At 35.2% G+C, this 288358-nt stretch overlaps 1 protein-coding gene across 2 annotated transcripts; it reads right to left on the reverse strand.

Annotated features, from left to right (window-relative positions):
* Nucleotides 1–4842: 4842 nt before the first annotated feature.
* Nucleotides 4843–240193, reverse strand: LOC150097510 (uncharacterized). Of its 2 annotated transcripts, XM_090407295.1 has the most exons (12): nucleotides 240111–240177; nucleotides 205080–205136; nucleotides 190375–190434; nucleotides 170596–171702; nucleotides 142670–142787; nucleotides 107166–107261; nucleotides 94639–94692; nucleotides 85046–85143; nucleotides 74223–74324; nucleotides 45110–45188; nucleotides 25101–25346; nucleotides 4843–5094 (listed from the first exon to the last, which is right to left on the reverse strand). In XM_090407295.1, the coding sequence occupies exons 4-12, from the start codon at nucleotides 171670–171672 to the stop codon at nucleotides 5030–5032; spliced, it is 1935 nt and encodes a 644-aa protein (XP_090263421.1). In that variant the 5' UTR covers nucleotides 171673–171702; nucleotides 190375–190434; nucleotides 205080–205136; nucleotides 240111–240177; the 3' UTR covers nucleotides 4843–5029. The 2 variants fall into 2 exon arrangements, with proteins under 2 accessions (XP_090263421.1, XP_090263420.1); XM_090407294.1 differs by lacking the exon at nucleotides 190375–190434 and having other exon boundaries at nucleotides 240111–240193.
* Nucleotides 240194–288358: the final 48165 nt, after the last annotated feature.

Raw genomic sequence — 288358 nt, forward strand, 5'->3', positions numbered from 1 at the left:
AAATATCAATTCTATGTTAATACCTTAAAATATGATACTAATCAAACAACATTAACATGCTGAAAAAGCTGGTCAGGCCAGTTCATCAACTTCAGTGATATGTAATGCTGTAAATACAGATGCAGACAGAAAGCATATATATTAACCAATAACAAGATGCATCAATAAGTTGATGGTAATTCAAGATAACCCAAAGTGAGTGGCAAATCATCTACAATTGACAGATGATCAACTGTGATATGGTAGTCAAAAAACAATCAACTAAACAAAGGAAACTTATGAACAGAAGCTGCTGAATAAGCTAAAAAAGAGGTAACGGCACAATAACATTCATCCCAAGCACTGTGTAAAAAACTGGTGTTATAGAGTTTCTTTTTAATATGTCCCTTTCTCATTACAATGACGTGTGGTTCAGAAAGTGTTATGGTGTGTGTATGGCTGCTGGTAGAACTGTATAAATCCTATGTGTGATACTAGACTCAGCTACAAAGCAGCTCACAAGCTTGAGAGCCGCTTGTTTTTTTTAGCATTCTGTCTACAAGTATCATAGACAGAATGCTAAAAAATATGAAATATAGATGGAACAAGTTAGAATATCATACAAAGAAACAGTCAATAAAGTCCTCTTTGACTGTGAAGCTAAATACTACTTTGAAAGAAAAAGACAAGAGCACAATGCCAGTGCTGTATATTACCATAAAGCGATAGCAAATCGTCTCAGCAGGTGGAATAACATGTTATTAATTCTAAATGTTCTGTTCAGGAGTGCTAATGTGGACATTTATTTTTGAGAGTGAAATGCATAATTAGTAGAGAAAAGGAGGATCAGTGACAGATTTAATTTTTCATAATCAATTAGTCAACTAAACTTGATATATATTTTTTCAAAGCTATAAACAAAATCAATTGTCTCATGACTTGGTAGTATAGTGTATATCTAAATTTCATAATAAATAAAAAGACTTTTTTTATTATCCCCCCCATTTTATTCCATTCAATCTTTTCACAACTTAAGGTCATTACATCAAGATGATCTAAATGCCAATATTAATATGATGTAACTATGAAAAGTACTCACAATGAGCCACTGTCATATGTATATGTATTATTTTAATACATACATAATTATATATACATATATTCAGAGTCCTTTAATTAAGAATAATAAAAGGCAGGCAGGCAGGCATGCACACACACACACAATGGCCACTTCACTAAGTACATCCGCCTAACTGTTGTGTAGCATCTTCTTCAGTTTTCCAAACTGTGATGATCTGCTAGGTACTGAATGCACAAGAATACAATAATAGTGGAAAAAGATAAATCAATGTGCCTTTTTGTTATCTTATAACCATTAACTGAAGTTCAGATCAAATAAAGTTAATATGCTAATGAAGCAGAGATAAATCACTCAATCCTGAGACCATCCAAACAAAATGTCAATCCTACTGATGAAAAGAGCCATCATAAAATGAGAACACATGTAGCACAGAAGGATGGACTATGTCAAAGATGCATCTGAGTGCAGCATCAATCATATGTAATATTTACACATGATGTTAGTCATAGGTAAACAACGGACAGTGGCCCCCTAATACCAGTTCAACTGTTATTAGGATGGGAGTTCAAATATATTTCAGACCACATAACCAGTATGGATATATGGACTCATGCTACATTCTCCATATTTTAATTCTTTTATTAGCATAGATTCACTGAGGATGCTTCCCCCCCCCCCCCCCCCCCAAGCTTCAAATGATCAAGTTTGGTAATCTTTGCTTCTCTGGGCAGAGTTGACTGTTTTTCAGTTGAGAGAAGTGCAGCAGATTGTTTGCTTTTATAAGCTGAAAAAGCATGAGTATTCTTCATACTAAAATCTGATATGTTGTGCTGTTGTCCAGTCACACAGAGACATTTTTGAGTCACTGTGATATGTATGAGTACAAATTTTGTTCATTTGCTTTTAAATGTTACTGTGATATTAAATGTTATTATTATTATATTTTTTTTTTGACAATGTGCATTTCACTTTCACTTGTTTTTTTTTTTTTAGTTATTCATTAACCATACTAAGTAAAATTCACGACAATGTAATATCCAACAAAAACGTTTACTCAGAAGTCACCTATAATCATACTGCATTCAAAATTTGTTAAATAGCAATTTTTAGCTAGTTAAATCAAAATATATTGCAAACCACTGCTCATTGTTTGCACTGATTATTTTATATTGTAATATATAAATGATAATTACAGCTGTTAAAAGCTGCATGAATACAGGATGACATTCTAAAGAAAGCATATAATGTATATACTTAAAAATTTCAGTTTATAATTAGGTATGTGCAATGCTACATCCTTCATTTTAGAGAGGAGAGATAATCATCATAAGTTAAAAACTGGCTGCTATCCTCATCTAAAAATAAAGATTTTTTTTTTGCTTGATTCCCAGCCCCCACCCACATACACTAATGAAATGAGCAGTCAAATTTCATGATATTTTAACAGGATTTAATGCACTACTTTTTATGCAATGTACCGAGTCCTGAAAGATAAGCAGCATGGCCCAGTTCAATAATGAGCCAGGTTTTTAAAATAGTATTGTTTTTGCTTTCATTCTGAATGTATGCAGAAGGCTTTCTGCTTGTCAAATATCTATATTTGAAATAATTCATAAAGTGAGGGATTTCATAAACATTATTATTCTATTAAAAAAATAAATAAAATTAATTTTTAATGGGGATTTTAATGGATATTATACATTCATATATATATTTGTCATATTTTTACACGAACAGTTTTACTACTATCTCTAATTAGTAATATACATACAGTTTCAACATTCATTATTATGCAGTGATTAAATAAATAATGATAAAAAAGATGTTTGGATAAAACTGAAAGTTTTATCCAAACATCATTCCGAATTTATGAATCATTATTTTCTAGTACTTTTTATCACTTGAAGTTAAGGATTACTTTGACTGTTAAGTCAAATGAAATAATGCAAATCATATAACTATCATCTCTCATTCGTAAAAAGTTTACCTCTACAAAATTCCAAACAGCTAAAAAAAAAAAAAAAGACTAATAATGATTTACAGCCTCATAACATTAAACTTCACTGAAGGACTAGATACTCTAACTACAAATGTCAAAACGAATATTTATTTTTTTTTTGAAACCTTGGTAAAGTTATTTAAAATAAAATAATGAATTACCAACTTACTTTCTCAAAAGTATTACTTTTTCATAGTATTTGTTACTGCATAAATTGCTATAGGATATACATGAAACAAACTGTAAATGAAGGTAAATAATATCTGTAACCAGACAAAGAAACAATCAATGATATTCTTTAACAAAAACTTTACAAAAGAACTTACCGAGGTTTTAGATAAATTTTATTAGTGGAATAATTGAATTACAACCAAGGATTTTCCTTTTTAATAATTCCAAATACAATAACTTGGCATGTTTGGAATCTAAATATGATAACACCAATAGAGCAGTGAAATGGGAATAAAGAAGAAATGTATCAATATTTAACTGAATTATATGTAGTTATAATTTTAAGGAAATGCATACAAAAAAGTATTTTGAAAAGAGAGAGAGAGAAAATGAAGAGAAAGAAAGGTGAGTGATAAATTCAAACTGTGTATGGATGGTAGGCTGGACCTGCATGCAGAATTTAACAAGCTTAGAAACATTGAATCCTAATCTGAAACAATGATTGTAAATATTGAGAAGAATACTGCAGTATACTGTTTTTAATCAATATTAAAATATCATTTACTAAATTTAAAATAAAACTCTCATCCTTTTTTTTTAAGCTGCTAAATCTGGTAGCCTGACTAGAGTTGAATTCTCATAAACCAAAGATATATATATCTACCAGGATTGGATAAACAACTTAAAAAAAGTAATTTTAGGTGTTATTACTATTATCCAATAATGATTAGTACAAAAAAAAAAAAAAAATGTATGTGTGTATATATATATATATACACATTTTTTTTTAAAGTCTACTTAAATTTCTTTATGTAAATAAAGAGTTTGGGATGGGACCATAAAACGTGATGAAATATCTTACTAGTAGAAAGAAGCAAACTTAATAAACTCAATTCTTTTCTATTGTGATAAAATAGCACAATTTTGAAGTATTTTAAATTAATTTGATTTGCTAATTTGCATATTCTGAAAATACTACATAACTTTTTTTTCTCTCCTCCATTTAGTGTGCACTAAGTTATTTAACGTTATATGAAAAGTAATTTTAATAACATTGGCACTGGAATTTATATTTTATGAAAAATCCGACCTTATGAATTCACCCAGCCAATCCATATCACAATGTTACATCACTTCATGATACAGCATTGTGACATCAAACGAGATGTCATTCTATCTGGCTGCTCATCTCAGAATCAAAAGAATATTCATACTAGCAACTCATGCATCACCTACAAAAATTCAATTATTATTCTCGTACATGAAAGATCCTAAGGAGTAATAAAAATAGTTAATAAGGATATGTATTACTATTCTCTTTCATGACAACTGTAACATAAATATATTACAATGTTAGTTCCCATTTAATTTCCTATATGCATTACACATGACATTAACAATGAAAAGAGAATATGACTTGGCTTGGGAAATGGCTCTTGTAATCAAGAAATATGACTAATGTTTATCACAGGTTTAAAGTATATGATACAATTTCAGCTATGTTAACATTGATTATTTATCAATACACAGATATAAACTGCACAGTGGATTTAAATAGTGCATCAAGCAGAAAACTGAGTTATGAGTGTTAAAATATTTCATGACAAACATGTTTAAATCCAGATGAACACGTTTTCCATACTTTACTTAAAAGTAATATACATACAACTGTCACAAAATATAACATTGTGACTTTAATTGTTACAGGCTTTTAAATAACTTTCATTTGTAATTTACAAAACTTTATTTCATTTGTAGAAGCTATTTAAGGCCTCTTATTCTTAAACAAATAGACTAATCTACCGTCTAAAATGCTGCTTCATGAACTTCAGTGTTTTCTGCATCAGTGGTGCTACTTTAGGTTCTGAAATATAAAATTGATAATTAGCTCAAGTAAAATAATACAGTATGACCAATCTATATTTGACAAAATTCTGTTAAGACCTATGAATGGTTAAAAAGTAATATTTTAAGTTTTCATCTGCAAATACTGACAGTGAAATCTGTAGATTGGACAGATTCTCCTGCCCAAATTACTGCAGCCCTATCAGATTCTGAGTAATGTTTCCAAATTTTTAAGAATACTGCTTCTATAATACAGTAAATTTTTAGCACACTGAAGAAGTGTGCTAAAAATGAAATCTCAAGAATTTTTTTTATGTTGCTCCCCACGAAAGGTCATTTGCAACTTATAGTACATTTTGTACCGCGGATGAGCTAAGGATATCTTTTTTTTTTTTTTTTTTTTTTTTTTTTTTTTTTTTATCAAGCAGGACAGTGGTCTCACAATGGGCAATGAAATTCATTTTCCATCTAAAGACAATTCCTTTCTACAAAAAATCAATACTCTGCATCCAAATATTAAGTTCACACTAGAAAAGGCATCATCAACAGGTATTTCCTTTCTTGATGTCCACATCCAGTGCAAACAAGGTAGATCACAATTTCTACTTTCGTCTACTGAAAACCAACTTTTTTGTTATATGCATAATACATCAGCTTACCAACCATCTTAAAAATATGGCATCATAAAATCTGTAGTATCTAGAGCACACAAGATTTGTTCTTCTGAAGAATTCCTAAAACAATAATTGGAAATTATCAAAGAAACAGCCTTACTAAATGGATATAATCCAATAACATCCCAAAAAATAATTAACCACTCTCTTACAAATCAACCCAGACAAGAAGAAGCCCAAAGGACTCCCATTCCATATACTAAAGAATTTCTGAACGTGTGGCAAAAATTATGAGAAAAATAACAACTCACTGCTACCTACAAACCCATCAACCAAATTCACAACTTGCTACCTTCTCCAAAAGACAAACTCTCACCAATGATGTTACCTGGCATATCCCAAGTACCATGTTCGTGTAACTTGTCTTACTACTTAAGACCACATCCACCTTACCAAACCTCAGAAATCTGGCTTTGCACAACATGGAATCGAAAATGCTAATCACAGGATCCAATGGCAATATGCCAAGTTACTACATAGATCCAAATATAAACATGAACGGTTATATAAAGTTATAAAGAAAGTGCTAAAGCCTTACTTCATAGACCTAATCTTCATCAAAATGACTGTCTCACTATTCCAAAAGTTCGGGAAATTGTTATCCTCAATTGTATTCAATAATTTATCTGCTATATTTTAATTTAAGTAATTTTAATTTCAGTAGTCATTAATCATTAATGACTACTGAAATTAACATGAACACACAAATGTATAGGTAGAGGGATTCCAATTTAAACATGCACACTACTGTTTTTGTTTTTTGAATTCACAATTCCTATTGTTGTTCATTAGTTGTACTGATGATGTCTTATGATATATAAGATGAAATATTTACATAATAAAAAATTTACTGGGGCATACCTGTTATTCTATATTCATAGTGAAGAATTTATGGAGACACATGTGGTAGAATAATTACTTTACTTAACATTAGGCAAGTAACAATTGACGTTTCGACCTTTGGTATTGAGGTCAATCATCAGGAAAACATATATGAACAAGATACATGACACTGCACTATACAAAAGTAAGATGAATCTAAATGTTTGTTAATCATTTATCCTAGCCTGACCTCTGGTGAGAGGGGAAAAAAAGGGAACTACATTAAACAATTTCTAAAGTCCTTTTGCATTGAGATTTTCTTCTGTCTAGGGTTGTTCTGGTTGCTATATAGCTTGAAGATGGGTCCTCCACATTCTTGGAATAATTAATCCATTATTTTCGTTCAGATTTAGATGATGTTTCAGCATCATCCAAATCTGAATTCAGTTTGAATTTTCTTTCAAACCAGGTTTTGGCACGATGCAGGAACTCAGTGCCTTTCCAGTCAATTCTGTGGAGCGAATTGTTTGGAGCGAATAGGCCTGTTTACCAAAGTGGAGGTATTTAATGTGATGTTTGAGTTCATCTTTTCTGATTGGGATGGTGCATCCTGTTTCTCCTATGTAAGGTAGGTTACAGGTACACTGAAATTTGTAAACCCCTGGGTGGGCAAGGTATGGAAGAGGATCTTTGGAGGAGCTAAGTAAATTTCTCAACTTTGCCTTAATTTACTTAGCTCCTCCAAAGATCCTCTTTCATACTTTGCCCACCCAGGAGTTTACAAAATTCAATGTACCTATAGGGGAAAACAGGACGTATCATCCCAATCAGAAAAGATGAACACAAATGCCACATTAAATACCTCCACTTTGGTAGTGCATGGTCTGATAGGCCTGTTTTACCAAAGTGGAGGTATTTAATATGGCATTTATCTGCCACAAAACTGACTGGAAAGGCACTAAGTCCTTGCACTGTACCAAAACCTGGTTTGAAAGAAAATTCAAAGAAGCTTGTGAAATGATGAAACATCATCCAAATCTGAACAAGAATGACAGATTAATTATTCCAGGAATGTAGAGAACCCATCTTCAACCTATATATAGCAACCAGAACAACCCCAGAGAGAAGAAAATCTCAATATGAAAGGAATTTAGAAATTGTTTAATGTAGTTCTGTTTTTTTCCTCTCTCTCACCAGAGGTCAGGCTAGGATAAATGATTAACAAACATTTATATTCATCTTACTTTTGTATAATGCAGTGTCATGTAGTTTGTATCTTGTTCATATATACAAGGTACGCCCATTAAATAATGAGACTGGTTGCAAAAATCGTGGTTTATTATTACAATTTTACAACTTAATTGTTATCCCCTTCAACATACTCCCCTCCTCTATGATTACACCGTTGCATACAAATTTTCCATTGTTGGAAGCAGTGCTGCAAGTCATTAGGTGTTATCTGATTCAGTAGTGCTGCCATTTTCTCCTTTACCTCATCCACTGACTGAAAATGGGTCCCCTTCAATGCAGATTTCAACTTTGGGAAAAGGTAACAGTCACATGGAGCTAAGTCCGGTGAGTAAGGCAGATGGTTCAACACTGGGATCGTCTTATCAGCCAGATACTGCTTTACAGACAGTGCACTGTGGGCTGAAGTGTTGGCCTGATGGAGAATCCAAGCATTGTTGTTCTTCTTCCATAGATCTTCCATAGGTCTCTTCTTCCTCGCTCGTTCTCTCAGCTTGGCCAAAAACTCAAGGTAATAATGTCGGTTAATTGTCTGACCCTCTGGTACCCATTCAACCATTACCACACCATTAATATATATATATATATATATGTGTGTGTGTGTGTGTGTGTGTGTGTGTGTGATCATAGGCTTTTACTTGGTTGTTGTGATACATTGTGTTTTTTGAATCTTTTAACAGTAAACTGATAGATCGATTATCTGTGCTCATAGCTCTCATAAAGAGGAACACAAAGATGGCGTCCAGGTCGCCATACTTGTCTGAAAATCTCGATTTAAAAGACTTGATTCAGTGTTCGGTTGCGAAATGTATGCATCGAGGAGAGCGGTTGGAGTCTGGTTAAACAATGATTGTGGAGTAAATGTGTGCAAAAAGTGTAAAGAATGTGATGATTTAAAGAATGTTTCAGGTTGTGTGAGTAATATCATTGTCGAAAGTGAGGAACTAGATAACAGCAATATTCGAGGTATGAACGAGGAACTTGTGAGGTAGTATCTGATAGCTGTGAGAGTGGTGTTGATAGAGTGAATGAAGTTAAGCATACAGGATGATTGAATGAATCATCGGAAAATAAAAATGATGACACAGATGCAATGAGTGAAATAGCTTTATTATGCGGAGCGATACATAGTGTAAACCAGCAACTGGAACGTTGGCAACATTCGTTAACAAGCGTACCGACTAATAATCAAAAGTATGATAGAAAAAATAAGGGTATGATAGTGAGTGTAAATAAAATGAAAGAGTGTGTATTGTATGGAGATTCCCTAGTAAGAGGTGTGTTAGTTGAGAGTTTAACAAAATTGTACCAACCTGGTGTGACCGTAAAGAATGTAAGCGAGTTGATTAGGATGCAAAAACAACGGATGAAGGAATTGATAGTGGTGGTGGGTACAAATGATTTGAAAGGAAATAAAAAGGCTATGAGTGAGAATGAGAAGGAATTGCTTGAGGTGGCAAAAGAAAAGAGTGAGAGAGTTAGGATGGTGAGTCTGTTGCCACAGCATGACAGTGAAGAGTATAGAAGGAGGGCCATAATTGCTAATGACTTTATGCGTGAATTATGTTTGACGAGTGGTGTGGAATTTGTGGATGTGTGGAATGAGTTCGATGGGCGAAAGAATTTGTACAAAATGGATGGATTACATTTGAATGGATTAGGTGTGCGGAGACTTGAAAAGGTGTTGTCGAATGTGGGAAGTGAAGTTACAGAACCAGGGAAACTACAGTTATTAAGGGGGGAGGTTGTAGATTTGCAGATTTTAGGGAGACAGTTCAGTGTGTGAATGTGTGTAATATGGCCAAGCAAGTGGGAATAACCACGAATCAGAATGGGATAGTTAGTATAAGGCATCAAAATAGGGATGGGACAAATCGGCTTCTTCAATTCATGTATACAAATGCCAGAAGTATTAGGAACAAGAGGGAAGAATTTTTGGCCTTGGTTGGCACTTCCAGACCACAGATTATTGGCATTAATGAAACATGGTTGACAGAAGATGACTCAGCTAGTGGGATTGAATGTGAGGGGTATGGTGTGTTCGGGAGTGACAGGGAGAATAAAATGGGGGGGGGAGTGTTATATTGATGATAGCTGATGAGCTACAGCCAAGAAGAATAGAGGTGGAACTGCAGGATAGAGAAAATAGCACATTTGAGGCTAATTGGTGTGAGATTGAAATTAACAGAACTAAATATACAGTTGGGTTCTGCGATAGACCAGGTCATGGAATAGATGGTGGAGATAGTATGCATAAGCAAATAGAAGAAATGAGTGGAAGGAGGAGAGAACACATGGGAGGAAGGAATTGGATTTTATGGTTATTATGGGATAACTATCTGCGACAGCATGTAATTGAAAATACTAGGGGTCAGAGAGTGCTTGACCTGGTAATTGCATCTGAGAATTAGACTGTAATGAATATGACCACGTTGCCCAGAATAGGTGAGAGTGATCATATGGTCTTGACTTTGGAGGTGGCTACAGGTGTAGATTTTACAACTAAGACAGGGAACATGTGGAATTATCGGGCTGGTAAGTATGACAAGCTTAGGAGATTGATTGGTTCAGTGCCATGGCATGTACAACTGCAAAAGCTAGAAATTGATAGTGCATGGGAGGCAGTAAAGAAGTGTTTGCATGAAGCAATGGCTGACTGTATACCTAGAGTCCGAATAATAAATCAAGTAGGGGTTAAATGGATGAATAACACCATTAAGCTTGAGCTGCAAAAAAAGAAACAATTATGGACAGAATTTAAGGAGAAAGGTGACCTGCAGGCACATGAACAGTACAAGGCGCAGGCCAGAAGGGTAACGAGTGTGGTAAGAAAACCAAAACAGGATTATGAAAGAACATTGGCCATGCAGGCTAAGGAGAATCCTAAACAGTTTTTTCGATATGTTGCAAGTAAAAGAAAAAATGTATATAGTAGAATGATTTTAAAGAATGCCGATGGTAGGGAGGTAACCAACTCAGCTGATATAGTTGAATTACTGAGTGAGCATTTTGCAAGAACATATCTTCCAGGTGGTGGCATTGCAGAAATGAATGAACCAATAGAATATACGGAATTGTGGTAAATGAAGCAGAGGTGAGTAGTCTATTGCAAAACCTCAATGTCAATACATCTGTGGGATTGGATGGTATACCAGCTCGTGTTGTACATGAAGCGGCTAAAGAATTGTCAGTACCCTTGACCATTTTGTTTAATTTGAGTCTCTCGTCTGAGTTAGTCCTAAGGGGGTGGAAAGAGGGGAAAATAGTTCCACTACATAAAGGAGGTTCCAAGACTGCTGTTGTAAATTACCGACCGATTAGCATATCAGGCATCGTTGTCAAGGTCTTGGAGAAATTAGTCAAGAGAAGAATACAGGACTGGATAGATGAAAATGGGATACTGTATGGGGGACAACATGGTTTTGATCATGCCTTAGTAACTTGCTCATGTTTTATAACACAGTGACAGCTGAACTGGATAAGGGTAATGGGTTTACAGTGATTCTACTTGACCTTGCCAAAGCCTTTGACAGGATACCACATGTTACTCTAATCAGTAAACTGGAGCAGATGGGGATGGATATAGGGTTGGTGAGATGGATAGGAGGGTGGTTGATGGAGAGATACCAGAGAGTGGTTTATTCAGGAGTGGAGTCCAAAAGACAGCTTGTGACTAGTGGTGTGCCGCAGAGTTCTGTTCTTGGACCACTACTTTTCAAGGTGTTCATTAACGATATAGGAAAGGATCTGAGAGGAAGTTTTCACTTGTTTGCTGATGATGCAAAGCTGGGTAGAGAAATTGTGAGTGCACAGGATGTCAAAATTTTGCAAGATGGTTTGGATAGTTTGGAGGACTGGACTAGGGAAAATGGATGTCAATTTAATGTGACAAAGTGGAAGGTTATGCATTTTGGAGTGAAAAGATTAGCAGCAGTATATCACATTGGTGGAACCATACTCCAGGAGATTGATGAGGCCAGGGATTTGGGAGAGTTGGTGGATAGGGAATTGAAGTTTAGGGGGCACATTGCAAAAGTGGCCAAAACAGCTCATCAAATCACTTGGTTGCTGAAAAATACTTTAACAAGCAGAGACAAACAAGTTATTGTTCCTGTATATCGAGCCTTGATAAGACTCCATCTAGACTACTGTGCCCAGATATGGGCGCCAGGGTTTCTTCTTGATGGGAAGGAGGTGGAGAGGATCCAGAGACGAGTGACCAAGATGATAGCAGGTCTATGGAATGAACCTTATGAGAACAGGTTGAAGATTTGTGGGTTACAAAAATTGGTTGATTGGCAGAAAAGGGGTAATATGGTTGAGACATTCAAATTACTGAAGGGTTTCTCTAAGATTAATCCAGAAGATATTTTTGAGAATAGGACTGGTGATGGTGCGAGGACTAGGGGGCCATACATGGAAGCTGGGCAAGAGTGTGGTTAGCAGGGGTGTTAGAACTAGGTTTTTTACTTGGAGAATGGTGAATGAGCGGAATAAGTTGCCAGAGTCTGTTGTGGGTGCTATGACTGTGAATGAGTTCAAGGCGAGGTATGATAGATACTGTGTGAATGTCGAATAGTTGCTCTTGACATGATGTTAGGGCCTCCCTCGATGAGTCTGTCGACTCCTTGGAGTTGCCCGAGATAATAATAATAATAATTTTAAAACATAAAAAACATCCCTCTTTGCCCAATTGTGGAAGGAATTGACTCACCTACATATAAACTTGCCAAATATCTAGCAAAGTACCTCAAGTGTTTCTCCAATAAATCTTCATCTTTCATCAAAAACACCACAGATTTTGTTTCTCATATAAAAGATATTCCCATCAATGAAAATGGCATTCTAGCAAGTTTTGATATTATATCTTTATTTACTAACGTTCCTACAGACGAGGTACTTACATTACTAAAGAACAAATTATCTAAAACAATGTTTGCTTTATTAAAACATTGCATTCATTCTGGTTACTTCAGATATCAGGACTCCGTTTACCAAACAAGGCCTGGCAATGGGCAATCCTTTGTCCCCAGTTCTAGCTAACATCTTCTTTGAAGATTGTGAAACGAAAGACATATCTTCCTTCTCATTTAAACCAAAAGTTTGGAAACGATATGTTGATGATATTTTTATTATTTGGAATCAAGGGCACACATCTCTCATAGATTTTTCTTCATCATCTAAACATCCAACACCCTAATATAAAATTTACTGCTGATTTAGAAAATAATAACTCCTTACCTTTTCTGGATGTCATGCTTACACGATGCTCTGATAGATTAAAAATCTCTATATACAGAAAACCTACTCATACCAATAGATATCTGCATAATCTTTCTCATCATTTTCCACCACAAAAACTTGGAACTATATCTACCTTAGGACAGAGAGCACGCTCTCTCTCTTGAATGAACCAGATGAACTACAAAAAGAAATAAATCACCTCACTCTTATCTTTAAACAAAATGGATACTCTAAAAAAACGATTAAGAAATTTCTTCTGGATCCTCCTAGGCAGTGCACAACAGAAACTATTAATTTTAAAGGTAGCTCTCCATTCCATACATTAGCACAGTCTCTAAAAAATTAGCTAACGTCCTTAAAAAATATAATATCAGGACGTTCTTTGCCACACTTCCTAAAATCCGTTCTTTAATCAGCCATCCAAGGCCAACTCATCACTACTTAAAATATCCTGGTGTCATTTTTGGCTTGGTGTCGCACTGATTTGATCGTCGGCTTGAGAGCTCCTGAGAAGATTAGTAGTATTTTGTGTTAACATTGGCAATTTTACTAGAATTTTAAGTAGTATTGTTTGCTTTTTGTTTCTTGGTGTGTCTGTGCAATTTTTGTGTGTTTTCTGTTATTTTAAGTATTATTTTTAATATAAGATAGCGTACATATGGCACCGATAAAGAAAAAAATGGCGGCCAGGTCGCCATGTTTGTTTAAGAGTTTTGATGTAAACGAATTTATGCAATGTGCTGTCTGTGAGATGTATGCTTTGCGAAGAGTGGTGGGAGTCTGGTTAGAGGATGATAGTGGAGTTAATATGTGCAGAAAGTGTAAGGAGAATGAGGATCTCAAGCGTGTTTTGGGTGGCGAGAGTGATATCGTTAACGATGGTCAGAATGTAGAAAATGGCGGTGTGATAGAGAATTGAGTGGTAGTGCCAGATAGGTGTGAGAGCGTCGTTGAAAGTGTAAATGAAGGTAGAAATACAGAACGAATGGATGATTTGATTGATAATGAAAATGGTGAGATAAATGAGAGTAGTGAAATCGCGCGTTTGAACAGTGCGATACACAGAGCGAAAAGGCAACTGGAGCGTATGGAAAAATGTGTGCTGAACGTACCAACTAATAACTAGCATAAGTCTGTGATGACAAATAATAGAATGTTTGTAAACGTCAGTAAAATGAAGGAGCGAGTGCTGTATGGGGATTCGCTATTAAGAGGTGTGATAGTTGAGAGTTTGACGAAGTCGTACCAGCCGGGTGCGAACATAAAGGACGTCAGCGAATCTATTCGAGTGCAAAAACAGAGGGTGAAAGAGATGATAATCGTGGCAGGAACAAATGATTTGAAAGAGGACAAAATGGAAATGATAGAGGATGTGAGGGAATTACTTGAGGTAGCAAAAGAGAAGAGTGAGAGAGTTAGGATGGTGAGTATTTTACCACGGTATGACAGTGAAGTGTTTAGAAGGAGGGCCATAATTGCCAATGACTTTATGCGTGGGTTATGCATGGAGAGTGGTGTGGGATTTGTGGATGTGTGGAATGAGTTCGATGGGCGAAAGGACTTATATAGATGGATAGGTTACATTTGAATGGAGTTGGTGTACGGAGGCTTGAAAAAGTGTTGATGAATGATGTGGAAGTGGATGTACAGACTCAGGGAAACTAGATTTATTAAGGGGGCGGGGGAGTAGATATACAGACTTTAGGGAGGCAGTTGAGTGTATGAATGAGTATATTATGCCCGAGCGAATACGAAGGACAAACAAATCAGAATGGGATAGTTAGTATAAGGCATCAAAGTAGGGATGGGACAAATGGGCTTTGACAATTCATGTACACTAATGCCAGGAGTATTAGGAACAAGAAGGAAGAGTTTTTGGCCTTGGTTGGCACTTCCAGGCCACAGGTTGTTGGTATTAGTGAAACATGGCTGATAGAAGATGATAAAGCTAGTGGGATTGAATGCGACGGGTATAGCGTGTTCAGGAGTGACAGGGTGAATAAAAAAAAGGGGAGGGGAGTGTTATTGATGATAGCTGATGAGTTGTAGCCAAGGAGTATAGAAGATGAACTGCAGGATAGAGAAAAGAACACATTTGAGGCTGTTTGGTGTGAGATAGAATCTAGCAGAACAAAATATACAATTGGGTGCTGCTATAGACCAGGTGATGAAATCGATGGCGGGGATAGTATGCATAGGCAAATAGAAGAAATGAGTGGAAGTAGGGTAATTATTATGGGTGATTTCAATTATGGTAACATTGACTGGAAAGAGGAGAGGGCACATGGGAGGAAGGAATTGGATTTTATGCGGTTATTAAGGGACAACTATCTGTGGCAGCATGTAGTGGAAAATACCAGGGGGCAGAGAGTGCTTGCCCTAGTAACTGCAACTGAGAATGTGGCTGTAATGAACAGCCACCAATTGGTGAGAGTGACCATAAGGTCATGACTTGGGAGGTAGCTAAAGGAGTGGAATTTACAATTAAGACAGGGTACATGTGGAATTACAAGGCTGGTAAGTATGACAAGCTTAGGAGATTGGTTGGTTCAGTGCCATGGCATGTAAAACTGCAAGGGCTGGATGTTGATAGTGCATGGGAGGTGGTTAAGAAGTGTTTGTAGCAATGGTTGACTGTATACCAAGAGTCAGAATAATAAATCAAGTAGGGGTTAAATGGATGAATAACACTAAGCTTGAGCTGCAAAAAAAGAAACAATTGTGGAGAGAATTTAAGGAGAAAGGTGACCAGGGCGCAGGAACAGTATAAAGCTCAGGCCAGGATGGTAACAAGGGTGGTAAGAAAAGCAAAAGCAGATTACGAAAGAAAATTGGCCATGCAGGCTAAAGAGAATCCCAAACAGTTTTTTCAATATGTTGCAAGTAAAAGGAAAAATGTTCATGGTAGAATGATCTTAAAAAATGCTGAGGGTAGGGAGGTAACAGAATCAGTCGATATAGTGGAATTACTGAGTGAGCACTTTGCAAGAGTATATCATCCAGGTGGTGACATTGCAGGAATGGAAGAACCAACAGCTTATACTGGAATTGTGATGAATGAAGTAGAGGTAACTAGTCTATTACAGAACCTCAATGTCAATACATCTGTGGGATTGGATGGTATACCAGCTCGTGTCGTACGTGAAGCGGCTAAAGAATTGTCAGTGCCCTTGACCATTTTGTTTAATTTGAGCCTCGGGTCTGGGTCAGTCCCAAGGGGGTGGAAAGAGGGGATAATAGTTCCGCTGAATAAAAGTGGTTCCAAGACTGCTGTTGAAAATTACCGGCCAATCAGCATAACAGGAATCATTATCAAGGTCTTGGAGAAAATAGTCAAGAGGAAAATACAAGACTGGATAGAAGAAAATGGGATACTGTATTGGGGACAGCATGGTTTTGTGAAGGGTAGATCATGCCTCAGTAACTTGCTCATGTATTATAACACAGTGACAGCTGGACTGGATAAGGGTAATGGGTTTACAGTGATTCTACTGGACCTTGCTAAGGCCTTTGACAGGATACCACATGTAATTCTAATGAGTAAATTGCTGCATATGGGGATGAATATAGGGTTGGTGAGATGGATAGGAGGGTGGTTGACAGAGAGATATCAGAGAGTGGTTTATTCGGGAGTAGAGTCCACAAGACGGCCTGTGACTAGTGGTGTGCCACAAGGATCTGTTCTTGGACCACTGCCGTTTAATTTGTTCATTAATGATATAGGAAAGGATCTGAAACAGTTTATTTGTTTGTGGATGATGCAAAGTTGGGTAGGGCAATAGTGAATGCAGATGATGTCAAAATTTTCCTCAAGATGATTTGGATAGATTGGAGGTCTGGGCTAAGGAGAATGGATGTCAATTTAATGTGGCAAAATGTAAGGTTATACATTTTGGGGTGAAAAGATTAGCAGCAGATTACTACATTGGTGGAACTGTACTCCAGGAAATTGATGAGGCACGAGATTTAGGAGTGTTGGAGGATAAGGAGTTGAAGTTTAGGGGGCACACTGCAAAAGTGGCCAAATCAGCTCATCAAATCACTTGGTTTCTGAAGAATACGTTGACAAGCAGAGACAAGCAGGTTATTGTTCCTCTGTATCGAGCCTTGATAAGACCCCATCTCGACTACTGTGCCCAGATTTGGTCACCTAGGTTTCTTCTTGATGAGGAGGAGGTGGAGAGGATCCAGAGGCAAGTGACCAAGATGATAGCAGGTGTGTGGAATAAACCTTATGAGAACAGGTTGAGGATTTGTGAGTTGCAAAAATTGGTTGATAGGCAGAGGAGGGGAGATATGATTGAGACATTCAAATTACTGAAGGGTTTCTATAAAATTAATTCAGAAGATATTTTTGAGAACAGAGCTGGTTGTGGGAGGACTAGGGGACATCCATGGAAACTGGGCAAAAGTGTGGTTAGTAAAGGTGTTAGAGCTGGGTTCTTTACTTTTAGAGTGGTGAATGAGTGGAATTCGCCCCCAGAGTCTGTGGTGGATGCTGTGACAGTGAATGAGTTTAAGGCGAGGAATGATAGATACTGTATGAATGTCGAATAGTTGTGATGAATATGATTTGGGGCCTCCCTCAATGAGTCTAATGACTCCCTGGAGTGGCCTGTAATAATAATAATAATAATAATATAAATTATGGTGCGATTGCAATATCCCTTATTTTGGACAAACTAACAAATCTATTGAACAATGTATAGAAGAGCATAAGAGAGACATCTCTTACAAAAATCTCATGCAACTGCGTTATCCAGTCATGTTCTTTTTTCAAATAATCCTAATGATGATCCGTTTGCTGGGATAGATCAGAAAATATTTTTCGCTGTGATGATGAGTTTGAGAGAAAAATTGTAGAATCAAGGGAAATCCTGCTGAACCCTGTCCACTTAAACAACAATTTGAGTTATAACATCCCAGATAGCTATGCTGCAGTTATTCAATATTGGCATTCACGTGAGCCTGCATGCACACTTGCAATAAATAATGGCACGCCTGTTAGAACAACTTGAAAAAATACGTTTTTTATGTATCAATTATGTATGGCAATTTTTACCTGTAATTTCCAGTTGTTTTAGATACTTCAATGTTTATTACTATTCTTTTCCTTTATAAATACCTGAGGAAGGCTGTTATAAGCCGAAACTAGTTGTATTATTCTCATTAAAATCTTTATAAGTTATCTCGGTTTTTTAAGTCATTAAATCTATGTTTTAAAATATATATAAACCACAACAATCAGCACTGCCTTCAGTTTTGACGTGCTCATTCTTGCTTTTTTCATTCTCGGTGATGTGGGAGTTTTCCAGCATTAATTGTCTCTTTGTTTTTGGATCATACTGGAAATTCCACGTCTCATTTCCAAAGTTGAAATCCACATTGTAGGGCACCCATTTTCAGTCAGTGGATGAGATAAAAGAGAAAACAGCAGCACTACTGAAGCAGATAACACCTGATAACTTGCAGTACAGCTTCCAAAAATGGAAAATTCGTATGAAAAAACGGTATAGATATAGGAGGGGAGTATGTTGAAGGGGGTAACAATTAAATTGTACAATTGTAATAAAAAACCACATTTTTGCAACCAATCTCGTTATTTAATAGCCACACCTCATATGTTTTCCTGATGATTGACCTCAATACAGAGGTAAAACATCGATTGTTACTTGCCTAATGTTAAGTAAAGTAATTATTCTAGAATGTGTGTTGTCTCCATAAATTCTTCACTATGAATAAAGAAGAATAACATGTATGCCCCAGTAAATAACTTTTTTAGTATATAAATATTTCATCTTATGTATCATAAAACATCATCAGTATTGTGTCTCCATAAATTCTTCACTATCAATGCTGACCACCATGTAACCTTAAAAGAAAGAAGTGTTATTCTATAGTTATAAAGATGAGAAATGCCAGTTAAAGTTTAATGATAAAGGCTATCTCCTCCCCCCCCCCCGAAATCTGATTTATACACATTTTGAACCAGAGCCCAATATGTTCAAAGTAATGGTAACTTGTGCTTTAATTCTTTCACTGTGCTTATTAGATGACTTTGTTCCTTTATTTTAATAAATTTAGATGTTGTTGCAAAAGCCACCACTAATGATAGGATTTGAATTTTAATGTGATCATGATTAGAAATGCTTTCTCTGGACATGGTAACATATAGCTTTGGAGTTGAAAGAACTACACTCAAAAATTTAAAGTATAAATTTAAAATTTAAAGTTTAAATTTTTTACCAATACCCAAGGACTTCACTAACTTTACCCACTTCACTAAACGAATTTTGGAGTATTAATTTCATGCATTCTCAGACAAGGTTGGGCTGCTTTACAGTGGAAGAGTGACGAAGCATGAGATTTTGAACTGAGATCTTTTCCAACCACAAATTCATGCTAACGGCATTGTTCTAAATGCAAAAGTCCAAAAAAACAACCTTTTAACATTTCCTACAAAACATAAATTAGCGTCAAATAACAATTATATGAAATAACTAGGGTCTCTACTCTACTCCACCAGTGTGTGTGTCCTTCAGCTGCAAACCATACTGCAAATGAGTGCAGGTGCCATGAAGATGTGCATTATATGTAGAAGTCTTTGCATGTCTTCATGATGAAACTAACATGAGATTTGAATTCCGGTCTTTTTCAACCAAAGGTTCATGCTGTATCGTTCCTTTAATTGCCTATAGAATTGCAAAAACAGCCTTCTGATGTTCTGTGAAATTGGTGTCACATGATAATTCATCATCATCATATTCCTGCCATGTACCCTCAAGGAGTGTACAGGATATGATAGTACTACATGAAAAATTTACACAATATCTACAATTTTCCTCCAAATCAGTCTGTTACTTGTCAAGACTCCAACATTATCAGATCTTATATTTCTATCATCTAAACCACTTTGTACCATATCAATCCACCTATATCTTGGTCTCCCTTTGGGTCATTTTGCTGCCAATCTGGCAGAGAACACTTGTTTTGCTAATCTTTCTTCGCCCATTCTGTTTAAGTGACCATACCACCTGAGATTAGCTCTGCTAACGTATTCCTAGATGCTGACAATGTCAAGTTCTTTCCTAATATCCTCGTTTTTAATATGATATCCATTGATGCCATCTGTTCACGCCTATAAACTTTCTCAGCACTCTCATATCTGCGGTCATTAGTCTTTGTTCAAGTGTTTTACTTCTCACCCAACTCTCACATCCATAAGTTAAAACTGGATCGAACACTGTTTTGAATACAGTTAATTTAGTGTTCCGACTAATTTTTCTCTTATTCCATATGAATTTATTCATTTGACTTCCTACCATACCAGCTTTGTTGATTCTGTTGTCTATTTCCATATTTAATTTACCATCTTCACTAAAAATAGTGCCTAAGTAGCTGAAATGTTTTACTTGTTCAACACGTTCTCCATTCACAACGCAGAATCATTTTCAATGATTCTGCCTATTTTCATTGTCTTTGTCTTTTTATTGCTGACCTTCATACCATATCTATTACAACAGCTATTCAATTTAGTCAGAGAATCTTGCAGACTTGTAGCGGATTTATTTAGAAGTATAACATCATCCGCATAAAGCAAAGAGCTGACATTAACATCTCCAATTTTGATATCAGGTTTAATACCACATTCCTTCATAATGTGATCCATATAGATAATGAATAACAGAGGGGATAATGTACATCCTTGTCTCACACCAGATTTAACATTAAACCGTCTTCCTGTACTTCCTTCAATTCTAACTGCTGACTCACAACTCAAATAAAGACTAAGTATTGCTTGATATAATGCCCCATTGACACCATATAACTGCAGCGTATTGAATAGCTTCTCTCTTGGCACCTTGTCATATGCCTTTTCCAAATTGACAAAACTTAAATACAGATCTTTGTTATATTCCCATGATTTTTCAACTATTTGTCTTAAAGTGAAGATATGATCCTGATAACCTCTATTTGGCCTGAATCCAGCTTGTTCTTCACCAAGCTTTTCTTCCACAATTCCTCTCATCTGTTTCTCAAGTATACTTGCATAAATCTTACCAGGAACACTCAGTAGGGAAATACCTCTCTAATTCTCACATTCAGTTTTATTTCCCTTTTTATATATGGGTACTATGAGAGCTATACTCCAATCATCATGTACTTCATGTACTTCCTTCAATTTTAACTGCTGAACTTACAACTCAAATAAAGACTAAGTATTGCTTGATATAATGCCCCACTGACACCATATAACTGTAGCGTATTGAATAGCTTCTCTCTTGGCACCTTGTCATATGCCTTTTCCAGATCGACAAAACTTAAATACAGATCTTTGTTATATATAATAGCATGCTTTCTCAAATATTTGTCGTAAAGTGAAGATCTGATCCTGACAGCCTCTATTTGGCCTGAATCCAGCTTGTTCTTCACCAAGCTTTTCTTCCACAATTCTTCTCAACTGTTTCTCAAGTATACTTGCATAAATCTTACCAGGAACACTCAGTAATGAAATACCACTGTAATTCTCACATTCAGTTTTATTTCCCTTTTTGAGTACTATGAGAGCTATACTCCAATCATTTGGAATTCATCCCTCTGTCAAGGACTTCTGAACTATGCAGTGCAGCCATTGTAACACATTTATACCACCATACTTCAGCATCTCTGGTAGAATATCATCTACTCCTGCTGCCTGTCCACATTTCAAGCCTCTGATTGCTTTATCTAATTCAAGTATGGATATGTATTCCTGACTGTATGCCTGTTGATGTGTTTTATCACTGTGCTATCACTGCTTGTTTCGTTTAGCAATTTTTCGAAGTAATTACTCCATACTTCAAGGATATCTTTTTCTCCAGTTTTCGTGTCACCTTTATAATCTATATTTCCTTTAACAGCACTCTTTTCTCCATTTCTGAGCTTTTTTTACAGTCTCTAGAATATCTTGCCACCTTCTTAATATAGGGCTTCCCAAAATTCACGCAAGATTTAAATTTAGCGCCATTTGTGCTGTAAAGTGTTGCCAACGAGAAAAAGAAGACAGCGTGACAGCTGATAGTTCAGGGTTATTAAAAATGGAGCGCCACACAAAAGAACAATGCCTTTTCATTGTTGAGCAATATTTTAAAAATAATGAAGGTTTGGCAGCTACAGTTCACAATTTTCGTACAAAATATGGTCGGAATAGTGATTTAACTTCATCAATTGTGAAAAGATTAATTAAAAAATTCAAGGAAACTGGATCAATTAGTGATCTTATACACTCTGGCCGTCCTTCAACAAGTCGTTCAACAGAAAACATCGAAGCAGTTCGTGAAAGTGTTGCTGCGAGTCCAGGAACATCAATTCGGCACCGTGGTCTTGAATTGGGCATTTCGAGAAGCGCTCTACAGCATATTCTCACGAAAGATTTGCATCTTTATGCTTACAAAGTTCAACTGACTCAAGAACTGAAGCCTACTGACTACACACAGCGAAGAGAGTTCGTTGAATGGATTATGGAACAACAACAAGTGGATGCTTATTTTTCGAACAAAATCATCTTCAGCGATGAGCTCATTTTCATCTTGATGGCTTCGTTAATCAGCAAAATTGTCACATTTGGGGTTCAGAAAATCCACGAGTGATTGTTGAGAAACAAATGCATCCACAACGTGTCACTGTTTGGTGCGAATTTTGGGCTGGAGGCATCGTCGGTCCATTCTTCTTCGAAAATGCGGCTGGTAAGGCAATAACAGTTAATGGTGCTCGCTATCACGACATGATAATCCAGTTTTTTGTGCCTAAATTGCAAGATATGGATGTGGACGACATGTGGTTTCAACAAGACGGTGCCACATGCCATACAGCCCGAGAAACAATTCAATTACTGCATGAGTCATTTCCTGGTTGGGTAATTTCCTGTTTTGGTGATCAGAATTGGCCGCCCAGATCATGTGACAACGCTTGGACTTTTTTCTTTGGGGTTTTTTGAAGTCTAAGGTTTATGCCAACAAGCCCACGACCACCCATGCCTTGAAGGAGGAAATTGAGCGCTGTATCAACAAAATTCAGCCACATTTATGCAAAACGGTCATGGAAAATTTCGACAAAAGAGTGCGTACGCGCCAGCAAAGCCGTGGAAGCCATTTACCCGATATGCTATTCCATGCATAACCCTATACTGTATATTTTATGAATCAATAAGAAATTACAATTTTTAATTAAAAACCTGTGTTTTCTATCAAAATTACTTCTTGCATGAATTTTGGGACACCCTGTATTTATTTTCTATGTTCTTGCCAAAGTCTTCCTATGACTTTTGTTTTGATAGTTTTGCACATTGTTTAGCTTTCTTACATTTGTCTCTGTACAGTATTCTCTAAATGCACAAGCTGACTTATTTGCGAGCAACTTTCAATATGCTTTCTTCTTTTCATTCATTGCTTCTTTAACTTCTTGTGTCCACCATGGCGTTCTGATTTTTCTATCCTTACAGACAACCTCACCACATACCTCTCTGGCTGAATCAATCAGGATTTTCTTCAAGGCTTTCCACTGAATCTCTAAGGTTTCGTTCCTGTTCTCAAACTCTTTCATTTTTTCTTCAATAATCTTTGTGTATTTTAGTATACAGTTCACATCTGAGAGCTGCTCAACTTTTATTCACTTTAAAACTTTCTTACATATTATTCTTTTCAATACGAAATTCAATTTTATCCTGCTCAAGACTAAATAGTGATCACTTCCAATTTCAAATCCTCTGTATACTCTGGTGTCCTGCACCAGGGAGAAAACATCACTATCAACAATAACATAGTCAATGAGACTTTTCTCATTCCTTGCATCTTCTCTCCATGCGAATTTGTGCACATTTTTATGTTGGAACATAGTGATAGTAATAACCAGTCCATGTCCTGAGCAGAAATCCAACAAGTATTTGCCATTATTATTAGCTTTGCTCTTTTCTCCAAATTTTCCCAAAATATTTTTGTATGTCCAACAACCATTTCCTACTCTGCTATTTAGATCCCCAACAAGGACCAACTTTTCCTAATTCATTGTGTCAGTTGCTTTCTCTAAAGCCTCAAAAAATTCCTCCACTTCTACCTTAGTAGAACATACTGTGGGACCAAGGGCACAAATAAGTCTCATTGCCCAGTTCCCCATTCTGATATCTGCCCACATCACTCTTCTTGAGACTGCCTGCCATTCAAGAAGATTAGTCTCGTGTTTAGTATTGAATACTATGGCTGCTCCTTCTTTTCCTTGATTGGCATTGCTTGAATATAACATTTTGTATTTATTGCTAAGAAAGATCTCACCAGTTTTTGTCTTTTTTGTTTCAGTCACCTCTATTATGTTGATCTGGTACTTCTCTAATTCCTCAGCAAGCTCCATTTCTTTGCCATTCAGGCTTCTCATGTTGATAGTACCAATCTTTAACTCTGGTGATGTTGAGTTGAGGTGTGTTTTCAGATTTGATCCAGTAGATGACTTTTCGCTGTTTGCCCTGGTTCCCTGGCAAAAACAACGGGGGCCTTGTTTAACCGGGCGACGCCCCAGCTGGCATGAAATTTTGTTGTACCATCATTTTTTGTTTTGGTTTAAGCCAATAAGAATACAATTTGGTCAGCTAAATCCCAAACTGGCAGCCCATCCTCGTCCATTCAGTATCCAGGTAGATACCCAACAGGGTGCACCATGAGAAGGTGAGGATTGGACATTAGGTCAGAAGCCGTGGTCAGGTCTCCGCATTCCTTTAAAGGCTATGTGGGGGGTCTCCTCTCAGTTATACAGCTTTGACCCCTGACCCTAATGATAATTATATGAAATAACTAGGGCTCTACTCCTGTAACTTTCAGCTGCCAATCCTGCTGCAAATGGGTGCATATGCCATCTTTATCTGCATATGTATCAGAAGCATATTCATAACTAATGCATTTAAACTTGAATTTTTTGGTGAAGGAAGGCTAAGAAGTCAGGTATCCTGAAGAACAGCACACAGTAATTCAAACTGAAAAATAAATGAATTATGCTTAAATTTTATACTTACTTTTAGGTGGAATGGGAATAACTGAAGAGGCAGAAGAAGATAATGATGAAGATAATGACGAACAAGGTGATGGTGATGACCTTCCGGATGAGCTAGAATTATGTACAATAGGCTTGACAGTTTTATTTGAGGCAGTTTTGTGGGAATGAGCAACTTGTGATGCTGTACCATGCTTTGCTTGTCGGCGTGCAACATCACGTGGAGGTTTTACTACAGAATCCACATAAGCCAATTGTGTTACCCTACCTGAAAAACAAAATACTATCTAAGAAAATAGTTAAAATCTATCTATAATATTTTTTACATTTTTATACCAATCTTTAATATAACTGATTAAATAAACATAACAATAATGACAAAACAATACTACTGCACAGTTCTAAGATTCTTCTGTTGAATTATTTACAATATAAGGAATTAAGTGCTGAAAAATAGAAGAGGAACTTTTTCCCTTGATGAAGTTGGAAATTTGGGTGAGAAATATTTCACTGATCAGTTTTGTCCTGGAACTGGTTCAACCATAAAGATTATTCACTGCAGCATAGATACAATACAGTTCCAAACTATTCAGAGCTGAATTTTCAATTGCTGATATTCCCATTGTTTTTGTTAGAATTATCATGATGTTCATAGCATTATTTTTATGAAAATACTGGGCAGACATTCATAAAAATATCACCAGTGTCAAAAGTTGTAACATGCTTATGGGACATAATTTTATTTTGCCTAACTTTGTCATTATAAATGGTGCGATTGAAGCAAACTGAAATTTTTTTTCAAATATGAATCCTAAATACCAAATTTCATTCAATTCCATCCAGCCAGTGCAAAATTATTAATATCAATTTGAGCCATTTTATTCAATTTTACCAATAAAAATGATCAGATTAAAACCAAAACTGAAGCACAGTGACATCTTATTGTCATTCAATTTGAGCCATTTTATTCAATTTTACCAATAAAAATTATCAGATTAAAACCAAAACTGAAGCACAGTGACATCTTATTGTCATTCTAAATCCCAAATTTATAAAATTCCATCTAATCAGAGATATGCCTGCACCACTTGGCAGTCAAAGATTTTATGACAAATAGTTGAGAAATCATAGGAATAAAACAAGGATCTGTACTTCAGTTTTGTAGATCTGGAAAAGGTACACGAATTAGAACAAATAATGAACTTAGCAACTAACTAATGGTGAAGATATAGTAAGATGTATAAAGTCACAAAGAATCGAGTGGTTGGGACATATAGAAAGAATGCAAAAATATAAAGGAGTTAAAAAATATTTGAATGGAAAAGGACAAAGGAAGAAAGGCAGACCAAGAAAAAGATGGACTGATGATGTACAAAAAGATCTTACAACTCTAAAAGTTAAGAATTGGAAGAATATTGCATAGAAAAGAAAAGAATGCCTAAAAATTGTTTTGCAAGCTAAAACTCATAAAGAGTTGTAAAGTTAGAGGAAGAAAAAAAGGCATACAACAAGGTGTCCAGAGAAAAGCTTTTCAAAACACTACAATTATATGCGGTGAATGGAACATTATACAGGGCAATACACAGTCTATATTTAAGTTGTCAGTCAGCAGTTAGAATTGAAGGAAATACAGAAAGATTATTTAATGTAAAATCAGGTGTAAGAAAAGGATGTACGTTATCTCCGCTCTTATTTACCATCTATATGGATCACATTATGATGGAAAGTGGTATTAAATCTGATATCAAAATTGGCGATGTCTATACGAGGGTAGTCTGAAAAGTTCTCGGCCTTTCAGACCACCCTCATATGGAGCATAAAGTGTGAAGAAGGCCTCCAAAAACTTTAAAAACAAAAAGAATCTCTGATTACTTTACAATGAACACTGGTATAACTGCTTTTGAATTCACAATCAATATAACAGAATTAGGAAGATTTTTACATTTCAGTGATGAGCCTACTTTAAAAGTATTGCATTTAAACATAAGAAATATAAGAGATAAAATGTAACACTAAGAACTAATATTAAATGATTACATTATAATATAGATATTCTAATACTAACAGAAATATGGATAAAGGAATCAGAAGCTGACCTGTACTATTTAGGTTTTAAAAATACTGTCACTGTAGGGATTATAACAAATCTGGGGGAGTTAATGGTCTTTGCTTGAAGATATTTAACAATTAATCATATTAGCAGTACAATAATGAAAAGAGCTGAGAATTTTAACATTTACTTAGAGAACTATTACTGCATAACGGCTATTTATAGATCTCACTCTTACACATCCTTCAACTTTACAAAGAACTGGACAGCATTCTGCATAACATTGATTACGATAATGTTATCATAATTGGTGATATAAATATTGATTTGCTAAGCAACAGTCATTCTCTCAATTACACGGATTTATTAATCATATATGGTTTGAACAATATGTAAATATTCTAATGAGGGATTTCAAAGACTGTGCGTCATGTTTGAATCATGCATTTGTAAGAACACAAAGTACAAATAAAATCCAGACAGCAGTGTTAAAACAGCCATCACAGATCACTTTCTGATAGCTGTTAAAATCCACGTAGAGTGAGCATCTACAGACATAATAAATGTCAGCATCCTTTATCTACCCTAGAACAGCATGCTAAAACATAAATTAAGTACTATATCCTGGGAGCAGACAAAATCTGAAATCAATGTTGATGATGCATACTAAAATTCATTAACATATTAAATACTGAAATAGAAAATGCAAGGAGACAAGTGCAAACCAACAAAGCCACGGATAACACGGGACATAATTAGTGTACAAAACTCAGAGATAAGATATATAAAAGGCACAAAAAAAAGCCTCACAATGAACCATGAGAATAGCTCTAGGCATAAGAGGAACTAAGTAAGTATAAATCGAAAGAAAAACATGAGCATTACCATAACGAATTTATGATAATGTACATGGGGGTGGTCTGAAAAGTTCTCGGCCTAACAATGAAAAAATGGATTTATAATTTCAAAATTATTTTTATTTTTCAACATAATCTCCCTTAAAAAAATCACTGGAATACATTTATTCCAGCGATTCTCCAGCGCCATTATCCTGTCCCTGTAGTGGTTTTCAGTAAGATCTGCAAAATACCCATCTACGGCTGCAAACCCCTCTTGATTTGAAGAAAAACATTGACCAGCGAGGAAGAGTTTTAGTTTTGGGAAGCGATAGAAGTCAGAGGGAGCCAAATCTGGGGAATAGGATGGATGTTCCAACAATTCATTGTGGATAGGCTTATGTGTTCGTCAGACATGTTGTAATAGATTTCATGGTATGATATGAACACAGATGGATAAGAAAATAACTATTTATTAACTTAGAAGCTGATATTTCGCTGGTATTATATCCAGCATCTTCAGAGCACACAACACAAAGCTTGTTACAAAAGCAGGACAACCACAATCCGGTGTAACAGTGGGACTAGTATAAGTAATTGCAGTGTGCAATACAAGACTGAAGTCCTAATATGGTGCCATCTAGGTTAAAAAAAATAAAATAAAATAAATAAATAAATAAAATATTCAACGGAAGCCACGTTCAACTCCTAAAGATGTGCCTAAATTCAAAATAATGGCTTCTGTTGAATGCGGGATTTACCACTTGCCTCCAGCTATAGCCAATAATATTAGGTTAGACGTGGTCTAACCTAATAATTGCAGCGTGCAACTTATACTAGCCCCACTGTTACACCGGATTGTGGTTGTCTTGCTTTTGTAACAAACTTTGTGTTGTGTGTGCTGAAGATGCTGGATATAATACCAGCGAAATATTAGCTTCTAAGTTAATAAATAGTTATTTTCTTATCCATCTGTGTTCATATCATACCGTGAAATCTATTATTACAACAATTCATTGTGGAGATCCCTTAATTTTCCCATTGCCACACCTTTGTGCGTAGGTGCATTGATGATTTTTTTCTTCTGCAAACCTGGTCTTTTCTCATGAATTTTTTCATCTGGTTAAAAGATTGGAATAATATTCCCCAAAGTATTTACTAAAATAAAGAGCCAAAAGGCTTCATTTCGGAGATGCAAAATTATATAAATTAAGTGGATATTAAATCCAACATTATTTCAAAGCCAAATACAGAAACTATAAAAGTTCTGTGCCGAATATAATTAGAAACTATAAAAGTTTCGGCGAAGTTTGACCATTAAGCTTAACGGGAATACACTCGCCGCCATACTAAGAGTTGCCCAGCCAAACGATAGCTCTGGTCTGGAAGTTTGATTAGAGCCTTCACTCTGGTCAAACTTTGCCGAAACTTTTATAGTTTTTAACTATATTCGGCACAAAACTTTCATAGTTTCTGTATTTGGCTTTGAAATAATGTTGGATTTAATATCCACTTAATTTATATAATTTTGCATCGCCGAAGTGAAGCCTTTTGGCTTTTTATTTTAGTAAATACTTTAGTGAATAGGTTATGCACCGACCGAGAGTTCGCTTAGGGAAAATACATCTCTCCCCACTCTTCGAGTTCCTTAGTACTGAGAGTTCTTGCTCTCTTAGGTTTCTGCAAAATCTTGCCCTGCTGAGAGGGAAGGGGGGCTTAAGATTTCAGAAGAATTTTGCCTGAGAGAGCAGTTTGAGTCTCCGGGGTGAGTGCTTTCTGGTGTGGTCCGTGTCGGTGGGTGCTTTTCCCTGGAAGGGATGAGCCTGTCACTGAGTAGAATCAACGCTGAGTTGGATGATCTTTTCGGTCACTCGTAGGGAGTGGTCTGGAGGATCGCCTAATTTTTAGAGCGACCTTTACTTAAACAGTGTCTCTGACGAAAATAATGAGTTTGAAACAGCTGTCAGGCTGGTGAAACCTTATCAAACAAACAATATATGGATGCTTACTAGCAATCGTGCTTCCTATCGTTTGGCTGGGGCAACTCGTAGTATGGCGGCGAGTGTATTTCTGTTAAGCTCTCTAGTCAAACTTTGCCAAAAACGTTTACAGTTTCTAACTATATTCGGCATGAAACTTTTATAGTTTCTGTATTCAGCTTTGAAATAATGTTGGATATAATATCCACTTAATTTATATAATATTCCCCGGTTATTGTTTTATCCTTTTCAAGATAATTAATAAACAAAATACCTTTAGCATCCCAAAACACCGATGCCATGACCTTTACTGCCGATGGAACCTACTTTGTCTTCTTTGGCACTGAATAACTGGCTTCCGTCCACTGTTTTGACTGATGTTTGGATTCTGGTGTGTAATGGTGAATCCAAGTCTCATCCATAGTAATAAATTGATGCACAAAATCAGTTTTATTCTTGTTAAAACACTCCAAACACTGTTCAGAGATTTTCATGCGAGTGCATTTTTGATCTGCTATGAACAAGCGTGGCACCCATCTTACGCAAAACTTTTTCATTTGCAATTCTTCATGCAAAATATATCCTACACGTTCTTTTGATATGCCTATAGTCTCAGCAATTTCATGCACTTTGACTCGCCAGTCATCCAATACCATATCGTGCACTTGATCAATGATTTCTGGTGTTGTTACACTTTTTGGACATCCTTCACGTGGATCATCTTCAAGGCTGGTATGGCCATGTTTAAACTCGGAAGCCCATTTCTTAATTGTCAAAAATGAAGAAGAGTGCCCATAAACTTTTATGAACTTCAAATGAATTTTGTTTGGCATTAAACCTTCTTTTACATAAAATTTTATAACTGCACGATATTCAATTTTATCCATTTCAAGGGATATAGATAATGCTTTTGCTTCAGACAGCTGTATAAAACAAACTACTTGATAGAATGACTTACAATTTCACATGGATGCCTATGACAGATGTACCAACATAGAAAAAAATTCGTGCTGATAGTGTTGCCATCTATGATCGAGGCCATAGATGGCAACTTTTCAGACCACCCTCGTATATATGTGTGTGCGTGCGTGCGTGTGCACGCGCGCACATGCTTGGGTAGCACCCGTGTCTTTTTAGTAGTGTAAGCTAAGGCAACTTGGGGATGCTGAGGATTGTATTCTCGTAAGCTCTCAGGTAACTTACAAAACTTTAATAATTTCTACAAACATTCAGCTTTGAAATAATGTTGGATCTAGTATCTACTTTGCCTATATAATATATATATATATATATATATATATATAATAAAGAAACTTTATATATTATAATGTTACACCTGATATCTTAAGAATGTAGAATTCTCAGCTATCATGGTGTAACATGAAGAATAAATAAAATAAATTAAAAACCCTGCATAAAAGATAATAGTTAAATTAACTGAAAGAAATGGAAAAATTCTTGCATCCAATAAAATATATAAAAAAATAAAGGTTTTTGTTAAACTAACTAACAAAAGAAAGAATATATTAATATTGTGATATGATTTAAATGAGAAAAGTTAAATAAATAAGACAGAAAAGGATTAGTCATAAGAGATGGTATGTGAGAGGCTAGAGATTAAGTTATTAAGTAAATTCATAGAAAATTTTGGAAAGGGGATTAAATTAGAGGCTAGCAAAAGAAAAACAACAGACTATCACTCAGGGCCGATTCCCGGATTGAGACATCGTTTGGCTCGCCGACCAAAGGACGTTTGGCAGAAAAACGCCACCCTAATTGGTCGGTGAAGTAAAATCAAGAAGGGGGAGGAGAAAAGAAGTTAAAAAAGGTGCCGTTAGGAGAGCAGGTATAAAAGGGTTGGAACCCCCCCCCCCCCCCACGAGGCTTTTTGGTTTTTGTTTTGGTTTTGTTCCCAAGGAGTTCCTTACGAGCTACGTGGCATAGGTTTCACGCGGTTTTCCTGAGTGGAGACTGGGGTTATATCTCTGTCGTCACAACATGGAAACAAAAGTGAGCAGGATTTTGATTCCGGATTTCCTATGTAAGAAGCGAAGAATGCCATAGAGTCAAAGAAAAGGAAACATATTCTTTGTGTTTCAACTTCAGTGACAACCACGAGAAAGGGAAAGCTGTAAAGATATCGATATCCACGTCGCGAGTTGTACAGCCGTTATATAGATGATTCAAAGTGTGTCCTAAGTTACGAGAGGTTAAGACTGCATAAGCAAAATTCAATTCCAAAAGGAACGTAGGAGAAACAGATTATCGGAGAGGTTATACCAAGCTAGTTCAATCAGAAAAAGGTAAAGGCCCATATGAAAAACTCAAGAAAGAAAGGTACTATAAAATATATCTAATGTTAACTAAAATTTGTCTGTAATAGGTATCATTATTCTAATACAGAACTGTTGAAGTGACCAAGGAAAATTTATACTAGGACTTTAGTATCTGACAGAATATATTAAAAGTAAGCTGGCTAGTGTTAATGTTATATGAATAATTAAGTGTCCTGAGAATTTTGCATGTCTATTGTAATGTATAGGAAAGTTAAAATGTCATAGTTGTGTGTTAGTGCAGTAAAAGGTTTGGTTAATCTACTTAAGTTTGAATAGTTAAATAGTGTGAATTAATCTTATACGTCCATGTCATATGAAGTTATGTGTTGAGTTGTTATGGCAGCATGATCGTAATACCCATTATAGGATCATAGCCTAATTACTTGTAATAAGTTAATGTTAGTTTGTAAGTATTTAGTTTAGCATTGAATTGAGTAATAACAAAAATTGAATTGTACCATATTAAAGTTTTTAATAAACCTTTGTTCAATGATAAGAAAAGTTGTCTGAAATTGTTGTCCAATGCACCACTTGAAAATTTACGAACCTAATCATGTGGGAAATTAATGTGTTAAGAAACGAGATAAAGTGTCACGACTGCAACATAGTTACACTTTCAGACATATTTGAGTTCTTTCTCCTTGTTTTTGTATATAATATCTCAAACTAAATATCCCAAAAGGCGCAGTATAAATACAAATATTAGGGGTACTAAGGGGAGAAATAACTTAAGTATTAGTAAAAATTTTGGTAATATCTCGAGCATGGATAATAGAAGAACATAGATAAGAGGAAATTATTAGATAGAATAAAAATCGTAAATTGGGACACAACAATAATAATGTTATATTACAGCATTACTGATGACAAAATTAACTCTCAATTCTGAGTTCAGCTGTTGTGGTACAATGAATATGTGTGTGTGTGTATGAACATGCACACTATTTTACATTTTGGATAATGTTAATTTCATAGTCTGCAGACTGTGCATGCACAGACATGCTATGCAGCAATATTCACTATGTATTATGCACGTCTATCCCTTTACTGATATTATCAGCAAACCAGTTATGCAAAGTGCTTTTATAATTCCAAAGAGAAATCTGTTAAACTTCAGGGTTTCATTCCTTTGTGATTTTAAGGAGGCAAAAGAGTTTCCATCAACATGTGTTTTCTGACTTCGAACTAGTATGAGGATATAGCAATTGAAAGGGAAAAAAAAACATGTTAAACTTCTATTTTAGAATTATAAGTTACAGAATGGCTTATACTCATCTTAAAACTTAAAACAAATAAAGTTTGCAATCAATTATTCTAAAAAATGAACATCAATAGAGTTCTTATTAGCAGTTTCAAAATGTTTTTTTTTTCAAAAGCAGTTTCTACTGAGGAACATAATTCTATGTATCTTACTAACACTTGCATCATTCTCTTTGTTTTTCTGATTTTTCATCCTACAAAACAGGATGGCTGGCTGGCCAGCCAGAAGAATGCATGCATAATACAATAATTGCTTTTGCAGGCTGTAGTCGGTTTTGGTTGCAATTCCAAAAAAAAACATAATCCAATTCTATTGCTAGTAAATTATTTTGAGTGTATTCTGCAGAATCCAAAATTCCAAGATATAGTACATCCCCATAGTTAAATTAATCTTTTACACATACATGCCTTCATGTATGTGTAACCATCATGATGGTCTAAAATGTTCAAGTTGAGATTATGATGGGTCATATAATTGGAAACTTATTGGATGAGATAGAGCCTCATCATGATAAGAATACATATACCATTGCTTTATGTCAATAAAGGAATTGTATATGCTTGCAGTTGTTTACTGTGAGTATTATTCACTAGATCTCAACTAAACTTTGCTAACTAGAGATTAAAGCACCTATAGACATCACCATCTCCAGCACTCAACAGTAAAATGTATGTAATCTGCCTTTCAAAGGTGCTGTGCTTCTTGTATATAATGCAAATATAAATGTTCTTCTTAGCACCCTCAAAACAATCACTTTAGAAACTTCAAAGTAGGTGAATATTTATTAAGTATCTTTAAGGACTATATTTCTTTCTCAATGCACATTATTTTGAATATTACAATTAATGACACATTCAAATACAGCACCAAAGGACCAATTGTTGATTAGGGATAATAGTAGGTAAATTACTTATTATTTCCCAACAGCAGTTCTTGTAATGCTATTACAAAAATGTAATGCAAATGAAATTATTACATGAAGTAGATGCTGACATACCTATTTTTTTGAAAACTAAGCCAGGCACTTTTACATTAAAGCACACTCATAAACCTCAACCAAATAATACAGAATGGAAAACACTGTTTACAAGCACCAATATTTACATAATGAGTCCATGATATGCATATAGTCAAGCAGGGTCATAGTTATTAATGGCTAAATCATGAAATGATCTTCCTGACACTCATCTGGAATTTGACTATGTTGATACAAACTTTTCTTTGCTTAAAATTACTGAAAAAAATAAAAATAAACCCCTGAAGTTTGGCAGATTTCTCCTGATGAACACATTTACTGTTGTGGGTGAGGGAGAGACATCTATTCAAAAATGTATTCATGATATATTTATCCAAATATATTTGGATGAATATATTTTGATATCAACCATGCAATGATTATTATGACAGTACAGGTTTACATAAGGTCAAGACACAGTCCATTATTATTATTACTATGGGCGACTCCAAGGAGTCCTTAGGCTCATCGAGGGAGGCCCTAAACATCATGTCCACACAACTATTCGACATTCTCACAGTATCTATTATCATACCTTGTCTTGAACTCATTCACTGTCATAGCACCCACAACAGACTCTGGCAACTTATTTCACTCATTTACCACCCTAAAAGTAAAGAACCCAGCTCAAACACCCTTACTAACCACACCCTTGCCCAGCTTCCATAGATATCCCCTAGTCCTCCCACCACCAGTTCTGATCTCAAAAATATCCACTGAATTAATCCTATAGAAACCCTTCAGCAATTTGAATGTCTCAATCATATCTCCTCTTTTCCACCAATTTCTGCAACCCACAAATCTTCATGCTGTTCTCATAAGGTTTATTCCAGACCTGCTATCATCTTGGTCACTCGCCTCTGAATCCTCTCAACCTCCTCCCCATAAAGAAGAAACCTAGGTGACCAAATTTGGGCACAGTAGTCGAGATGAGGTCTTATCAAGGCTCGGTACAGAGGAACAATAACTTGCTTATCTCTGCTCGTCAAAGTATTCTTCAGCAACCAAGTGATTTGATAAGCTGATTTAGCCACTTTTGCAATATGCCCCCTAAACTTCATCTGCCTATCCACCAACACTCCCAAGTCCCTGGCCTCATCAATCTCCTGGAGTACAGTTCCACCAATGTGGTATACTGCTGCTAATCTTTTCATCCCAAAATGCATAACCTTACATTTTGTCACATTAAATTGACATCCATTCTCCTTAGCCCAAAATCCAATCTATCCAAATCATCCTGCAAGATTTTGACATCTTCTGCATTCACTATTGTCCTACCCAACTTTGCATCATCAGTGAACAAATGAACCGTTCTTCGTAGATCCTTCCCTATATTGTTAATGAACAAATTAAACAGCAGTGGTCCAAGAACAGAACCCTGCAGCACACCACTAGTCACAGGCCGTCTTTTGGACTCTACTCCTGAATAAATTACTCTCTGATATCTCTCCATCAATCACTCTCCTATCCATCTCACCAACACTTTATACATTCTCATATGTTGCAGTTTACAGATTAGAATTCCATGTGGTATCCTGTCAAAGGCCTTGGCCAGGTCCAGCAGTATCACTGTAAACCCATTACTCTTATCCAGTTCAGCCATCACTGTGTTATAAAACTTGAGCAAGTTACTGAGGCATGATCTACCCTTCACAAAGCCATGCTGTCCCCCATACAGTATCTCATTTTCATCAATCCATTCCTGTATTTTTCCCTTGACTACTTTCTCCAAGACCTTGACAATGACTCCTGATATGCTGATCGGTTGGTAATTTGCAACAGTAGTCTTGGATTCTCCTTTATGCAGTGGAACTATTTTCCCCTCTTTCCACACCTTCGGGACTAAAGCAGACCCGAGACTCAGATTAAACAACATGGTCAAGAGAACTGATAATTCTTTAGCTGCTTCACGTAAGACCCGTGCCAGAATACCATCCAATCCCATAGATGTATTCACATTAAGGTACTGTAATAGGCAATTCACCTCCACTTCATTCACCACAATTCCCATATAAATTAATGGTTCCTTCATTCTTTCAATGTCATCACCTGGATGATATACACTTACAAAGTGCTCACTCAGTAATTCCACTATATCGACTGATTCAGTGGCCTTCTTGCCATCGGCATTCCTTAAAATCATTCTGCCATGTACAGTTTATCTTTTACTTGCAGCATATTGAAAGAACTGTTTGGGATTCTCTTTAGCTTGCATAGCTAGTTTCCTTTCATAATCCGCTTTTGCTTTTCTTACCACAATCGTTACCCTTCTGGCCTGTGCTTTACCGTTTGTGTGCATGCAGGTCACCTTTCTCTTTAAATTCCCTCCACAGTTGTTTCTTTTTTTGCAGCTGAAGCTTAATGGTGTTATTCATCCATTTAACCCCTACTTGTTTTACTATTCGGATCCTAGGTATACAATCAGCCATAACCTCCCAAATGCTCCTTGACCACTTCCCATGCTCTACCGACATCCAGCCCTTGCAGTTTTACATGCCATGGCACTGAACCAAGTAATCTAATAAGCTTGTCATACTTACCATCCCGGTAATTTCCCATGTACCCTGTCTTAATTGAAAATTCCACATATTTTGGAATTTTTGGGCCTTTTGTCCTGTGTTTTGTTTCAGGACAATTTCTGATGTCAAAAATATGAGAATGTATTCATATTTAATTTTACTTTAAAACAGCTACTAATTTCCTGAAAACATTTGGAGGTGTATTCTGAAACATACAAATCTTTGAATGGTTCCACTGATTTACAAAGAAAAGAACTGCAATCAGAAATGATTGCAAAAAACTATTTAAAACAGCAAAGTGAGTAAAAAAAATAAAAAATAAACTTCAGTAAAGGAGATCTAATGGTTCTCTCCCATATACTCTGGATGCCCATTAATTGAAGAAATAACAAAACTGACATGTTACAGGAATTAAACATAACAATTATGAAATTTAAATAATTTTTAATTAATTAAATTACACATCCAATGTTTTGATATCTGTATTAACATCATGAAGGATACTTACTTATCACTGGTACAAAAGACTCATACATTACAGTCTGTCCTCAACTTAAGACATATGCAACTTACAACTACTCATACTTACGATGGCCATCCCATTAGCACATCCCAAAATACCACCTCAATCCTGTAACTTAAAGACTAGGGTGTTATTGCTTCCTTTAAGGGATATTATTCAAGCAATTATTTTCATCAAGCTATTGCTGCTACTGAGGGTGAGGAAACCTCAGAAACTTTTGGAAGAATATAATATCTTGCATTGTACAAACACCAGAGTGCATGAATGGCATGAAGGAAGCTGCCAAAAATTTAAGTTCATACATTCACAGGTTTCAACAAAGCCATACAAGAGACTGGTGACAAGATAGTGCTGTTAGCTAAAGAGAGAATAGTTCTTACACAAAGACATGCAAGTGCTAGAGCACAGAAAGTTACAGAAGAAGAGAGAAAAAAAGAAGAAGAAAAAAACAGCAGACGACCACAAGAAGCAGCTTCCAAAAAAGTTTACACTGAAAAAAACTGGCAGACAGAGAGATATTTGTATCTGTTAATGTCATCTCATTGATCTAAACTGTGGACTCAAAAAGGAAATAAATAGAGGAGTTCAACTTGCCTAGAGTGCATTCAGAAAATTGAAAAGCATTTTTCAAAAACAATGATGTTCCCATGTTTAAAAAGGAAGACATTTAACCAATACTTCCAGTCATCACATATGGTTGTGAAACTTGGTCTCTAACAAAAGCACTGACAAATAAACTAGCAACAACTCAAAGAAAAATGGAAAGGTTGATGCTAGGCATCACATTAAAAGATAAGAAGTAAAATACCTGGATAAGAAGCCAGACTCATATCACTAACATCATTCTTCATCACAAGCGACTAAAATGGAAATGGGCCAGACATCTATCAGAAGAGAAGATGAGTGATGGACCACCATACTAACAAACTGGATTCCAAAAGAAGGAAAACGAGGGCGAGGATTTCCTAAAAGAAGGTGGAGTGATGAATTGCTAAATTTTGTTGGGAAAAATTGGTCAACTATTGCCAAGAACAGAGAAAGGTGGAAGGAACTGGAGGAGGCATTCATCCAGAAGTGGACAGAAAATGGCTGAAAAGAAGAAGGCAATTCAGTTGTTTGAAGAAACAGATCCCCAACATGGAGATATTTATCAAATCAGATAGAATGATGCAAGCTGAAACTGCTTGCTATAGAGAAAAGAAAAGGCAAACTGTTCAGGCTAAGTTGGATGTAATGTATAAATTTTAAAAGAAACCTACTCCTGCTGTCATCTCACTTCCTGAATGTGAGCTTAGACCTTCCAAAAGTTATGCATCTGGTGAACCACTCTCAGAATGCTTTGTTGTTGAACTAGCCTCCACTGACTACTCTGATGAAGAATCACCTTTATTAATAAAGCAACAGCTTGCTCTGTGTTTCCAGCTGATTATTTTATTGATAAATGCACAAAGCAATGTATATTGATGTTACATTATTTATTACAATACAAAACCAGTAATTTTATGTTATACCTAGTCTAGCCTAGCCACAAATACTGTTATAACTTGAACAGTACATAAACCTTTAATCTATCAGTAAATCATTTACAGCTTTCAGCATATACAAACCACATGTATAACGTGCATATAGCAGCACTCGATGTTTGAAATGCCCTATTCCTTTCTGCCTTTATGCACGCCTGAAGTCTGTAATGCTACATATCGACGGCAGCACACACACACACAACATCCAACAGAAATGCTGCCACTGCATGCTCCAAATCCATCTTCAGGCTGGTGACGTTGGGATTTTGTTTCAGGCAAGCTACTTTCTCAAGTTCTGACCACAATTTGAAGTCCAACAGATTCAGATTGGGACTTCCAGACAGCAAATCAGATAGTGATATATATATATATATATATATGTGTGTGGTTGGGAACATTCACCTCCAACCAATTTATGTGCAGGGACTGAGTCCTGTTGGAAGGTCCACTGCCTACCATGAAACAAGATGTTGTTCAGGGGCCATACCACAGGTTCTAGCACAGTGTGTTGATACATTTTGGCAGAGGTTTTGACCCCTTTTTTGGTGTGGGGGAACATATCCCCCATGATGTGCCCCCCCACACACACACCAAACCATCACTGATGCGGGATGATGACCTCTCTGAATTCTGAGCTGTGGCACATACTCGATCGTAAACCTGAGCATGAACAAGTCTTCAATGGTGAAAGGATATTATGTCTGCATTCCAATAAGTGCTATTACAGCTACACAGTTCTCATAATCTCCCCACTGCATGTTAACCTGTATAGTTAGACAACTCTCTACTGATAAACATGCGAATGTTGGTTGCACCAACCACTAACTGAACTGGGCTTGTGCAGTTCTGTGGTCAGCATGAGGTGGGTATGCAGAAGTTGTAACAGTATTTACGGAAAGACTGTGTAATTTGTCCATTGTATTATTTCATTATAAACAACAGTAAAAATATAACAAAAGACCTACACATTTTAAGATCAGCCCAGCCAAAGTGCATTCCTTATGCATAAACTGCTGAGGTTGGATAGGACACTGTCATGGGAGTATCTTTTGTTGAGGAGATAAGGATAGTTAATTTTTGGCATGATTTAAGGAAGTGTGTATGTTGTATCATTTAAGAGTGCATGATATATTTTTGGGGGGGGGGATTGAGTTAGGGGATGAATGGAGAGATCTGTTATTTTGTAAAGGAGGAAGCCATTGGCTAATAATTTGTGCTACTGAAAGATCCTCTCCATCATCTATATCGACCTGGTGCCTACATAATTCTTTGCTATAGCAAACTGACATACTTTAGAAAAACAAGAACAGTTAACATCTAACTGAATGAACATAGGAATTATGTTTATTATGTAAACCACAGATATGAAAATATGCTGGAGTGGTAGACAACCATGCCATTGACAAAGATCACCAGGTCCAATGGGAAAAAACTCTTTATTATACGAAAGTAGGTATAAATCTGAGAGACTGTTCCAGAAAATTCCCAGCACTACATTTTCTGAACTTACACGGCTGCCCCACCTTATGTAAAATCTGGGAGATTATTATCTCGAGACCTTCGACAGAACAAGCAAAATCCCCTTAGAGCACACACAGAGGGAACTAGCTAGAACTCTGGGATCCCACCTTTTTTTTTTTTTTTTTTTTACATGGTCTTTGTTTATCTTCCTAGTGGTGTGCCAGTGTATATGTGGAGGTATATACAGTTAGTCCTCAACTTACAATGGGGTTCCATTTTGATACTACCATCATAAGTCGAAAAGGTTGTAAATCAGAAATAATTACATTAACCTTAAGGATATGTTAACAATTAACATTTCTGAATGCTAAAATATGTAGGACTGTTTGTAATATTTTATCATGTTTATAGTAAAATAATACAATGGACAAATTATAACATAAAATGACTACAGGTACTGAATAAATAATGAAACAAATGTATAGTGCTTCATGCACTTATCGGTAAAATAAGCTGGAAACACATGGAGCAATCTGCTGCTTTATTAATTGGGCAATTCGTCAGAGGCAGGGAAGGCTAGTTCATTAACAACAAATTCTTCAAATTCAGGAATTACAACAAGATGTTCTGAGAATAGTTTCACCAGATGAATAACTAGTGGACAGTCTAGGGAATAAGGTGACAGTAGAAGTAGGTTTCTTTAAAAATTTGTACATTACCTCCCACTTAGTCTGAACAATTTGCCTTTTCTTTTCTCCATAAATTTCTCTGTAGCAACCAGTTGCAGCTTGCATCATTCTGTCTGATATGATAATGATCTCGAGGGGTTATTTCTTCAAATGACTTAATCGCATATTTGCCAATTTTTTTCGGCGTAAATTTTTTGGGGACTACTTCTTGGTCTTCAGCTATATTTTTCTCTCTTCTGCCAAAGCCTCCACTAATTGTTCTACAACTTCATCGTCAGTCTCCAACTCCATAACTAGCTACCAAAATTATCAGCAATAGCCTGAGAATTTCTACAATAACATACCTTGAGAGCAGCAATAACACCCTCAGGGCTGCACCAACCTGAGGGTGCAAAGGGTGCACCGCACCCGGGCGGCAACACTGATAGAGCGGCAAGAAACAAACATCAAATATTTATTTTATGTAGCTAATATCTAATTTGGATTATACAATGCAGTATAATCATTAATAGTAATAATATTCATTTCTTGGTATATCCTACATCGTAAAATTTAACTAATATAATATTAATAACCCTTACTTTTAGCTCTCAGATGGAAGAAAAAGATTTTCTGGAGCAGAATATAGAAAACAAAGAGCACAGAAAGAAGAAAATGTAAAAAAAATTTACGACTCCTATTTCCAATTATTTTGCATCTACATCTTCATCTACAGACAAATCTTCAGTTGCTCGAGAAAATTTTGAAGATTCTTCTTCTTCTGCCATACATTTAACTGAAGATTCCATAGCTGCTAAAAAATGCTTAGAAAATTCATCTTTCACTTCTGAAACTCTCAACAGCTCACTCAGTTTACTGGAAGAAACAGGTGACAAAAGCGTGTGCAATACAAGTATAACAACTGAAAACTCTCCTATGAATTCTATCCTTGAGCATGATTTTGATGATCCAGGAAAGTGGCCATTAAAAACAACATATAATCTCAAAATGATTCTAATAGATGTTGGACCAAAACAAATATATGATATTGATTTTCCAAATCAATATCATATATTTGATATGAAAAAAAAAAAAAAAAACCAGATCATTTTCAGCAGATTATTACTATAAACGATTAAGTAATAATGAAAAGATACACAGAAATTGGTTATTGTATTCTAAATGCAAAAATTCAGTATATTGTTTTCCTTGTAAACTTTTTAACGATAAAATTAATGTGTTCAATGCAATTGGTTATTAATTGGCAACATTTATCGAGAACATTAGAACGACATGAAAAAAGTGAAGCACATATCAAATGTTACAAATCATGGATCGATTTAAAAAAGTCATTTATAAATAATAATACAATAGATGCAGAAAATGAACAATTAATAAAATTAGAAAAAAATAGTTGGAAATCGGTAATAGAAAGAATTATTTATACAGTTCAATTTTTAGCAGGACAAAATTTAGCTTTCAGAGGTAACAGTAATAAACTTTTTGAAGATAGCAACGGTAATTTTTTTAATAGAAACTGTAGCAAAATTCGATAATGTAATGGCAGATCATATAATTCAAATACAAACCGATAAGAACAAAATGCCACATTATTTAGGAGAAAAAATGCAAAATGAAATAATTTCAATAATAGGAGAAAATATAAAATCTAATATTGTTAAAATGCTAAAATTAAATAAATATTACGCTATCATTTTAGACACCACTCCAGACACATCTCATGAAAATCAATTAAGTATTGTTATAAGATTTGTTTACCTCGATAATGACAACAAGAAAATAGAAATCAGAGAACACTTTTTAGGATTTTATTCAATTACTAACTCAACAGGTGAAGGTTTAACAAATTTTGTTCTAGATTTTTTGCAATCAGAAAATATAAATCTTTACAATTTAAGTGCTCAAGCATATGATAACGGGGCAAGCATGAAGGGCAAAAATCAGGGTCTCCAAAAGAGAATATTAGATATGAACCCGAGAGTTTTACGTACCATGTGCTGCTTATACGCTTAATCTAGTTGTAAATGATGCTGCAAGTGTTCCACGTGAAATAGCAAATTTTTTTGTGCAATTTTTTTTTCATTAATTCAGGAAATATATAATTTATTTTCTAAATCAGTCTATCGTTGGAAATTTTAAAAGAGGAATGCCCAAGTTTTACTGTTAAAAAAGTTTGTGATGAGATGGTGAAGCCACATAGACACTGTAAAAGCTTTAAGGTATAATTTAGAAAAAATATACGATGCTTTATACATTTTATATCAAGATAAATCAAGAGATAGCAACACAAGGAACGAAGCTGAATCATTATTATTAAAAATTAAATCTTTCAAATTCATATGTACTCTTGTTATATGGCACCAAATCTTATCGAAAATTAATGTCATAAGTAATTTGATGCAAAAACCGGATGAAATTATGTCTGTTAGTATGATAAACTACAATAATGAAAATATTGATAGACCTAAAAAATTATTTAAAGGATTGTAGAACAGATGAGGCATTCAAAAATATGTTAGGGGAAGCAACCAAAATTGCAAATACAGTGGATTATGATCCAATTTTTCCTTGTATTCCAATAGTCAGAACTCGGAAAACAAAAAGATTATTCTCGTATGAAAGTGCAGATGAAGATTATTGAATCGCAAGAACAAAATTTCAAAGTCAATTTTTATTTAGTTATAATTGATATAGCTATTTCAAAACTTGATGAAAGATTTACATTATTGAAAGAACATAATGATGTTTTTGAATTTTTAAATGACATTTATTTATTAAAACCAATGGAGAAAAAAGAAAAATTAAAATATTGTAAAGATTTGGAGATAAAATTGACAGATGGTAAAGATGCTGATATAAACTCCTTGGAATTATGCGAGGAAATAGAAAATATTTTAATCTATCTTAATCCGAATATGAACACATTTTCGGTACTTGATTATATATTTTCGAATGATCTTAGTGTTTTTCCCAATTTGTCAATAACACTAAGAATTTATTTAACAATACCTATGACTGTTGCAACTGGCGAAAGATCCTTTTCAAAGCTGAAAATTATAAAAAATCATCTCTGCAGTACAATGACACAGGATGGACTCAACAATTTAAGTCTTATTAGCATAGAACATCAAATTGCTACTAATTTAGATATGGAGGATATAATAAATGATTTTACTACAAAAAAATCACGTCAAGTAAATTTTACATAAAAGCATGTGCAATTAATCTTTGTTTATATTAAGAAATAAATTGTTGATCTTTTTTTGTTTGTTTTTGAAAAAATGTTAAAAATAACTATACTAAACTATGTATTCTGTGTTTTTAATAAATAAGACATGTAACTTTTGTGTGCGTAAATTGTTATTTTATTTATAATAGTAAATGCTACACGCAATTTCTTTTACTTATTTTTTTGAGGGGCAGTTGATAAAAGTTTGCATCCAGGCAGCAAATACCCTTGGCGCGCCCCTGAACACTCTGGTTAATGGGTTGCAAGAGTGAGGTGGTATTTGATGAATATGTGAATGGGTTGTCCATTGTCACATAAGTCGAGAAGTGACTGTATTTGAGCCATGAAGATGTCTTGGCGACCAAGGAGAAATATTGGTTTAATAATTAAATAAAGATAGTTAATTATTATCCCTAGATATGTTTTCTCCTCTAAACAGAATTTAAGTAATAAATTCATAGTTTATCTGGTAATGTGAGTTAATATTATTAAAAAACTAACAAATGTTATGTTGCTGTGAAGTAAATATTATTGTACCATACTAATGACCTGTTTACCAACATAAAACTTTTATTAAAAAAATTCTTAATATTTGAAGCTTATTATTTACCATGTGACTGCTTTGCCATTGCTGCTGTTATACTTGCAGCAACACTTTTGAATTTAGCTTCTCGTTCATCAAACAGTCGCTGGAAATACAAATGAAAATATATTATAAACTTAGAATTTAAAAAAAATTATTAAATAATAATTGTAAAAAATATCATGTCAAGTTAAAAAGAATGTTTGTTCTTTCATTACTGTACTTTGTAGTATACTTGCACAGATTAACTGTAACCTAATACAGGTAGGCATTCAAAAATCCAGCCATCGTTAATCCAGTTCCTTCAGATTTCCGGCATGGATTTCGGAGCAAGCATTTTCAAATTTATCCCATTGGCGCACCACTGTTTTCTGTTTATGTTTTGATGGCGCTGTTGTCGATAAGCATTGCGATAACCTGCTTATTCCTTCTCATTTTATCATTTACTAGGGGGCTCCGCCTCCCTGATGCATACCCCCCCCCCCGCGCCCAAGTTCTCGACTGGTAGACCGGTTCTCCTTGAGCATTTCCAAGCATTTAGTGTTTAATTTTCTTTCTTTAAAGGACTGTACAGGTAGTCTTTTTCTGTTAAAAATATACAGCATATATAACCATCCGAAATCCGGCATTTTCAAAAATCTGGCACCCTTCAGGTCCAGAGGTTGCCGGATTTTTGAATACCTACCTGTAACCTATTTATTTGAGAGTGTTAAAAGCATTACTCATTTATGTTAATAATACAAGCATTTTTTTAGGCCAGTTTTTCACGAATCCTGCCATATATTTGTTTACTCAACTAATTTGGAAAAAACGGCCTATAAAGAACCTGCTCCCACTGATAGAATCCAAACCTAGGCTAAACAGTGATAACCACTAAGCCAAGCAATTTATTTAAACTAGCAAAACTAATCAGTGTTGCTATTATATATATATATATATATTATTTCCATACATGAGAGGCAGAAGGGCCTATAACAAATAAATGTTGTGTGTGCTTGGTTATTTGATTATTTTAAAACAGTTTTCAAGTGTGATGACTCTTGATTTTTTTAAAGTTTCTCAAATTTTCTAATTTTCACTTCAAAATTTTTAAACACAAATTTAAATCAATTTGTACACCATTTTAAAGTACTTTTAGAAAGTACTTTATTCTGCCAATTTTCACATTTTTTAAAATAATAATAATAATAAAGTGGAATAACATTTTGAAAACAAACTGCACTGTTGCTACCATAATTAATTTTTTTCTTTTTTTCTTTTTTGGGGCGGGGGAGCTTGCTCTCCATTGGTGTTCCTTTTTTCTGATGAAATATATTTATCATACCTTTTGCAAAGAAGCAGTATATGAAAAAATACTAATATCATCACCTGTATTAGCAAGAATAATGCACACAGAAAAACTTAAGACTGCTACAGAACAGAAATATTTTATTTATAACAATGATGATGAAACACTGGTAACAATGATCAAATCTGTTTAAAATGTTTTGTTTTTTCTTGCAGCTGCAATCATAAAACTTAATTCCTATTTTAACTCCTGCTGCAGCCACACAGATGACTATGAATCAAGCAATCAAATTTCAAATCCACACCACCACCATCATCATCAAATTCCTGCCATGTACCCTCAAGGGGTGTACAAGATATGATAATACTACATAAAAAATCTACATAATTATTAACATCCTATCTACAATTTTACACCAAATCAGTCTGTTACCTATCAAGAGAACAACATTATCAGATCTTATATTTCTGTCTTCTAAGGCACTTTTTACCATATCAATCCACCTATATCTAGGTCTTCCTCTGGGTCTTTTTCCTGCCAACCTGGCAGGGAACACTTGTTTAGCTAATCTTTCCTTGCCCATTCTGTTTAATGTGACCATACCACCTGAGATTAGCTCTGCTAACACATTCCTAGATGCTGACAATGTCAAGTTCTTTCCTAATATCCTCATTTTTAATATGATATTGCCATTGATGCCATCTGTTCATGCCCCTAATCTTTATCAGGACTATATCTGCGGTCTCTACTTTGGTTAAGTGTTTTACTTTTGACCCAGCTCTCAGATCCATAAGTTAAATTTGGTACAAACACTGTCCTGTATACAGTTAATTTAGTGTTTTGACTAATTTCTCCCTTATTTCATATAAATTTATTTAGTTGACTTCCTACTATACCAGCTTTGTTGATTATTTTGTCTATTTCCATATTTAATTTACCATCTTCACTTAAAATCGTGCCTAAGTAGCTGAAATGTTTCACTTTCTCTATAGGTTTCTCCATTCCCAATGCAGTTGATATTTTCAATGATTCTGCCTATTTTCATTGCCTTTGTCTTGTTATTGCACACCTTCATATATCTATTACAACAGTTTAGTCAGGGAATCTTGCAGACTTGTAGTGGATTTATTTAGAAGTATAACATCATCCACATAAAGCAAAGAGCTGACATTAACATTTCCAACTCTGATATCAGATTTAATACCACTTTCTTTCATAATGTGATCCATATAGATAATGAATAACAGAGGGGATAGTGTACATCCTTGTCTGACACCAGATTTAACACCATCTTCCTGTACTTCCTTCAATTCTAACTGCTGACTTACAACTCAAATAAAGACAAAGTATTGCTTGATATAATGCCCCACTGACACCATATACAGGAGTGTATTGAATAGCTTCTCTCTTGGCACCCTGTTATATGCCTTTTCCAGATCGACAAAACTCAACTATTTGTTGTAAAGTGAAGATCTGATTCTGACAGCCTCTATTTGGCCTGAATTCAGCTTGTTCTTCACCAAGCTTTTCTTCCACAATCGTTCTCAACCGTTTCTCAAGTATACTTGCGTAAATCTTAGCAGTAGAGAAATAGCTCTGTAATTCTCACATCCAGTTTTATTTCCCTTTTTATATATGGATATTATGAGAGCTCTACTCCAATCATCTGGAATTTGTCCCTCTGTCCAGGCCTTCTGAACTATGCAGTGCAGCCAATGTAAACTTTTATACCTCCATATTTGAGCATTTCTGGTTGAATATCATCTACTCCTGCCACCTTTCCACATTTCAAGCCTCTGATAGCTTTATCTACTTCAAGTATGGATATGTATTCCTCAATGCATGCCTGTTGAGTGTTTTTTACCACTGTGTTATCACTACTTGTTTCATTTGTCAATTTTTTGAAGTAATTACTCAATACTTCAATGATATCTTTTTCTCAAGTTTTCATGTCACCTTTATCATCTCTAATTCCTTTTACAACACTCTTTCCTCCATTTCTGAACTTCTTCAATAACCCCCAGAATATCGTGCCACTCTGTTGATATTTATTTTCCATGTTCATACCAAAGTCTTCCCATGACTTTTGTTTAGCTAGTTTTACACAGTGTTTAGTTTATATTTTGTCTTTGTATTCTGTAAGAGCACAAGCTGACTTTTTTTGCCAGGAACTTTTGATATGCTTTCTTCTTTTCCTTCACTGCCTCTAACTTTCTGTTTCCAGCATGGAGTTCTGATTTTTCTATCCTTGCAGACAACCTCACCACGTCTCTGGCCAAATCAATCAGTGTTTTCTTCAGGGCTTGCCACTGAATCTCCAAGGTTTGGTTTCTGTTCTCAAACTCTGTCATTTTTTCTTGAATATTATTTGCATATTTTAGTCTACAGTTCACATCTGAGAGTTTGCTCAACTTTTATTTGCTTTAAAACTTTCTTACATGTTCTTCTTTTCAAATATGAAATTCAATTTTATTCTGCTCAAAACTAAATGGTGATCACTTTCAATTTGAAATCCTCTGTACACTCTGGTGTCCTGCACCATGGAGAAAACACTACTATAAGTCAACGAGACTTTTCTTATTCCTTGCCTCTTCTCTCCATGTGAATTTGTGGACATTTTTATGTTGGAACATGGTGTTAGTAATAACCAGTCCATATTGTCCTGAGCAGAAATCCAACAGGCATTTGCTATTATTATAAGCTTTGCTCTTTTCTCCGAATTTTCCCAAAATATTTTTGTATGTCTGACAATCATTTCCTTCTCTGCTATTTAGATCCCCAACACGGACCAACTTTTCCTTTTTCATTGTGTCAGTTATTATTATTATTATTACCCAAGACCTCATGGAGTCAAAGGCTCATCTGGGAGGTCCTTTTATCACACACACACAGCTCATCATACCATGCTTTGAACACATTCAAACTCACTGCAGACATCACACTCTCAGACAAGGCATTCCAATCATTTACAACTCTGTACGAAAAAAACCTGCCTCTCACTTCCCTACTCACACCTTCTTTATACAGTTTCCAGGGATGACCTCTGGTTCTCTCCCGATCTCCCACTATTTTCTGTAGAACTTCTCCAGCACTGATCCTATAACAACCCCTTACCAACTTGTAGGTCTCTATCATATCTCCCCCCCCCCTCCTGCCCACCAGACTCTGTTGCTTTCTCAAAAGCCTCAAAAAATTCCTCCAAATAGAACTTTCTGTTGGACAATAGGCACAAATAAGTCTCATTGTACACTTCCCCATTCTGATATTTGCCCACATCACTCTACTTGAGACTGCCTGCTATTCAAGAAAATTAGCCTCGTATTTAGTGTTGAATATTATGGCTACTCCTTCTTTTCCTTGATTGTCATTGCCTGAATATAACACTTTGTATTTGTTGCTGAGAAAGATCTCACCAGTTTTCGTCTTTTCTTTTTTTGTTTGTTTCAGTCACCCCTATTATATTGATCTGATACTTATCCAATTTCTCAGCAAGCTCTATTTCTTTGCTATTCAGGCTTCTTATGTTTGATAGTACCAATCTTAAATTCTGGTGATGGTGAGTTGGGATGTTTTAGGATTTGTTCAAGTAGCTGACTTTTCTCTGTTCTTCCTGGTTCCATGGCGAAAATAATGGGGGGGGGGGGGCTTGTTTAACCAGGCAATGTCCCAGCAGACATGAAATTCTGTCATGTTTATATTTTGGTTTAAGTCAATAAGAATACAATTTGGTCGGCTAAATCCCAAATTGCCATCACATCCTCGTTCATTCAGTATCCAGGTAGATACTTAACAGGGTACACCACGAGAAGGTGATAATTGGATATTAGGTTAGAAGCCCTGATCGGTTCTCTGCATTCCTTTAAAGGCTGTGTGGCGGTCTCCTCTCAGTTTTACAGCTTTGACCCTTAAGCACCCCAAAAAATCCATACCAGTAGTCTTAAATTTAGTCCTTGTACTTTATCGACTAACACTGTAAATAGTTTCATAATAAAATGCTGTGATTAATTTGAATCATTTTTGGCAATATACAAGCAACAGAAGATCAATTTATGATCACATGATCAGCGACACATATTAGCTGAGGTGTCAATCTTGACAGCTCAGCTGATAAAATGTCACTGATTGTTTGCTACAAATGTTTTTGGATACCGCATAGGGAAAAGATGTTTGTTAAAGCCTTCTCAGGATGAGATTGTGTAGAAGTTCTATGGGTTTAAAGAAACATGATTTACTATTTCTCAGCTTCAACAACTATATTGCCTATGAGGTACACAAACAACATTATCATACACAAGGACAGCTCACATGCATTTGTTAGATATGATGATATTTCTATGCCAGAAATTACTGAACTTTTAGATTCCCCTCTTCATGATTCTGGTTCAAAATTTCCTTGCCACGCTTTGTTGCATTCATTTGCTGCCATTACTATTCTCCTAATTCTGGCAACCATTAAGATCTTGTTGTTACTCAAACAGTGATATCGTTTTCCTCAAGGACTTCGATATTCATAATTGAAACTGGCTTATCTTCTTTAACTTAACATATCAAGCCAGAAGAAACTATTTATCTACAGACTAGAATACCAGATAATCAATATCATTCTCCCAATACCTAGACCTTTATTAAACAGCTTCTTCCAAGTACAATGTATATATCCGGTCTCCTCTTGGTAACCCTGTTCATAACCTTGTCTACAGTTTCTATTTTGCAGATTAACCTTCACCTACCCAATCTCAAGCCTGTGGTCTCTGGCACTTCAGTGGTACTAATTACTGTTTTTGCTTTAATAATCTTAACATCGTCTTAGAACTTAGACTGAATAACAGAAATAATCCTTGTTGGAATTGGACCTTTACTCTCATTCAACATCAAATTTATGACCACTACCCAAGCCTTGGTTCTCCAATAAGTGTGCCAAAGCAGTCTACAATAAAAATTCAGAATATCTCAAATGGCACAAGTAAAAAAAAAAAATTCCAACTCCTCAATCAGTCAACACTACGGCCTACAATATTTCTTTGAAGAAAACTTGCCTCCTGTTAAGATGGCAGCCAAACCTTCTTGTCCTTTACTAAGGCTATAGGACGCCCTCTGTTTCCACCTCTATCACATTCAGGTGGCACCATAGTAGCATTACCCAAAAGAAAACTTGTTGCCATTAATCTTCTTCAACACTTGCACAAACAACCAAGGAAAAACAACTTCCACTGTAGCACAAATAGTCCATCATGCACCTTCTTTGATCTTTTGCCAAAAAAGGCTTGTCAGAAAAATCCATGTCTGTATATCAAAAAATCTACTAGTCTACAAAATGATATTCACCAAATGTGCTAAAAACTGTGTTTCAGAATCTGTGTTACCTATTCAAAGCAGTCATGCTTTACTGGTATCTAATACCTCAATCCTTTTGAAAACAATGGAGAAGGTCATCAATAGCCAACTTTTTCACTATCTGGCCCACCAATCAATTAGGGATTAGCAATATGGATTCTGCCATTCTTGTCGAACAATAGCATTAATGAATTTCTCTCGCTGGCACTGAAATAATTCAAGTGTCCAGATCTTCTACAATCTTAAACAGTGATCTCTTTATCATTCTACAATTTAGTGAGAATAATATTGTGAACTGTCACCAAAACACGGTCTTAGTTCTCATAAGATCTCACTTCACTTCCACTCCCCTACCCTTTACTTTTGAACAGATCGCATCCACAGGCCTTTTCTATTTCTAAAAAAAAAAAACTGTGTCCTCTTCCATTCAAGATATTTCTCAACTGAACAACTCCTAACATTATAAAAATCACAAATCTTCCTAAGTTTAGAATACCATTCTCACATGTGGGATGCACCAAAAATCATTCTTTAGAATGCTTGATGCTATTCAGAAGAGGGGAAGAGATGACCTCTCTCTCACACACACAGATTCCATCTAATCACTTTCTCAGAAATGATCTGTTCCTGTATTTCTCTAGAGGTATTCTATGGACGCTTCTCTACCAAACCATCCACTCCAATTCCTCCACTTTCCTCTAAACATGTAAAAACACAAACAGATAGTCAATATACATATATAGTTCATTTTCAAACTTATGAAACCAACTTCTCATTCTGCTCTTTGAATTTTGTTAATATAAGTTCCACAACTGAGAGAACCTATAGAACAGTAGCACCACATGTAGGGAGTGGGTGAGGATTAGGAAAGAAAGAACCTATTTACATTTTTTTAAAAAAAGTTAGAGATTGTGGGTGGGGAATAGTCCATGAGGTTGGTTGGTTATTTTGGATTTATAGCCAAGGCAACTAAGGCTGTGAGGCCAATGTATTGTCTGTAAATTGCATATTCTTCTGGTCAATTTGCCTATTTTCTGGAGGAAAACTCCATAAGGAAGCTCTTCTAGAGAACAGAGGCAGATGGAATAAAAATAGGAAGAAATAAGGCAAGTTTGAGTTGGTCTGTTAAAATAAATAATTTGAAGTATTTTATACTTTATTTTAATGAATTATTACTACAGTATATAACACAGAACACACTGTTCAAATCAAATATGCATCAGATTTATGAATTTCAAAAAATGTATCTTTTATATAGTTTTATTGTGAATGTCATATATTTAATTGCACCCAGTAAAGTTTAACTGTTGAAAAGTCATAAAAAAATAAAGACACCAAGAGGTAAGATAGCCAATTTTGTACAGAAGAATAGAAAGATTTTTAATATAAGTTTAAACCTAAAAAAATGATAATAATAATTTATCCTAATACACTGAAAGAAAAGAAAGATGTCACAAGGGCTTTCACCATGCAGAAAATTCTACATCAGATTGTAGAACTAGGCCAAGATGACCTTGACTGAAACAGCAAATCATTATATCCCAAACAACTGGTATTCTGTTTTTTGTGATATAATGAAAGAAAATTAATAAGAGACTTACAAGAGTAACACTTGATCTGATCAACCACAGGAAAGAAATTAAATCCAGGAAAATGAAAAATGAAAGCAATAGAAATTATTATAAGGAAATCAGTAAAGTAATACTGAAATCTTGTAGGAAAAATAAAGAAACATACATTAGTAACATGTATGAGGAGATTGAGTCCATACAGACAGAATGAAACAAAGTTTCTCTTTTCAAAATTCAAATCACTCTCTAATAGTTAAAATACTTGAATTATTTATTTTAATGGGCCAACCTAAACTTGCCTCATTTCTTCCTCTTTTTATTCCATCTGCCTCTGTTCTCTAGAAGAGCCTTCCTTATGGAGTTTTCCTCCAGAAAACAGGCAAATTGACCAGAAGAATATGCAATTTACAGACAATACACTGGCCTCACAGCCTTAGTTGCCTTGGCTATAAATCCAAAATAACCAACCAACCTCATGGAGTATTCTCCACCCACAATCTCTAACTTTTTAAGAAAAATGTAAATAGGTTCTTTCTTTCCTAATCCTCACCCACTCCCTACATGTGGTGCTACTGTTCTATAGGTTCTAACTCTCAGTTTATGAGGTTGGTTGGTTTGGGTTTTACTGGTGCAAGGACGGCAAAGGTCATGCTGCTTCATGAAAAGTCATAAGTAATAAGAAAACAATTATCAAAAAAAAAGGAATCTATAAATACAGTCATGAAAATGTACAATCTGTATACATTTCTAGACAATTATAATATTAATCCTCTGCAGAAATTTAAAAACAAAATTAATACTGAAGGAATCAAATAAAATTTGAGTGCACAGGGCTCATGCAGGTTATTAAAAATACTAAAAAATAAGAAATTATATTCTTGGTTTCATCCTTTATCCAAAAACCAAGAATATAATTTCTTGGCATCTTTAATTTATAGTATAAACAATTGCAAAAACTTTCAACAAAATAAAATAGTGACTGCACTCATTGAAGAAATGAGGACAGATGATTAGCATATGTATAATGGATAAAGAAAAACCATAGAACTCACACATGGGCAAGTCACCTTACAACAGAAAGGAGTGTGTGTGTGAAATGAGTGTGAACCATGCAGAACCATTTGATTCTGCATAGGTCACATTCAACTTCTTTATGGTCCCTGTGTAGACTAGGCTGTAATTTAATTTCAGGCTTGAGCTGGTGGAGCTTGTTAGTGTCTATTCCATAATGCTTTCCACTTGGATAACAGTTTTGTCTTATAATCTGCTTGAAATCGGTGTAGAAGACAGGCAGATGAATGATGACCTTCGAGAACAAGCTGACCTAGCTGCAGTATGTTTCCTTAATCCAAAAAATAATTGGGATCCAAAGATACATATCCATATGGAGTCTCCATAACTGAGAGAACAAACGTTGGATCCGAGAGAGAGGGGACAAAGCAATGAATGTTGTGTGTATCAGACTTCTTACTGACTGTAGAGATCTTCATAAGTCCGCATGATAATGCACCTTGGTAGCATTTCAATTTTATGTAGTTTAGTGCAAACTCTATGGCATGCAGTTCAGCAGTGAAGTTGCTACATTCTAGTAAGATCTGAATATTATGCTGCCTGAGAAGTCAGTGGTAGACCCCCATCAAGGAAATAATTTTGATCTATTTGTAGACAGACATAAAATGACTGAAATCCATTCTATGATCCTAAAAGAGTCATCAATAAACAACTAGAAAGATGGAATGCTTGGAAAACCGAAAAGCAAGTATGCCACAGCAGTAGTGAATTAGGGACATCTGTGTGGTGTTGCCTACCCTGATATCTCAAGTGTATAAACCAAACTGACATATGGCAGTTTGATAAGCATACTACAAAACATCTTCCATCATGGACAAAAAAATAATTGGCCATAAGGGATGGGCTGGCAGGGATTTTATTTTAATTGTATATAATACGAACAGCTGTTGAAATGAAGTGACAATCAAAAGAAATATAAAAACGGAGGAAATCTCATATAAAAAAAATTAATGCAAAATTTTCGACTAAGTGTCATAGGCATTGTCAGTACAAATTAAACAATAACAGACAATTCTAAAAAACACCACCTAAGTAGCTAATGTAAGATGACTAAATATGGTCAATAATTTCCTAACTTAAAAAAAAAAGATATATATATATATACACACACACATACAAACACACACATAAAGTTAGGAAAGATCAGCAGATATAAAAAGTACTATCTCTCATAAAGAGGATTAGATGTAGACCATCAGATCTATTTAAGTTAGGATAAGAAAGTAAAGTTTCCCACATTTCTTTATAAAGACATTCTATGAGGAACAACTTTCATGAAAGACTCTGGTTTCAAATAAACTATGTTTAGTGACAACAACCTGCTCCACAAGTCTAGACTGTTCAAGGCCCATGATGTTTAATATAAGACATGTTCTTCTAGATGAATAAAAGCAGATCTTCCTGTTGTCCAAAATAAGATAATCAATAAGAGCAAGGAATCTGATAGACACCTGGAAAATTTAAAGGTGGAAGGCTTGTCCTTAGAAGAAGTGAGAAAGGTGGAGACTTTCCTGATTGTGTTAAAGGCAACAAAAATATTCTGTGGTTTAAAACTTTCGCTATGTAGTAATCCATTCCATGATTCTGAAAGAGACACAGATAAACAACTGGAAGGATGGAATGCTTGAGTAACCAGCACAAAGCAAAGCTTCAGGGTGGTATGAAAGTATGCCACAGCACGAGTGTATTAGGGACATCTGTCATCTTCTGTATTGGAAGAGGTAGAGATACTATAATTGTTAAAATTATGGTATCTCTACCTCTTTTTTTTTTTTTTTGATGAAAGAACCCTTAAAACCATTAGATAAAAGGTGGAATTAACATGTAATTCTTTCTGTAAAAGTATGTCCAAAGAATATAAAGAATGAGCATGATGTACTAAAGTCTTAATAGTTCCAGTCTCATTTATGAGTGTTCTTCCACAAAATTCTGTGATCCTGTATTGACAATGCCTACAATACTCAGACAAAAATTCTACATTAATAAAGTTTTTTACATGAGTTTTCTTCTGTTTTTATAATCTTCTGATTATGCCAACTCATGGTATATCATTACTGAAATAGAAACTATACTTCATTGTTACAACTTAAACAGATTGGATGGTCTACATTTATCCCCTTTATGGGAGATGGTACTTTTTTAAATCTGCTAATATTTCCTGACTATTTTTCCTTTCCACAGGACTGAAGACTTTCATCTCCTATTCTACTCCAGATTCTCAGCCACCATCCAAGCCTTAGTTCTCAAAAAAGTGTGCCAATGCTGTAAAAGAAAAAACCTCTGCTTACCACAATTGGCTCAAGACCAAACCTCCAGCTGCCCTCTCTGCCCATACTGCCATACTGCAGCCTGCAACAGTTGCAAAAGAATCATTACTAAGTCCAAGTCAGACTCTGAAAGGGCCAAATGCTGCAAACTCACCATTTGCCCAAATGGCAGCCACCTCCTTCTGGTCCCTTGCCAAGACAATTGGGTACTTCTGCCCACCCAGGTTTCCACCACTCTCACATCTATATCGTACTGTAGTTTCCTCACCAAATGACATGGCCAACTTACTTGCATCGCACTTCTCTTCCAATTCCTGCATTGATAAACCGAGCAAAGTTGCCTGCATCCCACAAAGAACAGCTTCCTCCATGTCTATCATAGTCTTGCGGCAAAAAGTAATCCAAAGAATCCTGAATAACCTGAACACAAACAAGGCAACTGGTCTTGATGGTATCCCACCTATTGTGTTAAAAAATTGTATCCCAGAGATAATACCGTCTGGTATCATCTCTTGAATCTATTCTATTCAACTGGCACCTACCCGACAACATGGAAACAGGCCCCATCCAATCCAGCCCATCCCCAAAAAAAAAGGTTATAAAAGTCAAACATCAAATTACCATCCAACTGCTCTCACTTCTGTTCTCTCAAAAATTATGGAGGTCATCAACAACCAACTCTTGAACCACCTAGAGACATATCAACTAATCAGTGACCAGCAGTAAGGACTCTGCCACTTGCAATCTACAGCTGATCTTGCTTTCACCATGTGAAACTGAGGACAACCATGTGAGAAACTCACATGGTTGCCCTTGACATTTCAAAGGCATCTGATCAAGTTTAGCACAGGGGCCTACTCACCAACTTGCCATCCCCTATGATTTGACTTCCTCATTCTGCAACTGGATCATTAACTTTCTCACTAGTCGCTCACCTCAGATCCCCTCAGATTTCCCCACCAATGCAGGAGTACCCGAGGATTCTGTTCTTTCATCCACTCTCTTCCTCTTGTATATAAATGACCTGTCCTCACAGACTTCCAATCCTATCCATAGCATTGCCGATGACAGTACACTCCATTCCTCTTTTCATTCAACAAACCTGTTAGTGCTCAAGTATTAGAATCCTCAAGATCTATCACGACCAAGGACCTAAACTGAAATGTCGTTGCCCAGTGAGGCAAGGACAATCTTGTAAACTTCAGTGTCACCAAAGCTCATTTCTGTCTCATCTCTCACAAGAAAGAGTTCGCATCCCTCCCCTTTACCTTTAATAATACTGAGATATCTAAACATGATCAGATTTCTCTTCTTGGACTGACCTGCACCTCTGATCTTTCCTGGCACAACCATATTTCAACTATAGCTTCTGCAGCCGCCAAAAAACTAGGTGTATTTTTTTCACATAAGACACTACTTCACGTCTTCACAGCTGCTAACTCTATACAAAGCCCAAATCTGCCAAGTCGTGGAATATTGCTCCAATATTTGGGGTGGTGTACCAAAATCCCTCTAAGATTGCTAGATTCTATCCAGAAGAGGCAATCTGACAAATTAATGATCTCTCCCTCACAAACCCACCTCAATCCCACTCTCTCGCAAAGATGTTCAGTTTCTACCTTGTGCTTCTTCCATAGATACTTTCATGGACAGTACTCTGCTGAATTGGCCACTATTATTCCTTCACTCTCTTCCCAAAATCATTAAAACAAGAGCCACTGCTAACCAACACCCTTTTACAGTCCATCTTGAGACTCACTGAACACCTTCATTGCCTCCTCTTTCATTCAATCTACTTATGTCCTTCGGAATAGTCCCCCCGCCCACACTCTGCCTCCCAAAGATTACAACCCACAGCTGTTCAAGCAAAATGCAAACAGACTCCTATTCCTCTTGCCCACACATGGCACTAATGTGCTATAGGTCTTGTGTCCTTTTGTGTGTGAATCAGATATATACATATAAAAAATAATAACAACAAAAACAGAAAATAATAATGAAGAAAGCCATACTGATATAGAAGCAATAAAATGGGAAGAACTAAAAGAAGCAATAGAGGTATCATAAAATAGAAAATCAACTGGATTAGATGGCATAAATACAGAGCTTTTGGAATATGGCAGAGAATATTTACATCACAGATTCTTAAAATTAACAAATACATTTTGGAAGAAATGCGAGGTTCCTTCAGATTGGTTAAAAGCTAAGGTTATATCATCATCATCAAAAGCCTGATATGTACCCTCAAGGGGTGTACAGGATATGATAGTACTACATGAAAATTTTTACATCAATACTAACTTCCTATCTACAATTTTCCTCCAAATCATTCTGTTACTTGTCAAGACTCCAATATTATCATTATCAGATCTTATATTTCTATCGTCTAAGGCACACTGTACCGTATCAATCCACCTATATCTTGGTCTTCCTATGGGTCGTTTTGCTGCCAACCTGGCAGAGAACACTTGTTTTGCTAATCTTTCCTTGCCCATTCTGTTTTAAGTGACCATATCACCTGAGATAAGCTCTGCTAACGCATTCCTGGATGATGACAATGTCAAGTTCTTTCCTAACATCCTCATTTTTAATATGATATTGCCATTGATGCCATCTGTTCATGCCTCTAATCCTTCTCAGGACTCTCATATATGTGGTCTCTAGTCTTTGGTGTTTTACTTCTGACCCAGCTCTCAGATCCATAAGTTAAAACTGGTTTGAACACTGTCTTGAATACAGCTCATTTAGTGTTGCAACTAATTTCTCTCTTATTCCATATGAATTTATTCAATTGACATCCCACCATACTAGCTTTGTTGATTCTGTTGTCTATTTTCATATTTAATTTACCATCTTCAGTAAAAATCGTGCCTAAGTAGCTGAAATGTTTTACTTGTTCTAAAGGTACCCCATTAGAACAAGTAAAACATTGACATTTTCAACAATTCTACCTATTTTCATTTTCTTTGTCTTTTTAATGCTGACCTTCATACCATATCTATTACAACAGTTATTCAATTTAGTCAGGGAATCTTGCAAACTTGTAGCGGATTTATTTAGAAGTATAACATCGTCCGCATAAAGCAAAGAGCTGACATTAACATCTCCAATTCTGATATCATGTTTAATACCACTTTCCTTCATAATGTGATCCATATAGATAATGAATAACAGAGGGAATAATGTACATCCTTGTCTCACACCAGATTTAACATTAAACCATCTTCCTGTACTTCCTTCAATTCTAACTACCGACTTACAACTCAAATAAAGACTAAGTATTGCTTGATATAATGCCCCACTGACACCATCTAACTGTAGCATATTGAATAGCTTCTCTCTTGGCACCTTGTCATATGCCTTTTTCAGATCGACAAAACTTAAATACAGATCTTTGTTATATATAATACCATGCATTCTCAAATATTTGTCTTAAAGTGAAGATCTAATCCTGACAGCCTCGATTTGGCCTGAATCCAGCTTGTTCTTCACCAAGCTTTTCTTCCACAATTCTTCTCAAATGTTTATCAAGTATACTTTTTTTATTATTATTATTATTTCGGGCAACTCCAAGGAGTCGACAATCATCGAAGGAGGCCCTAACATCATGTCAAGAACAACTATTCGACATTCACACAGTATCTATCATACCTCGCCTTGAACTCATTCACAGTCATGGCACCCACGACAGACTCTGGCAGCTTATTCCATTCACTCAATTACCACTCTAAAACTAAAGAACCCAGCTCTAACACCCCTGCTAACCACACTCTTGACCAGCTTCCGTGTATGGCTCCTAGTCCTCCCACCATCACCAGTCCTATTCTCAAAAATATCTTCTGGATTAATCTTAGAGAAACGCTTCAGTAATTTGAATGTCTCAATCATATCACCCCTTTTCCATCTATCAACCAATTTTTGCAACTCACAAATCTTCAACCTGTTCTCATAAGGTTCATTCCACAGACCTGCTATCAACTTGGTCACTTGTCACTGGATCTTCTCCCCTCCTCCCCATCAAGAAGAAACGCTGGCGCCATACCTGGGCACAGTAGTCTAGATGGGGTCTTATCAAAGCTCAATATAGAGGAACAATAACTTGTTTGTCTCTGCTTGTTAAAGTATTTTTCAGCAACCAAGTGATTTGATGAGATGATTTAGCCACTTTTGCAATGTGCCCCCTAAACTTCAACTCCTTATCCACCAACACTCCCAAATCCCTGGTCTCATCATCAATCTCCTGGAGTACAGTTCCACCAATGTGATATATTGCTGCTAATCTTTTCACTCCAAAATGCATAACCTTACACTTTGCCACATTAAAATGACATCCATTTTCCCTAGCCCAGTACTCCAAACTATCCAAATCATCCTGCAAAATTTTGACATCCTGTGCACTCACAATTGCTGTACCCAACTTTGCATCATCAGCAAACAAGTGAACACTTCCTCTCAGATCCTTTCCTATATCGTTAATGAAAAATTGAAAAGTAGTGGTCCAAGAACAGAACCCTGCGGCACACCACTAGTCATAAGCCGTCTTTTGGACTCCACTCCTGAATAAACCACTCTCTGGTATCTCTCCATCAACCACCCTCCTATCCATCTCACCAACCCTATATCCATCCCCATCTGCTCCAGTTGAATGATTAGAGTTCCATGTGGTATCCTGTCAATGGCCTTGGCAAGGTCTAGTAGAATCACTGTAAACCCATTACCCTTATCCAGTTCAGCTGTCACTGTGTTATAAAACATGAGGAAGTTACTGAGGCATGATCTGCCCTTCACAAAATCATATTGTCTGCCATACAGTATCCCATTTTCATCTATCCAATCCTGTATTCTTCTCTTGACTAATTTCTCCAAGACCTTGACAACGATTCCCGATATGCTAATCGGTCGGTAATTTACAACAGCAGTCTTGGAACCTCCTTTATGCAGTGGAACTATTTTCCCCTCTTTCCACCCCCTCGGGACTAACCCAGACCCGAGACTCAAATTAAACAACATGGTCCAGGGTACTGACAATTCTTTAGTCGCTTCACGTACGACACGAGCTGGTATACCATCCAATCCCACAGATGTATTGACATTGAGATTTTGCAATAGACTACTCACCTCCACTTCATTCACCACAATTCCCGTATAATCTATTGGTTCATTCATTTCTGCAATGTCACCACCTGGATGATATATTCTTGCAAAGTGCTCGCTCAGTAATTCAACTATATCAACTGATTCGGTTACTTCCCTACCATCGGCATTCTTTCAAATCATTCTGTCATATACATTTTTTCTTTTACTTGCAGCATATCAAAAAAACTGTTTGGGATTCTCTTTAGCCTGCATGGCTAATGTTCTTTCATAATCCGCTTTTGCTACCACGCTACCCTTGTAGCCTGTGCTTTATACCAATCACATGCCTGCAAGTCGCCTTTCTCCTTAAATTCCCTCCATAGTTGTTTCTTTTTTTGCAGCTCAAGCTTAATGGTGTTATTCATCCATTTAACTCTTACTTGATTTATTATTCGGACTCTAGGTCAGAATAATAAATCAAGTATTACAGTCAGCCATTGCTTCATGCAAACACTTCTTAACCACCTCCCAGCACTATCAACTTCTAGCCCTTGCAGTTGTACATGCCATGGCACTGAACCAATCAATCTCCAAGCTTGTCATACTTACCAGCCCGATAATTCCACATGTACCCTGTCTTAATTGTAAATTCCACACCTTTAGCCACCTCCCAAGTCAAGACCCTATGATCACTCTCACCAATTGGTGGCAACGTGGTCATATTCATTACAGCCAAATTCTCAGATGCAGTTACTAGGTCAAGCACTCTCTGACCCCTAGTATTTTCCATTACATGCTGCCGCAGATAGTTATCCCTTAATAACCGCATAAAATCCAATTCCTTCCTCCCATGTGTCCTTTCCTCCTTCCAATCAATGTAACCATAGTTAAAAACTCCCATAATAATTACCCTACTTCCACTCATTTCTTCTATTTGCTTATGCATACTATCTGCACCATCTATTCATCACCTGGTCTATAGCAGCACCCAAATGTATATTTTGTTCTGCTAGTTTCAATCTCACACCAAATAGCCTCAAATGTGCTCTTTTCTCTATCCTGCAGTTCCACTTCTATTCTTCTTGGCTGAAGCTCATCAGCTATCATCAATAACACTCCTCCCCCCATTTTATTCTCCCTGTCACTCCTGAACACACCATATCCCTCACATTCAATCCCGCTAGCTGAGTCATCTTCTGTCAACCATGTTTCACTAATGCCAATAATCTGTGGTCTGGTAGTGCCAACCAAGGTCAAAAATTCTTCCTTCTTGTTTCTAATACTTCTGGCATTTGTATACATGAATTGCAGAAGCCAATTTTTCCCATACCTATTTTGATGCCTTATACTAACTATCCCATTCTGATTTGTGGTCTTTCCTACTCACCTGGGCATATTACACACATTCATACACTCAACTGTCTCCCTAAAATCTGAATATCTACTCCCCCCCTTAATAACTCTACTTTCCCTGATTCTGCACATTCACTTCCACTACATTCGACAACACCTTTTCAAGTCTCCGTACACCGAATCCATTCAAATGTAAAACCATCCATTTTATATAAATCCTTTCGCCCATCGAACTCATTCCATACATCCACAAATTCTACACCACTCGTCAAACATAATTCATGCATAAAGTCATTAGCAATTATGGCCCTCCTTCTATACTCTTCACTGTCATGCTGCAGCAACAGACTCACCATCCTAACTTTCTCACTCTTCTCTTTTGCTACCTCAAGCAATTCCTTCACATCCTCACTCATAGCCTTTTTGTTTCCTTTCAAATCATTTGTACCTGCTACCACTATCAATTCTTTCACCCGCTGCTTTTGCATTCTAATTGTCTCGCTTACATTCTTAACGTTCGCACCGGGTTGGTACGATTTTGTTAAACTCTCAACTAACACACCTCTTACTAAGGAATCTCCATACAACACACGCTCTTTCATTTTCTTTGCACTCACTATCATACCCTTATTTTTTCTATCATACTTTAGCCGATTATTAGTCGGTACGCTTGATAAACATTTTTGCCAATGCTCCAGCTGCTGATTTGCCATGTATCGCTCCACGTAATAGATCGATCTCACTCATTGCGTCAGTGTCATAATTTTTATTCTCCGATGATTCATTCAATCGTTCTGTATGTTTATCTTTATTCTCACTTTCAACGCCACTCTCACAGCTATCAGGTACTACCTCGCAAATATCACCATTCATACCTCGAATATCACTGTTATCTAGATTCTCACTTTCAACAACGATATCACTCACACGATCTGAAGCACTTTTTAAATCCTCACATTCTTTACACTTTTTGCACACATTCACTCCACTATCGTTGTGTAACCAGACTCCAACCGCTCTCTTCAATGCATACATTTCGCAAATGGTACACTGAATCAAATCCTTTAAGTTAAGAATTTTAGACAAATATAGCGACCCGGACGCCAACTTTGTATTCCTCTTTATGGGAGCCACGTGCACAGATAATCGTATCTATCAATTTACTATTAAAATACTCAAAAAACAAACAAAAATCACCCAGACACGGTAAAATACTAAAAGTAAACAATACTATATAAATACTATGCAAATTCATCAATTTTTACTCAAAATATTACTTATCTGTTCAGGAGCTATCCACAAACACTACATACCATATAGCCCTCTAGTGGCAATCTCCTCAACTATTTGTTGAAAGTAAAGATATGATCCTGACAGCCTCTATTTGGCCTGAATCCAGCTTGTTCTTCACCAAGCTTTTCTTCCACAATTCTTCTCAACAGTTTCTCAAGTATACTTGCACAGATCTTGCCACGAACACTCCGTAGGGAAATACTTCTATAATTCTCATATTCAGTTTTGTTTCCCTTTTTATATATGGGTACTATTAGAGCTCTACTCCAATCATCAGGAATTCGTCCCACTGTCAGGCTTTCTGAGCTATGCAGTGCAGCCACTGTAAGACTTTTATACCACCATACTTCAGCATTTCTGGTCGAATATCATCTACTCCTGCTGCCTTTCCACATTTCAAGTCGTTGATGGCTTTTTCTATTTCAAGTATGGATATGTATTTCTGACTGTGTGCCAGTTGAGTGTTTTTTACCACTGTGCTATCGCTGCTTGTTTCATTTAGCAATTTTTCGAAGTAATTACTCCATACTTCAAGGATATCTTTTTCTCCTGTTTTCATATCACCTTTATCATCTCTAACTCCTTTTACGGCACTCTTTCCTCCATTTCTAAACTTCTTCAACAACCTCCAGAATATCTTACCACCTTCTTGATATTTATTTTCTATGTTCTTGCCAAAGTCCTCCCATGACTTTTGTTTAGCTAGTTTTACACAGTGTTTCGCTTTCTTACATTTGTCTCTGTATTCTCTAAGAGCAAAAGCTGACTTATTTGACAGGAACTTTTGAAATGCTTTCTTCTTTTCCTTCACTGCCTCTTTAACTTCCTGTGTCCATCATGGAGTTCAGATTTTTCTATCCTTGCAGACAATCTCACCACATGCCTCTCTGCCTTAATCAATTTGGGTTTTCTTCAAGGCTTGCCACTGAATCTCCAAGGTTTGGTTCCTGTTCTCAAACTCTTTCATTTTGTCTTCAATAATCTTTGTGTATTTTAGTCTACAGTTCACATCTGAGAGCTGCTCAACTTTTATTCGCTTTAAAACTTTCTTACATGTCATTCTTTTCAATATGAAATTCAATTTTATCCTGCTCAAGACTAAATAGTAATTGCTTCCAATTTTAAATCCTCTGTACACTCTGGTGTCCTGCACCAGGGAGAAAACATCACTAACAACAATAACATAGTCAATGAGACTTTTCTTATTCCTTGCCTCTTCTCTCCATGTGAATTTGTGCACATTTTTATGTTGGAACATGGTGTTAGTAATAACCAGTCCATGTCCTGAGCAGAAATCTAACAGGTATTTGCCATTATTATTAACTTTGCTCTTTTCTCCAAATTTTCACAAAATATTTTTGTATGTCTGACAATACAAAAATATTGCTCAGAAAATATCTCACCAGTTTTTGTCTTTTTTGTTTCAGTCACCCCTATTATGTCGACTGGTACTTATCTAATTTCTCAGCTGGCTCCATTTCTTTGCCATTCAGGCTTCTTATGTTGATAGTACCGATCTTTAACTGTAGTGATGTTGAGTTGGGGTGTGCTTTCAGATGAGTTGGGGTGTGCTTTCAGATATATATATATATATATATTTAAGAAAGGAGACAGAGATGATTGTGAAAATTACAGAGGAATAAGTTTATTAAATACAGAGTACAAAATTTACGATAAAATCCTGAATAAAAGACTCAGAAAGATTGCAAACAATCTACTCTCAGAAGTACAAAATAGTTTCAGACATGAAAGATTAGGTATAGTCAATATTTATGTGTCAAAACATTATTGAAAGAAAAAAGACAAGAATTTAATTTAGAGACTCATATGGCCTTATTACACTATAACATTATAGATTACAAGAAAGCTTTTGATAATATACACAGAGAAAAACTATGGAATAAAATGAAAAAACAAGGATATCCATTACATTTGGTACAAGTTATACAAAGTTTATATACACAAATACAGTAACAGTTAAGTAATAAATTAACAGAAGAGATTGAAATAAATCAGGGTTTCAGACAGGAATATAGTTTATGTCCAATGCTATTCAATATATATATATATATATTGATCAGGTTATTAAAATATGGAAAACAATAATAAAACAAGGTATCCAGTTAACCAGAAGAACAGTTATCAATACAATGCTGTATGCAGATAATCAGATCATATTACAAGTTATTATTATTACGGGCGACTCCAGGGAGTCCTTAGACTCATCGAGGGAGGCCCTAAACATCATGTCCACACAACTATATGACATTCATACAGTATTTATCATACCTTGCCTTGAACTCACTCACTGTCATAGCACCCACAACAGACTCTGGCAGCTTATTCCACTCATTTACCACTCTAAAAGTAAAGAACCTAGCTCTAACACCCCTGCTAACCACACTCTTGCCCAGCTTCCATAGGTGTCCCCTAGTTCTCCCACCACTAGTCCTGATCTCAAAAATATCCACTGAATTAATCCTATAGAACCCCTTTAGCAATTTGAATGTCTCAATCATATCTCCCCCTTTTCCGCCTATCAACTAATTTCTGCAACCCACAAATCTTCAACCTGTTCTCATACGGTTCATTCCATACACCCGCTATCATCTTAGTCACTCGCCGGTGGAGAGGATCCAGAGGCGAAATGTAAAAAAAAATGCCAAAATATAAGGTTTTGCATTTTGGGGTGAAAAGATTAGCAGCAGTATACCAAACTGGTGGAACTGTACTCCAGGAGACTGATGAGGCCAGGGACTTGGGAGTGTTGGTGGATAGGGAGATGAAGTTTAGGGGGCACATTGCAAAAGTAGCTAAATCAGCTCATCAACTCACTTGGTTGTTGAAAAATATCTTGACGAGCAGAGACAAGCAAGTTATTGTACCTCTGTACCAAACCTTGATAAGACCTCATCTCAACTACTGTGCCCAGATTTGGTCACCTAGGTTCCTCCCCATCAAGAAGGAACCTAGGTGACCAAATCTGGGCACAGTAGTCGAGATGAGGTCTTATCAAGGCCTCATCTCGGCTCGTTTAATTATTTAGGCTGCATAATAACATATCTAAAAGATAAAGGTATATTTGAAAAAATAAAGAAATTTCATTAAATCTGTGGAACAATTAAAAGCACACTGAATAAAAAAAACAAGAAGAGAAACTCAACTAAAATTTTATAAAGTAATTACCACTCCACTCTATATATGATTCAACAATATGGACCATCAAAACACTCTATATATGATTCAACAATATGGACCATCAAAAAGAAATATTAAAGTAAAACACAAGTTGCAGAGATGAAATTTTTAAAAGTGATTCAATAATGCACAAAATTGGACCACATAAGAAATGAAGACATCAGAAAAGAACTAGACATTTACGACGTAAATGAAAAGATCAAGGAATATAGAGAGAAATGGAAAGATATCAGCTACCAAAAGAGGTGGATAGATACAGGCCAAAGGGAGAAAGAGAGGAAGACCAGCTGCAAGATGGAAAGACCAGTATAGCCAGAAGAGACAAATTCCTAATCCTTGAAGAAAAATATTAAAATGTACGTATCGTAGAAAGCCTCTATAGTTCAGTCGGTATAGATGAAGCCCTTCGGTTAGAAAGAAATGGGTTCAATTCCTGTCGATGACGTGAGGAACCTTTATCTGGTCTCTTTCAACTAAAGGTGAGTTAGCTGGTCTCATATAGAATTAGAGGTTCTTTTTCAAACAGAAACCCAGGTTTTTCATACCTCAGAACAGTAAAACTAGCCTGGTGAAAACACACATAAGACACTCCTGGAAGAAGGATTAACCAACCTATTCCGTAGAATTTCAGTTTTGAATGCCTACATAGTGAAGTGTGGGTCTATGCATGAGTGTAAATCAACAACAATGTATTGTAGCCCATTAGTATATCCATACAGATGTTCCACAGAATTCTGTTTACATAAATTAGTGTAAGTGTAAATATTCTGCTTCAAAGTACCATTTTTGGTTGTTAGTGCATTTATATTGTAAGAACTGCATGAATGTTTCTTTGCATAGCTATATTTATATCCAGCATAAATATGAATTTGTGTAATTCATGGAGTTTGTGCTACTGCCACCTTAGGACTTATGTCTCTTGGTGAAAGCCAAAAAATAATAAAAATCATAATAATATAAAACAACTTCATGTTCTACCAGCATGGTTGGCTGAGTGGTTATTGTATCTGCCCTCCAACCTGTTGGTTGGAGGGCAGATACAATATACAGTGAAACCTCGGTTGCCGAACTTAATTCGTTCCCAAAGTCTGTTCGGAAACTGAATCGTTCAAAAACTGAAACCGTTTTCCCATAAGAATTAATGTTAAATGGATTAACCCGTTCCCGAACCCCCAGATGATTGTTTATTTAAACCTTTACAACAGTACTTCATACATAACATCATATACAAACATAATGAAAATGCATAAATATTACATAAAAAGAATAAACACAATAAATAGATAAAATAGAGACGAAAATTGATCGCCTCTTTATTTTTGAGTATTGTACAGATTGTTGATTTTGCCATACTGAACTGCATAGCAAGATCCGAGACATGAATGCCATTTTCATGTTTGGATATGATTTCTTTTTTCATCTTTATCGTGGTGGTTCTAACAACTTTTCTTTTTGTTTTGCTGCTATCATTATTCTTCTGCGGCCCCATAGTGGCTTAATTAATAATAATTTATGAAAAAAAAACAACAAAACACATAGAAAATCAAGAAAACTCACTGCAAATTCGAGCAAGTTTCTGCACTGAACAAAGGCTGCCGCGTAACTAATGCTTTCCCACCTTACAGCTCAGCACACGGAGCACACATGGTTGCCGCTTGCCTGTTCTGGAACTGAAATTCTGTTCGGTAACCGGGGCGTTTTTTTGTTCGGAAAATATGTTCAGGAACCGAATTGTTCGAGAACAGAGGTGTTCGACAACCGAGGTTCTACTATATATATATAAATTAATAAAAAAAAGAGGTGCTTAAGGGTCAAAGCTGTATAACTGAGAGGAGACCTCGACATAGCCTTTAAAGGAATGCAGAGAAGCGACCAAAGCTTCTGATCTAATGTCTAATTCTCACCTTCTCATGGTGTACCATTAAGTATCTACGTGGATACTAAACGAACGAGGATTCAAATGACCAAATTGTATTCTTATTGGCTTAAACCAAAATAGAAAAATGATGGTACAACATGACAGAATTTCATGCCTGCTGGGCCGTCGCCCAGTTACACAAGGTCCCCATTGTTTTTGCCAGAGAACCAGGGCAAAAAGCGAAAAGTCAGCCACTGGACAAATCCTAAAATGCACCCCAAATCAACATCACCAGAGTTCAAGAGATGTACTATCAACATAAGAAGCCTGAATGACAAAGAAATGGAGCTAGCCGAGGAATTGGATAAGTTCCAGATCGACATAATAGCGATGACTGAAACAAAAAAGACAAAAACTGGTGAGATCTTTCTGAGCAATAAATACAAAATGTTACATTCAGGCAATGAAAATAAAAAAAAAAAGGAGTATCCATAATAAGCAACACTAAATATGAGGCTAATCTTCTTGAATAGCAGGCAGTCTCAAGTGAGCAATATCAGAATGGGGGACTGGACAATGAGACTTATTTGTCTCTATTGGGATCTAAATAGCAGAGTAGGAAATGATTGTCAGACATACAAAAATATTTTGGGAAAATTTGGAGGAAAGAGCAAAGCTAATAATAATGGCAAATACCTGTTAGATTTCTGCTCAGAACATGAACTGGTTATTACTAACACCATGTTCCAACATAAAAATGTACAGAAATTCACATGAAGTGAAAATGCAAGGAATAAGAAAAATCTCATTGACTATTTTATTGTTAATACTGTTTTCTCACTGGTGCAGAACAATAGCATGTATAGAGGATTTGAAATAGGAAATGATCATTATTTAGTTTTCAACAGAATAAAATTGAATTTCAAATTAAAAAGAAGAACATGTAAGAAATGTTTTAAAGCAAATAAAAGTTGAACAGCTCTCAGATGTGAACTGTAGACAAAAATACAAAACATTATTTAAGAAAAAATGAAAGAGTTTGAGAACAGGAACTAAACCTTGGAGATTCATGGCAAGTTGTGAAGAAAACAGTGATTGATTCAGCCAAAGAGACATGTGGTGAGGTTGTCTGCAAGGATAGAAAAATCAGCACTCCATTGTGGACACAGGAAGTTAAAGAAGCAATGAATGAAAAGAAGAAAGCATATTGAAAGTTGCTGACAAATAAGTCAGCTTGTGCATTTAGAGAATACTGTACAGAGACAAATGTAAGAAAGCTAAACAATGTGCAAAACTATCAAAACAAAAATCATAGGAAGACTTTGGCAAGAACATAGAAAATAATTAAGAAGGTGGCAAGATATTCTAGAGACTGTAGAAAAAGCTCAGAAATGGAGGAAAGAGTGCTGTAAAAGGAAATATAGATAATAAAGGTGACACGAAAACTGGAGAGAAAGATATCCTTGATGTATGGAGTAATTACTTCGAAAAATTACAAATGAAACAAGCAGTGATAGCACAGTGATAAAAAACACTGAACAGGCATGCAATTAGAAATATATATCCATACTTGAAATAGAAAAAGCCATCAAAAGCTGAAATGGAAAGGCAGCAGGAGTAGATGATATTTGACCAGAAATGCTCAAGTATGGAGGAATAAAAGTCTTGCAGTGGTTGCAATGCATAGATCAGAAGGCCTGAACAGAGGGACAAATTCCAGATGATTGGAGCAGAGCTCTCATAGTACCCATATATAAAAAAGGGAAATAAAACTGAATGTGAGAATTACAGAGGTATTTCTCTACCGAGTGTTCCTGGTAAGATTTATGCAAGTATACTTGAGAAACTATAATGAGACATTATATCAAGCAATACTTAGTCTTTATTTGAGTTGTAAGTCAGCAGTTAGAATTGAAGGAATTACAGGAAGATGGTGTGATGTTAAATCTGGTTAAATAAGACAAGTATGTACATTATCCCGTCTATTATTCATTAACTATATGGATCACATTATGAAGGAAAGTAGTATTAAACCCGATATCAAAATTGGAAATGTTAATCTCAGTTCTTTACTTTATGCAGATGATGTTACACTTTAAATAAATCTGGTACAAGTCTAAAAGATTCCCTGTCTAAACTGAATAACTGTTGTACTAAATTTGGTATGAAAATCAGCAATAACAAGACAAAGACTATGAAAATAGACAGAAGCAATGAAAATATCAACTGCATTGTGAATGGAGAACCTATAGAACCAGAAAAACATTTCAGTTACCTACACACAATTTTTAGTGAAGATGGCAAATTAAATATGAAAATAGATAACAGAATCAACAAAGCTGATATGGTAGGAAGTCAACTGAATAAATTTATATGGAATAAGAGAGAAATTAGTCATAACACTAAATTAGCTATATACAAGACAGTGTTCAAACCAATTTTAACTTATGGATCTGAGAGCTGGGTCAGATGTAAAACACTTGACCAAAGACTAGAGATTGCAGATATGAGAGTCCTGAAAAAGATTAGGGACATGAACAGATGGCATCAATGGCAATATCATACTAAAAATGAGGATATTAGGAAAGAACTTGACATTGTCAGCATCCAGGAATGTATTAGCAGAGCTAATCTCAGTGGTATGGTCACATAAACAGAATGGGAGAGGAAAGATTAGCAAAACAAGTGTTCTCTGCCAGGTTGGCAGGAAAAACACCCAGAGGAAGCCCAAGATGTAGGTAAATTGATACAGTAAAAAGTGCCTTAGAAGACAGAAATATAAGATCTGATAATGTTGGAATAATAGATAGGAAGTTAGTAATGATGTTAAGTTTTTCATGTAGTACAATTATATCCTGTAAAATCCTTGAGGGTACACATCAGGAATCTGATGATGATGAATAAAAAATTAATATAAATTAATAAAAAATATATTTACATATGTGCTTTCTCATTGCTGTACAGGTTCATTCTGATGCTGCTATCAAAAAGCAGTGAAATGCTGGTTTTTTTTTGTTTAAATCAATTAACAGAAGTTACAGTTATTTGAAATTACTACCAAAGCAACTAAGGCTACAAGACCAATGTATTATGTCCGATAAATGTATGTGTTTTCTGGCCAGTATGCCTAGTTATTTTGCAGAATGAAAAACCCAAGTTTCTGGAAGAAAAACTGTCACCTCTATAAGAAACAGGCTAACTCACTTTCAGTTGAAAAACCTTTATGAAGGTTTTTTTTTTTTTTCCCTGGATAAGTTTGAATCCAAGTTTTACCAAACAAAGGACAATTGTCAATACTGACTGAATTACAGAGGTCCTAATTAACAGGAATTTTTAGTGCAATGAATATACTATAGTTCTATATGAAAAAGAATAAGGAAAAACATATTATAGCAACATCAGAAATTAATATTAAAATATATTTTTTAAAGTAATTTTTTAAAGCTGTTTCATGAGATTTAAAGATAACTATATATATATATATATATATATATAAAGTTTGTACAATTAGTTTCTAATAAAAAATCACGAATTTTTAGAAAAAAATAACAACACTTAGCAGGTCTATACCTGCCATAGGTAATGGAGTTACTCTGTATCTCCCTTACCTACTATTTTTTTTTCCTATTATCTGACATTAGGAGTGACATGAAACCTTAGTTTCTGAAATCCATGCCTTAATTTTTATTTTCTTAATAAATACACACATATATATATATATATATATATATATATTTTAACGTTCCTAAGAACACAAAATCGTTTCAAGTAATCATCTCCAGTTAATAAAAATATCAAATGTGTGTGTGTGCAATATACAAATTTTGTTTTCAGCATTCATTGGTGGTATATTTTATCCATTATAGCACAGGAGTGTATAAACCTGCCTAATGGACCCAGAACTGAATGCAAATATGAAGCATACCAATAACCCCCTCACCCTTGGGGGGGGGGGAGTCACAGTAATTAGGGGAATACAGAAAATAATGAATGATTATACACCAAAATAAACACTTTTGCAACTATATTCAATAGGTGTAAAAGTGTTCTGAGTGGAGAAATGTTTGTCAACCTACTGAATGCATTAACGAATTCTTGATTACAGAACTCACTGAAAAGATACATGTGTCTGAGCATACTAGATAAGGTTTAAATCCAAGTCTTACCAAATAAAGGATCACTGTCGACACCTGAGGGTTCAAATCCTGCTGTTGGCATGAATGTTTTTGACTGTCTTTGTGTGGGAGATGAATTTCATTGCCTGGTTTCAGATCACTCTGCATATTTGGGACCTGAAGTGGCTTGAAAAAAAGTTCCATGTTTGGTTTTTGGAGAAGCGTTTCTGGACTATGTAAAAATAAAGCATTACAAAAAAATATATAAAATTGATTAGAATGGGAAAAAAAATCCACTAACAATACAAATGTACTATAGGTTTATTAATAACCTTTTGTGGGTGGTAACCACATATATAAAAAAAAATAAAAATAAAAAAAACTAGAAAACTCATTCTGAAGTCTTCAAAACATCCTATAGCAAATGTGCTTGTCTTCTCCATGGCAAAACGGAACATGGTTTAAAACCACATTAGATCCATTTTGCCAGATGGGCTCAGCTGTGACATGCCACCCCCTCCTTCAAACCAGTAATATATAATCTAGCATAAAAATTGCTTTCTAATCATCTGAAGAAATTATTAGAATGACAAAATGGTTCTGAATGTCCAAATACTATGAATGCTAATTATATGGATATTCTAAAATTTCCCCCCAAAAAACTAAAAAATGCACTAAGTAAAAATATAAAGAAAAGAAATATTTTGCAAACTTACAAGATATAATTCACGCCAACTTTCTCCTTCTTCAGGTACTTTCTGTTTGAAGTCTCTCAGGCTATGGATTTGCCATAACTCATCAGTATCTGCGACTAGATACTAAAAAAGAAAATAAGTAAAAACACAAGTTCCTTATTAATTAATATATTTTGATTAAAACAATTAGTTATATATAAATAAATAATAGAAGGTGGATGTCAACAATTATAAAATACTAACCCAAGTAGAGCAGAACAATATCACTTTGCTTATCACTGTCAGAAGTAAAAAAACTGGATGAGCCACTGAATAGCTAGCAATGGTTGGTCCAGAATTGATGCACCCACTCTTCAACCAACAGGCTGTGGTTTGAATCCCACTGCAAGGATAGTTGCCTGTAAATGTCTTTAGGTAGGAGATGAATTTTATTGCCTAGTATGAGACCACCTTGCTTATTGGAGGTTAGAAAAAGTTTCATGTTTGGATATTCTAGAGCTGAGTCTACAGATAATTTATTCCTTAGTTCACCGACACTAATAACACAGAAGTTTACAGCTTCTTGTGGGTGGGATTCATAAAAAGCATTTACTTTAAGTAGAACGCCTTCATTGTTTTCTCAAAATTCAGTACTGAATGTCACTGGTAGTTAGACTGTATCTAGAACATGCAAAGGGAATGTATTTTACTAGATGCAATTACTAAATCAGAAAACTATTTAATTTTTTTTTTTTTTTGAATGAAAAGAACTTTAGCACCCCTTCTGAACATGCTTTTAGAGAAGAGACCTATCAGAGACCTAATAGCTGACCTTCCCTAAGTTAAGTTTATGATTATCTGGTCTAAGCGGGTGCCATGTAAGGACATTAGTTCTGTTTTCAGTTAAAATTTGGTTTTCTGCAATGACTTAGTTCTGTGCTATATGCTGTCACAGTTATAATTGTACTCTGATGATGCTGGGTAGAAACCCAACAAAATATCAGTTTCAGAAATTCAAAAGTTTAATAAATGCATTTTTCCTCTCTTGGTTTGTTTATTCCGTGAAGCATTATTACAAATAATCAACAGTACCTAAGCTTTTCTATATGTATGACATAAGAAATATTCTTCCAAGGACAGCACCACAGTCCATTCCATGATATGATATATAAATGAAATGTGTGGTTAAGCTTGATTTCTCATTTCTGTTATTAGCAATATCGTTTGACATTTGCCTTCTCAAACTCATAATTTCTCAGTCTGACAGATGTAAGGTTTTCCACAAAAACAGTGAATTTTATATCCCTGTGGATATTTAAGAAAGGTGATGTTAACATTTGGAGGCCTTAAGAAGCTGCATGTTTACTGAACAGGCTTATAAATCCACTCTAATATTTAAATGATTAAGTAATAAAGCCATATGAGTAAAAATCATACCAGGGTATGGAAGGGAGATAGATCTATATCTTATATCAGTATCTGCTCTGTATAACAATTTATAAACCACTTTTAAGAATATAAGATGTTGAACACATCCTTTTTGTTTACTTCGGATTTAACGGACAAAATTTCCAGTCCGTATGTCACGTGAAAATTAACACCCTGTTAATTTTAAAATGCTTTTAACCAAGATTTGCTTATAATTAAACTAACAGGTTATTTTTTGTTGTTAATTTCCTGTTATTTTTAACAAATTTTGGTGAATAGACCATCATATTTTGGAAAAACACTGTAGTAATTTAGCCGACATAAATGAGTCACCATTCATAAAACATGCTTGGCGAATGATTAGTGATCACGTCAATCGCACTAATTGGTTCTTTTGTCGCATGGCATGACTTTCTGCAGCAGCTTTATTAAACACATTTTTGTAATTTTAGGGAGTTAATTATAAAAAAAAAACAGCAGAATTCAAAAGTTTAAAAAAAACTTGATAGTTTTTTCAAAGCAGGATTACCTAAACCAAATACCTCAACATTGAACATTAACTTCACATTAACTTATCTAAAAGTGTGTGTGTGTGTAACACAATTTTTTTGTTATTCCAGTGCTAATATTGATAAAATTGCAGTATAATGTTACAGATATTTTTATTTTAAAAAATTCGCGATTTAACAGACACCCCTTATTCCCTATTAGTCCGTTAAATCGAGGGTTTACTGTACTTAATTTTTCAGAATATTAATAATGCTAAATTTCTGTATAGGATGAAGAAAGATCAACATGAAAATAAATCTTGTGTGGGTGAGTTTATGATAAGCTTCTAGAAATATACCACCTTCTGGTTTTTTGTTCATCAATACATCAAAAAATGAAATATGTATTATTTATTTCCAATTTCATAGTAAATTTCTTGATTATGTAAGTGAGGAAATGAAGAAAATTATTATTATGAAACGCATCCCCAAGGGCTCCAAGAAACGAGAGCACTCTTGTTTCACACTATTTTTTTTTTCTTATGGTAATCACATCCATGACAAATTTTTCAACCTATGTTAGTAGCTGCTTGGCAAAACATTTAGATAATGTGGTGTAACTCGCACAGTTTGTGATGAAAAATGACAAAATCTGATATGGTCAATACAATACAACAGAATAATGTATAACACAATAATATGAACAATAGAATGATGAAATGAGGAGACAGGTATGAGGGACATTACATTGGGTGGGATGCATAAAAATTACCAAAAAGATCACATCGAAGAAGTCAACATAACATGCTCGGAAACAGAGTCACGTATTAGTACAATGTATGATCCTCCTCCAATAGCTAAACAGGTCTGACAGAAATAGACCATGTTCCATATAAGTGTGTATCTATAAGATTCTGAGGCAACATTCTTCTACCAGAGCAAACTTTAGCTCACCAAGTGACTAAGGCAGTGACTCAGATGCAATGAGATACCAAAGGGCATTCAAGATTTAAGTCTGCTGATCACTGGCCCACAGCAGTGATTTGATATCTTCAGTTTCAAGATACTCCTATACCACTTGATGGTTTGAGGATCAAAAACATGAAGGGGGGAGGGGAGGAAGCTGCATGGCCACTGATAATTATTCACCCCCACATGAGAACAGTGTTTCCAAAATGTGTCCTTTTCTCTGATGTTGGAGGGATGGTACCACTTCGTCGTTCTTTCTGGATCAAACAATGTCTAGAATCTGTTTGTAGACTAAAACAGGAATCATCAAAGAACAGAACAATATTTCATTTGTCAGGGCTCCACGTCATATGTTCACAGCACCAGTTTCTACAAGTTCTGTGGTGGTTTGTAGTTAATCAGATGCAAACTACTAGCTTCTTTGCAGAGTGTCCATTTGAATTAATTCTTCTTAACATAGTCTGGGATGGATACGTTTTCACCTGTAGCTGCAGCAACCTTAACAGACAAGTGACAAAACATCATGGGTTCCATCTTGTTGTTTAGAGCTAAACAGCTGTGTTGTTCTGGTTGACATATCCCTCACATAATCTTGGCTAACTCCTTTTCTGGTTCTTGTTTCCTGAAACCGTCCATGGTGCCAAGCCAACCCTTCATGATATATTAAGTAAAGTGCCACCTTCTCTGTGAATGCCCAGCTTCAAAGTGACAAAGAGCCCACTATCTTAAAGAATCATCTGAATGATGATGATTTGTCATCCAAATAGGTAATGGAGATGTGGCTAACTGCACTAAGAAAGTTAAAACACAGGAATGAAGTGATCTGGTTGCAGTATTTTTGTAGCATGAGTAATTTGCAGACCTGTTGAGTGGTAAATCAATTTCTATTATTATATTTATTGCTTGTTTATTTTATCTACTGGATACTCAGAATACACATACCAGAATGCCTATTATATCAAAGATTCACAAACAAAAAAAAATTGTTCTGTTAATTTTTTCGAGCAGTTTACTAAGGAAGGGTACAAAGGTGAGAAAAAAAAAAGAAGAAACTTCTTAATAGCAGATTTGAAGAACTGGAGATTGTACTCTTCAGCAAATACATAAGGAGAATTCCAAAAGCCAGCAGATAAAGGAATGAATCAGGAGGAAGAAAATTTTCTTCTGTGTTTGAAGTTATGCATTTGAAGTATTGGATAGCTGCAGCATGAGTTTTAAGGGGTTTAGAAGAAATTGGGATAATTATTAATGATAATTCTGATGAAAAGTATGCATGGAAATATTTGTAAAAAATACCAACAGTATAAACTGACCATCTATGTGAAAGAGGTGGAGTGAATTGTTGAGAAATTAGTCAAGCATTTTTTGGGAATAACAATTATTTTTGAGGAAATTACAAACGTATACTGATTATTAATTATAATACCAAAAAAAAACTTGAATTTTAGCAAAATCAAACTGCCATCATCAGGGAACACAGAACAATGATATGTGCACATAGACCATAGACACTAATACTGGGTAAATGAGGCTGAAAAAAGGCAACTGAAGTTGAGCCTAGAGTCCTATATGGCACCCCTAGTGAGCTAAATTAGGTGGTCTTGACCATTGGGCTGAAGGTCTAAGGAAGAACGCTTCGCAAATTTTGGAAAGTTTCTCAGGGTGCAGGCAGATTCAAGTGGAGAAGAACGGCTTTCTTCCAATGTTTCCTGCAGTGGGTGTCCAAAGCATAGTCAACATGTCTAGAGTGGCTGTAATGGTGGAATCAGATGCAGTTTGTGTGTCAAGAAATTCTGATATTAGCTATCTTGCATGTTTGGCCATAGTAGGACAGCAGCTTGCAACTGCATGGAACCTGGTAAGCAACTAGCAGATATCCTTGGTGAAGAAGCTAAGAGCTGCCATTTTTTTTTTTTTATTTCTTTTATTTATTTCTTTTTTTTATGTAGTCTGTTAGGTGGTTGTATTTCTTTAGGATGTGGCCAAATGACTTCCACAGGCCAAGAGCTGATCCTTTAAGGAGCCTGTGTTTTGATCCGCATATTGGTAGGATTGTGGTTTAAAGAAAGTTAGGTAGAGCAATCTCTAAGCAGGGAGGCAAACTTACATGTATAATCATTTGGTTTAAAGCAACAGTGGCATTCCCCTTATCTGCTTTCATAACTAGATTTCTATTTTTTTGTTTTTTTTTTCTAATAGAGTTTCATATTCTTTCCCTGAGAAGTTCCTGTTTGGTGGATTTGCATGTGCAAGTTCACTGAATACATCCAATCTGTGATTGTTGGCATTATGAGTAGGAATGCAAGTGCATAGTTATATCATGAGCAAGTGCACAGATTGCTTCTGGTTTCAGGGTGAATGATGACAGATTTATAAAGCCATTTTTCCGAGGTTGTTAAGGCTTGAAAGCATAGTTTTGTAACAGACTGTCCTATTTCTTGATGTGCCAACATCTTATTTCTTGAAACTCTTTCTCTGCTGAAACGTTTGAGATGTCAGAAAGGATCATCCAGAGGTCAGTGATCAGCATAGCAGCAAATTCCTCTTCTAGCAGACAGATAGCTTCATTTGCGTTGGCAAGGATAATGCACATGGTGTCAATTTGCTCCAGTTAAAGGGTGAAATTGGTGCAATGGTATGTGCAGAGCCTTTGGCAAATTAAACTGGTGTTTTAATTTAACACAGTTTGGGATAACATTACTATTCTGGCAGAATTTTAAAAAGGATAGTTTGTTCATTGTCTAGATATCTTCAGCTTCAATTCACCATACAGATGGACTTTGCATGCAATGCAATCTCTGTGGGCTATGGAAATTCTCAAAGAAAGGCTTATAAAATGGTTAGCTATTCATAACTATTTATTTAGAGGAAATTAAAACACATACTGAATATTAATTATCATCATCAAATTCCTGATATGCATCCTCAAGAGGTGTACAGGATATGATAGTACTACATGAAAAACTTACATTATTAACAGCAACAACGCTTCGCTGCACTGCTCTTGACCTCGTTTACTCTACAGCTGAATACTGTTCACCCATATGGATGAACAGCGCCCATGTGTATTTGGTCAATGCCCAGCTTAACACCACTATGTGCCTTATTTCTGGAACTGTAAAATCAACCCCAACCTACTGGTCCCAGTGCTAAGCAACATCCCAGCTGCACACATCCTCAGATTCAACTTTCTTCTACATGAATACAGCAAAATCATGGAAATCCAAAATCTTCCAATCCATGAAGACATCCCACCCCCCCCTAGAAAAAAACAGGCTAAAGTCAAGGCACCCTCCAATCTTAACAGCAAAAAATCATGCAGAGACAAGCTTCAACATGAAGGAGAAGTGGAAAGAGTCCTGGTGTAACACTTCAACAGGGATCTTCCATGAATTAGTGGACCCAACACAGATACTTTCGGGTTTTGACCTACCTCGGAAAACTTGGTCTGCCCTTAACCGAATCTGCACCAACCATGGCAGATGTGCAGACCACCTTTATAAATGGGGCATGATTGCCTCACCCAGGTGCGACTGTGGATCACCCCGCCAGACAATTAATCATATTATAGCAGAATGTGTCCTACGTGCATACAGTGGAAACCTGTCAGACTTCATCCATGCTACACCAAGTGCAGTCGACTGGATAATCAACCTAGACATTCAGTTGTAGCCTATTCTTGATTCTTGAGTGTCTCTTTTATGACTGTATTATGTCTTCTTATTGAACATATGTCTATTACTATGTCCATATATATTAAGGATTAATGTAATGTAACTTTTCATGTGTGAGCCATACGCTAAATCAATAAATAATCATTATTAACTTCATATCTACAATTTTTCTCCAAATCAATCTGTTACCTGTCAAGACTCCAACATTACAAGATCTTATATTTCTATCTTCTAAGGCACTCTTTACTGTATCAATACACCTATATCTTGGTCTTTTTCCTGCCAACCTGGCAGAGAACACTTCTTTTGCTAATCTTTCTTCTCCCATTCTGTTTAAGTAACCATACCACCTGAGATAAGCTCTGCTAACATATCCCTGGATGCTAACAATGTAAAGTTCTTTCCTAATATCCTCGTTTTTAATATGATATTGCCATTGATGCCATCTGTTCATGCCAATAATCTTTCTCAGGACTCATATCTGAGGTCTCTAGTCTTTGGTCAAGTGTTTTATTTCTAACCCAGCTTTTAGATCCATAAGTTAAAATTGGTTTGAACACTGTCTTGTATACAGCTAATTTAGTGTTCTGACTAATTTCTCTTTTATTCCTTATAAATTTATTCAGTTGACTTCCTACCATACCAGCTTTGTTGATTCTGTTGTCAATTTCAATATTTAATTTGCCATCTTCACTAAAAATTGTAACTAACAGAAATGTTTTACTTGTTCTATAGATTCTCCATTCACAATGCAGTTGATATTTTCAATGCTTCTGCCTATTTTCATTGTCATTACTGGCCTTCATACCATATTTCCAGATCTACAAAGCTTAAATACAGATCTTGGTTATATTCCCATGATTTCTCAACTCTGTCATAAAGTGAAAAGCTTCCCTTCCACAATCCTTCTCAACCCTTTCTCAAATACACTTGCATAAATCTTAGTAGGAACACTCAGTAGGGAAATACCTCTGTAATTCTCACATTCAGTTTTATTTTCCTTTTTATATATGGGTACTATGAGAGCTTTACTCCAATCATCTGGAATTTGTCCCTCTGTCCATGTTTTCTGAACTATGCAGTGCAGCCACTGTAAGACTTTTATAACCTCCATACTTGAGCATTTCTGGTCAAATATCATCTAATCCAGCTGCCTTTTCACATATCAGGCTTTTGATGGCTTTTTCTACTTCCAATATGGATATGTTGAATAAAAGGAATGGCTACAAGATGATACTGCTAGTATTATCTTGATAGTACTGATTTTGATGTTGATACTACACATCCATTTGAATTCCACGTGGTGATATAGATTAAAGGGCAGATGATGGAGCAATAATATAAACTAGTACATGGAGGAGCAGAATCCAGATGAAGGCAGTGACTAGTGGTGTGCCACAGGTCTCTGTGCTCGAACCACTGCTGATTAATTTGTACTTAAATGATACAGGAAATATTCAGTTGTTCACAGATAAAGAGGGAGATATTCAGTTGTTTGCAGATAATGCAAAGTTAGGTAAGGTAATAGTTAATCAAGGTGATGTTGAGAGCTTGCAGAATGATTTAAATAGGTTGACACTACTGGCAAAACACAATGGATGTCAATTTAATTTGGAAAAGGGTAGAGTTATACATTTTGGGATACAAAGATTACAAACTGTGTATCACATTCAGGGAACTACACTCCAGGAAATTGATGAAGCCAGGGATTTAAGGGTAGTAGATACAGAGCTGAAGTTTAGTGGGCATATTGCTAAAGTAGTAGGTAGCTCACAGGGTTACAAGTTATTGAAGAACACATTACAAACAGAGATAATACAAGTTATTTCTCTTTGAAAATCTTGATATGACCACATCTGGTTTACTGTGCACAGGTCTGGTCACTTGAATTTTGTGGGGATAGTAAGTGTTGGAGAGGATCGAGAGGTGAATGACCAAGATGGTGAGTGGTCTATGGAATGCTCCCTTTGAGAATAGATTGAGGATTCATGGATTGCAAAAGTTGCTTGATAGGCAAAAAATGGGAGATATGACATTAATGCAAGTCAAATATTTCAGGACTTTGCTAGAGATGGAAAAAGAAGAGGTCATCTTTAGAAGTAAGATAAATGTGTGATTAGTAAGGGAGTGAGAACTAAATTTTTTCCTTGGAGAGTGGTGAATGCATGAAATGGGTTGTCTGAGTCGGTTGTGAGTGCTTTGTCTGTTATTGGTTTCAAAGAAAGGCATGATAGATACTGTGTTGATACTTTGGGTCTCCCACAGTGAGTCTCAGAACTCCATGGAGGTGCTCATACAATAATAATGATAATAAAGTTTGCAGGATCCCTTTACTAAACTGAATGGATCACATCATGAAGGAAAGTGGTATTAAACATGATATCAAAATTGCAGATGTTAATGTCAGCTCTTTGCTTTATGCAGATGATGTTATACTTCTAAATAAATCCGCTACAAGTTTGCAAGATTCTCTGACTAAATTGAATAACTGTTGTAATAGATATGGTTTGAAGATCAGCAATAAAAAGACAAAGACAATGAAATAGGCAGAATCGTTGAAAATGTCAACTGTGTTGTGAATGGAGAACCTGTGGAACAAGTAAAACATTTCAGCTACTTAGGCATGATTTTTAGTGAAGATGGTAAATTAAATATGGAAACAGACAACAGAATCAACAAAGCTGGTATGGTAGGAAGTCAATTGAATAAATTCATATGGAATAAGAGAGAAATTAGTCAGAACACTAAATTAGCTGTATACAAGACAGTGTTCAAACCAGTTGTAACTTATGGATCTGAGAGCTGGGTCAGAAGTAAAACACTTGACCAAAGACTAGAGACCGCAGATATGAGAGTCTTGAGAAAGATTAGAGGTGTGAACAGATGGCATCAATGGCAATATCACATTAAAAACGAGAATATTAGGAAAGAACTTGACATTGTCAGCATCCAGAAATGCATTAGCAGAACTAATATAATAGAATAACAAGTAACAGACTGATTTGGAGGAAAATTGTAGATAGGAAGTTAGTAATGATGTAATTTTTTCATGTAGTACTATCATATCCCATACATCCCTTGAGGGTACATGGCAGGAATTTGATGATGATGATGATGATGACAAGCATGATATGAAAATTAGATAAAAAAGTCAATGAAAATAGGCAGGAACATTGAGAACTCTGGCTGGAAAACGTATAGAACAAGTAAAATATTTCATAGCACATAAAATATTGTGCCTATTTAGGCACAATTTTTAATGAAGATGGCAAATTATATATGGAAATAGATAAGAGAATAAACAAAGTTGGTACTGTGGGTAGTCATCTGAGAAAGTTATTTAACATAAAAGTTAGTCAAAACATAAACTAGCAGTATTTCAACAGTGTTCAAACCAATTTTAATATAGTGACCTGAGAACTGGGTTATGAGTAAAACAGATGACTCAAGACTAGAGGTCACAGATATCTGAAATCTGAGAAAAATTAGAGGAGTAAAGAGACGATATCATGGTAGAATCATATTAAAATTGAAGATATTAGGAAGGAAGACACTGTTAGCATAAAAAAATATGTAAGAGAGTTAATCTTAAATGGAATGGTCACTTAATCAGAATGGGAAAGGAAAAATTAGCAAAGCAGGTTTGATGTGAAGATATCAGAAAAAAGATCCTGAGGAAGACAAAGGTCTAGGTGGACTGATGCAGTTAGAAGTGACTTAGAAGGCCGAAATATAAGGTCTAACAATGCTGGAATCCTCACATATAATAGACTCATTTCGAGGAAAATTGTTGATAGGAATAATGTAATGTTATCTTGTAATAATATCATAGTATCCTATACATTATCTTCATCAAATTCCTGATTATATATCAGGAATTTGATGAAGATGATGACAATTTCAGGAGTATATGTGAAAATAAATTCTAAGTGAAGCAAATCTGAAAACATAATATGTGAAAAAGGATGAAAAACTCAATTAGTCATCTAATTAACTTTTTTTTTGGTGAAAAAAAAAGAAAAGAAAAAATTGAGTTTCATGATATACTGACATGTACAATAGACAGCAGGCTGCCTTTACCCAAATAACAAAATTATTTTAAAGATGTCAAGAAATGATATTATTCTTGGTATTATCCTTTACCCAAGCCTAAGCAAAGTTTGCATGTTTACTTCACATGCAGACTTTGTTTGCTTATACTTGGATAAAGGATAAACCAAGAATATAATTTCTTAGCATCATTAACTTATAGTATAACCAAATGAAATAAAAAAAAAACTTTCAACAAAAATATTTTTTTACTTACTGGATTGTAATGTTCTACATTATACAACTGTGCTGGAGAACACTTATCTAGACAAGGTTTGAGTACATTATATGGAACACCACCAGTGAATCCCAGAGCTGAAATAATGAAATAAATCAATGAAGTTGTCATCAAAGCATAAAACAATGTCATACTTCATAATCCAAAGTAATCTTTCTTGGGTCATTGCTGTTTGCAAATAATTTTTAATCAGTTTAAGCTTGGAAAAACTTCTTTCCATACTTGCTACGCTAACAGAAACTGTTAGCATAGTGACGGTGCCTACTGCAATATTGCTGAATGAGTGTCCTTATTAAGCCGCACCGTGAAGCAGGCTGCCTCTATGCTACACCCTGTCGACAGTACTGATTTGTAGATATCTGCTATCTGGCAATATCCTATTATATTACATTAATTTTTTTTTTTTTTTTTTAAGTAGCAGCTGAATTTGGTAAAATAATTAAATAAAAAAGAAAAGATGACTTTTTTTTAAAATTATTATTTATCATGTAGTTAAACATTACCAAAAATGTATAGCAGAAAAATGTAATATTTCTTGCAATAATTAGAAATGTTAATATAAGAAAGCTTTGTTACTTATGGCCCGTCAAGGAAAAAAAAGTAATGTAAGATAATTGGATATTGCTAGATAGCAGATATCCTATTTTTTTTTTTTTTAATATATACATTTAATGAAACTAGAACATTATATACATTTTAAATAAAATTAAATACATAACTACAAAAATAACTGGATCCAAGGCTTTCCAGTGGCATAGTGGGGGGGGTCTGCCCCAGGCAGCATTTGAACATTACCCTATACATTGTTTTGACTTTTTGTAGTATTTTTGGTGTGTATTGAGAGGGGTGGCAAAAGCTATAGCAATGCCGCTGAGGCCTTCTAAATTAAGTATACACTTTAGATTTTCTTATCCAAAAAAAAAAAAAAAAAAAAAAAAAAAAAAAAAAAAAAAAAAAAAAAAAATCAATCGTTCTCTGACTCATTCTATTACTGGGTTATTTAACATATCCTTAATCATGTCTAACAGACTAAAACAGCTTGTTTTCCAAAACAACAAAATATGCAGTCCATTTCTTTGTATCCAAAAATATAAAATTCGCTTCTTCTTTTCCATGGGATCCTTTTTTATCTCCCCATTTAGCTTACATACATACACTTGCTCCATTCAACCTCTCTGCCTCAATGGAAAACAAATATTCTTACCTCACATAGTTCAATATGATGCACAATCACAAATTTTTTACTAGGGAAAAAGAGTTTCTTCTACTATTTCATAAACAATATATCTAAGTACAGCTCTTCAGGTTAAGCCACTTCACAGTTTCAGATTTTACTAATTTCTGTCACATTTTCCTACAGAATAATAAATAGATCCAGCTTCCTTTAAAACAGAAGACAGCTTTTCATTTAGTGTTTCCTCAAATGTTGAGAATGTCAACTCCAATATCTTTTATTTACTAAACACTTGTTGACAGTCTCAACTCTTCCAGTTTAAATATTCACAATGCTACAAATCTTCTATTCTTTGGAATCTTCTATTAATATTTTTAAATGTTTTCTTAAAAACTTCAAACTTAAAAATTTCCTAAGAACAAAATCTTTAGTTGCCATTTCAAATTTCCATTCTTTCCTACTTGCCGAATTTGAAAAAATAATTAAAAAAAAAGAAAAGGATAACTTTTTTTTTATTATTATTAATCACAAAAAATCATAAAAGCTTGGAAAGGCTTATGCATTCACAGTACATATTATTTATTTTCACAGTATTGATGACAACACAGAGTGATAAGAAAATAATATTTAACTTATTGCCTGATATTTCACTGGTATTATACCCAGCATCTTCAGAGAATAAAAACAGTTTGTCACAGTACACAAAACAACAACAATTAGGTATAATAGTGGGACTAGTTGAAAAAAAATTGTAATGGACAACACAAGGAACTAAAGTTCATCTATGTTGGAAAAAGAGTGAAAAAAAATATTAAATTGACTGTCTCCCAGATTTTTGGTAAATTTGTACAGCCATACTTATCGAGGTTTGGAGTATGTTTTAAAGCTTCTGTTTTCTTTCGTGTACTATGACAAACTGTTATTGTACTTTGAAGATGCGAGATATAATACCAGCAAAATATTAGCAAATAAGTTAATAAATATTATTTTCTTATCATTCTGTGTTGTCATCAATACTGCAAAAATAAATAGCATATTTATCTTGTAGTTAAACATTTCCAAAAATGTATTTCCAAGCAGAAAAATGCATTATTTCTTATAATAATTAGAAATGTTAATATAAGAAAGCTTTGTTACTTAAGGCCCGTCAAAAAAAAAAAATTAATGTAAGATAATTAGATATCACTAGATAGCAGATATCCTACATAATTACTTTTAGTTAAATATCATTCAGACATTAATTGAAAAATAGTTCCAATTATAAATAAGCTACACATTAATTACAAAGCATGAACTAAAAAAATTTTAACTTAAGTTACAATTTAGGCTAACTTAAGTTATATATACTACTGAGGTCATCACAATAAATGTAACAAAATACAAAACATGTTTTTATTGAAAAATTATAAATCTCCCACACAGAACATAAGGAAAAATTATACATGGAATTTAAAAGAATTTTTTCCTCTGAGAATCTCAAGATTTTCCTCCTGCAAAACCAACCAACCAGAGAACATGTGCACTGACAGACAGAAGAGATCATTACCAAAATTCTGTTTATAAGATTTCAAATTACTTGACTATACCAGGCTACTGAGCCTAATATATAAAAGATGGGTTGGGACAATATTCTTCTAAAAAAATTATAAGAGGTTTGTCAAGAACCTTAGCTTCATACTCAGCCTCTGTGAAAGCATGCAAGAAATGTAAAACAACTATCAGCAAATCTAACTTCATAAAGCCCAATAACAGAAAACCAACCTCTTGTCCAAACAGAAGCTGTGTCTTTTGGTCTCTTGCAAAAGCCATTGGATGCAATTTCTGCTCACTTGCATTTCCACTTTGGTCTCTTGCAAAATTGGTCATTGGTCTCTTGCAAAAGCCATTGGATGCAATTTCTGCTCACTTGCATTTCCACTTATCTCTCTCTCTCTCTCTCTCCTCTCCAGATGCATTACTCTTACAGTACCTGAAGATAAAGCTGACCTCCTGGTATCACTCTTTTCCTCTAACTCCTTCATATATGATGAAGGCAAATTACCTCCTTCCATGTCAGCAACCGAGCAGTGTATGCATTTCGTGGTCTTTCAGCAAAAAGACATAAGAATCATTTTGCAACAATTCCGCCATGGTGGCAATATGAATAAAGGAGTCCTTTCAGTCTCCCATACAGAACATAAGGAACAATTATAAATGAAATTTTCAAAGAATTTTTCCTCTGAGAATCTCAGTATTTTCCTCCTGAAAAACAAACCAATAAGTCTCTTTAAAGGTTAATTGAAGAAACCTCTCACGACAAGTATCTCTTAAACAACAAGAAGAATATTAGACAACCTAGACCCTACAGTCTTTTGGTCTCAATGGCATCTCTCCTATTATACTCAAACATTGTGCTCCAGAGATAATGCCTGTCCTCTATTGTCTCTTCAATCCTCTATATTCAAGTTGGCAACTATCCGGTTACATGGAAGCAAACATATATCCAACTCATTCAAATAAAGGGACACAAAAGCCTCCTGATGAATTGCCATCATCTCAATCTTCCCAAAAATAATGGAGTGAGTTACCAGTTACTCAGCAATCACCAATATGATTTCTGCCAATCCAGATCCACTGCTGATCTCAGATTGCATCACTTATATGGGAAAAATGTGCATTGTCGCCCTTGACATTTCCATGGCTTTTAATTGTGTTTGGCATCGAAGCCTGCTTTGCACACTGCCTTCCTTTGGTCCACACTTGCCATCCTCTGTAACAGGATAGCCAGCTTTCTCTCTGGTCATTCACTGCGTGTCATAGTGGATGGCACTCCCTTTGAGCTTCGCCATGAATATGGGGATGGCTTGATAGTCCTTCTAGCATTCAATTATAATGGACAGACACCTGATTGCTACAAAATGTATGTAAATCAACAAATATTATTATTACCAAGGATAATTTATGGTGTTTCAAAAAGAAAAAAATAATAATAAAGTATCTTCCAAAAAGGTTCTAGTTTCATATTACTAAAACAGAATTCCCAATAGAATTTCACTTGAAAAACTAAATTAAGTACACACATATAACTATCACTTTTTCCCTTCTTCAAATTAACTTTAAACCAATCATTTTCCCGCTCTTAATCAAACTTTAATATAGCTAGTCTAAATAAAAAATAAATAAATAAAACAATTATCAAGAATGAATAAATTATCTTAGCTACAAGGTAAAATATTACAAGCATGTATATATAAAAGAGTTTTATATTTAACAAATACTTTTTTGTGGTTGTCAACTAAAATAGACGTGATGAAATGCTTTTAAGCATTACATCATTATGAGCAAAACTGATTTCATACTAATTAACAGTGAAAACATCTTCCCTGGAGACTTCAAATGATCATAATCCAAACTGGATTTCCATCTCTAACTTCACAGATCAAGTTTGAAGGAAAGCTGAACTATATACTATCAGTAACAATTTAACAAAACTGTTCATTTACAACTAGAATATTGAATAATCTTTACCATTCTTCTAACACTGGATTTTTCCTTAACCAGCTCTCTCTCCAAATACACTGAAGATATTAGCTCTCTCTCTCTCTCTCCTACAACAATAACCTTGTTCGTGTTTCCTTCTCTGCAGATTCTGCTTCTCTCAGCCTTGGATCCTATGGCACTGAAACAGTACTGGTTAGGATCAAACTGACAGTGCAGGCACCAGAGGCATTTCCATGGTCTGATTATGTTTTTTCTCTCCTGATCCAAAATATGCCCCAACCAAATAATTGCTGGAATGGGGTCTTCATTTCTCACTCCACTCAAAATCCCTAACTTCTATCCAATTTTTGACTCTCTAACATGTGTACAAAAAGTAGTCCATGAAAAAAAAATTTCACATAAACTCAATGGTTCAAGTTAGAAACCACAGCTTCTCATTTGGCCTATACTATATCCCATAACAACTATAAACAACAAAGCAGTAATGACTAATGCAAAGCAGCTTGTCTCCTGCTCAAACAGCAGCTAAACTTTCTGGTTTCTTGCTAAAGCTGTTAGACACAACTTCTATATTTCCTTTTTTTCTACCTCACATCCTGATGATATAAAGCAGACCTCTTGGCATCAGCCTTTTCCCTCCAACTGATGGTTTCCCTTGTACAGATGATCAAGGCAAATCTCCTCCCACTATATACAAACTGCTCACATCTTTCACCAAGAAATCAGAGAAATCCTCAACAGTCTTGATACTAATAAATTCCTTGATCCAGATGGTATTCCTTCAACTGTGCATCAGAATTAACAACCAACATATATTATCTAAACAATTTGTTAAACTCATCTAGACACTAACCATTAGCAGAGCAGCTAACCATTATCCAGCCTGTCCTTCAAATGCAAGATAAGTCATCCATAAGAATATTGTCTAGTATTGATGCTTTTACCTAAATACTCTCAAAAGTAATGGAGGCGGTCATTAACAGACAATCCTCTTTACTACCTGGAGACCCAGCAATTAATTTGTGATCAACAATATAAGTTCCAGCATTCTTATTGCATAAAAGATTACCCATCTTTGCAAAAAGTTTGGAGAAACCTTAATTGAGTTTGGCAACGAGGCCTTCTTACCAAGCAACTGTCTTATAATCCCCCCATCTTTTGTGAATGGATTGCTAGTTGGACAGTTTCTCTTATCAGATTCCACTATCAACTGTTGACATACCCCAGCTCCATGCTTTCATCCACATTCTTCAGGTTATACATCCAGGACTTTTTTTTTTTATAGATATTTATTTTCAAATCTTATCCATGATTTTGCTGATGAAAGATGAATGCAGTATTCTGCATTCATCTTCCTCATTTAAGAAAACCTGTAGAGCTTACATAACTTAAGCTTCAAGATCTTCTCTAATCACTATTTTAAATATTGATCCCTGCACTATTCTAAAGTGAAGATATTATAATGAATTTCAAGGCTATCAAAACACAATTTCTCAGAAGAAAGATCTTGCTCGACCCCCCCCCCCCTCTGCCTACATGCTTCTGACAATCCCTCACTGGTCATCATCAGTTTTTTCCTCCCTGGGCTGACTTTCAAATCTGGGCTATCCTGGCATAAAAACACTCATATCCACAGCCTCCTGAGCATAGTAAAATTTGGTATTTTCATTCAAAATGCTATCTCTCTCTTGCACAATTCCTAATACCTTATAAATCTGCCCGACCTTAGAATATCATTCTTACATTTTTGGTAGTGAACCCAAAACCTCTCTAAAAATGCTTGACTGTATTCAGGTGGACAGTCCACTTAAATGATGATTCTTTCTTACAGACTCGTTCAAACTGCTTTCTCATAGATGCTTATGGTTTGTTTCTGCATTCAGTCTTTTTTATAGGTATTTATTTTCATTCGTTCTGCTAACTATACTGGCCACTACCATTCCTCTACTCACATAAGAACAAGAGCAACAACTGGTCAACATCCATATACAAATGAGCTCCAAACTTATCACACTAACTAATCCTCTTGCTTTATTCCATCTACCTCTGTTCTTTGGAACGGCCTTTCCCATGTTATTTTCTTCAATGGATACAATTCCAGACTGTCAAAAACACATCAACAGATTCCTTCTTTATCCCTAAAGACTTTCTCACACATTGTGCTATTATGTTAGAAGGTTTGTGAGTTTTCATGTGTGGGGGTTGATTAAAAAAAATTTTCTTATTTCTCATGTACTCTCTCCATGAAAATGAATGCATATCTTATGTTGGGATGTGGTGTTAGTATGACTAGTCTATGTTCCGCACAGAAATTCAGCAAGTATGCTACAGCAACTATTTTAGATCCTGTCCAAAGACCAATAGGCACACTGAAACTATAGCACTGCTTTACTAAACTATTCTGGCACTCCCTAAGGTGAGCGTCAACTGTATACTTACCATTATTATTAGTTCTGCCATTTTCACCAATTTTTTTTCAAACATTTTCCGTGTTTATGTCAGTTACCCTCTCTATTGACTCAAAAAATTCCTACAGTTCTTCCCCACTAGAACCTTTTGTGGGACCATGGACCATAGGCACAAATAAGTCTCATTATTCATTTCCCATTTTGAAATTTGTCCACAATACTCTCCTTGAAATTAACTTCCATATAAGAAGTTCATCTTCCTGATGTAAAAGGCAAATGATTTACTGACATATAGTATTTCAAAGTATTTTAGCCAACCAATTAAAGCATATGTGGTTACTTTTTTTAATGAATTTAAAATTAACAAAGTTTTCTAAGCTGAAACTTCTACAATTTACTCCATGCAAACCATATTTTCTGCAAACAAGCTTAATTTATGACACCATTTTATATTGCAACCAAACAAAAATCAGCTAGCTTGGTTGGCTGAGTGGTTAGTGTACCTGCTCTCCAACCAACAGGCTGTGGGTTCGAATCCTGCTGCAGGCATGGATGTTTGTGATGTTACCTTGTGTACTGCTATAAACCTTTGATATGGCACAGTATGATTTTTGCTGTCCTTGCACCATTAAAATCATAAATCATCATCATCACCAAGCAAAAATCATTTCTAAACAATCTAAAAAATTTTTATAATGTTCATGTCTTTGAAAATCTCTAACATGCATATATCATTTTAGAGTAAAAAATATAATTTAACCTAGGAAAAAAAAAATTAACGAACAATTTAATGAATTCCTTCAATTCACACAATATTAACATGTCTATTCAACACCTTCCACATGTATAACAAAAAAATTATACCTGCTTATTTACCTATCCTATTAGTGTCCTGCAGCACACAAAGCCAAGATCTATTTTCTCCAGTTAACCTTGTATCTTTCAACTAATTTTGCGACTCTCCATCTCTCTCTTAACAGGCCACCTATCTTTCTTTTTCTTTCATTGAGGCCTTCCCATTTTTCTTCTGGGATCAAAGCTACCCTTGGAAGTCTCCACTGTTCATTCTTAGTATGCCTAATGCAATTATAGCAATTATATCTGCATCTTTTTATTTCACTAGTGATACTTTTTTTGTTCTGTTTATATCATTCATCATTTGTTGCACATTGGGACCAAAATATTTTAAATATTTTACACAAACACTTTTGTTTGAGATCTAGTTGGTTTCCTGTTTCTTTAATTAAAATGAAATATATATATTGATCTTTAATTGACCATGATTTATAAACATCTAATACCAACAAGTTTCACCGACAGGGCTGTCCAGCTTCTTCAGGGCTTATAAGGTTAAGAAAAAAAAACTCAAAGTGGCTAGTACAGAAAAAATGAAGTAACACTATCATATAAATTAAACATTAAAACAGAAAGTGTAACATTACACGCATGGAGCATGTTGTGTTAGTCACTGTTATGAGAGCATGTTCTGTAGTTTTGAGCAAAATTAAATTCTGGCAGACTGAGTGATCTTATTAAGGTTTTCCATATTTCAGCTATTATCATTCCCTGGTTTCTGTTAAGATTTTTTCCAGAACAGAGGACTACAACGGCTTCCTTGAAATTTCTCGAACGGAAATCTTCTAGGTAAGGCATGGAGCTGCTATCCCAATCAATGGTATGGTTAGTAATCGCGAAATGATGGGCTAGACCTGAGTTGTTTGTTCTGTTGTTATTAACATATCCTATATGTTCTTTTTTTCGAATTTCAAGGCTTCTCAATGTCTGTCCTATATAGTTTAGACCATAAGCACATGGGATGTTGTACACTCCAGCATGTTTGAAAAAAGCATTAATGTATTTTGGCGATCTTAAAACATGATGGACAGTCTTGACCAGTTTGAATGCAATTCTGATGTTGAAAGGTTTAAAAAGTTTTGTGATCTTTTCGGGCACTGTAGCTGCATAAGGAATAACTATGGATGAACTGTATTGAGTGATGGTAGGTTGTTGTTGTGGGTGTTTCTATGAAGAATCTTGTTGAATAGATTCCTTGGATAGCCATTTTTTTATTAATGTCTCTGATATATGAGTAATTTCATCATAGAGTTCTTTTTCTTCTGAGATAATGTTCATGGCTCTATTTTTGAGCATATGTATTATGCTGAGCTTCTGGGAAATATAGTGAGTTGATTTGAAATGAAGGTAGCGTCGTGTATGTGTGTTGGTTTGCGATAGACTGTTAGTTTGATATATCCATCTGCTAGTTTCTTGATTAGGATATCCAAAAATGGTAGTTGATTATCTTTTTCCAGACTTCCTGAAAAAAAGCTAGACTTCCTGTTTCTTTCTTTCTTTGTCAATTCCATGTCTCTGATCCATATAACAACAGAAAAATATAACATACACATATAAATGTTACTATATAATAAATATACTTTAATTCAATCTTAAATAAATTATTTGCAAAAAAAAAAAAAGTTCTTCAGATTACTTCAAATATACTAACTTACCATCAATATTTTCTGCTAGAACCCTGAGACACATGCTTTGAAGTGACTGCACCTCTATAAAATAACAAAATTAAAGAGTGTCAAATGAAAAATTTTAAATAATCTAATATATAGTTTTTATAACAAATTACTGTTTTAAAATCAACTACAACCATAACAAATAATGAGCTCTCTCTCCTTATAGCCAATTACTCAGAATCCCTGCCAAAGCCTCTTCCAAATGGAAATTCACCATAGCAAACTATTCCTTCATCAGTGACTGTAATCAGAAAAGAATATATGGAGAACTGGAACCATCCTTCATTAGACAGAGGAAAAGTGATGAACAATTTTGACTATTTTGTAAGAAAGAAAATCCATCATAACTGCTTCTATTTAATATATAGAAGTAACAATAATGGATACATCAGAAACAGAAGTGCAGGAGCAGGAATGGAGAAAGAATGACAAAGTGAAATAAAATATACAGATTAGCTCTACTAACTTCACATTTTATTTTATTATTATTTTTTTATGCCAAATAAAAAGATGGAAATCTAGAGCAAATTGGTTCACCCATTAGGTGAACCAATTTGCTCTAGATTTCCATTTTGGTTGAATTTTCAATTCATACCATTGCAGAACTTTCTGCCTGCCCATAGTATGAAAGACCAAACGAGCCAGAAACCCAACATATTTCTGGATGAGAAAAGAGAAAGTTGATCTTTGAGTATTCAAGCACATTGATACTTTGCAAGGAGATTAGCAGGTTTTGATTATTTAGAATGTTCATTGTTTGTATCCTCTGGCCAGTTTGCTGTTTGTTTGTCTTTTTAGACAGACAAACAAATCACATTAAGACAAGTTCTGTTGGTGAAGTAAAGTTTAATATTGCATATATTTTTAAAATGTATCTTAATATTAATGAGATGTTTTTAATTTTTCGCAATTTTTACGATGGGTGCAATAGACAAGATTTAATAGTTTAAAGCTTATTCATAATGGTGCAATCCATGATAGGATTAAATAAATAAATAATAACTTAAATGTTTTACAAATAATAAAAAGTTTTAAAGCCTTCTTCAAAACTACTGACCAATCACTCACCTCAGTTCTTTTCAAGATAATGGAGAAGGCCATCAACAGCAACATATTCACTTCTAAAAATCCATCAGCTAACCAATCAATAACCATAGTATGGATTCCACCATTTTAGATCCACAGCAGATCTCTTAGCCTACAATACCCACCAATGGGCTCACGCCATGGAAAGATGTGGAGAAACTGCTGTTGCTCTCTACACAATTCTAGAGCATCTGACTTAGTCTAGCATTCAGACCTGCTCAGTAAATTGCATCCTTTGGCCTACCCATAATAGTTTTACTGATGAAATTCTCAGACCTTCTTCTATTTGACTAAAATACACTGATAACGTGTTCCCCATTTCTCCACATCTCAACAGCCAGTATCCCAGAATCCACTTCAGTACAGAAAAGAAAACAGTTTGTCTTTTCTAGACACTCCAATCACACATCTTCCCAATGACACTCTTTCTTTCTCGTTTACAGAAAACCCATTGATGCCAGTAGATATATCGCAAACTTTCCCATCATCTTCCCCACCTCCAAACTCTAGTTAACAGAGCTGACAACTTTTTTCCCAATCAAGCTTCCTTCATATTGAACAGCATATTTTAAGTGGTCCCAAATGAGACAAAAAGTTCAGCTTTATTTGCAATCTACACTAAACAGTCATTAAAAAGCTGAGTCTGATTTTGAAAGAACAATGTAAAAGCTCATCTCTTGCACAAATAGCAGTCATGCCTTCTTATCCCTTGCAAAGGCTTAGGTGCAATTTCTGTTTGTGCTTCTGCATCTCTCATGCAAATGACACATCTGCAAAATTATTTAAGGATAAAGCTGACATTCTATAATCATTCTTCATCTAACCCCTGCAGAGATGATCAAAGCAAATCATCTCCAACTTTCCACTGCACTGCATGCCTCTTGTAGCTCTCTGCCAGAAAAAAAAAAAAAAAAAACAGAGCAATCCTGAACAACCTGGATACCAAAAAGGTTTTTGTATGGTGGTAAAGCTCGTATATTGACTATTTATAACTATGTTTTAAGGAAATTACAACATAGACTAATATATTAACTAAAATAAATTTAATTAATAATTCCAATATTTTGACAAAGTCAAATTGACATCAATAGGAAACAAAATATAATAAGATATGTGCACACAGGCACTACACTAAGTAATGAAGATGAAGCATGTCAACTGAGAGTAGGCCTAAAATCATAAACAATGTCCCATTAGTGGGCCAAATAGAACATCTTTGCTGTTGGGCTGAAGTACAGGGGGATGAGAGCATCCCAAATTTGGGAGAGTTTCATGAAACCATATTTGTTGAGGTCAGGGTAGTTTCTTAAGGCAGAAGCAGATTGAAGAAAAAAGTCTTTCATATTATATGTGCTGTGAAGGAGTAGAGTGCCTTTTTTCCAGAATATTCTATGGCAGATGTCCAAAGCATGGTCAGCAAGTCCTGAGTGGCTATAGTGATAGAAACAGATATAGTCCTTATGTTCAGCATAATGTTTGCTGTCCTGTCTGTTTGGTCATAGTAGGATAGTATGAAACTACAAGGGACTTGGTAAACACTTGGGCAGGTCCATGAACTGTGGCTGGTCTTTGGTGGAGCAGATAAGGGATGCTAATTTTTTATATAATCTGTAAGTGGTTGCAAGATTGTATTTTTTTAAGATTGTTAGTTTTTTGGATATATGAAATAGTGACAGCTTTGGTGTAATCTCTGTTCTGGAGGTCAGGGGGGGGGGGATGACTGTTGGAAGAAGTGGGAGTGTGACTGCTTGTGAATGCATCTACCAGTGTGTGTGTGGGGGGGGGTACATTTTCCATTCTGCAAATGGAGAATGGTCAGGATTCTTCAGGTATGCAATTAAAGTGTCTAGGAAGGGGAGACTGTTGTCATTTTCTTTTTCTATGAACTGGATCCTGGAATGTTGAATGTTTAAGTATGTTAAAAATATGTTGAGAGCATCCAGGGCATCCAGCCAAATGGAGAACACATCACCAACAAAGTATAGCCAAACAGTGGATCTATATGGGGCAGAGTTCAGAGCTTTCTCTTCAAATGTTTCCATGAAGAAATTAGCTGGGGGGTGGGGGCATGGCTGTCCACCATGTTTGTAGAATTTTCCTTGCCAAATGTTCATAGTGATAAACAAGACAACAGCCAGAGTTCATTGTGAACTTAAACAAGGCTGAAATATCAGGAGAAAATTCAGTTTCAATAAGGTCTAAAGTGTCTTTAAGTGGGACATTAGTGAACAGAGATAACACATTGAAATTAACCATAATGTCAGTGTTCTAGAGTGCAAGGTTTTCTATATTTGCTTTATTATATTTTAAAACATAAAATAACATAAAGGGGGTGCTTAAGGGTTAAAGCTGTATAACTGAGAGGAGACCTCCACATAGCCTTTAAAGGAATGCGGAGAACCGACCAGGGCTTCTGACCTAATGTCCAATCCTCACCTTCTCGTGGTGCACCCTGTTGGGTATCTACTTTGATACTGAACGAATGAGGATGGGCTGGCAATTTGGGATTTAGCCGACCAAATTGTATTCTTATTGGTTAAACCAAAATAAAAAATGATGGTACAACATGACAAAATTTCATGCCGGCTGGGGCGTCGCCCGGTTAAACAAGGCCCCCGTTGTTTTCGCCAGGGAACCAGGGCGAACAACGAAAAGTCAGCTACTGGAACAAATCTGAAAACAAACCCCAACTCAACATCACCAGAGTTAAAGATCGGTACTATCAACGTAAGAAGCCTGAATGGCAAAGAAATGGAGCTAGCTGAGGAATTAGATAAGTACCAGATCGACATAATAGGGGTGACTGAAACAAAAAAAGACCAAAACTGGTGAGATCTTTCTGAGCAATAAATACAAAATGTTATATTCAGGCAATAACAATCAAGGAAAAGAAGGAGTAGCCATAGTATTCAACACAAAATACGAGGCTAATCTTCTTGAATGGCAGTCAGTCTCAAGTAGAGTAATGTAGGCAAATATGAGAATGGGGAACTGGACAATGAGACTTATTTGTGCCTATGGTCCCACAGAAGGTTCTACTAAAGTAGAAGTGGAGGAATTTTTTGAGGCTTTAGAAAAAGCAACTGACACAATGAAAAAGGAAAAGTTGGTCCTTGTTGGGGATCTAAATAGTAGAGTAGGAAATGATTGTGAGACATACAAAAATATTTTGGGAAAATTTGGAGAAAAGAGCAAAGCTAATAATAATGGCAAATATCTGTTGGATTTCTGCTCAGGACATGGACTGGTTATTACTAACACCATGTTCCAACATAAAAATGTGCACAAATTCACATGGAGAGAAGAGGCTAGGAATAAGAAAAGTCTCATTGACTATGTTATTGTTGATAGTGATGTTTTCTCCCTGGTGCAGGACACCAGAGTGTACAGAGGATTTGAAATTGGAAGTGATCACTATTTAGTCTTGAGCAGGATAAAATTGAATTTCATATTGAAAAGAATAACATGTAAGAAAGTTTTAAAGCGAATAAAAGTTGAGCAGCTCTCAGATGTAAACTGTAGACTAAAATACAGAAATATTATTGAAAAGAAAATGAAAGAGTTTGAGAACAGGAATCAAACCTTGGAGATTCAGTGGCAAACTCTGAAGGAAACATTGATTCTGCCAGAGAGGCATGTGGTGAGGTTGAGTGCAAAGATAAAAAAATCAGAACTCCCTGGTGGACTCAGGAAGTTAAAGAGGCAGTGAAGGAAAAGAAGAAAGCATTTCAAAAGTTCCTGGCAAATAAGTCAGCTTTTACTCTTACAGAATACAGAGACAAATGTAAGAAAGCTAAACAAAAGTCATGGGAGGACTTTGGCAAGAATATAGAAAATAAATATCAAGAAGGTGGCAAAATATTCTGGAGGTTGTTGAAGAAGCTTAGGAATGGAGGAAAGAGTGCTGTAAAAGGAATTAGAGATGATAAAGGTGAAATGAAAACAGGAGAAAAAGATATCCTTGAAGTATGGAGTAATTACTTTGAAAAACTGCTAACTGAAACAAGCAGTGATGACAGCACAGTGATAAAAAAACACTGACCAGGCATGCAGTCAGGAATACATATCCATACTTGAAGTAGAAAAAGCCATCAAAGGCTTGAAATGTGGAAAGGCAGCAGGAGTAGATGATATTCGACCAGAAATGCTGAAGTATGGTGGTATAAGAGTCTTACAGTGGCTGCACTGCATAGTTCAGAAAGCCTGGACAGAGGGACGAATTCCCGATGATTGGAGTAGAGCTCTCATAGTACCCATATATAAAAAGGGAAATAAAACTGAATGTGAGAATTACAGAGGTATTTCCCTACTGAGTGTTCCTGGCAAGATCTATGCAAGTATACTTGAGAAACGGTTGAGAAGAATTGTGGAAGAAAAGCTTGGTGAAGAACAAGCTGGATTCAGGCCAAATAGAGGCTGTCAGGATCAGATCTTCACTTTACGACAAATAGTCGAGAAAGCATGGGAATATAACAAAGATCTGTATTTAAGTTTTGTCGATTTGGAAAAGGCATATGACAAGGTGCCAAGAGAGAAGCTATTCAATACGCTGCAGTTATATGGTGTCAATGGGGCATTATATCAAGCAATACTTAGTCTTTATTTGAGTTGTGAGTCAGCAGTTAGAATTGAAGGAAGTACAGGAAGACGGTTTAATGTTAAATCTGGTGTGAGACAAGGATGTACATTATCCCCTCTATTATTCATTATCTATATGGATCACATTATGAAGGAATGTGGTATTAAACCTGATATCAAAATTGGAGATGTTAATGTCAGCTCTTTGCTTTATGCGGATGATGTTATACTTCTAAATAAATCCGCTACAAGTCTGCAAGATTCTCTGACTAAATTGAATAGCTGTTGTAATAGATATGGTATGAAGGTCAGCAATAAAAAGACAAAGACAATGAAAATAGGCAGAATCATTGAAAATGTCAACTGTGTTGTGAATGGAGAACCTGTGGAACAAGTAAAACATTTCAGCTACTTAGGCACAATTTTTACTGAAGATGGTAAACTAAATATAGAAATAGACAACAGAATCAGCAAAGCTGGTATCGTGGGAAGTCAATTGAATAAATTCATATGGAATAAGAAAGAAATTAGTCGGAACACTATAGCTGTATACAAGACTGTGTTCAAACCAATTTTAACTTATGGATCTGAGAGCTGGGTCAGAAGTAAAACACTTGACCAAAGACTAGAGACCGCAGATATGAGAGTCCTGAGAAAGATTAGAGGCGTGAACAGATGGCATCAATGGCAATATCATATTAAAAATGAGGATATTAGGAAAGAACTTGACATTGTCAGCATCCAGGAATGCGTTAGCAGAGCTAATCTCAGATGGTATGGTCACTTAAATAGAATAGGAGAGGAAAGATTAGCAAAACAAGTGTTCTCTGCCAGGTTGGCAGGAAAACGACCCAGAGGAAGACCAAGATATAGGTGGATTGATACGGTACAAAGTGCCTTAGACGATAGAAATATAAGATCTGATAATGTTGGAGTCTTGACAAGTAACAGACTGATTTGGAGGAAAATTGCAGATAGGAAGTTAGTAATGATGTAATTTTTTCATGTAGTACTGTCATATCCTGTACACCCCTTGAGGGTACATGGCAGGAATTTGATGATGATGATGATGAAATAACATAAAATAACTCAGTCCACTATATTTTAAAGTGGACTGAGTTATTTTATGTATGAGGGGTTGTTGCCAGTATATTGGGAAAGCACTTTTGCTAAAGATGTGGCTAATTTGTATGTGAGTGAATCAATGGGCATAATGGCACATTATGAATTTTATAGGTAGTCCAGACTTGGACTGCTCTCAGTTGACAAGCTTCATCTTCATTACTTAGTGTAGTGCCTGCATGCACATATCTTATTATATTTTGTTCCCTGATGATGATGGCAATTTGACTTTATTGAAATATTGGAAGTATTAATTAAATTTATTTTAGTTAACATATTAGTCTGCATTGTAATTTCCTTGAAAAATACAGCTATTAAAAAGGTATATAGTCATTCAAACTAATTTTTTATAACATTATCTACTGAGTAAATATGAACGATAATATTAATATATATGTTCCAACATAAAAATGTGCACAAATTCACATGGAGAGAAGAGGCTAGGAATAAGAAAAGTCTCATTGACTATGTTATTGTTGATAGTGATGTTTTCTCCCTGGTGCAGGACACCAGAGTGTACAGAGGATTTGAAATTGGAAGTGATCACTATTTAGTCTTGAGCAGGATAAAATTGAATTTCATATTGAAAAGAATAACATGTAAGAAAGTTTTAAAGCGAATAAAAGTTGAGCAGCTCTCAGATGTAAACTGTAGACTAAAATACAGAAATATTATTGAAAAGAAAATGAAAGTGTTTGAGAACAGGAATCAAACCTTGGAGATTCAGTGGCAAACTCTGAAGGAAACATTGATTGATTCTGCCAGAGAGGCATGTGGTGAGGTTGTGTGCAAAGATAAAAAAAATCAGAACTCCCTGGTGAACACAGGAAGTTAAAGAGGCAATGAAGGAAAAGAAGAAAGCATATCAAAAGTTCCTGGCAAATAAGTCAGCTTTTACTCTTACAGAATACAGAGACAAATGTAAGAAAGCTAAACAGTGTGTAAAACTAGCTAAACAAAAGTCATGGGAGGACTTTGGCAAGAATATAGAAAATAAATATCAAGAAGGTGGCAAAATATTCTGGAGGTTGTTGAAGAAGCTTAGAAATGGAGGAAAGAGTGCTGTAAAAGGAATTAGAGATGATAAAGGTGAAATGAAAACAGGAGAAAAAGATATCCTTGAAGTATGGAGTAATTACTTTGAAAAACTGCTAAATGAAACAAGCAGTGATGACAGCACAGTGATAAAAAACACTGACCAGGCATGCAGTCAGGAATACATATCCATACTTGAAGTAGAAAAAGCCATCAAAGGCTTGAAATGTGGAAAGGCAGCAGGAGTAGATGATATTCGACCAGAAATGCTGAAGTATGGTGGTATAAGAGTCTTACAGTGGCTGCACTGCATAGTTCAGATAGCCTGGACAGAGGGACGAATACCCGATGATTGGAGTAGAGCTCTCATAGTACCCATATATAAAAAGGGAAATAAAACTGAATGTGAGAATTACAGAGGTATTTCCCTACTGAGTGTTCCTGGCAAGATCTATGCAAGTATACTTGAGAAACGGTTGAGAAGAATTGTGGAAGAAAAGCTTGGTGAAGAACAAGCTGGATTCAGGCCAAATAGAGGCTGTCAGGATCAGATCTTCACTTTACGACAAATAGTCGAGAAAGCATGGGAATATAACAAAGATCTGTATTTAAGTTTTGTCGATTTGGAAAAGGCATATGACAAGATGCCAAGAGAGAAGCTATTCAATACGCTGCAGTTATATGGTGTCAATGGGGCATTATATCAAGCAATACTTAGTCTTTATTTGAGTTGTGAGTCAGCAGTTAGAATTGAAGGAAGTACAGGAAGATGGTTTAATGTTAAATCTGGTGTGAGACAAGGATGTACATTATCCCCTCTGTTATTCATTATCTATATGGATCACATTATGAAGGAATGTGGTATTAAACCTGATATCAAAATTGGAGATGTTAATGTCAGCTCTTTGCTTTATGCGGATGATGTTATACTTCTAAATAAATCCGCTACAAGTCTGCAAGATTCTCTGACTAAATTGAATAGCTGTTGTAATAGATATGGTATGAAGGTCAGCAATAAAAAGACAAAGACAATGAAAATAGGCAGAATCATTGAAAATGTCAACTGTGTTGTGAATGGAGAACCTGTGGAACAAGTAAAACATTTCAGCTACTTAGACACGATTTTTAGTGAAGATGGTAAATTAAATATGGAAATAGACAACAGAATCAACAAAGCTGGTATGGTAGGAAATCAATTGAATAAATTCATATGGAATAAGAGAGAAATTAGTCGGAATACTAAATTCGCTGTATACAAGACAGTGTTCAAACCGATTTTAACTTACGGATCTGAGAGCTTTGTCAGAAGTAAAACACTTGACCAAACACTAGAGACCGCAGATATGAGAGTCCTGAGAAAGATTAGAGGCTTGAACAGATGGCATCAATGGCAATATCATATTAAAAATGAGGATATTAGGAAAGAACTTGACATTGTCAGCATCCAAGTATGCGTTAGCAGAGCTAATCTCAGATGGTATGGTCACTTAAATAGAATGGGAGAGGAAAGATTAGCAAAACAAGTGTTCTCTGCCAGGTTGGCAGGAAAACGACCCAGAGGAAGACCAAGATATAGGTGGATTGATACGGTACAAAGTGCCTTAGACGATAGAAATATAAGATCTGATAATGTTGGAGTCTTGACAAGTAACAGACTGATTTGGAGGAAAATTGTAGATAGGAAGTTAGTAATGATGTAATTTTTTCATGTAGTACTGTCATATCCTGTACACCCCTTGAGGGTACATGGCAGGAATTTGATGATGATGATATATATATATATATATATATATAATCAAACTACCAACCAATTGCTTTAACCTTGGTGTTTAAAGTAATGGAGAATTTCGTCAACAGTCAAATTCTCCAACACATGGACAGCTGTCAGATAATTAGCGGAATCCATATAATGAATACGGAATCCCTAATATGATTGACAGTGTCAAAATGCACAGTAGATCTCCTTGTCTACATCACCCACCTCTAGACATGCGTCACAGAGAGATTTATAGAAGCCTGTCTTACTGCACTCCAAGGCATTTGATCAGGTCTGGCATCAAGGGCTTCTCAGCGAAATGCCATCTTATTGTCTGCCTTCCATCATTTGTAACAGTCATCAATTTTCTCTCAGATCAAGCACTACATGTAATGATATAATGTTATGTTCACTCTTCAGATTTTCCTAACACAGATGTTCAGAGCTCAGGTATTTCATCAACCCTCTTCCTCATATACATAAACAACTTTCTCTCGTTGACCTCAAATCTTATCCATAGTTCTTGTGATAACAGCACTCTCCATGCCTCCTACTTTTATGAAAAATCTTGCAGTTCTCAAATATTTCAAGCTTCAAGATTTTCTATAACCAGGGTCCTAAAATCTGATCTGCACAGATTCTGATCTTCATTGGGGTAATGACAACTTAGTCACTTTAAATTCTTTTGTCTTTTTACCTCATAATAATAATAAAAAAAATCCTTAGTTCTTCTCCATTTACCTCTGATAATTCTCAGCTCAACAGTTAAGCTAGATATCTCCTGACAAACACTTATCCCTTTTTTAGCACAAACATCAAACATACACACACACTTCAAATAGCAACTTTTGCTTCCAAAAAACTACATCTTTTTTGCTCAAAATATGTTCCTTTTCATCTGTTCAGCTTCTAAACTCCAAATCCCAAATACACTGTAGAATACTGCTCTCAAGTCAGGGTAACCAAAAACCTTTCTAAAAGCCTAAGCAATCATATTCATAGAATCTTTCTAAAAATTCATGATACTTTCAAGAGAAGAGTTTAAGTGATGACCTCTCTCTCTCTCTCTCTCTCTCTCTGAGATTTGCTCCAACTACTGTCTCACATTTAGTTTTTTCTGCATTGTGTCTTTTCTAGAGATATTTCAATCAGTGTTATTCAGCAGAACTGGTATCCACTATTCTACATATTTCTACTAAACCTACAATAAAAACTTGGGCAACAGCTACCTAACATGCATTTTACAGCTGAAATGCTAACTCACTGAACCTGTACTCACATTCATCTCTCATTCTATTAACCTGTTCTCTGGAATAGTCTTTCCCATAAAGTATTCCCAAAAGACTGCTTTGATGCACTAGGAGAACCAGAGCTTGGAAAGAGATCAGGTCTTTTATATAGAGTGGTAATAATGCCCTTATTTCAAATGTTCAGTGGAAGCAGGTGCTTGGATCAGGAGAATGCAAACAATAATCCAACCATGGAAAATGTGTATGCGATCTGGAGATAATTCCAATTATCACCACTGTAGTGCAATAGGATATGAAACCGAGATTCTCTGGGGGAAGGTCAATCTGTAACAAAAGAACAAAATTATGAGAGAAACTGTCAAAAAGAGAGCTAACATATCTACAGTGTATCTAGAGAGAGAGAGAACTGGTTAAGAAAAGGTTCAGTGTGTTAGGAGACTTATGCATATTATTTATACTAAATCATTTTTATCTGTGAAAGGAAAGAAAGCCAGTTTGAATTATGAATGCTGAGATCTTCAAGCAATGATCTGTTTGGTTAATCAGTCCATAGAAAATCAACTTACAGATATAAATAATCAAAGAAGAGAGCACCGTCATCAGAATTAGGAGAGCAATACAAGCAGGGAAAATAATGGGAAAGAGCACCATTGTAACAAGGGGACTCATGTTTTAGTAACATTTGGCATGGAATTGTTAGACCTGACAAATGTACATATGCTGTTTTTTTTTTTTTTTATATACAGAAGGAATTATGTGGATGTAATTAGAATAGTTAATGCTGAATGTAGTTATAAAAGATGCCAGTTGGGGTTCAGTGAGGACTAACTGATCAAGTGTGGATACCTGCAAGTGGAGGTGATACACATCATTAGTGTTTGAGAATACAGATGATGCCAATGTGGAAGAGTTTTTTGTCTCCTCCCCCCTAAGAGATTTTGCATGGTTAGCCTTTTTTTAAGGTATTTACTTTTTATGTTTTTTTTTCTTTTTTTTTTTTTTTTGTATTCTTGGATATTTTTTGTTGGTTTTGTGGGAGATTTTTTTAAACTGCAATACCACAATTATTTCTTGTGGTGTCTTTCACAACTAGAAAGTACGCAGCAGGCACATGCAGTAAGGTTAAAAGAATGACACCAGTCCAAGAATAGCATCAACAGTGATCTGTGCATACTGGTTTATTAAACTTCCTCTAGTCTCAACTTGGAAGAGTAAGTAGCAACAGGATTATTCACTAGATGGTCAGGAAGCATCCTGACACATTATCATCAGGTTCAGACTTGTGTAATACCTATTGGCCTCTGGAAATGCTTTATTGCTGCACTTTGAATAGAGGAGTTGCCTACTCCCTAGTTACTTTATATTGAGCATGTCCACTATCATCCACACTGCACATGTGAAGATGGTGGAGGAAGAGAGAAAATATGCACCAAACTTGAATATACTGCTGTCAACTATTGGCTCTTATAATATCTCATTCATTAATGTTGAATTATAACTAAACTATTATATATGAGATTTTTTTTTTTTTAATTAGCAACTCTAATGGTTAATAGCACACTACCATCCTCAGTACTGCAAGGTGCAGAAATGATTCCCTCTGTAAGCATAAATGTTAATAATGCTTTCTCCTGATTTGCAATGTCCATGTTATCTGCAAACAAACTAAATTTAAGACTTACCTTGCAAATAATTAAGGTTTCTTCTGCCAGCATAAACAGATGTACGATCCTTCCTTGAAGACGTAAAAAGAATAGCATCTTCATTTGTTAAGGAACCTGAAAATAATCAGTTAATTAAATGCAAAGAAATGTTTTTAATTAAGGTTTTTTTTTTTTTTTTTTTACTTTGGTATAAAAAAGAAATCAAGAATAGAAATGCTGTGTAATTCAAAAATGGACTATTTTTTTTATGCTAAAACAATCAATAGAATATCTAAACCAATGAGTACTTTGTTATATGAATATTTCCCCATTCATAAATGAAGATACAGCACATATATGCGTGTTGTATACTATAGCTTTAGCCAGTAGCATAATTCTTTTTTTTTTTTTTTTTAATGATAATTGCACTGATATACAGCAGTAAGCCTACTGAACAATAGTATTATGAGTGAGCTAAGAGTAATGTAATATGGCAACCCTTCTGTAGAAACCAAACATGGCACTTTAACTCTCCTAGCAAGATAGTCTCATGACAGACAATGAAATTTAGCTACTCTAAAGAATTCCACAAAGAACATGGGATTTGAGCAGACAATCTGTGACATTAGCAACAAATATGAACTTGAGAATAAAGCACTGAACCCCACAAGATATGCAATAAAATAAGTATTAAACAGATATGTGTATTCAATGTAGTTTTGAAAGCCTGTTAAATTTTGGCCATTTTCTACATATTTATGTATTAGTTAGTTTTATTTATTTTGTTTCCAGTTAATGACAGAGAAAGAACAAAGCTTAAACTTTCCTTCTCAACTTATGGAAAAAGAACAACCAACATAAAAGACATGCAAGGAAACACTATGATTATATATCATACATGACACACCCTTGGTCAAGGGCTTGAAGCACTCACAGAGTACATATATGCATATGTACTTTGTGACTTTGGGATTTCAGAACATTTAAACTATTTTTATCATTAAAAGCAAAGTTTAGTGATTTGATATAATTTTTTGAGTTGATGATTCGTTTACCATACCATGCACTCACAGAAAAAAGGACAAGTAATGCTAGTGAAGCTAGAAAGTTTATGGATCTGAACGTTAAATCATTTAAAAAAAGCTGAAAGAACTGAGTGTATGGTTGTTTTACATATTGGTTTAACATTTTTTTCATTTAAATGTTTTGTTATAATTTTCAAGTTTTTTTAAACAAATTATACTGCAATGGATATTTATATGTTCATTTACTTTTTTTGAGCATGCTTCCAAAAAATCTTTTTGCATTTAAATTTTTTTCATTAGAGAAATTTTTATAATTTTTCATTTCATAATTTACCAAGTTGTGTTTATTTATAAAAAATAATGTTCACAAACACATTTTTATTTTTACACGTTCTTTATAAAACCACCATTTATAAGGAATAAGAAAACCTAAATTGGTAATTTAGATTATAAAAGTGGTTCCCATTGCTTGCTGATTATGAAATTTGTTTATTCTGGTTCCAGTTACTTGTAGTAAGCAGACACCCACTGTTTTGGTATTATTTCCAGGTGTCCATAGAGTCACAAAACTTCATGAGTCTAAACCCTTTACAGATGCAATAATAAATTTAGTTTAATCCTTTATCCAAGTGTTAGCAAACAAAGTTTGCGCCTGAAAATATCTTCAGGACTGAAGTAAGGTAGTGCAACACCAGGCAACTCCGGTCTGGACCAAGTTCTCATCACTCCTTGTCTCAGTATCTCCCATAATGCAGAGCACATCTCCTTGCAGACATGTATACTGCTATGCATTAAGGGAAGAGCCACTACCCAGACCGGTTTCAACCTTTGAGGTCTCGTCAATGGGAGGCAGACCCAAACGTGAAGATACTAAGGCAGAAGCAATAGGAGAGGTCATATTTACCTATAGGAGTTGCCAACAGCTGTACCACCTTATTATTGAATTACTCTGGATTTAGAGAAAGATGTTGAAAGTTTATTTTTCACTTGGTTAGACTATAACAAATTCAGTTTAATCCTTTATCCAAGTGTAAGCAAACAAAGTTTGCACCTGAAAACATCTTCAGGACTGAGGTAAGGTAATAACACCACTCCTCTACACTTCGTATCCATCATATATTTCAATGTAATATCAATGGTATTACACTTTCAATATGCACTTCATATCCATGGTAACCTGGACGTATATCTATACGTCTTGTCTGGTTGACGAGACCTCAATAAAGGTTGAAACCGGTCTGGGCAGTGGCCCTTCCCTTAATGCATAGCAGTATACATGTCTGCAAGGAGATGTGCTTTGCATTATGGGAGATACTGAGACAAGGAGTGATGAGCGCTTGGTCCACCTCTGCTCGGATTTGCCTGGTGTTGCACTCAGTCGTGAAGATATTTTCAGGTGCAAACTTTGTTTGCTTACACTTGGATAAAGGATTAAACTAAATTGATTATAGTCTAACCAAGTAAAATATAAACTTCCTTTACAGATGCATTTCATATAGAATATACTGAGCATATGGCATATACCGCCTGCCCTGGCAATGCATTTCCATCCATCCATCCATGCTAAAATTCTTTCTACTTACATAACACTCATATATATATTTTTTTTCTACATCTATCTCTCATCCTGAGATTTTTATTTAATAAGGTTAAAACACCTTTTGGTAACTTGTTCTGGTAAAATACTTATAAGCTCTGTATTACTAAAATCTTGGGATTTCTAGCCTGGCTCCCACTGATGAGACCTCAATAAAGGTCGAAACCAATCTGGGTAGTGGCCCCTTGCCTTTAATACATAGCATCATACATCTCCTCCAGGAGATGTGCTTTGCATTAAGGGTAAATATTAAGAATAGTGATCAGAGCTTATCCACCTTTACCATGAGTTGCCTTGACTTGCACTACGTGTGGGGTCACCTAGACTTGCAATACTTGCAGGCACAAACTTGACTTACTTGTCTGTTTGCTTACTTGGGAAATGGAGTTAAATCAGGTTTAAAATAGCTTGGTATCTTTAACATTTATTATACCCAAGGTAAAATACTTTCTACATACATATATATATATATATATATTAATTTAATTTGAATGACTAAAATACCGAGAATAATAAAGAATAAGGTTTAATGGGGACACTACTAGTTTCATTGGTAAACCAATTTCTTCAGGTGTCAAAGTACAAAGAATTAAACACAATAATCTTACAGAAACATTACATTATAACAACAACAACAGATCTACTAGAAACTGTAGTACAGTTTAAATTGGAGTTCGCGCTACAGTTCTAGCTGCATGTTTATGCATGCGTGTGATATTGCGAGAACGCCAGCACTGGATAGTAGAGCTGTGCGAATCAGGTAAACTGTAGCTAAGACTGCTATTCATATGGGTTGAATCGAGTGTAATTTCTTTAGACTCAAGAATACGTCTTTCAAGTTCATCATAGCAGCCTTAGCTATGGTTTACCTGATTCGCACAGCTCTGCTATCCAGTGCTGGCGTTCTCGTGATATCACATGCACGCATAAACATGTAGCTGTAGCGCGAATCCAATTTAAACTGTACTACAGTTTCTAGTAGATCTGTTGTTGTTATAATGTAATGTTTCTGCCAGATTATTGTTTAATATTTGTACTTTGACACCTGAAGAAGTTGGTTTACCAACGAAACTAGTAGTGTTCCCATTAAACTTATTCTTTATTATTCTCGGTGTTTTAGTCATTTAAATTAAATTAATAAACATGTCGTTTGACTGCATAAATTCTAATACAAATATATATATATATTAATCCCATACAGGTGAGGTTGCCAAACTTATAGCTTTGGCACAACATATGGGTAAATGATCTAGAAAAAAAGGAGCCTGCTGATATGTTTTTTTTTTAACAATTGGAGGTGGTTGTAGTACTTAGAGAAACTGTATGTGGAAGACTCATTTAGAACACAGAGGTATAAGGTATGAAAGAAGAGGATGAGAAGTGTTCAATACGTTTGGGGCTAACCAGTGAATGGATGTTGACCAGCAGCTGTTCATGTGTTTATGGTTTAGAGGAGGAAATGAAGGATTGGTGCCAACCAGTTCAGTGGAACAGTACCAATAAAAATAATTGTATGAGGAGTAGTAAAAAAGGAATGATTTTTTCCATTTCAAACTGAGCATAGAAAGTTTTACACATTGCTAAGGGAATAATAGGAGTTTACAGTTTCACTGTAGACTCTAGAAAGCTAGAAGAAAAAACAAAAACACATATACTTGCCTTGTTGATTTTCAGAAAACATTTGACAATATTGACCAGAAAGTGATATTAGCAGTTCTAGAATCCTACAGAATTGATAAAAAACTAATAGCTATATTAAAAGATGTTTATCATAAATGCAGTTGCAGCAGTTAGAATAGGTGATGATTTGGGGAAATGGTTTAGAACAAGCAGAGGTACTAGACAGGGGGACCAATATCACCAAGCATTTTCATTGCACATTTAGAAAGAGCAATGGGCAAACTGAAGGAAGATGCAAAAGGAATATCTGTACATGGAATGAGAATTAACAATATGAGATTTGCAGATGACATTGTTATTATTGAAGAAGATGAAAGAGAACTACAAAAAAACACTGAAATTGTTAAATGAGGAAGGGAAGAGATGATTTGAACTTGTTATGAACTTGGAAAAAACGAACAGACTCTTCATTGGAAAAATTCTTCCAATTTTACCAGCAAACTTTAGCAATAAATAAAGCACTTGAAGCCTACTTAAAATTATCATCATCTCAACAATCTGAGGGAATTATAATTTACAGTGACTCAAGATCAGTTATAGAGGCAATCAAAAATGGCAATACCAAGCTCACACAAGACACCCATAAACTCTTAAATCAACTAAAGTGTTTAGGAAAAAGTTGCATTTTACAATGGATTCCTGCTCATGTAGGCATTGATTACAAAGCAGCTGATAAATTAGCAAAAGAGGCCAGAAAGCTCTACCAAGAAACTCACATGATAACTCTTGTTGATGCTAATGCACTAGCATAAGCTAAACTAATTCCACTGAAATCAGTGATACAACATCAAATTCCCAAAATCAATGCTGACAGAAAGACCTCCAACCATGATAGCAAGACTACAAACACGACATTACAGAGGAATGAAGATCAATACAGATGATACGAGAACATATAGAAACTGCAACAACTGCCACAATACTGAACTGACACCCACTCACATCTTTACCTGTCCAGCAATTACAGCAAAAAATAGATCCTAATCCTGAACAACAGCTATATACAAACAAAATCATCCACATAGCCAAAGCACTTCAAGGAGCACATGGAAGCATCTAAGACTCTTCAAAGGACAAGATAACAACAACAACAACAAAAATGAAGAGAATGGTATTTGGTGAGAAGAACATGAAACAAAAGATACAAGTGGATGGAATTGATATAGAAAATGTAGAACAATTCACATATTTGGGTAGTAAAATGATGTATGATTTGGACTGTAAAAAATAAATAAAGATCAGGATTGCAAAGGGAAGAACAAATCTGAAGGCCATGGATAACATGGAAAAGTAAAGTGATCAGCCTACAAACAAAACTAAAAGTACTGGAAACATGCATCTTTAGTAGTGCACTGTATGGATCTGAAACATGGGTAATAAATAAGGAATCAAAAAAAAGAATTTTGGTACTTGAAAGAACTTGCTACAGAAAGATTCTAAGAATACGATGGGTACAGAAAACTACAAATGAAGAACTCTATCGGAAGATACAACCAAAAGAGAATCTAATGCAGAAGATTATAAAACAGAGGCTACAATTATTTGGTCACATCTGTAGAATGAGTGAGGACAGGAAAATAAAGACATTTATGTTTGGTATTATGGATGGTGTAAACAGAAGAGGTAGACCATATAGAGAATGGATAGACGACATAAAAGACTGGTGTGGAATGGGTGCACAGAAAATGCGACACTATGCACTGGATAAAGAAAGGTGGAAGAATATAGTGAAGGAGGCATCGGACACCAACGGGCAGTGAGCCAATGGTTCGTGGTGATGATGATGATAGTCCAGGGGATGAAACATAAGTTCACCAATATGATTACCCCCACCAAAAAAAAAGAGCTGAGGGAAAGGCATTTCAGTTCACTGTGCAGAAAGAAATTCAAAAGGCAGCCTTTCATTAGCAAAGCCATGGAAATCATATTCTGGGACAAGGATATGACTGTGCTTATGACTGTTTTTGGAGAGTCACACGATCAGTTCAGAACACCAGAAAATGAAAAAAATGCATCCATATAATTTGGTGCATCAAAAACATGAATGAGCCCTTCCTTCTACATGACACTGTATGATCTCACACTGATTTGCAACACAAGAGCTACAAACATTTGGCTGGACCAATCTTCTCCATTCTACCTGCAGCCTGGAACCCTCTGACCATTAGCTGTTTGGCCTTCCATAGAATATCATTTTCAAATGACGAACAGCTGAAACAAGCTGTTCATGAAGAGTTCTAACATCATAGTGAACTTTATACAGAATCAGCACACACAGCATCTCAATCAGTGATAGAAAAATTGTGTATAGAGTATGATGTAAACTTTGTTGAAAAATGACAAAATGTTTGCAAAACATGAAGGACTAATCCAGGGGGGGGAAAAAAAAAAAAAAAAGAGAGAGCATGACTTTCTTATCCCCCCCCCTCTCAATAGAAAAAGTGGAAAGAGCATTCCTATGAGAGAAGGAGTCTACAAGGGAAAGGTCACTGGTTAACTAAATTGTTCTCTTCTTGACAGCAATAATATTTTAAAGTTTTCACACATACTACCAAAAACTTCTCTTTCTTAGCATACTGCTCTCACAATATTATAAGGTAGAGCAAATTTAGGATTTATGTCAGAATGCACAGCAGGTTATAGATTTAAGTCAGTCCAAAAGAGATATGGGTAATATCAAAGGTGAAGTGTGATTTTTCTTTGCAAAATAAAACAGTGTTGTGTTTTGGTGGTATTGAAATTGACAAGGTTGCCCTTGCCCACCACTAAAATATAGCAAGGAATCAGTATTGAAGTCATTGATAATAGGAAATCTTGTAGCTTGGGATGTATGTGCAGTGCACCTATATCCCAAGTCAAGTGAATAATGAGAATGGAAAGTAAAGTACTGTCATCAGAAAAAGTATAGATAGGATTTAGGGATAGTGAGATAAGATCATTTATGAATAGTAAAAAGAGTGTGGGTAAATGTAAAGAGTGCTAGAGTACTACAGCACTGGTGGAGAAATCTGAAGAAAAGTTGCCATGAACTATGAAATGTAATGAAAAACCTGAGAGGAAACTGGTAATCCAATTAAAGGGTGAATGGTAAGTAGGACTTTGTGAGAGACCCAATCAGATGCCTTAGAAATATCTAAAGCAGCTACACAAGCTTCACCAACTTTTATCTAGCTTGGATCCACAGGTGATGTTGACAAGGAGACCTGGTATGTACCAAGATTTTGAGGGAATACATATGAGGGAATATGGTGACTGATTGACAGATGAGCCTAGAAGTTGACTATTGTGACTTTCTTCGTTATTTTTGATGTGACTGTGCAATGGGATAATAGTCTGATGGTTGGCTTCTATATCCTTTCTTTGGGATGAACATAGGTTTGTTTCTAATGATGAAGGGTATCTGGCAGACAATGAGTATGAAAGACTGTAAAGATAATACAGGATGGGTATTGGTTCAGGAGAACAAGGTAAGCAAACCTGAGTGTGATATCATCATGACCAGATGACTTGTTGGTATCCAAGTTATTTGGTTTCTTCTGATATCTTCTGATGAAAGACTAGAGGAAGCATGCAGTGGAAAGTTCTCAGTAAAGTTCTTGACATCCTATTTGGCACTGCTACAGTGTCAGAGGACACAAGACAGACTGGTCAGAAGTGTTCAGAAAGGAAAGACACCTGGATGAGGTTATGATCTAAGTTACAAAGCTGACATCTACAGCATGAGGAAAACTGGCTAAGAAGAAAGTAAGGTGTTGGAATAGTAGTGAGGATAATTGGGTATTTTAATGGCCAGATGGACAATTTGTGAAAAATTGTTACTGATGGCTAATACCTCTGCATCTTTTCCAGCTTGATTGGTGAAGCTGAAGAAAAGAAGCCAGTCTGAGTTATGAACATTGAAGTTCTTAAGGAAGACAACTTCTCTGTTGAGATATTAGAACTATAGGGTTACACTTAACAGATAAATAATGGAAAAGGTCAGGGTGGTTATCAAATTTTATAGAGCAACAGAAGTTGCCAATGAATGTGAGCAACAAAATTTTGAACTAAAGCAGATCACAAAGAGAGAGAGATTCGAGGTTTGCCATTCTCCAGCATGGAAAGTCAGACTTCACAAATGCACAGTTTACATCCCTGTGCCATAAGAAATTGTGCAAAGCACAGTTTTCTAAGTTAAGGTAGAAAGTAGACATTAAAGTTGCTAGTGGAGATTCTGTTAAGAATAATATATCAGGTTTAGATGTCTCTAAGTGGTGATGAACACTATTTAAACTGGTGCTGAAATTTCTTATATAGACTTTCATGGTTAATTATTATTATTAAGGAGTTAAAAAGTAGAGCAGATGGCGAGGGTGAAAACCCAGGCATGCCTCTTTTTTTTTTTTTTTTTTTCCCCTGTATCTTTCACCTATAAAGGTTGTAAACATACAGTACATTAGTACTGTGGACAAGCTAAGGATTTCTTTGTTATTATTTTATCATTTTTTTAAATTAATTTATTAAAAAATTAATAAAATTGTTACAGCTTAAAATCAATTTTAGGATCTAAAAATCTGGCACAAAAATTCACAATAAAAAGAGCAAAACTATGAAAATATGCAGGAACATAGAAAACTTCAGGTGTATTCTCAATGGACAACCTATAGAACAAGTAAAATATTTTGGCTATTTAGGCATGGTTTTCAGTGAAGATAGCAAATTAAATTTGGAAAGAGACAACAGAATAACAAAAGCTGGTATGATGGGGAGCAGGTTGAATAAGTATATATGGAAGAATAGAGAAATTAGCTAAAAACACTAAATAGCAGTATACAAGAAGACAGTGTTAAAATTGTTTTTATGTTATGGAGCAGAGGTTTAGGTTAGAAATAAATCACTTCATCAAAGACTAGAGACCACAGACATGGAGTTCTAAGAAAAATTAAAGGAATAAACAGATGAAAGAATCATATTAAAAATGAAGAAGGAACTTGACATGGTTAGCATTCAAGAATGTGTGGGCAGAACTAGTCTAAGATGGTATGATCACAAGCAGAATAGAAGAGGAAAAGTTAGCAAAACAGGAGTTCAGTGCCAAGATGGCAAAAAAAGACCCACAGGTAGACTAAGATCTAGGTTGATTGATTCAGTCAGAAGTGTCCCAAAAGACCAAAATACAGGGTGTCCCAAAATTCACGCAAGAAGTAATTTTGATAGAAAACACAGGTTTTTAATTAAAAATTGTAATTTCTTATTGATTCATAAAGTATACAGTATAGGGTTATGCATGGAATAGCATATCGGGTAAATGGTCTCCACGGCTTTGCTGGCACATATGCATTCTTTTGTCGAAAATTTCCATGACCGTTTTGCATAAATGTGACTGAATTTCGTTGATACAGCGCTCAATTTCCTCCTTCAAGGCGTGGGTGGTCGTGGGCTTGTTGGCATAAACCTTAGACTTCAAAAAACCCCAAAGAAAAAAGTCCAAGTGTTGTCACATGATCTGGGCGGCCAATTCTGATCACCAAAACAGGAAATTACCCGACCAGGAAATGACTCATGCAGTAATTGAATTGTTTCTCGGGCTGTAAGGCATGTGGCACCGTCTTGTTGAAACCACATGTCGTCCACATCCATATCTTGCAATTTAGGCACAAAAAACTGAATTATCATGTCGCGATAGCGAGCACCATTAACTGTTATTGCCTTACCAGCCGCATTTTCGAAGAAGAAGAATGGACCGACGATGCCTCCAGCCCAAAATCCGCACCAAACAGTGACACGTTGTAGATGCATTTGTTTCTCAACAGTCACTCGTGGATTTTCTGAACCCCAAATGCGACAATTTTGTCGATTAACGAATCCATCAAGATGAAAACGAGCCTCATCGCTGAAGATGATTTTGTTCGAAAAATAAGCATCCACTTGTTGTTCCATAATCCATTGAATGAACTCTCTTCGCTGTGTGTGGTCAGTAGGCTTCAGTTCTTGAGTCAATTGAACTTTGTAAGCATAAAAATGCAAATCTTTCGTGAGAATACGCTGTAGAGAGCTTCTTGAAATGCACAATTCAAGACCACGGTGCCAAATTGATGTTCCTGGACTCTCAGCAACACTCTCACGAACTGCTTCGATGTTTTCTGTTGAACGACTTGTTGAAGGACGGCCAGAGTGTATAAGATCACTAATTGATCCAGTTTCCTTGAATTTTTTAATTAATCTTTTCACAGTTGATGAAGTTAAATCACTATTCCGACCATATTTTGTACGAAAATTGTGAACTGTAGCTGCCAAACCTTCATTATTTTTAAAATATTGCTCAACAATGAAAATGTGTTGTTCTTTCGTGTAGCACTCCATTTTTAATAACCTTGAACTGTCAGCTGTCACGCTGTCTTTTTTTTCTCGTTGGCAACACTTTACCGCACAAATGGCGCTAAATTTAAATCTTGCATGAATTTTGGGACACCCTTTATTATATATGATATGACAATATTTGAGTGTGCTGACAAGTAATCGAGAGATTTGGAGAAAGATTGTTGATAGAAGATTAGTTATAATGTATTACTAATCTTGATTATATAGTAATGTCATGGTATCCAGTACACACCTTTGAGGGTATATATCAGAAAACTGATGATGAAGACCAAAACTTGAAAACAGTCAGCAGATGGTAAACTTCAACTGCATTCTCAATGGAAAACCTACAGAAATAAAATCTTTCTACTGTTTAGGCACTATTTTTAGTGAAGACAACAAATTGGATATGGAAATAGACAAGAGAATAAGTAAAGTTGGTATGGCGGGAACCAAACTGAATAAATTTATATGGAATAAGAGAAAAATTAGCCAAAATGCTAAGCTAGCAAGCGGTATACAAGACAGTGTTGAAACCAATTTTAACATATGGATATGAGAGCTGAGTTGGAAATAAAATACTTAGTCTTAGAAATACTTAGAAATCAGCCTGTCATATGAATTTGAATTGCCACTCATAAAAGAATTACAGAACCTAGCGAGAGGGATACAGGATTATAATTGGAATTTATGAGCCATGACTGCATGCAAAAGCAAAGTGAAATAGGTGAACTGAATTAGTGAGTAGAATGAGTTAAGTAAGAGCATTAGAACATCCATTACTGTGTACTATTCTGAGAGAGCCACCTTGGATAAGAGTCTCATCTATTCTCTGGTATTGGCTGGCGCAGCAGAATAGAAATTCGTCAATATTTAACAGGGAGACTGTCTCAGAAGGTAAAATTAAGGGCCTTGTCCCAAACTTAGACAAGGCCTCTAATGAATAAAAGAAACACGTGACTAATCTTAGGAACGGCCTGAATCATAGCTTGATTAAGGAAAAGAGAGTGTAGCTGAATTACTGGATTTGATTGACAAAGCATAACAGAAACCAGAGGAGAAATAACTGTATAAGTGAGTAGTAAAATCATTAAAGTAACGAGAAAAAGTAACGACATAACAATGCCAAGTTAGGATGAACTATGAGGAGTAGAGTAGATGTTGTGGCCCTACCAGAAGACTAGAATTGACCGAGTGGGTGGGCACATGAGTGGGAATACCAGTTCAACGTCACAAAATGTAAGGTTTTAAAATTTGGAAAACAAAGATGGAATGTAGAATTAATTCTTGGTGAGGATATATTGTTGGGGGTGGAGGAGATAAGAGATCTTGGGGTGATGGTGGATAAGGATCTAAAATTTAGAGGACATATTGTGAGGAAAACACAATGAATTCTGACAATGATGCAAAGGACAGACTTGTATAATTAAGAAGATTCTGGTTCCATTGTATAAGGTTCTGATTAGGTCACATATGGACTACTATGCATAGATTTGGTCATCTGATTTTCAAAAGGATGAAGAAATGTTGGAGGAGGAGATCCAGAGGCAACTGACCAAAATAGTTTCTGATCTCTTGAATATTGATTATGAAGAAAGGTTGAGATGATGCAGAGTCTAGTGAAGAGGAAGAGGAGTGATATGATAGAGATGTACAAGTTAGTAGGGCATTGTTATAGGATTAACATTGAGAAGAATTTTCATAAAAGGGTTGTTGAGCAGCAGCTGTGCATGTTCCAATGAGCTTAGTACTAAGTGAAGGAATTATTGATACTATTTCAGAAGAACATTTCCCATGGAAATATTTGTAGAATACACATAATGCTGAAACCAAACATCTGTGTGAAAGTGTGGGGAATGAGTTAGTAAGAGATGGGTCATTAATAAGTCTAATTGCTCTCCTCTGTATTGAACCAAGTATTTTGAGGGATCTTTTAGGGGCCCCCACCCCATATGTGAGAGCAGTATTCAATAGGTGGGTGAATTTGCAATTTGTATAAAGTTAACAGGCATAACATCTTAAGTGAAAGAGAAATCCTAGTTTTTTAGAAGCTGAGGATGCAATGGTTGTGATGTGTTTATGCCAGGAGAGGCTTGGTGTCAGGGTAATTCCAAGAATAGAAATCTCATCTTGTCTGGAAATTTGGGTGTTCAAAAATAACACTGGGAGAAAATGGTTCTTTTTTTTTTTTTATGAGAGATAAGACAGAAATGGGTTTTATTAGCAATGAAATTGACAAAGTTATCTGAATCCTACTGGAGGATGGCTTGGAGATCAGAATTGAGGGAGATGGTGGTTGATTCTCTGTAGGTTGAGGTGAGTTGTGTAGAGTAAGGTTTATCAAATGAAAGGGAGGAGTGCAATGTGCTGTCATCTGCAAAACTGTGTATTGGGTTGGAGGTCAACTGAAGTAGGTCATTGATATATAGCAGGAAGAGGGTTGGTGAGAGGACAGAACCTCGTGGAACCCTGGCATTAGTTGAATGATGAGAAGATAACGAAACCATCCACCATCACACATAGCATGCGTCCAGACAGAAAGCAGGCAATTTAACTACAAGGTCCTATGACAGACCAAATGATGGCAGTTTGCTTAGTAAGCCTTTGTGCCAAATCTGGTCCAAAGTCTTGGAGATATCAAGTGCAACCACTTGAGATCTCCAAACTTCTTCATGGCATTTGTCCAGAGATGGGTGATATATGTGAGCAGATCTCCTGTTGATTGGCAGTGATGGAATCCATACCAGCAGTCATTTAATTAGGTGGGTGCCTTCAAGATAGTGTAGGAGTTGGGAATTGATGATTTTTTTTTTTTCATTACTTTAGATAGGACTGAGGTGAGCGAGATAGAGTGGTAGCTGGAAGGCAGTGACTTATTACCCTTCTTGGGAATGGGTTCAATATAGACCAATTTCCAGACTGTGGAGTAAGAGAGTGTATACAGGCGATATATGATAGGAGTCACTTCCGGTGCACAAATTTTCAGGACAACTGGAGAATGCAATCAGGGCCAGGAGACTTTTTGTGTCTAATTTGGACAGTATTTTTCTGATCTCTTTCTGGCAAAAGGATATACGGAGCATATCCTTTTGCTAAAAAGTTGTATGTTGGGCATCTGGAATGGTTTGGGGGCATTTACCATATACCAAAATGTGAAGCCGGAGATTGGCTTTTTCTGTGGGTGATGATGCAATGGATCAGACTTGGATCTGAATTTCATCTGCAACATGAAGAACCTGTAATAATGTATTTTCAAGCAACACTGAGTTAGCCAATTTTATATGGACAAGTTTCCTGGAGGAAAAATCCCTGCTTAAGATTTTTCTTTCCACTATGAAAACATCCTAAGATTTTTCTTCCTGCAAACTGGCTAGAACACACCACATGATTTACAAACAAAACACAACTGGACCTTAAAGGCCCAAGATCAAGTGACAGGGTGATCTCTGGAGATTCCTTGAAAACTAACTGTAATGGGTCTACTGTTAATGGGAAATACAGAAACTAGATGATACTTGGAAATCCATATCAAGGAGCATATCAGCAATGTTGTACATACAGCCCTGTTGAAAGGACATGACTTTAAAGGCATTTGCAAAATGCATTGAAATATTTCTGTACCCTTTAGTATGGATTTTTAAGAAGTGGCCAGTTTCTCTCGCATAGATTTTTCGGCAATTGCAATTTATTTTGTATGATCCTGGACATGTATCTTTTTTTTTTTTTTTTTTTGAAGAAAGTATTAACAACAGTAATTTCTTGATTGACTTAAGTTACCTTAAGTCAATCAAGAAAATTAGAAATCATACCAATGCATGCAATTACAGCAACTTTTTTGCACAAATGAAATTCTGACCTGGCAGTGGTAGTCAACAATATATATATATTTATTTTTTCAATAGTCATTCAAGAAGCCATTATAGGCAGTGATTTTTTTTTTTTTATATATTTTTATATTTATTCCCATTTTGTAATAAGCCCAAACAGTCTGGGGCACAGTAGGTGCCCCAGGCTGTTTCAAATAGGAGAGAAAATCTGTCTATGTTACATGGTCATATTAAGAAGATGTTCATTAACATAACACCAAACAAGTTAGTGTTAGGGTAGTTTCTTCAAGGTCAACTATTCAAAAAATTATTATTATTAAAAGAGATCTTCAGTAAGGCCACATACTACTTGCACTCACCAACTCTACTGACAATCCATTCCAATTATACACCACTCCATGAGTGAAAAGTCGAGCTCTCGCCACCTTCCTTTCAGAAGTTTCCAAGTCTCGATCATATCATTCCTCTTTCTCCTGTTTGTTAGTGTCTGCAGTCCACAAATTCTCAATCTGGCTTCATAATCTGTATTCCACAATTCTGATATCATTTTTAACAATCTCCTTTGCACTCCCTCCACTATATCAGAATCACCACAGAAAGCCTTCTGGTCCTGATGGTATCCCACCTACTGTGCCCCACAACTAACACCTATCCTGTATTGCTTCTTCAATCTATCCTATTCAACTGGCATCTATCTATCCTACAACATGGAAACAGGTCCACATCCAGCCTGTCCCAAAGAAAGGTTATAAAAGTCAACCAACGAACTACTGTCCAATTGCTCTCACTTCTGTTCTCTCAAAAATTATGAAGAAGGTCATCAACAACCAACTCCTGAACCATCTAGAGACATATCAACTAATCAGTGACCAGCAGTATGGATTCCACCACTTACGATCTACAGCTGATCTTGCTTTCACCACCCATCTATGGACTCAGGCTAGGGAGAAATTTGGAAAAACGTATGTGATTGCTCTTGACATTTCCAAGACATTTCATCATGTTTGGCACAAGGACAATCTCACCAAACTTCCATACTATGGTCTGCCTTCCCCACTCTGAAATTGGATCACCAACTTTATCACCGGTCCCTCACTACGTGTCATGGTGGATGCTTTACTCTTCTCAGAGTTCCCCACCAATGCAGGAGTACCCCAGGATTCTGTTCTTTCACCGACTCTCTTCCTCCTGTTTATAAATGACTTGATCTCACCGACTTCCAATCCTACCCATAGCTTTGTGATGATAGTACACTCCATTCTGCCTTTTCAATCGACAAACCTGTTATACCTTAAGATCTACCACGATGAGGGAACTGAACTCAGATCTCTTCGTTATATACCAGTGGAGCAATGACAGCCTTGTAAACGTCAATGCCACCAAATCTCAGTTCTGTTTCATCTCTTGCAAGAAAGAGCTCGCATCCCTCCACTTTACCTTCAGTAATACTGAGATATCCTAACATGATCAGATTTCTCTTCTTGGACTGACCTGCACCTTTGATCTTTCCTCACACAAGACATACTTCACACTTTCACAACTGCTAACTCTCTATACAAAACCCAAATCCACCCACCCATGGAATATTGCTCCATGTTTGGGGAGGTGCACCAAAATCCTTTTTAAGATTTAAGAAGCTATCTAGATTCTATCCAGAAGAGGCAATCCAGCTAATTAATGATCCCTCTCTCTCGCAAACCCACTTGTGCCTCTTCTACAGATACTTTCATAGGCAGTTGCAGTGCTCTGCTGAATTGGCCACTACTATTCCTCCACTCTCAAGAGCCACTGCTAATTAAAACAAGAGCCACTACTAGCTGACACCCTTTTACAGTACATCTTGAAACTCACCGAACCAACTTCACTGCCTCCTCTTTCATTCCATCTACTTCTGTCCTTTGGAACAGTCTCCCCCACTCTGCTATCCTCAGCTGTTCAAGCAAAATGTGAACAGATCCCCCCCCCCCCTCTTTTCTATTCCTCTTGCCCACACATGGCAGTAATATGCTATAGGTCTTGTGGTCTTTCATGTGTGGATCAGACATATAGAAAAAAAAAAAAAAACAGGAGACCAGACCTGTATACAATAGTCCAAGTGGTCTTATCAAAGCCTTCCAAAGAAGCAAAATGACTTCCTCATCTATACATGTCAAGGTTTGTTTCAGCATTCCAATTAACCTCCGAGTTGTATTTGGAATGTTTGTTATATAGTCCTTGAAATGAAACTTCCTATCTACTAAAACTTCGAAGATCCCTAGCCTGATCAGTTTCTTCTAGCATAATTCCACAAACATAATATGACATTGGATATCTAATCACACCAAACTGCATTACTTTATATATACAGATTTGTTACTGACTACATTGCTAACATGTAGTTCCATTGGTAAATTTTATTAATCAACTTGATGTTTATATTAAAGCAATGTCTAAAAAGTATGGTGGATATCAGGTGGAAACTTTCTTCTATGATGTAATGGTGAAGAGGGATATCATAAGGTTATTCTGATGTTCTTAGTTTATTGGCAGGTTTGCAGAAAATATGCAGTGTTTCCTAAATAAAGTCTCAACAATTCTGCTAAGTATTTGAATAAAACATAGCAGAAGATCTCAATCCATCCACAATAGCCATGCGAGTACTCTTGGTTTGTATATTTCAGGTGTATATAGTATAAGCATGGGGTAAGTGTGTGTGTTTACACCTTAACTTCTTTTTTTAAAATCTTCATTCTACTGAATCATGTCTTTAATGAGGTCATAGTTTTTCTGTAATTAATGATGACCTCATAAGCTAGATCTGCAGAATGGAAGAGATGATATATTTTGTCAAAGTTTTGAACCAATGACATTCAAAAATTAACTATTACACAGCATTGAAAAAAAAATGGCACTCTGCCATATGCAGATTAATGTTATAATTTATAAAACAGCAAATATTTTATGATAGATGGTATTTGCATGCTATCCATAATTGCCATTCAATACAAACACAAAGCTGATTAAAACGTTATGCTGCTGAATTGAATCCTATTACAAGATGACTAACATGTGTGTCCACTGAAAGCTATGAAATGGAGTGAGAAAACATCAGCATTCCATTTATCTTGACTGGAACCAAGAGATTCAACTATAAAATGTTAAAAAGGCCCTGATAAGATATCCTTTTTAGTGATCAAGGAGAGAAAAGAGTAGCTATTATTGCATTAAATAACTGTGAGGTTTACGTAAGTGATACTTAATAAGTCAATGGTTATCATAAAAGTTTGGAGAATGTTGTTAAAGAAGAAAAAAAAAAAACTTCATGTGCTAAATATGTGTAAGAAATAAAACTTATGTTTGCTCTTAAATGTATGTTTTTTTTTTCCTTGATTTTGTACATTAATCCTGAAGATGGTGAAATATAATATAGTGAAGCATATCAATTTTCATTTAGCTTGTCATATTCCTTTGATGAAAAAAATTCATGCTATTTTTAGAAATATAGGAAGGATGTAATAAGCATTATCTAGGATCACTCAGAAGCACTTTTTTTTTTATAGAATTTTCATTTGACTATTAAATAATAGAAAAAGACCAGCTTTCAGGAAATTTGTTGATTACTACTCCAACTGTTGACAGCAAAACCAACATTCAAAATCAACATGGGCACTGATGAAGAAAATTTATACGGCAGTCAATATTTAACTATGAGCATAACACAAATTGAATAAAAGCAGAGAGAAAATATACAGCATTCCACAAAAAATGCAACAGAAATTTTATTACCTTTTTCATCTATACATTTATGTCAAACAACATTTTCAGCTCTGAAAATAATAAAATCAAACCAAAGAAAGTGGTTAGCATCTGGGCCTGTTCTATGACTTGTAGTAATGCTTTTTTTTTATTCAAAAAGTGAAAAACAACAATTACACTAATTACTTTCATATTTGAATATTTTTTATTATTACAAATTATACAAATTTTGTATAACATTTGTGTAGTTATATTTAAATTTAATTTCCGAGTGCAACATTTGTGTTGAATTTCAATCTTAAAAGAAATGAATGAAAAAGATTTAAATAACAATTTACTCTATTTTTTTGTGAATTTTAATAAACAATATACACTTGGTCATCGACTTAAGACCGACTTCCGTTCTGGCTGACAGGTCGTAAGTCGATATGGTCGTATGTCGGCCATATATTTATTAACAGTATTCTTTAACCTTTCTAATCTTTTTATCATCTTTATAATTTATTTTTATAATCTTTTAAATTTATAATTATGTATATTGTACATAATGTGAAAAATAATACTGTGCATACTGTACTGTAAACACAAAAATACAATCTAAAATTAATGTAAAAATTAATACAAATGAAATTTACAAAATCAATTTTTAATCTTTGCTTGTGCTGGGTTGTGGATCGTCAGAGTCATGTTCTTGGGTTGAGGTAGGAGATGTTCTCTTGATGAGGAACATGCTGAGCTTTGTTGAACAGTTTGTTTCTTTTTATCTTCATATATCTCACGATAACAATGCACAGCATCTTGAGTGATACATTCAACCTTTGTGAATCGTTCGACATTAGGGTCCATTGCTTCGAAACTGGCGAGAGCTTTATTCAGTTGTGAAAAGAATCTGATAAACTCTTTGCAGTGAATTTCTTTTCTGGCTCCTCTTCTTCCTCTCTTGCTTTTTCTTCTGACACTCTCTGTGCTTCCAATTCAATCAACTCTTCGTCTGAAAGTTCTTTTATTTCACAATCTAGCAACTCCTCTACATCTTCTATTTCACATTCTAATTTAAGATTTTTTGCAAGTTTAACTATTTTTTCTGTAATCACTTCCAGTTCCTCTCCTTTTTCAAATCCTTCAAATGTATTCGCATAACATTTTAGACACTTTTACCAAATTCCCAGCATACAATTCTTTGTTACCCATACCCGTGTGGTCAAAATATTCTTGATACACTGAAGAATGTTGTACTGCTTCCAAAAGTCTCGCAAAGATAAATCAGCATCAGAATATCGCTTCAATGGCTTGTGTGAATGTCGTTCTGAGGTAGTGAGCCTTGAATGCTGAAATAGCACCCTGATCCATGGGTTGAACGAGAGTAGTTGTGTTAGGTGGCATAAAAACCACTCTAACATCATTTTGAAGGTCGTCCAGATGAGGAGGGTGGCCAGGGGCATGGTCCATAATCAATAAAATCTTGAAAGGGATACTTCTCTCCGCACAATATTCACGAGCCTGGGGAATAAAGCAGTTCATGAACCAGTCTTCGAACAGTGCTTGAGTCATCCAAGCTTTAGGGTTTGAATAGTAGTAAACGGGCAGTGTGTGGTTGTTAATGTCCTTAAATGCACGAGGGTTTTCTGAATGATAAATGAGAAAAGGCTTCAGCTTAAAATCCACGGCATTCCTACCAAGCAACAAAGTCAACCGATCTTTAAAAGCTTTGAATCCTGGCATCCTTTTTGCTTCTTGGTGTATGTACGTACGATTAGGCATGCGTTTCAATTGCAAGCCGGTTTCATCAACGTTAAATATTTGTTCTGGTAGATAACCTTCTTCTTTGATTAAAGAGTCAAAACTATCAATGAATTTTTGGGCTTCATCTTCAGCTGCACTTCCTGCTTCTCCTGTGACACATACATTATGCAAAGCAAATCTTTTTTTAAAATGCTTAAATCATCCAGTACTAGCCTGAAAATCTTCTGCATAATTTTCTCTAGCATGTGATTTTAAACTCTGAAACAGACTTCTACCCTTCGCTTGCACTGTGCAAAGGCTCATGGGTGAATGTTTCTGTATTAAATCTTCAATCCACATAACAATTTCTCCATTCCATGGATGGGTTTGGTTGTTTGGTTAAAATTATAGACTTCATAGGTGCGGAACCTTTCACAGCTTCCCGAATTCTTTCTTCTTCCTTAAGTATCACCGATACCGTGGAATGTGATAACTTCAAGTCACATGCTATTGTATTCACTCTCTTTCCGCCTTCATACTTCTGGATAACTTTCATTTTACACTCTAAATCAATAGTTTTCCTTGACCTCTTAGCTGGCATATCTGTAGATGAAGGCATTTTCCTTTTACTAGACATTTTATGGGTAGTATTTCAGTAGAATTTTAATTAATACACCACACGCAACAGATGCTTGAAAGCGACTGAGTGTATGTGAGAGATAGTTATCGTACGATAACTATCATATCCCATAGTTATCGTACACGCAGCTGCCTGATTTATTATTACTATTATTATTATTTTTTTTTTTTTGTGGTCATAAGTTGACGACTAAGTATACATATATAGGTTAGTTCCATATGGGCAATAGTGATCAAGGAAAGAAAGAGTAGCTATTATAGCATTCAATATACTTAACACAGAGATAAACTCATTGAATGGCAGCCAAATAGGAATGGGTAAACTGATGAATGAAATTTAAATGTATCTATTTGTAAGTGATATATAAATATAGGCAATATTAGAGAAAAAAAATGGAAGAATTTTTCAAGTCATAAGAGAAGGCCGATGAGAACTGTCTACAACTGAGTATCTGAGTATTTAAAGATTGAAAATATCTGGCCAATAAAGTTTTTAATTTTATTCTTGTGTCTACATGTTCATCATTACATCACAAATATCTCTTAAGCAATGCATGAGAAAAGACTGCTGATATAAAGAAAAAGGAAAAGCTGATCATTATTGGAGATCTAAGCAGTAGAGTAAAAAATTAAGATCAAACATGGAGAAATATTTTGGAAAAATTTGTAAAAAGGAGTAAAGTTAAAAACTCTCACTATAGAAAATGCTACAATTAATAAACATGCTCACAATAACAAACTACTTAAAAAGTTCTAACCAAAGCCCCATAGGTATAATGCTATGCTATGCTAAAATAAATTCCCTATAGCAAACTAACCACTGTAACAAACTATTCCGGTGATCCCTACAAGTTTGCTATAGTGAGTGGTAAGTACTAGCTGGATTTCTGTTCCTAACATGGACTAACCATTACTAATACTATGCAACATAAAGTTGAACACAAATTCATATGGAAAGAAGAAACAAGAAAAGTATCACTGACTATATTATTGCGGATATCTTCACAGTTGTTAAGGACACAGGAATGCAGAAGATTTGAAATAGAAAGTGATCAATATTTAGTTTTGAACAGAATAAAATGAATATCATATTAAAAGGAAAAATATGGAAAAAATATTTACAAGTCATTGAGCAGTTGTCAGAGGTGAGCTGCAGATTAAATTATACAATTGTTCATTTGAGAAGAAACACAAAACTTAGAAGCTCTATGGTAAAATCTGAAGAAAACACTGACTAATTCAGTCAGGGAAACATGTGAAGTAGAGTGCAAGAAAGGAAAAAATCCAAACTTCATGGTGGACTCAAAGAGGCATCATGCAAAGTAAGAAAGCATAGTGAGTGTTCCAGCAAGTAGTCAGCAGGTGCAATGAAAGAATACAGAGAAAATTGCAAGAAAGAGCTGTATGTCAAATTAACTAAGCAAACCATGGAAAGACTTTGGTATGATGATAGAAAATAAATATCATGTATATGGCAAAATTTTCCAGAGGCTATTAAAAAAAAGCTTACGAATGAAAAAAAAGAAATCAGAGTTGATATAAAACTGAAGATATTCTGGATGTCAGAGAAATCTGTTTGATTTAATTACTTTTTCAAACTAAGCAATTGCTCTGTGTCATGTAACAAGTTCTTTACCTTTAGTGTTATACAGTGATCAGCATTTATTTCAGTAAAATTATGAAGACTACAATCCTAATAATTACTTTAATTTCCCAACATTTTGACCTCCATATTAAGGTCACCATGTGGAGTATATACATACACACACATATGTTACTGTTAAAGTGATAAATCCAGTTATTATTAATAATTACCGGTTAAAGTGAATAATTTACGAGAATTAATCACTTTAACTGATTAAAGTGAATAATTCCTAGAGGAGTCTGGTAAATGTAATAAAAACACGTTTATAGGTTTTGTATATAGGTTTTCATTCTCAATAGAAATTATAACAGCTTAGGTTAGGTTAGTTTATAATGAAAAAAGTAAGGAAAGTAATTCTTTTGCACTCAATGAAATCAGAAATCATTATAAACTAACCTGGATGTCGCATATCGAACCAGAGTATAGTCATAGTCTGTCGTGGGCAGATTAATGGGGATAAAAGATAAACATTGTTCTGGACTGAGCTTAATGATTGCAGGCAGATAAATGGGGATAACAAACAAAAGTTGTTGTGGGCGTATGAATGGGGATAATAGATAAATCAGAGAGGAACTGATCAGTGTTTTTCTCCACTGATGAGGAAAGAGGTACAGCAATGACGTTTATCTATTATCCCCATTCATCTTCCCACAACAACATTTATTTGTTATCCGAATTTATCTGTCCTCAATCATTAAGCTTGGCCCACAACAACGTTTATCTTTCATCCCCATTAATCTGCCCACGACAAACTACGACTATACTCTGGTTTGACATGTGACATTCAGGTTAGTTTAGGTTAGGTTAGTTTATAATGATTTCTGATTTCACTGAGTGCAAAAGAAGTACTTTCCTTACTTTTTTTCATTATAAACTAACCTAACCAATAAAGGTTAGGTTAGTTTATAATGATTTCCAACCAATAAAGGTTAGTTTAGGTTAGTTTATAATGATTTCTGATTTCATTGAGTGCAAAAGAAGTACTTTCCTTACTTTTTTCATTATAAACTAACCTAACCTAACCAATAAAGGTCAGGTTAGGTTAGTTTATAATGATTTCCAACCGATAAAGGTTAGGTTAGGTTAGTTAGTTTATAATGATTTCTGATTTCATTGAGTGCAAAAGAAGTACTTTCCTTACTTTTTTCATTATAAACTAACCTAACTTAAAGCTGTTATAATTTCTATTGAGAATGAAAACCTATATACAAAACCTTTTATTACATTTTCCAGACTCCTCTAGGAATTATTCACTTTAACCGGTTAAAGTGATTAATTCTCATAAATTATTCACTTTAACTGGTAATTATTAATAATAACCGGATTTATCACTTTAACCATAACATATATATATACACAAAGACAAGCTATATTATATTTAAAACAGTACACCAAAGTGATAACGATTTGATCAACTGTTATTCTACTGGCCTGACCTCTAGTGATAAAAAAAAAAACTACATCTTTTATATCATGAGAACAATTTCATATACATAGTTTTAATACAGCAAACGTGATGGTCTAATCCATAATTTACCACGAGTATTATTATATTAGAGTTAAGATCCTAGATTACTTTCTTTTTAATTATAATTAACACCTAGATGAAACGATTATGTGGATAGAATGTGTGTCACCACATTCTTGGGATTTTTAGACCACCATTATTGTTAAGATTAGGGTGGTTGATAAGAATTGCACAGGCCTCCTTAAATTTATGCTCATACTACATTTTAGTGTGATGTAAACAACAGGTGCCTTTCCAGTGAATTCTATGGATAGTATTCAGGGCATGATCAGAAAGGCTAGATTTACCATGACTGTTAAATTTAATGTGCCTTATGTTCCTTTTTTTTTTTCTGAGAGGAATTGTGCATCCTGTTTCACCTACATAGGATAAATTACAGGTGCAATGAATACAGTATACTCTAGGGTGGGCCAGCAGAGGAAGTGAATCCTCGGATGATTTGAATAAGTTCTTTAATTTTGCAGGAGGTCTTAAAAGTGGCATTAAGGTTGTTTTTCTGTAGTATTCTGTTTATTTTGTCTGATATCCCTTTAATGTATGGAATGGATACAATTTATTGTAATTTAGTTTATTTTAAGTGGTGTGAAGAATTTTGTTAATAGTAGTTTTGCTGGAGCCATTTTTCAGGAAAGTACTATTCATAACTTTTAATTCATGTTTAAGTGCTTGTTCACTGGAACAAGCACTTAAACATGAATTGAAAAAGTTTGTCTTTATATAGGCCAGTATGTGTAGGTTTATGGTAAATAGTGAAGGAAAGACTGCTAGAAGGAAGACATATGACAAGTGTATCAAGAAAAGATGTGTATTCTGACTTTCAATTTCAACTGAGAATTGTATGCATTTCCATTGTTTGTTTACATAGTTGAGGAACATGTCTAATGCCATAGGACCAGATAACAAAAACATAGTCAATGTATGTAATCCAGACTTTGGATTTTAAAGTATAGGAATCTAGTGCATGTTGCTCAAAAGCTTCATATAAAAGTTAACAGTTGGGGGGATAACGGTGAGTTCATGGCTGGGTCTTCTTTTTTTGCAAGTAAAAAGTATTTTGCCACACAAAATAGCCAAAACATAGTACATAGATAGAGCACACTGTGATATTCGACAGGAATTTGTCCTATAAATGTCACTTGGACATTTGTGAAAAAAGGCAGAGGCATCAAAACTGAGTAATAAATCACTTTTTCTAGTGTGATATCTTTAATTTTGTTTGCAAAGTGTTGTGTATTTTTAATATATGAGAAGGAATGACCTACCAACTTCTTGTGTGTTGATGCTAGTTTCTTGGCTAGATGATAATTGGGGCTGTCAATACTTTCAACTAATAGCCGAAGCAGTATGTCCTACTTGTAAATCTTTTGTAAACCATAAATTCAATGGGAACAAGCATAGTGTGGATGACCTTAATATGAAGGTCAAAACATCAGGAAATTAAAGTAATTATTCCTAATACAATTGTAGTCTCCATAATATTACTGAAATGAATGCTGATCAACGTGTAACACTAAAGGAAAGGATTCTCATAACTCATGGAGATTTGCCACACAAGCAGTGCAGTCACTATGGTAAACTAAAGATACATGTTTCTGTTTTGATTAATCGACTGGCATTTTTAAAAAACATTAGACAGACAGCAATCTTATTCCCAACTGCATCAAGCTGAAAAGGACTTGAAAAGTTACTTGCAAAATCACAAAGCAAAAATTGTATAAATATTCTCGATGTTTTATTATATTTTTAGTGGAAATTGTTAGTTTAAGACAGACAGTGAATTCGTACCGTCGACAGGGTGTAGTATAGAGGCAACCTGTCTAAAGGCGCTGCTTAATAAGGTCGCTTGTTCAGCCGTATTATGGCAACGTGATATTTTACAAAAATACAGCATTTAGTTTTGCAAATAAAAAAGGTGCCATTTCCCATTAACAGTTAAATATGTGCTTATTCTATTTTATTAACATAAAAATTACAGTCATACATACTAAAACTAAACATTTTAGATCCTAACGAATAATCAAATTATCATACGATGTGAATTTCATAAACTTTTATAGTCTATATATATATATATATTAATTATATATATATATATTAAATTCTCCTACTCAAATTGCAAATCACTATCCCCCCCCCCCCCGACTTTCACATTTTACTCCCTGCAGCAAACAGTATTGTTTACTCTCTGCAGTAATTTGCAGACTGTAATATATTTCTCAACAAAATGCAATTAGAGACAACTGGGAATATATAAACTGTAACTAATAATCACATCTCCTCTGTTGTATAGACTGGAGCAAACCACATGTTGCAGGTGCAACATATGGTTTTGCTTGACACTACCCCCATCATGAAAAAAAGCCAAAGAAGTTATCTGGTGCACAAAACAGTAAAAGACAATTGCAACGAGTACAACTGGAACATAAATTGGCTGGATCACTGGATAAATTTTTAACTTCAGGACCACATAAAAAACAAAGAACAGAATGTTCTGACAAAGCAAGTACTCCATGTAGCTCTACTACAGAAAAAGAGAGGACACAAGATAACTATGAAGAAACAAATTTTATATGCGAAAATGAAACTGGCCTGACAGGACTGTCTACAAAATGCAGCAGAAGAAATATTGGATTCCGATTCAATGAAACACGAAACTTCAAATTTTACTTTAAATTTTAATGTTAATGATCCAGGTACTTGGCCGAATCATATAACTACCAAAGTTAGAGATCGTTTAGGTGAGCATTGCCGCATCAAGTAGTTAATAAAGAATTTCCCAAAGATGAATCTGGCCACAAGTTTTCCGATTCATACTATTATCGAACTTTAGCAAATGGAGAAAAACTTTTATGAAGTTATTTAGTTTATTCAGAATCGCAAAATTCGGTTTTCTGTTATTATTGCAAAAATATTTGGTAGTCAAAATTCCCAACTTACTAACGAATATAGTTGCAACGATTGGCAACATTTGAGTCATATACTAAAAATACACGAGACATGTTCTGCGCACATTAAAAACTATTCAAAATACAGCGAACTTAAAATGTCGTTGATTAAGAAATGCATTATTGATTGCATACAAGATTATACGAAACTGAGAAAAAATATTGGCAATCTGTTGCAGAACAGTTAATCGACATAATACAATATTTATCAAGACAGTGTTAGCTTTTAGAGGTTCTTCACAAAAAACTTTTTGAAAATGATAACGGCAATTTTTTTAAAGTTAGTAGAAACTGTCGCTAAATTTGATTCGATAATGGCAAAACACTTGCATCACATCCAAACATCACAAAAAAGGAACATTGCTCATTATTTAGGTGATAAAACACAAAATGAAATCATCCGTATAATTTCTGAAGCTATAAAACAAACAAGTTTAGAAATGGTTAAAGAGGCGAAATATTATTCATTAATTCTTGACACTACTATTCTGGATATAAGCCACACAGAACAATTATCTATTGTTATTAGATTTGTTAATCAAGATAAAGATACAAATATAGCAGAAATTCATGATCCTTTTTTGGGTTTTCAATCTGTAGAAGATACCACTGGGCAAGGACTATTTCAATTTATAAAAAATTATTTAAAATTATTGAATATTAACATTTCGGATTGACACTGCCAAGCTTATGTAAACTGTTCAAATATGCGAGGTAAACATAATGGACTGCAGAAAAAAATCCTTGAAATAAATTCAAAGGCTTTTTTTATTCCATGTGCTACTCATTCATTAAATTTGGTAGTTAATGATGCAGCTAAGATATCTTGTGAAACTGTAAATTTTTTAGGCTAATACAGGAATTATATACGGTAATTATCTTTCAATATCTGTGAAGCATTGAGCTATATTAAAAAAAACATATTCGTGTTTTAATTTTAAACCACTTTCTGCTACTAGGTGGAAAGTAGAGTAGAAGCAATAAAGCCACTTAAAAATATCAAGGAAATTTACCAGGCTCTTTTTGATATTACGGAAGATGAAACTAAAGATATCAATTCTAGAGTTCAGGCAGACAACTTAATTTCAAAGATTTATTCGTTTAAATTTATTTGCTCTGTTCATGTTTGGAACGAAATTTTAAGTCTCGTAAATGTTGCAAGCAAAATAATGCAGAATCCGACATTTGATATAGGAAAAATTACAGAAAATCTTGATTATGTTATACAAGAATTAAATACTCGCCGAACAGACCAATATTTTGAAAATATTATTAGAACTGCAAAAGAAGTAGCAAGCAATCTTAATATTGATCCTATGTTTCCAGACATTTGCAAAAGAACAAAAATGTTTGGTTACAAAGCATCAGATGAGACAACGCATGATCCTAAACAAAATTTTAAAATAAATTTTTTCTTCGCGATTTTAGACATGACAATAACTTCAGTCACGGAAAGATTCATACTCTTAAAACAACATAGTGAGGACTTTAAAGTTATAAGAGACATTAGCAAATTAAAAGATTGGAGCGATGAAGATTTGATGAAACATTGTAATGATTTGCACTTAAAACTGAGTGACAATTAAGATTCTGACAATCACGATATTGATGGTATGACTTTATTTGAGGAATTAAAAACTTTGCAATGTTTTATTAAAAAAGAGTTGGCTCCTCAGGATGTTTTAAATTATATATGCGAAAATAAATTAACTGGCATGTTTCCGAATACTGCGATTGTGATGCGTATTTATTGAACATCACCAATATCCATAGCATCAGGAGAAAGAAGTTTTTCAAAACCGAAATTAATAAAAAATTATTTGTGGTCAACAATGTCTGGAGAGCGTCTAATGGATTTATCAATTATATCAATTGAAAATAATATTATGGATTCATTAGACATTAAAGATATTATTAAAAATTTTGTGGTGGCTAAAGCAAGATGGATAAATATGTAAAATAAATCCATATTTATCCTAATTGTTATATAGATAAAAGCATATCTCCAAATTATCTTTGTTATGTAATTTCTTTTTATATTAAAATAAAAGTAATTTTTGTTTATATATACACACAGACACACACATTCTGTTGTATTTATATATCAAGGAATAAACATTTTTGAAAATTTTTATTATTAAAAATTCCTTATTAATGAATTTCAGTGATTACAATGTTCTACTACTGTTAAATAACATTTATTTTTATGTATGCATATAAACTGTTTTGTACTTTTAACAAAGTAAAATTTTTCGCAAAAAGTTTTCATGGTAACTTATTTCATGGGGATACATTTACAGGAAAAAAGTTTTGCACAAGGGCGCCTCCTACCCATGGCACGGCACTGAACCCAACCAATCAGATTAAAAAGAAAACAGAAAAACTACTTGAATCAGTCACATCCTGGCCTGCACATGCAGTTAAAAAACTACATCTATGCTATGCTCGTTTGCTGAGAATTTATCGTTTACCCAAGATTCAAAAGCAGAACATACCACTTTAGCTAATAGCTGAAGGAACTGACAGCCCCAATTATTATCTAGCAAGAAACTAGTGTCAACACTCAAGGAGTTGGTAAGTCATTCCTCCTCCTATATTAAAAATACACAGCACTTTGTAAACAATATTAAAGACATCACACTAGAAAAAAGTGATTTATTAGTAAATTTTGACACATTTACAGACAAAAATTCTGACCTTCATCTTAAGATCATCATCCACACTATGCTTGTTCTCAGAGAATTTATGGTTTACAAAAGATTCACAAGTAGAACATACCGCTTAGGCCAATAGCTAAAGATATTGACAGCTCCAATTATCATCTAGCCAACAAACTAGCATCAACACACAAGGAGTTGGTAGGTCATTCCTCCTCATATATTAAAAATACACAACACTTTGTAAACAAAATTAAAGACATCACACTACAAAAAAAGTGATTTATTACTCAGTTTTGATACCTCTGCCTTTTTTCACAAATGTCCAAGTCATTGATACATTTACAGGACAAATTCCTGTGATATCACAGCGCTCTTAGCCAATGTACTACATTCTCACCATTATTCCCCCCCCCCCCCCAATTGCTAACTTTTATATGGAAGCTTTTGAGCAACATGCACTAGATTCCTATACTTTAAAACCCAAAGTCTGAATTAGATATATTGACTATTTTTGTTATCTGGTCCAATGGCTGCCAGCCATTAGATGCTTTCCTCAAACACCTAAACAAACAATGCAAATGCATACAATTCTCAGTTGAAATTGAAAGTCAAAATCAAAAACACTTGTCACATGTCTTCCTTCTGGCAGTTTTTCTTTCACTGTTTACCGTAAACCCACACATACAGGCCAATATATATAGACAAACTCTTACCGCCACCCAACACAAAAATTAGGTGTCATTAACACATTAAAAAACGGGGCTTTGAAGATTTGTTCCAGTGAATAAGCACTTAAACCTGAATTAAAAGTTATGAGCAATACCTTCCTGAAAAATGGCTCAAGCAAAATTACTATCAACAAAATTCTTAAAAATAAAAAAATAAAGTAAAGAACAATAAAACTGTAGCTATTTCATACATTAAAGGGATATCAGACAAAATAAACAGAATACTATAGAAATATAACCTAAATGCCACCTTTAAACCTCCTGCAAAATTAAAGAACTTATTCAACTCATCCAAGGATTCACTTCCTTCGCTGGCCCACCCTGGAGTATACAGTCTTCATTTTGCCTATGTAATTTATCCTATATAGGTGAAACAGGATGCACAATTCCTATCAGAAAAAAGGAATATAAACGGCACATTAAATTTAACAATTATGGTAAATCTAGCCTTTCTGATCATGCCTTGAATACTCTATATAGAACTGACTGGAAAGGCACCTGTTATTTACATGACACCAAAATGTGGTATGAGCATAAAGTTAAGGAGGCCTGTGCAATTCTTATCATCCACCCTAATCTTAACAATAATGGTGGTCTAAAAATCCCAAGAATATAGATGGCACATATTCTACCCACATTACTTATAATTAAGACTGTAAATAATCTAGGATCTTAACTCTAATATAACAACACTCATGTTAAATTATGGATTAGGCCACCACTCTTGCTGTATTAAAACTATCTATATGAATTTGTTCTCTGATGTTGTCATAAATAGAATATAGCTTTTGATGTAATTTATTTTTTCACTATAGGCAAGCAGTAGAACAACAGTTGTTCAAATCATTGTCACTTTGCATAATGTCTGAAATGTAATACAGCTTGTCTTTGTGTGTGTGTGTGTAGGGGGGGGGGGGGTACTCCAGATGATGCCGTTAATATGAAGGTCAAAATGTCAGAAAATTAAAGTAATTATTCCTAACATTGTTGTAGTTTCCATAATTTTACTGAAACGAATATAACAAGTTCAGTGCTACATACAATGAACTCGTTACATGAAACAAGCAGTGGGAGAACAGAATAGAAAATAATCAAGAGTAATGCAATAAAGTGTATATATCCAAGATGAAAAGTTAACGAAAACATAAACGTGGAAAGGCAGCTAGAGTAAATAACATTCAACAGCATTCAATGATACAGTGGCTATATGGCATAACTCAGAAGACCTGGTCAAAAAGTTGAAGTCCAGATGACTGGAGTATAGTTCTCATAATATTCATGCCATCTATAAGAAAGAAAATAAAACAATGTGAGAAATTTCCCTACTGTGCGTTCAAAATAATATTTATGCAAGCATTCTTAAGAAGAGGCTAAGAAAAATTGTGGAAGAGAAACTGAACTCAGTACAAACCATATGGTCTGAACCCAGGTTGTAAAAGCAAGATGGATTCAAGCTAAATAAGGGTTGTCAGGATCAGATTTTTACTTTGTGACAAACAATTGATTAATCAAACTAATTCCTCCAATTTCTGTTCTTCTCTTTTTCTTCTCAATGTAATAGTGACAGCCTTGATGAATACAGTTATTACAGTTATACAGCTATATACCATTACTGAATTAGGCAGCCAGCACCCTCTCCAATTGCGTATATGACAGAAAAGCAATCACTGCAGACCAGCTGCTAAATAGTACATGGGACCAAACCCAACAGTAATGTCTGCTGAAGGTTTTGTGATCAGCTGACAAACAATCCTACTACTGCTTGTCATGCCACGTTGTGCCTGAATGGGAAATGAGTATAGCAGCATGCAGGGAGCATTGTTAAGGCTGCCTACTTAGACTGGAGTTTGGGTATAAGTCTCTCACCTAATTGCATGCCCCTGCTTTTAAGTTTCCTGTACTAACTCAACAATGAAAGACAATCAAACAAATATTAGTGTCACTATGGATATATTAAAAAATATGGTAACATCACTCAGAGATAAGACCTCTTGGCATCCATCTTTTCCTCAGTGCATGCCTCCTCTGATCTCTCACCAGAAGATCAGAAAAATCCTCATTAGTCTTGATACTAATAAGTCTCCTGGTCAAGAGTATCCATTTATTGTCCTCAAAACTTATGTTCCAGAATTAACAACCATCCTGCATTGTCCATATATACTGTCATATTCACCTAGCATTTATCCCAACAGCATGGAAGCAAGCTTTTATCCAGTCTATATCTAAAAAGGAAAATAAGTCAGCCATCAAACTATCATTCCATTGCTCTTGACTCGATACTTGTGAAAGTGATGGAGAAAGTCAACAAGCTTTTTCACTATCTGAAGAAAAATCAGTTAATTAGTGATCATCAATATGGATTCTGCCATTCTCATTCTTCAGCAGACTATCATTACCCTTACTCACTTATACAGGCTATGGATAGATTTGGAGAAACTCATATGGTTGCTTTTGATATTTCCAAGGTATCTGAGAGTCTGGCATTGAGGCCTTGACAACAAACTACTATCTTATGGTCTCCTCTTGCCATTTGTGACTATTCATTATGTGTCATGGTGGATGACTTCCTCTCATCAGATTTCTTTATCAATGATGTAGTACTTCACTCTCACCCTCATTCTTCCTCCTTCATATCAATGACTTTCTCTCTCTAACTTCAAATCCTATTCATATTTTGTTAATAACATTACTCTCATGTCTTGTCTTAATTTGAGAGAGCCAGCAGTATACAAATGATTGAAGCTTCAGGATCTTTCATAACCAATGTCTTAAACACTGATCTCTTCACCATTCTCAAGTAGGGCGAACACAACTTGAATCAATGCAATTAAAAAAAAAAAAAGTCCTTTCTTATTACCTCCAAAGAAAGATCCTACATTCACTCTTACTTTTGATAATGTTTCAATATCTTTTCACATGATCAGTTTCCTTTCCTGGGATTGACTTTCACATTTGGCTTATTCTGGCATAAACCGCATCAATGACCTCTTCAGCGTATAAAAACTTGGATTTTTTTTTTTTAAATGACTACTTGGAAACTCCTCAATTCCATTTTAGAAATCTCGACTCCAATCTTAGAATACTGTTCTCACATCTGGGGCAGTGCACCCAAATTCTATACATAACAAGGCAAGCTGCCTAACAGGTGACTCCGGTCTCACAGACTTCCTCCACTCACTTTTCCGTAGGTACCCTGTTTTTTTGATTTTTACTTTCACTGATGTTGCTCCACTGAACTGGCCACTACCTTTCCTCTGCTTTCCTCTAATAATGTAAATTTCAAGAACTAGAGCAGCCACTGGTCAATGTTCACACATAGTCACTCCAAACATATTGAACCAACATCTAATCTTCCTTCATTCCATCTACCTCTGTTGGAACAGCCTTCACCATACAGCTTTCTAATGAATACAATCTCCAGCTTTTTGAGAAATATACCAATAGATTATTTTTTTTTTCTCCTTAATCACTTGCCTACACATGGAACTGTTGCATTATAGATCTTGTGACCTCTTATGTGTGGGGTCAATATATATTTTTAAATAAAAATCATAGAAATATAACAAAAATCTAAGTTTTGTAGATCTAGAAAAAAAGCATATGACAAGGTGTCAAGAGAAAAGCTTTTCAAAATGAGCTATATAGGATAAACGGAAGGAAAATATACATAGGGAAATATAAAGAAATGAAATATACAGAAAGAGGGTTTGATTTTACATCAAAATTTTATTCATTACCTATATGGAACACATTATGAAGGAAAGTGGATTCAAAATTAGAGATTCAACTCATCTCTTCACTTTATGTAGATGACATTATACTCCTAAATAGCATACAAGTTTTCAGAATTCATTAACTAAACGAATCAAGAGCAAAAGGAATACTTTATGGGGAAGGCTGTTTCACAGAACTGAGGAGATGATAGAATTAAAAAAGAACTGATTCAGTGAGCAGCAGTACAACTATAGAAGAATGGGGAAATTGTTATTCATGTTACTGTAGTTTTAGCAGAAATGGAAGGGGGGGGGGGGCATGATAAAACCCAGTTCTGAACAGTGGTCCTATGGAAATACCTGTAGAACAAAAGGCAATGCATAAACTGACCATCTATGAGACAGTGGTTGGAGAGAGAGAGAGAGTCAACCACAACTGCTCTCATCTGAACAATATTCAGAACTTTTTGAGAGGTTTTAGATGCACCACCCCAAATGTAAGAGCAATAAAGGTTTAGTGGATTTGTGCAAATTAGCTAAACAGATGAAAAATGAGATCTTGGGCAAAAAAAGGACGCCAAGTTTTTTGGAAGCAGATGATGCTATAAAAGTGATATTATGATGCCAGAAAAGAAATATGAGTTAGAGAATAGAGAGTTGATTTTAACTGTTAAGCTGAGCATTATCAAAAAGCATTGGGGAGAAGAAATTAGTTTTTTTTGTGAGAAGAAACACAAAACAAACTTCTTGGATGCACTGAGGATGAATAAATAATTACTGCCCTACTGAAGGATAGCATGGAGATAAGGTGTTCAAGGGCACTTATTGTAAATGTTCTTGAAGAGTGACATGTTTGAGCATACAAGATATATAATGCATCCACTCCTTATTCAATTTGACCAGCATTTTGTGGGGGGGGACAAAAATGGAATACCAGTTGTCAGGTTTGGCTTTATGTTAACTACCTTCCCCCCCCTCCAAGAATTAAAAGAGAAACTGAAGCCATAATATGATGATATCAAGGATTCTGTGATAAACATTTTCAACGGTTGTGGAAACAATTAGCAAAACTTATTGCAGAAGGGATTTATATTCAAAGAGAGACAAAACTCAAATTCTCTAAGTATTTTATTCCTAGTGCTCATTTATGAAATTATTATTTTTTTAACAGATCTCACTACATGTTCCACAATGTGATGTTAATTTTGGAAATTATTAGCAAAGTCTACAAATGCTGTCAACACGCATAATGCATGGAACTTTTCATGACTATTTTGATTTCATCACTGATCATAAGGATGGTTATATCATGATTCACCAATTTTATGTCATATGGTCATATTTTTAGCCAGAAAACCTTGATGCTGCCTGTACGAAACTTTTCCAAAGCAAGGGCTAGGACTTTCAAAGGCAAATCCTTAGTACAAAAAAAAAAAAAAGCAATGGTTGAATAGATGGACTGGAATGCCTGAATTTATAATAGCAATTTAGAGTAATCATTATTAGCTATTGCTCAGCTTTCATCCATCAATATTCACTTGAAAAAATAAAAAAAGAGCAATTAACATTAAAAAATTAATAAATCATTGGTTTTATTCATTTATTTAACTCACCAAAACAGCACAGAGATAAATGACCATGTGAGACTCACAGGAGTATTATGCCATTCAAATTATGCAGTTCTAAACTGTTTACCATTCAATAATACTATACAAAAGTCAATGAACATAAACATACAACAATGTTAAACATCCACTTACTAGATTTCTTTTTACTTGGTGGACTTTCTGGCTCTCGTGGTCGTAAAGGTTTGTAGTTTGGTTGAATAGCTGGCAAAGTTGACAAGATATCCACTTCTTCAAGTGGTTGAAGTTTTGCCTACAAAAACATTGAAAATATTGAAAGATTCATAAAATAACAAAGATTATCTCCATTTTGGCTTTTATCGTGTGTTATTATTAATGAATTCCATTCCATATCATAATCATGACATTAAAATGATTTAAAATAATCCATTTTTGGATTATTTAGACTTTTTGTTATATTACCTTTTGTTTACATTTAGATACTGTGCATAAGGCAAAGATGATCTGAGCTAAATTCTTTTTTTTATTATACAATTTATTCATTATTACTCTTACCTCTATTGCATTCACATTTGCAATTATATTAACCACTCCTGGTAGTCACATCTTCACTTTCAAGTATATGATATCGTTAAGTATGACTATCATCAGGTATGATAACAGAGTTCTTAAAAAAAAAATGTAGATTACTTGATTTTTGGCTCAGAAAATTGTTAGTATGGCTACTTCAGTAGAAACATGTCCATGAATAAAAATATTGGAGTATGACAGTACTTCTTACCCAAGAAGTACATTAAATTAAAGATTCCAAGAAATTTTATCCTTGGTTTAATCCTTTATCCAAGTGTAAGCAAACAAGGTTTGCACCTGAAGTAACTTTGGAACTGAGCAACTCGTATACAGATTCTAATGACTTCACATCACTTGCCTTAGTATCCCATAATGCAAAGGACATGTATAATGCTATGCATTATGGGAAGGGTCACTACCCAGACCAGTTTTGACCTTTATTGATGTCTCATCAGTGGGAGCCATACCCAGAAGTGATCACACCTTATTACTAAAACATTTTGGATTAGAGATAGATATTGGAAATTTTTCCACTTGGTTATACTATAAATTAAAGGTTCCAAGAAATTATATTCTTGGTTTAATCCTTTATCCAAGTGTAAGCAAACAAAGTTTGCACCTGAAGTAAACCAAGAATATAATTTCTTGGAACCTTCAATTATTATTATTTGACACCTGCAGGGAGTCTAAGTACTCCTAGAGGGAAGGCACCTGCTGTACAACTCTGTCTTTACCATTCAACCACCAACTGACCGCAACTACACCAAAGCCAACTACTGCCGACCAACACTCGTATTTCCACAGACAATCATAAATATCCATTTGAACAGCAGGATACGAACCCACAGCCTTGTGGCTGGAGAGCAGATACACTATCTACTTGGCCAACCAGGCCGGCATTTGCAGTATATTATAGTAATTTATAGTATAACCAAGTGGAAAAACTTCCACCAAGAAGTACAGCCACACTTCAAAGGTCATGTTAATTAAAAAAGTTATACTTTTAACTTATTTATATCTTAAATCAGTAAGGTGCTTTGAAGAAATTATTTTACTTTATTTTTTGAATTCTATATGAATAATTAATTTTGATGCTTAAATCATATATTTTACCTTTTGTCCACTCTTTCTAAAACTGATGGTGATATCATTTTACATCAGATATGATAATTATGGTAGCTATTATACAGATTTTTTTAATAGCTATCATAATTATCATTTTTTTTCTGACCCAAACAAAAATGATCCAAAAAAATAACTGGCATGAATATGCAAATATTCACAGCTTTCACTGTACTAAATTTCAAATTTTGCCTAGAGTTTAATGTTTCACTTGTATCATCCAGAGAGTCCAGCATTGAGTAAAATAAATTCCCTTAAGCATCAGTTTTTCATTAAACAGTAGTTTCAATCCTTTCCCAGATAGAAGTCAACGAAAGAATCAAGTTTGCTAATTATTAGCTTGATAAGTTTGAATATGTCCACTTTCTTCTAGAATGAGTCCTAGCAATTGGCAGATGCCATAAAGAAACTATTTGCATAAATACTTCAGGTAGTGTCAAGATTTCACACTGAAGAAACTGGCAGATAACAGAATAATACCAAATGAATGAAGGGAGTCCAAGTATCATGTCTAGCAAAAAAATAATGAATTATGAATACACTGAATTCACCATTCACTAGAGAAAACTGTGTAACTGAATAACTTCATAGTGCTGCAGCTATTAAAACCTGGTCAGAACCTAGAGAGGCAGTGGTTTTAATTACAGCCAAGGAAACATGTCTGTTAATTATGTGTTCAACTAGTTGTAGGAAACTTCTGCCATCTCTGCATGAGTCTCAATAACACAAAATTACATGGCAGTGCTTGTGAATGTTCCATTCAATGTTTCTCTCATGGCCATCGAACCTGGATCTTTCAAGACAAAATGCATTAATGCAAACTGTGATACAGAAGTAAGAACTTACCATATAGAATTTAAGCAGACCATATCAACATATTTCTTCAGATTATTAGAAAGTCCAAGTTCCTAATGTTCTTGTAATTGGACCAGAGCTATAGCTAATCTGCAAACATGCATTCATTTCTATTCTATGTACATCACATTTCTCTTTTCTCAAATAGTACTGTTCAACATAAACACCTGCTAATTGCTTTCACTCATATGTGCTAATAGCTGCTGATCTGCAATCTTTAGATGAAAACTGAACTCCTTTTAGCAAGGAAATACCAGTTACATTAAGCAGATGACAATGGGTAGGAGGCTCAGATATCAGCTGTCATTTATCAGAGTTTTGTAATGGTAACTAATAAAAACACGATAACAAGACTAAAAAATAAACTCAAATATTGACAAAAGAGCAGTACGAATTGTCAGGTCAATGAAACCTCAAGCACACTAACAGAATAAGAATATAATCTACTCTATATATATAAAATAAGCCGAAATTTGAAACATTTTTATGTCATGTTTTTTGTCTTACCAGCTTACCGGCCCGGAACTCAGGAGGGTTAGGCACCGTAGGCGCTGGGGCAGAGCCCCCTAGTAAGAATATGCTTAAACGATGGACTTTGTCAATCTTTTAAGTAGTGCAAAAATAAGGAACTTCAATGCCGAAGGATGTATTTTCATATGCTCTCAGTCACTATGTTTGGCTGAAAAATGAATGGGTGTGTTGAGATTTAAGTACTGGGAATATCTTATTGGAGGTTTAATGGAATATTTGCAACACTAGGAAAGGATTAAAAACTAATTTTAATGCTTCCAATATTTCATCTTGGTCACTGAGACATCTTCAGGGATTACAAAGAGGGTGCACCACCTAGACAGGACTTTACGCAATGAAATTCTGCTACCATCTAAAGGCAATCACAAACATCCACAGCAGGAATCAAACCCAAAATGTGTTGGCATGAAAGCAATATGTTAATCATCTGGCCAACTAGGCCAGCATGCTAATCATAATACTCTACTAATAGTATACAGAGGATGTCATGAAGTCATATGCAAAATTTTTGTTATTACAAAAATATGAGTTATTATATTAATATAGATAATAAAAGGTAAAATATATAATTTGTTCTAAGTCCTTAAATCCAGATATTTCTGCCCTAAAAATTAATTTAAAATAAAACACAGTGCAGTTTATATACATATATGTATGTATGTATTCGAATCTACAGCCTTTTGGCTGGTTGTTTGAATCCTGCTGTGGGCATCACCACCACTACTACTAGTATGAAAATACTAGTGGTGGTGTTGGTGTAGATGATGATGATGATGATAGCTATGGTTCATTGTAGTTGATGGATTGAGTGGTGGAGACAGAGAGCTGTAGAGTAGGTGTCCTCCTTGATGAGTCCCTGGACTCCCTGGAGGGATCACATAATAATAATAAATTTGTTTAATAATGTTACAAATAAAGGAAATCTTTGTATACTTACAAACTGTTTGACTGCAAAATTTATTTGTTAAAATAACTCACCTCTAATTTAGTTTATTATTTCTGTACTATAACCTTGAGAGAAGAAAATACTGAACTTTCCAATGTTTTCATGCCATTAAAGAACTGTAGTCTTGTTTACAACAGTGACTTAACAACCTGTTACATGACAACTGCCATGTTACTTACCATGTCAGGCAGTAATGCACTTGTGCAAAGTTTGTTCTTATGAAAAGGAAGTTGAATTAGAGAGAGAATAACAGAACAGCTATTGTATTGATTAAATGGAGAAGGTTGGAAGTTTAGGGGAGAAAAGAGTTTAAAGGAATTCTTTAGCCAAAAAAAGGTGGAAAAAAGCATTATGAGGAAAACAAATGACTATCCCAAAATTAACAGAAGAATTTCTTTTAAATGAAGCTGAGTTGTGGCATAGATAAAAGTGATATACAGTTTCTCGTGAAGCAACAGACAGCTCCTTTTGATACGTTATGAAGCAAATATTCCAGTTAAGCACTAAAACCTGAAAGAGATGAAATCTTTTTGTATTCAAGGATATGAAAAGGAGCTGAATATTACAGAGAAGATATGAAGGAAGAAATATGGTTTTGTTTTTTTAAGAAAAGTTATGCACAAATTATTTTCTTTTTAAAAGAAAAACAGGTATGAGCTAAGTATTTATCTTTTCCATTATTGAGAGCAGAAGTAGCCGAGGACATGATGCGAGATTGAAAGGCTGCAGAAACAGCAAGAGATCAATCAACTGAGAACAGAAAAGAGCAAGAGTTCCAAAGCCACAAAAGAAAACTAAGAATAAAAACGAGAGAAAGGGTGTAAAAGCAGATAAAGTTTGCCCTGTTTCCCTAGTGCAAAAATTAATAATATTAGTATGCTGCTAGAATGCAGAAATTGAAGGTGAAAGAATTGATTGTTTTAGCTGGAACCAATGACCTCAGAAGTGAGAGAAGTATTGTATAAGAAAGGATGTGAAAGAGTTATTGGAAGAAGTGAAAAAAAAGAGCAAGAAGGTGGTTTGTGAACATGCTACCAAGCTATGATAGAGGCAAATGAGAAGGAGGAATAATGATAGCTAATGAATCAATATGTATGTTGTGCAAAAAGAATGATGTTGACAGACTGCACTTAAATGGATTGAGTTATGTATCTAGAGAGCTTTGTTCACCAAGATTATGGATGCACAAAGTCAGGAAAACTAAAAAAAATTAAGGCATATGCAGACGTGTGTGTGTGTGTGTGTGTGTGGAAGGCACCCATGAGGCAAATGAACAAACAATATGGAATCTAGTCTCGCAGGCAAAAATATCAAATGGGATGGTCAATTCAGAATGTAAAGGTGATTGAGGGCCCTAAGGAGAGCTACAGTTTCTGTATGCACATACTAAGGCTAAAAGCATCAGGAATAACAGGGAGGAGTTTTTGGCATTGTTTAATGCAACCTCACTAAATGTTATAGGAATTAGTGAGACTTGGCGGACAGTAATGACATAGTTACTGGAATAGAATGCGATGTATTTAATATTTTCAGAGATAAAGTAGACAGGATAGGAAATGGGATGCTGCTGATGAAAGATGAAATGCAGCCCTCAAGAGTAGGAGTCATATGGAAGTTTTTTCACTTGGCTATGCTACTAATTATATATTGGGTTTTATCCTTTACCCAAGTGTTAGCTAACAAAGTTTGCACCTGAAGTACTTTTAGGACTGGGGCAACTCATGGTAAAGGTAGCATAAGTTCTCATTACTTGCCTTAGTATTTCCCATAATGCAAAGCACATCTCCTTGCAGACATGTATAATGCTATACATTAAGGGAAGGGCCACTACCCAGACCGGTTTCGACCTTAATTGAGGTCTCATCAGTCGGAGCCACACCCCAGCGATAGTGATACTAAGATGGAAGTAATGGAGAAGTCATATTTACCTACGAGTTGCCAAAGGGTGTCACACCCTATTATTAAAACTCTCTGAATTAGATATAAGTTTATGGAAGTTTTTTCACTTGGCTAGGCTACTAATAGGCTTTGCTAACACTTGGATAAAGGATAAAATCCAATATATAATTAATAGCGTCCACCTCTGGGTCTGGCTCCCACTGATGAGTCTTCAATAAAGGTCAAAACCAATCTGGGTAGTGGCTCTTCCCTTAATGAATAGCATTATACATGTCTGCAAGGAGATGTGCTTTGCATTATGGGAGATACTAAGGCAAGTGATGAGAACTTATACCACCTTTACCACGAATTGCCCCAGTCCTGAAAGTACTTCAGACACAAACTTTGCTTGCTAACACTTGGATAAAGGATAAAACCCAATATATAATTAGTAACATAGTCAAGTGAAAAAACTTCCATAAACTTATCTTTAATCTAGAGAATTATAATAATAGGGTGTGACATCCTTTGGCAACTCGTATAGGTAATGACTTCGCCATTACCTCCACCTTAGTATCACCACCTCTGGGTCTGGCTCCCACTGATGAGACCTCAATAAAGGTCGAAATCGGTCTGGGTAGTGGCTCTTCCCTTAATGAATAGCATTATACATGACTGCAAGGAGATGTGCTTTACATTATGTGAGATACTAAGGCAAGTGATGAGAACTTATACCACCACCTTAACCAGGAGTTGCCCCAGTCCTGAAAGTACTTCAGGCACAAAGTTTGTTTGCTAACACTTGGATAAAGGATAAAAACCCAATACATAATTATAAGAGTAGGATTCAGTTGGGCAGATGGCAGTTCTTTTGAGTCAGTCTGGTGTGAGATAGAAGTCAGTTAAAAAATATAAAATTGGTTGCTGCTATAGGTCAGGGATGATGTGGAAGATATGCATCAGCAGATTAGTATAATGCGTGCAAGTCAAGTAATTATTATGGGGAACTTAAACTTTAGAGACATAGATTGAAAGCAGGAAAGATCACATGGCGGGAAGGAAACAAATTTTATACACTTACTGAGAGATAATTACTTGAAGCAGAATGTGACAGAGGAGACTCATGGTATGATGGTTCACATGCACTTTTGGAAGGATACTTACAGTGCATGAGGAAAATATTCAAGGGGTATCAGGAAGAAGCAATATCATTCTGTATACCCAAGGTCATGTATATATATCAGGTAAGATTTAGATAGATGAGTAATATTAAGCAACAGCTGCAAAAAAAGAAAATGTAGTGGAGGGTATATAAAGAGAAAGGTGACAAACATGGTAAGGAAGGCAAAATCAGATTATGAGACGTTAGCTGAGGAGCCAAAAGAAAAATCCTAATGTGTCTTTTTGTTATATGACAAATAGGAGAAAAAACGACTATGGAAGGATAACTTTAATGAGTGCAGATGGTAGAGTGGTAAGAGAGGCAGATGAAATTTTTGGGCTACTGAGTGACCATTTTGCAAGGGTATATCATCTAAATTTTAAAAGAATGTGCAGGGGAACTGGCAATGTCTTTGACTAGACTGTTTAAGTCTCAGCTCTGGCAAAGTCCTAAGAGAGAGTGGAAAGAGAGCAAAATTCCTTTGCATAAAAGAGGATCTAAGTCTGTGGCAACAAATTATAGACCAATCAGTATCTCAGGAGTAGTGGTAAAAGTATGGAAAAGTAACAAAGAGAGAATTCAGGAATAGATAGATAAGAATATGATACTCTGTTTGGAGCAGAATGGCTTTGTGAAAAGTTTTAAAAGAGGTATACTGTGAGAAGACATATTGACACAAAATTAATAACAGAAAACTCACAAACAAAGATTATTTAATAGTATAATTTTCGCCTATGTGTGACAGGCATCTTCAGTACATTTTAAGCTCAAATTAAACAATAACTGACAATTCCAAAAAGTACCACCTAAGTAGCTGGTGTAAAATAACTCAAAAGGTCAATAAATTTCCTAACAAAAAAAAAAAAAAAAAAAAAATGTCTACAATAAAAAGTTAGGAAAGATGGATCTGTTTAAGTTAGGAGAATGAAGTAAAGTTTCACATGTTTCTTTATAAAGGCGTTCCATGAGGAACTGACTTTTGTGAAGAACTCTTGTCTTTCTCCAATGAACTCTATGTCTAGTGAAGATGGTATGTTCTGCAAGTCCAGACTTTTCAGGTTTAAAGTATTCAATATAAGATTGGTGTTTGTCTAGCCGAATAGAGGCAGATCTTCCTGTTTGTCTGAAATAAGATAATCCACAAGAGCACGGAATCTGGTAGACACCTGGATAATTAAGATGTGGAAGCTTGTCCTTAGGCAAAGTGAGAAAGGTGGAGATTTTTTTAAACGGTCGAAAGGCAACAAAAATATTCAGTGGTTTTAAAACTTTTGCTGTACGTTCACTAATGCCTTGTACATAAGGGATAGGGAATGCGCGTTATTTCTTCTGTATTTGAAGAGGAAGACATATTAAAACTACTCAAAGCTCTTTTAATGAAGCAATTCTAATAACCATTAGATAGAAAGGAAGAAGTTATATTTTGCAGTTCTTTCTGTAAAAGATCGTCTAAAGAACAAAAGGAGTGGGCAAGATGAACCAGTGTTTTAATAGTTCCTGCCTTTTGACTGGAATGATGATGAGATTCAGCATGGATATAATGGCCTGTATCAGTCTTCTTTCTATAGACTGAGAAATGTAGGTTACCATCTGGTTGACAAAGAATTAGAAGATCTAAAAAGGCTAACTGCTTATTTGATTCTACTTCTAGGGTAAACTGGATCCTAGGATGAAGTGTGTTTAACTTAGTGAGAAACTGTTGAAGTTCATCAGAAGAGCCATTCCATACAGCAAATATGTCATCGACATATCTGAACCAATGAGCAGGTCTGGGAGAAATGTTGTCAAAGATACATTGTTCAAAATGTTCCATAAAGAAATTGGAGATAGCAGGAGAAAGAGGATTGCCCATTGCTGTTCCTTCAATTTGTTGATACAACTTATTTTTAAAGGAAAAATAACCAGAATGTATTACAAAATCAAATAATTTTACAATGTCTGAAGGAAATTCCTGTTGCAGTAATTCAATGCTTTCAGAAAGAGGCACATTTGTAAATAAAGAAACATCTAAACTAATCATGATATCAGAAACATCCAAATGAAGATCTGAAATTTTATTTTTGAAATCCGAAGTATTTTTTATATATGTATCAGTTCTTCTAGTTGAAGAGGAGAGTAAATTTGATAAAAATTTTGAGATTTTGTAAGTGGGGCAACCTATACAATCTACTAGTCTGAACGGAATGCCTGGTTTATGAACTTTCGGAAGACCATACAATCTAGGTGGACGACCGAAGAAGGTTTTAAGTTTTTTCTTTTGATCTTCATTCCATGTAGATACATTATCTATAAGAGAACTAAGTCTCTTCAAATTGAACTCTCGGTAGGATCCGATGTAAGAGGCCTATAAGTTGAATAGTCACACATTTTTCTCTTTCACCGAATAAGGTGCCCTTGATAGAATTTTTTTCATAACATAGACAGAGGTATTCGATCCTTATCCCAAAAAACAGCCAACAGGTTACATTTTGAATGTGCGAAAATTCTTTTTAATGCCAAGCCTCCTCGTCCTAATCTTTCTCACTCTGAGTTTAAAGCATTGAAATCACTGAAGAACAGCCATAATTTAATTATTATGAAAGCTGACAAAGGGAAAGTTGTAGTGATTCAAGATAGGAAGGAATATGAGAGAAAAATGTCTCTATTACTTCGCGACTATTCAACTTATAGGCCTCTTACATCGGATCCTACCGGAAGTCAATTGAAGCGACTTAGTTCTCTTATAGATAATGTATCTACATGGAATGAAGATCAAAAGAAAAAACTTAAAACCTTCTTCAGTCATCCACCTAGATTGTATGGTCTTCCGAAAGTTCATAAACCAGGCATTCCGTTGAGACTAGTCGTAGATTGTATAGGTTGTCCCACTTACAAAATCTAAAATTTTTTATCAAATTTACTCTCCTCTTCAACTAGAAGAACTGATACATATATAAAAAATACTTTGGATTTCAAAAATAAAATTTCAGATCTTCATTTGGACGTTTCTGATATCATGATTAGTTTAGATGTTTCTTTATTTACAAATGTGCCTCTTTCTGAAAGCATTGAATTACTGCAACAGGAATTTCCTTCAGACATTGTAAAATTATTTGATTTTGTAATACATTCTGGTTATTTTTCCTTTAAAAATAAGTTGTATCAACAAATTGAAGGAACAGCAATGGGCAATCCTCTTTCTCCTGCTATCCCCAATTTCTTTATGGAACATTTTGAACAATGTATCTTTGACAACATTTCTCCCAGACCTACTCTTTGGTTCAAATATGTCGATGACATTTTTGCAGTATGGAATGGTTCTTCTGATGAACTTCAACAGTTTCTCACTAAGTTAAACGCACTTCATCCTAGGATCCAGTTTACCCTAGAAGTAGAATCAAATAAGCAGTTAGACTTTTTAGATCTTCTAATTCTTTGTCAACCAGATGGTAACCTATATTTCTCAGTCTATAGAAAGAAGACTGATACAGGCCATTATATCCATGCTGAATCTCATCACCATCCCAGTCAAAAGGCAGGAACTATTAAAACATTGGTTCATCGGGCCCACTCCTTTTGTTCTTCAGAAGATCTTTTACAGAAAGAATTGCAATATATAACTTATTTTCTATCTAATGGTTATAAGAATTGCTTCATTAAAAGAGCTTTGAGTAGTTTTAATATGTCTTCCTCTTCAAATACAGAAGAAATAACGCGCATTCCCTATCCCTTATGTACAAGGCATTAGTGAACGTACAGCAAAAGTTTTAAAACCACTGAATATTTTTGTTGCCTTTCGACCGTTTAAAAAAATCTCCACCTTTCTCACTTTGCCTAAGGACAAGCTTCCACATCTTAATTATCCAGGTGTTTACCAGATTCCATGCTCTTATGGATTATCTTATTTCGGACAAACAGGAAGATCTGTCTCTATTTGGCTAGACAAACACCAATCTTATATTGAATATTTTAAACCTGAAAAGTCTGGACTTGCAGAACATGCCATCTTTACTAGACAGAGTTCACTGGAGAAAGACAAGAGTCCTTCACAAAAGTCGGTTCCTCATGGAACATCTTTATAAAGAAACATGTGAAACTTTACTTCATTCTCCTAACTTAAACAGATCCGACGGTTTACGTCTATCCCCTTTATGGGAGATAGTACTTTATAAATCAGCTAATCTTTCCTAACTTTTTATTGAATACATTTTTTTTTTTTGTTAGAAAATTTATTGACCTTTTTAGTTATCTTACACCAGCTACTTAGGTGGCACTTTTTGGAATTGTCAGTTATTGTTTAATTTGAGCTTAAAATGTACTGACGATGCCTGTCACACACACAGGCGAAAATTATACTATTAAATAATCTTTGTACGTGAGTTTTCCAATATTAATTTTGTGAAAAGGTTGGTCATGCTTAATAATCTACTAACATTTTACAATAGAGTGACAGCTGCAGTGGCATAGCTAGAACTTTTGCAGCCCAAGGCAGTCCCTGAGTTTGTCACTCTTCTCAATACACACCAAAAATACTACAAAAAAAGTCAAAAAGACATATAGGGGAATTAATTAATATATTAATAATAAATTTATTAATATTAATATAAATTAAGCTTACAAATCCATACGATGTCATACATTTCTTTATAAGACATTTGTTGATTAGTCAAAAAGAGATTCATCTCATCCTGGCATTCAACAAATCGATTCAAAACAAGACCTCGACTAAGCCAATGAACATTGTTGTGCATTATTAGTCCTTTGTACACCGAATCCACCTCATTCAATAGATTCTGAAATTGTCTTTTATTCAAAGCACTTGCTGAAATGTGATTAACAACCTTGGTTTCGGTTTGCATCACTTCTTGAAGTTCCTTGAGGCCAGCTTTTGTACATAAATTCTCCTCATGTATGATGCAATGAAAACCTATCAATGGATGAAAAACATGTTTTGAAAACAGATTTACAAATCCTGCTTCCTTACCAATCATGCTGTGCACACCATCTGTTGTGACAGATACCACTTTTGAAATATCAATTTGCCAAATAGATAATTTGTTCATAACTGCTTTACATATTTCAACCCCACTGGTAAGCTCAGGTAGTGTTACAAGGTTAATCATCTCTTTGCATACTTTGTCATCCTTACAAAATAGAGCAAAGTTTGCCAGCCTTGCTGATGTAATGTCGTGCTCTCATTAGCACAAATAGAAAATAACTTAAATGAAGCCAAATCTTTTGTTAATTGTTCTGCTGGATTCCTTTCCAACTTAGGTATCCCATCATTGCCGCTGCTGAGACACAGCCACCATGGTTTAAGCAATAACCAATAAAGCAATCACTGTGCCATGCTTTTTATCGTTTTATTTTTAAGAATTTTAATTATAGTATGATAGGGAAATGTAACAGTTTTGTTATATTTATATTTTATTTATTTTAGTTGTAAGTATAGTTGTTAAAAATTAATTAATAAGTAATAAAAATTACTAATTAACATAAATAAATGAATCGTCCACAAATAAAATTGTGTCTCATATGGAACCCCCAAAAAAGCTGTGTGCCATACTGAGTGAACCTTACTCCATGAAAATGATGAAGTCAAGAATTTGAGGGTGGTAGTAGTAAACAGAGAGTTGGAATTTAGAGAGTATATTGCTGAAGTAGCCAGGGTAACTCACAAGATTACATGGTTACTGATGAACACATTAACACAGATAAGGTAATTATCATTCTTCTATAAAGCCTTGATATGACCACATCTGGATTACTGTGCTCGGAATTGGTCTCCTGGGTTTCTTCGGGATGAGGAAGTGGAGAGGGTACAGAGGCGAGTGATCAAGTTATTGAGCTGTCTGTAGAATGTTCCTTATGAGGATAGACTGAGGGATTTGTGGATTGCAAAAGTTGATTGATAGGTGGAAAAAAAAAGGGAGGGACATGATAGAAACATTTAAGTTACATAAAGGATTTTATAGGAGAAAATTGTTTCACTTTGCTAGAGAAGGCAGAACAAGAGGTCATTCCTGGAAGTTGGGTAAGAGTGTGGTTAGAAAGGGAGTGAGGACTAGATTTTTCACTTGGAGAGTGTTGAATGAATGGAATGGGTTGCCTGAATCAGATGTGAGTGCATTCTCTCTGAATGGTTTTAAGGAGAGGTATGACAGATTGTGTAGTAGTTTGAGTCTCCCACAATGAGCCTTAAGACTGTGTGGAGGCATCTGTGCAATAATAATAATAAATATACAATTCCAAGTAAAAAAATTACAGACTTTCTGCCATGATTCCATTTTCACACATGTAATTATGAATTGGTTATTATATTTGGTTTCATTAATTTTCTTCCTAAATTTCTTTAAATCTTAATTGTGTTAAGTATACTGATATGGTTGTCTGAATGCATAAACATGTTTCTTAAAACTGTCAGTTCAATTCTACCAAGGTGCTGAATGTTTGCTGTTACCAAAAGGTTGACCAAAAAAAAAGGGAAAAAAAAAAAAAAAAACATGATCAGGGATCAGAGGCAAGCTGTATTTCCCTGTGATGATGTCCATACTAACTTCTTGTCTAAGTCTGTCCAAAGTATGCTAATTTGCAGATTGAAGATACCTCATATACCGCAAAGTGTGCTAAAGGATGAAGTACATCCCTTAAGTAAATAAATAACAGTCACGTGGTTTACTGATTATAAAATCAGCAACTTATCTTTTCAGATCAAGGCCTCTTCATCGATTGTTATGGCTGTAGCATTGCTCTCATTCATTCAGAGTTAAGATTTTTTCACCCCTTTTATGTATAAATCTTCAAGTATTATAGTTGCACTATCCCAGGATAGTGCTTTTGGGAGGTTTAGTATGCAAACACACTAGCTATATATCTAAATTGAATAATGGTAGCAACAGTGATAGCCAGAGTGAGAAATGCAATTTTTTCCTTGTCTATGATTTAATTTCTTGTTTGGGAGCAATATATCACAGTTCCAAAGTTCAGGATTTAGAGTTTGATGTGACAGTTATTGAAAAAAATTAGCAGTATAATTCATTTGGTTGTAGCAGCAATAAACTTTCTCATTTGTAAAAATTAAAATCTTTTTTTCAAATGAAGATAGGAAATGAAATCATACAAATGTATTTTAAAAGATCTTATTACCATATAAACAGATAATGATCCCATTTCCTTTCTTTTAGTGTTGCACAGTGATCAGCATTCATTTTGGAAATTATGGACTTTACAACTGTGTTATAAATAACTATTTTTAATTTCCTGACGTTCCGACCTTCATATTAAGGTCATCATCTGGAGTACATACCAATATACGAGTTGAGTTACATTTCACACAGTAAGCTAAAGAAACAATGATTTGATCACTGGTTATTCTACTGGCATGACCTCTAGTGAAAAAAAAAAAGAAAAAAGATAAAGATAAAATTAAAAATAAATTAAATATTTAGAAACTACATCAAAGTTAAATTCTATTCAAGATAACATAGGAGAAACATTCTTTCATATTGCTAGTTTTCTTACAGTAACAATGATGTTGTCCTATTTTTAACATGACAGTTGTTATATTAGATTTAAGATTCTGGATAATCTACAGTCTTGTTTATAGTTAGCTTAGGATGAAAGGTTCTGTGGGTAGAATATGTACCTTCCATATGCTTGGGATTTTTAGACCATCATTATTGTTCAAATTGGGGTGGTTGATAAGAAATTTGTCTTTCAGTGCTTGTTCATTGAAGCAGATCTTCAACGCCCTGTTTTTTAGAGTATTAATGACACCTAGTTTTTGTGTTGGGTGGTGGTAGGAGTTTGTGTGTATATATTGGCCAGCATGTGTCTGTTTCCGGTAAACAGTGAAGGAAAGACTGCCAGAAGGAAGACGTGATAAGTGTATCTAGAAATTGAAGTGTGTTCTGTATTTCAATCTCAATTGTGAACTGCACGTGTTTGTGTTGTTTGTTTAGGTGGCTAAGGAAAGTGTCGAGTGTCTGGAGGCCATGGGGCCAGATCGAGAAAACATCATCAACGTATCTAAGCCAGATTTTGGGTTTTAAAGGAAAGGAATCTAGAGCATGTTACTCAAAATGTTCTATATAAAAGTTAGCAATGGGGGTGGGGTTGGGGATAATGGCAAGCCCATGGCTGTGCCTTCTTTTCGTAGGTAGAAAGCGTTTTGCCATATAAAATAACCAGAACGTAATACATGCACAAAGAGCAATGTGATATCTGGAAGGAATTCGTTCTGTAAAAGAACGATTATGTCATTGATTGGGACATTCATAAAGAGGGCAGAGACGTCAAACTGACTAATAAATCATCTTTTTTCTAATGTAATGTCTTTGATTATGTTTAGGAAGTGTTGTGTGTTTCTGATATAGGAGGGGGAATGACCTACCAACTCCTTGAGTGTTGCCACTAATTTCTTGGCTAGGTGATAATTCAGGCTGTCTATACCTTCGACTATCGGCCAGAGTGGCGTGTTTTGTTTGTGTATCTTAGGTATACTATAAATTTTCGGGGAACGAGAGTAGCGTGGAAGTAATTTTTAGACTATCTTCAGGCCATGTAGTAATTGATTTAAGTAGTTTCTGTGTTTTCTTTTTTATTCTATTGGTTGGGCTGTAGTTAACAGGTTGGTATGTACTATTGTCCTAAACAAACAACACAAACACATACAGTTCACAATTGAGATTGAAAAACAGAACACACTTCAATTTCTAGATACACTTATCACACGTCTTCCTTCTTTGGCAGTCTTTCCTTCACTGTTTACCGGAAACAGACACATGCTGGCCAATATATACACATAAACTCCACCACCCAACACAAAAACTAGGTGTCATTAATACGCTAAAAAACAGGGCTTTGAAGATCTGCTCCAATGAACAAGCACTGAAAGACGAATTTAAAGTTATCAGCAATACTTTTCTAAAAAATGGTTACAGTCAAAACACCATTAACAAAATTCTCTACAAGACCTCAATAAAAAACAAAGATAAACCAGACTACAATAAAACGATAACCATTCCTTACATTAAAGGGACATCAGATAAAAAACAGAATACTACAGAAATACAACCTCAAAGCCACCTTTAAACCTCCAGCAAAATTAAAAAGCTTACTCAACTCATCCAAAGACCCACTCCCTCTGCTCACCCACCCTGGAGTATACCATATTTATTGCACCTGTAATCTACCATACACAGGGGGAAACAGGACGCACAATTCATATCAGACAAAAGGAACATAAACAACACATTAAATATAATAACTATAGTGAAGCTGGCCTTTCTGATCTTGCCCTGAACACTTTACATAGAATTGACTGGAAAAGCACCAGTTGTTTACATCACACCAAAACATGGTATGAACGCAAATTTAAGGAAGCCTATGACATTCTTATCAACCACCCCAATCTGAATAATAATGATGGTCTAAAAATCCCAAGCATATGGAAGGCACATATTCTACCCACGGTACCTTTCATCCTAAGAGCTAACTATAAACAGGATTGTAGATAATCCAGAATCTTAAATCTAATATAACAACTGTCAAGTTAAAAATAGGACATGATTATTACTGTAAGAAAACTATGAATAAGAAAAAATGTTTCTCCTATGTTATCTTAAAGAGAATTTAGCTTTGATGTAGTTTCTAAATATTTTATTATTATTATTATTAGAAACCTCCAGGGAGTCTAAAGACTCATTGAGGGAGGGCACCTGCTCCACCAACTGACCGCAACTACACCAATGCCATCTACTGTCGACCACTACCACAGACAATCACAAACATCCATGCCCACAGCAGGATGTTTGTGATTGTTTAATCACAAACATCCTGCTGTTTGTGATTAAACAGCAGATTAAAATATTAATTTAAATAAATTAATTAAACGTGGTGGTTAGCGTTTAATTTTATCTGTATCCTTTTTTGTTTTTTCCACTAGAGGTCATGCCAGTAGAATAACCAGTGATCAAATCATTGTTTCTTTAGCTTATTGTGTGAAATGTAACTCAGCTTGTCCTTGTATATTTGTATATATTCCAGATGATGACCTTGATACGAAGGGCGAAACGTCGGGAAATTAAAAATAGTTATTTATAACACAGTTGTAAAGTCCATAATTTCCAAAATGAGATAATGATCCCACTTTCATACAACAGAAAAAATACTACATATAATCAAGGAACCTGAAACCATACTCTGTATACAGTGTATATACCATTTCCAAAATACATATAAAGATATGCAGAGTCTCTATAATACATAAAATGAATACTGCACAATTTGTGCAATAGCAGACTAATTTTCTCTTCTTCTCTCAGTGGCATCATACTCTCCTTTATATATATATGCATGTAACATTATCACATTCCTGATATACCTTTGGGGGGGGGGGGGACAGGATGCAGGATATATGTGAAAAGTTTACATCATTACTAACTTCCTAAAAGCCATTTTCCTCCAAATATAGGTCTTAAGATAGAAGACTAAACTTTTCGCTTTTCTTCAAATGCTGAAATAGAACATCCATTTAATATCTCCTTTTATTTACTATTCACTTGTTGACAGTCCCAACTTCTCCAGTTTAAGGATTCACCTTGCTATGATTCCTTTTCAGAATCTTCTATTAATATATTCCAACTGTCACATTTTATTAAAAATTTCCTAAAACAAAATTCTCTGGCCTGTGTTCTCAAATCATAGTCTCCAGGGGGAGCAGTCTTACTCTTGTTTTTTTCATTAACCAGGTACCGAGCCCCTCTCTCTCTCTCTCTCTCTGGTCAATCACCCATCAATCTCCTTGGTGAGCATGTGCACTTGTTCCACTGTGGCAATCAAGAAGCTAGCAATGGCTGACATGTTATTAGCAAACAGAGAATGTCATTATAACTAATGACAGATATCACAACACTTAACAATTACAATAAAGAACATTGAAGTTATTACAACTATCAGATCTAGTAAGTACAATTCATCTAAAATAGTTTACAATTCATTTTAACATAAACATCAATACCGGACCCATTGTAAGTGCCAATTACACAGGGTTATGAAACCAAAACTAATAAAATACTAACATAGAGAAACAATTATAAAAAGATTCATAATTATAAATTATTACACATTTCTACTTGTACTGTTTGCCATTCAAGATTATTATTACTACAAAAGACTTCCAAGAAGTCAGGGATTCATTAAGGGAGGCAACATATCACTCGCCACAACATCATACTTTCTATTGAATTAATTCACATAATGTGTACTCACAACATTAGGAATTCTTCTTGCATATATCAGGGGCAAATATTCAGGGTGTGCTAGGTGTGTGGTGCTTATCCACTGAATAGCAATATCACTTATATTATATTTTTGCTTTTATTCCTGTTAAAGATCCCCAGAATTGTTTCAGATGGTGCAGTGAGTCAAATTCTTAGTATTCTAGTAGTTATAAACAGTTCAGAAGACAAGGCAGGGTTTGTTTTGAGACAATAGCACATGGAGGCTGTGATTGGTTATTGTGTCAACCAATCCAATTGAACATTGTCATTTGTCATGAGTTGCTGTTTTTGTTTTCTGAGTTTCATCTGTTTTGCATGCATGAAGGATGGATGGACTGACGTGGTAGGCAAGTTTTTAATATATAATTTTTGATAAATTTATAACTTCTTTGCACATATTTACAATGGGAAACAGTATTGTAGTCGAAGGAGGTAACCCTTGTCCTCCTCTTCCAAATTTTATGGAGTTGAGAAATTCAAATATACCAACCAAATATAGCATCTCCTTCATTATTGTTTTCTAATACCATATGCAGTATCTTAAAACAAGCACATTGTCCTCCACTATGCACAGATTTGGTTACAATTAAATGATAAATTAACGTATTCAAAGCAGGGGCGAATGCTGGTCTTGAAATTCATGCTTGCTCTTGTTATCATTCATTATTCTGCTGATTAGTGGAATAATGAATTACTGACCATTTAAAACTAAAAAAAAAAAAAAAAAATCAGCTAACGCCTTTTTATTCCCCGTATACGGGGAGTAGGCGAGGCCATTTAGCCCTATCTAACTTTTGGAGACTGAGTGGGCAGTTCAATCTCCACTGGTACCAATCAGAGATAGATGGCCCAAGGCTATCACTAATTAAGCGGTACTCAGTGAAGAGAGACGGCTCAAATGTGCCGCCATCTCGTGGTCCCTAACCCTAACACAATATATTTAATGTCTGAAATAATGTGGGTTCTACGGTCGATTTTCTTGAGTTTACAGGACGAAAAACCCGCTTGCCCGTGCCAGAGATCGACTAACTCGGGAACCGGTCGAAAAAAGGCTTAGAAAAATTTCCTCTAGTCGCCGACTAGACTCGAAACCAAGTCTTCCTTCGTGCGGCCAAGCGCGGTGGTTGGCAAACGCCACATCCACTGAGCTACACAGATTTAGAAATTTATGTACATTTAATCATACAAATACAACATTTTTATTAATTAAGGAATTCACAACGTACACAAGAATATAAATTAAATTAAACTTTAATATATATTTCAGCACCGTCACGTTGCCATCTTCAAAGGAACTTAAAATAAAGACACAAGCACGCAGGCACTACACACAGTAAATGAAGAAGAAGCAAGGAAGCTATTGTTTCTCCTAAAAGTCCTGATGGTGCCCCCTAGCGGGCTATGTAAGTATTCTTGGGCATTGGGCTGAAGGTCTCCTGATGTACATCTCCCAAATTTGGGGCAGTCTCGTGCAACCAAATTTGTTGAGGTTTGGCATGTTTCTTAGGGCTAAGGCTGATTCCTTTCTACGAGAAATACAACATTTATTTTACAAATGATATTCTATCTTTTTCAATTTAGCTGACCTACTTGAATACAAATTCTACCCTACGGTTCTTCTTTACGAGCTGGTCAATAGCATTGTCATAAAAAGTTGGTTGTAACTTAATTTTCCCAAGCAAGCAACATGCACACTTGTAAAGGCTAGCTGAAGCCGAACTTCTCTAAATTAACTTTGTAGTTATCCAACACATAGAGGGTGCAATGATAGGACATTAGGTTTCAGTTACAATTACTTAGTTTAGTGCTGTGTATCTACAGTTATCATCGTGCTCTGATGATGCTGGGTGGAAAACCAGCAAAACATTAGCAAGTTTAATAAATGTATTTTTTTCCCGTCTTGGTGTTGGTTATTAAGCATTATTATGAATAATGAATGACACCTAGGCCTTTCTTTACATGCTCAAATTCTAACTCGACTTCCAAAGGATCAAATATCTGATATTTCCCGGCCCATTATTTTCCAGATGACACCACTATAACATCGTTTAAAGACAAAACTGACCTAATATCATTTTTCTCTTCCAACTCTTGTAGAGGTGATCAAAGCATGTAACTGTCTACAATACATCGTACGGCACCCCCCCCCCCCATCTACACTCTGTGATTGGACTGCCAGCTTCCTCAATAATCATTCATTGTATGTCACGGTGGATGGCTTCCTCTCATCAATTTTCCCCATCAATGCTGGAGTGCCTCAGGGTTCTGTGCTCTCACCCACACTCTTTTTCCTTCACATCAAAGACCTCCTTTCTCTGACTTCAAAATCTATTCAAATGCTACTATCTCTGACTTCAAATCCTATTCACAGCATCGCCTATGACAGTACTCTTAATCGTTTGATAAACCCTGCAGTACCCCAATGATAGATGCCATAAGATTTTTCATAACCAGTGACTTGAACACTGGCTTCTCAACATCCTGAAACGAGGTGAATGTAACTTAGTAAATTTCAATGTCAAAAAAACTCAAGCATATCTTATTACTCGCAAGAAAAATCCTACCTCATCCTCTCTCATTTTTTATAATGTTCCAGTTTTCTTTAAAGAACTTTCTCTTCTTGGGTTAACTGTCACATCTAGTTTATCTTGGCACAAACATATTACTTGTTAATTTACCTCCTTAGCCTCTAAAAAGCATGATGCTCTTTTCCAGTTTAAACATTACTTCTCTTCCTCTCAACTCCTAACACTATGAGACTCACATTCATCCAACTTTGGAGTACTGTTCCTACATTTGGGATGGAGCACAGAAGACCTCGCCAAGAATTCTTGACGATATTCAGATGACAGCAAACCACTTAATAGATTACCCTTTCCTCACAGACTTCCAACAATCATTTTATCATAGATGCTGTTGTCTCAGCACTATGCCTTTTCTATAGGTATTTTTATGGACACTGCTCCTCTGAATTGGATGCTACTATTTCTCCACTTTCTTCTAACCATAGAAGAACCAGAACAGCCAATGGCCAACAACACACAGAACTAGCTTCTCATTAGCTTTCTTCATTCCATCCATCTCTACTTTGTTGGAAGTGTCCCCACTCTTTAAGAAACATATCAACAGTCTACATTTTTCTCCTTAATCATTTGCCCACACATGGCACTGTAGTGTTATAGGTCTTGTGACCTTTCATGTACAGGGTCAACATAAAAAAAAAAAAATTACAGTCCTTGAATATAAAACTACTATATAAGTAAATATAAACAAAAAAAGGTTAAAGCATCTAAATCAAATGCACAATAGCAAACTGCTATCCAAAAATACCATATGCATATAAAATAAATGGAAAAAGACGAATTGGAAGACCAAGAAATGGCACGAGTTGGCCTAAAATAAAAGAAGTAGATTAAATCTGTAATAAATTATCTACATGTGGAAACAATAGCAGAGATGTATCAAAATGATGTTTATATACCTCTATTTTAAAAGTTCATCTTCAAATCAAACAAACTTTTCAAATATGTTGAAATAATAGCATAACATATATGTATACGAGGGTTGTTTGAAAAGTTTGGTAAATTTCCAATAGACGGCGACACAATTCGGTCATTCATACCAGTGTCAGCACGTATCATCTATTTCATCACTCCTGGCAAAATTTTACCCATGTACAACGCATAGTTCTCGTTTGGCAAACATTGAAAATGACCGTGTTCGCATAGAGAAAAACGAATTTTGTTTTTCTTTTAAAATTCGAATTACACTTTTATTTGAAGAAGTGGATGGCTACACAGATCAAAGCCAAGTTAAATGCAGTTCATGGGGACTCTGCACCAGCATTAAAGACTATTTATTTTTGGATAAATGAGTTTAAACATAGTCATAAGCCCATCGAAGATGAAGTGTTCCCCAGACATCCGACTGAGGTCACCACGAAGGAAATGATTGACAAAATTCACGGTATCGTTATGGGAGACTGCCAAGCGAAAGTGCATGAGATTGCTGAGATTGTAGGCATCTCAACTGAATGGGTGTATAATATCCTGCACGAAAAATTGCACATGAAAAAGTTATGTGAGCGTGATTTTTGACTGTCGATCAAAAATGCATGCAAAAACACATTTCAACAAAATGTTTGGCAATGTTTAATCACAATTCGCAGGATTTTTTGCACCGATTTGTGACTGTAGACGAAACTTGGATCCACCACTACACTTCACCTGAGTCCAAGCAGCAGTCAAAAGAATGGACAATGCCTGGTGAAAGAGCACCGAAAAAAGTGAAGACCGTTTTGTCAGCTGGGAAGGTGATGGTCACTGTGTTTTTTTTTTTTTTGGATAATTCCTTGGGGGAGTCCCACGATAGACTATTTGGAAAAGGGTAAGACAATGACAGGAGTCTATTATGCATCATTGTTGGACCATTTAAAAGAACAACTGAAGAAAAAAATGGCCAAGATTGGCGCACAAAAAAGTGCTCTTTCATCAAGACAATGCACTATCCCAGACATCAGCTGTTGCAATGGCAAAATTGCACGAATTAAGGTTCGAATTGGTCCCACATCCACCATATTCTCCATACTTGGCCTCGTGTGACTTCTTGTTCCCAAACTTAAAAATTTGGCTCAGTGGGAAAAAAGTTTCTTTGAACAAGGATGTCATTAAGGCTGTCAATGACTATTTTGCACAATTTGATAAATCCTACTTTTTAGATGGGATGAAAAAATTGGGAACTCACTGGACCAAATGTGTAGACATCAATGGAGACTATGTTGAGAAATAAAGGTGATTTTTTCCAAAAAAATGTGTTTCATTTATTTTTTTTTATCAAACTTTTCAAACAACCCTTGAACAGTGGCAGGTAAAAGCTAGCATAAAAGCAAATCTGCATAAATTGGGAGAAAATAAATCAGGAGTTACCTGTATCTTACCAGTTTATCATTGTCAACAACATCATAGAAGGGGAAAAAAAAATCCCTTAAGTATTAGGAATTACTTTATTATTATTATTATTACGGGTATCTCCATGGAGTCAAGTAGACTCATCGCGAGAGACCAAACTAGCAAAACAATATCTGTCATATCTCTTCTTGAATTCCGTTGAAGATTTGTGGGTTGCAGAAATTAGTTGATAGGCGGAAAAGGGGAGATATGACTGAGGCATTCAAATTGCTAAAGGGTTTCTATAGGATTAATTCAGAGGATATTTTTGAGATCAGGACTGGTGGTGGAAGAACTAGGGGACACCTATGGAAGCTGGGCAAGAGTGTGGTTAGCAGGGGGTGTTAGAGTTGGGTTCTTTACTTTTAGAATGGTGAATGAGTGGAATAAACTGCCAGAGTCTGTTATGGGTGCTATGATGGTGAGTGAGTTCAAGGCAAGGTATGGTAGATACTGTGAGAATGTTGTATAGTTGTGTGGACATAACGATTAGAGCCTCCCTTGATGAGTGTAAGGACTCCCTGGAGTCGCCTGTAATAATAATAATAATAATTTAGCTAAAATGACGTAGATGAACAGCTTGCGGATAATGCCTTAAGTGACGACGATATTATTGGATATCGATTAACTTCAGATATCGTCGATGATCTAGAAAACGATAGTGAAGCAGAAGAAAAACCTATCCCCCTCACTGCAAATATAATTCAAGAAGGTCTTGAACTGCGAATAAATTGGAAAATGATTTTCTTGTTCATGACACAAATTCTGAAAAGCCTTTAAATTCCAATTTAAGTGTGTTGAAGTGAGTTGAAGAAGCGTATGTCTGGATATCGCGAGCTGTATAAAAAAATTAGTGAAATCATCATTGCAAAGTTTAATCACTGATTACATTGTCAGAAGAAAAAATTCAGCACAGAACGAGGGTGAAGCTAATTCTGTTTGTGAAGAACCATTACCATATAGATCTGATGCGCTGACTATCTCTTCTGGTGATGAAAGTGATTTCGCACAAGTTCGCAAACATTGTCGAATATTGTCTAATAGCGACGATAATTCCAATGAAAAAATTGAAAAAATGTAAAAAAAAAAATTTTTACTTTTCAATAAAATTAAATGAATAAGGCTTTAAAACAAACTTAGGCATTTAAGTTAAGGGGATAAAAAAAACTTAGGCATTCTTATTTCCCTGAATTTTTATAAATGTTTTATGCGATTTTAGGTTTATTTTAATTCATTGCTTTGGTTTTATGCGGTTTTAGAAAATTATGGAACTTATCCCTAATTTTTCAACGTAAGTTAGGTCTTTTTTGTGCGATTTTCTGTGGAACGTATCTACTGCATAAAAAGAGACCAGACTGTATATCTAAAAAATTAGGAGTAATGGAATACAGAATTAATAATATTTAACAAACTAATAGCAATTCTTTTGATGTCAAACATATTAGATTGTTACATCCTGAATGAAGAACCTTTAAAAGGAAACAATTCATTCAGGATTTAACAAGTCAGAAAAATCAGCTGAGAGAAAAAACTTGTACTCGAGCAGAAGAAATAAAGTACTAACTGTAAATAGAATTAGAATTACCTCCTTTTAGTAGAATTGTAATACTATGTAAAGAACTTTGTGTACAAATTAATGATTCTATATAAAAGAAATATTAGCTTAAATTTTTGTCCTATTAAGCTATCTCAAATAATGTAAGTTGCCAGACAGAACAGTGCAAAGGTCGCTTCTGAAATGCACATATCAGTCATAACGCCGGAGGCTACAGCATACGCTGAAAATAACGTAAGCATGCTTTCCTCGAAGACAGCACCTAACAGCAATAGGGAGAGTAAGGATCATCTTAAGGGCATTAAAACTAAGGGTAGTGCGAAAAAAAAAAAAAGGATACAGCAAAAAGAGGGCACTAGAACATAGAATATAAGGCAATGCGTGCCATATTGCAAGGCTTTTTTGTTCTGGATTTCATCTCGAGGATTCTTGACTGGTGGTCGGAGAAAGGACAAGCCAGGATTCTATGATGTCGTACTGCGGGCCGTTTTCCTGATTATGCTGAACAAGACTCCACGCGGAGCCGTACGCGAATCATCAGCCTATGCAGAAATCGTACCAGTCGCTGGATGTCCCATTGGAAAGGAGTGAAGATAGCCCTCGGTTGCAGAAGAAAATAGTTCGAGTCTGGAAGCAGCAGGAGGGACAACATAGCCAAAAGCCAGGCGCTGAGATAGCCGATCGAAGGATGACCAGAACAACACATGGTAGTTAATAGACCTTCGGAAAGAACTGGGTAATATAGAGGTCTTTGTTATATGTTACGGAAGTGATAGAAGATTGAAATTTATGTTTGATTAAGTAATGTGGACAATCTTTTAGAGAACTTGGATAAGATTTCGTATTTGAGACAGCAAATTCTGTTGGACAAGGAATTGTCAGGAACGAATCTAATTGTATGCGACTGAAGTAATAAGTGTATTTTGTTTAGTAGATAACCTTAACTGAGAAAGCAACAAGTTGTATAGTATGTACTCTATTAATAGCATGCATGAGAGAATCTTAATTTAGTGTAATATTATCATTGCTTTCTATTGTTCTGTGTGATTAACAATTTGATCTGTCTAGGTGAACTTGATTAATTTAGAATTGTTTAATTATCTTAGCATGAGATTTAACTTAGCAAGAGATTTAGAAGTTTTAGTAATTTGATTCAATTTAGTTGTAATTGTCATTTAGTTCCAATAAACATGTTTTATTGCATATGCCTGAGTCATGCCTGAATTCAAGATGTCAAATTACCACTTATAAAATTAGAACCATAGCGGGAGAAATTTTAGATATATATGTTTAAGTAATAGATCATTGGTCACAACTGCAAAGTACCGATATCAATTTAAGTGTGTGTAGAGTGTATGCCAATGAATCTAGGAATATTTCCCTGAACTTGAATAAATTCCTGTTATAGGATACTGGCTGGCGCAGTATAAATACAAATTTGCCAGTATCCGAAAAGGAAATATCCCTGGGTTAAATCTAGTTAGGCTACACACAAGAAAAGATAACAGAGGTTAATGAAGTATATTAAATAAGAAATTATAGAATAGAGAACAATACATAACAAGATATCAAAAATTGAACTGTTACTACAACACAGTTAATTTTGAATAGTAAAGCCATGCTTTTTTACAGATTCCTTACACAAATCCATTAAAAAAAAATACTGTGAATGAAATTTGCCTGTGAATCCCTAATTCTAGGTATAGAAGTAAGTGCTGTATATCAATACCCTTTGGCTGTGGCAGCAAAATTCCCTATGAGGAGAGATTAAGGATGTGTGTGTGGACTGCAAAAGTTGTTCGATAGGCAAAAAAGAGTGGGTATGATAGAAACATTTAATTTAAAGGGTTTATAGGGTTGATGCAGGGGAAATGTTTCTTCCCCCCACTAGTCATTTCAGGGAAATGGCTGGGGGGGGGGAACAAGAGGTCATCCTTGGAATTATAGTTAGTAGGGACATGAGGAATAGATTTTTTCCTTGGAGAGTTGTGAATGAATGGAATGGGTTGCCAGAGTCAGTTATTAGCACTTGAACTCATTAATAGACAAAGTTGTCTATTAATGAGTTCAAGGAGAGATATGACAGACTGTGTGGATAGTTTGCGTCTCTCGAGTCTTCAGACTCCATGGAGGTGCCCATACAACAACAACAACAACAATAATAATAACGTGAATCCACACCAAAGAAAGGCTGCAAAAACATACATTATTAGTGTATGTTTTTAAAAATAAAAATGTGGCTGAATTAAGGATTGTGGTCTAGAGCGGTTTCTTGGCTCTAGATCACACATGGAAATTTCCAAGCCATCTAATAAGCAGAGTAATAGTCTCAAGCTTGCAATAAAAATAAAGCAGACATTCACAAACAAATATCCATAGGCCAGAGTGGAATCTAAACTATTCACTGGAGCTATCTACTTGGCCAACCTTGGCAGAAAAAAAAAAAATGTCCAGCAGTATTCTGCCATAAAATGAACTTGACAATGACCATATATGTATCCATGGGACGCTCATTATGAAAAGAATACTATTACCATTAACAATTCTCATTACAGAAAATATTATTAATTGCATTGATAAACTCAGTGCTTCAGCAGTATTGTACAGCCTTACCTGCATTTTCAGATACCAAGGGAATTTAAGCATTAAAAATTACACCTTTGCAGGTAATTTCATTAGCTTACATTTGGAATATTGGAAAACATTTTGTTTCTATGCAAATAATGAGGAATTTCTAAATAACTTATTTTCTGAATTGAGGGGGGAAATGTATACATGCTTTAAAATGAGCAGATGAATGCCTACATAGGTCACACTTTCATTTATTTAAAAATGCATTTTCAGAGAGATTACGGTGAATTTCAGAAAAAAATGATTATTCTTCCAACCATTAGAGCATGTGCTTTAAAATGAGTGATCAAAGACTTTCAAAATACTTTTGTTAGGCACAATTTCCCCAATTTACAAACAACTTACAGAACGTTATATATCGAAAATATCAATTAATAGTTTTGAAAACAAGCATTTTTTTTTATTAATCTACTTGTGGTAATTCTCATTAGATGTAAATGAAAATATAGTCAGAATGTCATCTTGTAAGACAAATACCAAAGGTGAATAAAGAACTTGTCTGCATATACACTTTAGTTATAGATGCAAGGAAAAGCTGAAATCATAATTTTACATAATCTGAAATCTTTAACATTAATAACAAAACATCACATATCACAGACATTCAAAATGAAAGATAATTTACTCAGTATATTATACTTACTTTCTTTAGGGCAACTGGAAAGTCAACTTGCCCATTATCATATTTACTTTCCTTGTTCTGTTCATGAGAATGCTTGGATTTAATTTTTATTTCTTTTTCTCTATTAGTGGAATGTGTTGTAGATTTTGTATCTTCTTGGTGTGTTTTATTTACAGGAGGAGCAGATTTTGAATGTGTACGTTTTTTTTTAACGTTAACTGCATCATTAAGACCTAAGCAAGCTTCAAAACTTGCCATCGAGCTTGTAAATCCTTCACTATCTGCCATTTTTATTAGTTTCTTTGTACCTTTTGATCCTGATGACTTAGATTTTGAGTTTCTAGATTCCTTTTTAGTAGTACTTCCAGAAGTGGATTTAGAAGCTGGCATCATCCTTTCTACAAAATATTTATCTTTTCCCTTATGGGAGGATGCATCTGTATCTGGCAAAATTTTCTGTTTCATTTTAGTATCTGATAATAAATATGAATCATTATACGAGGAACTACACTGCTCACTGGGTTGCTTAGACTTTTTTTCAGTATTAACAAACTTGTTATTCCTGTTTCTGTTTGGTTCTGAATTATCAGAAGACACTTCTTGATCACGTAAATGTTTACGAGTGGAAGACTGATGTTCAGCAGGATATACATTATGGTGTTGAACATACTGGTAAGCACCATTATCAGTTTCAACAACAGAGTTTTCAGAAAAATATTGCTTAGTATAATGAGGCGGACTATCTTCGCACCTGCTATCATAAGAAAAATCAGATTTCCACTGATTTACATCACCCATTTTATAGTTTTGGCACTGCTGCTGATATCTACTATATGACATCTCTGTATCATCTTCTTCATCAACATCTTCATCCTCTACTCCTGATTCCTGGGATTGCAAATGTGCATTAGATTTAATTTTGTTTAAATTAGGAGAGTGACTCTTTTCTGAAAAACCACTATCTCTTTGAACCATTTTGTGATTCTCTTTCACAACTTTAGTCTGTCGTTTTGTGTTCTGGGATGCTGAAACAAGATGCAACCAATCAGCAAGTATAGTCTTTGCCTGGTCTCCAATTTCGCCATCTAGTTTCTTCATGCCTTTTACTATTCTTCCTATTCCTGTTTCCTGAAAACAAAGAAAAAATTTATTACATGAAGAACTATCCAGAAAAAGCAGTGGATAAGTATCACAGGATTACAGAACTATAGCATTAATTATATATATATATATATATATATATATATATATATATATATATATCATTATTATTATAATTTTTTTTTGTAGAATTTCTATGTAAAACAAATATTTTTGGGTGATTATATAATTTGAAAGAAAACTAATTATAAAATTTGAAAGATATCTTATTTCAATTATAAACACTTATTTTAAAAATATTATGTATTATACGAATCAACCATCCTAGTCAGGTTTCCTCTATACACAGAGTGAGACAATGATTTTAAAATTACAGTAGGATTTTAGCATTTAGATTTTAGATTAAAGTATACTTAAAACATATTATAAATATACTTTAATCACTTTTCTTTTCAATTGTTACAGATGTAATTTAATGAATCTTGTCCAAAGATGCAGCTCTTGGAAATAAAATATAATTCATTCTTGTTGATGCATACAGTACACTTTTCAAAGTCAATAAAGATTTTGCAATGACAATTCTGAAGCTACATTTGAAAAAAGAAAACATTAAGTCACACTCGCCAATAATAGATCTTGACAGAATATCTTGAGATCCACCAGCTATAAGGAAAATTCAAGTGGCTAATAATAGGAATGTAGTTCTTACGGGTCAATACAGTTTTTCTGAACAAAAACACATATACACACTCTACATATCAGCTTTACAACTATAATGTCCCACTGATGAAAGATAGCATTACTTATGTTACTAGGCTCTCTGGCTCTGAAGCATCGTCGGCATAAAAATGCCACAAAGAGAAATGACTTAAACACAGCACTTCATCCTCTGGTCTACTCTTCAAATATATAGGTAATGCAAAGTGTCTTCTGGTGGTTGTATGTTTCCACATCTTGTATTTTTGGTGATTATATTAACAGTATTTCAGCATGGATTTACAAATATGTGTTAAGCAGTGAATAATTACAAGTATCTTGGATGAGCTGTGAGTCATTTTGAGGAATTGTTGGGATTCTATATTGGATTCAAGGTGTTTGAATTTGTCACCTCACTAAACCTAATTCACTTACATTGCAATACTGGTTGTTCCAGTTAGCATAAATTATGGGGATTTGATTGTACTTTAGTCATTTGTATTTAAAAAGAGTGCACTAATGTTTAGTTATAGCTGCTTAGTATATATTTATTTGAAGCATATGACATGAATGGCTGATTTAATCAACTGAGCTAAGTTCAATATTGCTACTTGATCTTCCTAATGTTCTAAGTTGGAAACCAGACTACTTAAATAATGATTTCAAAGGTTGTAACTAGTTATTACTAACGCGATGTTCCAACATAAATATGTGCACAAATTCACATGGAGAGAAGATGTAAAAAAGTCTCACTGACTATCTCATGGTTGATAGTGATGTTTTCTCACTAGTTCATCATCATCATCAAATTCCTGCCATGTACTCTCAAGGGGGGTGTACAGGATATGAGAGTACTACATAAAAAAATATACATCATTATCAACTTTCTATCTACAATTTTACTCCAAATCAGTCTGTCACCTGTCAAGACTCTAACATTATCAGATTTATATTTCTATCATCTAAGGCACTTTGTACCGTATCAATCCACCTATATCTTGGTCTTCCTCTGGGTCGTTTTCCTGCCAACCTGGCAGAGAACACTTGCTTTGCTAATCTTTCCTTGCCCATTCTGTTTAAGTGACCATACTACCTGAGATAGATTAGCTCTGCTAACACATTCCTGGATGCTGACAATGTCAAGTTCTTTCCTAATATCCTCATTTTTAATATGATATTGCCATTGACATCTGTTCACACCTCTAATCTCAGGACTTTCATATCTGTGGTATGTTTTACTTCTGACCCAGCTCTCAGATCCATAAGTTAAAACTGGTTTGAACACTGCAAATTTCGGAATGGCCGGAACACTACAGCAAATTTAGTGTTCGACTAATTTCTCTCTTATTCCATATGAATTTATTAAATTGACTCCCTACCATACCAGTTTGTTGATTCTGTTGTCAATTTCCATATTTAATTTACCATCTTCACTAAAGATTGTGCCTAAGTAGCTGAAATGTTGAACCTGTTCCACAGGTTCTCTATTCACAACACAGTTGACATTTTCAACGATTCTGCCTATTTTCATTGTCTGTCTTTTTATTGCTGACCTTCATAACATATCTATTACAACAGTTATTCAATTTAGTCAGGGAATCTTGCAGGCTTGTAGCAGATTTATTTAGAAGTATAACATCATCTGCATAAAGAGCTGACATTAACATCTCCAATTTTAATATCATGTTTAATACCACTTTCCTTCATAATGTGATCCATATAGATAATAAATAACAGAGGGGATAATGTACACCCTTGTCTGATGCCAGATTTAACATTAAACCATCTTCCTGTACTTCCTTCAATTTTAACTGCTGACTTACAACTCAAATAAAGACTAAGTATTGCTTGATATAAAGCCCCATTGACACCATATAACTGTAGCGCATTGAATAGCTTCTCTCTTGACAACCTGTCCTATGCCTTTTCCAGATCGACAAAACTTAAATACCGATCTTTGTTATATTCCCATGCTTTCTCAACTATTTGTCATAAAGTAAAGATCTGATCCTGATAGCCTCTATTTGGCCTGAATCCAGCTTGTTCTTCACTAAGCTTTTCTTCCACAATTCTTCTCCACCGTTTCTCAAGTATACTTGTATAAATCTTACCAGGAACACTCAGTAGGGAAATACCTCTGTAATTCACACATTCAGTTTTATTTACCTTTTTATATATGGGTACTATGAGAGCTCTACTCCAATCATCGGGAATTCATCCCTCTGTCAGGCTTTCTGAACTATGCAGTGCAGCTACTGCAAGACTTTCATATCACCATACCTAAGCATTTCTGGTCGAATATCATCTACTCCTGGTGCCTTTCCACATTTTAACCTTTGATGGCTTTTTCAAGTATGGATATGTATTCCTGACTTGTATGCCTGCTGAGTGTTTTTAACACTGTGCTATTACTGCTTTTTTTTTTTTTTTTCATTTAGCAATTTTTCGAAGTAATTACTCCATACTTCAAGGATATCTTTTTCTACCGTTTTCATGTCACCTTTATCATGTCTAACACCTTTTACAGCACTCTTTCCCCCATTTCTAAGCTTCTTCAACAACCTCCAGAATATTTTGCCACCTTCTTGATATTTATTTTCTATGTTCTTGCCCAAGTCCTCCCATGACTTTTGTTTAGCTAGTTTTACAGTGTTTAGCTTTCTAACATTTGTCTCTGTATTCTCTAAGAGCACAAGCTGACTTATTTGCCAGGAACTTTTGATATGCTTTCTTCTTTTCCTTCACTGCCTCTTTAATTTCCTGTGTCCACCATGAAGTTCTGATTTTTCTATACTTGCAGACAACCTCACCACATGCCTTTTCTGGCTGAGTTAACCAGGATTTTCTTCAAGACTTGCCACTGAATCTCCAAGGTTTGGTTCCTGTTCTCAAACTCCTTCATTTTTTCTTCAATAAGCTTTGTGTATTTCAGGCTACAGTTCACATCTGAAAGCTGCTCAACTTTTATTCCCTTTAAAACTTTCTCACATGTTATCTTTTCAATATGAAATTCGATTTTATCCTGCTCAAGACTAAATAGTGATCACTTCCAATTTCAAGTCCTCTGTACACTCTGGTGTCCTGCACAGGGAGAAAACATCACTATCAACAATAACATAGTCAATGAGACTTTTCTTATTCCTTGCCTCTTCTCTCCATGTGAATTTGTGCACATTTTTATGTTGGAACATGGTGTTAGTAATAACCAGTCCATGTCCTGAGCAGAAAACCAACAGGTAATTGCCATTATTATTAGCTTTGGTCTTTTCTCCAAATTTTCACAAAATATTTTTGTATGTCTGACAATCATTTCCTACTCTGCTATTAGATCCCCAACAAGGACCAACTTTTCCTTTTTCATTGTGTCAGTTGCATTTTTTTAAGGCCTCAAAAAATTCCTCCACTTCTAACTTAGAACCTTTGTGCGCCCATATGCCCAAATAAGTCTCATTGTCCAGTTCCCCATTCTGATATTTGCCCACATCACTCTACTTGAGACTGTCTGCCATTGAAGAAGATTAGCCTCGTATTTAGTGTTGAATACTATGGCTACTCCTTCTTTTCCTTGATAGTCATTGTTTGAATATAACATTTTATATTTATTGCTCAGAAAGATCTCCCCAATTTTTGTCTTTTTTGTTTCAGTCACCCCTATTATGTTAATCTGGTACTTATCTAATTCCACAGCTAGCGCCATTTCTTTGCCATTCAGGCTTCTTATGTTGATAGTAGCGATCTTTAACTCTGGTGATGTTGAGTTGGGGTGTGTTTTCAGATTTTCAAAATACAAAATGATGGTACAACATGACAAATTCTCACTAGTTCAGGATACAAAAATATACAGAGGATAAATTGAATTTCATATCGAAAAGAAGAGCGTGTGTAACAAAAAATGAAAGAAGTTGAAAACAAAACCAAACCTTGGAGATTCAATGGCAAATCCTGAAGAAAACATTGATCGATTTAGCCAGAGAGGCATGTGGTGAGGTTGTCTCTAAGGGTAGAAAAATCAGAACATGTTGGATTTCAAGAAGTTAAATAAGCAATCACGGAAAAGAAGAAAGTATATAGAAAGTTCTTAGCAAGTAAATCAGCTTGTGCTCTTAGGGAATACAGAGTAAAATGTAAGAAAGCAAAGCACTGTGCAAAACTAGCTAATCAAAACTCATGGAAAGACTCTGGAAAGAACATAGAAACTAAATACCAAGAAGGTGGCAAAATATTCTGGAGACTATTGAAAAAGCTTAGAAATGGAGAAAAGATTACTGTCAAAGGAATTAGAGATGATAAAGGTGATGTGAAAACTAAAGATAACGATAATCTAGACATTTGGAGTAATTACTTTGAGAGACTGCTAAATTAAACAAGCAGCATCAGCACAATGACAGAAAACTCCCAACAGGAGTTTTCTGTTTACTCCATACATGAAGTAGAAAAAGTCATCAAAAACGTGAAATGTGTGAAAGACAGCTGGAGTAGATGAAACTTGGCCAGAAATTCTCAAATATGGGGATATAAAACTTTAAAGTGGCTGCACTGCATTATTCAGAAGGCCTAGTCGGAGGGTCAAATTTTAGAGGATTGGAACAAAGCTCCCATAGTGTCCATCTATAAAAGTGGGAAATAAAGCTGAATATAAAAATTACAGAAGTATTTCCCTACTGAGTGTTCGTAGTAAGATTTATGCAGGTATACTTAAAAATAGCTAGAAATATTGTGGAAGAGAAGCTTGGTGAAGCACAACCTGGATTCAGGCCAAATAGAGGTTGTCAGGATCAGATTTTCACTTTAAGACAAATAGTTGAGAAATCTTCAGAATATAACAAGCATTTGTATTTAAGTTTTGTTGATCTGGAAAAGGCATACGACAAAGTGCCAAGAGGAAAGCTCTTCAAAAAAAAGCCACAGTTATATGGTGTAGAATCTGCAAAGCATGAGAGGTTAAAAATATTGCTGGCAGTAGATGGTGTTGATGTAGATGATTGGTAGTAGAGGTTCGGTGTAGTGGTGGAGACAGTTGTATAGCAAGTGTGCTCCGGCGATGAGTCTTCAGATTTCTTGCAGGTGTCACGAATAATAATAGTAATAAATGGGACATTATATCAAGCAATACATGGTCTCTATTTAAGAATCAGAGATACAGAAAGATGGTTTGAAGTAAAATCAGGTGTGTGACAAGGGTGCACATTATCTCCACTGTTACTCATTATTTATATTTATCACATTATTGAAGGAAAGTGGTATTAAATCTGATATGAAAACTGGTGATGTTAATCTTAGCTCTTTACTTTATGCAGTTGATGTTATACTTCTGCATAAATCCAGTACAAATCTGCAAGATTCCCCGACTAAATTGAATAACTGATGTAATAAATTTCACATAAACATCAGCAATAAAAAGACAAAAACAATGAAATTAGACAGAAACATTGAAAACAAGTAAAACACAGGCACAATATTTAGAAGATGGTAAATTAAATATGGAAATAGACAAGATTAGTAAAGCTGATATGGTAGGAAGTCAGCTTAAGTAAATTTATATGGAATAAGAAAGAAATTAGTCAAAACACTAAATTAGCTGTATACAAGGCAGTGTTCAAACTAATTTTAACTTATGGATCTGAGAGCTGGGTTAAAAATAAAACACTTGACCAAAGACTAGAGACCACGGATATGAAAGTCCTTAGAAAGCTTAGGAGGTAATCAGATGGCATCAATAGTAGTATCACATTAAAAATGATGATATTAGGAAAGAACTCACCATTGTTAGCATTCAGAAATGTGTTGGTACAGCAATCTCATGTGGTAGGGTGACTTAAACAGAACGGGAGAGGAAAGATTAGCAAAACAAGTGTTCATTGCCAGGTTGGCAGGAAAAGACCAAGATGTAAATTGATTGACAAAGTAAAAAGTGCCTTAACAGAAAGAAATATACGAGGGCTGTTCAATAAGTAATAAGACTAATTTTACTGTCGCGAAACCACTCATCACAATATTAATTTCTTTGGAATAAAGAAATATTGCTGTCTGTATTAACAAAAGAGGTTGATAGATGGCATATACGGGCTGATGTGCCAGAGTGTCACGTGACTAAACGCAAGCTTGTTTCAGTGCGCCTACGAACCTTGACTAGTCGTCGAAATGGAAGCATCCTTGGAACAGTGTTATGCGATTAAATTTTGTGCAAAAATCGGCATCGGGCACTATGCGAAGCTTTCCACGATGAAGCAATGTCGAGAGCAAGTGTTTTTCGCTGGCATAAAACTTTTAAGGAAGGAAGGCAAAATGTGGAAGATCTTGAACGTGAGGGAAGACCTTCAACGTCCATCACAGAGACAATGATCAACACAGCAGCGATTATCATCAAGGAGGATCGCAGAATTACAGTATGCCAGCTGCATGTTGTCCTGAATATTTCTGTGGGAAGTGTTCACTCATTTGGGACTGAAACATATTTGTGCCCGATGGATTCCCAAACTCTTGACACCAGAGCAAATGCAGCATCGAGTGGATGTGTGCACAGAACGGAAAGAAAGACTGGAACAAGAAGGCAACAACTTCTTAAGCTTGTTCGATGCCGATTTTTGCAAACGCACACAAAATTTAATTGCTCGTAGGCGCGCCGAAACAAGCTTGTGTTTAGTCACGTGACACTCTGGCACATCAGCCCGTATATGCCATCTATCAACCTCTTTTGTTAATACAGACAGCAACATTTCTTTATTCCAAAGAAATTAATATTGTGATGAGTGGTTTCGTGACAGTGAAATTAGTCTTATTACTTATTGAACAGCCTACGTAAGAGCTGATATAGATGATTGGTAGTATCTGTCAACACTGGTGTCTTGACAGATAACAGAATTAATTTGGAAGAAAATTGTTGATCAGAAGGTAGTAATGGTGTAACTTTTTTTATAAAGTACTATCATAATGCCAGCCAGGCTGGCCGAGTGGTTAGTATATCCACTCTCCAGCCAAAAGCTGCAGGTTCAAATCCTGCCGTGGGCATGGATGTTTGTGATTGTCTTTTAAAATACTAGTTGTAGTGGTCAGAGGTAGATGGTGTTGGTGTAGTTGCGGTCAGTTGGTGGATTGAGTAGCGGAGACAGAGTTGTAGAGCAGGTGCCCTCCCTCAATGAGTCTTTGGACTCCCTGGAAGTGTATAATAATAATAATTATCCTGTACATGCCCTCCCCCCAGGGTACATATTAGGAATTTGATGATGAGGTTGTAACTAGTGCTACTGTATTATGTACAGGTAACCCCAGAATCCCAGTTTTAAGCAAGGGTTACTTGTACAAGAAATCCAGATAAATCTAATTTCTGCATTAAACAGGGGATACCATGTTTTTCTTGTTAACTGTTTTAACTGATTGATCTTTTTTTCTATTTTTTACAGTCACGTGTTGACAGGTATTGATTTTTGATTTAAATCTTCAATCCATGCAATTAACAATTTTTCCAACTCTTAGATGGTTCACTCTGAGAATGGATGATTTTCTTTGTTGAGAAGCGAGTAACATTTTCACCTGCTTCTTTATTTTTATCCTTATATTTAAAGATTGTTCTTATTATTGATTCATGTAAGAGAGTCACTGAAGCACATGGTGGCAGATTTGAGCTGTGGTTAAAAAAAAGTGCTTTTTTTTTTTTTTTTTTTTTTTTTAACGGTGTATAGTGTGAATTATTTCGAGAATTGTGCTACACTTTTTTCTCAGTAACAAAAGTATTCTTTAGTGGTGCTGCTTTTGGAGTTTCGTTGTTATTTTTGGGTTGCCGAGAAGGCGAGGTCAGAGTCGGACGCATCTCTGATGGAAGAGGAGATAAGTTTTTGCTATTTAGTATAGTTAAACATAGCGTTTATATATATATATATATATATATATATATATATATATATATATATTTAAATGCAGCTCCAATTACAAATAGCGTGTCACCAAGTCCTCTGCCATTTAAGGACTCTATTTTACATAACATAATAAAGGATTTTGTGGCATACAGTGCATGCGGTATGTATGCGTCCCGGGAGTTGGATATGTGGTGGGTGAGAGAAAGGGGAGTGTGTATATTCATTCTCCCTTTTCTCACCCACCTGTGTATGTGCAAAATGTAGGCAATGGGAGGAATTTAATGAATTAGATATTTCAATAACCAACCTAGTTGTGTCAGGGACGGGAAATAAATTTCGGGATACGAGTAGTGTGATAACAGAGAATGACGAGCAAAATATGAATGAAAAAATAAGAGTCAGGAGTGTGGAAGGCTTGAATGACTGAAGTTTTTGGAGATGGTCTTGATTGGGAGAATGAATGGCAAGAGACTAACTTGCAGAGAGAGATAGATGAGCTGAAAGAGGAGGTGGAATGTCTCAGGAACGAGATGAGAAGGTGAATGGAAGAGATGAATGCAAGGCAAAAAAAGTAGGAGTGAAAGAGAGTTATGGGAATGATAGAAGAGGAGAGAGGGGGAATGAGAGAGAGTTATGGAAATGATAGAAGAGGGAAGAATGGAAACAGTCAGAGGGAATGAGAAGAATGCAAGGGCGTGCTGGAACCAGGAATAGAGTGATGCCAGGACAGCGGGTAAGTAGGGGAACACAGAGAGAGAGAGAGTGAGGGATGCAGGTGAGCAATCAAGGAACAGAGTGGTAAGAGGTGTGATGTATGGAGACTTGATGATCCATGGTGTGCAAGATAGGATGCACACCATGGTGTGCAAGATAGGATGCCAGAGAAGTATTTGCCTGGAGAGATGATAGAAAGTGTGGTTATGGCGATTAAGAGAGGTGAAAGGATGGAAGAAATGATGGTGGGCATGAATGACTTGAGAGGCAATGTAAATCAGGTGGCGAGAGATCTGAGATTCTTGACTGAGGTTGTACAAAAGAAAACACAGAGAGGAAAGATTGTGTGCGTGTTGCCCAAGTATGATATTTGACGAGCTGAGCAAAAGAGCAGTAATACTGAATAGCATAATAACCAGAATGTGTCAGAAGAGAGAACTGGAATATGTGGTTGCTTGGAGGGCATTTGAGGACAGAAGGGAACAGTATGCGAGAGACCACTTGCATCTGAATGCAGAAGGATGAAGGCATCTGGAGAGATTGCTGTTTTCTGAATGAGTCAGTGTGTCAATGCAGGGAAACTAGAATTCCCAGGGTGGATGGTAGCAGGGGATTGCCTCTTGTGGGAATGGGTGCTTGGGGGAAGGGGGACGACATCAGGTAACACTGAGTCTAGTGGAGTCGAGAAGGGATAATGACAGGTATAGAAGCAGTGAAATTTTTATGCTTTACACTAATGCCACAAGTATCCGAAATAAAGGAGATGAATTGGTGGCACTGATAGAATCAGCCTTTCCAAGGATTATTGGGATCTCTGAGACGTGGTTGACGGAGGATGATATGATAACAGGAATTGAAGTAGCAGGGTACAGCATTTTTCGGCAGGATAGGAAAGGAAAGCATGGTGGTGGAGTACTGCTTATGTCCTCTAACAGCGGAGGCTTTGGAAGGCAGTGACACTAATGGTTTTGAAAGCATATATGGTGTGAGGTAAAAGTGGCCAAGACGGGATATTTAGTGGGGTGTTGCTACAAACCAAGGAGCACAGAGGGTGGGGAGCAAGAGATGTTTAGGCAGTTGAGATTGGTAAGTGCAAGAAGAATGACTGTTATGGGAGATTTTAAGTACAGCAGTATAAGTTGGGAAGAGGAAAATGCATGTAGTAATAAGGGAATGGAATTTCTAGAATTCTTGAGAGACAAATGTCTTAGGCAACATGTAATAGAGGGAAACAAGAGGTTCAAGAGTTTTGAATTTGGTCACAGCATCAGAAGAGCTGATAATAACTGAGATGACATCTCTCCCATCCAGCCTGCCTCATGGCACGGCTTAATATGGGCACTAGTTCAGGCCATATTGCGGTAGGTGCCGTCGCTACATTCCTGTTAGTGTAGCAAGTGAGGAAAAAAGTTTTTCAAAGCTTAAATTGATTAAAAATTATTTGCGAACAGCAATGATGCAAGAAAGAACGGTTGGTCTAGCAACTATCATCGATAGATGGACATAGCTTATAATTTAAATTTAGAAGAGTTTATAAACAGTTTTATTGTGCAATATTCCCATAGAGCAAACATTTAATTAATATTATGTTTCTCTTGTAATAAAAACATAATAGCAATAGCAATTGGAGATTTTTTTATATTTTTGTCTTATAATCCATCAGGGGCATATTTAATTGTTTGCCTTAGGGAGTGATATAATCTGGCGACAGCCCTGCTCCCACCAGTTGGAGAGAGTGACCATGTGGTTTTGACTTGGAAAATGAATAGACATACAAGAGTATCAAAGAAAAGGGAACATATGTGGAATTATAAGGCATGTGATTATAATAGTCTTAGATATCAATTTGGGGCAGTTCCATGGAGGGTGGAATTGAAAGGTCAGGATATCATTAGTGCTCGGAAATCTGTGAAGGAATATTTGTTAGAAGCAATCGTAAGCTGTATTCCATCAGTGAAGATGATGACACAATTTGGTGTAAAGTGGATGACAAACAATATCAATTTGATATTGTTTGTAAAAATCAAGCTGATATTTAAGCTGCAGCACATGGGTTTAAATGTCAAGTTAATCAACTGGATTCAGAATTGTTACAAGTGGGTTTCCACAGAGTTCAGTACTGGGATTATTAAACCTTTATATCAATGACATTGTCAATGGATTGCAAGGGATATTCAGTTGTTTCCGGATGATGTGAAGCTGGAAAGGGTTATCAGTAATAGATAACTGATAACCATTCCAGTGTTATCAGTCATTGAGTATGCAGCCTTCCAGATAACAATGGGAGGCTGCATACTCGATTGGGGGAGCTGTACTGGAGGAAGTAGGGGAGACAAGAGATCTGGGGATGATGGTTGATAGAAAACTGAAATTCAGGGAGCATATTGCAAAGGTTGTGAAGGTAACCCAGAGGATTGCTACAATACTGGGAAGGATGTGGACCTACAAAGATAAAAGAGTTATCATTCCATTGTACAAGACCCTGATCAGACCACACTTAGACTATTGTTCTCAAATTTGGTCCCCAGGATTTGAAGAGGATAAATTGTGGAAAGGGTACAGAGGTGGATAACAAAGATAGTTTCAGGACTGTACAATATCAGTTATGAGGATCAGCTGAGGGAATGTGGACTGCAGAGTTTGGTGGATAGAAGAAGGACAAGTGATATGATCAAGACTGTTAAACTGTTGAGAGGTAGTTACAAGATAGACATTGGGGAGTTCTTTTGCTTGGTGGTAGAGCGGGAAAGAGCGATGACCTTATTTGATGACAATATCAAACCAATGTCTATTTACCTGAGTTTGTTTTCAAATCAGCAACGAATTTTGAATTTGCAGATATGAGGTGAACTTCTGGATATGTGCTATGCAAGTGGTACATGCGTGCAAGTGCATACAATGTTTAGATAGTGATATAACATGTGTATACAGTGGCAGAAAAAAGCTGCACAAAAGTGAAGTGAATCTGAGTGAACTGGGGGTTACCTATAATTGGTATGATTTCTGAGGATTCTCGGTGCTTAATGTTATTTATGCAAAGATGAGTGAAGTAAAAAAAATATATATATATATACATTTTTTTTTTGTTGTTGTTGATCATCAGGTGTGTATACAAAAAGTATACACACGCAAAAGGTATTTTGTGAACCTATCGTACATTGATGGATGAGCTAAGTATGTTTTCCCTAATTTTTTTAAAATTAATTTTATAATTTGCTATATTTTTATTTTATTTTTTACATAATCCAGAAACTCTGCTCTAGAGACCAAACATGAAACCTTTTCAAGCCACTTCAAACCTCCAATAAACAGGATGGCAGTCCCGTCTCACGATGAAATTCCTATCCCACCTAGGATCTAAGATGGAATACCAGTAATTTTGCTTAGAATGGAGCAATCACTTGAAGAAATGGTTACTGTTTTCAATCAGTTATTTTCTAGTAAACTTCTGGTGAATGTGACACTAGTATGTCAGAGCTTGAGCACAGAGGGTCACAAAATAGTACTATAGTCAAGTACTCCATTATTATAGTTTATTTTCAGAAAATCATTGTAAATATCCTAATGTGATACACAAATCTGAAAGTGGTTGTTAACTTCATGTACCATGGTGAAGTGAACATTTGGCACGACTGTCTTTTTCTCTCTCTCCAAAAAACAGCCAAGACTTTTAGGATAAAAGGTTTGAAAGAGGTCATGATTGCTTGAGTAATGGTATTATGCAACAACAGAAGAAAACTCCATGCAACTTACTCAGGCAATGCAACCTACTTTGGCGCAGCAATAGTGTAGAGCAGAAATGCAATTGTTAAGCATTAGGAAAAGTAAGAAGCTCTGAAAATCTCTTAATAACTCAACTGTGATGACTGGGCTCACCAGAAGTGTCAGAGGATGTTAGTAAGGAGTAGAAGCAGACTTCAAGTAAGACAATGGGTTTATAAAATTTCTAATTAAGCATACATATTTATCTTCACCAACATTCCTTTAATGAATACCAATGATTTGCTTTGATGAGATTTACTTACTGACATCATGAAGGTTTTCAATTTTTTTTTTTTTATCCATTTTGGTTATTTAAGCATTCAAGATAAATTATATCAACAAACTGAAGGTAAAGCAATGGGAAGTCCTCTTTCTCCTACACTTCCTAACTGCTTTATGCAGTGCTTTGAAGATATTTATTTACCGTATATTTTTGCGTATAATGCGAACTAGAAATTTCGTTTGAAAACTAGCCCTAAAATGCCATGTCCACATATAATGCGATCTGTTAATCTTGTTCCATAACATTATAAATAATACAACACGAAGTAACGAAAGAAATATTTATTTTAAAACAAAATGTCAAAATTCTTTAAATTCTTCTTCATCTTTTGAGTCATCAAACATTTCATTTATAAATTCATCTGTAGGCATTGCGTCATCGTCATCATGCTCTCCATTTTGTTGTGCATCATCCTCACTTTCGTATATGACGAAAACGTCATATACGAAAGCGAGGATGACGTCATCTTTGGATCCATCCATTGAATTACTTATTCCACATTTAAGAAATGAGTGTTGAATCATTTCAGATGGTATCGAATCCCATGCTTCTTTAACCCAGTTGGTGATAGGGTGATCTCAGGCTTCTGAAAATTCCCACCTTTGTCATCTTCATCAAACCAAATGACATCCATTCTCTCCATTTTTCACGTAAGTGATTTAAATGGCTTATTCAAGCCGACATCAAGCAGCTGCAAAATGGAAGTTAGACCACCCGGTATGACTGCTAGGTCTGTACGTAGCTCACGTGCTTTCTCTTTGCTTGCCTCCGTTAAATGCGCCCAGACATATCCCAGACTAGCATGCTTTGTTAACATGACAAGCTACCTGGACATATGTTCCATACTTGATCCAGCCACAACTGTACACCTTCTTCATCCATCCAACCTTTCTGATTGGCATAAACAATGATACCTGGTAGAAATTTCATATGCTTCGGAATTTTCTTCCTTTTAAATATCACTGTCAGCTTTAATTTGGTTCCATCTGCCATGCATGCTAGAACAACGGTAAAATGCGTTTTTTTTATGTCCCGTTGTTTTTATGAGGACACCCTTTTCACCAACTGAGTTTACTGTTCGATTCCCAGGCATATCAAAGTACATGGGCATCTCATCCATATTGCCAATTTGGGAAAGTTCATATCTGTGACACTTCCATAATTTTATGATAAATTTATGGAAGGACTCCACTTTTTCTCCAAGCTGCTTTGGTAACTTCTGTGCAATTTTTGTTCGGTGTCATAATGTTAATGCTTTGCATTCCATTTTTTTTTTTAATATGAGTCTTGCGCTTGGTCAAGTTCCTAAGGAGTGGAAGGAGGGCAAGATTGTGCCACTTCATAAATGAGGTGATCGAACTCAAGCATCAAACTATAGGCCTATCTGTGTGTCAGGTATTGTGGTTAAGTTGTTGGAGAAGCTTGTGAGAACTACGATCCAGAGTTGGGTTGATAACATTGGTATTATCTTTGATGGACAGCATGGATTTGCTAAAGGGAGGTCATGTTTTAGTAATCTACTTACTTAAAGTGACTGCTTCCTTGGACAGAGGAAAAGGATACACAGTAATATACTTGGATTTTGCAAAGGCTTTTGATAGAGTACCTCATGATAGGTTGACAGTCAAACTAGAGCAGATGGAGTTGGATATTAGATTGGTGCATTGGATTGGAGACTGGCTATCTGATAGGTATCAACAAGTTGTGTATGGGGGAGAAATATCCAGGAAAAGGAAAGTCAGTAGTGGAGTGCCTCAGGGGTCTGTTTTAGGTCCATTGCTGTTTAACTTGTATATTAATGATATAGGTAAAGATTTGGATGGAGATATTCAGTTGTTTGCAGATGATGCAAAGTTGGGACAAACCATGAAGTGTAGTGAAGATGTTGTGGCCTTACCGGAAGACTTGAATAGATTGAGTGATTGAGTATGGAAATGGGGATGCGAGTTCAATGTTGCAAAATGTAAGGTTTTAAATTTTGGAAAACAAAGATGGGATGCAGAATTTATACTTGGTGAGAATATATTGTTGAAGGTAGAGGAAATAAGAGATCTGGGGGGTGATAGTGGATAAGGATCTAAAATTTAGGGGACACATCGTCAAAATTGCCTTTGTGTTGTCTTTGAAGACAACACAAAGGCTTCTGGGAATGATGTGGAGGATACTGACGTGTAGAAGTAGGGAGATTCTTGTTCCATTGTATAAGGCTTTGATTAGGCTACACATGGACTATTGTGCCCAGATTTGGTCACCGGGTTTTCAGAAGGATGAAGAGATGTTGGAAAGGGTCCAAAGGAGACTGACTAAGGTAGTTTCTGACCTCTGGAATGTCGAGTATGAGGAAAGATTGAGAAGATGTAATTTGCAGAGTATGGTGGACAGGAGGAAGAGGGAGGGGAGATATGATAGAGACCTACAAGTTGATAAGGGTTGTTATAGGATCAATGCTGGAGAAGTTTTACAGAGAATAGTGGGAGATCAGGGGAGAACCAGAGGTCATCCCTGGAAACTGTATAAAGAGGGTGTGAGTAGGGGAGTGAGAGGCAGGTTTTTTTCATGCAGAGTTGTGAATGATTGGAATACCTTACCTGAGAATGTGGTGTCTACAAAGAGTTTGAATGTGCTCAAAACACGGTATGATGAGCTGTGTGTGTGTGTGATAAAAGGACCTCCCAGATAAGTCTTTGACTCCATGAGGTCTTGGGGTGGTAATAATAATAATAATAATAAATCTGTTTACCATTCTTGAGTCGTAGAGCTCGAAAAAGAATTGCATTTCTGGTTACTATAATGCCATTTCGTCGTTTTGTCAAAATCCATTCATTTAGCTCTTCTTTGAGTTCTGAAAAGGATTCTACATCTCCATGACAGGCACGTTTCGTTTTGGGGATTTTTTCAAGACTGTCTTTTTGCTTACGCTAAAGTCTAATATTACTCTCTGCTACACCAAATTCTCTCATAGCAACACTGTTATTATGTTCTTCTGCAAACTGCACGACATGCAATTTAAATCCTGCTTCAAAAGATGAACGTTTACGTTTCTGTTGGCTCATTTTCAGGCTAGGTTTGTTTAATGAATAATATTTAAAATGAACTGTGATTAAACTGATATATCTAACTGTGCTAATATCCTGCCAAGGGGACGGAATATTAGCACTACTTACATTACTAGCTTTATGCACAGATACGATGCGTGCTTGGTCGCTGAATGCGAGTGGGTCAAGTAGATTTGGTTGCAAAGGCATTAGGTAGTATATATTGTGTGTGTGCAAGTCTAATAAGACGTTATATTTTTTAAGATCCACATATAATGCGAACCCCTAACTTTAAGTAGTATTTTTTAGCATAAATGTTTTGCATTATACATGATAATATATGGTAAATTTGAAAATATCTATTTAATGACATTTTCTCATAAACCTATGCTCTAGTACAGACAAACTGCTTGGAAAGAATTCTATAAAGTCAGTGCAACTGTATCCAGGCGAAATGGCTGCAAGAAGGGAACTAATGGAATTTCAAAGAGCCATTGTGATAGCATGCCATGTTGCAGGCCTATCTGTTTGGCAAATTGAGCCATCCCAGGTCAATCAATGATACCATACCGAGATGGAGGCGAAGGGAGTTAACAACAAGTGCACAGTGGACAACCCACCATGCTCATGAAAGTTCAGCATAAGCTCCAACCTAATGCAAAACTGATGAACCATATAAATGTAAACAACCAGAATCAAAGTTGCTTTCGGTCTAGCAGGTTTGCCCTGATCAAGTAGCTGATACGGTGTTTCAGCATTTCTAAGTTAGACATTGTTGGTTGCAACAGAAGGCATGTTTACTGAATTGAATGATATGAACATTTATTATCGTATTGTATCAGTGGTTCTAACAGGCAAAACACCCATGACCTTCCAACTATCATTGGATTTCTTAACCATAATTCGAGGATAAGGTGGTTAGCCCTATGCCTTCCCAGAGTACCCTATGTTTGTAGATGCATGTGTTCGTGGTGTTTGCGTCTGCCTGTTCTGGGGACGAAAAACCCAAGTTTCCAGGAGAAAAAAAAAAAAAAAAAAAAACACCTACCTCTGTATGAGACTGGCTAAGTCACTTTAGTTGAAAGAGAGCAGATCAAGGTTCCTCAAGTTTTGGGTGGGAATTGAACCCAGGTCTTTTCGACCAAAGGGCTTTGTCCATACTGACCGAGCTACGGAGGCTCGAACATTTATTATAGTTGCACCAAAAGAAGTGCACGTGAAGCATGTTGGCTTTATCGAGAGCCTTTCGCCTGGTTGCCAAATTTCCTGCTTGCAAACATTCACTCACCTTCATCACTATATTTGTGTGTATGGCACAGTTTCTGCATCATGGAATGAAGAAATGGAACCAATAACTATGAGCTACCAGAAAGACGAAGTTGCTTTTCCTCAACTAAGGAAAAGCATACTGTACAAAAATCGGCTTGTTCCCAAATCCTTTCTTCAACAATTTTCTTTGCCATTTCTGAAATACAGGAAGGAAATTCTTCTAGAATTCTCAATTTTATTTCCCTTTTTATAAATGAATACAATAAGAGATCTCTTCCAATCATCTGCAATTCAGTATTCTAGCCAAATCTTGAATCATGCAATGTGGTGCTATAAAATTTTTTATCTTCATATTTTCATTTATGGACAAATCTATCTACATATGACAGCATGCATCTATCAACACTAACAGCATGCAGTTAGTGTTGATAGATTTGAAAGCCAGTTATAAATAAAGCTGTAATCAAAGATAGGATGGCTATCCATCCCATTTTCATAAATGTCCTGGCATCCCCAGACATGCTTTTGGGATGCCAGCATGTCCTGTATATCCAATTTCGAATATGAAATGTTTCATGTAACATTCATAAAATAAACAACTGTTGCAGAAGTAAGAGTATTATTATCTTCTGGTAACCTGTAAGTCATGTATGAACTTATTTCCATTATCAAAATGTCTGGCTGTTTTATTTAAGTGTAAGAGCCAACCAGTCAATATAGAAAGATTTTTTTCAAAAAGAAAAATCACATTTTCCTTCATTGAAAATGTCCAACCATATTAATTTCTTTCTTTTTTTTTTTGGAAAATCCATTTTTGCTTCTGTTAATGCATTTCTTATACAGTCAGCATAAACTCATTTCATCTACAATTTAGAGAACTAAAAGACAAGACCCACAAGTATTTGAACTCAACCCTGAGATTAAAATCAGTTTTATCTTTATTGATAAAATTAAAATGAAACAAAATAAAGAATATTTACCTGCCACTGTTGAAAACTTACTGCAGAATTTGATTAATGATTTTCTAACATATTCAATTTTAAGTTTTATGTAGTTAAATTCTATAATAAAGTAATGGAATACATACAAGAATCAGCTCATCCTTTTAAACAGTTCAATTCTATGTCCTGGACCCCACTGAATAAAACTGTAGAATAGAAAAACAATATCACTGGCTTGACAACTATAAATTCAGTGCCTATATTAGCATAAGTCATGGACCAAGATTATTTAAGGAATCCTACTACCTGAAACATATACTAAAGGGAAAACAGCATTTTGGCAGGTTCATCACACTTCTGTTAATGTTAGAGGGGAAAGAAATTTTCAAAATTTTTATAATGAAAACAATTCCTTTGAAAATATGAAAACTACTGTTGAGTTTATTTTGAAATTGCCTGGGTTCCATCACTCCACAGAGTTTTATCTTTGGTGAATTTATTATGAAACAAAGAGAAAAATCAATTGTATATTGACAACAGTAAAATCAATGATAATTATAAAAACTCATTTCAAAGAGATAAAGTTTGATGATCTTCATGAGTTTGTGCATAAAGGAAAAAATAATAATTAAAAAAAAGATACACTCTTTTGAAAAGTGTATAAAACAAGAACATGCCAGCTGCATCAGTTGTTACAGCAAATTTGAAAAAACAAACTTCATATTGGAGGTTTAATGGAATGTTTTCAGCACTGGGAAAGGATTGAAACTAATTTCAATGCTTCCAATATTTCGTCTCAGTCACTGAGACATCTTCAGGGATTGCAAATAACTTTTGTAACAACACACTCAAATACAATACTAAGTGAAACGCGTAGAGAGTGGGTGTACCCTCTATGGGCACTTGTAGGTGGCCTAGGATGTAACGTGGGATCTCTGATAATGAATGTTTCCCAAATTTTGTGAAGTTTTAATCTACAAACAGAGAGGGGGGAACTGCTATGGGTTCCCCTCCTGCTAATTTTTATATGGAAAATTTTGAAAAACAAGCCATAGCCTCATCCCTTCTCAAACCTGCCATCTGGTTAAGATAAAAAGATGATGTTCTCTCTATTTGGTCTCATGGCCCAGACACATTAGACTCCTTCCTTGGTCACCTCAATAGCCTATATTCAAGTATCCAGTTTATGATGGAAAAGGAAAATAACAACAATTTACCCTTCCTAGACACCTTAGTAACATGCCTTCCTAGTGGTAACCTTTCCTTCTCTGTATTTAAAAAACCTACTTGCATAGGCAGATACATTCACAAACTCTCCCACTACCAACCCTCTCAACAATATGGTATTATTAAAACCCTAACCAATAGAGCCCACAAGCTTTGTTTCAGTGGAACCTCCCTTTCAACCGAACGCAACCGCATACACAACACCTTCCTTTTCAATGGCTATAGCGATTACAGAATTAAAAAAATAATCAATTCCTCCCCCATTTCCTGGCCATCTCTTTAGAAGGACTTCAGAAATGCCATCACCATACCCTACATATCAGAAACAATAACCAGGTTCTTAAAAAAGTACAACTTCCACATAGCATTTAAGCCCCCCCCACCACCCGAAACAAACTCAGCATCAGCATCATTCAAGATATGCACCCAGTGCTGTGCTGTGCCGTGGGTAGGAGGCGCCCTTGTGCAAAACTTTTTTCAGTGCCCCATAAAATAACTTCCATGAAAAATTTTTGCGAAAAATTTTACTTTGTTAAAAGTACAAAACAGTTTATACACATACATAAAAATAAATTTTATTTAACAGTAGTAGAACATTGTAATCACTGAAATTCATTAATAAGGAATTTTTAATAATAAAAATTTTCAAAAATGTTTATTTCTTAATATATAAATACAACAGAATAAATATATATATATATATATATATATATATATATATAAAGAAAAATTACTTTCATTTTAATATAAGAAGAAATATTACATAACAAAGATAATTTGGAGATATGCTTTTACCTATATAACAATTAGTATAAATGTAGATTTATTTTACATATTTATCCATCTTGCTTTAGCCACCACAAAATTTTTAATATCTTTAATGTCTAATGAATCCATAATATTATTTTCAATTGATATAATTGTTAAATCCATTGGAGGATCTCCAGACATTGTTGAACGCCAATAATTTTTTATTCATTTCAGTTTTGAAAAACTTCTTTACCCTGATGCTATGGATATTGATAATCTTAAATAAATATACATCACAATTGCAGTATTCGTAAACGTGTCGGTTAATTTATTTTCGTATATATAATTTAAAACATCCTGAGGAGCCGACTCTTTTTTAATAAAACATTGCAAATTTTTAATTCCTCAAATAAAGTCATACCATCAATATCGCGATTGTCAGAATCTTGATTCTCACTCAGTTTAAAGTGCAAATCTTTACAATGTTTCATTAAATCTTCATCGCTCCAATCTTTTAATTTGCTAATGTCTCTTATAACTTTAAAGTCCTCGCTATGTTGTTTTAAGAGCATGAATCTTTCAGTGACTGAAGTTATTGTCGCGTCTAAAATCGCGAAGAAAATATTTATTTTAAACTTTTGTTTAGGATCATGCGTTGTCTCATCTGATGTTTCGTAACCAAACATTTTTGTTTTTGTTCTTTTGCGAATGTCTGGAAAAATAGGATCAATATTAAGATCGTTTGCTACTTTTTTTGCAGTTCTAATAATATTTTCAAAATATTGGTCTGTTCGGCAAGTATTTAATTCTTGTATAACATAATCAAGATTTTCTGTAATTTTTCTTATATCAAATGTTGGATTCTGTATTATTTTGCTTGCAACATTTACGAGACTTAAGATTTCGTACCAAACATGAACACAGCAAATAAATCTATTAAGTTGTCTGCCTGAACTCTAGAATCGATATCTTCAGTTTCATCTTCCGTAATATCAAAAAGAGCCTAGTAAATTTCCTTGGTATTATTTTTAAGTGGCTTTATAACTTCTACACTACTTTCCCACATAACAGCAGAAAGTGGTTTTAAATTTAAAACATGAATATGCTTTTTTTAATATAGCCCAGCGCTTCACAGATATTGAAAAATAATTATATAATTCCTGTATAATCCAAAAAAATTTAGTTTCACGGGATATCTTAGCTGCATCATTAACTACCAAATTTAATGAATGATCAGCACACAGAATTAAAAAAAGCCCTTGAATTTATTTCAAGGATTTTTTTCTGCAGTCCATTATGTTTGCCTTGTATATTTGAACCGTTATCATAAGCTTGGCCGCAAAATTCCGAAATGTTAATATTCAATAATTTTAAATAATTTTTTATAAATTAAAATAGTCCTTGTCCAGTGGTATCTTCTACAGATTGAAAACCCAAAAAATGTTCATGAATTTCTGCTATATTTGTATCTTTATTTTGATTAACAAATCTAATAACAATAGATAATTGTTCTGTGTGGCTTATATCCAGAATAGTAATGTCAAGAATTAATGAATAATATTTCACCTCTATCCATTTCTAAAATTTTTTGTTTAATAGCTTCAGAAATTATACGGATAATTTCATGTTGTATTTTATCACCTAAATAATGAGCAATGTTCCTTTTTTGTGATGTTTGGATGCAATGCAAGTGTTTTGCCATTATCGAATCAAATTTAGCAACAGTTTCTACTAACTTTAAAAAATTGCCATTATCATTTTCAAAAAACCTCTAAAAGCTATACATTGCCTTAATAAATATTGTATTATGTAGATTAACTGTTCTACAACAGATTGCCAATATTTTTTCTCACTTTTGTATAATCTTTGTTGTGTGCAATCAATAGTGCATTTTTTAATCAACGATTTTAAGTTCTCTGTATTTTGAACAGTTTTTAATGTGCTTGGAACTTGTCTCATGTATTTTTAGTATATGATTGAAATGTTGCCAATCGTTACAACCGTATTCGTTAGTAAGTTGGGAATTTTGACTACCAAATATTTTGCAATAATAACAGAAAACAGAATATTGTGATTCTGAATAAACTAAACTTCATAAAAGTTTTTCTCCATTTGCTAAAGTTCGATAATAGTATGAATCAGAAAATTTGCAGCCAGATTCATCTTTGAGAAATTCTTTATTAACTACTTGACGCGGGCAACGCTCAACTAAACAATCTCTAACTTTGGTAGTTATATAATTCGGCCAAGTACCTGGATCATTAACATTAAAATTTAAAGTTTCGTGTTTTGCTGAATCGGAATCCAATATTTCTTCTGCTGCAACTTCTGCAGGCAGTCCAGTCAGGCCAGTTTCATTTTTGCATGTAACGTTTGAGTACTGTAGTAGAGCTACACGGAGTACTTGCTTCGTCAGAACTTTCTGTTCTTCGTTTTTTATGTGGTCCTGAAGTTAAAAATTTATTCAGCGATCCAGCCAATTTATGTTCCAGTTGTACTCGTTGCAATTGTCTTTTCCTGTTTTGTGCACCAGATAACTTCTTTGGCTTTTTTTCCGACATCTAGGAGTTAACACACTTGGTTAGACTTTAAAATAAGAAGAGCGTTAAAAGTTATCCACCAAAATAAATAATTTCTGAAATTTTCCCTTACTTATTTTTTAAACCGTTAACCGACTATTATTTTTAAGATGAATGGTCCAAGACTGACTATTTTTTTTTTATTACAGAATTTGATTTTTCAGATGTTTTGAATAATAAATATGCTTACATTTCAGCTATTTTTTGAAAATTAACATGTAGAGATATTAGCCACTAATTGATTTCTCAGTGATATTTATTTAATATTTTTTACATTCTGGTAATTGTTTAATAATTAAGAAATTTCTAGAATATTAAAATTATTTATTAAAGAAATTAGTAAAAGGACCCCAATGTCTTACAACCAGAACAAGAACAAATATATAAATAAATCTCTTATTGAAAATTATTTATTTTCTAGACATCTACCCAACATAACAAAAATCTTTTGTTTTCAAAATAAGATAATTAACTAAAATGAAACAATTTAACTGATTTTCAAACTTAGCAAAAATATAATAGATGTACTTACTTTACATGAATAATAATCCAAATTCACAAAAAATTTTCTAAACAATAAATATATTTTATAAAACAAAAGGCAACTGCACAGTAACACTGTTACTGTAACACACAGAATGATGCAAAAATACACCAAAAAAAAGTATCAAGAAAGGGCCAATTGCAGTATGTGTAAACAAACTTAGATCATCTAAAGAGTTTTAGAGCTCATAAATAACTTATGTTTATTAATTTAATTTGAGCTGCGTCAGCCTGACGTGCCGATAGTCTACCCCGCATATATACGGGATTTTTAGCTATGGTCCCTCAGCTGATTAATGTTTATAATTTATGAACTATTATCTTTAAAATTTTATTTGTCTATCAAAAATCCAAAAATAAGTACACAATTAAAATCAAAGTCAAAAATTGTCCAAGTTCACTTAAAAACAGAATACACAATACACTCTATGTGTATTGTGTATTCTGTTTTTAAGTGACCTTTCGAATTCACATTTAAAATTGAAATGACACTGAAAAAAATGTAAGAAGTGCATATCTGGATAGACACTATTTCGTCTATCCAAATTCGAAGCAGAATTTAAGAAAACAAACATCGTAATGTACACCTATGTTTCAGACTAAATATTTTTAAATAGATCAGTGTTTCTGAAACTTCAGATATCTGTGTATCCCTTCTTTAATTTTCATTATTATCAAGTAACTTTTCAAAATACCCTTATCAAAATAATAATAATAAATAAATAAAAATATATTTCATTGTAAATGTCTGTTTTATTTGAATTTAGATGTACATTTAAACAAAAAAAAAGAGATTTATTTTTAATATAACAAAATTTATAATGATACTACACATTTTTACTTAATATAAATAATTTATCATCAATGAGAGGAGTGAAATTGCTTATTTCTATATCTGCTATATTGCCCTCATTTGTTTCAAATTTTATACTTAAGAATTTGAAAGCTAAAAAAATTACCGTATTTACTCGACTATAACTATAAATTACCAGTAATTTAAGACTTGAGATATAAACAATTTAATATATGAACAATCCTTGACAAATTACTAATGAGAAGTGTAAGATGTGTGCAATTGTAGGCCAGTAGAGAAAAAGCAACTATTAAGAATGTGCATATGATTGGATCGAGTGACCCAAACAAAACAAGCTGACAATTGAATTGAAATGCTAATTCTCTTAAACCAATTTCCATAATCTCTGAAAAATGCATTCCCTATATATTTCTTAGTTTTAACACGTTCATGACGGGGTAGTGTTAAGCAAAACCATATGTTGCACCTGCAACATGTGGTTTGCTTGAGTGTATATAGCAGTTTCTGTTGGAGGGACGATGTGATTCATTAGTTCGTGTTTATATTCCCAGTTGTCTGTAATTGCACTATTTGTTGAGAAATATATTACACAGTCTGCAAATGTCTGTGAACCTTATTCAGTGACATGATAAAACTAATTGGTTTTCGTGTTTCTGCAGTATAATGGCTGTTGGGGATGGCCATTGTTTACTGCAGGTTATCACTCCAATGTGAAATTTGGGGTGATAGAGACTCGCAATTTGAATAGGAGAATTCATGCATAATATAATTTAATATATATATAGAGAGAGAGACTATAAAAGTTTATGAAATTCACATCGTATGATACTTTATGGGTTGTTTCCTTAAGTATCTAATAAGTGGTTTCTAAAATGTTTAGTTTTTAGTATGTATGACTATAATTTTTTTTATTAATAAAATATAATAAGCACATATTTAACTGTCAATGGGAAATGGCGCCTTTTTTATTTGCTAACTAAACGCTGTATTTTTGTAAAATATCTTGTTGCCGTAATACGGCTGAACGAGCACCCTTATTAAGCAGCGCCGTGAGGCAGGCTCCCTCTATGCTACATTCTGTCAACCGTACTGGGCAAAGCAAAGTGTAAGAATGAATTCACAGTCTGTCTTAAACTAACGATTTCCACTAAAAATATAATAAACAAATCGAGAATATTTATAACATTTTTGCTGAGTCGATGCTTACTCTGTGAAATAAAATCTGTGGTAATACTGATAACGTTTCACTTCAAACAAATTATAATAAAACTGGTGATGTATTAAGTTAAAAATGTTGTTAGATTATTAAGAATTCATAATAATTTGACTGATTTAAATTTTCATTTTTCTTGCATTAACTATAATTTGTAATTGTGTAATTTATATAGTACGATATAATTCAAGAATAAGAAAATTTATATTTTTTTTATTATTTCCCGTGGTGAAATGGTGCCCCTATCTTCAAGTGCCCTTGTGCGGTGCACAACCGCACGGCATGGCCCTGTATGCACCATCAATGATGAATATATCAACAGAAAACAGGTGGCACTGGCAAAAGAATTACAAAAATATACCACATTGACCAGAATTGGTGTTACTAAAACAAAGAAGACAAAAACAGACAAGATTCTTCTAAATAACAAAAAATGTTATATTCAGACAGATTAATGTTACTCTCAGATCCATAACTTAACACAGTTTGAACACAATCACGTATACTGATTCCTCACCATACCATCTTTGCTTATTCTGTTGTCTATTTCCATATTTAATTTGCAAATTTACAAAAATCTATACCTAAATAGCTGAAATATTTTGTTCTATAGGTTTTTCCACTGAGAAGGCAACTGAAGTTTTCTATAGTCTTGCCTATTTTCATAGTTTCATAATTGTTATTCAATTTAGAGAATCCATTTGTACTGATTGTGTTTAGGAGTACAACACTGTTTGCATAAAACAAAGAGCTAAGTTTGATATCTCTGATTCAAATATCAGGTTTCAAATATTCAGATCCATACAGATGATGAATAAGAGTGAAGACAGTGGTGCACTCATGTACTGCAACTGATTTTACAAACCAGATTTCTGTACTTTCTTCAATTCTAACTGCTGATTTCGAACTTACTACTTATTGCTCTGTATAATGTTCTATTTACACCACATAGTTATAGCATTTTAAAAAGTTTTTCTCAGGACATCTTGTTGTATGCCTTTTCCACATCCACAAAATTTTTAAGTACAGATCCTTGTTACATTCTCATAATTTCTCAACTATGTATCATAAAGTGAAAATTTGATCTTGACAACTTCTATTTGGCCTGAACCAGCCAAGTCTCCAAGTTTCTCTTCCTCTTCTGAAGTATGCTTGCATAAATCTTATCAGGAACTCAGTAGAAGAATTCCTCTGTAATTTTCACATTGTTTTATTTCCCTTTTTATAGATGGGTACTAATACCAGCTCTACTCTGAAATTATCTGGAATTCAACTCTGTGAGCAGGTCTTCTGAATTATGCACTGTAGCCACCGTAAAACTTTTATGCCTCCATATTTGAGCATTTCTAGTCAAATATCATCTATACCAGTTGCCATTACACATTTCAGATTATTGATGGCTTTTCTAACTAAAATGTTGATATGTACTCCTAACTGCATTCCATTGTTGAATGGCTTCTACTGAATCTCCAAGGCCTGGTTCTTGATTTCAAACTCTCATTTTTACTTACATCTCGTGTAAGAAAAAATGAGTTTTTATTTGGGCCTACAGTTCACCTTAAAAGTTGCTCGATTTTGATTCATTTTAAAATTTTCTTACACACTTTTCTTTTCAATATCACATTCAATTTTAACTTTCTCAAAACTATATTGTGATCAATTCTGAATTCAAATTCTCTGTATACCTTTGTGTCCTGAATTAGCATGATATATTAGAAGATATCACTATCAACAATAACATAGTCAATGAGACAAAACATGTTGCTAGTAATAACTTGCTCAGGATTTAGAGAAAGATGTTGGAAGATTATTTTGCACTTGGTTAGACTATAATAAATTTAGTTTAATCCTTTATCCAAGTGTAAGCAAACAAAGTTTGTGCCTGAAAATATCTTCAGGACTGAGGTAAGGTGGTACATCTCTTGGCAACTCATAGCAAAGGTGGACAAGCTCTCATCACTCCTTGTCTCAGTATCTCCCATAATGCAAGGCACATCTCCTTGTAGACATGCATACTGCTATTCATTAAGGGAAGGGCCACTACCCAGACCGGTTTCGACCTTTATTGAGGTCTCGTCAATGGGAGGCAGACCCACCAGAGTATCACCACTCTGGGTCTGCCTCCCACTGACGAGACCTCAATAAAGGTCGAAACCGGTCTGGGTAGTGGCCCTTCCCTTAATGAATAGCAGTATGCATGTCTACAAGGAGATGTGCCTTGCATTATGGGAGATACTGAGACAAGGAGTGATGAGAGCTTGTCCACCTTTGCTACGAGTTGCACCACCTTACCTCAGTCCTGAAGATATTTTCAGGCACAAACTTTGTTTGCTTACACTTGGATAAAGGATTAAACTAAATTTATTATTGCTAGTAATAACCTTGAGGATATGTATAATGCTATGCATTATGGAAAGGGTCACTACCCAGACAGGTTTCAACCTTTATTGAGGTCTCATCAGTGGGAGCCAGATCCAGAGGTGATACTAAGGTTGAAGTAATGCAGAAGTCATATTTTCATATAAGAGTAGCCAAAGGTGTCACACCTTATTAATAAAATACTCTGGATTAGTGATAGTTGTTGGAAGTCAATAAAGGTCTGGGTAGTGAACTTCTCATAATGCATAGGGATACTAAGGCAGGTGATGTGAAGTCATAAGCTTCTATGCATCAGTTGCCCCAGTCCTGAAAATACTTCAGGCCAAACTTTGTTTGCTTACACTTAGATAAAGGATTAAACCGAGTATATAATTTCTTGGCATCTTTAATTTATAGTATAACCAAGTGGAAAAACTTCTGGTTAAACAACTTGTTTAACCAAGCTGTTTAATCAGCCCATTCCGGTTCATTTAATATCCATATGAATACCTATTAACTGGTTGCATCACAAGAAGGTTAGGATTGCACATTCCTTAAAAAGCAATGTGGAGGCCTCCTCCCAGTTATCTGGCTTTTTATTATTACTATTATTACATAATACCTGATAACTCCAGGAAATCCAAAGACTCATCAAGGGAGGGCACCTACTCTACAATTGTCTGTCTCCACCACTCAATCCACCAACTACAATGAACTGCATCTACATCAACCACCACTAGTATTTTCGCAGACAATCACAAACATCCATGCACATGGCAGGATTCGAACCCGCAGCCTTTTGGCTGGAGAGCGGATACGCTAACCACTCGGCCAACCAGGCCGGCCTTTGTCCCTTAACAGATGGTAGCTCACAATAAAAAAGGAAAAGTTAGTCTTTGTTGGATTTCTAAACAGCAGAGTAGAAAATAAATAACAAACAATATGGAACTGTTTGGGAAAAATTTGGAGAAAAGCTAATAATGATGGTAATACCTGCTGAATTTCTGTTATTTATAATAATAAATATCGTTTATTTATTTTAACTTATTTTAAGAGAAAACACAAAAATAGGAATAAAAAGTTTCAATGACTTATTATTGACATCACTATCTTCATACTGCTTAAGGACACAAGAGTATACAAGAAAAATCTCCATTTAGATTTGAGCAGGATAAAACTGAATTTCATACTGAAAATAAAAATATATGCAAAAGTGTTTTTAAAATAAAAAAAATTAGTCAAACAGCTTTCAAAGGTGCATTTTAGACACAAATAATATCCAAGAAAAAATGAAAAAGGGTGAAAACAAGAACTGCAAGACTCAGTGGCATGCTCTGAAGAAAACATTGAATGATTCACCCTGAGAGAGGAATGTGATGCGCTGTCAAGAATAGAAAAATCAGATGGTCATGTCTGATAAAGAGGCAGTTATGGAAAAAAAGAAAGTGTATCAAAAGTTCCTAAACAAATCAGCATGTGAACAGAGAATACATAAAAATATATGAAAGTGAAGTAATGTGTAAAATGTAGCTAAACAAGTCATGGAAGCTATTGAAAAGGCTTAGAAATTGAGGAAAGAGTACTGTAAAAGGAATCAGAGATGTGAAAGATGATATGACATGAGAACTAGAGATATTCTAAATGTCTGGAGTTACTTTGGAAGAGTGCTAAATGAAACAAGCAATGACAAGACAGTGGTAAAAAATATTCAAGAGAAATAGAAGTATATATATCAATACTTGAAATAAAAACTATCAGACACCTGAAATGTGGAAGAGTAGCTGGAGCAGATGATATTCAATAACAAATACTCAAGCATTAAGAAGGAATAAAAGTTTTACAGCAGCTGCATAATTCAGAAGGTGTGGCAGATCAGATCCTGGATTATTGGAATAGAGTTCTCATCTTGCCAATCATTAAGAAAGAAATAACGCTGAATATAAGAATTACAGAGAAATTTCTCTACCGAGTGTTTCAGGTAAAATTTATGTGAGTATACTTAAGAGGTTAAGAAGAATCTGTGAAAGGGAAACATACACAGAATTCAGGCAAAACAGAGGATGTTAGAATTAGATTTTCACTTTAAGATGAATAACTAAGAAATCATGGGAATATAAGAAGGATCTGTATTTTTAATCGATCTGGAAAAGGCAAAACAAGGTGCTAAAAGAAAAGCTGTTCAAAATGCTACAATTGTATAGTATAAATTACACATTATAGAGTTCAACTCACTACAGCAAACACTGCTTTAATAAATTTACTCACTATAACTAACTAGTGAAAAGTCTCTACCAAAGCCATAGAAACACAAAAATCATCTAGCAAACTATCCTATATCAAACTATTTTTGAGTTCCTTCAAGTTTGCTAGAGCGAAAACCAAACATATCCAACAATAAACAATTTATATCTGAGTTGTAAATTTACGGTTAAAACTGCAGTTCTAACAGTAAATTTACATGAAGATGGTTTGATGTAAAAATCAGGTGTGAGACAAGGATGCACACTATGTCCACTGCTATTCATAATCTAAATGGATCACATTACGAAGGAGTGGCATTAGACCTGATATCAAAACAGGAGAGGTGAAATCTCAGCTACCATGATCAGAGGTACCACAATCAGTTCAGAAATTCAAAAAATGCATTTATACAGTTTGGGCAACCAGAAACATGAAGATGTCTTCCTTCTCATGACAATGCCCGACCTTATACCAATTTACAAAAGAGAGATTGCAAATGCAACATTTGGCTGAAATGATCTTCCCCATCCTGCCCACAGCCTGGATCTGGCATCCTCTGATTTCCAAGTGTTATGTCCTCTGTAGGATGCACACTAAGGATGCCATTCTGCAGACGATGAGGAAATGAAACGAGGTGTTCATGAATAGCTCTGACAGTGAAGTAAAGATTTTTATGGATTGGAATGATCTCCCTCAGTGATGGCAAGCATATAGAGAATGATACAGACCTGCATCAAAAATGGCAGAATAATGCTCATGAAAGAGGATTAAGCTATGTAAAAGCCATTGTCAAATAAATGATATCTGAAAAAATAACAAATAGGATGCATTATATTCATACCATTCCTCATACATTAGTACCATGTGGTGGCTGAGGATTAAATAATCTCAAAATCCTCAAAATCCATGCTCTAGAGACTAAACATGGAATTTTATTTTTCAAGCTAAAAAAATTCACTAATTACTGGATCAATCCACAGTGAAAACAATAGTAATAAAGCAAGTAATAAATACTGACGACAAACAAATTCAAGTCTAAGCGTTAAGTGCATTCTGTACAATAAACTAACATCAGCTGCATCCTCTTCTGATATACAGAAGAAGATGCAGCTGATGTTTCCATGTTTCACTAAAAGATCAACCAAATATTGCTATGTATTTCACATAAAAAAAATTTCATACCAATTTTATACTTTTCATACAGCCTAATCTTTTCAGTCATATTATATCTTGGCTATGGTATCCTGCAATATACTAGCCTAAATTATACCCTAGTTTGGGTTTACAGTAATTTTAAATGTTCTTTAATGCAAAAATAAGGGGGCAGGGTGGGAAGGAACCATTAATTGGGAAACACCTGACAAGGGTGACTTCAATTTCAAATGAAGGCATTTATTTTCTAGTGTCTGGTTCAAAATATGAATACAGTAGATTCTGGATAATTGGTCCACCAGGTAATCAGGGCAGCTGTTTTATTGGCCTTTATATAAAGAAAACATTACAAGAATTCGCTTCATTCATTTGGGACAATAACTTCTACCACACAGAATGTTAGAAAAATTACATCATCTTGATTCAAAACTTTAGTGCTAATGACACCTACAATGCTGATGAAACACGGTTATTTTATAGTGCCACATCGAATGGTTCTCTGTTAAAAACATGCTATACTGTTTGGATCAATGAAAGCAATGAATCACATAACAGTATCATGCTATTCAAGTATGTCAGAAACTGGTGAACAAATGCTGTTAGTCATTGGAAAAAAGGCCAGCTTTGATGCTTTAAAAGGATTAAAATTGAGTTTCTAGTTCAGTATCATGCAAACAAAAATGTGTGGATGATGCCTAAATTTTTTAAGAATTGGCTTGAGCTAGGACATGAAATTACAACAGAAATCAAGAAAAATTTTACTGGTTTTTGACAACTGCTAAGGAGGTCAGCACAAAAGTTAATCTTTTACAAGTGATACAGTTTATGGCTGATAGTTAGCAAGGAATAAACAACAAGATGATTCAAAACAATTTTGCTCACTATAGTTTAAAGCATTTAATCATGGATAATATGCTGGATATGGTTGATAGTAAAAATGAGATGTGAACCACATCAGAAACTATGAAACATTTGCATCCATTGACTTCAATACTACAATGAAAATAAAATTTCGAGGAAGAAATTGTAGCAAAACATCAGTGAGCATTAGAAGTAAAAAAAGTGATGAGGAAAGACACTTCCAAGATTAAACGAGTAACTACCCAGGACATAAGAAAATTAATTACTGAATCACAACTCAATTTCATTCAAGAAGGCAATATTATATCTGCACTATATACTTCTGATGGTTTTGTTTAATTGCAGTCAATCAAAAAACAGGCTATACACAATCAATTTCTACAATCATTAACTACATGTGTATTTAATATGTACATAAATGAAATTATTTTTATGACAAATATTTAATTTAATTTTATTTAAATAAAATAGTTAAATTACTTTAATTAAATCCAATGGTTTATAAATGAGTAATTTTGTTAGTAATAAACAAAAAAACTTGTCTAAACTTGTATTTTACCTTGTGTACATACTTAGAAACACTTGATGTGCAATTTTGTTTAATAGGACCAGTCACTTAAATGGGCCAAACCGTGCTATTCCTGATATGGTCCAATTAACCAGAATACAAATTTGGATTTTCCTTCACTAAAGACACATATGAATACAAATCAGATGGAAGCACAAAGTTGAAGTTGACAAGCAAGCAGGTTAAGCATCTTGCAAATAAGGTTTTCTACCAAAACTGTTAATGAAACAGCATATTACATATATATAACATGCTCTCTCTCTCATGAGAAATAAAATCAGATTGCAGTAAATTTACCTTGCAAGTATTACTTAAAATTATATATTCCAATTTTCTACAGACAAAAAAAAAAAAAAAAAAAAAAAAAAAATTATAAGCACTATTCTTTATCAAGAATTCAGAAAAACTAGCTATAAAACTCAATTCCTAGTATAATCAAGAAATCAAATATAAAGAAGACATCACAATATTTTAAAAATATGAAATTCTTTAGTTTCATAACTAATTATTAAATTTACAGGGACTTTTTTTTAGAAAAATTTTACCTGTAACAGTTCCACAGTCATAGGCAGTTTATGTAGTTTACTTAGGATATGCAATGTCTGAAAAAAAAGAAGAAAAAAATACACACATATATATATGTATTTTTTTTAATACAAATGAAAAATATAAAACACTAGTAAATTATAATTTATAATTGCCAAGAAATTATACAGAAAAAACCTCGTTTAGCGCAATTCATTAATCCATCAATCAATGCACGATAAGCGAAATCGCATTATGCAAATACAACAAACAACAAGAATAATTATAATTCATCCACCAGTTAGCATAAATTTGAAAAAAAAAATTACAGTATACAAAATTTACTATATTAGAGGATAAAATCATCAAAGTTAAAAATTAATCTTAAATTTTTATTTAATGTCTAAACATTTGATTGAGCTACTTTTTTTTTACAAAAAAAAAAAAAAAAAGTAAAGATGTTTGAATAGTGCTCATCTTTTTCATCTTGTTATGCAATTTGAAACCGCTTACAAAAACTGGCAACTGCTTTATCAAGATTTCGGCAGACTTCAAAGCTTCGTTCCATATCAGGATCAGCATCAATCAAAATTTCCTTAGCATGCTCAATGTGAATGAAAACTAGCTCAAGTTCTATTGCAGTTAGCTTCTTAGTCATAACATTCTCTTGTTTGCACTCCTTATCTTCTTCTTCATATGCATGCTGTTCTTCTAGTTGAAGGAGGTCATTCTCGCTTAACTGTTCTGAATGGGAGTCAAGCAAGTTTCTCACATCTTCATTATCTTGTTCATTAAATCCAAGTTCTTTTTCAATTGTGCCGATTTCTTCAATAATGTTAGATCTTGGATTTTGTACACGATAAACTAACACAGGGTTCAGTTTAAAGTCACCTTCTGCATTGCCTCCTAATAAAACCATAAGACAATCTTTAGATACTTTGTATCCTAGTTGAGATGCTTCAGTTTTAGCTAGGAAAGTTTTTGTCAGCATACGCTTCAAAAGAGACCAGTTTTGTCGACGTTGAATATTTGACAATCGTCATAATCACCCTTCTGAATTATCCTTTGTAATTCTTCACTGAACTTGGTCGAGAATCTTTATCAGCACTAGCAGATTCTTCAGTTATTCTTACGTTATGCAGTCCAGTTCGATTTTTAAGACAGGCAAACTGTCCTAAACTCACAGTAAAGCTTTCACATTCCTCTTGAAATTTGGTTTCTTTCAATGAGGTAAAGATTGCCTGAATATTCCCTGTACTAAGAGGTATTTTTTTTTTTATTACAATCATCAATCCAGAATGATAGAAGACGTTCCATTTCGATCATTAAATGGCTTCTATTTCAGATGATCTGCATGCTTAAAGAATCAGTAGCAACTTTTCCTTGCTCTTTGTATTCTTTGCTCTTATTTAATATAATCTGAACTGTCGACTAGCCATATCCCAGGTCTAGAACAATCATTGCATTACTAATGCCACTTTCATGTCTCTTAATGATTTCCAGCTTTTCCTCTAACGTAATTACTTTTCTTCTCTTTTATTACTGCTGGTTTCTTTATCAGTCTTTCTCTTTTCCATATCAGGGGTTGAATATAATAAAGCCTTATAGGTATCTAAATTAAACCAAAATGAAGGAAAAGTGATTGAGCAAGAAGAGCAGTTTGCATGTGCACTTGTGATGATAGCTTTGATTCAACTGCCGAGTGTCGCCGGCCACCGCCTGCAGCACTGCCACTTGTCCACCGGCTGCTACATTGACAAGTGCCACCACTCGCTGCAGATTGGCGGCATAAAATTTCACATAACATAAAAAAAATTGTGTTAACTGATTAATCACTTGCTTAAAGCAGGAAATAGTATCATTTCACTCAATCACTAACTGATTATCGCACATATTGAATACTCGTTAATTGAGGTTTTCCTGTATTATTGTTTATTATTGTGCAAAGTCTGTGTGTGAAGTATCTTTACAACTAGGTTATATATAGAGAGGTGGATGACTTCAAACTGGTCTGGGTGGTAACCCTCTCTTAATGCATTATGCACTTCTGAAAGGAAGCATGCTTTGCATTATGGAATGCGAAGGCAACTGATGTGAAGTCATCAGCCTCTATATATAAGTAGCCAAGTCAAGACCATACTTCATGTGCAAACCTTTGTTTGCCTTGCACTTGGATAAAGGATTAACAAAAACGTTAATGGCTTTTATTCCCTATAGAGGGTATGTGAGGCTATTTTAGCCCTATCTAACTTTTGGAGACTGAGGGCCAGTTCACTCTCCACCAGTAGCCAATCAGAGAGATAACTGGCCCAAGATTATCACTAATTATAAAGGCATCCAGTGAAGAGAGAGCAGACAAGTAAAGGATTAACCAAGAATATAATTTCTTGGAATTTATAATTGCAACCAAGTGAAAAATAAACAAACTCTAGTACTGAACATAATGTGACAACATTTCTAGAACCGGACTGGTATACATAAACTATACTTATATGGAAAAGAGTTTCCTGCATTACATGGATCCTCATCAGAAATCCTTTCTTCCTAAGATCTGCTAATTAGTAATGGAAACTAAATTTCTAAATACCCTAACGAATCAGTGATAAACTGCAAGTTAGAATGATATAACCTTTTCTACAAATGTTGATGCCTGAAAACAGTATGTGTGTATATATATATATACCAATCAAACAAACAAGAATATATATATATATATATATATATATTGGTGTTTGAGACATTGGTGCAATACAGGGTTAGCTGTATACTTTCCAACCATGGTAGTAGTATTTTAATAGGGACATTCTCTCTCTTTTGTACACTAGAAGCAAATTAATCAATATAATCAATGCTGATTAACTTAACTAAAAAGAGGGTTCTGAAAGTAGTACTCTTATTATTTTAAAAATTCTTGCAAGTTCAAGGTTTGAAATGTAATATACGAGGGTGGTCTGAAAAGTTCGCGGCCTAACAATGAAAAAACAAATTTATAATTTCAAAATTATTTTTATTTTTCAACATAATCTCCCTTAAGACTAATACATTTATTCCAGCGATGCACCAGCACCATTATCCCATCCTCCCTGTAGTGGTTCTCAGTAAGATCTGCAAAATATCCCTATACAGCTGCAATCACCTCTTGATTCGAAGAAAACGCTAATCAGCAAGAAAGAGTTTTAGTTTTGGGAAGAGATAGAAGTCAGAGGGAGCCAAATCTGGGGAATAGGGTGGATGTTCCAACAATTCATAGTGCAGATCCCTTAATTTTCCCATTGCCCAAAATACCTTTGTGGGCAGGTGCATTTTCCTGATGAAAGATGATTTTTTTATTCTGCAAACCAGGTCTTTTCTCATGAATTTTTTCGTCTAGTCTGGTTAAAAGATCAGAATAATATTCCCTGATTACTGTTTTACCCTTTTTGAGATAATTAATAAACAAAATGCCTTTAGCATCCCAAAACACCAATGCCATGACCTTTCCTGCTGATGGAACTGACTTTCTTCTTTGGCACTGAACAACCGGCTTCTGTCCACTGTTTTAACTGCTGTTTGGATTCTGGTGTGTAATGGTGAATCCAAGTCTCATCCATAGTAATAAATCGACACATAAAATCAGTTTTATTCTTGTTAAAACACTCCAAGCACTGTTCAGAGATTTTCATGCGAGTGCATTTATCTGCTGTGAGCAAGCACAGCACCCATCTTGCACAAAGCTTTTTCATTTGCAATTCTTTACGTAAAATATATCCTACACGTGCTTTTGAAATATGCCTATAGTCTCAGCAATTTCATGCACTTTGACTTGCCAGTCATCCAATACCATATCGTGCACTTGATCGATGATTTCTGGTGTTGTTACACATTGGCTGTCCTTCAAATGGATCATCTTCAAGGCTGGTACAGTCACATTTAAACTTCTTGGCAGCCCATTTCTTAATTGTCGAAAACAAAGGAGAAGAGTGCCCATAAACTTTTATGAACTTCGAATGAATTTCTTTTGGCATTAAACCTTCTTTTACTAAAAATTTTATAACCACACGATACTCAATTTTATCCATTTCAAGGGATACAGACAATACTTTTGCTTCAGACAACTGTATAAAATAAACTACTTGATAGAATGACTTGCAATTTCATATAGATGCTTATGACAGATGTACCAACTTAGAAAAAATTTTTTTGCCAATAGTGCTGCCATCTATGGTTGAGGCCGAGAACTTTTCAGACCACCCTCGTATATCCAACCCCAACATCTATCAAACCACGGATGATGGTTACCATCATCTCATAATGTCATCATTACAGCTCGCCCACATCATAATATTTTTTTATATTTATTGTTGTTGTTATGTGCCATTCCAGTCATTTTCGACTCTTGGTGATCATGTGCACAAAGGCTCTCCACCCCACTCGGTCTCTAGTCCTCTCTTTCAGCAAATGTAAGTTAAAGTTGGTAAGTTCTTTTATGTTGTCCATCAAATTCTTCTGTGGTCTTCCTCTCATTCCCTTAATCTTCCCTAACATAACTGTCTTTTCCAATGATTCGTCAGCTCACATAATGTTAAAAGTACGTCAACTTCTGTTTAACAATGATCACCTCCAAGGAGCATTCTGTCTTTATACGTCTTTATACTCTCTAGAATCTTCTTACTGGAATGCAATCTTAATAGTTTTTTAATAGTCTTAATAGTCTATTAAAAATAGACTATTAAGACTATTATTCTTAATAGTCTCCTCCACACCCATAATTCAAATGAATCAATTCACTTTCTGTCTTTCTTCTAATAATCCAGCTTTCACACCCATACATCACTACTGGAAATACCATTGCTTTGACAATTCTAACTTTTGTGGCCGTACTCGCACCTCTATCTTTCATAATTTTTGTCAGGTTTAACATAACTTTTTTTTTCACATGTTTATCCTTCTTTTAATTTCATCTTCATATTTACCATCATTTCTGATTCTGGATGCTAGTAACTTTCGACGATTTCTATTCTAACTCCCTCTATTATAAATTCATTTAAATTGCAAGAAACCAACACTTTTGTTTTGCTGATGTTTAAATTAAGGCCAGCTTTGTTACTTTCCCCTCTTAACCAATAGAATCAACTGCTTCAGATATTCCTTAGTTTCTGCTTATGAAGGTTGTATCATCTGCATATCTTAAATTATTTATTTTTTCTGCCACCAATCTTAATTCCAGCTGGATCTTTGTCTAATTCAACCATTCTCACAATATCGTCACTATAAATATTAAAAAGATAGGGCAACAGTATACAACCCTGCCACACCACTTTTTCCACTTGAACACTGTCTCTTCAAAGACTATACAATATATACATGAAAACACAAGGTAAAAGTATTATTAATTAACCACGCTACCAGACAAGACATCTATAGACGTTAAGGTTATCATGGATGCAAGTGAGTATTAAAATTTTAATACCATTGATATTACATTGAAATATATGATGGATACGAACCATATGAGGATGCATATTTGATCCATAATGGCCGGTAAGGTGATAAATATACTGCCATATATTCTTACTGAAGCTTCTTGGTTGTCATACAGCTCCTTTATCAAGAGGATTAGATGATCAGGTATTCCCACTGATCTCATTACAATCCATAGTCTGTTGTGATCCATGAAATCAAAAGCTTTCATATAATAAATAAAACAGATGAATACTTCCTTCTGAAATTCTCTTGTTCTTTCAATAATCCATCTCATGTTTGCTATTTGGTCTCTAGTTCCTCTAGTAAAGCCTGCCTGTTCTTGTGGCATTTCTCTATTCACATATGGCTCTAGCCTTTGTTAGGTCACTTTCAGCATTTCTTGACTGGCATGTGAAATTAAAGCAATGGTTCTATAATTCTCACAATCTCTGGGATTTGATTTTTTTTAATTGGAATGAATACTGATATTTTCTAATCTCTAGGCCAGTATATTTTCTTTCAAACCTGTTGACAAATTTCAGTCAATATATTCACTACTTCATCCCTAGCTGCTCTCAATAATTCCACTGACACTCAATCAGCTCCAGGAGCTTTTCCTTTTAGCTGTTCCATTGCTGATATCACTTCACTTTTCATTATCATGGGTTCCTCAACAAATTCTCCTTCAATATTATTATCTTTCTTGTACAAATGCTTTACATACTCTTTCGATCTTTTTCTCACTGCTTCTTCTTTCATCAGATATTTTCCTGAATTACTTTTTACAATTCCAAACTCTAAACAAATGTAGTATTAAACTTCTCTGTAACATCATTTATTTTTCTAAACAGATTTCTTGTTCTACCTGTAATACTGCTTTCTTCAATTTCCTTGCACCTTTTGTTTTTGTTTAGATGTTTTTCCTTATCTTTCCTAGCCTGTTTCTGGAAATCTGCACTGCTTAGTCTAACTCTTTCTCTGAAGTTTCATTTTTCTTCTTTCCTCTGCTATTTGAATAGTTTCTTCTGACAACCATTTACAATCTTTCTTTCTTGTTGCTTTACTTAGTTTTCTTTGCTGCTACTATGACTGTACATTTTGTTTCTTCCCACAGTTCTTCTAATTCTCTTCCTGTCTTCTCCAAACTTTTTAATTTCTTTCTGACTTCTACTTTAAATGCTTCATTTATATGATTTAAATCAAATCTGATACTATCCTTTTGTTTCTTCTTAGCCCTTAATTTCAATTTAACTTCAGCTATCAATAATTCATGATCTGTCCCACAGTCTACACCAGGCAGCATTTCTGCTGATTCGATTAGTGCTTCTCCATCTTCTTCGAGCAGCAATATATCTATCTGATTTCTAGATTCTCCATTTGGTGAAGTCCATGTGTACAACTTTATGTTGTTGAAAGCAAGCGTTTGCAATAAAGCAACTGTTCTCGACACAAAACTCCAACATCCTTTCTCTTGCTTCATTCCTCAGTCTTAAACTAGATTTTTCAGTGAGGCCTTGTTCTTCACACTTTTGCATTCCAATCACTTAATATCAGGAGAAAATCTGTTATCAATACTGTGTACTGCTTTTTGCATGCTGCTGTAAAATTCTTCGACCACATCTTCACATGAATCTGTAGTGGGTGCATACACCTGTATGAGTGTAATATTCACTAGATATGACTTTATTCTGATTAGAATTATTCTATCAGACACTGAGTTGTAACCCAAAATGTATTTTCTGTATTCTCTTCTAACTATGAATGCTACTCCATTAATTCAAAGGGTTTTTTTTTTCATGTCCTGAGTAATACATCATGAAATCAACAGTATCAAAGTGGCCCATTCCTGTTTATTTCAGTTCACTGATTCCTAAAATCTGAACTTCAGTTCTCATTTCTTTAAGGCATCGTCTTCTGAGGTTAACTCTATCAGAAGTTGAACTTCCAAAAGGCTTTGATCCAGCTTCATCATTCTTGTTAACTTCATTGGAAGTTCCTCTCTTTCCCAGTAGCCATTTCAGTGCCTTCCAAGCTGGGTGTCCCATCTTCCAGCACTATATCACAATAACTTAAGCTTCTGTTCATAAGATTTTCTTGGCAAAATGTATACAGAGTGATTTGTCATTGCCTTCCTTCTGTGTTTGTTTAGTCTAGTAGATAAGGCAAATACCTGGAAGAGAAGACAGACTCCCACTGCAAGAGATGAAGAAAAGTAAAATAGAAAAGATTGGGGGATGAAGGAGCAAAAAGGAAAGAAAGAAAGAAGAGTAGGGACCAGTCTACGGATATTATAACAGGTGTATATTACATGAAATAAGGCATGGTCCAGCATTAGGTACCACGGATTCTCCATTCCCGTACTCACTAAAGAGAGCCCTTGAGGAAATTTATTTATCAACCTTCCAGTTAACTGACTAGTTTCTTTCTAAGATCAGTTAGCAGAGGCATGATAAGTGCATCTGCTTTGGGTATCTGCATTTTATTTGATTTTTGTAAATCCATAAAATGTTATAACTGCAACCATTTACTGTTTAACTTGACTTTTATTCTTCTTGGAAACAAAACAATAAGAGCTTAATGCACAACTTAAATTGCACTATATAATATGAATATGTTTTCAAAATGGATATAGTTAACTTTCATTCTTTACAAATTAAATTATTTAGGATCTGATATTAAATATTACAATATTTTAAAATATTCTTTGTAGCTGAATAATATTTTGGACAGCTGAAATATAAAACCTGTTGTTAGAGTTATAAAACAATATTTGCTTAACAGTTTGAAGAAATGGATTTACTGAGAAAATACACAAATTCATCATGCCCATATACATTTTCTAGCTAATTTTTGTGTGTTGCAAGATGAAAAACCTAGGTTTATTATTTTTATTTGGATATCTCCACAGCATCATAAGATTCATTGCAGGAAATCCACACTAACTGACATGATGACTATCACACTGCTCCTTAAACTCATTCACCAACAAATGAACTTTCACTGACTACCTATCTCACTTCACCACTCTGCAAACAAAAATCTACTCCTTACAACCTTTGCTGACAACACTCTTAGTTTTGCAGAGCCAACCCTCTTGTTCTCTTTCTCTTCCTGCCATGTCCTGAAAAAATCCATCTGCTCTATAAAAGTACCATAAACATCATATGCTGTCTGACGTTTATGGTACTGGTTTTGTAGTAGAAGTGAATATGGCTATATTCATCATAACCATGGTTCATAGAGATAAGAAAGAAAGTACACAGTCTTGCAATCTTCATAGACAAACATTAACAATAAAAGGGACCATAAAACTTAGTGACTTTCAACATGGCACTAAAATAGGATGCTACTATTGCAACGACTCAGTTTGGGAAATTTCTGTATTGTTCATCAATGTAAATGCTATTGTGAAGTGGAAATACCTAGGATCAACAACAAGTAGGATACATATATTCTTTATGTTTCCTATGAGATAGAATACATAAAAGTCTCAGAGTAGAACTGCCAAGTGCTAAAGTAATAGAGTAAAAAAAACCACCTCTCCTCAGTTGAAACACTCACTACTGAGTTCTGAAATGCCTCTGAAAGCAATGCCAATACCATAACTATTCATCAGGTGCTGAAGAACATGAGTTTTCATAGCAGCACAGCCACACAAGCCTAACATCAGAAGTGTTCTTTGAGAGATACTTGTGCCATGAGAAGTTTCTTTTAATTAATATGAAAAACACAAGGAATGCCTGTCTCTAAGATACAGGAAAGTCTTATTCCAGTCACACATCACTAAAGGGTTTTTTTTTAAGAGATAATAAATATTGCAACATTCTCTCAGTGATACCATCGCATTGTTTTATGTATAACATCATGCAGCTCTTACTTTTTTTCAAATCAATCCATTGTTCATGTTCTACCTTTTAATTAACTATCATCGCCATTGGTGATGGCCTGTAATATTCAGGCTAAAATATATGGCCTTAAATAGTATTACCTCTTCTTTTGTGTGTGTGTGTGTGTGTGTGTGTGTGTGTGTGTGTGTGTGTGTGTTAATTAAAAGTAACATAGTAAGCAGCGGGTGTAGAGCTTGAAGCCATTGGATTCTGGAGCAGTGGATATGACGAATCTGGTTTACAATCTGGCAGTCTGACAGACAAGTCTGGGTTTGAGGATGCCACTACCTCAATGTGTTAACTGTGAAGGTCTGGTGGAGGAGGCATCATGGTCTAGGGCTATTTTTCATTGTTTGGACTCGAGCCCTCTACTTTCAGTGACAGGAAATCTTAACGTTGTGGCCTATAATGACTTTCAACACAATTCTGTGCTTCCAACTCTATAGCAACTGTTCTGCAAAGGCTCTTTGGTTTATCAACATGAAAATGTCCCTTCAGAAAGTCAAGTCTGTGCAGAAATGGTTTCACAAGATGCGTGTTGCAGATCTTGACTAGCTTGCATAGAGCCCTGATCTTAACCCCATCGAACAGTTGTGGGATGAATTGGATGCCGACTGCAAACTGGGCCGAACAACCTTACATCAGTGACCAATTTCACTGAAGCTGTTCTGGAAGAATGGAAAAAGAATAATCACAACAACATATCAAAATCTAGTAGAAAACCATCCCAGAAGATTGAAGGCTAGTACAATAGCAAAGGGTGGACCAACTCCATATTAAATGTCTTTCGATATTAAAGTGAGTTTGGATGAGCAGGCATTCTGATATTTTTGATCGTATAGTGTAGGTTTTTATCATATTCCCATCTGTTCTGTCTAACAACTAGTTTGCAACCCACAAATTTTTATAATCTATCTTCACTATGAGCATTCCACAGATCTATCACTATCTTGGCTACAAACCTCTGAATCCTTTCCCACTTTCTCATTCCCATGTTAATCCTAAGCGGAAAAATGCTGCTATCTCTTGTTCACATAAAAAGTCCTCATAAATGTTCCTCTTGTACTACAAGAGAAACTAAATTCAGGTCTTTCCAACTAAAGGCATTGTCAAGCCCTTTAAATTATCTTTGTCTAAAGATATTCTAGAAGAAATAAATACTGCTAAATGGAAGTAAAATACAGTAACTTCAGTTAACTTTAATTCACTACTTCAATATCTTTATTAATGTCATCAGCATATATACAAAATGCTGTATATTACATGAATCTGGCATGTTATAACAATGAGTAAAGATAACATTCTAAACTTGAATTAAACTACGTCTCTAGTGTTGTATTGTTTAGTGATTATTTTATTTCATCGCTAAATTATATATTTAGTTTAATCCTTTATCCAAGTGTAAGCAAACAAAGTTTGTGCCTGAAGTATCTTCAGGACTGGGGCAACTCGTGGCAAAGGTGGACCGAGTTCTGATCACTTTCCTTAGTATCCCATAATGCAAAGCACATCTCCTTGTGGGCATGTATAATGCTATGCATTATGGGAAGGGTCACTACCCAGACCGGTTTCGACCTTTACTGAGGTGAAAAAGTAAAGGGCTGCTCATCATAGGCCTAGAGTAGTTAGTATAGAGGGGCAAGAGAGCCTGATAGTATTAGGAGAAAACAAAACGGATAGATAGCATGAGAGACAGAGAAAAGGCCTCAGTTCTTTTATATCATCATATAACCAAAGGCTATCAGTTTTCCTTTTTCACCAATCTCATACAGATGAACAACCAAAAGACCAATTGAAACTAAAGTGCAAAGATGACTGATACCCAGGTGGTTAGCCCCATCTGGATTAACTGCCTTGAGTTGGCCTTTTCTGCCTGGGATTGCTCTCCAATCATTCCTGCAACTGACTATAAGACTACATTGAATTAAGAGGATGGAACTATTTAAAAAACCTCTAACAGCAAGAATAGACAGAATTTTATCTCCCCCTGGTGAATATTGCATAATGTGGGTGGTCTACACCATCTAGTAATAAATTTAATATCTCCTAGAATGCTTCTTTCTAAATAAAAAACGTCTGACTGAACAATAAAATTTCCACAATACAATATTATAAAGCATTTGGATGCCATATTGCTGGTTTTCAAATCCATGTTTTTTTCTAACCTTCCATAAATGGTATTTTAATTCATTAATTATAAAAATTGGACACGAATCCAAGCAGCTGAAATGAGGTTCCTTCGAGGGGTTGCGGGGCTGACAAGACTCGACAGAGTCAGAAGCTCTGCAATTCGCTTCTCTGTGTGAGAGATCACAGTTACGTTGGTACAGGCACCTGGTCAGAATGCCACGAGAGAAGCTCCCTCAGCAGGCCCTCTTTGCCAAGCCAGAGGGTGGGAGGCCACATGGAAGGCCAAGGACTTGCTGGATAGATTATATCCAAAACCTTGCATCCAAAACCTTGGATGGACACGTTTGGGAATCCCACTAGAACACCTGAGCTTGGTGGCGGAGGATCATAACCATTGGAAGCTCCTCTTGCAGCTGCTGCCCCCACAACCCAATTAGGAAAGGTGGGCCTTGAAGATGTATGTAATTATAAAAATCAAAATTCTCTTCCCATTACTGACAGGTGGTGGGTATTTAAAAAAAATAACCTGTTCTGTTGTAAATAGTGAAATGTCCAACACATTACATAATCTGTTCCAAATATGAAGAGGAAGAGGGCAGCTATAGAATGCATGTTCTACTGTTTCCAATTGGTAACAGATGTCACAGATTGGATCTCTGATATTAAAGTAACTCCATTTAATGCATTGACTGGAAGGCGGCCATATGCAATTCTCCAAGCAAGATCCTTCCTGTTAGGGTACCCTTAGAACTTCATCAAGTTATGAAATAAAATATTGTTGTCAGTACCCAACTGTGGAACTTTGCAGCAAAAGAGATTAAAGATTTCTTTATACCAAATTTTACTTTTTTTTATGGAAAGAATGTCAATTCCAGAGTGTTTTAGCAGTCTTAGAGTTAAGCACAGAGGGTTGTAGTATTCGGGAACAATCTCAGCTTTTGGACCTTTATAATCATTAACTCCAAACAGGGGAAGATGAAAACCCAGGTAGTACCAGAGAAGGTCTGCACATGCGTGATTAGTTTGCAATATTTTATGGATTTTTGAAGCTGTATTGCTTAAATAGCAGAATTTTAAGACCGGAAGTCCAAATCCTCCATGCTTCGTTGATAGTTGAAGAAATTACTTTTTTAACTTCTTGGTATCGGCTGGACCAAAAAAATTGCAGAGGTTTACTATATAATTGCTTTTCTTCGGCTTCTGTGATGTCTGTAATATTTATTATATACAACTGAGCAGGAAAGATTATGGTTTTGAGTACTATGGCTTTAGAAGAAAAGGAGAGTGGCCCTATTTTCCAGTCTTCTAACATTTCCAAGTTCTTGTATATAAGATCTGGAACTGGTAATATTAGGTAAGTGGAGAAGGGAATTCCAAGTATAATGAGAGATTCTCTCTCTTTGGGGTTAGTCCAAAGGAATGCCTCCAAGATCCCACTTTCCACAAACTTTTAATTTTGTCTTGTCTGCATTAATAATTAATCTGCTGCTTTTGCTGAATTTTTCCAAAATACCAAAAAATATATAACCTTCAAAGTTCGGACAACATCATCGGCATATGCTAATACCTTATTTTCCTTTTTAGTTGAAGGAACTGTTATTCCTCGCACAGCATGTGTATTGTTGACTTGTTGTAAGAAAGGTTCAAGAACCAATGTAAAGAGCAGTGGACTGAGAGGGCAACCTTGCTTGACTCTTTTTTGAATTTTTACTAGGTCTGGCAGGAACCCATTAATTAGGAGGCAGGTGGTTGAATTGGCATAGACTCCTTTGATAACAGATAGCAATTTTTTACCTACACCAATTTGCTGGAAGATGTGGAATAAAAAGGGATGTCGGACATAATCGAATGCTTGAGTAAGGTCTACTGATAGCGCTGCCATCGACTGCTTTTTCGTGTTAACTAAGCGGATTAGATCACGTAGCAGAAATAGATTAAATTCTACTGCTCGACCTGGTACTCCATACACCTGTGTGCTTTTAATTATATATTTCATTCCCACTTTGAGCGTGTTATTGATAATGTGGAAATATATCTTGTAGTCAGTATTAGATAGAGAAATAGGTCTCCAGCTGCTGATTAAATTGTGATCTCTATTAGGTTTAGGAATGAGGACAGTATGGCTTGCTATAAATTCACTTCATATGTATCCTGATGAGAGAAAGGAATTAAATAGTGTAACTAGAATGGGAAGAATAAAATCCCAGGCCTTGGGATTTTATTCTTCAATTACGGTCTTACAACGCTTTCTCATGGAGTGAATCAAGTTTTTTAGTTCTGCAGCTGTTATAATGTGAAACCATGATTGAATTATTGCTTCTATTAATTGGGTTTTATTGCTGGGTTGCTTCTGACCAACAAGTTTCTTTAGTCGGCTCCATAGATTTTCGATTGGGTTAAGGTCTGGGCTATTCCAAGGCCATTCCAGCAGTAAAATATGATTCATTTGAAACCACCTTTTGCACACAGCAGCAAAATGACATGGAGCTGAATCCTGTTGAAATATAAATGTTCATTATCTTGGAAAAGATCACGTGTGGAAGGCTTCAGTTTTTGGTTCAAGTATTTCATTTATGTATTTTTGGGCATTTATATTCCCATTAATCATGCAAATTCTACCCACACCTTTTGATGTCATACAATCCGAGATCATAACACTAAGTGGGTGTTTCACAGTAGGTGTAATGCAATCAGGATGCAAATCTTCTTCGATTCTTCTCCTTACATATTTTATGCCATCACTACCAAACAGGGAGATTTTGGTCTCATCACTCCAAATAACACTGACCCATTGTTCTGCTGTCCAGTTAACACTGGTTTTAGCCAGTTTAATCTTATCAACCTTTGTTTGAGATATAAAAATGGCTTTTTTTTTGTGGAATTCTAGCATTTAGACCAAATTCCTGCAGTCTGTGCCGAACAGTCCTTGCACTCAACTTCACATTGTATTGCGCCATTTTATCTTGTATACACCCAGATGTATTTCTTCTGTCATGTAGGCACAGTCTCTCAATTCTTCTATCATCACTTGCTGTTGTGCACCTTTTCCTGCTTTTACCAGTCTGGTTTTGTAGCGACTGAGTCTCCTTATACCTTTTCAAAAATTTAGAAATGCCACCTTTGGTTACGTTTCCACCAATTTTTCTTCTAATTTCTTCATAACTGTAGCCTTGTTCACTTAATAGTACTATTTTACATCACTTTCTGGGTGACCAGTCAACTCTTTGCGCCATTTCTTTAATTTTATTACGTTTTACAAGTTCACTAAATAAAAGACAAAAAAAAAAAAACCCAACTTGAAAGCAATCACATAACACACTGACAAATGTCCTCCTCTCAGCTCCAATACATGATATCAATAGCTGAATCCTACTGTGACCTTATTGGCTCATTGCCAAAACAAGATGACACCTGATTAGCTCTCTTGATTAAATTATCTTTCCATTGATATATAATTTTATGGAATTACACCAAAAAAAAGTAGTGTTATGAGTCAAACCTCAAAAATACACTTTTTCCAAAAGATTTCCACAATTTTGGCCACTAAATTGTGGAAATATTATATGTGTAAATATGCAGCTACAATCCAAAGATCAACTGGTGCACATTCTGTTTGATCACATCAAAACTTTTGTGGCCAAACTCAAACTTTGGGAGACATAACTCACAAAAAAAGACTTAACTCATTTTCAGCTTCTCGCTGAGTCCAACTGTTTGTCTCTTGATGAATACACTACAAAATTAGCCATGTTGCAAAGTGTGTTCGAAGAGAGATTTAGTGATTTTCGTAACCAGCAGTCTTCTTTAGATTTATTTTCAATGCCATTCAGTGTCAATGCTGCCGAAATGCCAGGATCAGTACAAATGGAGCTGCTTGAACTCCAAATCAACTCTTCTTTGAGAGAAAAATTATTCAATGTGCCCTTGCTTACATTTTACAAAGACTACATTTCTGAGGATGCATTCCCTAATCTTTGCCGGCATGCTTTTAAGATGTGCACTTTGTTAGGAAGCACATACTTATGTGAGCAGTTCTTCTCCAGAATGAAGCATGTGAAGTCCAAGACAAGAACTCAGATTACAGACCAACATCTCGAGAATACTCTGTGCATAGAGACTTCCAACATTGATGCCAACATCGACAAGCTGGTTAAGGAAAAACATTGCCAAATTGCCCATTGACATTGTAAAAAATGAATGTTTTCTTCATTAAATTATCTTTTTTCAAGTATTGATTGTATTTACTTATCATTAATCCGACTCCTACCTATGCTCTTAAAGCTGAGTTTGTTTATTTTTATAGGATTTTATGCAAAGTATCAAATGCACCACATTCCATGTGAATCTGGAAAGCATCTTACAATTCTAAATACTGCAGTATAGCTTAGTGGCCTGTGGGCTTCACTGAAATTTTTAATGCAGCCCGCACTGTCTGAAAGGTTGAAGACCCCTGATGTAGATGATAACTGTACTGAGAAAACTTTGAATCAGTAAACTTTATATTTTCTTCAATTGTATCTCTTGCTTTCTCTTTATTAGCATAAGTTAGTTCTCCATAATCCATAAACTCTTCTGAGCCTGAAGAGTTTTCATTTGATGATACACAGCCTTTTCTCCATCTTTACATATTTTATTACTTCTTTTTCTTTTAGATGTAGTTCTTTTTTTAATTTTTTTGGTTTATCTTCAATATTTTTTTATTAATTCTTCTTTCCATTTTGTTGATCTCGCCTGCATATTAAGTTCTTTCAGTTGTCTTACTCGCTTTTCTGTTTCTTCTCCAGTAAAGAGGTGACTATTTTTACATTTCGTTGTGTACCCCTTCAGTTGTTATATTAGGCTCATTATTGGTAATTTCAACCGATGTTCCATCAGTATTTGGCTGAAAAAGTTGCTCCTGCAGATCTGGAATTTTGGGGTTAATTTCTAATTGATTTGGTCACACACTTTTTTGTGATTTTACCAAGTGTAGTTTGCTTAAAAGTGCTGTCTTTACTAGACTGAATTGGAAGATCTGGGAACTCTTCATTATGCCTCTCTGATATATATATGGTGTTCTAATTCGCTCTACAGGAGCTCCCACTTTTTCCGTGAAAGTTCTAAAAGGACAGGCGTTAACACAGTGTTCAGAACTTTCGCATTTCTGACAGGGTTTGAGGCACTGATTAGCGATATGTCTGATCTCCATGCAGTTGAAACATTTAGATTTGGGGTAGTTACCACCTAAGTGATCGTATGAACCACAAAGCAGGCATTGACGTTGGACTCCCGGATAGTTTACCATAACTCAGGTTGTACCGATGTTGACAAAATTAGTTAAGGGGATCTTCATATCCATTGTGAAAGTGACATCACCAGAAAACTAATTTGGATCTTCACTTGACAAACCCTTTCATATTGTATTACTAATCTTACCCCATTTTGAAAATGTCTGTATAAGAATTTCATTACTATTCTCTATATATTCCATTGGAAATCTTTCGATTTTTACTGTTTTCACCTGGCTCCTGACCATTACAGGAATAACTGTGCTGCCTTTGAAAGTAAAACCCTGTAATAGTTTGTCCCTTGTTTCCACATCTTTAACTACAATTAAATATTTCCTTCTGCCATAAGCGGTAAAAGAATAAATCTTGTTTGCGCCGACTATCTCTTTTAAAACCTTAGTTACCCATCTTGCTTTTTCACATCCGGGAATTTCGATCCCTAGAGTCCGCACTCTTGGAGGAATTAGTACCATTATCTCAAGTGGGAAAAAAGACTATAACCTCTGCATTTAATTAGGAAAAAAAAAGAACTTTCAGTCGTAAGACTGAGAATAAAATAATCCCGTGATACAGAAATAATTCTATACCACCAGCAGATGTTTGTTTGAGCTACTATAAACGGCAGCCGTGATACCGCTAAAAGTAATCCCGTAATGCATATATTAACTGCACTACCAGCAATCCTAATATTTATTAAAAGAAACCAGTGCTAGTGGGGACGAAACCACCACTAGCACCAGTAAAATAAATTAAAGTGAAAAATAAACAAAAGAAAACCAAAGTACTTATCTTGCCAAAAACTGAGATCTCGTCAGTGGGAGCCAGAACCAGAGGTGATACCAAGGTTGAAGCAATGCAGAAGTCATATTATATTTCCATATGCTGGTTGCCAAAAGGTGTCACACCTTATTATTAAATTACTCTGGATTAGAGAAAGATGTTGGAAGTTTTTTTCACTTGATCAGACTAATAAATTATATTTAGTTTAATCCTTTATCCAAGTGTAAGCAAACAACGTTTGCACAAGGAGACATGCTTTGCATTATGGGATACTAAGAAAAGTGATCAGAACTGAGTCCACCTTTGCCATGAGTTGCCCCAATCCAGAAGATACTTCAGGCACAAACTTTGTTTGCTTACACTTGGATAAAGGATTAAACTAAATATATAATTTATAGTCTAACCAAGTGAAAAAAAATTTTCAACATATTTCATCTCTATAAAGCAATTTTTTACTCTGAGTGTTTATTAATTACACAAGAGTTTAATTCCAACTGGTGCAATGACTTTTAACTATTTCTTTTAGAGTCCAGAAAATTATTGACCGAAGACCAAATAAAAAAATATATACATTTAATGAAACTAAAACATAATATACATTTACATAAAATTGCATAAATAACTACAAAATCAACTGGATCCAAGGTCTTCTAAAATAAGTCTACACTTTAGAGATTTTCTTATCCAAAAAAATTAAAAGCATTCATTCTCTGACTCATTCTATAACTGGTTTGTTTAACATATATGCAATCATGTCTACCAGACTAAAAGCTTTGTTGTTGTTCACACAACAACAAAATGCTCATCAGAGTCTATTTTCTTGTTAGGTCCTTTCTGAAAATATTAAATTTTTTTCTTCTTTTCCATGGAATCCTTTTTTTATCTCTCTCTCTCTTACGTAGGATACAATATTATTCCTCCTGTTTCACTGAAGTATAAATATTCTTACCTCTCACAGTTCAATTTGACACACAATTCATTTATTTTTGTACCAGAGAAAGAAGTTCCTTCTACTACTTCATAAACAAGATATCTAAGTTGAACTCTTCATGTTAAGCCACTTGACAGTTTCAGATTTCACCAATTCCACTGCTTTTTCCAATATGATAATAAACAGATCTGGAGTCCTTAAGACAGAAGACGAAACTTTTCGTTCAGCATTTCCTCGAATATTGAATTAGAATGTCAACTCCAAATATCTTCTTTTATTTATTAAAAACTTGTTAACAGTCTCAACTCTTCCAGTTTAAAGATTCATAGCACTACGATTCCTTTTCAGAATCTTCTGTTAATATCTCCCAATTGTCATGTTTTCTTAAAAACTTCCTAAGAACATAATTCTCTGGCTGCCATCCTCAAATTTCTATTCTCTCTCTCTCTCTCTGTACTTGTTTTCCTCATTACCCTGATACTAAATGTTCTCTCTCTATTAGCTGTCAATCACCCATCAATCTCCTTGGCGAGCATGCACACTCCATGTAAATGGCAAGTGAGAAGTTATATATGATGGCTGACATGTTTTCCCCGTTAGCATAAACAGAATGTCTAAACAAACCACCATAAACATCCCAACACTTAACAATTTTAAATTACAATAAAAATTTGAAAGTAATACAACTATCAGAATCTAGGTAAGTATATCAATTTCACATGGTTTACATTTCATTTCGACAATAATAATACCAATAACAGACACATTGCAAGTGCCGATATACGTGTTATGAAACCAAAACTAATAATATACTAACAAAATAATAAATAACTGTAAAAATATTTGGTCGATTGGTGGAGCCTCTGCTACTAATGGCTCAGTTAAGTAAGTTTGAACGCGGTTAGTAGTGGGAAGGGGTCCAATCGTTCGATGCTGTTGGAACATTCTCCCTCGATGAGTCTTTGGACTCCCTGGAGGTGTCAAATAAATAATAATAATAATTTTAAATTGTGATTATTTTCACAGTATGACTTGAATGTATTATCAGAAGGCTTACAATGACAAATAATTAATACATCTGACCAGATCTCAAATAAACATCTAGAGTTAAAAAGCTAAAAAAATTGTGGCTGGGTGTTCCTATGTCCTGCAAGGTTCATCACTTGTATTAAACTAAAGAGCAACCTGCAATAAACTTGTGTATTAAAAAAAAAAACCTCTCACCTAGTGAGTTAATAAAAAATTGGAGTCATTATACAGGTTGCCTATAACTCAATATGTTTCACTTTAAAAGGATGAGGATGACTAAGGCCAAGAAAATAATGTCTACTTCTCCCTAATAGTCAAAATACAAACAAAAGCACATGAAACTTCCCAACCATGTTGGGAAGTTTTGCATAGAATGGGTGAAGATAGGGAAAGAACAAGAGGTTATCTCACGGCTGTATAAGAAGAGTGCGAGCAAGGAAGTGAGGAGTAGGTTTTTTGCATAATGAGTGATAGGAATGCATTGCCCTAAAGTGTAGTGAGTGCAGAGACAGTGAACATATTTAAAGTGGGGTATGATAAACTATGTGTGTAACAATGGGGACCTCCCACAATGAGCCTTTTGACTCCTGGAGGTTTTCTAATAATAATATCATTGGGTGGTAGTAGACAGAGTTGAATTTAGAGGACATATTACTAAGGTAGCTCATAAGATTACTTGACTATTGAAGAACACACTAACAAGTAGAGATAAGGAAGTTATAATTCTTCTTTATAAGGCCTAGATACATCCACATCTGGATTACTGTGCTCAGGTCTGGTTTCCTGGGGATGAGAAAGTGGTGGAGAGGATTCAGAGGCGAGCAACTAAGATGGTGAATGGACTGTGGAATGTTCCCTATAAGGACATTAATGTAAGGGTGTGTGTGTGAATTGCAGAAGTTGGCAATAAGCAAAAAAGGGATATGACAGAAACATTTAAGTTACTTTAAGGGTTTTAAAGAATCAATGCAGGGAAAATTATTATTATTATTATTATTATTATCTCATCTTCCTTATACCCTCTTTTACCTTGCGGTGTCGAGAGTCCATTGATCATCGGACCTCACTCCGTTTACAGGATAAGGTGGTCAGCCTTATGCCCCGGTGTATCCTATGGCCTGTAGTGTTGAGTTCTCAAGGTCAGTTTGCCTGCTTTGCGGGATGAAAAACCCCAGAATAAACTGGGGAAAAAACCCAGCTGTCCACACCTAAGACTGGCTAACTTGGCTATGGCTGAGGAAGATCCTTCAGCTCCTCACGTCACCGACGGGAATCGAACCTAGGACACTCCTTCCCCAGGCATATGGTTGCGAAGCGCATAGGCACTAGGCTAACCGCGTGGACTATTATTATTATTATATTATTATTATTATTATAATTATTATTATTGTTCCGGGCAACTCCAAGGAGTCGACAGACTCGTCGAGGTAGGCCCTAACATCATGTCAAGAACAACTATTCGACATTCACACAGTATCTATCATACCTTACCTTGAACTCATTCACGGTCGTAGCACCCACAACAGACTCTGGAAGCTTATTCCACTCATTCACTACTCTCCAAGTAAAAAACCTAGCTCTAACACCCTTGTCAACCACGCTCTTGCCCAGCTTCCATGCATGGCCCCTAGTCCTCCCACCACCAGTCATATTTTCAAAAATATCTTCTGGATCAATCTTATAGAAACCCTTCAGTAATTTGAATGTCTCAATCATATCACCCCTCCTTCGCCTATCGTCCAATTTCTGCAACCCACAAATCTTCAACCTATTCTCATAAGGTTCATTCCACAGACCTGCTATCATCTTGGTCACTCGTCTCTGGATCCTCTCCACTTCCTCCCCATCACGAAGAAACCCTGGTGCCCATAACTGGGTACAGTAGTCCAGATGGGGCCTTATCAAGGCTCGATACAGAGGAACAACAACTTGTTTGTCTCTGCATGTTAAAGTAAAATGTTTGGCTAGAGAGGGAAAGACATGAGGTCATCCCTGGAAGTTGACTAGAAGTGTGATTATTAGTAGTATGAGGACTAGATTTTTTGCTTGGAGAGTTGTGAATGAATGGAATGGGTTGCCAGAGTCAGTTTAGTGCTTTGTCTATTAATGGTTTCAAGTGGAAGTATGACAGACTGCGTGGATAGTTTGGATCTCACACAATGAGTCTTCGGACTGTATGGAGGCCTGTACAATAATAATAAAAATCACGATAATAATATCACGATTTGCTTCACTAGAAGTGATGTTACTGGTTGACTGTGATAAAGATATGTTTTTTTGATGTTAGGAATAGTCCTTTGTGAATTTTGATTATGAAGGCTTTTAAAATAGTTATTGGTATGACCATTTTGGGACTGCTGTGCATATTTTAATGTCCAAGGATATGTTGATTTTCATGACTTTAAAAGGTGTTTGGTGATGTACTCATGGTTCTTGGTATCACCATTAATGGCTAGTGCAAATAGCTTGTTTTTTTGTTTTTTTTGTTTGGTTTTTGTTGTTATTTTCTCTTTTTATAAAGGTTTATTTTACTAATTAGCTTTTGTTCCTTTCTTTTATACTAAGGGGTATTTTACTGCTGATATTTGTTTGTACATGCTTTTTTTTTGTTTGTTTGTGCTGTCATTGTTTTTATTATTGTTACATGTTTCACTTTTGTTTTGTTATGTGGTATTTTTGGTGTTTGTATATACAGGGCGTTTCAGAAGGAATAGTAAATATTTTGGAAGGTGGTAGTATTGATTATTCTGAGTAAAAAAGTTCACACGAACATGTCCAAGTGTCAATGGATGCGGAGATACAGCTGTTTGAATCTGGCACATAACCTATTTTGAGAGGTATTAAAGAATGATAAATGACTTATTGTTTGTATTTATTAACTGTCTGAATGATAATAAACACAAATCATTGACAAATACTGTAATTTACAGTTCATAACAAATGTTCAAAAATTCCACTGCCAACCTCAATGCACTTTGCAACTCTTGTGGTAACAGTACAAGTTGTTCCGAGGTCGCCATTACATTCTTTTATTGAGGGCAGAATTATCCATAATGTCAGCAATCAATTTGTCTCTTGTATTCACCTTTTCTTTGTATACTTCACTTTTTATCCATTCAGAAACAAAAATCTAAGGAAGTGAGGTTTGGAGACCTCGGTGGCCAATGAATGGGACCACCACAGCCAATCCATCATTCAGGAAAGTTCGATTTTCGATATTGTGTCACATGACAATGATAATGTGCAGGAGCTCCATTATGCTGAAAGAGCATACCAATCCTTGTAGCCAAGGGAACATCCTCCAATAGTAGTGGAAGTTTGTTTTGCAGAAACTGTAGATAAATAGGCCCTGTAAGACAATTTGGTAATACAACAAACCCAATCAAGTGACTGTGCATCATACCGCACCAAACATTTACAGAGAAGCAATGTTGGAAATTTGTTTCTACAGTGGTATGTGGATTTCATCAGACCACTGCCAGTTATGGTGTTGTTGATACTGTCACAGGTAAAAGTGGCTTCACGGTGAACAGTATTAATGGAATTAATCAGTGATTAGCATTTATCCATTGACAAAATTCCAATCAACTGCCTTTATCTCCTGCAGAAGGTGTTGCACTGACTGTGAAATAGATACAAATCTTGCTCACATAATGTTTGCCATACTCTTGTATTATTATTATTCGGGACATTTCCAAGGAGTCCGAAGACTCATCGCAGGAGGACACCTACTGTACAACTCTCCGTCTCCACCACTGAGCACCGAACCTCTACTACTATCATCTACATCAACGCCATCTACCGCTCACCACCACCACATCTAGTATTTTTTATATGTAAATTGCTGTGTTCTGATTTGTCTGTATGAGGGATGAAAAAATAGGAGTTTCCAGGATAAAAAAATCCTGCCAACTCCGTATGAGATCGGCTAACTCACCTTCAATTTAAAGAGTCCATATAAAGATTCCTCCCGTCATAACGAGAATCGAACTTAGGCCTTTTCTAATCGAAGGGTGCAATGTACCGTCGTTCTTCCAACTGCACTACGGAGGCTATAATTGTATGTGGACACCAATATGTGCAAAAATTCTCTGTGGCTTGTAGTAGGACTACATTCTACCAACTTAATAATGTTATTATTATCATTATTACATGACACCTCCAGGGAGTCCAAAGACTCATCCAGGGAGGGCACCCACTCTACAACTCTCAGTCTCCACCAACCGCAACTACTTTCATCATCTACACCAAAGCCATCTACCGCTGACCACCACCATCACTAGTATTTTCACAGACAATCACAAACATCCATGCTGTTGGATCCTACTTCGTCTCAATCTATACTTTGGATCCGACATGTTAGTAACTATGATGTTCTTAAACAAAATAAGTTGCTAGTTGGTTTCTAATTCAAATATAGAGAAAATTTATATTTAAAGACTGCGCCACTCTATATCTGAATTAGTTCAATAATTGAAGAAAAATCAACCTTCAACTATTTCTCCTTAAAATATATACTGGCCGAGTATATTTAACTCACTTAATTTACCCGCTTTGGTTTGAATATTTTATGAATGGTGCAGTAAAAGAGATTCAGGCAAAATACATCCTTTGATTAACAAAAACAAACATTTAATTTAGAATCACAAATTTTACACTTCAATTCAAATCAGTAATTAAGATATCACAAACATTTTAACTTCTCTGATAAGTACAATCATACAAACTCAGACAATGGTAAATCTGTTATCTCTAGTACAGTCTTCTTGCAGTTCCTTAAGTTCCAAATACAATAAAATTTGCAGTAACACACCTCTTCACAAACAAACACTTTTAATTTTACACTTCAGTTAATTCTCACCAATAGTTACTGTTAATATAAGGAAATTCTAGGATGAAACTCACACACTTCTCTGTATAGAAATATTAATGGTTGGAATAATCTTACCAATAATCTTTTTTCTTCATCTACTTATACGTACACTTTTTATAACTGTAAACACTTTGAACAGTATATGGCACTCATTAAATAAATCTTCTAAGCAATAACTGAATTAATCGTCAGTCACTAAACACATAAACAAACGTTCTTGCATGAAATACTACTGATCGCTTATGAATTAAGGCAAATACACAATAATTCCTTAACTTGAGGTTTTATATGCACAGCTGTTCATTCTTCCTGCATTCATTTAATTCTTTAGGCAACATATTTTTAAGCACAGTTAACGGTAAACTTCAACTTTACAGCCTCTACTATTCGCTAATAACTCCGTGCTTTGCTTCAAGGTTCTGTATGTCCTTGAAAGGTCGGCCCTGAAATTGAATCTCAACTCAAGTATTGCTAGTCTATTTAGTAGTCACTCAGCTGTCTTCCGTAGCTATAATTGTTATTCTACAACTTATTAGCTAACCGCCTCTCGACTAGTAGACTTTATTTAGCTGCTTGAGTGACTTGCCGACTCGGTATTATCGCACTGTGATTCCCAAATGCCGAATGCTCCGATTCCAACCTAATGCCAATCCTCTCCTTTCTCTCTCTCTTAATTAATCTATAATTTCAGTGTTCATCACTTATACATCCGTTCTTCCCGCCTAAATTATTCTTGTGATTTTTTTCTAAAACTCTTTTCAATAAACCTTCTCCTCACGTGGTGTTCCAAAACGTGCTCGCTCACTTACATACGTCTCCATGACAACCAAACAAAATATAATAAAATTGAGGTATTGCATAATGCTAAACTTCTACAAATAGGAATAAATAAAGAATATTTACATTTCAATTAATGCGCAGTTAAATTATCAAATACAAGTTCTTATAATATTAATATAGTAATGAATAAAATAGCTTAATAATATTTAACACAGTCTTTTCATTATTAATACATATCTTTGATTAATTAATTAAATATTAGATAAAATTAAAGGTAGTTATATGAATATTAAATTATAAACAAGTGAATTACATTAAATAATATTTACAAGTCTAGCCTATGTGATGGAAGATCATGTTGGATTCCGAAACAAATAATAACTACTCCAATCTCTATATAATCAGAATCCAACAATGCCCACAGCGGGATTCGAACCTGCGGCCTTTTGCCTGGAGAGTGGATACACTAACCACTTGACCAACCAGGCCGGGAATGTGTTCCACTTTTTATTATTATCTGAGACCTCCAGGGAGTCAAGGACTCATTAAGAGAGAGGTTTTTTCATTCACACTAAATGCACTTACTACCCACTAAAGGCAAACTATTCCATTCACTAACTGATCTGTGAGGAAAAAACCTCTCTTCACACTCCATTTTTTTTTTTTTTAATGATACTATCCAAGTATCAACTCGTCTCTTTCTTGACTGTGAACAAACTTAACTTCCATGGATGCCCCCGTGTTCTCTCCCCACCTTCCACATAACGAAAGATTTCATCATACGATATCCTATAACACCTATTTAAAAGTTTACAGACCTCTATCATATCACCTCTCTTTCTCCTATTAACCAGAGTCTGTAATCCATATACTCACAATCTGTCCTCATAATCTAAATCCCATAATCCAGATATAATCTTTGTAACTCTTCTTTGCACCCTTTCCATAGCTTCTTTATACCCTTGGAACCCAGGAGACCAAATCTGCACACACATAGTTCATGCATAATTCATCCACATTTTGTTCATTTCCACATTCATAAGAAATATGACTGCTGGGAACAGTACCAGTCTCACGCAGTTTGTTGTATACACTAGCAAATACTATTGAATCCGGTACTCTGCAGTTAGGAAACCGTAGATGGTATTCTCTATAAGCAGCAACAACACTTCCATTACAAAAACCACAAACAAACATCATATTAGCATCTGTAAAGATATGTGACATTCTTAACACTTCTAACATGAAATTGCATCAGGTTATAACTGCTTCTTGGTCACATCTGATTTGGAGAGCGGCGAGCTGGTCACTTGATCTATGGAGAGCTGCATGCACATTGGGGCTGTGCATGCCAGTTTCAAATAGCTGTATCTCTTCATCCATTGACAACTGGATACATGTTCATAATTTTTTTACTCAGAGTAATCGATACTACCACCTACCAAAATATTAACATTCCTCCTGAAACACCCCATATATATATATATATAATTTATTTATTTTGAAACTTGATATTTTTTTTATATGCATAGTGTTTCAGAAGGAATTTCTGGTAGTTAATCAGTTAATGTGACACAAAATATGGCCCACTGGAGAGAAGCAGCTGTTGTATACTATTATCTTCATTCATATCAGAATTCAATAATGTAAAAAGAGTGGCAATTCACTGAACAGCTGATCTGTAGGCCATGATCAGATAAATCAAATGAGTTTCACTTCATGAAATTCTTGATATGTAACCCCAATGGAGTATAGGACACTATGGTAGTAAAAATGCAAACTCAGAATTAGTAACAGTATTGATAATTTTCCCAACAAATCAGGATGTTATTTGTCAGGACTCCAATACTGTCAGATCTTATATTTGTCTTCTAAGGTACTGCAAATTGCATCAATCTGCTTAGAACTTAAGTCTTCTGGGTCTTTTTCCTGTCATCCAGGAATCATAACTGTTCTCCTAACCTCTCCTGTCCCATTCTGTTTAGGTATAACCACACCACCTTAGATTAATTTTACTCACACATTCTGGAATGCTAATGTGATTTTATTATGATTCTGCTACTGATGTTATCTGTTAACTCCTGTAATTTTTCTCAGAACTTTTGTTATCTTTTATCTCTAGCTCTGGAATATTTTATTTGTGACAAATTTCTGATCCAGGTAATGCATTCCAACCACCCACCACTCATCATGCAAAAAATCTATTCCATACTCTCTTACTCACATCCTCCATACACAGATTCCATGGATGACCTCTTGTTCTCCTGTTCTCCATACTTTCTATGAAAAATTTCATGTACAGTAATCTGGTAATTAATTCCTACCAACTTATATGCCTTGTTCATATCTTCCCCTCCTATTCACTAGGTTTTGCAATTTGCATTCTCTCAATCTGTCCATTCGTGTTGCACTTTAATAGAATAACTTACAGTACACACAGAAATAATTAAACCTTTAAACCTGTTGTTTAATTATTTCTCTTTGTACTGTAAGTTATTCTATTAAAGTGCAACATGAATGTAAATCAGCAACTAAACCTAAATACTCAATATGTCCTCATACTTCACATTCCAGATACTAGAAACTGATTTAGTCAATCGTCGCTGAATCCTCTCCAACAACTCATCATGCTTTTGAAAACCAGGTGACCAAATCTGTGCACAGTGATCCATATGTGGCCTGATCAAAGCCTTGTACAATGGAACCATAATATCCTTACTTCTACATGTCAATGTTCATCGCATCATTCCCATAATCCGTTGTGTTGTCCTCAGAATTTTTGCAAAATAATACATGAAATTTCAAGTCCCTAACCATCATCACTCCCAGATCTATCATCTCTTCCATCTTCTCTAAGACATCCCCACCAATCCTATGTATGCTCTGCATCCCATCTTTGATTGCCAAATTTTAAAATCTGATACTTTGCTATATTAAACTGACATCCCTGTCTTTATATCATCTGCATATAACCATTTAAACACTTTCCAATGAAGCAAAGTATAAGGTTTTAAAATTTGACAAGGATCCCACCACTAGTGACTTTACTCTTCAGGGATATCACTCCCCCATACACAACCTGCTGATACCTATCAGACAGCCCATCTCCAATTGAACATACTAATTTACCATCCAATGCCATCTATTCTAATTTAACTACTAGCTCGTCAAGTGGCAATCGTCAAAAGGCCTCTGGAAAATCTAAATATACCAATGTATATGCATCCCTCCTTGTCCAATGTATTTATCACCTTTTATAATAAGCAAGCAGATTGCTAACACATGATCTTCCTTTAGCAAACCCATGCTGTCCATTAAAGAGAACAAGTTCTGAATCTTTTTCCTCATTAGCTTCTCCAACACCTACATCACAACTCCAAGCAAGCAGATTGGTCTATAATTCAAAGCCTTGGTCTTATTACCCCCTTCATGAAGCTTAACAATTTTTCTCTCTTTCCACTGCTTTGGAACTTGGCCAATCTGAGACTCATGTTAAAAAGGTAAGCTAAAGCTGTTGTTAACTCCCTGGAACATTCCCTCAAGACATGTGGTGATATATGTTGAATTGGATTTAAACAGTATTGATGTGTACACAGATTGATAAGAAAATAACTATTTATTAACTAAAAAGTTAATATTTCGCTGGTAATATATCCAGCATCTTCAGAGCACACAAACAAAGTGTTACAAAGGCGAGAAAACCACATTCTGGTGTAACAGTGGGGCTAGTATAAGTAATTGCAGCATGCAACACAAGACTAAAGTCTTAATACGGTGTCATGTAAGTTAAAAAAAAAAAAAAAAGTAGTCCAAAGTTTTGAAAAAAATATATATTAGTCCAAATAGTGGTCCTTGAAAGTTCTGAAAAATAGTAGTCCAAAGTTTTGAAAAAAATAAAATAAATAAATATTAATTTGGTCTTAGGATGACTGTCTCCCAAATCTTTGGTAGTTTATACAGCCAGTCATACTTGTTAAGGTTTGGAACAGTGGCAGCCAGTGAAAATTTTAAGTGGGGGTGCTGCATATACAAAAAAAAAAAATAATAATAAAATAAAATAAATAATTTTTTTTTCCTAATCAGTAACCAATTTATTAATAAATAAATTTACATATTAAAAATTGCTTTAATAAAAATATTTCACCCTCAACACGAAAAAACACCAATAATAAAAGTTTCATATCTCACAGAAATAACACACGAAAGCATATGATACACTGCTCAAATGAGCAGTGTCAGAATGACTTGTAACGTACAATCACAAGCGCAAACGAATATCGTCGAGACCGGCTGCAATTGGTCGAATGCATTAATTCCAACACTGCGTTAGATCGCAGTGTATTTGTTTCGTAATCTAAAGCATTAATCGAACAAATCCAATTATTAATATTTAATCACTGTCGAAACATAAGCTGTAACCTTTAACATGTTGTATTGCATTTATATAATGTTGTAAGCATTGTTATTATTTATAAACACAAACAAAATTTAAATTTTTCATTTTTTCCTTGGGGGTGCTGCAGTGTTGCAGTGCTTATGTACGGGGCGCCACTGGTTTGGAGTAGGTTTTAAGGCTTCTGTTAATTCCAGGAACAACCTCTCTGACTTGTAGAAGCTTCTGTGCAGTACTTTTGTTTTTTTCCAATTGATCCTGGGCGCCGGAGTATCCAAAGCATGGTCTGCCAGACCCGACTTGCCATAGCGAAAGTGTGCCAGATATATTTTTTGTGTTCACTGAGGCGGATGTCCACAGTTCTTCCTATCTGGCCATAGTAGGCTTGATGACAAGAACAGGGCACTTCACAGACTCCTGGATGTGATAAAGGAGTGAATCTGTCCTTAGATGAACAGATGAGAGTTGCCAATTTCACATAAGGTTTAAATATGGTGCGCAGTTGGTGTTTGTTAAGCACCCTAGATATCTTTTCAGATGTGTCTTTAATGTATGGGATGGTGATAGTTTTGTTGCAGTCTTCTGTGGTAGATAATGGGGGGGATTTCTGGATAGCATTTAGTATTTTATCTATCTTATGGGGATTATAGCCATTGGTTAGGAAGGTGTGATGCAAGTGAGAAAGTTCAGCAGCGAGAGCAATGTCATTGGAACAGATTGCTCTAGTTCTAAGTTAGTGTTTTTAAGATGCCATATTGTTGAGAAGGGTGATGGTGTGATTGTTTGTGTAAATATCTCCCTGTATGTGTGGGTTTTCTATAAACCGAAAATGATAAGGAATCTTTTGGAAGACGTGTGATCAGTGTGTCCAGGAAGGGCAGGCACTCATTGGCTTCTAGTTCCATAGTAAAGTGGATTTTAGGGTGCTGACTATTTAGATGCACTAAAAATGTATTCAATGTGTCTGAGCCAAGTGGCCAAATAGCAAACACATCATCAACATAGCGTGGCCAGAGACTAGATTTGAGAGTAGCTGTGTAGATAGCTATTCCAGATGTTCTATGTAGAAGTTGGCTAAGGAGGGAGAGAGGGGGGGGGGGATCCCTTAGCTATCCCATCTAAATGTTTGTATATTTTCCCTTTCCATGTAAAATAACCTGCTTGTACTGTGAATTTAAATAGCTGAAATATATCAGGGGGAAATTGTGAATTTAGTAAGTTAAGTGTTTCAGTTAATGGTACATTAGTGAATAATGAGGTGATATCAAAACTCTCCATTAGGTCTGAACTATTTAAGGTGCAGTTTTCTAAAATATTTTTTAGGTGGGTAGAATTTTTAACAAAAGAGGGAGAATTGTTTGTGCCAGTGGCTAGTAGTTTGGTTAAATGTTCAGCTAGTTTATATGTAGGACTGTTTATACATCTACAATAGGGCGTAAAGGTGTGCCTTGTTTGCGAATTTTTCGGGCTCCATATATTTTGGGTGTTTTAACGTGAAAGGGGTTTGAGTTTGTTAACTGTTTCTTTTGGCCAGGAAGTGACTTTGTTCAATAACTTGCACACCTTATTCTTTTGTGAGTTGGTGGAATCTCGATCTATAATTTGATATGTTGACTGGTCTTGGAAAAGTGCGTGCATTTTGCTTTCATATTCTGTTGTATCCATTACCACAGTTGCGTTTTCTCTGTCTGATTTGGTTATTGTAATGTAGTTATTATTGTGTAGCTCTTTTAGAGCCATTATTTCTTTATGTGGGATATTATTTTTGGGAGGCTTAGAATGGATTAGGATATTGGCCACGTCTAACCTAACATTATTGGCTATTGCTGGAAGCAGGTCATATATTCCACATTCAACGGAAGTCATTATTTTGGTTTTTGGAACTTCTTTTGGAGTAATGGCAAAATTGTATCCATGACTTAATGCACTCGTGGCTTCTTTGGTTAAGGTTAATGATGATAATTTCCAACGACGGCATCTTGATGTAATTGCAGCCGAAAATTATTCATACGAACAAAACTATTCATTTAACACCTCTACTATATCTTCCTCAGTAGTTATCATTCTTCCATTATCAATGACAAACATCATCCTCCCATAATTATTCTTCCTTCTATTGGCCTTATATCAAAAACGTTCCTTAGGATTTCTTTTAACCTCATTTGCTATTGATGCTCATACTGCACTTTTACTACCCTTACCAAGCAAGTTACCTTCCTTGTTTGTTCTTTGTACTTCTCATGTCACTGATTATTGCCACTCATCTTGTGTTGCATCCACAATGCTTTTTTCTTCCAGACTGCATGCTTCACCTTTTCAGTCATCCATTTTATGCCTACTTTATATAATTTCCTGACCTTTGGAATACAATCAGTCATTGCTCCTGCCATATAGTTCCTGAGCAGGGACCAAGCAGCACTGATTTCCTTCCCATTTGATTCGTCATTCCATGATATCATTGAAAACTGCCTCCTGAGTTTGTTATAATCATCTGCCTTTAGTTCCACATATATCACTTTCTAACAAAAGTCCTGATATGGCTGGCCACCATCCAAGTGATTACTTCATGGTGACCTTTCACCAATTGGAAGATGTAACACTTCATTTACAATAATATCTTCTGATAAGATAATCAAATCTAAGACCCTCAATCCACATGTAGCCTCTGTTATGTACTGCTTAAGATAGTCTCTCAAAAACTCAAGAAAATCATTCTCTTCAGATTTTTCCTTCCAGTCTATATTACCATAACTAAAATTGCCCATAATGATCACCCTTTTCTTATAAATCAGAACAATTTGCTTAAACATTTCCTTCTCACTGCCTTCCACATTAACAGATCTATAGCAACACCCTCCTAAACATTTCATCCTGTCCACCTCCAATTCACACTATATTGCTTCAAAACCACTATCACTATTTGCTCCTTACATCTCCACCCTAGACAGGCACAACTCCTATGCCATCATCATTGGCACCTCATCTCCTTTTTTTTTGCCTTGTCTGACTTCACCGAAGACTACATATCCCTATATCTCTATTCCTGTCAGAATATAGGTCTGCCTATTTTAAGTGTCTGTCTTTTTATTTGTAATTTAAATGCCAAATTTGTTATAGCATTTATTCAATTTTGCTAACGAATCCTAAAGGTTTAAGAGTATAACATTATATGCATAAAGTAAAGATTGCAGTTGAATACTCAATTTTGATATCAGGCTTACTGTCACTTTTCTTCATCATGCATTACACAAAAACTAAGGACAGAAAGCTTAGCTATTCAGATTGTGAGAAGGAAGAAGCTAAGCAAGCCAAAGGAAATCCAATTTTTTTTTTTTTTCTACTTAGCAAGTAAGAGGAAGAATGACTGTAGAAGAAAAATTTTAATCAGTGCTGATGGTAGGAAAGTCACAGAAGCAGAAAACAAAAAACAGTGGAGTGACTAAATGAATACTTTGCAAGGGTCTACATCCAGGTAGAGATATTGCAGCTACTGATGTGACAAGCCTGATGTAAGAACTGAGTTAGATGAACTGGAGATGCTCAGGATATTGAGAAATATCAAGGTGAATATATAAATGGATTGGACGGTATGTTGACCTACGTGTTACACTAATGCACAGAAGAAATGGTGATGCTTCTAACTGGATTGTTTTTTAAGTCAGTTCTGACAATGTTCCAAAGGAGTAGAAAGGGAGCAAAATAGTTCCAATACATAAAGGAGGCACCAAGACAGAATAGCAAATAGCTCAAAAGATAGGGCAGTTATTATCCCTCCTTATAAGGTTATGATATGGCAGCATCTTGACTACTGTGCACAGATTTGGTCACCTGGGTTTCTTAGAGACGAGGAAGAGATGGAGAGGAATCCAGAGACAAGTGACCAAGATGGTGACAGGTCTGTGGAATGCCTCCCCAAATGAAACCAGATGTGTGGGTGCAAAGTTTAGTTGATAGGCAAAAAAGAGGGGGACATGATAGAAACTTATATGTTACTAGAAGGGATACTATAATATTTATACACAGGAATTTTCCAATACATGACAAATAGGGAAAGACTAGGAGTAACTCCTGGAAGGTGCATAAGTGTGGGGACTATATTTTTACATGGAGAGTAGTGAATGATTGAAATGGATTGTCAGAGATAGTTTTGAGTACACTGACAGTGGACGAGTTTAAGGAGAGGCATAAGTAATGTGTAAATAATGATTACCATGAGCCTCCTGCAATGAGTCTTCCACTCCATGGAGATGCCAATAATAATCATAACATAATAGGAATTACTTCACAAGATAAGGGGATGAACAAAGTAGATGGAGAATTTATTCTGCGAGTTGGAACAAATTGGCTGGTCATTACACATATCTTAATAGATTCAGAGGATAGTAGGGAAGCAACCACGCATCTCAAACAGCAAAAATTAAATGACATTAATGATGGCTTATTTAACCTATGAAAATAGAAATATCTATGCTTGTTGCAGTTTTCTTGGTATGGTTTTGCTTTAGTGTACATTATTATTAGATATATTTCATAACAATATACCATCTTAAATGGTATAATGGGATGCACACTCAACTTTTTTTATTCTGATCTGTTTGTACAAACAACCAACCTCAGCATATGTAAGGAAATTGAACTTGATTTGTAGTTAACAGCTAAGCAAATTATTTATCAAGTTCATATTATATTAAAATTACGTCACATTTTTTAAATATACACTACAATCATGTCATTATAATTAGTTATCTAGAGGTTAAACTAGTGTTTTTGAGGTGGGGCGTACATTACCATTTTTCTAGGTTTGTTTTAGAATAAATAATTTATGTTAGAATGTAATAAAATTAATTCTACGGCGTAAAAATTATCCGTCTTTGATCCGCCAGTGATAACTAACATGTCTGGATTGATCTGTTAAAAAAAAAAAAAAAAATCATTCTACCGTATAAGTGTGAGTGTATGTATATATTGGGTCTCATGTACCGATTTTAAATCAAATCGATATGAATAAACATATTTAGCTAATAAACGTGTTTCTGTTCGCGGTTAATTATCAAGCGCCCTGACGAGTACCAAACGCAAATTCCGATACTCTACCATAAAAGGATTAATTATACAAAAAAAAAAAAAAAAAAAAATCGCTGACGAGAAATAAATAAATGTTATCTCCACCTATTCTAATTAAATTTAAAGGACACGGACTAAATTTTAATGTATCTGCTATTTGTACTCCTGATAACTTATATTACACACATCGCATCAACTATGTACATCATTCTGTAATTTATAGTTGCAATCAAAAGCGTATAACGAACACTATATAAAATAAAATATTTAATAAAAAAAAAAAAAAAAAGAGGAAAACGGTTTTATAGCGCAGCGTACATCCGTTTCGCACCGCATACGTCACTTAAAAAGAGTCAAATTGTTAACTTTACGTAAAACCTATATTTAGTGGCCTACAAAAAATACACACATCACTAATAGCCATTATTTCAATAGAAAATAATACAAAAACTTATAAACTGTCATATTTGTTTACCTTTTCTTTTCCAACTCCTTTTTCTAACTTTTTCTTCCAATGCAATATATGATCTTTCCAGTTCGCCATGTTGTCAGCTGCTACAACAATTTCGGACGACTGGTGTTATGTAAACCAACTATGAAATAGACAAAATATTAGAGTGTATTTGAAAATTTACAAAAATACAGAATAAAACAGCAACTGCTGTTTTCTGCCATTTTCTGAAGGCTAAATGAACAATAATTGTAAGCACTTCCTTTTAATACATAAACATATTTGCAACAATAAATTTTACCTAAAAAACGAATGATCATCGATGTCAAAGAACATTGAAAGATAAGCTAATTAAAATAATAATAAAATTTCAAAAAATCTTAGTATGAATTTGTTGGCAGTGGTCTACTGAGAATCTTTTGATCATGTAATCAACATTTCAACAAATACCATGGACAACATTACCGACCGATTAGCATATCAGGAATCATTGTCAAGGTCTTAGAGAAATTAGTCAAGAAAAGAATACAGGATTGGATAGATGAAAATGGGATATTGTATGGGGGACAACATGGTTTTGTGAAGGGTAGATCATGCCTCAGTAACTTGCTCACGTTTTATAACACAGTGACGGCTGAACTGGATAGGGGTAATGGGTTTACAGTGATACTACTGGACCTTGCCAAGGCCTTTGATAGGATACCACATGGAACCCTAATCAGTAAACTGGAGCAGATGGGTATAGATATAGGGTTGGTAAGATGGATAAGAGGGTGGTTGAAGGAGAGATATCAAAGAGTGGTTTATTCAGGAGTGGAGTCTAAAAGACGTCTTGTGACTAGTGGAGTGCCACAGGGCTCTGATCTTGGACCACTGCTTTTCAATTTGTTCATCAATGATATTGGAAAGGATCTGAGAGGAAGTGTTCACTTGTTTGCTGATGATGCAAAGTTGGGTAGAGCAATTGTGAGTGCACAAGATGCCAAAATTTTACAGGATGATTTGGATAGTTTGGAGGACTGGGCTAGGAAAAATGGATGTCAATTTAATGTGGCAAAGTGTAAGGTTATGCACTTTGGGGTGAAAAGAATAGCAGCAGTATATCGCATTGGTGGAATCATACTCCAGGAGATTGATGAGGCCAGGGATTTGGGAGTGTTGGTGGATAGGGAGTTGAAGTTTAGGGGGCACATTGCAAAAGTAACTAAAACAGCTCACCAAATCACTTGGCTTCTGAAAAATACTTTAACATGCAGAGACGAACAAGTTGTTGTTCCTCTGTATCGAGCCTTGATAAGACCCCATCTGGACTTCTGTGCCCAGCTATGGGCACCAGGGTTTCTTCGTGATGGGGAGGAAGTGGAGAGGGTCCAGAGACGAGTGACCAAGATGATAGCAGGTCTGTGGAATGAACCTTATGAGAATAGGTTGAAGATTTGTGGGTTGCAGAAATTGGACGATAGGCGAAGGAGGGGTGATATGATTGAGACATTCAAATTACTGAAGGGTTTTTATAAGATTGATCCAGAAGATATTTTTGAAAATATGACTGGTGGTGGTGGGAGGACTAGGGGCCATGCATGGAAGCTGGGCAAGAGCGTGGTTGACAAGGGTGTTAGAGCTAGGTTCTTTACTTGGAGAGTGGTAAATGAGTGGAATAAGCTTCCAGAGTCTGTTGTGGGTGCTACGACCGTGAATGAGTTCAAGGCAGGGTATGATAGATACTGTGTGAATGTTGAATAGTTGTTCTTGACATGATGTTAGGGCCTCCCTCGATGAGTCTGTCGACTCCTTGGAGTTTCCCGGAACAATAATAATAATAATAATAATAATAATAATAATAATAATAATAATAATAATAATAATAATAATAGAACAGGCTGTGTATAACAGCCTAAAATCAGTCTTCAAAAGTTAGACAGGGCTAAAATAACCTCGATAAAAGGAAATTAAAGGCGTTAGCTGATTTTTAGCTGATATATTACAGTATTGAAATAATAAAGAATAATTAGTTCCCCTCAAACTGTTCAATTAATTCTGGAATGTCACAAAGCGCTTGAGTTACTTTATATTCTCTTCCTTTACTGAATTATATACTCGTATATAACTCAGAAAACAGCTTAAAGGAGTTCTATGGGAAAATAGAACTTGAAGAAAAACAGATTAATATGGTGTGGATCATAGTCAAGAAGTATTTGATTATGGCAATAATAGGCTGTGTGTCTAAATCAAAAAAGGATTAACAAAATAGGTGTTGAATGGATGAATAGTGAAATTAAGCAGAAATTGCAGAAGAAGAGAAGATTATGGAGAAAATATAAACTTCGAAGATGCGAACAGTTGCATGAAATCTATAAAGTACAGGCAGGAAGAGTGACAAATATAACAAAAAAGGCAAAATTACAGTATGAGAGGAGACTAACGAAACAGGCTAAGAAAAATCCCAAAGAGTTTTTTAAGAGTTTTTCTTTTATACAGCTAGCAAAATAAAGAATTATTATGGGAAGATAACTCTGCTGGCTAGAGATGATGGAAGAGTGACCAAGGAAGAAGTTATTCTGGAATTATTCATTGATCATTTTGCTAAGGTTTTTTGATGGTAATGATACTTCTAAGAAAAGAGGAAGTTGAGGAATCAATACTTCAGCCTAGTTCCTTGAAGGTGAATGAGGTAGAAGTCTATGATTGTTTAAGTCATCTTGATGTGAATAAGTCTACAATTGAACTAAATGGAATTTCACTACGTGTTATGAAAGAATGAGCTAAGGAAGACACTTGTTGACTCAGTTGTTTTATGAGAATCTAGTGTCCTCAACAATTCCTAATGAGTGGAAAGAGGACAAGATTGTTCCATTGCATAAAGGTGGAAACAAAACGGATGTTTCAAATTACAGAGACCAGTTTGTATTTCTGTAGTGGTCGTTAAGGTCTTAGAGAGAATGGTTAGGAACAGAATACAGGAACGGGTGGAAAGGAAAAAGATTCTGTATAGAGGTCAGCATGGGTTTGTGAAAGGGAGGTTTAACAAATTTACTTACATTTTATAATAAGGTGACTACCATTCTCGATAAGGGTGATTTATATAGAGTGATATTTCTGAATTTTACAAAGGCATTTGACAGGCTAACACAAATAAACTAGTGTATAAGTTACAAAAAATGGGATTGAAAAAATCAATTGGTTGATTGGATAGAAAACTGGCTTTCTATCTGTGAGTTCGTTTTTTTTTTGTGAGTTTAATTTTTTATAAACTCACAAAATTTTTTATAAGTGTAGGTTATATATAAGTAAATTTCCTTGCCTAGTGATACCATGACCTTGCGTAGAAGACACCTGAAATGCTTTTGCCATGTTTGGCCTAATCGAGTCAGGTCTCCAGTTTGTTCCCCTTCCTTCTTTCTGATATACAGGTGACACACTTTCAATCAATATCATACACAATGTAGGGACATTTACTATGTGAGGATACAGCAGCAAGCAGTTCTGCTTGGCTGCTGCTAGATAGTCCACCGAAACCAATCTACTAGTATTAGATCATGTATCAGATAATCCTACTACAATATAATCATTTCACTCCACTCAAAATCAGTTTGATCTTGAGTGGAGTGAAATGAGGACGGAAGTGATGTCGACACTGAGACCACACAAAGGGAGGTGACCCCTCAAATGAGTATATTCTAAAGATTTTAATGTTTTACTGCATGTCCAAGTTCTTTATTCATTCCTTCTTATTAACAATGAATTGCAACATACAGAAAGAGGGTTATTCTTTTGGTGCGAAATTATCTCCATAATACCGCCAACAAAAAAGGATAATAATCAATAAAAGATCAAAATAATAAATAAATATAAAATAAATACACGAAAAATAAATCATTTGAACTTTTATTCGTAATGGAAGTAGGCAAGGCAATTTCCTTAAATTTTTGAAAATCGGGTGGTAGCCAAACTCTACTATTACCTATCACATATAGTGGTCCGTGGCTATCAATGATTTTCAAATGGTATCTCATGGTCCCTTACCATGATTGCTAAAATATTATACATACAATAAACATCTTGTGTGACATTGCACCTTATAATTTTACAGAGTTCAGCACTAAGTGCTGCTATTCCTACATTGGATTGCAATTAAATTTTTTAATAATACTCTTTTGCCTTTATATTATGTATTTACAACATATGTTCTTCTAATATTAACAATGAAGATTAATCAGAATTTTTTGTATAATTTTTTATTTTTTTATTTATTTTTTATTTATTTATTTTTTTTTTTAAGTTTGAGAAAGAGTGATTATACATACAAATTTCTGCATTTGCTTATAAAGATTACTTGTAGATGAGTGAGGCAAGTTAATCCCACCTACTTCGAAGCTTGGGTTAGCTTTTATGAAGAGAGTGGGATTTAACATTCACTATTTGTGTTGTTGCTACTATTTATGTATGGGATGTGGGCATTGGATGCTAGTGATTTGTGATGTGCATATTAGTGTTAATGGTTTCTTAACTTATTGGTATATTTTCCAGAGTTCGTTTTTTAATGTTCTGTAGTTATCTACGTGTTTTAACTTTCTTCGTTGGTTGTTGAGTTGCGTGGGTATCTGATGTGATCTCACAAAAGAACCGTATGAGTTGTTGAAGGGTGTGGGGATGTGGAGTTGTTGTAGGTCGTGTTATACGATATGTGTCTCTGTTGTTTCGATAGGTGATGTTGAAGTAATTCCTTGTTAATGTCATGTAGTGTTTCAGGTTTTTAATGCTCAGAATTCTGTGTATCGCCATGTGCTTGTCGGATATTGGTTGTTGTTTGTAAGGTGTCCAGATCACTGTTGACACGATTTTCCTGTGTAGTGTTTCTAATTTTATTAGGTGGCTGTTTAATGTATTTGCATAGACTGTTATTCCGTATGTGAGCAGGGATTTGCAGATACCATGATATAGGAGTTTTTTTTTTTATGTTGGGTGGAATAATGTCTTTAACTTGGAAGAGTTTTGCTGCGATGATCCGGAGTTTGGTGTGTATGTATTCTATATGTTTTGTCCATTTAAGGTGGAAATCTATATAGAGACCGAGGTATTTTGCGTGTGTTACAGGTTTGATTTTGGAACATTGGCAGGTATTTTTGTTGTTAATGCAGCGGTATGTGTGACAATGTATCGATAGTGATCCAGGGCGTATGATTCTTGGGTTGTGTATTATCAACATCTGTGTTTTGGTGCCGTAGATTAGAATTGCGTTTTGGTGGAAGTATGTTGTGATTTCGTTTAGGTCTTGTTGTGCTTTGCAGAGAACTGTGTTAATGTCTGTGTGGATTGCTAGTAGTGCAGTGTCATCTGCGTATTGACATATTTGACTTCTTATGGATATGTTATGAACATCGTTAATGTATATATTGAATAGAGTGGGTGATGATATGGCACCTTGAGGTACACCGTGTTTTACTTGTATACTCCGACTGTGACATGTACCTATTTTTGTTACCTGTGTTCTGTTTGGGAGGTAGTTGTTGAACCATGTATGCAGTGTTCCTCTTATACCTATTGAGTATAGTTTGGTGAGTAGTATGTCATGTTTAAGTGTCAAATGCTTTGGTTAGGTCCAGCAGTATAAGGATGGCGTACTTGTTTTTGTCGAGAGCTATGTTTATTGTGTCGGCGATGTCTTCTAATAAAGTAATGGTGCTTTTTGTTTCCTGAAAGCCATATTGGTTTTGTGAGATGATGTTGTACTTCTGTAAAGAGTTCTGTAGTCTGTTGTGTGTTATTTTTTCTAGAATTTTTGAGATGACTGGTATAGCTATTGGTCTGTAGTTCTGAATATCGTTTCTTTTGCCGTGTTTGTATATTGGTGTAATTACCTACAGATTTTAGTTGTTGAGGAATAATGCCCGTGTCGAATTATTATGTTCACGAGTTTCAAAAGTATTGGATTTATTTGTTCAAAGTGTGTTATAAGGTCTGTGAGTCTTATTTTGTCTATTCCTGGAGTGGGCTTTGGTTTTAGTTGTAGGATTGCTTCTTTCAGTTCCTGATTTGTTATGGGTGGAAAATACATCTTTTGTTGTTGACTTTGTGTCGGTAGTTTTTTGTTGATCGTTGGTAGTTTGTCTTTTTTGAGTTGTGTGATGTTGTTTGTGAAAGCATGGTTGAATCAGTCTGCTAGTTCCTCTTGGTTTGTGTCCTGACCGAAGCTTTTTGTAATAAAATCTTGTGCTGAAGTTTTCTTTTTTCGGGTTACTAATTCGTTGAGTGTAGCCCATGTTTGCTTCATGTTGTCGTTATATTCCATGAATTATTGGAAATAGTAGCGTCTTTTTGCCCTACGAATTTTTGTTGTTAGTTGATTTCTTAATGTTTTTGTATAAGGTTTGTAAATGTGTGTTACTGGGTGACTTTTTAAGTTTTTTCCATAGATTTTCTTTTACAGTAATGGTATTTAGTATGTCGTCATTTATCCATGGATTGTTGTCTGTTTGTCGCCTCGTTTGTGTAGGTTTTGTTGCTTTTTTGTATATTTCTGTGAACTTTAGTTGAAAATTCTCGTATAATGTTACAGGATCGTTTATTTTAAGTAGGGAATTCCAGTCTGTATTTTTTACTTGGTTATCGACAATGCTCTTTAGCATGATCGAGTTTTGTCCACTTTTGCGGTGGTGGGAGGGGGGGTAGGAAACGTAATAAAACGAAGTTGAGACAAAGTAGTGATCGGAAATTTTTACGTTAATTACTGATGATGTATATGTATGGATGGGAGCCCGTATGTTGATATGATCAATGCATGATTGTGTTAGTGAGTTATTGAGTATTTCTTCTCTTGTTGGGGAGTGAATGGTAGGGTTTATGTTGTACTGACTTAGTATATCAAGATATGTGTTAGTGGTTGAAGAAGCGTGGTCAAGAGTATTTATATTAATGTCTCCTATTAGGATGAGTCTGTGTGTTGTACGCGGTTCGATGCCGCTTACCCATGTTTCTAACTGGTGAAGAAAACTGAGTGGATTATTATCTGGGGGTCTGTATATTGTGTTTATTTTGTATTTGATACTATTGTGACTATTTGTGAGTTCCAAAATTAGTGTTTCCGCATGTTCGGAGTGAGTTAGTTTTTCTGTCACATTGTATTTTTCTTTGATAAATGCCACAATGCCACCTCCTCTTTTGTTTGGTCTACATAAGTTGTAGGTTTGATAATTATTTATGTTGCATGCGTAAATTTCTGTGTCGTTTATTGCAACTTCGGTCAGTATTAGCGCATCTATGTTTATCATGGTATAATTGAGCTGTCTTATCAATGTAAGTTAGTATTTTTTTATACTTCTTATTTTTGTGTGTATGATAGTGAAGTTGGTGTTGGTGGAAATGTTGTCTGACCAATTCTTCAAAGAGTCAAAGACCTTGAAATTTATGTTGTCTGACTGGATATATTCGCCTATGTTTGAGATCTCCCCTATATAGTTTTTAAATGAGTTCTAATCTTAAGGATGTGAAAAGTTAGTGTTTTATATTGATAGGCTGTGTAAGCTGGATTCACTTGTAATTACGTATACTCGAGTGTTTTCATTCTTTCTCAAAAATATCTGGGAATTATGTGTCCACAGGAACTTGTAGTTTTTCTCTGTTTTTGTCTTCGTTGCTTGGTATAGAAGATTTTTAAAGTATGGAGTCCAGTGTTCCGTTATATAGATTGGTGTTTGGAGTTTCTTATCAGTTAGGATCGTTGTTGTTGGCCTTGTTTTCTTGCTTGCTGTAAGAATGGAGTCTCTCAGATTTCTGTTGGTAAAACGAGTGATGATTGGTGGCGGTCTCTCTTTATCTTTTTTGTGGGCCTCGGTTGATATAGGTGATATCTGTGGTTGCGACCACGGATAATAATAATAATAATAATAATAATAATAATAAAACTAACACCTTTTATTCCTTTATAAGGAGGAGTCAGGCTATTTAACCCTATCTAGCTTTCGAAGATTCAGTGGGCAGTTTAATCTCTACCGGTAGCTAATCAGAGATAGCTGGTGGCCCATTAATATCACTAATTATAAGCGGCCACCGATGAAGAGGCTGGAAAATAAGTGCTGCCATCTCTTGGTACCTATTCCTAACAGGATATGTTACTGACTGAAATAATCTCGGTTCTACAGTCGATTTTCTTGAATGTTTGGGATGAAAAACCCGATTTTCCCTGAGAAACAATCCGCTTGCCCATGCCAGAGATCGGCTGACTCGGGAACCTGTCGAAGAAAGGCTTAGAAAAAGTTCCTCCAGTCGGCGACCTGACTTGAACTTAAGTCTATTTTCTTGAGTTGTAAGTTTAAAAGAGAGAAGTTCCCCCCTGGAAACTTCTCGCTTTTAAACTACAAAGGGACTAATTCGAAAATTAGCTGAAAAAAGGCCTAGCAGAGAGTCTTCACTAAGCCAATCTTATTTAATAGTCCCTTGACATTACAATGGTGTCAAATGAGATTACCTGAATACATTTTTCCCTCCATGGACTAATTTATTTTTTCTTCTTCAAATCCAAACACCTACTTTAATCAATCATAGATATAATTCTAATGAGAATGAAAACTGTCATTCTTTATTTCACTCAGTATATCCTTATCTGTTATCCAAGCATTGGTTGTCCAAGTAAGCCAATGTAGAAAAAGTTCTTGAAGTCAGCAATTAGAATCGAACTTATAACGTCTTTTTTTTTTCTGACAGTTTAGTATGGGGGTAAACGTCATTTTCAAAAAAACTATATAGGCATTAGCAATAAATAAATCAGCTAACGCCTTTTGTTCCCATAGAGGGATTAAGTGAGGCCGTTTTAGCCGTATTTAACTTTTGGAGACTGAGTGGGCAGTTCATTTTCCACTGGTAGCCAGTCAAAGATAGCTGACCCAAGGCTATTACTAATTAAGCGGCACACAGTAAAGAGTCGGCTCAACAAGTGCCGCCATCTCATAGCTAACCCTAACAAAATATTTGTAATGTCTGAAAATAGTATGGGTTCTACCGTCGAATTTCTTGAGTTTACGGGACGAAAAATCCCCACTTGACCGTGCCAGATATCGACTAATACGAGCCGAAAAAAGGATTAGAAAAAGTTTTTGTGTTCCTGTCGAACTCATGACGCTCTTTCTTCGGACGATTTAGCGCTGAGGAATATGAACACTACTTCCACTGAGCTACACAGGCTGATAAATAAACAATTAAATAGTTTAAAATGAAATAAAAATAAATATAAATTTCAAATAAAATAAAAATAAATAAAAAATTTAAAAAAATAAAAATAAATAAATAAATAAAATTTTTCAATGAAATACAAAATAAATTAATAAATAAAAAATTAAAATAAAATAAAAATAAAAATAAGCTAATGCCTCTTTTTTCCATACAGGGAGTAGGCAAGACCTTTAAACCCCATCTAACTTTTGGATACTGAGTGGGTAGTTCAATCTCCACCGGTAGCGAGATAGCTGGCCCATGTCTATCACTAATTATGCACAGCCACCAATGAAGTGTTACTATCTGAAATAATGTGGGTTTTACGGTCGATTTTCTTGAGTTTAAAAGATGAAAAACCCGAGTTTCTGGGAGAAAAAACCTGCTTGCCCATGCCAGAGATCGACTAACTCGGGAACCGGTCAAAGAAAGGCTTAGATAAAAGTTCCTCTAGTCAGCAACTAGACTCGAACTATAAGTCTAACTTCGTGCGGCTAAGCACAGAGGATGCAAGCAACAGTTCCACTGAGCCACACAGGCCTAATAAAATATAAATAAATAAAAATTTTACATAAAATATAAATAAATGAATAAATAAAAAATTTTAAATAAATTTTAAAAAAAATTTATTTTTATTACAAGTGCACATGCTACTACTACTACTACTACTTATTGTGCATCAAAATCACTTACGCTTTTCTCATGGACACAGCAGGTGAATAACTACTTCCCACCTTAACAACTCAAACTTATTTCACATCAATTTCTCTGTATAAAAGTGTGGTACAAGTGCATTCGTCTAATTTGACATATCACATTACAGATTACCCATTGATTAACCACTACCTTTGATCTATTTTTGCTCAAAATTTACCTCTTATTTCGAATTCATTTGCTGTCTTCATGACACTGTATCTGATATCTACTTGGAAGGTCAATTTTCTGCACTGCAAATACAAAATAGTGAAATCGTCTTCTTTAAGGGGTAGCTCGAAATTAGACAGGTTTAAGTCTAGTCGTCGACTGCAGGAACCCGGTTCCCGAGTTAGTCGATCTCTGTCACGGGCAGGCGGGTTTTTCCTCCTGGAAAATCGGGTTTTTCGTCTCCTGTAAACTCAAGAAAATCGACCGTAGTATCAATATTATTTCAGACAGTAACATATCCTGTAAGGGTTAGGTACCAAGAGATGGTAGCACTTGTTTGCCAGCCTCTTCATCAGTGGCTGCCTATAATTAGCGATAGACATGGGCCAGCTATCTCTGATTGGCCACCTGTGAATATTGAACTGCCTACTCAGTCTCCAAAAGCTGGATAGGGTATAAAGGTCTCACCTACTTCCTATAAGGGAATACAAGGAGTTAGCTGATGATTATTAATATTCACCACTCAAAACTGAACTATATTTTTCTCTTTCTAAATTATTAAGCTAAGGAATGTTGAAGAACAGATATTTTTCACCATTTGTGCAAACTCCCATTTGACTTTTCTTAACTAGTTTTCCTTCCATATATATATATATATATATATTATTATTATTATTATTATTATTATTATTATTTTATTATTATTATTATTATTATTATTATTATTTCGGTCAACTCTCCAAGGAGTCGACAGACTCATCGAGGGAGGCCCTATCATCATGTCAAGAACAACTGTTCGACATTCACACAGTATCTATCATACCTCACCTTGAACTCATTCACAGTCATAGCACCCACAACAGACTCTGGCAGCTTATTCCACTCATTCACCACTCTCCAGGTAAAACACCTAGCTGTAACACCCCTGCTAACCACATTCTTGCCAAGCTTTCATGTATGGCCTCTAGTCCTCCCACCACCAGTCCTATTCTCAAAAATATCTTCTGGATTAATCTTAGAGAAACCCTTCAGTAATTTGAATATCTCAATCATAGCACCCCTTTTCCACCTATCAACCAATTTTTGCAACCCACAAATCTTCAACATGTTCTCATAAGGTTCATTCCACAGACCTGCTATCATCTTGGTCACTCGTCTCTGGATCCTCTCCACCTCCTCCCCATCAAGAAGAAACCCTGGTGCCATATCTTGGCACAGTAGTCCAGATGGGGTCTTATCAAGGCTCGATAAAGAGGAACAATAACTTGTTTGTCTCTGCTTTTTAAAGTATTTTTCAGCAACCAAGTAATTTGATGAGCTGATTTAGCCACTTTTGCAATGTGCCCCTAAACTTCAACTCCCTATCCACCAACACTCCCAAATCCCTGGCCTCATCAATCTCCTGGAATATGGTTCTACCAATGTTATATACTGCTGCTAATCTTTTCACTCCAAAATGCATAACCTTATACTTTGCCACATTAAATTGACATCCATTTTCCCTAGCCCAGTCCTGCAAACTATTCAAATCATCCTGCAAAATTTTGACATCTGTGCACTCACAATTTCTCTACCCAACTTTGCATCATCAGCAAACAAGTAAACACTTTCTCTCAGATCCTTTCCTATATCGTTAATGAACAAATTGAAAAGTAGTGGTCCAAGAACAGAACCCTGTGGCACACCACTAGTCACAAACCGTCTTTTGGACGGCTTGTGACTAGTGGTACACAGCAATCCCTCGATTAGTGCGCCTAATGCGTTCTTTAAAACAGGCGCGTTAATCGAAAACGCATTGATCGAATATAATAACCTATGGGAAAATATATAATTCGTTCCTCAGATTTTTTTTTCACCCTTAATTTTTTTTTATAAAAGAATTAGTGTATGTCTCAGGGCCTAGTTAAAGGAAAACCATGAAGCTGAGAGACAATAAAACATATTCAGAATATAAATTTATTATTCTATTTCTTAACAAAGTTTTTTCATACAACCGACGGTATGACCCTATTGCCTCTTCTACTCTTCTGCAAATTTTACTGCTTCTCTTTTCATCAAGGTGAGACTCTAAGCATTGCTTCTTAAAAACTTCGATTGTATGAAAAATATTTTCAAATTTTTTCTGTGAAATCTCTTTTGGCTGACTATCAGTGGTAAAATTTTCTTCATATTCTTCGGGATCTTCCCACTGTGCATCTAAATTTAGCAGGTCGGAATCACTCAATTATTCAGAATGAGATTTAATTAACTTTTGGCCGTTATCATTGAAGGGGAGAAAGAAATGAAAAACGTATGAATTGGTCGCCAACACGCGAAATCACGTGCTTTATAGATAAAATTTCCCAACTGTTATCCAAGCAAAATAATTACCACTTTAAAAACTACGATGATCATAAAAGAGAAGTTAATTTTCCGACATGTAATAATAAACAACTCATCCCAGAAGACGGATTGATTATCGGAATGGATTCTCCTTTTTGTGATATACGCAAAAGTGTCGAAGGGTCTCGAATCTGTGGGCGTACTAAAGCAGACGACATAAATTTTGGCGTTGGAACCTAGTAGACATAGTGTACATGAGTGTACATGGAAGTAGTGTAGTATGCTATTAAAAATAACTTTGTAAAATGTTTTAAATCGGTAACTAAATTATTTAATTCTGGTGAGTGATATTTTAAAATAGTTAGCCATAAATATGTATAGATAGAAAATTTTTAAAATCTGTAACATTTATTTTTAAGTTTCTGTATATAGGCGCACTAATGAAATTTGGGTATCGAAAAAAAATGACGCACTAATCGAAAACGCACTAATCGGGGGCGCATTAATCGAGGGATTACTGTATATATATTTGCAGATATCAGTTCTCTTGGTGACACAAACAATAACTTGTTTGTGTTTTATTTACTATATCGCGTTCTTCAGTTTCATTATTGTGTCCTTGGACATCACAACGGTGCCAAATACTTTAATCAGTCATAAAAATAATTCTGACAAGACTGAAAACTATCATTCTCCATTCCACTCATTATCTTTGCCCATTATTCCAGCATTAGTTTCCCAACAAGTATGCTAATGTACTTCGAGAAATTAATTTAGCACATCACAAGTGGCTCAAGACTATGATCCTAGATTTTTACTCAGCTACACTGCACTAAAAAGAGTAGATAAAAGAAACGAAAAAAAAAAAATTCTCGATTTGAAAGTTGCGAATACATAAAACTTGTTTCCAATTCAAACAGCAACTGATCCTGTTGATTCCTTTGCATGACATTTATGTAAAATGACTGTCTTTCCATGCTTCAGACCGCTTATGCATCCAAATGAAACTATTGAAACATTATTCATGGATAATGCAGACCTCTTGGCGTCATTCGTTCCCCTGCAGCTCTTACCTAACTGGTCATCTCAAATTACGTTCCACAAGAACACCTCGTTCCATGCTTCTTGTTGTCTTTCATAAGATTTGAATTTGAGCTATTTTAAACAGAAAACTACTGAAGAAGGAACTAAGGCAAGTGTATTATTGTTAATTGCGTATGTTGCTCTACTGGTTTGCTGGATGAAAGATTCCAGTTTTCTGGTAAGATTAATAAATGGAAAGATTAATAAAAGTTCTTCTATTAATGGTATTAGAAACCAAACTTTTTCTAGCTGGCACCATCATTGTAGAAAACGCTAAGTAGACTACTTTCATCTGAAAGAAATCAGGAAACTCTTGACTGGGTTACTTTTGGGATCAAATATCCGCAATAGGTTGCAGTTATCCATTTTGCTCAAAACTTCTACACTGTAATTACATAATTTTAAATCGTATTTTAAATCTTTCCAATTTGTCTGGCATCTACCTAGTAGCATGAAAGCAAGTCTTCATCCCATTCAAATAAAAAGTAATAAAAGTGAACCAGTGAGTTGATCTTGTTGTGCTCTCTTCAGAACATAATAGATGTCTATTTCTTTCCATCTTGCAAAAACGATGGGGAAAATTAGTCATATTATTTATCCTCTGGAGGAGGGTGCAATTAGCGAGGAGAAATATGGCTTCTGCCTCTTCATCCAGAGATCTCCAAGCAATTATCCTAACTCTTCTTTAGACAAAAAAAGGCATGGAAAGGCTTCTAGAAATTCATGTGGTTGCTATTAAAAAGTTTCAGAACATGTTATTAGTTATTGCAAAGAAATCTGCTGATCAAACTACCATTATATGAACTGCCATCAACCATTTGCGACTGGGTTACCAGATTTCTCTAATCGTTCGCTACATGTCATATACATGTCATATTTCTACATATACATGTAGAAATAAAAACATATCTCGAATACTTGAGTACCCAAGGTTTCTGTACTCTTATCCACTCTCTTCTTCCTATACATAAATTACTAACAATTAATCCTATTCTTAATTTGATGATCAGAGTATTCTGTTGCTTCGTTTCATTGATTTCAAAATTCGTCTTAAATTTTGATCTCCGTGCTGTTCCTCAGATGAATGACCTTAAAAATTGCCAAGTTATCAAAACGCAGCACACTTTTATTTCTCACAAGGAAGATCTAAATTCACTTCTCCTTACTCTTAACAATATCCACATCTTAAAACAAAGTTCTCTTTTTTGGGCTGAATTTACCTCTGCCCCCTTTCCTGGCATACACATTATCATATGTATGGCCTCTTCAGTTACCAAAACGCTGAATGTCGATTTCCACTATATCTCAATTCCAGCCGACTTTGGAATGCACACACATTTGTAACCGCACTCTTGGGCAAGAGTATATACTACACTCTCTTCTTTTCACATAATAACAGGATATATTTTTACTCTTTTTTTTTTTTTTTGTCATATATGACATCCTCTCTGATGTATCTGAGTCGTTATCTCTAATACACATCTGGTACTATCAAAAATAAAATAAAATAAAATAATGAGAAATAAAATGAAATATTTCTTGAAAGCAATATGCGAGGACTGTGTTTTCGTAGATTGAAGTTCATCAGGTTGTTCTCCTTTTCTGGACAATCACAAGAGTATCAGTTGTTAGGGATTGTGGTGGATGGATATGTTATAGCATCGATTACAAAATACCTTGTAACTGGAACTGTTTAAATACTGCAAGGTTTGTGGAGTGTACTGTCATAAGAAAAAGTATGGATAGAATTTGAAGTTTGTGAGAGAAAGTTAAAGAACTGTTGCTATATTTTTAATGATAATACTCCATTAAAATTAGAAACAAATATCACATTAATATAATATAATAAGTCTAAAAGTTTAATTTATAATTTATAAGTCTAAAGGTTTAATTTATAATTTATATGGTCTAAAGATTTTATTTATTATAATAAGTATAATAAGTCTAAATGATTTAGCAACTCTCGTAGAAACCAAATGTGGTAATTTTTTCAAGCTACTGCATGCAACAATGCCTGCTGTGACTTCCAAAAGAGCGCTCAACAACGCATGGAAACACTGAAAACGGGTTTTCTTCATCGATCAATCTCACTTCAGTTTTCGTCAAACTGGACATCTTAGATATGGCGGCATCGCACGGAAAACGCTACGAGCAGAACCGCATTATTCAAACTTTCAAGAATGGCAATGAAAGTGTGATAGTTTAGGAATGTTTCTTGTAATATGGGATTATTTCAATTATTTGCACTACAATCAGTGGAAGAGAAGAGTGTGGTGTCTCTGCATTACTAATTTCTGCATTCTGGATAAGTATTTACTTTCGTGATGGATATGTATCTTCACTTTAGCGAAGAGACACACCTGGTCCATCATGACAATGTTCACCTTTAACATTCATTTGCGTCTACTATAGTTCGTTCGAAAATAATAAAGTGCAATCGATAGATCGCCAAGAAGTGAGAATATGTAGTGATCGCCTCTGGTGACAATATTGCTATTAAAGCTGTTAATCAAGAAACTACTGCACGAAGGATGGAGATTATTTTTCCTGATACATCAGAAGTGCATGATGTGCGCGCGCTTGCGAATGCAGAGGAAGAAAGTGTTCAAGGAGAGAGAAGGATTCCGGAATCTTTTGATAGTGTTTTAAACAACTGTCAGTTGCAGTCGTTTGGGAAAACTGTTCGGAGAAGAATTTTGCAGAACACAGATGTAGAAGTCATGTTGGAGGCTTAATGGATTTTTTACAACACTCAAAAAGAATTAAAATAGAATTTAATACTTCCTATATTTCGTCCTAGTCACTAGGACATCTACGGGGATTACAAAAACAGTTAATGTAACATACACACAAATAATAAACAATACTGAGCACAACCACGTGGGTGATACTAAAGTCCTATCTAGTTGGAGCGCCCTCTAAGGGCAGTAGTAGGTGGCCTGGAATGTAAGGTGGGACCTCTGGTGATGAGAGTTTTTACAACACTCAAAAATTCTTTTTGAGTGTTGTAAAAAATCCATTAAGCCTCCAACATGATGTCCTCACAGCACTTAAGCCTCTACACACGAACATATGTAGAAGGTAAGAATAGGGAGAACGAGAAGTTGGTTTGGTATGTTTAGAGATGGATAATGAATAGTGCATACCCAGCAGCTATTACAGGTGTGCTTTTGGGCTTGAGAGAAAGAGATGAAATCATGTTGCCTAGTTCATCAGAACACTGCCCACAAAAATACCTGTAAATTACGCACAAAAAGAAAAAAATACGTGTATGATATAATGTCTGAAGTGAGTTCCTGACTAGCGCCAGTCATTATCCATTCCTCTCCCCCACCTATGATCTGAATAAAGCATTTTTATAAATATTTCTGTTACACCACACCATATGTGAGTACAATATTCTAAAATAAGACAGATTTGTTGGATTTATACAGTTTATACAGTGTTATAAGTTGTACAGATGAAACAATATCGTGAGCAGAAAAGGATACCTGGTATTTTGGCTTCAAAGAAGGCTATGGATATGATGTACTTATGCCAGGAGAGATATCTGATGTTGCATGGAGATTCGGGTATTAATCAAAGGCTAAAGAAAGAAGTGTAGGTTTATTGTGTAAATAAGACAAAAGTTTGTTTTTATATTGAGTTTGGCACTGGTGTTGACAAGGGGGATGAAAAGATGAGGATTTTAAGACACTAGTTATGGAAGAGCTTGTAGGTTGGGATATAGCCACTAGAAAGTCTATGAGAAGAAAACGGAGTACACTTTCATCAGTACTGCTTACAGGATTTCAGATTAGTGATTATTTATTTATTTTTATATTTGACATCTCTTATTGGATGCCATGTGTTACTCCCGTACCTCATAGAGGTCATAGAGGTTTCAGAGGGAAGTCTCTGATGGAAGAAGAATGGAAGGGTTGCAGTCCTTTTCACACCGAATTAGTAAGACAATCACAAAGATGGTGGGATCTGAATCCACACCTTGTTGGTTAGAGAGCAAATATGTTATCCGCTCGTTCAGTCATGCTGGAAGGTTAGAAATAGAAGTTCATTTATGTATAAGAGAAGAGATGCGAGCAAAAGTACATGGGACGCAAGCAAAAGTACATGGGACGCAAGCAAAAGTACATAGCTATAGAACTGGAGAACTCATATAGTGATATCGATATGTGAAAAAAAGAAGTCGTTCGCCATGATACACGGTGCATGACTACAAAAGAAATTGGCAATCCAGTTGCAAAGAGTTGCGAAGAGTTGGAAAGAATTGATTGTCCATAAGATCGTAATTTGGTGAGCAGGCATTTGTTCAGATCCGATCAAATATATATAGATATATCTAAAGCGACAGTATGGGTTTTACCCAACTTACCATAGATTGGATCATCCATTATATGAGTCATCTGGGAAGGAGATCAACCGAGAACCATAAGTGATGGAATCCCACTAAATAGTGAGAGTTCAGAAGATCAAGTTTTAAGACCAGAGCATACAATGAGGAATGAGGACTAGAAGACTTGTTGCCATCCATGCAATGTAAGTATTCTTCTGATGTCTTTCTGACAAAAGTGAAGAGCATGGATGGAATGAGCAGGTTTGGTAATGTAGAAGGCAACTTCAGCTCCCTACGCAGCTCCATATTTGCGTTTTCTAGTTCATAGTTCTTTGTTTTAAGTTCCTTAACTTCTTGTGTTAGGCCAGCAATGATACCCAGAAAATCATCTATTTTGTTCGAGGTATATTCAATCGAACTTCTTAAGTCGTTGATGTCTTTTTTTTAATTCTTTTATTAATCCCATTAAATCCATTATACATATATTGTCTGCGTTACTAATCTCTGAAATGCACGAGTCATCACCACTGGAAGAAGTTGCCGATCTTTGTTGTTCGCCGAATTTGCAAGAAGCGCATTTCCAATTTTGTTTCCTGTCTGGAGAGCTTTTTAAATTAGCTTTCGCTGAGATAACTACTTTTGCACTTATCTGCACACTCCATAATAGATGTAACATCAATACATGTCTCTTCACAAACTTTGCAGCGGATTCCCATCATGTTAGAGTTTAGTGCTTAACGTTAAGCTTATTTGTTCTAGGTACTCACTAGCCCAATGGCGACCGTTGAACAACAGCAGATTGGACAGGCAATTTTTTAAAACTACCTGCAGAGGTTAACTTTCATAGAGTTGAGCATTACAGTACCACATTAATGACTTCATTTATCCTGATTACACATATACCATCAATATAATTAAACTTCTGCACAAATTAATAATGTAAACACGAGAACTGAAAATTAGTCGACATTAACTTTAATCACACCTCTCACTCCCTGAATGATAACAAGAGCAAGCGTGAATTTCAAGTCCAGCATCCGCCCCTGGTAATCTAGTCCAGCATTTCCCAAACTTTTCCTATAACGGAACACTTCACAAATCCTGAAATTTTAATGGAACACCTTGGTTAGAGTCGAGTATCATTGGTCTCGTATCCAATGTAAAGCTAAGCACACACTATCGCCGAAGCAGGCTGTATCGCATCACAAAAATGCGACAGCGCACACTACAGGCACGCCAGGCCACAGCTCATCGCATTGACCTTGCTTGTGACAGCACATTTCCTAGAATGAATACCTCCGTACTTTACTCGCGCTCGGAGGTGTCGACAAATGCGGGCGGCTGAGTCTAGGCCAGCACGAGTTGGCCCTAATAGCACAATCCAAACGCAAAGTGAGGAGCACCTGATTTTCAAACATGTTTGAAGTTGTAGTAGCATTTAAAACCATTCGAGACTCATATTAATGTTGATAATTTTTCACGGAACACTTATTCACCTTCCGCGGAACACAGTTTGGAAAACCCTGGTCTGGTCGTTCGACTATTACATCTGGGGATCACATGAAAGAGTTAGTATATGCCTAAAAGGTTAACGATCGGAAGGCAGCGAATCAGAGAATTTTTAAAACTGTCGACTGCATTTCAATATGATTAACTAACGTTAGCGAGTACAACATAAGCATTATTACGATGCGAGAAAATATATCTAACTAGAAAGAAGGCATTTTGGGCAAAAGAGCTTTATTAATGCTTATTATTTCTTAGGCACCTTCGTAGTCCATTCGGTATAGTCGAAGTCATTTGGTTGGAAAGACATGGGTTCAAATTCCGTCTAGAAACGAAGAACCTTTATGAGTACTTGACAACTAAAGGTGAATTAGCAGGTCTCATACGGAGGTAGAGTTTTTTCGCCTGGAAACTCGGGTTTTGTATCCTTCCTTTTGTATCATCAGTGACATTACATAATCCAATGTTGATTTGCTTTCTTCATTTGCCTATTTTTGAGGAGTGAAAACAGGCAAATGGTATGGTGAAAGAAGAAAAAAAATATAGTACTTCGACATCCCCTTCAGTACACGCGCTATGAGATATGCCATTCGATTGCATGCATGCACATTAATATAAGAGCACGTGTAGAGTCTACGCCATTATATTTAACTATAGCGTTGTGTTGACGTCGGAAGAAAAGACGTTTATTGTTGAGCATTATTTTCTTTCATACGGAGTTGGTAGAACAAATGGTCCAAGCCTATGGTGTGTTTGTGGACAGTTTGTTTGTCGTTTCCGTAAGCGTGTCCAGTGTCATCATTGCCTTAATCAAGAGGTTCTGACGTACCAGGAATTCTGCCGCAATGCGAAGGGCATTCGGGGAGACGACGAACTGTTAACACAAATGAGAGTCACGAGCTTGTGCTAGATCAAGTGTTACAGTCTCCGAAACGCAGTCAACGCCGAACAGCGGTAAAATTTAGGATACCGGGGCGGTTACCACAGAGAATCCTGAAAGAGCTGGGTGCCTTTTCGTACGTCATTCAGGTGGGTCAGTGTTTAACAGCAACGGATTACGCTGCACGTCGGGAATACTGTGCACGCGTGCTGGCCAATGTCTATGAGGATCTTTCTTCCTTCATAATGTCTGGTTCTCGGAAGAAACGTATTTCCATCTAAGCGGTCATATACACAGACGAACCTACAAGTTTCTTGGTTTCTCGAGACCTACGTTTGTCCAAGGGAAACCTTTTCAGAGCAAGAAGATCAGGGCATAATTGGGCCCTACTTCATTGAAAATGGTGGTGTAACCATGACCTTGAATAGCGAAGGCTACATCGAGAAGGTGTTGGTTCCGTTCACCCAGGATTTGCATAGGATGTATTGTGTTAAAAATATTCCATTTCGTGCACAGATATTCCAACAGGACGGACAACCTATCACACAACACGTGGCTCTAGAACCTATTTATCAGAACATTTCCGCAGGAGGTTTATTTCGAGGTTCACAGAATTCCCTACCCTTTACGTTTTCCTGATCTCACATCACTTAATGCCTTTCTTTCGGGTATGTTGAAGGAATGGGTATTCCACCATGCGATGCCCTAATCCTTGTTCTCCAAGATGACAGAGAACCTTCGCATCAACCACGAAACTTGTCTTGAAAGACGAACCTACAAGTTTCTTGGTTTCTCGAGACCTAAGTTTGTCCAAGGGAAACCTTTTCAGAGCAAGAAGATCAGGGCATAATTGGGCCCTACTTCATTGAAAATAGTGGTGTAACCATGACCTTGAATAGCGAAGCTACATCGAGTAGGTGTTGGTTCCGTTCACCCAGGATTTGCATAGGATGTGTTGTGTTAAAAATATTCCATTTCGTGCACACGTCGTCGTTGCTTTATTCGACCAAGATAAGAGCATCCGTAACTCCGTCGGAGGCTTATTTCGTCGTATAGACGAAGCCCTTTGTTCGGAAAGACCTGGGTTCGATTCCCGTTCGTGACGTGAGGAACCTTTATCTGGTCTCTTTCGATGAAAGGTGAGTTAGCCGGTCTCATACGGGGGTAGGGGGGTTTCCCACCTGGAAACTCGGGTTTTTCGTCCCCCAGAACAGGCAAACCGGCTCTGTACACACACACACACACACACACACACAAATACTTAAGACACAGTCATAGGCATGCTTCGTCAGCTATGCCGGTTCCGAGTCCGGATAAAATGGGGGGGGGGGGGAGATTGAGATGGTGCCGTACTTCCCTGTAAAAAGGGCCTCACGGCCGTTGTATCATCATACGCTAGCTAACTCGACCAAGATTCTACCGATAGTTGTAGATGTAAATATCATCAGGCGTAAACATATTTCTTGGTTAATAAACCTGTTTACTCCATAACATATTTCTTGGTTAATAAACCTGTTTACTCCATAACATATTTCATTGTAGTTATTCGGTACTTTATTTTTTTTTTTTTTTGCGCCATACTGTACCTCAGAATGAAATCAGCTAACCCGCCTTCAACCGAAAAATCCCTTATAAAAATTCCTCCGAAAGGGAATCTTTTCCAGACAAAAAGCGCATATCGTCGTGTTTGTGACATTACAGAGGTGACATCATGAAAAACGCATGTTTTTTTTTTTTGTTTTCTTTTATTGTCTCGAATTATTTCCATATTTATTTTAGGTACCTCAACAATAGCAAGAACCTATTAGATAGTTTTCGTCCGTAATTATCTGCTTATGTGCAGTTTGGTCTATAAGAGAAGGCAATCTTGTTGAACAGATTTTAATAAAAATTTGAAACGTAGAACGCTTATTAAAATTCGGTTATTTATTTATTTCAGTGTTGTTGGGTTTTTTTTTCTCACATTGGATCATTTGTCTTGGGCGATCTGGAACTTTGACGATTTGTCTAATGACAAAAGTATGCAAACTGTTTCGAGTTGTACATAATATTACAGATGACAACTGCTTTGGTTCATAGATGGAAGAAATTAAGTTTCCATATGTCATGTTAATTGTCTATTTTCGGACCTGTTTGCTCATTTTGCAGGGAGGAAAAAAAATGGGTTTCTGGTAAGAAAAACGTTATCCTCGCTGTATGACACCAACTGATTCAGCTTTAGATGAAGAGTCCTTTAAAGACTACTTGCATTAGTCGGGATTCAAACTCTGGTGTTTCCAAAGAAAAGGCAAAAACGTCGCTTCCGTATTTCCGACTGCCCCGTAGAGACGTCACACACACAACAATAAGCATCCTGCAGTATATAAGTGAACAAAAATGAAAACGATTCAAAATATCATAAAAAAAAGGTGCATTTTGCAACAGCATTCTTGTGTAAGACATTCATTATCACAATAGCTTAACAAAACCATTTTTAGCTTATATACTTGAGCCTATTATAATTTGTAGCATACATGTTTGCCTAATTTCGTCTTAGTTTGTTACAAAAATTGTCGATTTAAATTAAAATTGATACGACGATAAGTTTCAGTAACGATCTTACATACCAGATTTCATTTATTTCCACACCTGTTATCATATTTAGAATTTGGTCATCAGGAGAGAGAGAGAGAGAGAGAGAGAGAGAGAGAGAGAGAGAGACTGAAATCCGCCCGAGTTGTTGAAATAAAGTTGAAAAACTTCCCTTGGTCTTTAGTATTAGTAGAAATTTCTTCAGATATTTTCCAGTTTTCTGTTTACCATTAGTAAAATTAAAGAATTTCGCAACAAAATGCTCTCTTACTCATGTGTAACATGTACTGTATGTATAAAAAGTAAAACTGCTTTACATGAATGAACCCAGCATAAAAGAATGTGCTAGTTTGTTCATTGATTAAACATTGAAAAGTACACCATTAAACGGAAGTGGACAACATCTAATGCTGACAGAAACAGCGACACACACACACACACACACACACACACACACACACACACACACACACACACACACACACACACACACACACACACACACACAACGAATTCTAACAGCAACTGATTGTTATCAGTATTATCATCGTTCACTACAAAGAAGAAAAAATTCCCTCAAAGGTCAATCAGGTGACATAAACTAATGAGCGCCACGAAAAGTGTGTGACCTCAATCTTAACTTTTATTTTGTTTTTACTCTGTTTTAGGAAACTGTGGTCTTCCGAATACAACTGATTTATATTAAGCCTACGAGATTTATGACAAAATTTGAAGAATCAGATCTCAAGGTCTGTTCAAAAAATAGCAGCGAAAGTTCTTTAAACATTTTTAGAAATTTTAAAAAGTTCCTCGTCGGACTTTGTTAGTTCCACTTGTGTCAAATCTTTTGCTTTTTAAATCATAAGCTATGAAAAGTATACACTAAACCCCACTTATGCTCACTTCATTACATTATTCTTTTAAGATAACTGAATGTTGAACAAATCTAAACATACAGTTCGCCCACATTTAAGGGATTATGGATGCCATTCTCCTGGATTAACACTTTCCAATAAATGCTGATAAACGGACATGAGTACTTTGGTCCATCTTTCCTCTAAATTTACAATCAATTACTGTGTGGAAACTGGGCGTGTTGGTGTTGCCCTCAACCAACGTTGTCGCGTTTTCCAAAGGTACTTTCTATAAGGTTCATATTGGACCCTCTGTACTGGACTCTTGTATACTCATTTCATCAAAGTACTTTGCCACGAGCATTGTAGTATGACACGGTGCGTAATGAATACTCATGGTCGTTTCAATGGAATATGTCATAGAATTCTCTAGAATGTCAATAAAGCGTTTGGTTTTGATTTCCTGTTGAGAAAAATAGGAATACGCTGATAATTTTTTGTATCATAGTAGATCAGGTGATCACATAGCATAGCGCATTACTTGGGATAAAAACTTTTTTTTTTTATTACCAATATTGCAACGAAGTTGGTGTGCAACAGTGCGCATGGTTGTAATTATGTTGGTCTTGGTGTTGAAAATAATGCTATCATTTTGCCCATGGTTATTAAATTATACAATTCATGTTTTGATGAAGAGTTAATAGCAATTTTTGTCTACAAGTTCTACATTTTCCTGTGTTTTCAGGTATCGATTACCGATTTTTTTACAGGAAGTTTAATGCACATTGCTTCTGATTATCACATACCAAAAAATGCCAAATGCGATGACAACGCAGTAACGTTCAACGCTGACTGCGAACCGCTAAGGACGTGACCTTGTCTACACGTAAGTAACTTCTTCAAACATTATCATTTATGTACGCAACGGCGTAACTGAAGTTTGAGCTGTGACTAGCAATTTAGCTACGATTTTTTTTTTTGTCAGTTTTTGAATTCTTCTAAAAGATTATTTACAATTTATTAGGCAGAAATTCCCATTAGCCTCTCTAAGTGAGATATTTAATATTAAATCGAAGATATTTAATCTTCGATCATTTTAATAACTTTTGGTTTTGAGAGTATCTTTCACCTAACTATAAAAATTGGTAAATGTCATTGTTGTAGCTCCGGCGGTGCATCTACTCGCCATCATGAAATGGCATTTTTTATTTTATTTTAAATGTGACTCCCAGCCACCCAAGGTTATAAATGTACAGTACTTTAGTACTGCAGATTTACTAATGTACTGGTAATCTACAGTACATTAGTATCTTTTATGGAACTATTCTTCAGCCTAAAGCGGTAAGTTTGATAATTAGCATTCGAGTGCGATTTTCAACTCCTTTTAAGTTTTTAGCGTTTTATTTCGAATGGTGGATGGGTTAATCGACCATGAGATGAGGTGATTAATTAATAATACCCTTGGAGGGTAGTGGATGGCTTTTTTTTTTGAGCGCCTCCGTAGCGCAATTGGAAGAACGACGGTACATTGCGCCCTTCGATTGGAATAGGCCTAAGTTCGATCCTCGTCGCGACGGGAGGAATCTTTATCTGGTCGATTTCAATCGACGGTGAGTTAGCCGATCTCATACGGAGGTAGCAGGGTTTTTTCTCCCGGAAACTCGGGTTTTTCATCCCGCATACATACAAATCGGACCTTCAGAACACACGCAATTTACAGACAAAAAAAATTACTAGTTGTGGTGGTGTTGGAGGTGGGCGGTAGATGGCGTTGATTCGTAGTAGAGGTAAGTTGTAGAGACAGTTGAAGATGTCCTCCCGCGATGAGTCTTCGGACTCCTTGGAGGTATCAGGAATAATAATAATAATAATATTTTGTGTGCAGATGCATCTTTCTCAATTTCATACTGTAATGCTGATTGTTTTTTTATTAGTAATATTACGTATTGTAATATCGAAAAACAATTTTACATGATTAATAACTTATTACTAATCATTAAAAATTTACTTATTTCTGACATCAATCGGGCATTACAGAGTTCAGTGGTCTCTTTATTTATTTATTTATTATTATTATTATTATTATTATTATTATTATTATTATTTTATTTTATTTATTTATTTATTTATTTATTTATTTTTTTTTTTGCTACTTGAGACTTTTGCTACTTATTCGCTTTCTACTCAAGGCCTCTTATAAATGCTCTTCTTGTATTCCATTTGGAATTGAACTCAAGCTTTCCAATCCAGGGTGTTTATTCTACTTCGATGACATACAGTGACTGAGTAGTTCGCCCCGCTTTGGAAAATCGGTTGCGTTCAAACATTATCTATGGCATCAGAAACGTTCTATAAACTTCGTATGAGAACTGGCGAATTCACCCGAATCTAACAATTCGGATATTTTCTTCAGTTTTTAGAACAAGCAGGTGATAGAAATAATATACTTATTGTTTTGATCTTACTTGCCACATTCTACGCTGATTTTACTGATGTCTTGCTATCATCACAATACAATCCATTTAAACAGGCCTGTTTTTATCCTGATGTAGAAATAATTGCCTAAAACTAAGATCTTTCCTGTTTGCTGTGAAATGTAAACGAAAACATTTCGCAGTATTTTCAACAAATTCGCACACAGTAAACCTTCAGTTTTACACATATTACGAATATTGTCAATGTTATCAAAATAATTATAAGAACAATCCCGCTTATAAGAAGATTACATAATTTGTAAAATCCAGTAGGAATATTAAATTAGCACAGTTAAGGCATTTTTTAACGTTAAGATTTCCTACAAATGGTTGAATGTCGGTAGTAAACTAGTATTGTATAGAGATTTAAACCAAAGTTTTTAAAATGAAAGCAAGATATTAACTTACGACACAGTGAGACGTATTGCCATGTAAATAATAACTACTGTATGGAAGAGCACTTAGTTTAACATCGTCATCAGAAAGAATTGAACCACCTATTTTAGCTCAGTGGTAGGATGCATGCTACTGTTTACAAACGTTCGTGTCCAAGTAACATCACAAATATTAATTTAAACTGAAAACTGGAATGCAATAAGGGACGAATGACTATTAAATTAATAATAAATAAATAATTAAGGGAGCTTATAATAATAAACCCTTGGTATCATACATTTATATCATTTTAGGTCTCTGTTTCAAAAAGTTCAAAAGCCTTGCTTTAGTTAATAATATATTGGATTGTTCTGGTGTATGCCCCTGTTCTCGACACAGATGTAAGTGGTAATGAAATATGAAAACGTTAATTATAAGTTTATTGAAGCAGAGACCCCAAAATGACAGGTCCTACGAGACTTTCCAAAATATATGTTTGCTTTTATGATATCCCCGCCCCCTCTCAACGAAAGGTTAGACACTACTGCTACGGGTGGACTAAGAGTTAGATATGTCAAAAACCCTGCTTCGGAGACCAAATATAGAAATTTTTTCAAGGCACTTCAGGCCTTCACTAAGCAAGATGGTGCCCCCCCCCCTCCAGCAGTGAAAATCATCTACTCCTTTTCAAAACATACTCACCAAAAATTATGCCTCAGTAGGATTTGAGTCTACGGGAAGTTGGAGAATAGCACGTTGTCCACTCAGCCAATCAATTGAAATCTCAAAATAGAACGAATCATGTATTGAATAATTATTACCAAGAAATTATTTTCTGAATATTTTGTCCTTCCTTATTTCCTTTCAATATTAAGTGAAGCAATCCCCCCCCCACCCACCCACACACACACATACTCCATGTTTATAGCATTCAGCGTTTTAAAGATAAGTTTAAAAATGTCAGCGTTATCGTCATAGAAAAGTTATTTTTGTTGTTAGCCAGAGAGAGAGAGAGAGAGAGAGATCCATGCAGCAGAAAGGCTTATTGGGCACGAATGTGTTTGGTTTGCTGTCGACCAAAATTTCGCGCGATCACTTCCAGTTCATCTGCTCTTTTTTTTTTTTTTTTTTGCATGCAAGCGCGCGGGGTACACGACAACTGGGCGATGGCCAAATGGGCGACGGGATAAAAGATCAAATATGCAATTCTATTCTGTTGATCTATTACGAGATAAATTTAAATAATAGTTTTTGACAAATGAGTTAAAAGAACGGTATAAACATAAAATTTGAAAAATCTCACTTGTAATTAAGTTTATTTTTATTGTGTAGAATTACGAATTGTATAGCAGTTATATTGAAATTTCCCATACAAAAAATGAGTCAGCTAGTTAATAAATATTTATATTATATATTTTCGTTTACATCATATACCAAAATTTGTAGGATAATTTTCGAAAATGATTTAAAAATGAAAAGGTATAATTGCCCAGTATTAAAATAAAGAAAAAATATAGTTTTCTTTTAATTCATTTATTAATATTATTTTGTAATTAACAAACATATTTACAAATGTTACATATATACAATAATATAAAAAAGTATATGAAATTCGAAACAATTTTTTTAAATTTATTAACTCATATTATAGTTATATGCAATACCACGTAAATATTATATTATATTTTCCCTATCGTAATTAATAACTTTTTTTTTCAAAATTCTTTGGTCAGCTTCATCGTAACGTCTACGTTTGTGCTCATGTTGAAAACCTGCTACTGCTCTTTCATAATCAACATCATATGTTTTTTGAATTTTTTGTAGCCCATTTATAAAAATCCATAAATTTGGATGACTTGCGCTGCTGCCAAAGCTCAATTGCAGTTTTCGATGACAGGTTTCCGCAAAATTATTTGTCCTATCGCTTCCATTTATTGTTCTTCGGTACACAGACCAAACGTTTGAGGGAAAAATCGGTGGAGCCCTGGTTCTGTTATTCCTTAGACGACCTATGTATGTGTTCGTAAACCATTCTAAAATTGGTTCAAATTCATTGGATAAATGATTCTCAAGTTCAGAAATAGCGTAAATAATATCTTGTTCTGGAACGAAAGCAAGCGAAGTGATCATTTTTGAATTTAAAGCGAATTGTGCATCAGAATTATATCTGGTTAAAAGACTTCATGAAGCTAAATGCTTACGAAGATTTTGTACGAGATAAAAAAAACCAATCATTTATGTTAGCTTGTGGAAATATTATACGTAACGCTTGATGAATGGCAATTTCAAAATCAACAAAGTTATATTTTCGGGATCTAGTAATGGCCACATTTCATGTATCATATAAAATAATTTTGTGTATGTTTCAAGAGTCTTATTAGGTAATAAACAATATAAAACAGGGAAAACAGGACCTCCATCCTTTCTAGCCAAAATAACAAAAATTTGAGCAAAAAGAGGGGGAGAAAGTAAAAATGAGCCATCTATAAATAATTCATTCATGCTTTGGCTCCACACTGCATGGATTTCACGACCAAAAATTAATATCCTCATGGGGTCGACCTGTTCTGATCCAGAATCAGCCAATAAAAAACGTTCAAATTGTGATGGACTGAATTCATAATTTAAGAATTCTTCAGGTTGTTTCCCTAAAATCAGGATTAATTGGGACTTTTAAATTTTTTAATCTTCTTCTTTGAATATTTCTGCACGGACTGCTATGATTTGGAAGCATTCCTTCTGCCGCAGAAGAAAGATTTTGTAGAACTTGAGTTCTGATTTGTGATGGGTTGCTCATTGTCGTATCCGCTAATTTTTTGGCTGTTGTACTAATTTTTGGACTCTTGTACTAACTTCTTGCGTTATTACTCTGGCCGCATTTCCAGAACTGCTACATGTGTTTCTATTTTTCAGAAATTAGTGATCCATCACTGACACTTGTCCAGATTCTACCTTTGCATCCTTTGTTTTTATTTTGACATCGCCAAAATTGAATTGAACCTTTCTTATCAATCTTGTCTTTAACATAAAGATACCCATTCCAAGCATGTTTTTCCTTGTCTCTTTGACTTAATATTCTTGAATTATCCATTTCTGAAGAATAGAAACAAGAAATATAAAAATAAAATTAAAAAAAAAAGATTTCACTATTGATATAATTAAGAATTTTTCAGTACTATTTGAAAAATAGTAATGAAAAAATTCTTCGGCATGAAACTCTGAGATCTCGATCTTCGTATTCGGCTCTATAAAATAATGAGGGATTTTTGCCCCCTTAATTTAATTTTCGTCGTCGAAAAAAAAAAATGGCCTCTTGGCTTTTTATTAACTAGTCTTACTGTTTAATAGAAGTCAAAATATCTTGCGAATGCGTATTAAACTAAATAACCGCACACAAAACGCCCAAATGATAAATTGCCAAACAAGAGACCTTACGCAGTAAAGCTCGGAAATACTTCTTCAGACAATAAAAATAAACTTAATTATAAGCGAGATTTTTCAAATTTTATGTTTATATCGTAATTCTATGGGAAATTTCAATATAACTTCAATACAATTCGTAATTCTACACAATAAAAATAAACTTAAATAAAATTAATTAACTAATTATTAATTATTACGGCTATTATAGCCTGATTTTGTTTAGGAGTGTCCCCTATAATAAATACATTGGCTCTTTTTACTCAAAAAATTTATATGTATATTTTAGGGCATTAAGGGTGAGAATTGAAGGTAATTATAGCAGAAAAAAGGAGAAAAAAATTTTGTACATACCTTGTTTTGATACTAGGAAGTCTTCAATTCCATGTTTCTGCTGAGGGTCGTTTTTGAACAAGGGGGGGGGGTGTAATTTGACGCAGGAGGAATAAATTGGAAACCCGGGGTTTTTATTTTAATAGCATATATATAAATAAATATATATATTATTGTGTTTAAGGGCGCATTTTGGGGGGAGGGGAAGGGTTTACTATGGGAAAATTGAGGCAGAGGGGAACGTTAACAGGGTGTGAACCGTTTCGGTCGACTGACCATCATCGGAACCTTCTCGGAATGAGTGTACGGCTATGTCATGACTGCAAGTTGAATCTGCCAAAAAAAAGGGCATTTGTTGTCGCTAAATGGCCGGAGGCGTGGCCTGATTTGTAAGTTGTGGATCGTCCAACATTCGGAAATTAGGTAGGGTCGGTGGACGTTGATAGTTTACATCGCATTTTATGGCAATTGTTTCGGATATTCTAAGCAAACAAGACAATGAAACAATGCTTAGAATATCCGAAACTATTGCCATAAAATGCGATGACTCATTTTAACTCATTTTTACCTGGTAATAGATCAACAGAATAGAATTGCATATTTGAACTTTTATTCCATCGCCCAGTTGACCGTGTCCCAGCGCGCGCTCCTGTCTCATTAAGAACTCATTTCGGGAAAAAAAAACTATTTGCAAACAAAATCTATAGATCTTTGCGAATATTCAACTATTTGTTGATATAATTGGACAGTATAAAAACTTCATTCCGCAAGTAAAAATATGATTAATCTATTTCAATCTCAAATGAGTCCTTACGGTGCATCTTGCGCTTACAAGTCTTTGCATAAAGTGAAGAGAATGGCAGACATATAAACACCACTGACGGCCATTTAAGACTGCTTAGTTGAAGCATAAATAATCAGTTATCATAAATGAACACGTAAAGGTTTTTTTTTTTTTTCTGCCCAATATGCAAACCGTCCAGAGAGAATGTGCATTTTACAGACATGATTTATTTGTTTAACAGCCTTGGATGCTTTGGAGTAGTCAAAATAACTAATCCTGGTATTAGTTAATACAAAATACATAATCACTTGAGTGATGGTGAATATCTCTGAATTACTTTCTCCTTCTAGTGAGTGATTTTGAACCATAGGTATTCACTCAGTTCTGATTTCAAAATTTTAATTTAGCTGTTCATGAAAAGTCAATAGCCAACAGTGGCGTCCCGTACATAAGCACTGCGACACTGCAGCACCCCCAAGAAAAAAATTAAAATTTTAAATTTTGTTTGTGTTTATAAATAATAGCAATGCTTACAACATTATATAAATGCAATACAACATGTTAAAGGTTACAGCTTATGTTTCGAAAGTGACTGAATAGTTAATAATTGGAATTGTTCGATTAAAGTTTAGATTACGAAACAAATACACTGCGATCTAACGCAGTGTCGATGTATCACGTTTCGACCAATTGCAGCCAGACTCGCCGATATTCGTTTGTGCTTATGATTGCACGTTACTAGTCATTCTGACACTGCTCAAACGAGCAGTGTATCGTATGCTTGCGCGCGTTATTTCTGTGAGATACGAAACTTTTATTATTGGTGCATTCCCGTAGTGAACTATTTTTTGCAAATCTTATTTTATTTTGTTAAAATTACATATAATTATTTATTTATTATAGATACAAGGCTGAATTATGACGGGTGTCACTGTTGAAAATATGAAAAGAATTATATTTTTCAATTATCGTTACACGAAACAAATACACTGCCATCTAACGCAGTGTCAGAATTATCGCGTTTGGCCAAATGCAGCCATCTTTGTGATTGCACGTTACAAGTCATTCCGACACTGCTCGTTTGAGCAGTGTATGCTTGTGCGTTATTTTTGTGAGATACGAAACTTTTATTATTGATGTTTGTTCGTGGTGAGGATGAAATATTTTTAATAAAGTAATTTTTTTAATATGTGAATTTATTTATTAATAAATTGGTTACTGATTAGGAAAAAAATATTTATTTTTATTTATTATTTATTTATTTATTTATTATTATTATTATTATTATTTTGTATATGCAGCACCCCCTACTTAAAATTTTACCCGGTTGCCACTGATAGCCAAACTAAACTTTGACTATTTATGATAGTAGGAACAAATATATCGTTCACTTGAAGACAATTTGTGAATGTTTCGTGGACTTGTAATTCCAAATCTCTCAAGAAACAGATATTCTCAGCGTTGAGAGCGGGGGGGGGGGTAATCATATTTGCATGTTTTAAATGGAAACCCGTTTTGAAATCCGTTGAGAACTGCAGAATCAATTCCTTAATTTCCTTAACAAGGTTTCTATCTGATCTCTGAAGACAATTAAAGTATGTATTCGAAACATACTATCAGAAAGAACTGTAAAAGGCAAAAATAGAGACTTTTTAAGAATCATTACTGAAGTATTTTAATACCAAAACAAGTTATATAAAGTCTCTTGAATCAGATTTTGATAAATGTGAGATAAACAAAATTAATATTGCATCAGTTGGTAGGAACTGGGGTCGAAGTAGCAGAGACCAGTATATTCGATTAGTTGTGTGTTCTCGGGCTGCTTTCCCTGAGTGTTTCAAACTCTACAACTTCTATAGGAGATATGTCACATATGCAGCTGAAAAGTTCTTATAAAGGCTCTTCCTGGCATCCTAGACTGGTTCGAATCCAGATCTTTCCAACCAAATGGCAAATATAGTATCGTCTTCGTTTACGCACTATCCGGGAGACAATATCAGTAATAAATATGTGCATATATTTTTCGCATATATTTCATATATATTTTAGAATAAGCTATGTGTATACAGTTTCGTAGATATTTCAATAACAGCTTTAGATAGTATTCATTTTTACAAAATTTTGCGTTTTATATTTAGCGAAATTTCCCCATCATTAAGGCATTTCGAATAATTCAAATTTTAAGGCAATGAAAATAACGTATATCATTCCAAGTTTCTGTTCTTGTTTATTTGTTGGCGATATTCCTCTTCTCTTCTTTTTTTACTAATCGCAATGGTGCACTGATCCTTGTGTTTATGTCGTCTGTGTGATATAAATCTTTCTAGATACTTTCAGTTTCAAACGAAGCTAGCATACATTTCAATCTTTTTTTTTTTTAATTTACTACGCTTGATTTTTAGCAAGCTATATGGTATTTTTATTGCTGAATAGCAGGGCATTTGAGGTGCCAATATTCTTAGCGGATACTAAGCAGTTAACATTGATAAGTACAGAAAGTATTAGATAAAACCAAATGAAAAGCGGTCTCTGAGGAAAACTTTGGAACAAAATGGCAAGACTGCTATCAAATGTTAGGTAAGTGATTCTGCATTAAAAACCTCTCTATTCCCTATCACTCTTTAAAAAGTTGGAAATTTCAATATCAATGTCAGCTTCTTTTGTATATGATACAACATCCAATGTATTGGGAGCAGTTAATTTGTTCTAAAATTTTATTTTCAATAATGATTTTCCTTCTGATTGGAGGCGGTCCTATAAAAGCCACGATTTTTGTTGTGTCTGTTGATATTTGCATTCCAAAGTTTTAGCAATTTTTTTTATTAATCTCACAAATGAGAGATTGCAAATACAAACAGTTCACAAATAAAGAAATAAATGAAAAAAAAAAAAATCTGGAATCATTCTAATTGGACAGCTTTTTTTTCTAATATTGGTTATTTGAGAGTTGTTTGTATAATGTGTTGGCCAACTTTTCACCCAGGTGTGTCAAACATCTTTTTTTTTTTTTAAATATTGACGTTGTTGATGTGCCATTTGCATACATGCATTATAAATTTAACTACATAATCATAGATGGTGACTTATACATATCATATTAGGCTATTTATTTAATAGGACATTGATATAAAATCTATGAATTCTACGGCTAAGGGCTATAATGTGTACATTTTAATGCTACACAGGCAGCGCTCAAATCATTGCTCAATCTATTTCTCCCTTTCAATTTGATATTATTTAAGGCAGAGAATAGAGTTTCACAACAGTATGTAGAAGAGAAAATTGTTAGAAGAGCTTTAGAAGATTTTAAGTCCACACGCTTAGAATTTCACAGTCTGAATTTTTACACGCGGTATCATGTAGACGTTCCAGCTCAAGTTCTTCTGATTCATTTCTAAGAGCAATAAACTTTCTTTTCCAGATACGATTACACTGGAAGTCAACTAGTTGCATTTCTAGATCTTTTAAATCCAACCACTCAAAGCCATCTAATTTAAGATCCATGGATTCTGTTTCATCAGGATACATGTTCAGTTCAGTCATCTTGGAAATTTCTTCCACTTCCTTTCTGGATTAATTTTAGTTTTTTATTAGTGCTAGCTGCCATTGTAAAAGGACTCACAAATTAAAAAACAGCACAATTATATACAGCGGTAATTAAGCAGTAATAATTAATAAGAACTAACAATTACTGGAAATGAATTATACACCAGCAACTCAAATTACTTAAGTGGCAGACCATGCAAGACTACCACTACTTCTTTCAGCAGGGTTGCCAGATTTATTACTGGTACGTTCGTAGCAACCTTGTTATGTTTTACTCTCTATCATACTACTAAATAGCAGCTATTTAGTAGGTTTTGTTGCGACGTCATCGTAAGTTGTTACTATTTGCATTATTTAACAAAATTTACTGAATTTATTGCAACTATAAAAATGTTTTCATTATTTACTCAGATAAATTCAATATTTAATGCTGCGAATTATATTATCTGTTAAAGTGGTTTTAAATATGTTTAGAACTTGTATTACTCAGTCGAGAGACTTGAAATGCATGCATGAACGAATTTCATACAGAAGTCAAATGAAAACTTTAAGTTTATAATATATAAAGCACGTATTTATCAGTTTGTATCGTATAATATTGATAATAATTTTTATAAGTTTTTATAATATCATTTGACTATGCAGAAATTATAATGATTAAGAAAGAAAACGTAAACTTAAAACGCTCGTTGTTTATAGGCTAGTTACAAAATAAAATAGAAATAGGCTAACTATAAAATATAATTCTTTCAATGAACCGAAACCTACCTTCGCCTTAACTGAGAGCGATCTTACACGATTTATTGCAGTTTTATCATCAGTATACCAATATCTTTCAATATCCACAGTGTGTCACCTGAAACCCTCAAGTGTGTCAGTGCTGACACGCGTGTCATAGGTTCGCCATCACTGGTATAATGTTATATCTAAATAGGCAGACAATTAAAGTATATTTTCAAAATATAATGGTATTTGTCAGATGGGTACTGCCACTCTGATACTATTCTACTCTGCTCTACTTTCTTCACTAGCACTTAACATATGGGGTTTCTCCATTCTCACATAATAAATAAAACGTAACGAGAAATTATGAAACTAGCTCCATACTTTTTACTAAGGAGGTATGAGAACATATCCTCATCTGGGAAGCGGTTATTAAATGAACGCACTGATAAAATATTCAAAATGAATAAACTTTATTCTTACAATAGAAAATAAGGAATTTAGAAATGAGACATGAAAGAACAGCAGTTACAACTTATGAGGAAAAAAAAAAGCAGTCAAATTCAAAGGGAGAGTATCCATCATAAAATACCGAATCAACAATTTGAACACGTCGTCGTTCAAAAACATCAATTAATTGAAGGCCTTGCTTCTGATTTTTAATTTCAGGGTCGTCCTGAAATGTTCTTTCATATGATGATCTTAATAATTCCTTGGCTGATATGAAATCAGTGACTTTTTTTTTTTTTCCCAGTGTATCGCAGAAGCATGTAGTAGAGGACAGCGCTCTTTATATTTATAATCAGTATCTTGGTCTAAGATTTCTAATTTCGTTAAGACGATTTGTGCTCAACAGTGTTTGAATTTTGTTGAAATCACTTACTTTAATGGAGCACCTTGATAGATCAGTGCCACCGCACCCCAGAAAAGTAGCAGCGGTTTTCCGGTATCACTTACATGACCTCTTAATGTAGCTCTCCCTCCATCCCCCACTTTCTCAGACTAGTAGGCCTTGACAGCAAACTGCTCAAAGTTTTCTATTCTTTCTTATTCCGCATTCTCCTTGAGTGCACGAGCTGTTGACTTCCCTCCCTCCTTATACGCGCGCACGCACACACACACACACAGACGCATGCATGAACCTGTTCCGCTTGAACAGCTTTTTTTATGTTGTCGAAATTGTGTAAGCTATGTGCTCGTGACGAAAAACCCGTTATTCGGAGCCCGAGGCATTGGTCCCTTGATACCTGTAGGCCGACTTAAATAACTACCTGCCAGCTGGTACACATGAATCACGTGGCTTTTTTTCAAAGTCCCGTTATGTGGCGCTGCTCTCTTGTTGATTCCATAATTCCAGTCTTCAACTACTTCTGTCCAGTTACTTAAGAACCAATACACGAGGGCGCATAAGGAATTGTTTACTACCTTCTTCCGAAAGAGGTCGCTGGCATCGAGTTACTCTACTCGGTCACCTACTTACGATGGTGCTCCATCTTTTGAGTTAGACGGGCTATAGACCCTTCTGGTTTGCGCGTGTGGTGCGCGATGTGGGATAATGGTGTATCAAATAAACAGATGGACCTTTAACATGCATATATACCGTGCAAAGTTAGCACGGCAGTAATACAGTTACCTTTTCGATGAGCTTTAAAGGTGCAAATCTGTGTTAAAGGCTATTGAGTGGTTGAAAGTGAACCATCAGCTGTGCACAATGTGCCACTGGAAGACCTGATAAGAGCAAAAGCCGATTTTCCTAACGTGAAGATCAATCAGTTAAACCTGTTTTCTTCAAATCCTCATATCATATGACAGTGATAAACGCACAGCAATGGAATCAACAAGGCAAAATGTGACATTACTATCGCTTTGGTGTTTGTTAGGTAAGTTGTCTTTTTAGATTCATTCAGTTGTTATCATGGATAACGTAGTTCAATAAGAAAATTCAATAAAATGTCCGTATTTTGAGTGTAATTAAATGAAGAAATAAGTTGCCAACCTTTTTTTTTATCAGTATTTGAAGTTAGAAACTTTGTAGTTTTAATTGAAAAATGCGTTTTTTTGTGCTAGTCATCTGACATTTGTAAACATATCAGTTTTTAATATGTACTTAGTGTCAGAATACTTTCTCTGTGATCCTTTTTAGTGGAAAACTGATAAATAAAATATTTCTAATATGATGCCGATAGAAGGGATTCCTTTATTATGTTTATATGTAATTATTGCGATTAGAAACGGTACTTTTTTTTTTCTTTTTTGGTGATATATGTCTAAATAGACATAAATATCAATGGTTTATATGTCTAGTATTTGTCATCCTATATTGATAAACTTTTATAGATTTTAATTGAAGATAGTTAGTTATTTGGTTTCCAATCAAAGGACGATATCACATTCTGTTGGAGATTCTGGATCCATAATATCATCCGTTTTAATTATTTATTCACTTTTTTTTTCTTTTCTTTCAACAGAGATCCTGGTGTCAATTATTATATATCGAATTGTGTCACTAAGGTCAAATTGTTTCTCTTTTTTTTTTTAATGTAGAAATAAAATATCAGAATGCTTTCATATTATAGAATCGCTCTTTCTTTTGCTTGATTGATTACGAAGCAAAACAGTTACCTTGATTTATCCCCCCCCCCTCCTTCCTTCAAGATGACCTTCACGCTGAAAACAACTTTTGAACTAGCACCTAGTTGAAGCCGCCAATATTTTTTCTCAGTAGACAGTTTCTAAGGAAGCTGATGGATACTAACTTTCCTGTACTTTTCAAGGTAACTTATTCGTCCTGTTTTAATGGTCGTTAAGTGTTAAAGTCACGTTTTTCATTCCGAATTATGCATAAAAGATGCATCATTAGGAATCTAACTGTATCTAGTTTGAAAGAAATTCCATAAATGCCATCTTCGATGGGATAATGATAAGACTCCGTAAGCTTATCTTATCTGTCTGCCTTAAATATTGGAAAGGAAAATACGGGTAGACTTTGTGGTTAAACGCAAGCGGTCTAAAATAGATGCACGTGGAGATTCCGTATCCTTATGCAAGTCCGTATCATATAATTTACCGATTCAGCAAGCTTACAACATTTGACATCAATAAATCGTTTGCGATGGTAGATTACTGGTATTGATGACAATAGAAGTATATTAGGAACAGAGAATATTTATTTAAATAGAAGTTTCTGGCATATTTTTTTTTTTAATAGGAACACAAATTTATTTTTATTTGTTGGCTTTTTTTACGACAAAAACTACTGTATCTGATTTAATGAAGGCCAGCAGACTGATTAACAAAAAGACGTGAAAATATTTAACATTCAACAAGTCATATCTTGTTTTTATGTTGTTTTAGTTTCCTGTCGTGATTATTATCAAAGGAAATCAAGAACTATTCATATCTCCCATGTTCTAAGAATTCTATTTCGCTTCTTCTAATAAATAAGAAAAACAGATAAGAGAATGAGACATTTGTGGTGTGTATCGCAGAAAGAACACGATCAGGACAAATGTCATGTCGGTATTCAGACAGGAGTTTTCTGTCTTATAGTGGAAGGAATCAAATGATTAACTGTAGGAAACAAAATAGATGGCTTTTTTTTTTTGAGAATCCCACTTACAAAATGTTGTAAACCTTTAACATATTAGTATCGAGGGATAAAAATTAGAGAATGCAGGAATCTTATCCTACAGATCGAACATGGAGATACTTTTAAGTCACTTCTGCCCTCCTAAGAGCAGAGTGGTTTCACGCCGAGAGGTGAAAATTATATCCAGTTTTTTGAACGTTCCGTATAAATATCAAATCTATTAACTCATCAGTAAATTAGTTCTCTGTATTTTTCTTATCAGATCTGTTTTCTACGTCTAGTTTATATTTCACTTTTTAATTATTATCTTTCAATTGGTGTGCCAATATTATCACAACCATGAAACTGACCTAAGAGGACCTCAAATGTCTTAAAGAGTTCAATATCAAGGAAGTTTAACGCTTCTAGAGACGCATCACCTCTATTCAGTTACGCTAATGACATGTATTGTAATATTTTTTGTATATAATGCTACTATTTAATAGAATATTTTCAATAACAGTTTTTATTATTTCCTAGACTTATTCTTATCGGTCATTCTGCTTAAGGCATCGTTTAGTAATTGTTTTTATTCATAGGTCTCTTAAAATATGCTTTCTGGTCCATGAAGATACGCGACTGTTTGTTGTTGTTTATTAATCTAACACAAATGGGTGATGAATCCTTGCAATTCAGCAAACAGAAGCACTTCATTACACAAAAGGGAGAATAAAAAGGAAAGTTTGGAGTGATTTCTTCCTGTCCATTTTTTCTTCATTTTCCACGGAGTTCAAAAGAGAAAACTCTGGCTATTTGAACAAATGGTATGGAATTTGCTTAGGGCGATCGATGAAGGTGATTACGGAATTTTTCCTCGAATCGATATAGCTCTTTTATTTATTGATTTATTTTTATCATTTTCATTAAGGGATCTGAACAATCGGATCTTATACGGAAACAATCTTCCCTTTTTTTCAGAAGAAAATAAAAAATAGGTAAATCGTACCAATGGGTGATGCATTCTTGTTTCAGTAACTCTTTGTTTTGAAAAGAGTGCTAACCAGTGTCGTGCGCGAAAAAAAAAAAAAAAAAAAAAAAAATTCTATTTCCTAGTATTATTAAGGATCGTTTCGTTCATATTCTTCCAGACTTTGGGAATTCTTCACGAAGGTTTCATTGTAGTGTTTATGTATCTTTTTCTTTTTTTTTTACTTCTCTTTTAGAATGATAATAACACTATTATTCTCACAACTCACGTTATTATGCGTTCTGAAAGATTGTAATCCTCTTCTTGTATGCGATATATGCGAAGTTGAATGATAATAATGTTGGTTAGAGTATAATATTTAACGTTACGAGATTCGCATTAAAAAAAAAAAAAGTATGAACGTGAGGTGAAAAAACTCTTCCGTGTTTATGGTAGACGGGATTTGCATGATGAAATGAATTTGCGGAAATATCTTCAGAAAATTCTGAATGCTAGTACCCTACCCTCGTCCTTCCCGTTATGAAAACAACGCCTTGTTCAGTATTAAAAAAAAAAATTGGCGTGTAATATATGCATACCTGTTTTCATAGATCACTACCAGAAAATCGGTGACCTTGGTAATTAGCGAATAACGATGAAGGACCTTCGTACCGTAGTCGAATTCGCACCACACTCTTTTCGAAGGCAACTAACTTGTCTCATGGTCACTTAAAGAGAAAAATGGGAACTACATATGTACGGTATTGTTCAAGTGATTTCTTACTGCCTGTTTCTCGCACGCTATAACTAAATTTCTGTTAACCAGTTAAACATGGCTACCATTAAAGGAAAAAAAGCGTATTTCTACTTTTATTTTAAAATTATTCTTCTTGGAATAATTTGAGGAATTTATTTTCATCTGCACATGCATTAGGTAAACTTCCTTCTCTTCAAGATTTTCAAGGGAAAATGAATCATATTCAAAAACGGATAGTTTTCTTCTCTTTTTAATAATGACTGTAAGATACTCCAATCTATGTCTGCATTAGAAAAAACTAATAGCAATTAAGACGACTTTAGTTTGTTCACTATTGACTATATGTAAAAGTAAAAAGCACAATTCCAGTATATTCCTTTGTATTGTAGGAAATGTCCTGATTAATCGCGGTCAATGTTGACTTTAAATGAATTCTGAAGTGATAAATACTGTCCATTTAATCCTGGTCCTGACTTTGATCGGAGGCTCTTCGATTGAGTCGAAAGTATTAGTATACGTATCGACAAAAGAGACATCATATCAGCAAAGTAATTAATAATAATAGGTGATGTTATACATCATCCTTATTTTGTAGCTGAATGTATAAATAAAAAGTTCCCAAAAATATACCAGAGCTTATCAACTTTGGGTATCGGAATTGCCCTAAATTTGCTCTACTTAAAAGACACGAGCTCTGCATAGGAGCCCATATATTCAACTTTTATTAATGCCTTTAGATGCCTAAACTTCTATGCATTTGGCTATGAAATAAGGATGGATTTATAACATACCCTATTTCTATTAGAATTAGTTATAATTCACGTAGGGGAAAGCTATATGAGTTAATCAGAATGTTAATTGTTCATTTTAAAATTTTAATTTTTAATTGTCATTTATATTAAAGAAAAAATCTTGTACTTGGTCACGTGTTAATCGTGTACACTTCAACTTAGTTTAACGCAGTGTTCGAAAGCTTTTGGACTTATTTTACCTACTTTTTTTTTCATTGCCTAAAGCCTCAACACCGATGTCTATTGAATCGTTAAATACCAACCCCCGAACAGTTTTTACACACACACACACACACACACACACACACACACACACACACACACACACACACACACACACACACACACACACAGTCATAAAGTAGTTGATGCTGAAAATTATTAAGTGATCGAGATGAATTGTGACGTTGCAAAGGTTTTATAATGATCAGATAATGAAACTCTGGTATGAGATCAATGATAAAATAGATTTCGCTTATTTGTGAACTTGAAAACTGTATTTATTCTTTAGAAAAATAATCAGATATGCACAGAAGACTCAGAAAAACTTACAACAGCAGAATACGTGCCTCGAATTTAAGACCACTGATAGCGTGTTAAGATTCTTGTTGATTATTGTTCTCGATATATTATTATTGATATTCTTCGGAACAATTAAAAAAGAAATGAGGAAAAATCTGATAAGCGCTCTAAATGTGTTCATCAGACACGGATGGTGATTAAGGGCATCCACCGTCACTAACAGGTAAATTGCGCTGTATTACTCTTAGGCTTAACCGCTTTATTACTAACTACAGTACACACAAAGGGGGGCCTTCAGGCAAAACTACGAACTTTCCATCTGATGCAGCCCAGTGTTTGGATGATATTACGTATAACTTGTGAATGGCAGCTGCATTCTCTAACGCGCAACATAAGAAAACCAGCAGAATCACATGACATTGTTGACAGAAATGGGGTGGGGTAGCAGCGGCATCTTATAGGCTCAGTGAAGTGGACAACCGTTGATGGATGGCTTGAGCTTCCATTAACACTAGTTGTGCGTCTATTATTCTTTTATATAATATAACATTTGGAATGATGATGATATTTTTTTTTCATTGGCAGTATTATTTAATACTGTGATATTTCTTTCAAAGCTAATATCCATATACATATACCTAATGTAAAAAAAAAAAAAAGTCCTGGATATAACTTGAAATTTATAAAATATATTTATAAATAAAATAATAATTTATATATAAAATTTTAATAATATGCTAATTAATACCATTAATTATTTGCTAATCAGATATTTGATTGTTTTACATTATACACCTAAAAGTTTTTGGCAAGACCTTGATATAATAAATTAATTTTAACATCACCTTATTTTCATGGTGTGGATGATTTCATTCATTCCAATACCCTTGGAGGGTAAATGGATGGCGATGCTGTAGCCAATGAAGTTCTAACTGAGGCTCGGCTATTGCTGTTACCCTCCTGTCATTGATCAGAGCTTTAATTGCTCAATAACATCTTATCCCTACACTGTCCTTTACAGATAACGGGGAAGATGAAAAGCATTCTTTAAGCCAGTCCTTATCCTTATAAGGACTATAAGGACCTTATTTTCATAGGGATGTGTGAAGTCCTTTTTAGGACTTCCAGGGTAACAAATGGGAATGCTGTAGCCAATGAAGCTTTAACTGAGGCTCGGCTATTGCCGTTACCCAGCCATGACTAGAGCTTTTTTAGCTCAATAACACCCTATCCACACAGATTTTCTTCATTCGGATGACGGGATAAAGAGTCAAGGACTCAGTCCATCGCCAGTTCTTTTAAGAACTTTAAGAACCTTATTTTCATACGATCCAGAACAAATGCCTAAGAATGGCATTTAATGCCCCTTGGTTCATGAGAACCCTCCAGTTACACCAAGAATTACAACACAACCTTCCAGATATCAAGACCTACATGATAGGCATTGCAGAAAAATTCTTCGCAGTCACAGATAATCATCCAAATCAGCTAATTCAACAGGCAGCAGACTACAAACTCTCAGATCATTTCAAACACAAAAAATCGAAATCCTCCATTACAAGAGAAAGCTAATACAGCCTACAATGCTCACAATGAGCGGATAGTTTACTCATAATCCTCTCATACACAAGCTAAAATCAGATGAAGGGATAAAGAGTCAAGGATTCGGTCCATCTCCCAAAGAGGTTCCAACTTTATTTTCATGCTACCATAAACGTTTTAGGGCGAATAGTTGAATTGTTTTTCTTTATTGCATTTTCTTAAATAGCAGATAAATTAATTGAACAGTTAATTTATCTGCTATTTTTATTTATTCTTTTCTTAAATTCTGTTACTAATTTCATTTGTAAAGTGTAAGTATTCCAATGAAACTAAATATTTTATGCTAAACGTTTTTCACAACTACGTTGACTTTCCCATAACTTTTATGCTGTTCGAAACCAAAATAAGACTTTCAGATTATAACATGTATTTAAAAAACGATGCTATTTCCTTACTATATACTCAAATTGTAATAAAATATCTCTCGAAGAAACATTTTGTATTTTTGCTACATTCAGAATATATTTTCTAATTCTTTACAACATTTTCAATAATACTGCTTCTCGTCAGAAAAATTTTAAATCCTCCAAAGAACTCTTAAAATTCAAATTAACGGGATACGCTGCATAAATATTAAGCACTAGCATGAGTGCAACATGTATGTGCATATTTAGGCTTTCAAGCTTCAAAGAATTTCGGGTCATAGACACTTAATGGCACAAAATCCTCTTAATATGTCTGTACGACAAAGTTTTGCGCCGTTACTAAATTTAGGTTTGCTTCGCATATATCTGTTGATTTCATAAAATTTATTTTGATATATTTCAACGTACTCAAAAGTGTAATTAGCTTCACTTCCAATCTAGAAACATACTAAATTTTTGAGGTGGTCTTCCGTAGTTTCACCTAAAGAAAAAAGTGCATATCCCGAGTATTTTTAGAATAAGCATTAGTGATAGCATATTATAATCTATCGGTATGTTTTAAATAGACTTTTAATGGTTAGAGTTCAGGGAAATCCTTTCAAATTTACAAATTGGCTTCAGAGGTGATTTATTTTTCAAGCTACTATTGCACTGTTATTAGTAAAATCTTCTTCTTCTTCTTCTACGCGTTATTCCCGCTACCTATGCAGGGTCCGCGTGTTACTTTAGATGCGACTTCTTGTTAGTACTACTCCCAACCGACCCGTCGCCTGGTCTGCCGCTGGGGGGGCTGTTATTAGTAAAATAATAATAATAAATTTGTCTGTCAGTTGATTTTGATGCGATTTCGTATTTCTAACCTTTACCAAATCGCACAGAACTATTTCAAGTTTTGGCTTCAATAGAAAAATTAAAGAAAAACTTTTAAAATAATCATTTACTTAAAGTCTGTCTGTCCGTGCGTGTATCTGAACGTAGCACTCTAGTTAGACGGATTTATGAACTGTAATATTTATATTCTTTGAAATTCTTTATCAAATTTAAATATTTTTAAACTGGCGAGTTTAACCAATCAGTTTTATGACACGAACTTATCATTTGAAAATACACATAGCCTTCGTATTGCAAGTTGTTTCACTTCCTCTCAGCATTCTTTGTATACTTCTTTATTATAAAAAAGTTGGAAGTGAAAATAATAAAAAACCCAAGTGGAAAAAAAATCTGTTGTTATACGAATTTCTCTATAAATAAACGCACAATTACTTAATAACATCTTTGGGGGAAGCATAGTTATAAATATACTGATTCAATCTCTCTCTCTCTCTCTCTCTCTCTCTCTCTCTCTCTCTGCCAGTCATGTAATATAAAATCGACCCAAATTTTACTTTCTGTCTCACTTTATAAAATACATTAAAAGAGGAGGGAGGGAACCCTGTTTTTTTTAATTATCAGAATATGAGTATACCATAATGTTAAGCCTAATTATGTAAAGGAGGACCACAGGAGAGATATTAACTCTTAAGAAACACTAGGAAACCCACGAATATCCCTTCTTTCAATTAATTCGCAGGCTACGATTTCAAAATTAGTTCAACAGTGACCTAAACTACTTTTAGTTTAAACTTCTCACGGTCTACTTTTTGCTCTTCCTTTAATACCTTGTTTTCCGATACCAGAACTACGCCTCTCCACCCTTGGGCAACGTGTCTTAAAGTTTATTACCGAATGCAGTGTAATTTCCCGCCACCTGGACCACGTTGGGAGGTTATGCTTACGTGATTGAATCCACATCGCTTAGTGATGTGTGCTAACGCTTTGTTCGATTCGGACACAGGTTTACTACATGTAACGGAAGCATATTTACCGTCCTACCAAAGCACCCTTTTCCTATTTAATAAGAAATAACAACAGAGTTATCCAACTGTTATGTATATTAACTGTAAAATTTACACACACAAGAACTTCACTTCCGTTTATTCCTTGGATCATCTTTTTATTTATCGCACATACGAGAGGTACAAGAACCGATAGCACATCAATGCCGTGTGTGAGGTGCAGATAAGGGTTGAGAAGGGGGGGAAAAAACGATTTCCTAGTTTTTTTTTTTAGAAACTGAGGAAGCTACTGATGAGATGTGTTTTTGCCAAGAGAGGTTGGAAGTAAATGTCAGTTCAAGGAGGGACTGTTCTTCCTGTGTGTGTGTGTGTTACTGAGAATGAGGGAAGGTGAGCTGAGATCCCTTGTGCGAGAAATTTTACTAGTATTGAAAGTGACTAAGTTACCTTGTCCCACTGAAGGATAGTATGGAGATCAATGCTTAAGGTACTAATTGCAGATGATCTTGATATAAGGGATGTTTGAGAATTACATGATTTGTCAAAGGAATAGGATGAATGAATAGCGGCAAAGCTATGGATATGATTAGTAGTGATCGAGAGAGTAGGTCATTTGTGTATAAGAGAAAGAGGGCAGATGAGAAAATGTGAAATAAAATGTGATGAGGAAGATGTGAACGACCAGAGAGAAAGCTGGCTATCCAGTTACAGAGAGTGGCAGGTGAACGGAAGGAAGGCAATTGCAAAGCAGGACTATTGTCAAGAAATGTCAAGAGCGACAGAACACTTTTCTCAGAACCTTTCCATTGCTCGTGTCCAGTGGTGAGTGATGTACGCAAAGATATCAGCCCTGAATCTAGATTGGTGGAATCCACGCTGATTAACGGCTGAAGAAGTTGACCATTGATAACTTCTTCCATTATTTTTGAAAGGATTAAGGTGATGGTAATTGGTCGGTAGTTACATGGTAGGCTTTTGTCTCCCATTTTTTATGGAATGGGTTGGGTAAGTGTTAGTTTCCTTTAGATGGGATAGAAGATTGAAGAGACCATAGAGAAAGTGTTAGCTTTGAAATACAACATTTGAGTACAATAGGAGAAATGCCATCGGGACCAGACGACTTTGTGGTATTCACGTTATCTAATATTTTTTCTTAATGTCTTTCTGTTGAAAGGTCACAGGATGCATATTGTGTCTCAGTTGCTGGTTTGGAAGGAGATCTTTTGCCTTCGTCGTCTATGCAGGAGGTAGAGGAAAAGGGTGATGCTCGAAGGTTGACTTTTTCCTGAATGGATGAGAGGTGAGGGCGCAGGTGAGCAGAGGTTGTGCTCAATGGCTTTTTTGAGGGAACCAGAAGGCACAGCTACCGGTACAAGAGATGGGTGTTCTGCTATTGGCCTTCATGAAGTTGGATTTCGATTTGCTGATAGTTGATTTATATTTATTGCAAGCTTCTACATAGGCTGAGTATGATTTGGGTTCTCGATGCAAGCCCCGTGCGGTAAGCTAAATTTCTTCGTCGACTGCTTTCACACATCTTCTGTTGAACCAGAAATTGGAAAGTGGACGGAATTTTGGATGGAATGAGGGAAGAATGTCTTCATATCACTGTGGATGATTTCTGTGACTCGCTTAGTGCAGGCCTGTGTAAGAAGAGTAGATGCAATAGTCATACCACGGGAAAGAATAGTAGTAGTTCCGGAGATCATCCCACCTTTTACCTTTGTAGTGCCAGAGGACACGAGGTTGGGTGGGGTCAGAGGAAGGGAGGATTTGTTGTGTGAGACTGGAAACGTGCAAAAGATTATGGTCTGAGTTTCCAAGATGAGAAGTAACCTCTACAGTGTGTTTGGAAGGAGAACTAGTTTAAAAAAAAAAAAAAGATCAGTGGTATTGGGAAAGTGAAGGAGATTATTTGGAATTCGAGTAAGTACGGTAGATGCAAGATTTGCATTAAATCATTGCTTTAGCAATAACTAATGCATCACGCCCAGCTCTATCGGCAGTGTTGGAGAAGGGAAAACAGCTACGAGTTGTGGACATTCATAGTCCTAGGTGACATGAATGTCCACTTCGCTGTTTCGATGGCTGGATTGTAGATGGTCGAGTTTCATGGAGAAGAAGTTGAAGAAGTCTTTGTGGTTTTCAGAGTTTGGAGACCGGTAAATGCGGCAGATGAATGTTACTAAGTGGGGCTAGGAAATCTTCAGTCACGGGAGGTCAAAAGCAAGGGATTCTAAATTTGGCATTCTTTGGCAGGCAATGTCAGAACGTGCGGAGGCACAGGTGCCACCTTTGAGGCGAAATGAATCGTGAAGAGTATAATTTGAGCATTGAAGATGTAGCTGCAATTTGGGCTTCTGTTAAGAGAAGGAGGTCTGGTTTGAATGTCTGTAAGTGGTGATGAACGTCGTTCATATTGAAATTTATGCCGTGGATGTCTGTAAAGTAGATGTGGAAATTAAATGATTTTTTTTTTTATAGGGATCTTAAGTTTGAAATATTGTGCTTGATTTGATTTGTTTGATTGTTGAGGAAGATTTATTTTGTTTGCAGTGTTGCCGTCATTGTTTCTGAGTGAGGGAGATAGACA

Source organism: Typopeltis vanoorti, chromosome 17 (assembly GCF_054136105.1).
Source record: "Typopeltis vanoorti isolate ZY-2024b chromosome 17, IOZ_Tvanoo_1.0, whole genome shotgun sequence".
Classification (NCBI taxonomy): domain Eukaryota; kingdom Metazoa; phylum Arthropoda; class Arachnida; order Uropygi; family Thelyphonidae; genus Typopeltis; species Typopeltis vanoorti.

Coding starts and splice junctions, on each gene's coding strand:
- LOC150097510 (XM_090407294.1), bottom strand. CDS start 240,179: ATGGCGAACTGGAAAGATCATATATTGCATTGGAAGAAAAAGTTAGAA. Junction 171,703..205,079: donor TGACTGTGGAACTGTTACAG/GTAAAATTTTTC, acceptor CTTTGTTTTCAG/GAAACAGGAATAGGAAGAAT. Junction 107,262..142,669: donor ACCAAGTAAAAAGAAATCTA/GTAAGTGGATGT, acceptor GATTATTTTCAG/GTTCCTTAACAAATGAAGAT.